Below are 288,358 nucleotides of genomic sequence, written 5' to 3' on the forward strand. Positions count from 1 at the left end.
GTGGTTATGCTATTTAATATGCCTATGATTGTAGCCTCAATTTCCTTTTGTATAAAATGAGGAAATTGGACAAAATAATCTTTAAGGATCCTTCTGCCCCCAGATACTATGTCTTCTTTATCTCTTTACCTCCTTACACGTTTCCTAGACAGAAAGCATTTAATAAATATATTCTGAATGAATGACCAAACAAAAAAACAAAAACAAAAACAAAAGCAAAAGCCCACAAATCTATTGTGGTTCTCTAGTGTTGAGGACCTATTGTTGCCTTGCTATACAGTAATAGAATTGACTTTACATAAAGACAGAACAAATGCCTACCAACATGTAATTTCAGGGATTTTGTGAAGGATGTTTCTCTTAAATAAATCCCTCCCCTACAAATACCTGAACTTCTTTAACAGGAACCAAATGATGTTATTATACATTTAGAGCCGTCTTAAGATATAAGTACTCCTAATAAACTAAGTGATGCTGAGGCATAAATAGGCAATGTCAGATTCTATCCTGAAAATGGGTATTGTCTCTCCACATTTCCATCAGCATCTGTCTTGAGCTCTCTTATACATTTGTCTAACTTTCCATGGTATCAAAATTATGTGTATGTATGTCTTTTTACTCTTTTATGATCATATACTCCATGAGGGCAGGACTTTTGCCATAGATTATTAAATGTTGCTTGGTAGAATAAGTGCTTGTAGATTGAAGCCAACCAAATAATTATTTATTAAAGGGCTACAAGTTTTAGGATAGTATTCTAAATGTTGATTTTCAAACAAACAAACAAAAAAGAAATTAAAAGAAAATAGTCCTTATCCTCAAGAAGCTTCCTTTCTTCTGGAGGGAAGAGAACTTGAGAAGTGGAACAGGTTTGCAGAAAGGTGAGATTTAGGATGACATCAGACCCTTTTACCTAGATTTATAGTCCCTGGTACCAAACAAAAGCATCAAGGCAAGAATTAATATGGGGTTAAGGGATTTTGAAATGTGGAGTGGGGAAACATAATGGAATCAACAATACTTTATGGAAAACATGAAAAACATGAATGATTCACATTCAACATAACTTATCCTTTTATGAACACTTAAAATAACCTGATTCAGCAAATATTGCTTAAGTAGTTACTGTTTTAGAGAGGGGAAGCATGGTGTGATGGATAGAGAATTGGCTTCAAAAATAGGATGACCTAGGTTAAAGTTCAGCTTCTGACACATCCTGGCTATGTGTCACTGGGCTAGTCTCTTAACTTTTAAGAGCTCTTTTTTGGAGGCAGAGTTAAATGACTTGTCCAGGATCACACAAATAGTAAATGTCTGCAGTTTTGAGCTCATATGCTTCTGACTCCAGGGCAAGTACTCTATCTACTGTGCCACCTAGCTGCCCCAAGCTTTCAGGTCTCTAGAGAGCTTCTCTAATATAATCATTGTTGTTTGTCCTTCATTTTCAAAGAGTACCAATGACAACAGGAAGGTGATGTCTTGACTTCCAAGTGAATTGGATTTAAGTGAAGCATGTCTGTGCAAAGTCACCAGCCTCACTCTCTCTCCCAAAGACATCTGGCAAGATATAGATCAGGACAACTAGAGATAGGCCAGGATGCAGTGGGAGATTTTGGCCTTTTTAAGCCAAGGTCTTTTGTAGGTCTCAGGTTGTCTGAAGTAATACCCATTCAGTGATTAATGCTAGGTAAAAAATGAGGCAAAAAAAAAAAAAATGACCTCTTTTACCTACTTAAAAAAGACAGTAAGTTGCAGGGAAAGTGGGAGCCTCTATTGGTAGAAGAACTTGTTCATCATTGGCTCTGTACACCAATGATGTACACATATAGCCCTATCCTTACTATTTTGGAACTTAAAAGGATACTGAGAGATCATCTAGTCTAGCCCCATAGTTTTCCAGAGGAAGAAACTAAGACTGAGTGAAGAGTTCCAGTCCATTCAGAGAAAGTGAGGGCAGAGCAAAACATGAAGCTAAGTCCCTAGAACTCTAGCCCAGCATTTGTTCCCCCATTTTTCTGATGCCTTTGTAGCTCCTTGTCTTCAGCTCTTCCTTGACTTCAGCTGATCTTGTGCCAGTGAGAGGCATGTGTAAGGGCTCTGCTGGCACATCGAGTATGCTTGGAAAGCCTGAGAATATTTAACACACTCAACACTCAGAGACCTAGGATGCAGCTGTTGAGGTAATGCAAGCGTATTTCTTATCTCTCCGTAGCATCTGCTCATTGCTGTTTCCCATTCCGGCAGCAGATCCCAACTCCCCATTGGGTTTGTTCCTCATTATATTTCAACCAAGAGAAGACTCGTTTGAGTGCATGAATCCAGAATATTTGGCATATATTGGCCCCTTCCCAGCCTCAAACTAATTATGTGGTTAGAGACAGGTGGATTTTCCCTTTAGCTTATTTCTCTTACTTATTTGACAGGTTTGAAGCAATTAATAAGTTTAAGTAATATCAGGCTAAACAATCTCTTTGAGAGATTTATTTTCAATGCCATGAGAGTTTGCAAGTTTCCTTTACACAACATTTGTTTAGTAGACTATTTTATGGAAACCCAAAGCATCAAGACCCACTTGATAGAACATAAGAGCATAGATTTAGATTGCAAAGGGCCTTTTAAAGTCATTGGTCCAGCCAAAATGGCTGAGGGAAGGCAAGGACTCACCTGAACTCTCTCCCAAACCCCTCCAAAGACAATTAAATAATGCCATAAAAAAAAAATCCTGGAATGGCAGAATCCAGAAAAGGATGAGGCAATATGATATTCCAGCCCGAGACAACTTAAAAGTTTGGCAGGAAAGGTCTGTCACACAGAGATGAGAGTGGACCGCAGTCCAGTGCAAGCTGTGCCACTGTCAAACAGGCTCTAGCAAATGAGAAGCAGGCCTTGGGAGTGAATGAATCAGCAGCTGCAGAGGGTAGTTCCAAAGTTCTCATCCCACAGACATTAAGGGAGTAGAATTACTGGTCACAGGACAATTACAGGGGTCTCTTTGCTGGCACTAGGGGCAGGACTCTCGTGCTTTACCCATACTCAGATCCAGGTGGTAGTCCTGGGTGGTAGTCCCAGGGCAAGGAAGAGCACTAACACATCAGATCTTGTGAATTCAGTGGAGCGGGCACCTCATCACAATTCCAGGGCAGAAAAGAGTCCTTGTGGTTACTTACAGACCAGCACACAGGCCAGGAGAGTAATAAACACACCTATCAAAACACCTTGAAAAAATTGAAAACTTGCAGGTGTCTAGAGGTATCTCTGAAAACAGTTGCACAAAACCCTTGAAGCTTGGAACAGTGTGCCCTCAACCCTGGCAGCAAAGCCCTTTTTACTTTTTAGCAAAGAGTTAAAAGTCAAGTAATAGATCAGGAAAATGAGCAAACAACAACAAAATTCTGACCCTAGTCTATGGTGACAAAAGAACATCAAAACGCATTCAGAAGAAGACAGCAAAATCAAAATTCCCACATTCAAAGCCTCCAATAAAAATATGAAGTGGTCTCAGGCCAGCTCAAAAATATCTTAAAAATCAAATAAGAGAGGTAGAGGAAAAATTGGGAAGACAAATGAGAATGATGTAAGAAAATCATGAAAAATGAAGCAACAGCTTGGTAAAGGGGGCACCAAAAATACTGAAGAAAATAACACCTTAAAAACAGAATAGGTCAAATGGTAAAAGAGGTACAAAAATCCAATTAAGAGAAGAACGCTTTGAAAAGAAGAATTGGCCAAATGGAAGAAAAGGCACAAAAGCTCACTAAAAAAAAAAAAAAGAACTCATTAAAAAGTAGAATTGGTCAAATGGAAAAGGAGGTACAAAACCTCACTAAAGAAAATAATTTCAAAATTACCAGATGAAAGAGAAGGTGCTGCAAGCAGCCAGAAAGAAACAATTTAAATATCACGGAACCACAGTCAGGATTGCAGAGGACCTTCCAGCTTCTACATTAAAAGACCACAGGACATGGAACATGATATTCCATAAGGCAAAGGAGCTTGGATTGCAGCCAAGTTTCAACTACCCTGCAAAAATGAGCATGATTTTTCAAGGGAGGAGATGGATATTCAATGAAATAGGGGACTTCCAAACCTTCCTGATAAAAAGGTCAGAGTTCAACAAAAAAATTGATCTTCAAGTACAAGATTCAAGATAGACATAAAAAGGTAAATGGAACAGAAAGTTACAAGATGTTGTTAATAAGGGTGGACTGTTTACATCCCTACAAGGGAAAAAGACACTTGCAACTCTTGAGAACTGTGTTGTTATTACACCATGTTAAAGGATATACATAAAGGGTGTGGATATTAGTTGACTTTGATATAATGATAAAAAAAAATCTAAACAAGTGGGTTAAATGGATCCAAGTAAGTGGATTAGTCTGATCTTAGAAAATGTACTGAGAAAGGAGGAGGCAGACAAGGGTAAATTACATTACAGGAAAAGGCAGAAAATGCTATTACCTCAGGAAAAGAAACAAAATCCTATTACAGCAGAGGGAAAGAAGGGAGGAGGGTGAGCATTGTTTGAACCTTATTCTCATCAGATTTGGCTCAAGAAGGGAATAGCATAATCAGTTAGCTATAGAAATCTAACTTGCCCTATAGGCAGTAGGAGGGAAAAGGGGAAAGAAAAGGGAGGGGGAAAAAGGGAGGGAAGAAGTAGTAAGGGCAAAGGGGAAGAAACGGGAAAGGGATAATAGAAGGGAGGAGAGACTGAAGGAGGTGATGGTCAAAAGCAAAACACTAGTGGGGGGGGAAGGAGAAAGGAGAAAGAAAAGCAAAAACAGGGAAAAAAGGATGGAGAAAAAGACAGAGATGGTAATCTTAACTGTGAAGGTGAATTTTTTTTTCCTCTTCTGCTGAGTTTTGTTTCCTCTTTCTGATGGTTCCTCCTATTCGTTTTAACTTTTACTTACAGCTTCACTAATGTGAAAATATGTTTAATAGGAATGTAAATGTATAGCCTATGTCAGATTGTGTGCTGTCTTGGGGAGGGTGGTGGGGAGGAAGGGGGAGATAAATTTTAAATTCAAAAGCATATGGAAGTGATTGTTGAGAAATCAAAATAAATTAATAAAAAATTAAATTAAATTAAGAGATGAGAAAGAGGAATGCACTGGGATAAAGGGAAAAGGAGAGGTAGAATGGGATAAATTATCTCACATAAAAGAGGCAAGAAAGAGCTATAACTGTGGAGGGGAAGATGAGGGAGGTAGTGGGGAATACTTGAACCTTACTTTTATCAGAATTGGCTCAATGAGGGAATAACATACACTGTGAATTGAGTATAGAAACCTATCTTACCCTACAGGAAAGTGGAAGAAAAGGAGATAAGAGCAGGGGGGTGCTTGCTCTTATAAGAAAAAAGGGTGTATTGGGGGAGGCAATAGTCAAAAGCAAAACACATTTGAGGAGGGATAGGGTGAAAAGAGAGGGAGAATAGAATAAATGGGGGGAATAGGATGAAGGAAAATAGCATAACTGTGAGATTAGCATGTGTGAAAAATTTAGAAGCAAGTTTCTCTGATAAAGGCCTCATCTCTCAAATATATGGAGAAATGGATCAAATTTATATATAAAAAAGATCAAACGATCAAAAATATAGTCAGCTTTCAGATGAAGTAATCAAAGTTATTTATAGCTATATGAAAAAAATTCTCTAAATCACTATTGATTGGAGAAGTGCAAATTACAACAATACTGAGGTACTCCCTCACACATATTAGATTGTCTAATAGGACAGAAGAGGAGAACATAAATATTGCAGAAGCTCTTGGAGAATTGAGACACTAGTGCACTGTTGGTGGAGCTGTGAACTGATTCAACCATTATGTAGAACAATTTGGAACTATGCCAAATATTTGTAGCAGCTCTTTTCTAGTGGCAAAGAATTGGAAATTGAGAAGAAGTCCATTTATTTGGGAATGGCTGAACAATTTGTAGTATATGATTGTGATGGAATATTAATGTGATATAAGAAATGGTGAGCTAGATGCCGTCAGAAAAACCTGGAGAGTTATATGAACTGATATGAGTAGAACCAGGAGAACATTGTACACAGTAATAGCAATATTGTAAGATGATCAACTGTGAATGACTTAGCTATTCTCAACAACATAATGATCTAAGACATCTCTGAAGGACTTATCATGAAAAATGCTGTCCATCCCGAGAGAAAGAACTGATAAAATCTGAATGCAGATGAAAGCATATTTTTTTTACATTTTCATTTTTCCTGGGTTTTTATTTTGGTCTGTGTTTTCTTCTACAACATGACTAATATGGAAATATGGTTTGCATGATTACACACATATAACTTATATAAAATTGCTTGCTTTCTCAATGAGGGGCAGTGGGGAGGGAGAGAGATAACTTGAAACTCAATTTTAAAAATGGACGTTGAAAATTATTCTTACACGTAATTGAAAAAAATAGTAAATAAAATAATCTAAAACAATCTATAAATTCTATGATCTTTTTAGTATACTCTACAGAGAGAGGTAGAGAGCGGGACTGGAGAAAGTTCTGGATTTGGGAGTCAAGAGTACCTGGGTTTAAATGCTGAATCAGATATTTGTTAGCTGTATGACCCTGTAAATCATTTAACCTCCCTGGATCTCAGTTTTCTCATCTATTAAATGAGGGACTAATTGATCTCTAAGATCCTTCCACCTCTAAATCTGTGTTCTCTATCACTCATGGACCAGATAAATGGCAATACAATAGAGAATTTCAATAAGTTATTTTAAAACAATTACTGAGGTAATTTCAGCTCCTCTCCCTGGTCGTTAGACAAATAGAGCTCTCACATTGAAATTGTAGGGAGCTATGGGCAGCCTGATACTGATCTTCTTGAGTAGAAATCTGGCTTCAAACACTTACTAGCTGTGTGACCTTGGGAAAGTCTCTTAACTTTGCCTCAGTTTCCTCATCTGTAAAATTAATTGGAGAAGGAAATCACAAACTACTCCAGTATCTTTGCCAGGAAAACCCTAAACTGGTTCATGAAGAGTCAGACTTGACTGAAAACCTATTGAACCAATGTCTCAGTGGATACAGCATAGGGCCTGGAGTCAGGGAGACCTCAATTTAAAGCCAGTCTCAGATACTTATTAACTTTACAAACCTTGGCAAATCACTTAACCTCTTTTTGCCTCAGTTTCTTCATCTATAAAATGAGGATAATTACAGCATCTTACTCCCAAGATCAAATGAGATAATAATTGTATAATGCGTGACACCTAGTAAATGTCAGCCTATTAAGCCAGAAGGTTTATCATAATCTGCTGAGAAACAGAAATGAGGAAGGAGGACACTGCAGGTATGGGGAACAGCCAGTCCACTGGCCCAGAAGTGGGGCTTAAGACCCAAGTTACTGCTTCATTAGGAGATGTTTCCTGCTTTGGCAATCTCACAGGTTGGAGCACTGTGGAAGAAGAGCTAGGAAACATTATCTTTTCTAGGATGTATCTGATTTTCCTAGAGGCCCTTCAATACAAACAAAAATGTCTTGAAATATTTGAAGGAATATTCTTTCCTTCATCCCCGATTAATAGCTTTCTAACTTGCTCCTCTATCAATCCATTAGTTGAGGAAACATTTACTGAAGTGGTTACTATTCAATTCAATGTATATTTAAGCCCCAAAGTAGCATACTGGGGCAGAGCCAAGATGGCAGAGTAAAAGCAGTGATTTGCTTGAGCTCTCCCCCAAACCGCCTGCAAATACCTATACAAATGACTCTAAACAAATTCTAAAGCAGCAGAACCAACAAAAAGACAAAGTGAAACAAATTTCCAGCCAAGACAACCTGGATGGTTGATCAGAAAGGTGTATCACACCCAGTGGGCAGAGGAGCACAGTTTCTTGTGGGTGCTTAGGCAAGGCAGGCCTCAGCAAATCTGGAGCAGGCCTCAGAGGACTGAATCACAGGCAGCTGTGGTGGTTTCCAGACTTCTCAACCCCTGAACGCCAAAGACAATTAGAAGGTCAGTAGGAAAAGTCTGTGTCTGTGGTGGTAAGAGAGAAGCAGAGGGTCTCAGGCCCAGCACCCGGGTATGGCCCTGGGGTGGTGGCTACTTCACAAGCTTCTCACTCACAGACTGAGAGGGAACCAAGTGGTTGATCAGAGGGAGATTGCAGGGATCTCTCTGCTGGTGCAGGATTCTCTTGCTTTGCCCATGCTTGGATCTGGGTCACAGTTCTGGGTGGTGGTCTTAGGGCCAGGAGGAGCAGTGGTGTGGTGGAGCCTGTAGTGGTGATATAGAGAGTATCCTTCTCACAGTTCCAAGGCAGAAAAGAGTGCTTGTGGTCAGTCGTAGACCAGAGCACAGGCCAGGAAAGGAGTAAACACCTGACATTTGAGGTGTAGCATCTTGGAAGAACTGAAAATTTACAGGTCCCTAGAATTATCTCTGAAAATAACTGCACAAAACCCCTGAATCTTGGGACAGTACATTCTCCACACTGGAATCAGACCTCTACCTTAACAAAGAGTTTATAACTTAAGTAATTGGCTGAGATCATGAGCAAGCAGAATGAAAAGAGTCAGACCACAGAATCTTACTTTGGTGACAAAGAAGATCAAAACATACAACCAGAAGAAGACAACAAAGTCAAAGCTCTTACATCCAAAGCACCAAAAAAAATGTGAATTGATCCCAGGCCATGAAAGAGCTCAAAAAATATTTTGAGAAGGAAGTAAGAGAACTAGAGGAAAAACTGAGAGTGATGCAATAAAATCATGAAAAACAAGTCAACAGCTTGCTAAAGGAGACCCAAAAAAATACTGAAGAAAATAACACCTTAAAAAATAGCCAAACCCAAATGGTAAAAGAGGTCCAAAAAGTCATTGATGAGAAGAAACCCTAAAAAGCAAAACTGGCAAAATGGAAAAGGAAGTTCAAAAGCTTATTGAAGAAAATACTTCCTTAAAAATTAGAATGGAGCAATTGGCAGCTAGTGACTTTATGAGAAATCAAGACACTGTAAAACAAATCCAAAAGAATGAAAAAATAGAGAACAATGTGAAATATCTCATTGGAAAAACAATTGACCTGGAAAATAGATCCAGGAGAGAAAATTTAAAATTATTGGAGTATCTGAAAGCCATGAGCAAAAAAAGTGACATCATCTTTCAAGAAATTATCAAGGAAAACTGCCCTGATATTTTAGAAACAGAGGGCAAAATAGAAATTGAAAGAATCCACCAATCTCCTCCTAAAAGAGATCCCCAAAGGAAAACTCCTAGGAATATTGAAGCCAAATTCCAGAGTTCCTAGGTCAAGGAGAAAATATTACAGGCCACCAGAAAAAAACAATTCAAGTATTGTGGAAACACAATAAGGATAATGCAAGATTCAACATCTTCTGCATTAAGGGACCAAAGGGCATGGAATATAATATCCCAGAGGGCAAAGGAGATAGGATTACAACCAAGAATCACCTACCCAGCAAAACTGAGTATAATCCTTCAGGATAAAAAATGGCTATTCAGGGAAATAGAGGACTTTCAAGCATTCTTGATGAAAAGACCAGAGCTAGGGGCAGCTAGGTGGTGCAGTGGATAGAGCACTGGCCATGAAGTCAGTAGTACCTGAGTTCAAATCCAGCCTCAGACCAAACACTTGACACTTACTAGCTGTGTCACCCTGGGGAAGTCACTTAACCCCAATTGCCTAAAAAAAAAAAAAAAAAAAAAGAAAAGACCAGAGCTGAATAGACAATGTGACTTTCAAATACAAGACTCAAGTGAAACATGAAGAGGTAAACAGAAAAGAGAAATCATAAGATACTTATTAAGGTTGAACTGTTTGCATTCCTGCATGGAAAGATGATATTTGTAACTCATGAGTCCTTTGTCAGTATTAGGGTAATTGGAGGGAAATAATTATATGTATGTGTAGATAGTAGATAGATAGATAGATAGATGGCACAGGGTGAGTTGAAGATGAAGGGGTATTACCTGGAAAATAAAATTAAGAGGTGAGGGAGAATTATACTGGGAGAAGGAGAAAGGGAGAGATAGAATAGGATAAATTCTCTCACATGAAATAGACAAGAAAAGACTTTTATAGTGGAGGGGAAGTAGGGGAAGGTGAGAGGGAATAAGTGAATCTTATTTTCATCAGATTTGGCTTGAGGAGAGAATAACATACTCACTCAATTGGGTATGGAAATCTATCTTACCCTGCAGTAAAACAATGGGGGAAGGGGACAAGAGTACAGGGGGATGATAGAGGGGAAGGCAGATTGGGAGAGGAGGTAAAAGAAGCAAACACTTCTGAGGAGGGACAGGGTCAAAAGAGAGAATAGAATAAATGAAGGGTGGGATAGGATGAAGGGAAATATATTTAGTTTTTTTTTACAACATGACTACTGTGGAAGTGTTTTGCGTGACTACCGACATATGACCTATATCGAATTGCTTGCCTTCTCAATGAGGGTAGGTGGGGAGGTAGAAAAGGAGAAAATTTGGCACCCAAAGTTTTAAAAACAAATGTGAAAAAAAAATTGTTTTCACATGCAACTGGGAAATAAGAAATACAGGAAGTGAGGTATTGAAATCTATCCTGCCCTACAGGACAAAAGAAGGGGAAGGAGATAAAAGAATGGTGGGAGAGATAGAAGGAAGGGCAGATTAGGGAAAGGGGTATATAGAATGCGAGCCATCTTGAGGTGGGGGAGGGATGAGATGGGGAGAAAATTTTGAACTCAAAATCTTGTGGAAGTGAATGTTGAAAACTAAAAATAAATTTTTAAAAAAAGAAAAAGAAAAAAAGTAGCATAGTGTGGTCTTTGTAAAACTAGGCTTGGATTCAGGAGACATCTGGGTTCAATTCCTTCTTCAGACACTTGGTGAAGTGCGTGAAGAGGAGCAAACCACAAACTCACTGAGCTTCACTCTCATAATCTGTAAAAGGGGTTAATATACATGCAGTACTTATCACACAGGATTGTTGAATCAATTGAGCATTGATGAAAATACTTTGGAAATTTTAAAGTGGTATAGAATGTAATTTATCATTATTATAACTGTGTATGAGGACCTATGCTAGGTTCCAAGAGGAATACAAAGTTTAATGACAACTAACTTATACAGAAAGTTTTTTAAGGCTTATAAAGTCCAGTTTTCTAACCAGTACCATACATAGCAACCTATGTCAGATTGCATGCTGTCTTGGGTAGGGAGGGAGAAAAAAGTTAAAACTCAAAAGTTTGTGGAAGTAATTATAGAAAACTGAAAAGAAATTAATTTTTTAAAAAAAGAAAATTATTTGTCTACTTCATATCATTTAAACATTTATTCATTGGGGGATGGATGACTCCTGGAAAAATATATATGTATATGTGTATATACACATATACTATATATATATATATATATATATATATATATATATTATATATATATATATATATATATATATATATATATATATAATATATACACATATACTATATATATATTATATATATATATATTGTATATGTGTATATACACATATACTATATATATATATATATATATATATATATATATATATATATTCCCATATATACAACACACTTCTATCCATTTTTATCTGCTGTGATACCCTTCCACACATGTAAATGAACAATTTTGTTTATTAAAATTGAAAATAACAACAAATGTCACTCAGAAATTCATACACCTCTAGGAATGCATATATGCACATTAAATATATATGCAAATTCCTTACCTACCTAGGATATCAGATTTTCACCAATCTTAGTTGATACAAAAGTATTTTCCCATTCAAAAGTCTCTCTTTATAACATTTGTTCTTATGCTTCAAAATTCAACACACTAGAAATGTTCCTTTTTTTACCTTTCCTGAGTGGTTGTATATCTTATCTTGCAAGAATTTGACATCTGGCTAGAATTGTATGAAGTATATCTTTATATTCCCCTCTCTATTTTTAATATTTCATTTTATGTTCATATAATAATATAGCATTTTATATTACATGATATATATATTTAGAACTTATTGTGGAATGTGGTATAAGATATTGGTCCAAATCTAATTTCTGCCAAATTCTTTTCCAATTTTCCCAGAAATTCTCATCAAATAGGAAGTTCTTCCCCTACTACTTTATATTCTTGGATTCTTGATCTATCCTCTTTGATTACTTTTGAGAAGCTCAGGTCTTCTAACTCCAAGATCAATCAACCCACATTCATGCTTCCCCCAGATACTCTCCTGAATGTACAGATGATTCGCTTTGGTTAAATTTATGAATTTGGAAAGGAGCCCTTCATCAAACTTTCTCTCTTATAAGAGTTTTTTTTTTTTTAAAAACAAAGCAAAACAATCTGCAGCACTAAAAATTCAGTTTCCTACCTTCTTATTACAAACGGCCTTACAGAACAGATTGCACTTTTATACTATACTTTAAGCCTTAACACGCAGAGGAATAATGCTAGAAAAATGAAATGAATTTCAACAAATAGCCAAGCTGCAGTTTCATAACACTGGTGGCTTCTTTGGTATAATAATATTTTTTTAAGTCATGTATATTTTATGAGTCTGAAACAAACCTATTCCAATAAGTCTTTGGGCTATAGATGTAGGAAAGGAACACGATGTAATATTGCATATCATAATATATGAAGCAATCATTCAAATGTAGCTTGCCGTACATAAGTCAATAAACTCCTACTGTATTGAGGCAGCTGAAGTATAGGAGATATTCATGCAGAAGATGTTTATTCAATGCATTGTGAAAAAAAAATCCATTTGTCTCCCCCTTGCTAAATGTGCCTGAAAGTTATTGCTAATTTATCACAACAAAACCAACTATCGATGCACAATAAACAAGGAAAATAGGGTTACCCTTCCCCCTACCCTATTTTATTAAACAAGAACTCAATATAAGATTACTAGATTTACAGCTAGAAGGAACCCTTGGAGGTTAGTAAAGCTCACATCTATTTTATAGATGAGGAAACTGAAGCTCAGGAAGGTGAAATCACTTGCATAATTAATGGGGTTGTGGGTTTATCAATGGATGATAAACAACATAAATTTTCTCTCTTTAAAAGAATGGTGTTACATAATTCTAATGGCAACAAGATATTGTGGAAAGAACTAGGGCTAGAATCCCCACCTTCATTCAATCAATCAATAAGCATTTATTAAATATTTAGTAAATGCTAACTTACTAAAAAAAGAATTCTAGGGATTCTAAGCAACAGAAGTAAGGGATGAATAAGTGAATAACAAAGAAACTGTCTTTCTAAGTAGGCAAAATGAAATAATGGTTAGAAATTTGGCCACAGAACTAGGAAATTTGGCTTCAAAACTTACCTCTGAAAAATACTGGCTATATGACAGTGGTGGAGTCACTTCATTTCTCAGAGTTCTAGACAGCTTTCTAAGACCTTGAATTGTAAAGAAGGTCCTGACCTGCTTTGGTAGAGGGATACTCCTAATCAAGATATTTTCTCTAACAAAGAAATTGCAGAACCAGTCTATTTCCTATCCTTTTGAGACAATTCCAGTTCTAGGTACTGGTGGCACAGTCAATAGAGTGTCAGGGCTGGAGTTAGGAAGACTCATCTTTGTGAGTTCAAATCTGGCCTCAATCACTTCCAAGATTTGTGACCCTGGGCAAGTTACTTAACCTTGTTTGTCTCAGTTTTTTTATCGGTAAAATGAGCTGGAAAAGGAAATGGCAAATCACTCCAGCATCTTTGTCAAGAAAACTCCAAATTGTGTCATGAAGATTTGGATATGGCTAAAAAAAAGAATAAACAACAAAAGGGAAATGACAACCTTGAAAGATAGTTTTGGTCAGTAAATTCACTTGGATAATGAGTAGAAAAATAGAGTATTTATTTGACATGCCTTTGCTAGTGGCATAGATCCTTCTGATTTCATTGTGTTTTGCAGAATCTGGAAGGAGGAGGGGGATGAAGATGGGACTCTCTGGTCCCAGGGATTAAAGAGAAGAGTGGCTTAGCTCTTTGCAGGCAGGATCTCTAGTGGTCCTTTTTGGAGGGTGGTGAAGTAGCAGTGGGCAGGACAATGATTAAAAAAGGAATGAAGTGTTCAAAAAAGAAAAGAATGAAGTGAAAGGGAGCTGTGCTCTTCCTGGATATAATATAGAGCTAGAATTACTGGGAGATAGTGGAATAACTATGAAGCATATAAAAAGAAGCTTCTAGGCCAGGAAATAAGATGTAGAGGCTGGATATATGATTTCATTGGTAAAAGGACCTCCCAGATGAGGAAATTCTCTCTATCAATATAGATCACCAGTTTCTCTGCCACTTAATATTTTTTGGAGAGCAACCTAAGAAATTAAATGATGTGCTCAGGGTCATGCAGATGACATGCACCATAGGTTAGTCTGGAACCTAGGTCTAGGTAACCTAGAACCTAGAAATGTCTCTGAGGCCAGCTGTCTATCCATGAAGACATGCTGTCTCTCTTGATTAACACAGATGCATTTATATGGACCTAGACTCAAATTAAATAAATAAATAATTAATTAAATGAAAAAAAAATAAATAGATAAATAGATAAATGAATGAATGGATAGATGAATGAATAAATTAATAAATACAGATTATGAATTTAAAAATAAGACTTGCATATATTTGAAAGATTCATGCTATACATATATCATATATTATATATTTATGTAATATTATATAGTATGTATACTATAATTATGTATATTTCCCTAATGCAAATATATATACCTACATACCTACATACATATAGACATATACATATGCATACATATATACATACACGCACATATATGTACACACACACATTTATACCTTCTCCAGTTGTTTCTTAGAAGGCCTATTACCTAGTAAGCACTCAATAAATGCTTATTGGATGGTTCATTGATTCATACTTGGTAGAAGTTCAAAGATTTCTATTCCATTCTTTTCTTAAAGACATTATTTAATGCCCAAATCAGCAGTCAAATAAAGGCATAGAACATGAGGAAGTTGGAGGAACAAAAGATTTCGGATCAGAATACTTGAGTTCAAATCCTGATTCTACTACTATTTACCACTTCTGTAACTCTCTTGGCAGGCAACTCTCTAGGTCTTAATATTCCAAATGTAAAATAAGGATGTTGGACTAGATCAGAAGTATCAAACGTGGGCCACATGCACTGCCAACATGACCAGTTAGTGGAGCCAGATTAAAATGTGATTGGCAAATGTTTAACAAAATAAATAAAAATACAATAAAGCATAGATAACATTACAAAACTGTGACAAAATGTCACAGGGATACTTTCACTGATGGCTTCCATTTCTTTTGAGTTTAACACCAGGATAGCCCCTTCTAGCTCTAGATCTGTAAGCTGATCTAAGCCTGTTTCCTCAGGTGTAAAAAGAGGAGCTCAGACTAGGTCAGGTCTATGTCCCTTCTAATTCTAAGCATATGGATTTATAAGAGGGCTTTTGTCATGTATGATGCCAAACACTGGCTTTCTTTATCTCTAGGAATTTGAGATTAGCAAGTCAAGCAATGTAAATCAGGTCTAAGCCAAATCTGAACTAAATTTTAGCCATCACTTCAACAATTTTGGTGCACAACATACTTGGGCTCTGGAACAACATGAATCATGATCCTAAACAGACCAAGTGCCCATGCAAAATACCCCATGAGCTACACTGAAATCACAAGAGGAGAAAGAATCACTATGATCAGTCAATAAATCAGTCAACAAGCATTCGTTAAGTGATTATTATGTGCCAGATACTATGATAAGTGATAGAGATACAAAGAAAGGCACAACAGTCCTTTGCTTTTAAGTATCACACTGCCTAATTGACCTGGGGGGAGGGAGAAGGGAGAGACAAACATGCAAATAACTAGATAAATGCAAGGTACATACAGGCTATATGGCAGATAATCTCAGAGGGCAAGGTATTGGTATCCAACGGGACTGCAGAAAGCAGAAGGTGAGATTTGGGCTTGAAGGACACCAGGGAAATTAAGAGGTGAAGGTGAGGACAGGGATGGGGAATAGCCAATTCAAAGTTACACAGAATAAAGGCTATGTATTATATGAAAGGAACAGCAAGTAGGTTTGGCGGGTGAAAGATGAAGTGACTGAGGAGACAAATGTTCAATCTTCTGAGCATATTGATTGATTAAGTAATGAATTTATTAACCAACTACCCAACAAACTGGGACTAGACCTCCTCAGCTTAGGCCTGGACCTAGAATACAGGGGGAAACATATTTTTATATATTAAATACAATTATTCAAATAAGACCAATTAATTAAAAGTAAACAGTACAACATAAGGTAATCTGATTTCTAACTGAATAAAAGATTAGAGATTTTCCAAGTTCAAAGGGGGAGAGTGAATAGGTACAATTTCCTCAAATCAAATATTGCTTCCCAAAGTGTTTGTAAACAATCAAAGGAACATGGAAACAATAATTAATTGATCAGTACGCTCACTGGCTTCAGATAAGCATATGGGTTGCTTGAGATGTACAATTGTGAGAAAACTCCTTGCATCAATCTTTGGATCTGACTGGGTCTCTGGTCAATATAACCTATATTCTTGTTTAAAGGTATCCAGACAGCAGGGAAAGGTGGTCCAGTTTCTCAGATACACAGGGCTAGGATCAAACAATGAAATAAAGTTTTCTTCTAAATCTCACATGTAGTTTTCTCACAAGGCAAAAATTGGACTAAATCCATAATTGAATAGAAAGGGAACTGAGCTAGCTCCAAAATTAAGTCATAAGGAGACAGTATAGTTCACTCAATTCCCACAATTAAACACTTCTTAACCCCCTTACTTCCTTCAATTTTCCCCCATTTGATTTATTGGGGAGTGGGTAGTCCACTCCCCTCCCCCATGGATCACTTATCTATAAGTTAAATTTATATGATTATTTATAAATTCATAATTAGAATTGCATGTTAGGTTACACATCAAACCAGGCTTAAAATGGACCAATTTCAAGAAGAGAGATTTACATTTCACTAAGGTTCCCAAGAGAATTTAAAGTTAAACATAAACATCATGAAACAAAAGACCAAAACAATGCAACAGAGATCATCAATATTAAATAACATTAAGTTTCATTGCATCCTAGTAACCCATTCCCCATATCCATTTAATCATCAAATTTTGAGTACTGGATGTCCCATGTAGTTATCTGGTCCCTACAGATCTTCTCTTGGACATTCTGAAATAGGTTTCATTCTCAGGACAGTTCTGAAGGGGGTTCTGCTTCCCCAGTTCCAAATCACTTAAGAGGTTCCTAGATCATTCAGTCAAAATCTGACCGTAACAAGATTTAATAAAGTTTAGGACATAGGCCATATGTGAAAGGAATTAAAGTGTTAAGACTGGAAAGGTAGGAAGAGGCCAAATTGTCAAGAACTTTAAATGGCAAAGTATTTTATATCTGATCCTGGAGAGAGTGGAGAACCACTGATATTCAATGAGAAAGAAACAGACATGGTCAGACCTTTGCTTTAGGAAAACTATTTTGGCATCTGATTGAAGGATGGATTGGGGTGTGGAGAGGCATAAGGGAAGGAGAATGATTCAAAAAGTTATTGAAATAATTCCAGCTAGAGGTGCTGAAGGACTGAATTAAGATTTTGGTTGTGTTAGTGGTGAGAAAGGGATTTATATGAAAGATTATGAAGGTAGAAATGACAAGATTTGGCAACAGATTGGTATGTAGAATGAATGTGAGTGGAGAGTTGAGGATGAAATGAATATTGCAATCCTAAGTGACAGGGTAGATCATGATACTTTCTAAATTATTAGGGAGGGGGGATTTTGAAGGAAAATAATGGATTCTCTTTGGGCATGTTGAACTTGAGATACCTATGGGACAACTCACAGAAGGTGGTAGGTGATGTGATGCTGGAACTCAGGGGAGAGAATAGACAGGTAAATCTAGGAATAATTCATAGAGATGAACCCATAGGAATTAATGAGATCACCAAGTGAGATAATATGAAACAAAAAAAGAAAAAAGGTCCTTGGACAGAGTCATTACACTGTGCTTATCATTGGGGAATGAGCCCAAAAAGAGTATCCATGGTAAAGAAAAATTTTTGAGGGGAGGTAGATGAACAGAATATTCATGGTCCTCCCTCAAAGAGCTGGAGAGAATTTAAGAGGTCCATGGTAGGGTCCCCTTCCTGGGAGGAAAGAATAATAGCCCACAATGAGTGCTCAATTTAAAATGTAATTGGGAAATAATTGGGGAACAGAATCAACTGGTCCCGGTGTTACTAAAAATGCTTTCTCACCACTATTAATAGGCACTTTTGATTCATGTTACCATTTCTGTATCCTTCCCCTCACCTGGCTCCTTTAGATTTCCTGGACAAAACGGACTGACATTTCAGATAGCCTGCATGATCACAAACTTGTCTATGTACAATAAAGAGCTTCATTTTCTCTTCTGCCTGCATGGTGCAGTTTCTGTAAATGTATCAACAACTATATTGTAAGAAATCAATGGAAGATGGAAAAGCTCTATTCATAGTCTAAGTCAAATAGGTCATTGCTTAACTACCTGTTTTATAATCCCTGGAATTTTGCCAACAAAGCAACTCATCGATTGTTTTTTCTTTTTCAAAAACACACCCATCATGTCTTGTTAATATATGACTAATAAAATACTAACTTCTATTTTCAGTAGAGAGACAACTTGTAGGCTCTGGAATTTCTTGGTAGAGAAATAACTATGGATCTGGTTGTTTTCATATGTGTGTGTGTGTGTGTATGTATATATGTGTATATATACATATACACACACATATATACACATATACATACAGACACACATATATACTATACATACACACATATACACACATTGCTATAAAAGAAAACAATGAATAAACATGGAGAAACTTTTGAGGAGAACATAAACATACAGAAAACTTAATATTTTCATAGTTATGAGATTCACTTGTAGTGGAAAGAGTCCTACTTCTAGTTTAGAGGACTGAATACTGGATCTGGTTTAGAGTACTAGAATTCAAATCCTCACTCTTTCACTTAATTCCTATAAGACTTTAGATGAGTCACTTAATCTTTCCTTATCTGTAAAATGAGAAAGTTAAACTCAGTGATGGTATAAAAAGTAGCAACAATCTCTAAATTTGATACTAAAATTATGATATTATTTTGAAAGATTATTGAACCATATAATTTGAGAAATGCAGGCCCAATTGTTCAGTGTAGTTCATTACCAGGACCTTTGTAAAACATCTGACCAGAGAACACTTTAAATATTAATTAACATATTAAAATAATATTTAAGCAAATGAGGATGTAACAAAGAAGAATATAGTCATAGATGTAACCAGAAGAACAATGGATTTTGAAGTTAAAGGAACTTTGATAAACTGGAGAGTTACAGAGGATAACAACTAGGAGGGAGAAGTTCATTAAGACCATGGCATGGAAAATATATGAAATAGAATGGTGAATATGTGAAATAGAATGGTGCCAGATTTTGAAAGTCCTTGAATGACAGGCAAAAGTATTTATTTATTATTTTTGAGAGGCAATAGGGAGCCACTGAGAGAAGTGAAATGATTGGATCTATGTGTAAAGGGCAAATTGTCATCTCATATCTTTACCACTACTTTCTTTGATAAATTCTTGATAACTGTATGGTGACTTCCTTGTCACAGTTTCTTTTCCTGTCCTATACTTCAATTGTGTTTTCCTTCTGGCCTCCAACACAAGATCTTAAATCTTCCAGATAATACCTTGTTCTACTCCTTTCCCCAGAAGGGTTAATTCTCTGAAGCATTATTGACTGTCTACACATAAGTAGTGATATTTAGGACAAAGGAGATGGGGTTGGGGCTGGAAAACATTGAGTATCTTCATATTTTAGAAGGTTTGTCTGCTAGAACAGGAACTGGCCCCAGAGTGTAGAACTAGAACCAAAGAGGGAAAATTATGGGACATATTTTAAAGAAGCAGGGATTGGGACTATATCTATGATTCATTGCTATTGGGGACTGCTGGATGAGGAAATTCCATCTATTAATGGTTCAATTTAAATAAAACAAAAAAAAACAACAAGAATATCTTCTTACATTGGGAAGCTTCTGAAAATAGAATGGGCCAGTAACAGAGGTAATGGATTGCCTATTTCTGTAGGTTAAGGACAAGGGAAAAAAGGGGTTTTGACAGATGACATCTAAGATTCTTTAGGTTCTTTAGAACTCCGGTACTCTCTAGTTCTAACACATCCTTCTTTTACAAGTGAAAAATGTTTTTGAATGGCAATGGCCATTTATTTTGAAAATAGAAAATAAAATAATCCCACTATTCTAGCTATCTCAGGGAACACACTGACAAACAGGGACCAGGAGAAGTTTAGTGACAATTTCATAGTCATGGAGGCTCACCAGATGGCAAAGAGCTTTGCTCCAAAAGGAAATCCTGAAAGACAGATATGCATAGGGTTCATATGGTTTGAAAATTTTTATGTGTATGCTGTTAAGTAGGACTAAAGTTAATAATGGATGACCTGTTAAGAAGATATAAAAGCAAAGAAAAACTTAGCAATACTGAAACCCTGAATCCATCACTATTTCCAAATATTTATCCCTTTGAGTGACATGTTAGCTCCAACAGAGTTACACTTCTTTTTTTAGTCTAGTATTTTATTTTCCCCCAGTTACATGTAAAAAACAATTTTTAACATTCATTTTTAAAATTTGGAGTTCCAAATTCTCTTCCTTCCTCCTTCCCTACTCTTCCCTTCATTGAAAAAGCGAGCAAATTGATATGGGTCAGACATGTGTGGTCATGCAAAACATGTCCATAACAATCACGTTGTGAAAGAAAACATAGACCAAAAAAAAACCCTCAAAAAAAATAGAGGAAACAAATAAAATATGCTTCAGTCTGTTTTCAGACACCATCAGTTCTTTCTCTGGATAGCATTTTTGATCATGAGTCCTTCAGAGTTGTCTTGGATCATTGTATTTCTGAGAACAACTGAGTCATTCACAGCTGATCATCTTACAATATCACTATTACTTTGTGCACAGATTTGCGTCAGCTCATGTAAGTCTTTCCAGTTTTTTTTTTCTGAGAGTATTCTGTTCATCATTTCTTATGTAGTGCAACAGCATTCTGTCATAATCACATACTATAATTTGTTCAACCATTCCCCAACTGATGGGCATCTCCTCAATTTCTAATTCTTTGCCATCAGAAAAGGGCTGTGATAAATATTTTGTACATAAAGGTACTTTTCCTTTTTGTATTTTATCTCCTTTAGGATACAGGTCTAGTGGTAGGATTGCTAGGTCAAAGGGTATGCATGGTTTTATAGCCTTTGGGGCAAGTTCCAAACTGCAAAGCTATACTTCTTACACAGTGGTTTGTAATGAGCTTTGGAAATTGCTAATAATAAACTGCTTCTTTCAGACACAGAAGCTCCTCAACATCTGCCAACAATTTTGTAGCTGTTTTCCAACTTGAGAAACAAATGTTTTCTTTAAAATTGCATGGTGCCTTGAATCATGCCAGGTCATGTTCCAAGGCCATACACTGGTCTGCAGCAAAAAATTGGGTCCTATTACATGCTAGATCTTATGGGACACAATGAGAAACAGTGAGATGACTTCTCTAGGATCCTCTATTCTTCTCTTCCCCTTTGAACACTAACACTAAAATTTCAGCATGATTTCAGTGTGATTAGGTAGATAGGAACCCAAGAAACCCCACACCAAGCCAGAGTCTCCAAACCAATATTTTCCCTCCAATATTAGCCAACATCTTCCACTGTGGTTCTACTTAGAAGCACCATAAGAGAACTAGAGATTTGGGTAGGACCCCAGAAACCATCAAATTTAACTTCCCCCAGAAGAAAATTCTACTACAACAAACTTGATAATTCGTCATTCAAATTCTGTTTAAACAGTTTTAACATCTCCCATGAGAGTTTACTACCCTGAGAGTAACTTCTAAGCATTATTAGACAATCAAGATCAGTCTTGATTCTTGAAGGCATGCCAGCAGATAATAAGATGCAAACACTTCTAGAATAAACATGAGAAGTCTCTCACCTGCCATTCAAGAACCAGACAAGATAAATACAGACAATACCAACTCTAAAAAACCTTTAACATCAGATCAGGATTGTGTTATCCATAGTAACTCACAAAGACTATTCACCAAAGCAAGAAGGAGTTGATATCTGCATTATGATCTCACACTATAGAAATAAACTCCATCTCTTTTGAGTTTGGGGAATAAATCAACAACAATACCTCATATTAGTATAGGACTTAACAGTTTACAAAAGGCTTTCCTTAAAAATATCCTTTCAAATTTGGAATTCATCAAGCACTTATTAGTCTAGGAACTATACTAGTCTCTGGGGAAATGAAGACAAAAATAAAACATTCCCTACACTAAAAAGCTTCCATTCCATTGGGACCTTCCATTCTGTTGGTAGGTATGGACAAAAAATCTGAAGCCAATTCCACAACAGCTTTTTTTATATTGTAAACCAGCTCCCAATTCTTCCTTTTAATTTCAACTTTTTTGGGGGTGTGGGGTCTTCATGGCATTGTGGCTTTGTTTTTAAATTGTGCCCAGACCATAGGCAGTAGAAGATCATGGAGTTAGGAAGAAGTTAGGACCAGGACAGCCAAATCACAGATGTGAGCAAAAAATAGACCAGAACCATGTAATGCCTGGAAGCTGATTGTTAGGTTAAAATCAGGTTCTAGAAGATAAAAATTTGAGATTAGACAGTTGGGTGAGGGTGTTAAGGTAAGGCAGCAGTCCAGAAACCTGACTGGCAGTGAGAAACCAGATATGAGGTACTGACAATCTAAGTCCTTGAAATTAAAGTCACTTTTGCCTTAGTCAGTTAATATATTTCAGCTGGAATAAGTACCAAACTCAGGGTGTAGGCAGCCCAGGAACTACAGATGGGAGTGGTAAGCCACTTTAGGAAGTTAGCAATTGAGTCAATCCCGTTAGTTAGGGAGTATCAGTCAGAGCCAATGACAGATAATGAATATTACTAACCTAGTTTCATAATCACAACCATATTGTTAAAAATAATTCTAATGAGTAATATGCATACTGAAGGTCCAGGAAAATAATAACAAATGTGGCACAATGAAAATAATATTAACTCGTGAGGAGCTCAAAACGTTTCTACCATGTAATAGTAAACTTTAATCATTTAAATAATTTTAATTGTATCCTTTTATCAGCAGCCATACATAAGGAATCCTCACAAAACAATTTATATGCTCATAGAATATGGCCAGTAGTTAATATTAATATTTTGTAATCTGGAATCACAGAATTTGAAGGCTAAGAGAGACCTTTGTGATATTCTAGACCAAATCCTTCAAATACTGGTGAGGAAACTGAGACTTGAAAAGTGGAAGTGACTTGCCTAAGCTTTTTTTTTTTAATCTCCCCCAGATGCCTGGCAGAGGGCTTTGCATAAGGTTGAAATAACTTGCCAAGGCCATAGAGCTATGAAGTGTCATAACTTGGCTTATACATAGGTTTTTGTTACTCTAAGGTGCATGTTATTACTGAAGATGTTTCCAGTTAATAAATTGAAATAACATATTTATATAGTTTAGAAAGGTTTATTTAAAGTTTAGGAAGCACTTTGCACATATCATCTCACAAGATCTTGCAACAGTTCTATGAGATAGATGAAAGAGGCCATTCTCTGCCTTATTTCTTGTTAAGCCTTAATCACCGAATGGAAGTTGCCTCAGTCAAACTGAGACCTGTTAAAGATCTTAGCTTGAAAAAGCCAAGGCCCCCAGTGAATTCTGGGCCATCTCCAGTTGTCCTGACCTATATCTGGCCACCAGACCCATGTGGCTCTTGAGAAGAAAGTGAGGCTGATGACTTTTCACAGCCCTCCTCTTAAACCCTTCACTTAAACCTTCACTTGTATTTCATGGCATCACCTCCCTGATGCCATGGTGCTCTAAAAGAATGAAGGAGAAACAACAACAACAACAGCTGTTATTATTATTACCATTTTGTGTATGAGGAAACTTGAGGCTGACGGAGCTTACCCCAGATGTGTAACAAAGTCACACAGCTTGTAAATCTTTAAGGAGGGATGTGAACTCAGGTCATTTTCATTCTTAATGTAGTATTTCATCTATTTCATCATCCGGCTTCCCAAGGGAAAGGATGACTGACCCCTACCTAGTCCAGCCATTTATTAATTCTGCCTCCAGAACAGAAGGGAAGATGTATCCTTTACCTCATTCTAGGTTACGAACTTCTCTATTTACATTTGTACCTCCAAAATCAATAGTTTTATTGTTGCATTCACCCCCTCCAGTGATGCTTATCACAATCCTTCTATTGCTTGGTAGATGCTTCTCAAGAGTAGCTATGAATAATAATAATAATAATCGTGATGATTATGGTGATAATGATAATTGCCCTATAGTTACACTGGTGAAAAGCTTCTCCAAGCTTAGATGAGTTGATATTCAAATAACAAAAACATTGTCTGTTGAAGGTCTATATTTGAAATTTTTCCAGCAATGTAGTAATTGTAAGAGCTTGAATTTTGGTGAGACAGCCTTTAAGAACTAAGAGTTTGACTGCCCACCAGGATGAAACAACAGAAAAGAATGGGGGAGTGTGCCTACCTAATGAGGTATTCACTAACTCTTGATTCTCAGTGACTACAATTTAGCTTCTAGGCAAGAATGATAAGATGTCTACAGTCATGTGTTCTCTTCAAGAAACTGCATTTCAGGAACAATATCAAGAACTGAGTGTGCCCAGAAAAGGGTATTTAGGATGGTTAAAGAATTGGGTATATTCATTTCTGGGAGCAGAGAGGTTAGAGTACTTGGACATGGACCCCAGGAGTCCTCAATTTGTGTCCTTCCTCAGACATATAGTAAATGTTCTACCTTGTATGTCACTCAATTTCTCTTAGTCTCAGTTTTCTCATCCATAAAATGGGATGATAGTACTGCCTACCTCAGATGATTATCATGAGACTCAAATGAGGTACTATATATAAAGCAGCTTGCAAACCTTAAAGCACTATTTTGATATTAGCTGATATTCCTTTATTTATTTATTCATTTATTTACTATTATGCCTGGAGAAGAGGAGTCATGGCTACAAGGTGGTATCCAAACACTGAATGAATACATTAGCATGTAAGAGAAGGGTTAGACAATCTAGTTGACCCCAGAATTTTGAACTATAGCTAGGGCCCAATTAATATAAATAATGAATCCTGTGAAATGGTCACATTATTTGAATTTGAATTGCATATTGCCACTAGTCTAGAATCAATGATTGCATTTTACATAAATCAAACTTTGAATAATACAAACTCAAAAACATGCAAATACATTATGGGATACATCAGTCACACTAATCAGAACCTAGCTGTAGTATCATTGTATAGAAGATTCAGAGAATCACATTTGTAATCAATATTTGAAAAATCTCTCTAAAAATTAAATCTCCCCAACAACTAAATGGATAGTAATGAGTTTTTCTTCTTGGAATCTTCAAGGAGAAACTGGATGAATTTTCAGAGGGAAAATCATACTTCCAATAGGGGTTGGATGAGGCATCCTCTACATATAGACCTTGAAATCAAAACAACTAGTTAAAAATATTTTTATGAACAAGAATTACATTTAGAATTTGGAAATGGGTGTGTGAGTTATAAATATAAAAAAAATGTAAAAATTATGATGGATATCCCATTGAGCCCCTGTTACCAGGACAGCAGGAACTGCCCAGTGACATGTCTGTCTTACCATCTTCTTGAGAGAAGATGACTGTCTTAATTTGATAATTACATTAGCACATAGTATAGTGAATAGAATATTGTAGGCACTTCATAAATGCTAGCTACTTCATTCACTCATGCATTATTATACTCTAAAAATACAGTAGAACCCACATATTCTTAGGAGCCCCATAATGGAAAGTAATCACACTATAAGGCCACACTATCCCGTGCAAGAATTCTTCAGAACACCCAATCTTCTTCTTTGAAAAGGTCTTCGGGTCCTGTCTATGATTGGCTTAAAGAATTCCTTAACATGTACACTTCATTTTTTTCACCCAATACAACAATACTATTACCTTCAAATGAGGACCCCTAATTTTGTTGGGGTAATTTCCACCATTGGTACACAAATCTCAGCTCTTTTAGTTTTTAATCAATGATCTAAGTGATTTCTTTTGGTAGAAAATAAATATTATTATATGGAAAATCTAGAGATGAGATGGATTGGTCCACAGAAAAGTCATAGAATCCATCACTTGGTACCTTTTTAAGGGTCTTTCCAATTTGATGAGAACTTCCATAGGTAAGGTCCCATTGGCATATACTTTGAGAATCTGTGATCATGTCAATATCCTAGAAGGACTACTGTGGAGAGCATACAAAGACAATAACGTGTCTAGCGAATGATCTGTTTTTTTCTTCCTGGTATGGAGGTGAGCTGCATTTCCTTGTGTCATAGCACAACATCTGGCAATTTCTACCAGTCAGGAAAAACCTTGAGTGTGGATCAGGTAACAGATTATATTATTCTTTCTGAAGAACAGCTTAATTGTCCACCAGGTGCTTCAATTTTGTGATCTCTAAAACCTATGAAATGAATAAAAATATAAGATGACCATCAGTCTGGTAAGGACTGCTTCCACAAAGCAGTCATGTGCATAGAAAATAAAGGAGAGGATGATAAGAATTCCACACACATACACACATACAGAGAGAGAGAGAGAGAGAGAGAGAGAGAGAGAGAGAGAGAGAGAGAGATTAATTTTAGTTGTGAGATATTGTGGAGTAGTAGTTAGAGAAATGGACTTGGTCAGAGTCAGGAAGATTTGAGTTCAAATTCTGTCTTAGACACTAGCTATGTGACCCTGGGCAGGTCATTTAACCTCTCTTTGCCTCAGTTGCCTCATCTGTAAAATTAAAGGGTTAGACTTGGTGGCATCTAAAGCCCTTTCCAGCTCTAAATCTATGAAACCTATTATCAATGCTCTCAACTTGTCATCTTGTCCAAGGTGAGAAAGGAACTTATTAAATAGCAAGACGGATTATTAGCTTTAACAAGCTAGAGCTATCACAGAGCTTAGAAAGTAACAGAGCTTAGACTTCAAATGCAGATCTTCAGATTCTGATTTCAGAGCTTATCTTCCCCCTTCTCAATATGATACTTTAACAAATATATCAGTCAATAAGCAATCAATCAATAAGCATTTCTACTTGCCAGGCACTGTGGAAACAAAAACTCTGAGGATATAAAGGCAAAAAAAGGTCCCTGCCCTCAAAGAGTATATACTTTAACTGGGAGACAATATGTAAATAATTGGGTAGCTACAAAACATATACAGAACCTATGGAATGTCATCAAGAGAAAAAGGCCTTAGTAGCCAGGGGCACCAGGAAAGGCCTCCTGCAGAAGGTGGTGACTCAAGCTGAGAGTTGAAGGAACCCAGGGAAACTAAAGAGGAGGTAACAGGTCATATCATTCCAGGCTTGGGAGACCACCAATGCAAAAGGCACAGAGACAGGAGTTGGAGTGTTGTCTCTGAGGAAATGCAAGTAGACCATTGTAATTGGATCATAGAATTGTGGACAGAAGGAAAGAGTAAGAAAGACAGAAAGGAAGAAACAAGTATTTGCTGTGGTTGTACCATGTGTCAGGCATCGTTCTAGGTTCTAGCACTGCAAACAGAAATTATACAATTGCTATCCCTTAATGCATTTTCATTCTATCAAGCTATCCCCATTCTTAGCCTCTACCTTTTCAAATAAAAAAATTTCTTAATCCATATTCTAATAGAGAAGCTGCTTTTTTTCTCTTTATCTTCTACCTCTCCACTTCCATTGTGTCTTTCTTAAAATGTCATGGCCAGAACTACATATATTATTGCCACTGTGGTGGTGTTTAAGTCCATGGAACTCTCTACTGTGTTTTTTTTTAATTTCATTTCTTGTGGTGCCATGTGACTTTCAGCAAGTTGGCTGATTTTACTATTATTATCATTATTTACATCAGCACAATGGGATATCTGCAGGGAATGGTTAACAATGACTTATTACTGCTCTTCTAGGTTCATGGCTCATGGTTTATAGATCCTCATTTTAACAACTAGTTCAGGTTATTTTTCCAAAGATGCCTTTCCTCACACTTGCCCACACTGAAGCAATGCCACTTTTCTGCCCACTCAGACAGCTTTGTGAAAGCTTGCTTTCCTTCAGTCTATCCCTGACAGTATGACAATTTATTACTCAAAAGAATTTCTTGTTCTTTACAAAGTGGGAGATGTCTCTGAACACTCCCTCTTTCGCATCTCTTATGAGTGAGAAGGATGGTGTTGTGAAGAGACAAATTCATTTGGAATCAAAGCACCTAAATTTCAGTCCTGCCTCTGCTATTTAGTACCTATGTGACCTTAGGCAAGTAATTTCTTTTCTCTCCCTGTCGCCTGTAAAATGAGGTATATTGTGTTAGATAACCTTTTAAGGCATTTCCAGTTCTAAGTGGGCAGGTAAGTGGTACAGGGACTTTTGATAAAGTACCAGAGCTGGAATGAGGAAGACTCATCTTCCTTAGTACAAATCTGGCTTCAGACAGTAGTTGTATCACCCTGGGCAAATCAGTTAACACTGTTTACCTCAGTTTCTTCAGCTGTAAAGTGAATTAGAAAAGGAAATGGGAAACAACTCTAATATCTTTACCAAGAAAACTCCAGATAGGGTCACAAAGAGTCAGATATGACTGAAATGACTGAATGACAACAGCCAATTCCAAAACATGTGAACACATGAAATAATACTAATGCTATCATGGATTTCTATTTAACAAAACACACGTATGTGTGTGTGTGTGTGTGTGTGTATATATGTATATGTGTATATACGTGTATATGTATGCATGTATATGTATATATAGTGTGTGTATGTATATGTATATATAGTATGTGTATGTATACATGTATATACATGTATGTATGTATGTATGTATGTATGTATATATATCCATGTGTGTATTCTCTTCATACCACGGTAGAAGGTTTATTATTATTATTACTTTAAACAGGTGTATAAGAAATAGTTCCTCCTCCTTCTTCTTCTTTCTCAAACCTATGATTTCATTGGTTTAGAGAATACTCAATGAGAAAACATATTCTACCAATACGAATTAGCAACTACTCTGTAATTTTCAATATTGGATATTTGTCTGAGACACTTCAGTCCCTTTCAAGGTTAAATGACTTACCTAATGTCACAGATCTAATATGTGTCAAAAGCAGGACTTCCTGACTTAAGATCAGCATTCACCTATTTCTGTACTACAGTTCTCAGTGTGATTTTTCTTAAAAGCTTTAAAATCTGAAAACATAAAAAAAAATGACAATAATAGCTAAGATTTATATAGCACTTATGTGCCAGGCACTATGCAAATTGCTTTGCATTTATTACCCCATTTGATCCTCACAGCCACCCTGGGATATAGGTGCTTTTATTATCCACATTTTGTAGTTGAGGAAACTGAGGCTGATAGAAGATAAGTGACTTGCCCAGGGTCACACAGTTAGTAAGTTTTTGAGGCTAGATTTAAACTCAAGTTTTCCTGACTCTAACATCAGCACTCTTTTCACTGTGCCACCTAGCTGATACATATTAGCTTATTAGCAATGGCAATTTAGATGTTGTTTCCTTTGACTTCCCTTTGCAGATGAGTGAGCTGGGGTCCAATGCAGTAAAGTGATTTTTCACATAGAGATATAGTATTGTAAGTGTTAGATTTTGGCCTCAAGGCCAGGTCTCCTGATTTCCCTGGTGTTTTTTTCCATACATAGCACTGCCATTTGAGACTCATTAAAGGGTTTTTCATAATCTAGATTAATTATGTTCTGGGATTCTCTCCTTTGCTCATGTGCTTATCCATTCTCTCAAATGACTCTCCTTGATTAAGGAGGAATCCTTTCTCCCTTCAGAACCTAGATTATCTTCTCCCTAGGAATAAGAACTTACCTTCATACAGTAGTTTATGATTACAAAATGTTTTAGATACATTATCTCGTTCAAGAATGAGAGAAAACAGATGGTGAGCCTGAGTGGTATATTGATATCCTTGAGGTATAAAGATAGCATGAGGAAGGCTTCCAACATTTTGGAAAATTCTCTACTGAGGATTTATGAGAAACTAGAATATGGAAATAGTATAGGAACCAAAAACACTAAAAGAAATTTTGATCTCTCTTACTGGAAGGAGTATACCTACTGATGACACCACAATCCTGTGAGATAGGTAGGGTGGACATGAGTATTTCTACTTTGACAGATGTGGAGACTGAGGTTCAAACAACTTATGACTCCCAATGTTCAGCAACTTAGTAAGAGACAGAGTTAAGCCTTGAAACTAGGTCTTGAATATAATGCTAGTTCATATTTCATAATATCACATTAATGATCTGGAAAAAAAAGTCACTTCTGTCTGGGTTGTATCTGTGAAATAAATGAGTTACAATAAATTATCTCTAAGTTCTTATCTAATTCCCAATCTATAATCCCACCATTTTCCTCAAGTAGATTATTCTTATCTATATATTCAATGATTCCATACTTTATTGTAAAGAAACATTATTACATAAGTATGAAATGCTACACTAATAATAATAACTCTATGTTCAATCTATCAAATGGAGATAGTGGCACAATATTCATTCATAATGAGATGTTTCATGTTTAATCAACAGGTTCACAATCCTTTTTGGTTTGCTTCGATATTTGCAGGGTGGATATCATCAAATCTAATTACTTTTTTAGATCTCACAGTTGCCCTAAGGCTTAGGAGCTATTATTATCACCAGAAGAAATTGAGGCAGCCATAAGTTACGGGATTTGCTCAGCATCACACAGTTAGTAAGTATCTGAGACAGGATTTTAACTCAGGTCTTCCTACCTCCAGGGAAACTTGGTGGCAGAGTAGATAGAGCACCAGTACTGCTTCAGACACTTATTAGCTGTGTGACCCTGGGCAAGTCACTAAACCATGTTTGCTTCGATTTCCTTATCTGTAAAATGAGCTGGAGAAGGAAATGGCAAACTACTCCAGTATCTTCGCCAAGAAAATCCCAAATAAGGTCACAAAGAGTCAGATATGACCGAAATGACTCAATAAGAACAATGTCCTAACTCCAGGCCCAATGCCCTAAACACTGTTCCAGTTCTCAGTGTTGGTTCCTGAGCTCTGGACTCTGGCATGCAAGCACAGTGATTTTGGTCAGAGATAATCTCTCCTTATCTCCTCACGAATATGATCAAAGCTGAATTTAAAGTAGCTCATGTTGTACAGAAGTTATTTTTGTAGATGTGTCCATGTGTTTTAAGCTAATTCCTCCCCCTCCCCCAATTTGTGGATCTATATTTTAATCTTGTGTGGGAGAGATAAAGACATTTTTGTTTTGCAAGAGATCCATCTGCATGTGAGGGATTTATTAGGTAGTATCAGTTTATTACATTACTGTTTATCTACCAGACATGTTATATAGCAAAGCAAAAGGAGCTGGGCACTGCTAAAGTTGAGTATTGTTTCAAGTTCGTCATGCAGTCACTTTATTTTATCAGACCTCATTTCCTTCCACATTACAAATATGTGGTGGTAGTAACTGGAACCCTAGACGATTATATTATGCCCAAAGCATGGTAGAATATGCTATGGTGGCAAAGTTTGGTAAAGCCAGCTCAGGGTCAATCATTAATTTTTCAGTGTAAGCATTTACACCTCAGAAAATTGGCAAGCACTAAAAATCACGGCTTGGTTTATTTCTAGACTTAAGAATGTGATAGAGAAAATTTTAATAATAGTTTAAACTTAAATTGTTCATACATTTTTCCAGATAGCTGGGTATTAAACATTTTTAACATACCACTGTATAATGGAGGATATATAAGTAGAGAATAACATAATCCTTTTAATATTTTCTTTAAAGAAGGTTAAGCTCTAGTTTATCTTTTAGGTACATTTTTCACATTTGAAAAATATTAAATCTTTCACGATGGCATTGCATGTATATATGTGTATATATGTATTCATGCATATATATATGCATATAATGTATATGTGTGTATATGTATGTACATATATACATATATACATTATATGTGTATATATGTATTCATGCATATATATATGCATATAATGTATATGTGTGTATATGTATGTACATATATACATATATACACATGTACTCTGTGTGTGTGTGTGTGTGTGTGTGTGTGTGCAGGGATCTCTTTGCCAGTGCTGAGGCAGGAATCTCTTGCTTTGCTCCTGCTTGGATCTGGGTCACAGGTCTAGGTGGCAATCTTGGGGCAAGGAGAAGCTCTGGTGTGGTGGAGCTTCTGGTGGCACTACAGAGGGAATCTTCCTCACAGTACCAAGGCAGAAAAGAGTGCTTGTGGTCACTCATAGACCAAAGCCCAGGCCAGGAAAGGAGTAAACACCTCACCTTTGATCATACCACCTTGGAAGAACTGAAAATTTACAGGTCCCTAGAAGTATCTCTGAAAACAACTTCACAAAACCCCTGAAGCTTAGGACAGTACATTCTCTACACTGGAATCAGACCTCCACCTTGACAAAGAGTTTAAAAGTCAAATAATTGTCTGGGATCATGAGCAAACAGCGCAAAAAATGTCAGACCATGGAATCTTTATTTGGTAACAAAGAAGATCAAAACATACAACCAGAAAAAGACAACAAAGTCAAAGCTCCTATATACAAAGCCTCCAAGAAAAATATGAATCAGTCCCAGGCCATGAGAGAGGTCAAAAAGGATTCTGAGAAGCAAGTAAGAGAAGTAGAGGAAAAAATCTGGGAAGAGAAATGAGAGTGATGCAAGAAAATCATGAAAAACAAGTCAATAGCTTGCTAAAGAAAATTCCCCCCCCAAAAAAAAAATACTGAAGAAAAAAACACTTTAAAAATAGCCTAACCCAAATGGCAAAAGAGGTCCAAAAAGCCAATGAGTAGTAGAATGCCTTAAAAAGCAGAATTGGCCAAATGTAAAAGGAAGTCCAAAAACTCACTAAAGAAAATACTTCCTTAAAAGTTAGAATGGAGCAAATGGAAGCTAATGACTTTATAAAAAATCAAGAAATTGTAAAACAAAACCAAAAGAATGAAAAAAAAATAGAAGACAATGTGAAATATCTCACTGGAAAAACAAGTGACCTGGAGATAGATCCAGGAGAGAGAATTTAAAAATTATTGGACTACCTGAAAACCATGATCAAAAGAAAGAGCCCAGACATCATCTTTCAAGAAATTATCAAGGAAAACTGGCCTGATATTCTAGAGCCAGAAGGTAAAATAGAAATGGAAAAAATCCACCGATCACCTCCTGAAAGAGATCCCCAAAGGAAAACTCCTAGGAATATTGTAGCCAGATTTCAGAGTTCCCTGGTCAAGGAGGAATTATGGCAAGCAGCCAGAAAGAAACAATTCAAGCACTGTGGAAACGCAATCAGGATAGCACAAGATTTAGCAGCTTCTATGTTAAAGGACCAGAGGGCTTGGAATATAATATTCCATAGGTCAAAGGAGCTAGAATTACAACCAAGAATCATTTACCCAGCAAAATTGAGTATAATACTTCATGGGGGAAAATGGACATTCAGTGAAATAGAGGATTTTCAAGCATTCTTGATGAAAAGACCAGAGCTGAATAGAAAATTTGACTTTCAAATACAAGACTCAAGAGAAGCATGAAAAGGTAAACAAGAAAGATAAATCATAAAAGACTTATTAAAGTTGAACTTCTCACATTCCTACATGGAAAGATGATATTTGTAACTCATTAGACCTTTGTCAGTATCAGGATAGTTGGAGGGAAAAATTATGTGTATGAAGATAGATAGATAGATAGATAGATAGATAGATAGATAGATAGACAGACAGATAGACAGATAGATAGATGACACAGGGTGAGTTGAAGATGAAGGGGTGATATCTAAAAAATAAAATTAAGGGGTGAGAGAGGATTATACTAGGAGAAGGAGAAAAGGAGAAGTAGAATAGGGTAAATTATCTCACATAAAACAGATAAGAAAAGGCTTTTACAGTGGAAGGGAAGTGGGGGGAGGTGAGAGGGAATGAGTGAATCTTACTCTCATCAGATTTGGCTTAAGGTGGGAATAATACATACACTCAATTAGGTATGGAAATCTATCCTACCCTACAGGAAAATAGGAGGGAAGAGTATAAGAGAGTGGAGAGATGATAGAAGGGAGGGCAGATTGGGGGAAGGGGTAATCAGAAACAAACATTTTTGAGGAGGAACAGGGTCAAAGGAGAGAATAGAATAAATGGGGGGTGGGATAGGCTGAAGGAAAATGTAGTTAGTTTTTCACTATATGACTACTATGGAAGTGTTTTGCATAACTATACATGCATAACTTATGTAGTTGTTTGCCTTCTCAATGAGAGTTGGTGGGGAGGAAGGAAGACAATTTGGAGCCAAAAGTTTTAAAAAACATGTTAAAAATTATGTTGACATGCAACTAGGAAATAAGATATACAAGCAATGGGGTATAGAAATCTACTCTGTCCTACAGGAACATAGAAGGGGAAGGGGATAAGAGAAATGGGGGTGATAGAAGGACGGACAGATTAGAGAAGGGCATATGCAGAATACACTCGGTCTTGGGATGGAGGAGGGGAGCGATGGGGACAAAATTTGGAACTCAAAATCTTGTGGAAATAAATGTTGAAAACTGGAAATATATAAATTAATTAATTAAAAGAATAACTGTGAATAACTAAGCTATTCTGAGTTTTACTAAATATTAAAAATCAACTACAGAGAACATATGAAGAAAGATGCTATCTATATCCAGGGAAAGAACTGAAAAATAGAATTATGAATAGTATGGTTTTATGTGTGTGTATATGTGTGTGTGTGTGTGTGTGTGTGTGTGTGTGTGTGTGTGAGAGAGAGAGAGACAGAGAGAGAGAGAGAGAGAGAGAGAGAGAGAGAGAGAGAGAGAGAGAGAAATGTGGCCTTTTCTAGTGCAGAGTAGGGAGGAAGGAAAGGATATAGTTCAGAACTTAAAATGTAACAAAAATTAAATTAAATGAAAAATGATACTTTATTTCACAAGACCTCTGAGGATCAATTGAGAAAATAGGTGTGAATGCATATTTTAAACTGCAAAGCTCTGTACAAAATTGACATTAGTGCCTTAGTTTTTGAAACAAAATTTTAGCAGAAGTCTCTACAATATATTGTGATTTGCTCATTCAACAATTCAGTTTTTTGAAACAATTCTTCATTAGTTTCTATTCTCCTTGGGAAACATATGAAAATAATAAAGACCAAATGATTTAGGACAAAGAAACAGCTTCTTCTGAGTTTTTCCTTTTCCACTCTCTATGGTCAGTTGACACATCTTTACTTGGTTCCTACTAAGTACTATAGGCACAATAATATCCTAATGCCTTTTCTCTGAGATTACTTCCCATTTACTTTCTGTAAGTCTTGTGTGTACATAGCTATTGGTGTTTTCTCCTTTATTAGGAAGTGAGTCTCTTGAGGATAAGGGCCATATTTTTGTTTGTTTGTTTGTTTTTCCTTTCTTTTTATCCTCAGTGCTTAGCACAGTGCCTGCCACATAGTGGTCTCCTTGACAAGAAGCTGAATACAACTAGAACAAAACAAATGATGACTTTGCTATGTTTACCAATATTCGTGTGTCATTTGAACTGTTGCTTTGATTGCCACCAGGGGAGATGCAGTCTAAGTAAGACATAACTTCTGCCTTCACAAAGTTTGTAGTCTTCTAGGAAGATATGAAACATGCACAGAAAACTATTTTTTCACAATAATAACGATAATGACATTAGGGCGCCCAAAACAAAGTTATGTGTGAAGGAGAAAATATTGTAATTAGAGACATAAAGAGGTAGTCAGAAAGTGGCATTTGTGTGGGGCTTTAAAGGATGAGTAGGAGTCAAACAGCTAAATATGATGAAAGAGATTATTTCAGTTATAGGGAAGAATTTGGGTATACATGGGGTCAGAAAATCAAAGGGTTCATTTGGGAAATTGAGACCAACCACATTTATTTTTCATGTAAAATATGCGCTGGACAGTAGTATGAAATAAGAATGGAAAGGTAATATGAAAACAAATTGTAGAAAGCTTTGAATGAAGGGAAAAATGTTTAAACTTGGCTTTCAATTTTCAATGACTCTTTTTAAAGAGAAGAGCAATAAGGACACATGTATTTATAACACAGGTGTGTGTGTGGCATCACTACTCTTTCTCTCTGGGCTGGGTTGATTACCCAACCTGCAAATAAAGGGTTTTTAGAAGGAGGAGCTATGTTGCTACAACTCACTTTCAATGTCTCAAAAGTTACCTTTTTGCAGGGGAGTTCTGCTCCTCTTACCACTAGAATTCCAGAGCCCCTACCAGTATCCATTTAACAAATCGGACACTAATGCACAGTGTCCATGGAGGAGATGAATCATAAATATATGGAATCAAGAAAGGGAGACACACGAATGGGAATCACAAGCGCCTGGGAAAATTCAGGCTTTGGTAGTCTATCTCCTTCAGGTATATTCTGTGCAACTACTCATTGATAGATAGGGTTATCCTCCTTAAAGGTCACTTTGCAATCCTGCAGGTTGGGACTACTTCTCTACAGGGCTACTGAAGCATCATTAAATAAACTCTTTCAGTAAAAGAGCAACTTTAAATACGGTATCTGTGGAGCCTTCCAATTCTGTTCTTTTGATTCAGTACTTAAAATTTTCTGTCTCCCAGTAGTAGGCAACAATGTAAACTCTAATGCCTTCTCTGAGACCCAAAGTCTCTCCTCGGTTCTTGGTTCTCTGCTTAGCACTTCATAGTTCTTTTCTAAAGTCATAAGTTCTGCTTAGCTCCACTCCAAGCTCAACTATTTACTGAGTTCTAAGCTCACCTGTGCTCCAAGTATAGCTCTTTCCTAAGCCCTAAATTCTACTCTGATTAGCTCAGCTCCCAGTTCTTTTCTTCTGAAATATCATGTGGCCCACTCTCTACCCAACCACCTGGAGGTCTTTCCTGGTCCCTGCTCTAAGGAATCTTCACACAGTCAAATGTAAAGCCTTTTCTAACACATGGAGAGGTTGATCTTAACTATTACTACTTTTTTTGCTCTTTGAATAGTATTTTACCTCCCCCTCCAGTTACATATCAATACAACTTTTAGATTAATTTTCGCAAGATTTTGAGTTCCAATTTTTTCTCCCTTCCTCCCTCTCCTCCCTTGTTTTGAAAATGTTTAGCAGTTTGATATAGTTTATATATGTACTATCATGAAAAAATATTTCCATATTATTCACAGTTGTGAAAGAAGACAAAATAAACCATGAGAAAGAATAAAGTAAATGAAAAAAATGTACTTTGATCTGCATTCAGAATCCATCAACTCTTTATCTGGATATGAATAAGCTCTTCATTCATGAGTCCTTTGTATTTGTCTTGGATCACCGTGTTGCTGAAAGGAGACGAGTCATTCACAGTTGATGATCACACAATGTTGCTGATACCGTATAGAATGTTTTACTGGTTCTGCTCATCTCACTTTATATTAGTTCATACAAGTCTTTCCAGGTTTTTCTGAAATCTGCCTATTCATCATCTCTTATTGCATAATAGTATTCCATTATATTCTTACACCTCAGCTTGCTCAGCCATTCCCTAATCTATGGGCATCCCCTTGACTCCCAATATTTTGCCACCATAAAAAGGGCTTACATAAATATTTTTGTACATGTAGGTCTTTTTTCCATTTTTTTATGGTCTCTTTGGAATACAGAACCAGGAGTGTTACTGCTTGATCAAAGGGTATGCATAGTTTGGTTGCCCTTTGGGTATAGTTTCAAATCACTCTCCAGAATGGTTGGATCAGTTCACAACTCCACCAACAGTGCATTAAGATCCCACACCTTTCCCAGCTCTTATTATTTTTCTTTTCTCACATATTAGCCTATCTAATAAGTATGAGGTGGTACCTCAGAGTTGTTTTAATTTGCATTTCTCTAATCAAAAGTAATTTAGAGCATTTCTTCATATGCCTAAATAGCTTTAATTTCCTTCAGTTGAAAACTGCCTGTCCATATCCTTTCACTATTTATTAGTTGGGGAATAGCTTGTATTCTTGTAAACTTGACTTGGTTCTCTATACATTTGAGAAATAAGGCCTTTATCTCAGGTTTCTTTTGCCAGCTGTTTGTCTGGTGCTGTTCTGATGCTGCCCTGAAGCTCCCAGAAAATCCTCGTGCCTCGTGCAATGCTGGAGTACGCTGGGGATGGGTGGCTGGCACTGCTAGAGGCTGAAGAGGTCTGGTAGCTTACCTGGTGTTGAGCTGTAGTCCTAGTGGTGGTATGTGGTGTGTAACAAGGCCTGGTGAGGTGTTTCAGTAGTTCCATGGGGCTACACTGTGGCACATAGTGGTTTGAACTACTTTCTTGTCACACTGGAGGATGCCTGTTTGCCCAGGGCTACACTGAAGCTGGAGTCTGATAGTTCCCCTGGCTATGCTAAGGCACATGGGGAGGTTCTGGTGTAAAGAATTTGCCTACTCCACCACACTGGGGCTCTGGATCTCCCACTGGTTGGCTGAGGTGGGGCTTACTGATGGTTTGCTGGGTCCTTTCCTGTCCTGGAATGTGCTCCCCTTTCACCCAAGTGAGATGGACTTGCTCATCCTATAAGTTTCTTGGGCTAAAAAGTTTCACCCCATCTTCACTCCACCCAATCAGCAACTGGCTCTGCTGTTCCAAGATTTTTTTGGGGTGCTATTTTATGGTTGTTTGGAGGTGAATATGGAAGAGTTACAGCAATTTACTGGTCACTCCACCATCTTGGCTCCTGGAAGCCCTAGACCAATAATTCTTTTCCCAAGCAGGGTATCTTAAATGAAATGACTCACCTGTAGCTCTTGTTAAGAAATTAAAGTGCACATTTCTTTCAGCCAAGTCACAATTAGGCAATACACACTTGTTTTGTAGTTACTAAATAGTAGCATGTATTACAATTTCCCAGCTACTACCCTCAAAATCCTCATATCAGTCACACCTAAACAAGTTGGAAAACAGCATACATACTTTTGCCATCTTTACTCTGAGCATCTTTTGTCTGTGACCTACTTTCTTAGATTTCTCTTGTAACTGTCCTTTTTTCTCTCCATTCCAATAATGAAATCATACACATCTGAAACAGGCATCATCTTACATCTGTATAAGGATAATGAATTGTTAGATAGAAGATAATGGAGAAAGGAAGATTTATTATGAGCCTGTTGCAGCAATCCATGTAGGCCCATAGAAGGGAATAATCATGGGATTGCAGAAGTAGGGATCAATATGAGAGATAGTGTGGAAGTAGAATTAATAGCTCCTAAGAACCAAATTTGTAAAGGAGGAAATGAATTAAATTTAGTCATTGAAGACACTAATAATTTTCATTTGCCTAGTTTTTAGAGGTATAAAAACACTTTCCCCAAAATAACTTTGTGAGACACTCATGAAAATACTATTATCCCCATTTATAAGAAAATTGAGGTGGCAAACCCATTGTCATACTCTTGGGAAGGGTGGAATTCAATATGAGGGATTCAAACCCAGGTGTCCTTGCCTCGTGATTTTTCCACTATAACTTATGGTCATTCTAGCTTCCAAATTGATCATTATCAGTTTCCTTTGCAGCACGCCTGTAATGCATATCTTTAGCCAGGAGGATACATTATTAACACATGCTACTTTTCTAACATACTTCAGCACAAACATGAACTCAGCCCTCTGACTACAATACATATCCATACACAGTACTGTGGTTTTAATGCTTTACTGCTAAAAAAATTTTGTGAAAAAAAATGGCTTGTTTAAGCATCTGCTAATAATCATCCCTTTCAATGCAAAGAACAGAGACTATAAGTGGCTTGCTTGGTATCAGTTCCATCAATAACCAAACAACCATATTGTTATTTTTAAATCATTAGCTCTTTTTTTCTGAGAGATTTTAGAGCTCACACCTGAAGGACTTTCTTATCCATTCTATAAAGGGAATCAATAAAAATAAAACCACTTATTAACTTCTAGCACCAGTTTTGGAGATTCTGGTGGATCGCTGCTCAGCTGCTTAATTTGAACACTGCTATGCCTAGGTATGCTGAATTAATATGATTCTTTCCCCCTGAATCTTTAAAAAAAAATAAAGCTAACAGAGGATGCATTCGTATGAAGTCCATTTCTATTCTTTTTTTTTTAACTTTCACTGATTCTCAGGTCATAGAAGAGGTTCACCATGAAGACAAATGAATCCATCTCCAAATCCATGCTCTCTTTGCAACTCCTTTATTCTTACATCTAGAACTCAAGATGAGTAAAATTAAAAAAAAAATCCAGGGGCAAAGGAACAACAGTAGATGGAAGACCACACACATAAAACAAAAAAGAACTTCATCAATTTCTTTAGCTAGTAAAGGGAAGACCTATTCTTCATTACAAGTGGAAGTAGCATTAGAAAGGCTCTGACTGGTTATTTAGGACAGAGCTGTTATTCAGGATATAGCCAGGAGCAGATGGTGGGAGTTAACAAAGGACAAATTTCAGCTTTATGAAAGGAAAAAAAAATTTCCAATGGTTAGAGGGGACTGGATGTCAATTGAACCATTTCAGGAGAGAGGTGTTCTCTTTTCTTAGTGATGCCCAGCAAAGGTTGGATGACAACTTGTGAGCAATTTTATAGAAAATATTTTCATACCAGTTGCACTAGATTATCTATGAGTCTTCCGATTCTGAGACTGATTCCATGTGAAAGCTTCCTCATAACATATTGTTTATTAAGATACAACCGGTTTAGAAAATCATGGGTTTTTAAAAGCTAGAACAGCTTTTAGGCATAACCCATTTTAACTTAGTTCTAAATTCACACCATCATTCTACCAAAACTGCTCTCTGCAAAGTTAGCAATGATTACTTAATTGCCAAACTCAGTGGCTTTTTCTCTAGCCTCTTTCTTCTTGACCTCTCTGAAGCCTTTGACACTGTTCATTGAGTTTTTTTATTTTTTACTGTCTTTTCTCTAAGTCTTGGGGATACCACTCTCCCTGGTTCTCCTTTCTATCAGACTACTCCTTCTCAGTCTCTTTTTCTAGATCTTTATCCAGATTACACCCTCTAACCACAGGTATCTCACAGCGTTCTCTCCTGGGCTCCATTCTCTTCTTCTTCTATGGTGCTACATATGGTGATCTTATCAGCTCCCATGAGTTTAATTATCATTTCTAGGCTGATGATTCTCAAATGTATATGTCCTGCCCTAACATCTCTGCTGACCTCCAATCTCACATCTCCAGCTGACTTGTAGACACCTTGAACTGGATGTCCAGTAGACATCTTAAGCTAAATATATCCAAAACACAACATGTTATTTTTCTCCCTAAACCCTCCCCTGCTAATTTCCCTATTACTATAGAGGGTGACATTATCCTCTCAATACCTTAGGCTCAAAACCTAGGAGTCATCCTGGACTGCTCACTGTATCTCAGTACCCTACCCTACTCATATCCAGTCTGTTGCCAAGGTTTATGAATTTCACATCTGCAACCCCTCTTTTATCCATTCTCCCTTTCTCCTCTGACACTATCACTATGCTGGCACAGTCACTCATCACCTCACACCTAGAATATTACAATAGCTTGTTGGTGAGTCTGCTTGCCACAAGTCATTCCCCTCTCCAATTCAACCCTCATGTAGCCACCAAAGTGATTTCCCTAAAGATTAAAACCAATCCTGTCAATGCTCCCCCTACTTCCCATTGAACTGGCTCAATATCACCTCTAGAATAAAATATAAAATCCTGTTTGGCATTCAAAGTCCTTCATAACCTAACCCCCTTCTACCTTTCTATTCATCTTGTATCTCATTCCCTACCACATACTCTCTGCTCCAGTGACACTGGCCTCTTTACTAAGTTCCAGGCATTCCTTTTGGATGTCCATGAAGTCTAAGATGTTCTTTCCATTCCCATCTCCACCTACTGGTTTCCCTGGTTTCCTTTACTTCCCCTGAAAAAATATCATTTTCTCAAGAAAGTCTTCCCCAATACCTCTTAATTCTTGCACATTCCTTCTTTTAATTATTTCCTCTTTATCCTGTATTTAGTTCACATTTACATTTTTCTTTTGCTTGTTGTCTCCCCCATTAAATTGTAAGCTCCTTGAGGACAGGGATTATCTTTTATTCCCTTTTTGTATCCTTTAATGCCTAACATGATAACTAGCACATAATAGATGTTTAGTAATTTTTTTTCCCTTACTGACAGACTGAATTCATTGCAGCTAATATACAGAAGCATCATGATTTCTCTCACTTGGAATCTTCTCCAGTGAAATAGAGAGTACTATATAAAGGTGAGGCATTTAATCAATTTCTTGCCTCCTCCATCAGACCTCACCCATTTTATTTATTTTGCTTTTCACAGATGGATGCTTAAGATTCTTTAGTGTGTGTGTGTGTGTGTGTGTGCGTGTGTGCGTGCGTGTGTGTTTTACTAAATTGTAAGCTTCATGGAGAAATGAATCTCGGCTTATGTCAACTTCATATGTCACCTGGTACCTGATGCAGTGTTTTGTGTACAATAGGCATTTAATAAATGTTAACTGAATTGATGTGTATGTGAATTATTGAAAAAATGAATGAGTTAATTCAATAATATCATAAGAGCAGAGAAAAAAATGGTTTCCACTCTAATTTATTTTCATTTTTGCATCACCATAAGTTCCAAATCTATTCTTTTTCCTTTTCTCCAAGAAACTACTCCTTCACAAAGGAGAAACAATTAAAACAAAAAACTTCAGCAAAACAAAGAAACACATCAAATAACTTCAACATTATATGAAATATTGAAAACCCTAAATACACCACTTCTGAAAGAAGAGATTAATTTTCATATTTCCTTTTCTTGGCCAAGCTTTGTCATTTTAACTTCAGTATTCAGTTTAATTTTTTTGACATTCTTATTATTTATCTTTCTGTAGTTATTGTGTATGTTGTTTCCTTCATGGTGCTTACTTCACTTTACATCAGTTCATTTAAGTCTCCCCATGCTTTTCTGTATTATTTTCATAATCATTGCTCTTACAGCAAAGTAGTAGTATTCCATTATATTCATGTACCATAATTTGTTTACCCATTCCATAAGTGATTGATAACCATTTTGTGTCTGCTCTTTGCTACTACAAAAAGTGCTGGATAGCTATGATTTTAAATGACTATAATAAGAGAAAATTATTAGGTGTGGAGATGAGGGGTTGGCAGATGGAAAACAATACACTTTATTAAATGTTAGCTCTCTTGAATTGAATTAAGGCTCCAGAATTTAGTGGGAAAATACCTATGGCACCTGAAGTTTCTATAGCAGCAAGTTTGAGAGTCACTACTCTAAAATATATAGTCCTGAGGGAAGGTATTTTTTTTTGGTATTTCTGCATGGTAATAGTAAATTTACATACATACATACATATATATATGGTCTACTGTGCTCAACATTGCTTTAAATAAAATGTTTTCTATAAGATGTACACTTCCATTAATCTTACAATCTAATAAGACAATGAGAACAAGCAAACATAACATCAATATACAATATAACCCAATCAAAACATTTCAAAAGTACAAAAAAAACCTGTGTTGTCTGAAAGGGAAAGTCATTGACAGCTAGGAATGGATTGGGGAGGGAGAGAGTTCGGAGAATGTGTCATGGAACAAATATGCTTGCTGAAATCTCTAGAGTCTACATATCTGTAAATAACTACTAGGTCCATGCTTTCATTTAGATATACCCTAAAATTTCATTCACACATATTTATGGAATTTACAATAATGAGGTCAAAGTGGGACTTATAATTTATTCATTATTGGAGAGAAATAGTCTTTAATCTCTATGCTTCACAGTTTTATAGTACTCAAGAATTACTTCCTTCAAAAAAACATGAGTATATCTCATCCTATAACTGAAACATTGATTAGCTTTTCAGCTTTTTCCCTCAGAGAAGCCAGCTCCATGAAAGAATACCTTTTATATTGTGTTTGTAAAACTTACAAGTCTCTTTAAACAGTGGCCTCTATCACAATCATCATTGTTTCTTACTCAAGCTCTCTCTTGATTGGGAAAGTTATTTTATTTTATTTTTAGGGAAAAAAAACCAGCACTGGCTTCTGGGGACAGCTGGAGTGTGTGGGATGTGGGACTCTATTTATTCTTCTCTGCTTTGGGAAGGCAGCAGATGGATGGCTACTTTCTTATATCAGAGGTCATGTATGGTAAATTCCAGATGTTGTCATTGCTATCAGGATTATTATCAAAAACCTGTCTTTCCAAGGGAAAAGATGAATATTTTTCTTTTGACTGAAATTTCTTCATAAGTTCCTTGCAAGTGTTTGCTTCTTTGGATTTTACCCTTCATGGTGTACTTTGCTTTTGTAAGTCCAACAGAGTGCCTGGAATATAATAGGTGTTTAGCAAATGTATGTTAACAGGTTGTTCTTGCTTTTATATTACACAATAGTGTATTTTTTAAAAAATGAAGAAAGATCACAAAAATGGGCTAACAGAGCAAAAGGTCAAAGAAGAAATATTCCATATATGCAAAAATTTTGTCACAGTATTTTTGTGGTAGCAAAAACCACAAAAACTGGAATTGAAGTGAATGACCATTGATTAGGGAATTGCTGAAAAAAATTAAGGTATATGATTATAACGGAATGTTACTGCTCCATAAGAACTATAAATGAGAAATGTACAACTATGGAAAGGCTTATATAAACTAATGCATAGTGAAATAAATAGAACTAGAAGAACACTATACACAAGGGGAAGAGAGAGGAGGCTGAGGTACAGACCTGTGATTTCATTGGTGTAATAAATAATTGATGACAAACTCCTACCATTGTAGATTGGCAAAGATTCTGTATTTATAATCTTAGTTTTCCAGGGTTCTGGAAAATCTTGTATAGAGTCAGACAGCCAGTATCAGAACTTGTCAGAATCAGTTGAATCTAAGTTTTCCTTGGTCCAGATCTCTGTTCACTTTGTCTCACCTTTTCTATGTTGTCGCTACAATAGTAAAGGGGCCATTCCTTGACTCATTCCTTAAAGAGGCCTGTTCACCGAGTGGGCATTGCCTCACTCAAAGTGAGAGCTTGAGAAGATCTTAGCTTAAAAAGGCCACGGTCTCCCATTACATCCGGGGCTATCTCCAGTCATCCTAATCTATATGTTGCCATTAGACCTAGATGGCTCTGGAGGAGAAAGTGAGGCTGGTGACCTTGCACAGCCCTCCTTCACTTAAATCAAAGTCAATTTCAAGTCATGTCATCAACTCCCTTATGTCACGGTCCTCTTCAAGAACAAAGAACAATAATAGTGCAAATAAAAAGGCTCTAGTAAGATGCCCAACATGCTCCAAATTAACACTGAAGATCAAACGAGGAAATCCACTTCTTTCCTTTCAGCAAAACGGTGTAGATTATATGTGTGGAATGCAGTTTAACCAATCAAAGCGGTTTTGTTTAACTGATTTTCTTCAGTACTAGAACAGGCCCTTGTGTAAGTGCAGGTGAGGGAGAGTATAGAGATAGGAGGTAATATATCTGGAAATGACAGTGGTGTAAAGTCAAAATGTATTAATAAGTGATTATTGGTGATTTTGTTGTTGTTTAGTCATTTTGCAGTCACATTTGACTCTTTGTGATCCCATTTGTGGTTTTCCTTGGCAAAGATACTAAAATGGTTTGCTATTTGCTTTTCTAGTTCATTTTACAGATAAAGATACTGAGACAAACAGAGTAAAATGACTTGGCCAGGGTCACACAGCTAGTAAGTGTCTGGGGCCAGATTTGAACTCAGGAGGATACATCTTCCTGACTCTAGGCCCAGCATTCTATTTACCCACCATCTACCTGCCATTATTAGAGGCAGGGGATAAGAAAAAGAAATACACAACAAAAAGGAAATTCCCAGTGCTTTCCATGGAATTTCAGGTTGCACTTTTATGCTTTAGGGAATTTGAATTGAAAGAATTTATAGTGTTTAATCCATTAGTACACATTTAAGTGATGTCAATAGAACAATCAAAATGCATACCAGGATCACAAATCCCTAAAAAGTTGAAAGGTACCTTAGAAGTCATCTAGTCTGGTGATCATCCTGGAAAACTTGAAAAACCCCAAAACGGTATTATTACTTTACATATGTAAGAATGATACGAACAATATTAATAATAACTAGTGTTTATGTATTGTTTTTAAGGCTTATAAATCTCTTTACAAATATCTCATTTTATTCTCACAAATCCAGGTCTTCTGACATTAAGTTGAATTAGCTTTACAATGTACTCAATCGAGGAGCCTTCTTTATGGGAGGTTATGGTCATAAGATCAGATCTGGAAGAGACCTTAGTATCTAGTCAAAGGATAATTAAATTAGAGTTACAAGGGTTCTAAGAAATCAATTAGTCCAATACCCTCTCTTTACAATTCAGGAAGCAAAGGCTTGGAGAGATTGAGTGAGTTGTTTAGGGTCACTAGGCCTAGTGATGCTAGGAACGCTAGAAAGCAGTAGATCCAGTTTCATTCCATATCCATTGTACCCAGATCCAATGATATTTTCATTCCATCATGCTTCCTCCAAACAACTCATTTTATGGATGAAGTAATTGAGGCCCAGAGGAGTGAAATTATTTGCCTCATGGCATACAGATAATAACAATTGGAGACAGGACTTGAACCCATTTTTCCAAATTCAGGTCTTGTTCTCTCTCCACAGCTTCATACCTGCAATGGAATCATTCATAGGATCATAGAACTAGAATATAGAACTGGATGAGACTTCAGGGAAACCACCTAGTCCAACTGCCTCCCTTTACAGATGAGGAAACTGAGACCAGTGAGGTTAAATCACTTGCTAAGGGCCAAAAAGAATAAAATCAAGGGCGATATTGAATCTAGGTCCTCTGTTTGCAAAAGCAGTGGTCCTTCCAATGTATAATGCAAGGGCTAGTATATTTTGCAACAGCTGTAATAATAAATATCTTATGAATTGCCCTGAATTTTTATAAAACTAAAGGCACTCTCTTTGTAACGATTCTACACTGGATACTCACTTTAGGCACAACTCACCTTGAGGTCCATACTGTGGGACAAATCTAGAGATAACACATTCTCAGAACGAAGGTGCCTCCTGCTTCTCCACACTTTGGATAGGGTCCCACACAAACTTTTCTCAAACTTAATTGCGCTGTATGGCAAGTTTTGTTCCAGTATGGTCCTCCGCAGTGTCTATACACTCCCTATCCTTTAGGGGATGGCAATCTGTTTTGGTTCGGGAGACATATTCTACAATCTCTAGCTTCCCTAGTGTTTCAGTGAGAAGGTGGGTCAGAGCCAGCTGAGAGATTTTGTAGCAGCTACCCCAGTCAGAGGCAGGTACTCAGGGGTGGGTGCAGACTTGATTTTACAAGTACATCTGTTCTGTTTATTTTTGCTTCTTTGCAGTATTATCAACTTCTGCTCCATATGGGTGATCCATATTGTGCCTTGGTGAAATGATACCACATTATGCTTTTATGCTTTTATCATCAAACACTACTCATGAAAAAATCACCAGGTTTGCTTAGGTTCATCTGTTCAATTTATTTTTCCCAAACTTTATTTTGAATAAAACACCTACGGTAAATGTGATTTATGTAAATGAATAAAACAAAACTGTTATATAAGCTTTTTTGACATCATTCCGTTTCTTTCTGTCAAGGCGCCATGAGATAAAATACTCTGGCAGCATATTTTCTATAGGATTATATTATTTCTGAAATCTAAGCGCTGAAGAGATAAAACTATAATATACTTTCAAAAGCTTTAATTTAATTTTTTTTTCTCTTTTTCTCCTCAAGCTTTCCATATGGAGGAACTCCAATATTTTAAAAGAAGCTTTTACTTATGAGTTTCTTTCAGCACGATCCCAAATGCCTGCAGTCATTCCTTTTTCCCTCTTTCTCTCTTCTCATCTCCATGCTGTCTCTGCCTCTCTCATTTCTTTTTCCTTCTTTCAATTTCTCTATCCTTCTTTCTTTCCTTCTCTCATGTTATTTTTCTTTTCTCTTTCCCTGTATTCTTCTTATTCTCTCTTTCTTTCTTTCTCTATCTCTCTCACTCCTCTCTCTTTTTAATCCATAGTTCCCTTCTCCAGTTTTTCTCATGGCTACATTCTCCTGATATTATTTTTAAAAGGTGATTAATATTTTTGTTTGCTTTTTATTTTTGTTAGCTGTTGTTTCCCCTCCTTTGTGTGGTTGCCCCAATTTAGCTGTCATTCCAGAAGACTTCTGGAAGAATAGTTTTCACTTAAGCCAATATAGTTCTCTTTTTGGTCCCACTATAGCTGAATTTTCCCTCAGTCGAGGGCAGATTGGCTTCCTGCTCCTGTTGTGATCAGGCAAAGGACTGCTGGTGCTAATCAATCACTCAATAAACACTTAATATATGCCTGGCACTGTTCTGAGCATTAGGGATACTAAGAAAAAGCAAAAAAAAAAAAAAACCCAATCCCTGTACTACAGAAGTTTATGAGGACAAAGTGTACATACATAGAAAATACATGTGGGGTAGATAGAAGGGAACATTAGAAAGGAAGATACTAACAGCTTGGATGATGGGAAAATGGTTCCCACCAATGGTGGTGCCACTTGAGCTGAGTATTAAAAGAAACAAGGAATTCTAAAGCGATGAGACAAGAAGGAAGAGCATTCCTAGCATGGAGGACAGTACAAAGACAAGTTGGGACATGAAGTGGCATGTTTGAGTTGGCCACCTTGGCTAGATTGTAGAGTGAATACCAGGTACTAATATGCAAGAAGATGTGTAAGATAGGGAAAGACCAGGTTGTGAAAAACTTTAAATGTCAAATAGGAATTTATATTTGACCCTGGATATATAAGAAGTCACAAATTTTGAACAAAGATACACAGCATTAAGTAGTTCACAAATGTCATATTTTAGAACTTTGTCCCAAATCATTCTCATAAAATTCCTTCTAATCCTTCTAAGCACAGAAAAAGTGCTGTTTGCTCCAGCAAGTCTTCTCTCATCAGTCCCAGCCACAGGTACTTCTGATTTCCTTATATTCCCATGAGGCAGCATGGTTGATGGAAAAAAAAGTGCCCTAAAAGTCAAGAGACTTGTGTTCCAGTAATGATGGCATCACTAATTAGCTGGGTGATTTTGAACAGGTCATTTGATTTTCCTTTCCCTCAGTTTCCTCATCTGTAATGTGAGGAGATTGGGATAGATGTTGACCACAACTCGGCTACTTTAGGATCCACAGAGAATTGTTTAAAGCTCTCCTTTGCATTTACTTAGAAAAAAAATACACTCCAAACATTGCATTTTATAGATGTGTAAGCTGAAGCCTAGTGAAAAGGAATAGCTATACCAATGTCACCAAGTTAATGAATGGCAGATGCAGGTGTGTCCATTCCACATCCAGTGTTCTGTCCCCTATGCCATAGAAATTTTTTTCTTATTACCTTCCAATTTTTATTATTATTTGCAGAGTTGTCATAAGATATAAGGATTTAAGATCCTTGGTAGCAGGACATATTTTATTGTTCATGGTATCCCCAGAATTTAGTCAAAGAGTAGCATAGTAGGCGGAGAGCTAATCTGTGTCAGAAAGATGTAGATTCAAGGATTGCTTCTAGCACATTCTTGCTATGTTGCTATGGGCAGGTCACAAAACCCTCTAATGCAACTTTCTAATACTATAAGTTGAAGAACAAGTCTTACCAGGGTGAGGAACCTATGGCCTCAAGGTCACATGTGGCCTTTTAGGCCCTTGAGTGTGGCCTTTTGACCAAGTCTGAAGTTTACAGAACAAATCCTTTTATTGAGGGGATTTGTTCTATTAAGTTTGGATTGAATCAAAGGACCACACTTGAGGACATAGAGAGCCACATGTAGACTCAAGGCCATAGGTTCCCCACCCCTGTAAGAATGCTACTAGCTCAGTCCCTTGGATACTTACAAAGTAAGAAAACAAAATGGCACCAAAGAGAACAAATATAGGAAAAGACGCCATATCAGTACAGGATAATCATAATAGGTATATGGAAGGTAGGTCATACGGTGATGAGAGATAAAAGATGCAATTTGTAAGATACAAGTAAGATACTGGATTTCCTCTGCATTCCAAATCACTGGATTTGGAGAGGAAGATATAAAGGGCCTGGAAAAATTTCAAACCGTATTGATTACCCCTGAAAGGTAATTGAGAAATGTCAACAATGACAACTTAGACTTTTTCTCCCAGTCTAAGTGTCTTGCCCCAGGCTTACCTCCACAATGTTTGGCTCTGCTCCTTCCACTGCTGTGTAATATATACGTTTTGTGTTGGCAGAGCACAGAGGCTGAGCAGTTTAAATCTCCTTAAAGGGCTATTTGTGGGGTATCAGGTGGGTCCCTTCCTTCCATCAACTCCATCAGGAAAGATTGACCAAAAGAAGACCTCTATCTAGGCCCCTTTTCTTTCTATATAGAAGTACCTTCCCCCATTCAGCTTTAAGTTGTCAAGTTTTCTGTCCCATTCCTTATTTATAATTGTGGTAGCATTTACATTATGAAGGTGGGCAGGATAAAAACAAATCTTTCATTTTTGTATCACTTTTATTTGTGAATAGGTTCTTGCCTGTCCCCTACCTAGTGAAACATTACAGATGGTTTAAAAAAAAAAGGAAAAAGAAAAAAGTCAGCTCAGCAAAACTTACCTTACTATCGACTGAGTCTACAAAGTTTAAGCAATGATTCACACACATAGTTGTCCACTTCGATAAAAAATGGAGAGAATGAAAATTATTCATCCTTTGTCTGGAGTTAATTTTGCTCTTTATATTTATACAATATTTAGTTTCTTTTCCTTCTTAAAAATTCTTTCTATTTACATTATTGTAGTCCTTGTGCATATAGTTTTTGCTCCATATATTTACTTACATATGCTTTTCTGGATTCTTCATATTCATTGTTTATTATAGCAAAGCAATATTTCATTGTATTTATGCATCATAAATTGGATAGCCATTGCCTAGTTGATAAACACTGATTTTCTTTCCAGTTCTTTGCTACCAGAGAAAGATTTGCAATAAGTATTTTGGTTTATTCAAAAACATTTTTTTGAAATGAATTAATTTATTCAGTATTTTATGTTCCCCAGTTACATGTGAAAACAACTTTAACATTCATTTTTAAGAACTTGAGTTCCAAATTATCTCCATTCCTGCCCTCCCTACATCTCACATTGAGAAGGCACAAAGTAATTTGATATAGATCATACATGTGTAGTCATGGATAATATATCCATAATAGTCATGTTGTGAAAGAAAAGAAAAAAGAAAACATAGACAAAAAAGTCAAGAAGAATAAAGTAAAAAACAAAATGTTTGTTTCAATCTGTTTTCAGACACTATCAGGTCTTTCTCTGGGGATGGATAGCATTTTTCATCTTAAGACCTTCAGAGTTGTCTTGGATCTTTGTATTGCTGAGAATAACTAAGTCCTTCATAGCTGATCATCTTGCAATATTGCTGTCACTTTGTACACAGTACATTTCATTTTGCATCACCCCATGCAGGTCTTTCTGGGTTTTTCTGAGAGCATCCTACTCATGATTTTTTATAATACAATAGTATTCCATCAAAATCACATATCATAACAACTTGTTCAGCCATTCTTCAAATGATGTGCATCCCCTAAATTTCTAATTCGTTGCCCCTCAGAAAAGAGTTGCTATAAATATTTTTGTACTTATGGATCATTTTATTTTTTATTGTTTATCTCTTTTGGGATACTGACCTAGTAGTGGTATTGCTAGGTGAGAGGGTATGCATATTTTATAGTCCTTTGGGCATAGTTCCAAATTGCTCTGCAGAATGGCTGAAACAGCTCACAACTCTACTAATAATGCATTAATGTCTCATTTTTCCCGTATCCCCTCAACATTTATCACTTAGCTTTACTGTCCTTTTAGCCAATCTAATAGGTATAAAAAAGTACCTCAGAATTGTTTAAATTTGCATTTCTCCAATCAATAAGTGAGTTAGAATATTTTTGTATGGCTATAAATAGCCTTGATTACTTCATCTGAAAACTGATCATAACTTTTAATCATTTATCATTCAGGGAACTGTACTTCTTTTTACAAATATGACACAGTTCTCTACATGTTTGAGAAATGAGGCCTTTATCAGAGAAATTTATTTCAATTTTTTTCACAGTTACTATTGCTAACTGTATTTACCTCCATCCTACCCCCCTAGTTTATTCTATTTTCTCTCTCCTTTCACCCTGTCCCTCCTTCAAAGTGTTTTGCTTCTGATTACTCCTTTCTACAATCTGCCCTTTCTTCTATCACCTCCCCCCCTTCTCTTAACTCCTTCCCTCCTACTTTTCAGTAGTGTAAGATAGATTTCTATACCCAATTGCATGTGTATGTTGTTCCCTCTTTAAGCCAATTCTAATGAAGATAAGATACACTCACTCCCCCTCACATCCCCCTTCCCCCCTGTACTGCAAAGGCTTTTCCTTGCCTGTTTTATGTGAGATGATTTATTCCATTCTACCTCCTTTCTTTCTCCCAGTACATTTCTATTTCACCACTTAATTTTATAATTTTAGGTATCATCCCTTCATATTCATCTCATACCTATGCCGTCTGTCTACATATACTCCTTTTAACTATGCTAATAATGACAATGGTCTTATGAGTTACAAATGTCATCTTCTCGTGTAGGAAATCAAACAGTTTAAGCTTATGTCCCTTAGGATTTCCCTTTCTGGTTTAGCTTTTTATGCTTCTTCTGAGTCTTGTGTTTGAAAGTCAAATTTTTTATTCATCAAGAAAAGTCCTCTAATTGAAAGCCCTCTAATTTCATTGAATGTCCATTTTTCCCCCTGAAGGATTATACTCAGTTTTGCGGGGTAGGTGGTTATCTAACTCCAGATTCCAAGCCCTCCAATCTTTTAATGCAGAAGCTAGTAAATCATGTGTTAACCTGACTGTGGCTCCATCATACTTGAATTCTTGTTTGTTTGTTTGTTTTCTCTCTGCTTGCAATATTTTGTCCTTGATGCAGGATCTCTTGAATTTGGCCATAATATTCATGGGAGTTTTTATTTTCAGATGTCTTTCAGGAGGTGATTAGTAGATTCTTACAATTTCTATTTTACCCTCTGGTTCTAGAATATCAGGACAATTTCCTTGATAATTTCTTGTAAGATGATATCTAAGCTCTTTTCTTGACCATGACTTCCATGTAGTCCAACAATTTTTAAAATTTTCTATCCTGGATCTCTTTTCCAGGTCATTTGTTTTTCCAATGAGGCATTTCACATTGCCTTCCATTTTTTCCACATTTTGGTTTATCTTTATTGTTTCTTGATTTCTCATGAAGTCATTAGCTTTCAGTTGCTCTATCCTAATTTTTAAGGAATTATTTTCTTCAGTGAGTTTTTAGACCTCTTTTTCCATTTGGCAGTTCTGCTTTTTAAGGCATTCTTCTCCTCAGTGGCTTTATGGACCTCTTTTGCCATTGGGCCTAGTCTGTCTTTTCAGGTGCTATTTCTTCAGTATTTTTATATGCGTGTCTCCTTTACCAAGCTGTTAACTCATTTTCATGATTTTCTTGCATCACTCTCATTTCTCTTCTGAGTTTTTCCTCTACCTCTCTTACTTGATTTTCAAAATCCTTTTTGAGCTCTTCCATGGCCTCAGACCAATTCATATTTTTCTTGGAGGCTTTGGATGTGAGAGCTTTAACTTTGTTGTCTTCCTCTAACTGCATACTTTGATCTTCCTTGTCACCAGAATAACTTGCTATAGTCATTTTCCCAGTTTTTCCGTTGACTTTTAAGTCTTTGTTACAGTAGAACTCTGCTTCCAGGGTGGAGGTTGCACTGTGCCAAGTTTCAGGGGTTTTGTGCAGCTGTTTTCAGAGATATTTCTAGGGACCTGTAAGTTTCCAATTCTTCCCAGGTGACATGATCTAAGAAGAGGAGTTGACTGCTCTCCTGTCCTGTGCTCTGGTCTGTGAGTGACCATAAGCACTCTTTTCCTTCCTAGAATTGTGAGGAGGGTCACCCTTCAGCTGTGGCTGCAAGCTCTGCTATGGTAGTGCTCCTCCTCACCCTGGGACTGCCACCCAGGACTGTGACCCAGATCTGAGTGTGGGCAAAGCAACAGAGTCCTGCCTCAGTGCTAGCAAAAGACCCCTATAACCTTCTTCTGATGAGTTGTTTGAGCCCTTTACTCTCTGGGGGCTGAGGGCTCTGGAAACAGCCACTCCCACTGCTGATTCAATCACTACCAAGGCCTGCTTCTGGTTTTCTGTGGCCAGGGCTACACTGGTGCCTGCACTGGACTGTGCTCCACTCTTACCCAGGTGTGACAGAACTTTACTGCTGACCTTCTAAATTTCCTATGGAATCTGTGGTCTGTGAGGTATCTTTATATAAGTAATTTAACTCTGCTTCTTCCAGATTGCATTTAACCTCATTATAAATGAGAAAAACTAACTAAAATACAGTGATCCATCAGACATATACATGTATATAATGACATGTCTGACAATAGTCAGACATATATATAATGTACAATGTCACACATGGATTATGAATAATAAATACTAGTCTATTTGCATTGTTATACTCATTTTACAGATGATAAAACTGAGGCTCAAATAAGTGAGTGTACGTATGTTACATATAGAGGGTCTCAGAAAATCTTAGTTCACTTTTAAACTTTAATGGCTTAATATATTAATATAGAAAATAATATGTTAATTACCATATCAATAACATAATATATACACATATTATCGATAGATAATAAAGTACTTGGTATTTCTTCAATAATTATCTCTATTTTGTGGTTCTGCAAAATATTTTCCTTAGCAAAAATAAAATATAAAAGAATTAACTTTGTGATAGAGGGTGAAGTAGGAGGGGAATGCTGTACAAAGAAGTAGTTTTTAAAAAGGATTTTTTGGTTGTTCTTGCTGTGTTATTTCAGTGGTGTCCTACACCTCTTGACCCCATTTGGGGTTTACTTGGCAAAGATACTAGAGTGGTTTGCAATTTCCTTCTCCAGCTCATTTTACAGATGAGAAACTGAGGTAAACAGATTTAAATGAATTGTCCAGTGTCACAAAGTAGTAAGTGTCTGAGGTCAAATTCAAACTCATGTCTTCCTGACTCCAGGGTACAGGCTTTATCCAGTACCCTGCCTAGCTGTTTCTCAAGGGATTCTAAGACCAAGAAAATGCTCCAGAGAGGCAAAGCCAAGATGATGGAGTAAAGGGAGGGACTCATCTGAATTATCCCCCAAGCCCCTCCAAATAACTTTAAATATGACTCTAAACAAATTCTAGAGCAGCAGACCCCACTAAAATACAGAGTGAAACAAATTTCTAGCCCAAGAAAACTTGGAAGGTCAGCAGAAAAGACCTGTTGCTTCAAGGTGAAAGCACAGTTCAGCACAAACTGCAACAGCACAGATTGGGCCCCAGCAAAACTGGAGCAGGCCTCAGAGTGACTGAATCACTAGTATCAGCGGTAGTTTCCAAACATCTTAGTCCACAGATGACAAAGAGAACTTAGAAAGTCAGCAGAAAAGGTCCATTGCTCCCAGGTGAGAGTGGGAGTGCAGTCCAGTGGAGAACACATCACCATAGGCATAACCACAACAAATCAGGAGAAGGCCTTGGAATGATTGAATTAGCATAGGCAGCTGTTCTCAGTCCACAGACGGTAAGGGCGTCAAACAACTGGTCAGAAGGAGATCATAGGGGTCTTTTGCTAGCACTGAGGAAGGACTCTGTTGTTTTTCCCACACTCGGATCTGGGTCACAATCCCGGGTGGCAGTTCCAGGTTGACGAGGAGTACTACCATAGCAGAGCTTGCAGCCACAGCTGAAGGGAGACCCTCCTCACAGTTCTAGGAAGGAAAAGAGTGCTTATGGTCACTCACACACTAGAGCACAGGACAGGAGAGTAGTCAACTCCTCTTCTTAGACATACCATCTTGGAAGAACTGGAACCTTACAGTTCCCTAGAAATATCTCTGAAAACAGCTGCACAAAACCTCTGAAACTTGGGATAGTACAACTTCCACCTTGGAAGCAGAGTGTACTTAACAAAGACTTAAAAGTCAACTAATAATCTAGGAAAATGAACAAACAACTGGAAAACAAAACAAAACAAAAACTTCTGACTTTTGAAAGTTAGGAAGATCAACATGCACACTCAAAGGAAGGCAACAAAGTCAAAGCTCTCACATCCAAAGCCTCCAAGAAAAATATGAATTGGTCTGAGGCCATTGAAGAGCTCAAAAAGGATTTTGAAAATCAAGTAAAAGAGGTAGAGGAAAAACTCAGAAGAGAAATGAGAGTGATGCAAGAAAATCATGAAAAATGAGTCAACAGCTTGGTAAAGGAGACACGCATATAAAAATACTGAAGAAATAACACCTGAAATAGTAGACTAGGCCAAATGGTAAAAGAGGTCCAAAAAGACAATGAAGATAAGAATGCGTTAAAAAGCAGATTTGGACAGATGGAAAAGGAGATCCAAAAGCTCACTGAAGAAAATAATTCCTTAAATATTAGAATGGAACACATGGAAACTAATGACTTTTTGAGAAATTAAGAAACAATAAAATGATACCAAAAGAATGGGGGAAAAAAAAGACAATGTGAAATGTCTCATTGGAGAAATAACTGACCTGGAAAAGAGATCATGGATAGAGAATTTAAAAAGTATTGGACTACCTGAATGGCATGATCAAGAAAATGGCATAGATATCATCTTTAAAGAAATTATCAAGAAAAACTGTTCTGATATTCTAGAACCAGAGGGTAAAAATAGAAATTGAAAGAATCTAATAATTACCGCCTGAAAGAGATTCTAAAATGAAAACTCCCATGAACACTATAGCCAAATACCAGAGCTCCCACATGAAGGAGAAAATATAGGAAGCAGCCAGAAAGAAACAATTCAAGTATGGTTGAGCCATAGTCAGGGTAACACAAGATTTAGCAGCTTCCACATTAAAGATTGAAGGGCTTTGAATATGATACTTCAGAGGGCAACCAATTTCAGATTAAAACCAAGAATCACCTACCGAACAAAACTGAATATATAATCCTTTAGAGGGGGAAATGGACATTCAATTACATAAAGGACTTTCAAGCATTCTTGATGAAAACACCAGAGCTGAATAGAAAATTTTACTTTCAAATGCAAGACCAAAAAAAAAAGCATAAAAAGCTACACAGGAAAGAAAATTATAAGGGACCTAATAAGCTTAAACTTTTTTTTTGTTACCTTTCTACATGGAAAGATGATATGTGTAACTCATAAGAACTTTCTCATTATTAGGGTGGTTAATAGGAGCAAATATAGAGAGACAGCACAAGTGTGAGTTGAATATAAAGGAATGATACCTAAAAATAAAATTAAGGGGTGAGAGAGAAATGTACTGGGACAAAGGGAAAGGGAGAAGTAAAATGGGGTAAAGTATCTTGCATAAAAGAAGCAAGAAAAAGCATTTGCAGTAAAGAGGAAGAGGGGTAATGTGAGGTGGAGTGAGCAAACTTTACTTTCATCAGAATTGGCTTAAAGAGGGAATAACATACACATGCAATTGGGTATAGAAATCTATCTTTCCCTACAGGAAAGTAGGAGGTGGAGGGGATAAGAAAATGAAGGGGGTATAATAAGAAGGGCAAACTAGGGGAGGGTGTAATCAGAAAACACTTTTGAGTAGGGACAGGGTAAAAGAAAAGAGATAATAGAATAAATCAAGGGTATAGGATGGAGGAAAAGTTACCAATAATAACTGAAAAAACATATGAAACAAGTTTCTCTGATAAAGGCTTCATTTCTTTCTTTCTTTAAAAAAAAGTTGGTGGGGACAATTGGGGTTAAGTGACTTGCCCAGGGTCACACAGCTAGTGAGTGTTATGTGTCTGAAGCCTGACTTGAACTCAGGTCCTCCTGACTCCAGGACTGGTGCTCTATATACTGTGCCACCTAGCTGCCCCTAAAGGCTTTATTCTTAAAACGTATAGAGGACTAAGTCAAATTTTTAAAAGTAAGAGTCATTCCCCAATTGATAAATGATCAAAAGTAATAATCAGTTTTCAGATGAAGTAATCAAAGCTACCTATAACTATATGAAAAAATACTCTAACTCACTATTGATTGGATTAAAATAATTCTGAGGTACTACCTCATACTTATCAGATTGGCTAATAGGACAGTAAAGCTAAGTTATAAATGTTGGAAGGAACATGGGAAAAATATGACTTTAACGCACTTTTGGTGGAATTGTGAACTCATTCAACCACTCTGTAGAGCAATTTGGAACTATGCTCAAAGGACTATAAAATTATGCATAAACTTACACCTAGCAATATCACTACTAGATCTCTATCCCGAAAGAGATAAAAAAATAAAAAGGACCTATATGTACAACAATATTCATAGCAATTCTTTTCTGGGGGCAAAGAATTAGAAATTGAGGGGATGCCCATCAATTGGGGATGGCTGAACTAGTTATGGTATGTGATTATGATGGAATACTATCATACTATGAAATGATGAGCAAGATGCTCTCAGAAAAACCTGAGAAGACTTGCATAAGCTGATGTGAAGTGAAATGTACTGTGTACAAAGTAACAGCAACATTGTAAGATAATCAGCTATTAATGGTTTAGCTATTCTCAGCAATACAAGGATCCAAGCAACTCTGAAAGACTTATGATGAAAACTGCTATCAATACCCAGAGAAAGAACGGATGGCACCTGAAGATAGACTGAAGTGTACATTTTTTTAACTCTATTCTTTTTAGGTTTTTTTCTTCTCTATGTTTTCTTTTACAACATGACTATTATGAATACATTTTTCATGACTACACATGTATAACCTATATCAAATTTCTTGTCTTCTCAATGAGGGATACGGAGGGAGAGAGGGAGATAAGTTTTACAAATGAATGTTAAAAATTGTTTTTTTTTTACATGTAACCAAGGAAATAATAAAATTATAAATAAAAGCTTAAAAAAGAGAATGTACAATTACCCTTCGTTTATCCAGCATCATTGAAAAATGAATTATTTTTATACACTTGAATTTTTGGATAGCAAATATATCTTTTTAAGCACTAAAGTGTGTTTTATTTGAAAAAAAAATAAAGAAAATACTCCAGAGAATCATTTCACTTGTATTGAATTATTCACTTCAGAGGCACAGGATCTGGATTTTGCTACTATGTATGATTCTAGAAAAGTCAATTTACCTCTATGTAAAATGGGAAGAACAAAACTTGGACTTCCTCCTTCAAAAGATTTTTGAGAGGAAGTTGTTTTCACAAAATTTTAATCCTCTACAAATGTGAGTTGTTGCCATTCAAAGTATGGTTTCAAAGCCCATATTATTTTCTTACTTCAGAAATATGAATATACCTTGTATTTTGTGATATTATGAAATCTACTATTCTGTAACTGTGTTGTGTGTAAAATTAATTAATCAATCTTGCCTGGAATAGATAATTCGCTGAAAGATAAATAAATGTCCTTGGGTAATCTCTACTAAGTTACTTTCCCAATATATATGCACTCCATTATGTATTTTGAAAAAAAATTAAATATAGATGTCAAATTTGAATTAATGAATATTCCCTCATTTTAATAGACTGAATGAAAAAGAAGCTCTACAACTCTGAAAAGAGCCATAAATTATGTCTATGGATGAGGGAGTGGGACGTTTCTGTGGAATCTTAACAGAAACTTTAAATAGCTACTAAACTTCAAGATAAAGTATAGTATGACTAGAAACCATAGCCAAATTTATGATTTTGCTTTTAATACATAGAAACTTATTATTGCATTTTCCTGTAAAACCTAAAGTGATTAATATATTTCAGTGTTACAAACAAAAACACTTTCTATGGACAGCTAGGTGCGCAGCAGATAGAGTGCTGGGACTGGAGTTAGGAAGACCTGAGTTCAAATTCAGTCTCACACACTTTCCAGCTGTATGGCCCTGGGCCAATCACTTGACCTCTGTTTGCCACAGTCTCCTCATCCGCAAAATGGAGATGATAGCGTAGTGCCTGGCACACAGTAAGTGACATAGAGATATTAGTTTTTGTTATTGTTCTAACACATCACTAGAACAATGGTAGTTAGTAGACAAACGACAAGTTGCCATAGAATCCAAAGCAGAACATTTGGACTTGGAGTCTGAGGATGTGAGTTTGAGTACTGATTCTGCTGCTAACAAACTATGTGATCTTAGGAAGTAAAAATAACTAGCAATCATGTAGCACTTTTAAATTTGACATTCACTTTTTATTCCTTTTCCTCAGCTGATCTTTTTCATCTCTCAACTTCTATGATTCTAGGATTAATTTTCCAAATTATCACTTCAATCTTTTTTTGGCCACTTCCAATTGAGAACTCCTTGTAACAATTAAGCATCTATGGATAGCTTTTTCTTTGGTCCCTTGATATTAGCAAGAAAAATTTTTCTCTAAAGATTTTGAGTTTGCCACTTGAAAAAAAAATAAATTGGATTGGGTACTATGGCCATGACATACTTAATGTCACATAATACTTATGGCTGTACTTTTATCAACTCGACATTGCCCTTTATATAGGGATATGAAGACTTAATGTTAGAGACAAGGGAGTGAGCAAGACACATATGTTTCTCTGGAAAGTATCTTGGATTCTTTCACTTTGGGGAAGATATAATTAACTGCTGGTAATCTAAGGAGGAGTTTCTATGGATAATTAAAGGCAGATAGGTGTGGCACAGATGACCTACAGAAATTTCAGACCAAGCAAACCCCAAGAAAGGTCAGACCAATGATGAAATAAATACATTCAGATTAAGTGGTGATTTCTTATTCGATGCTCTATACTAAGATTTTCCACCTCAGAAGGTAGGAATAACAGTAGAAATCTAAGAGAAGCAAACTTATGCTTAATATAATAAGAAAAACTTTCCTGAGAATTAGGATGTATAACCTATATTACATGTGTAACCTATATCAAATTGCTTGCCTCCTGGGGATAGGGAAGGGAATGAAAGAAGAAAGAGAATTTGGAACTCAAAATTTTGCAAAATGAATGCTAAAAATTTTGTTTACATATAATAGAGAAAAAATAAAATTTAAATGTATAAACAAAAAAAAAGTGGAGCTATATAGAAATAGAATAGGCTGTCTAAAGCTTTAGTGGATTCCTAGCCCTCACAAGATTTCTTCAATGAAAAGGTGGATAATCTAACAGGTCTTAGATATGTTGTAGGAAAAATTCTTCTTGTGTTAATAGGTTGGACTAGTTGGCCTTCCACCTGAGAATCTGTCTTCAAATATTTGAAAGACTATCATGTGAATGATGCCTTATTCTATGAAGAGCCAAAATGGAGATTTATGACCAATGAGGAGGAACTACCAGAGGGAACATAAGAGCTCAATTTAAGGAAGAAATTTCTAACAATTTGAGCTCGTAGCAATGAAATATGAAGTCCTCTGAATGCTGAGCTTTCTCTAATGCAAATATTCAAGTAGAGTACAAAGGGCAGTTTCTGTGAGTTAGAGGAGATTGAATCCCTACATGGATTGGGATGCTGGGCCTGATGATCTCTGAGGTCCCTGTACCATTGAAAAGTTCCTATGAAACACTGAATCATCTGTTTTAACTGGAGAAATAACTAAATGATTCAATGTTGAAAAGAATAATTAGCACCTTTGAAATATATCACCAATATTGTCTATTTATGGAAGTAGCACAATTTGCAAAAGTTTACATCTTCAAAACTGTGATTTGCCAAGTTGAGAATAAGGAGATTTCCTTTACTCTTTCTTTTTGGTTCTTCTTAGCAGTAAAATGTAGGGACATGGATAAAATGTTGCTGTCTGAAGTCAATGTGTATTAACATCCGTTGCTTTAATGGAACATCAGTGTGGTTATGAGGTCCTCTCTTTTCCTCAAGTAGTTTCTCCCACCAACTGAGGGATCCGTCATTGGATGGATTCCAATGAGTCCAAAGTCTTTTTTGCCAAAAGCCTTGCTTTTGCATATGTGACAAGTTGATTTAGAGGAACAAAGGAAGAATTGACAATGAAATTTGAAATTGTTAATTCTAAAAAGTTCCTAAAAATACTTCTAATACTTCCATGCATGTACACCCCCACACACACACTGTGTGTGTGTGTGTGTGTGTGTGTGATATTCTGAAAGTACCACCCACACATTTTACAAAGGAAAAACAAGCAAAAACAACCAATAGAACATCTGTGTCTACCATAGCACATAATATTCCACTCCAGTCATCCTTTACTGGGAGAGAAAAGGTATGCTTTGCTATCTTTTCTTTGGGACTACCACTTATTCAATTATTATATCACTATATCTTATATAATAAGTTATATTATTATTTGGAACTATACACAAATTATTATGAATATCACATATTTATTTAGTCATAGATTGCCTTCATTCTAGTGATTTGTATCATTTTACTATTTTGTAGCCATTGTGCATATTGTTCTTCTGATTTTGTTTTTTTCACTTTGCATCAGTTCATATGCATTTCTCAATACTTCTCGGAATCCCTAATATCCATCACTGCTTACTGCCCAATAAAATGCTATTATATTCATATACCATGCTTTTAAAAAAAACTGTCTATTATTATATTCATTTCCAGATGCTTTGGGAGAAGGCTATTGGAAAAGGATCAGGGAAATTGAAAAAAAAAGCAGTGGAGAGGGGATTGTCAAGAATTTTTTGGATCATTCCTGACTTGGCAATCTGGTAGGTGGCTATCCTTTTCAACTTTATGCCATTATAAAACTTGATAATATGCCTTTATAGAAATCATTAATTTTTTTTACAAGGATAAAGATAGATTCCCTAGGGCATTCCACTAGAGAAGTTTATATTGAACCATTAATAATTACTCTTTCTGTCTAACTATTCAGGGAGTTTTAAACCATGTTTTTTTTTAATCACCTAGTTAACATCTCTCCATTTCTTCTGTAAACATATTAACTAATACTTTCCTAAAATCTGGGTAAACTCTACTTACAAAATTCCCCTGATCTACTGGTGATTTATGTCTCTTTTGAAAAAGGAAATAACAGTTACTATGATCTGACTTGTTCTGGATGAAGCCATGCTGAGTCTTTGTAACTTCCATTTTCTTTTCTACTGATTTTACTGACCACCTCTTCAGTGATCCATTGTATAATTTTCATAGGAATTGCAGACAAACTCAGACTTTGTCAAAATGAGGGAGAAAAGATCACCTTTAAAGGGTCATTGGCCTGGATATAATAAAATGAAATTGAAAAGGAATAAATGTAAAGTATTACACATGGGTTAAAAAACAACTTCACAAATAAAGTATGGGATTAGAATGGTTATACAACAGTTTGTATGGGAAAAAAAATATTTGGCAGTTTTAGTGAACAGCAAGCTCAATATGAGTGAGCAATGCGATGTGACAACCAAAATCTAAGGGCTGCTTTAGAAAAGCACATATTCCAGAAATGGGGGAATGAGAGTCCTTCTACACTGTGCCTTCATCAGAATACAGTCTTGACTGTCCTTCTCTGAACTCTCTCCATTTTATCAATGTGTTTTTTTCCCAAAATTTTGGCTCCCCAAATTGAATAGATTACTCAAGATGTTAAGTCCCTTGAGTTAATGTCCTATGAAGATGAACTGAAGGAATTAAGGATGTTTGGCTTGACTAGAGAAGGCTCCAGAGCATATGTAACTCTTTTGGGGTACTTGAAGTGCTGCCATAAGGAAATGGAGAGAGCCAGGAGCAATGGGTAAAAATTTCAATGAGGTAAATTTAGGCAATGTTAGTAATATTTTTTTTCATCTAAAATAGAAATGGGTTTCCTTAGGGCCTCATGAGTCCTCCTCCTTTTCAGGTCTTCAAGCATTATAGTAGGGATTCTTTCAAGAATGATTTGGACAAAATGGCTGCTAGGAGTCTTTCCAAGTCTCAAATTCTTTAATTTTGTGAGGAGTGCTTACTTTGTCTATAGCTCTGCTACCCAAACTAATAGTTCTATGGGGCATATGGGATGTGTAGGAAGAACTAGCAAGAAAGCATGTTGCAGGTAACCAATGGACCTCAAGTTTGTCGGTGAGTTAGGGGGATGTCTACCCCAAGCATGTAAAGACTTTTCTCAGCAGAAGAGGGGGATGAGAACAATTTATTCCAATGGCTGTGAAAGTGACTGAAGCAGGTGCCATGGAGCATTTAGAGCATGGTCAGGTTTCAAAGATGCCAAGATCATTCACTACATCCCAGGCCATCTCCAGCCTTGACTTTTGTCCTGCCACTGGACTTCGACAATTCAAGAAGAGAGAGGGAGGCCAATGACTTTGTGCAACTCTGTTTTACTTAAATCCAATTAATGAACAAGTCAAAACATAACCCTTGTGATGTCACTGGTCCTCTTTGAAAAATGAAGGACAAACATCAACAACCACAGTGATAGTTCTACGAATATGTTAGTACATATTGAACTTGTGTTTTTATCATCTAACTCCCTTGGGGGTTTAGCCATAGGGATCTCTAATTTTAGTATATGTGTGAATTAGCCCAACCCTTAACTATGACCCTATTCTGTGTAACTGCCATGCATTTTTTTTCAGTTAGCGTCTCTTCTTATGCACCCACCCCCAATACTGTCGTTTTTTGTCTTGTGTCATGCTTGCTACTATCTGATATTTTTCAAATCACTGGCATATCCAGTAGAATCTACAGTTATATGTGGCTCTAGATGAACTAATCCTCCTCAACTCACCACCCTTTGCAGACGAGGAGACAAAGGGATTTTTAGCTCTATTGGAGGGAAATGACCACTGCTAAGAGTGATGATAATGATGGACAGCAAAGAGGAAGCAGAAATATTCAACTTTTATTTTGATTTTCTTTTATTCATCAAGGACAATGATTTATGGACTGGACAGGATAGAAATCAAATTGTTAGTAGAGAGTTAAAATGCAAGATCAGTAATTGTATATTAAAAGAAAGGGTCCTTTGTTAAGTTCAAGTCACCAGGCCCAGACCAACCACTTTGTACTGAAATAAAGGGTTAATGTGATTACTTAGCAACTATCAATGATATACATTTGAAACTAATGCAGGATGTGCTGCAGGACTGGAGAAGGATAAAATGCAATCTACTTCTCAAAAAAGGAGATGAAATTATATCTGTAAAGTACAGACTACTAAGCTCAATTTCGGTTCTGAGCAAACTTCTAGGAGGCTAACTATTAGACTAAATTAAAAATCTAAATATTGACCAAGAAGAAACAAAATTGTATTATCAAAGATTAGGTTAGTAGAACAAGGGAATGCTGTAGAGCAGATGTGTTAAACAAATGTCACATGGATCACATACAGCCCACAATACTCCTGAGTAAAGCCCAAACCCAATTAAGATAGAATTGGGAAATATTTAACAAAATAAATTTTAAAAATCCAACAAAATATAGGTAATATTAATATATGGTTTTCTGAGCCAACATGTAGTCCATAGGGATCCTTATATATGTATTAGTGGCCCCCATTTTGATTTGAGTTTGAAGCCGCTACTATAGAATACCTGCATTTATTCTTGTTAAAAATATAGAGAGATGTGGGCAAAATGACAGAATAATTGACTTCATACAGAATGATCTAGTTGAGTAGCCTGATCCAAAACATAGTCATTAGTGGTTCAGTATCAACTTTGCTTTAGAGTTTTAGTGGAGTATTTCAGAGGTCTGTCCTTGAACCACCATGTTCAAAATAAATGACTTGGATAAAGGCATACTGTAGAAGGAATGCTTGTTAATTTCATTTGTATAAGTATGTGTTTGTGTGTGTGTGTGTGATGACTCAAAGCTGAACTCCCAAATCCTCATGAATCTAATAAGAGAAAATGTAATATAAGGACGAATATAAAAAGTCATGCTTGGGTTCAAAATAACAATTGCAAAAGTGCATTATGGGGGAAATTACACAACTCATTTGAACTACAAGCTAAATACGAGCCAAAAACATGATATGATTGTCACATATGCTAATATTATTCTTGGCTGTATGAAGAGAGACATGTGTGGTTCCCAAGCATAGAGAGGTCATAATGCCATTATATTCTGCCTTGGTCAGAACACATCTAGCTTTTTTATACTTATTACCTGCATTACACTAATCAAGTCCTAACTCGTTTGCACCTCTTTTTCCTTATCTGTAAAATGGGGATAATAATAGTACTTGCATCATAGAGTGGTTGTGAGCATCAAGGGAAACAATGTTTGTAAGTGCTAGGAATAGCTTAAAGTGACATATGAATGTGAATTATATTTATCCTAACAATTTGGGCAATCTGAAATTGAAATAAGGTGCTTCAGAAGACACTATCATCCTCCATAGCAGTCTTCTAGCTGGGATAGATGGGTGATCAGTTGTTGGGGATATTGTAGAGCTCATTCTTGTACAGTTAAGGATTGTACTAAATGGCCTAAAATGCTTAATAAGATCCTGTATTCCTCAGTTTCCTCTTCTGTAAACTGGGGATAGTAATACCTGTGCTGTCTATAACATAAGGTTATTATGATGCTATAGATCTAAATAAAGTACTTTAAAACATGCATTCCAATTAAATTTCTTTTTGGTCTCAGCCCAACATTCCAGCCTATAAAATATGATTTGAAAGAGCGTGGAATTGAAAATTAGAAGCATGGGGTTAGAATCTTGGCCTTGCCACTTAAAATCTATGTGATGCCAAGCATATCACTTAATCTCCCTGTACCTTTGATGCTCTCATCCAATCCCCTGGTTGTATAGGTATGGAAGATGAAGTCAAAAGAGCTAACGTAGTTTTTCCGAGATCACCCAGGTAAAAAATAGCAGAGGCAAAATTTGAATGCATGTTCTACGACTCCAGCCACATAAAACTATCCTTTGGTATCACACCACTTCATGATAAAAATCCCTTATAGCCCTTGGTGTCACTTGAATTGATATTTCTTGAACCTGAACTTTTTTGAATGTGAAATGTTATGTTTCTTGATCCAATCATCTTTTAAAAGATTGAATTTTTAATATGAGTCCAAAACAGCAGCATATTTTTCCATCATCCGGGTTTGGAATAAGAGGAAGTAGTATGAATAAATCATAGATTAAATGCCTACGAAGTGCTGGGGATAAAAAAAAAAAAGTCCCTACCGTCAAGAGTTTAACATACATTATAGAAAGCTATCATCATTGACTGGTAGTTGTCTTGGTTTCAAGTATTTTTAGTGACTGATTCTAAGCCCAAAAGGTGTCACAGTATAGTGTTTGGGCATAGAAGATCTTAGTTTTAGTCTTGTCTTCTATATTTTCCAGGTGCATAAACTCAGTCAAGTCTCTTCTTTCTTCCTAGCAGGAGTTTTCCCATCTGTGAAATGGGAATAATAATATTTACGTGGTGTTGATATGACAGAAATGCTTTGGAAATGTTAACACATTATAGGAATTGGAATTATTTTTAATGAAGTGTTTCCATAGTATATGACCTTGGGCAACTTCTTTTAATGAACTGATAATTATTTGTCATGAGACAAATCTTTCATCCTTCTCTCCTTCTTCGTCCTTCTTCCCTCTTCCACTGAATATCATGCAGAGCCCATACATACAGAAACATAGTCTTGTTCATGTAGACTGTCTCTGAGTAGCGAGGTAAACCTTAATTCCATACAGTCCAGATGAACAGTCTGAATTAATGAAGACTTACTGCCATAATATTGCTTTACATTTATTAATGTAAACTATTATTTTCAAAGCACAGGACAAGCCATTTTACTTGGTCCTCATGAGAAGCCTGTGATATAGGAAAAAAAGGCCTTAATCTTCATTTTGTAGAAGAGAGAACAGCCATTTACAGAAGTGAAGTAGTTTATTTAAGGTCATAAATCAAATTAGAGACAAAGGGGAAAATTAATCCAAATCACTGATTTAGAGGTAGATGAGACTATAGGTTCCATCTAATCCAAACTCTTTGTTTGAAGGATGGGGGACCTGTGGCCCAAAAGAGGATAAGTGATTTAGCCAAAGTCACAGAGGTGGCAACTGGCAGGGGTAGAATTTGAGTCCACTTGCCCTGATGGCCCAAATCTAACATTTCTCTCCCCTCTTCCAACTATGTTGTCTCCTTTCCTGAGACCAAGTCGTAGGTCCTTTTTTCTTGTAGGCATTTGAGTACAAAGGCACATATATATATATATATATATATATATATATATATATCCGGTTCTCCCATTTGTGATCAGTTCCTTTTATTACATCTTGTATTTCCATTTGAAGCAATAAACACACTTCAAGTCTCTTTCTTTCCAATCCCAGCAGTTCGTACATATAGCACATCTGCAGAAAATGCTTGCAAGTTCAGCATAATATATTTTCTTGGCACGACTGACTGTGCCTGCAGTCTTAAGTGACCATGATTATGGCAGGTGAATTGATCCAAGCTCCAGGATTCATATTGGAATCTTTATTTTCATTTTCCTGGTGATAAGTTCCATCAGGCAGAGCTTTTTCTATCAAATTGGGGGGGGTGTGAAATTATAACATAAAAAAATACAGGGGGAATGTTATATAAATGTAATATTAAACTATATGCCCCTTAAGCACATGATGTCAGTAAAGACGGGTACTCACCAGTTAATCTTCTTTCAAACCTAACACAACATTACTGAATTGAAAGCATGGGGGGTGGGGAGAGGAGTGGTGTCTTTTTTCAGCGTTTCCTTGGGGAATTATCCCTTGATATTAGCCAAAGTGACCACTAGATGGCACTGCAGTGCAACAAAATTTGACTGAGTGCAATTTTTGTGGTTGGAAATAAATTCATAATAGGATCATCAAATTTAGGGAAGGAATAGACCTCGAAGGTCATCTAGTCCAACCACTTAATTTTACAGATGAGGCTAAGGGCAACGCAGAGAGGTTAAATTGCTTACTCAAGGTCACAAGGGATAGTCTATAAAGACAATGATTCTTTGACTCAGGAAGAGCTTTTGAAGTGATTATATCATAGGATCCTAGTTATTTTGATTCCAAATTCACTGCTCTTTCCATTACACCACACCTTAACTTGAAAAAAAAGAGGTTTAGAAAGATATTCTGGGGAAAGTATTTAGTAGTTTAGTGGAATCAGGAGTGCCAAATTATAGAAAAGTCTCTTAGATCTATTTAAATTGTAAATATGCATATTGGAAGGTAGCAACCAAGCCATTACACCTTCCACACCCTTCCCCTTTCTCTGCCTCTCTCTGTCTCTACCTCCTCCTCCTCTTTCTCATGTCTTTATCTTTCTCATTGTCTCTCTGTTACTGTCTTTCTCTGTCTCTGTCTCTCTGTCTATCTTTCTCAGGTCTCTCTTAGAGGAGGAGAGGACAGGATAGGGCATGACAGGAGAGAAGAGAAAGAGGAAGAGAAACAGAGGAAAGGGGAGGTGAAAGGATAAGAAAGATCTGAGAATTTGTAGAAACAGAGATACATGAGAAAGTATATTATAGACATATATATCATATATTGGACCTCAAGATTTTCTGAAGCCACTCAGAAAAATGCAAATTAAGATTTCATCTTTGATTAAATTTAGGCCTTTTCAATGGTCTTTCACATACAGTTTCCATATGCTAATTCTATTTCAGCTTGAAGATGCACTTCACATCAAGATTAGATTTAAAATGATTTCTTGGCAACAGTCAGGCCAGGGGAACTTTTTAGAGGGAAGTGGTATTTTGATGGGAGAATGGGACTGGATCTTCCTGGCCCATCTGCCTTCTTCCAACACTTGTCTGTTCAGATAGAAAATTCATATGATTCCTGCTACTTGCTCAGTTTAATACTAATGCAACAATTTATTGCTTAGAGAAGAGTGGACAAGGGTGGTGAAATGACTAAAGACTCTGGCATGTGAGTAGTTGTTTGAAGGACTAGTAATTTTTAGCAAAAACTTAATAGGGCATGACCATTACCATCAGGTAATTCAAGGGCTGCCATATGGAAGAAGGGTTAGTCTTGTTTTGTTTGACCCTGATGAGTGAGGGTCAGATCAATAAAGTATAACTTGATTTAATCCTAACAGTTAAAATTACCCTAACATGGAAGATGGTAGCTTTGACCTCGCTTGACAGCTTCCAGCACAGGTTGGAGGACACTTCGCTGCAGAAATCCTAAAGGGTATTTTTACTTGGGTATATGTTATAACACACCTCATATCTAATTTTGAGATACGATTCTGTTTTAGAGCTAATGGAGACCTAAGAGATCCAAATTTCTCATTTGGGAGACTTAAAAAAAATTGTGTCTAGGGGTCATTGAGTGATTTTCCCATCATCTGATAAATTACAGAAAATTTCACTCTTTCTTCTTTATTCCTTTATTTATATCTTTATCTTACTGCATTTATATCACCAATTCTTAACTGGAATTCATGCTCTCTCTCTCCCCTGTATCTCTATTTCTCTTTCTCCACATATATATCCATGTATATACATATTCTATATGTGCAAACATAAACATGTATACATACAGATATGTACATGTATTATGATCTGTTTTTCAATATAATTAATATCCTGTGTCTTTTCAGCATTTAAAAAAAAGACATTATTCTGAGAAGGGGCCCACAGGCTTCACCAGACAGTCAAAGGGATCCCTGATACACAAGAAGTTAAGAATCTCTTATCTAGAGCTGCATCTATCTGTATATCTATAGCTCTCAGTTATGTTTCATTTCTTTATTTCCTGGGAGCTGCCCAATCTATTTCCCTTTTTGTTTTATCCTTTAAAAGAAAAGAACAAATGAAGTACAGCCTGGACAGTCAGGAAGCACCATTCCCCTCTCCCCTTTTTATCCTTGTAGATCAATACTGTAATTCTAGAGTGCAGTCTTGGGAGAAAACCAAAGGCCTGGGGAATCTTGCTGTCCTGTGGGCTGACTGAGTAGCTGGTAGGAGCATTTCAGTTCTCAGACCCTCCCAAGCTCCTGGTTTTTTTTTTTCCCCCCTCCCCGGAACTGTTTGCACTCCCCCTGCTTCTGAAAGCCTTATTGATTTCTCTAAGTGAACTCATCGGCCCACGGTTTCCTCAAGCCTCAGAGGAGGCTTAATTTCCTCTGACGTGGCCTCTGTCTTCTCTCCCCCTCCCCCCTTGGGCCTGGGATTTTTACATTTCAAATACTTGACAGCTGGGTGAACTTTTTCTTCCTCCTGCCCAGAGAAGGACTTTTCAGATTTCATAATGGATACCAGTAGTGCCAGAGCTATTTTCTCTCCAGCTGTGAGAGGGGCTTTTTAAAATGACTCACCCAAGCTGCTGCCCAGCTGCCGGCCTCACCCTCTTAGGAGGGCCCTGCATTTTAAACAGTAGTGGCGCTGACTGAGGCGAGAAGGGCTCATTTATGGGGATGGCACAGATGTACTCTACCCACAGCAGTTGAGCCTAAAGAGACCTTCCATTCAGGCAGGTGAGTCATGGGCTTATGTCATTGCAGGTGTTGACTTAGTGATTACACTGTGAAAGGAAAACATCCCAAGTGGCCCAAAGTCATCATTGGCCCCCATCCAGGAAGAACACAGAGCAAAGTGTGCATCTCTGTGTTCCACGTGATCAGACGTTCCTGAAGCCACTGTACATGCTGTAGCCCACGTGTCTGTCTTGCTCTCTCTTAAACTATTGCTTGGTATTAAGGGGAGAAATTAACTTATTTTTTTTTTTCAAATAATGACTAATGGCTCTGGGAGAGCAGAAGAAAAACGTCTACATTTACAGTAAGAGGAACTGGATTCCAATCCTTAACCTCTTTGAGTTTAGTTACTTATCTATATAATGAGGAAGTTAGGCTATGTGATCTCAAAGGTCCTTTCCAGCTCTATACCTATGGTCTTTTTACAGACTGGAATCAGTGTTGTCATGAAAAGAATGATAATTTTGGAGTCTGAGGATCAGAGTTCAAATCTCAGGCCTGCTAATTACTAATCTTCATAATAAGTTCACATAATAACTGCATTATGTGGAACATGAGAGAGTTGGATTAGATCTCTAAGCTCTTTTCTAGTTCAAAGCATATACACACACACACATGCATATATATGTATATATACATATACATATATATGTCATGGCATACACATGATATATACATATACATGTAGCTATGTGACATACCATATACAATGCACATATATGTATTATGCACATACTTATAACATGCATACATATATAATGCATAGTATATGTATACATGGTTATATACAGAATAAATTATAATAATAATAATGGTAAACACTTATATAGTACTACCTACCAAGCACTGTGTTAAGCACTTTACAATTATTATCTCATTTGATCCTCACAACAACCTTAAGAGATAGGTGTTATCACTATCTCCATTTTTTAGATATGAGAAACTGAGGCAAACAGGTTGGTGACTTGCCCAGAGTCACACAGCTAGGAAGTGTCTGAGACTAGATTTGAACTCAGATCTTCCTGACTCCAGGCCCAACACTATATTGGTTGTACCACAAATAAATGTTAAAAGCTGAAGTTGTTAAATAAAAGTTGGGAGGAAGGACATCAGAAGATGAGGGGAACAGGAAATATTAGACTGGAACCAGATTGTGGAGGGACTTGGATATCAGGCTAAGCAGCTTTATTTTATTCTATGATGGCTGTTTATAAAGTACTTTAAGTTTTCTAGTCCCCATGTCTCAGAATACAGAATAGCCTCTTGGCTTGGAGGAGCTAGGGCCTTCCTGGTCTCTCTCTGAAGGGACTTTCAGCACTTAACTCATGTATGTACCCTAGATGCAGTTCCTGAGTCCTTATACAGATGAATTAGGCTCTTTTTTCCTAAAATTTCTTGGGGGAAATTACTTAAAATTTACATTTTTCTCATGTCTAGCAACTTGCAGAAGGAAGTAGAAAGTATTTAATGTACAATAGAATTCAGGTATAAAATAGTCATTTTATTTCCAGCACACAAAAAACTCACAAACACAGAACAGTAATATATATACTCATACACTCTACTAGGAAGCTGATGCTTAAAATAGCAAAACATGAGATTTGCAGGTGTGTATGTGTATGTGTATGTGCGAATAATTCATCATTCCACCTCCACGTAGGGTCTAAAAGAGTCAACATTGGACAAACAATTCCATCCAGTTCTACGTGCTCTGGGAAGCCAGACTAGGGCTTGGGCTCCTTTTCTTGCCTTTGGCCATTTTCTCCACAAAGTTTGGTGGTATCTGTGCTGTAGTATGGATGGCATCTGAGGAATTCTCATACTCACAAGGTTGCCTCCGTGGCTGGAAATAGACATCTTAAGATTTCTGTTCAGACAGATACAGCGAGGGTAAGAAATGCAAAGCAGAAAAAGAAGGCAAAGGTAGAGATGCAAACTCAGCTACATCCCAGCCTTGTATGAGTAATGACCATTTCTGACAGGGTGTTGGAATACTGCAAACTTTATCAGAGAGAGAGAGAGAGAGAGAGAGAGAGAGAGAGAGAGAGAGAGAGAGAGAGAGAGAGAGAGAGAGAGAGAGAGAGAGAGAGAGAGAGAGGGAGAGAGAGAGGGAGAGAGGGAGAGAGAGAGAGAGAGAGCGAGAGAGAGAGAGCAAGTGCTACACTGTACTACATTATACATGTTTTAGAGAGAGAAGGGAAGAGAGAGTCAGAGGGCAGAATTAAAATTTTCTTGGCCCTCTCCAACGAACCCCAAGTTTTGCTGTGTTGTCTGAAAGTGACAAGTCCTGAGTACATGCTATCCTAGGAGCTGCCAGGACAAAGGTTTTATACTCCATAGAATGTGATTGAGCCGCTAAAGACATACAGAACGGGCTAGCTGTTGTTAACCCCTTATTATACACGAACATTTTATGTAAGTTGATCCCCAAAGCAACCTTGCAAGGTAGATATCATGCAATTTATAACCACATTTTACAGATGAGAAATTAAACCCACGTCTCTCCTGATTCAAAGTCTAGCACTCTTGCCATTATACTTGCCTGTAGACAATAAATGGCTACTGACAATTTTTGGCCAAAGGTGTGACATAATCTAATCTATAAATTGGGAAGACCATCCTTTATCTATTGTACTATATCTCTTTCAAGCTTATAATGCATCATTCAGAAGGTAAAAAGTTTTGACTTTGGCCTCAAATTTTACATTCTCATCTATAAAGCATAATGGATAGACAACCCAATTCAGAGTCATGAAGATCTGGGTTCAAGTTCTATCTTTGACACATACTGGCTATGTGATCCTTACTTAATGCCTCAGTCCCCTAGGTAGCTCCTTGAGGTTATAAATTGCAGAATAAGCACTAACTGGTTTTGGTATAGGAAATTTGCTCACCGGATGGTACCTATAACAATGAAATCACAGGTCCTATCTGAAAACAAAACAAAAATAAACAAAAATACTTCTACAAAGAGTTTGTAGAATGGAATAAACATTGCTACCTTTCAAAAAAAATGTTAACAACCTAAAAGGATGGCATTCTAATATCCTGTGAAACATTCATTTGTATTTGAAGACTCTATTAAACCTTAGATGTATACACCATCTCCAAAAGGAAGCCATGTGGCACAGTGCAATGTTGTTGAACTGTCTCCCTCTGAACTCATTCTATTCAGAATGCATAGATTTACACAGCAGTTTAAATGTTACTTGTAAACTGACACTGTCTTGGATAAAATCTGAGTCCTTCAATTTTCAGAAAACTATGTGTAATGATCTTTATTCTTGTGTTTTTAGTTCAACTTCTTCAATGGTGGGTCCAGAAGAACTCCCTCCAAATAGGGTTGTTCTATCCCCTGGGAACCTCCGTGTGTTAGGCATGTCTCCTAGTAGGACCCTTGTCCTCTGGTACAGCTCAGTAAGGATGGAGTTGCAGACCTTCTCCAGTTCTTTCTGCTGATGCTCATATTCTTCTTTCTCAGCAATGTGCTTCTTATCCAGTCAGCAGTTGATTAGGGATCTTCTATTTGTCTTCATCTCAAATTTTGCCTTGGAATTTCTCATCCTCTACTGTAGTTTTCATGTTGAAACCATGAGATTCAAGTGAGCTCTTCGAAGACACCTCTGCTCGGAGTCTTGGAAGACTGTCTGCTTCTCATCTTCAGTCTTCTATTTCTTAGCTTCCTGAAACATGCACCCAATGTCTTCTTTGCTCAGTTGACCTTTGTCCTTAGTGATGGTAATCTTATTTTCCTTGACTGTGCCGTGATTCACAGCAGACACCCTGAAGATGCCATTTGCATCCATGTCAAATGTTACTTCACTCTGAGGAACACCCTTGGGGGCAGGGGGGATTCTTGTAAGCTTGAACTTGCCAAGAGGGTTGTTATCTTTTGTCATTGTTTTCTGACTATCTTAATCCTGAATACCAACACACAAGGCTGATTGTCTGAGTGGGTGGTAATGGTCTATGTCTGCTTGGTAGAGATGGTGGTATTTCATTTGATCAGAACTCTTCAAACTCCACCAACAGTTTCAAAACCAAGTGAAAGAGGAATGACATCCAAAAGTAGTGAGTAAGAGTGTAGAACCGGTGCCTGCACAGCTCACTCTCCCTAAACTGTAAATGCTACCGGGATCCCACCTAGATAGCTGCTGGCTGGCACTCATACCTTTCCAGTCTCAGTAACTGCAGAGATGCTCAAATTCTAGATGACTTCTAAGAAATTGGGTTCAGATTTTCATGGGACTTTCAGTTAGCTTGATGATGTCCCATTGAAGACAAGAGACAAATTCAAAATGCCAGCTCTCATTAATCTGCCCATTGGATTCTCCATGGATTTTCTTGATTGTTTGCAAGCTGTCAGGGAAATACAACAGGGGGTGGGGAAACAAATGAACAAACAACATGAAATAATAAAGTGGGTAGAAGACATTATGAAAATCCAGGAAGCTCAATGGGAACCTAAGGAAGAGGCTGAAGAAGCAAGCAGAAATCAAAGTCAATTCCAAGGGTGACCCAGAGGGTGACAGAAAAATGGGTTTCTCAGACACACTGCCAGACTATGATGCCACATCTCATTAACCCCATCCATGCCAACTTACAGAACAATATTCTCACCTCAACCTACTAGCAGTAGTGCCATAAAATAGAAGGTTCTCAGCCCACCCCATATAAAGACAGACTTCAACCCCAATGACTTTGAATGTGAAAAGGACCCAGTTGATAACTTGGAATTTAACAGTATGGAAAAGAAAAAAGGAACTGAGAAGCATTCTTGTTGGTACAATTGGGGCCTATCATGACCCTGCTCTTAGACAATGAATTGCCAGAAGAACGCTGTTGGTCTGTCTTGCAGGAGCAGCATCTTGGCATCCCTGGAAGAGGCTTCCCTGGATTTTAAGCTTCTTCACAAACCAAATGGCTTTATCATTTTACCACATTTAGGTGACTGTGAAAATATATCACTCTCTTCCAAAGTCTGCCTCTCTCCTATCACTGCTGTGAGCAATCTCAAGTTTCTTTCCTTCTCCAAACTTAACAGCAAGAAAACAGCAGAACTTACAAATGCTTTTCACAGCACCACCTGCCTCCACAATGACACCCTCGGAATTCCTTACAGCCTTGCTTCCAGGACAGTGCTAGCGAACTCAATAGACAACTTAGGCTAGGACTTTCAGCTTTAATTTTGAACAGTGGCAAAGAAACAACCAGCACTACCTTCCTCATCCCATGTGCCTTTCTTACCTGTTTTGTCAATGTGTGCAGAAGAGTCATCACCCCGAAACACTGTGTGATTGTTATGCCTCACGATGTCAGGACATTGCAAATGCCCAACACCTGCAGCTGTCCCCAGGGTTCAAGTACACCAATCTATTCAGATATGTAAGCACTGTCTGCCAGTGGGTGGCAGTGTGTGGAGACAGTGGACATAGGGGCTATTTATATGATTGTGTCTTGAAAACTATGAAAAAGGAAGAATAGAGCAGGCTATTGATTATATATTTCCACATGCACATCTCTGTGAAAAGGGCCTTGATCCCATTATGGCAGAAGAAGCTCTAGAAATATACCAGTGTTCAAAGGAAAAGACAGCAGAATTTCTTCAGTTAATGAGCAAATTTAAGGAAACGGGCTTGGAAAAGCAAGAAATGCTTTTCTTCAAGAAATAGAAACAAGAAAAGAGGATGTTGTTTTGGGTTTGCTGTTGTTGCTATCCTTGGAGGTAATTCTTCCGTGGGTATTTCTGTACTTTACGGAGACATCACCTCACATTGATCTGTATGAGTCTGATCCCTGTGGGGTTGGGGAAGAGAAAGGTAAAAGAAGCATAATTAGCAGTTAGGACCTCTAAGGTCTTCCCCAACTCTACCCCTCTAATTAATTTTATTTGTATTTTAATGAGTTCCCTTCCCAGCTTGGGTCTGGTGTTTCATTCAAGACCAAACACTGTTGGTGTGTTCTCGCTCTTGTCGTGAGTAGGAGATACAGGGGTGGTCTGGAAGGAAGAGACTATTTGAGGTTGTCAATGTTGCTTTGACTGTCATGTGTTTGGACAGGACATGCCTGTTAGCCTGGCTGAACTAAAATCCACATCTAGTGCAATGGAAAGGGTTTTTAGAGGACTTACTTCATTTTACTTTTTTTTTTTAATCTTAAAAATGAACTCCATGTTAGAATTTAACTTAGTGTAACAATGGTTACTAAACTTTTATAAGACATAAAGAATGCCACTGAGTTTGGGCTTTGTGTTCTGCCCCCTCTAGTATGCAGTGATTGTCCTTATACACACTCAAGTCTTGGTTAGCTCCTGGATCTCAATGGAGCAGGGCATCTAACTCCAGCCCTTGATCCCTTCCCCAGGCTTGAAGTCCCCAGTTCTAGGAAAGTGTTCAATTGACATTTTAATATTCACTGTGAAACAGGAAGGTCTTTGCAAGTATTTTCAATGGGGTCGGTGGCAAGATGGGGCAAAGCTAATCTAACAGTGATATAGCATGAAGGACAAAGCTATGGCATTACATTAGTTGGGCAACTCCAGCCCCAGCTGCAGCCTGACTATACATAAAGATTTTATGTCCCATAAATACAGATTACTCCCTGTCTCTTCATCTAGAAATACCAAATCCTCTGATCTTCTGCTCTGTTTCAGTGAAGTGAAAGTGACTGCTTTTTGTTGTTATTGTTGTGGGTTTTTGTTTTGTTTGCTTTGTTTTGTTTTACTCTGGGCTTGCCTTGTTGTGTTTGTAGACCTAACATCACATCAATGTACTCTGGAATAAACAGTGTATGTACCTTGGGATCCTTCTAGCTTGATTGAACTATATGAGAAGGTGACAACAGTCAAATAAGGTCAATGGGAAATTAAAGTCCATTTCTTTCCTCCCAGTATTATCATATTAATGGTAAGAGGCATTTCCCTCTGATAGACACTGAACCTGTATTTCCTTATCACTGTATACTTCTTACAATTGTCTTCACAAGACCAAAACATTCACTGTAATGGAATCTTTTGGAGGTGTTGTCTGCTTAGTGAAGGGTGGACCAAAAAGAAATTCTGTAACATTAAACAAAGATACAACCAGGCAGAGTGAATTCTGTCTGTCCTAAGTGACAATCCAAAAAGTAAACACAGGGAGTAATGTTCAGTAGATTGTTAATCAGATATCAATTAAATGTTGACTTGGCTTTAACCTTAGGTCCACAATGTTAGGGCAACCATAAATTCCCTGACAGCAAAGACTAACTCTTCAATTGCTCTCAAATAAGTGAAAATCATTTTTGTCCACACATGTCAATGATTATTTTTGAATTTATTAAGTACCTACTATATGCAAGGCACCATGTCAAGGACTGGAGATACAAAAACATAACAAAACAAATAAACATAACAAACAAACAAATAAAATCTTTCTGCTTTCAAGGAGCTTCCATTCTAATGGGAGAGACAACATGCAAATTACTATGTAGGTATAAATAAGGTCTAGACAGGATAAATGGGTAATTTCCAAGGGAAGTCATGAACATGAAGGAAGACTGGGGAAGCCTTCTTACAGAAGGTGGGACTTTTGCTGATATTTGAAAGAGTCAAGAAAAGCCAGGTGTTGCATTGCAGAGAAATCCAGGCACGGAGGACAGCCAATGAAAATGCTCAAAATCAGGACATGTAGTGCTGGGTGGAGTGCAGTATCATTGGATTATAGAGGACATGGAGGGAAGTAATATGTAAGAAGACTGGAAAGGAAGAAGAGGGATAGGTTGTGAAGAGCTTTAAAAGCCAAACAAAAGATTTTTAACTTGCACCTGGAGGTTATAGAAAGCCACTGGAATTTATTGAATAGAGGGATGATATAGTCAGAACCAACGGGCTATTACAACAGTCCACAAGTTGGTTTCTCTTCCGCTCTGTCTCCCACTCCATCTTCCCTTCAACTATCAAAAAGATCTTCCTGAAGTGTAGTTCTGTAGTTGCTGTAAAACATCCCACCAAAAGTGTAATCTCTTGTGTAGGCTGTGTGATATATTCATACAGATACCAAGGGAAAGTGGGCTCAAACATGGAGAGTACATGTTACAAGGAGGAATTGCAAGTTCTTATTTGCTTAAAGTTCTTTTCTGTGATTCCCCTTAAGCATGAGAAGTCTGGGCCTTGTCTGTCCTTGGCTCCCAATACATGCACTGCTGCCAACCGCTTGCTGTCCTTGGAGGAGGGGTATAAATGAACAGAAGGGAAGTCAAAATTTCTCTGGACATTCGGGGAAATTTGCAAGTTCTTCCTCTGGCCAAAGGGATGGAGGGTGGGGGAAAAGATGTATGCCAAGGCTGGAACTGAGGCCTCTCCTCTCCCTCTCCCCAAGGTCTTCCCCAAGGGTTTAAAGAATGATTTCTCACTTGACTCAGTACTCACTGGAATTCCCTGATTCTGGCTAACTCAGTGCTTTTAAACAGGACCCAAAATTCGGCAAAAGCCCTCATTCTACCTGAACAGACTTGTATGGTGGTCGTTGTACTTTATCAAGTGGCTTTCAAAGATTTTTCACACTTAGTGTAAGGCCTATTATTTATTGATATACTGAGGTTCAACTATTTATATCCATATACTTCTGTTTCTATCATACATGAGTATCTCTCATGTTAGGGAAAGGGAACAGAATTAGTTTATATAACACCTGTGTGCCAAGCTCTTTAAAAAAATATTCTCTCATTTGACCTTCACAAGAATACTGCAAGGTAGTTGCTGTTATTATCTTCATGTCACATTCAAGGAAACTAAGGCAGACAAAGGTTAAGTGACTTGCTCTGAGTCACACAGAAGTGTTTGAAGCTAGAAATGAGCTCATGTCTACCAGGGCCAGCGCTCTATTCACTGTGCCACTTAGCTGCCTAATATAGGCCCTCTTCTCTTCTCTGACAGTGCAGTGATACTGATATAGGTTCCCAATATCTTCCTTTCTGATATTATTGAATAGACAATCAGGGAGAACAACTTGGGTTGTTTTGTGTATTTGTGTATTTGTGTATTTTTCTGTTTCTCCTGCTCATCAATTGAATAAATCAGTCTGAGTGTCTGGGGAGATGATATTTTCAAAGTCTTTCTCAAAAGCTATCTGCTCTTTATCTTACTTTTTTTTTTCTTTTCTGGACTATGGAAGAGGAATCCCAAAAATAAAAGATAAATATCTTTTTAGTGGTCACTGATAAAGCAGGCTTAGGAGTGATTGATGAGAACTCAATGAATTAAGGGCTGAATTTATTGCTATTTGGAAAAGTTTCCAGGCTCCTCCCTTCTTTCAGTACTTTGTCAACTTTATGTACAATGACTTGACCAGCACCAACTGAAAATGACATGGTTTTTATATGACCCAACATTCAGAGAAGCCAACTCACCTTTAAAAATCTGTTTCCTGGATTGTGCAGGCTTGGTGCCCAGTGGCAATGACATTGAAATCATTCCAAGACTATAAAATATTTTCTTTTTAAACCTAAAGAAATAAAAAGTAGGTACCCAAATCACTAGTATTTTATCCAAACTTTCTTTAGTTCATAAGAATTTTCTTAGTCCATAGTGCAATTTAGATCATCTACAAACAGTCGACATTCCAATTTCACAAATGTGGGGCAGCTAGGTAACACAGTGGAGAAATTGATGGGCCTAGAGTCAAGGAAACTCATCTTTGTGAGTTCAAATCTCACCTCAGACACACTGACTAACTGTGTAACCCTGTTTGCCTCCATTTCCGCATCTGTAAAATGGGCCAAAAAGGAAATGACAAACCATTCTAGTATCTTTGCCAAGAAAACCCTGAATGAGGTCACAGAGAATCAAAGAAAATCGAAATGACTGAGTGACAAAGCTCAGCTATGAAAAGGCATTGTTCTTAAGAGGGAAGTTTAGGAGGAGGGGATACAAAAGTAAACATCTACATGCATGTATTCCAACTGAATGTAAGCTTTGTATTCCCAGCACCTAGTCTAATACCTTTGGATCCCCAGAACATGACAGTTCCTTAACAAATATTTGCTGCTCAAATAAAGCACAATCCCTGTCTCCAGTAACAATTCATATTTAAATACTGATTGGAGGTTCCAAAGCCCTTTCATATAAATCTCCTTTGAGCTCCATAGAAGCCCTGTAATATAGGTAATTCATTATTAAGCCAGCCTATAGATAAAGAAACTGAGGCCCCAAGAAGGGAAATAATTTACGCAGGGCAAGTAAGTGGTAGAGTCCCACGACATCATTTACAGTACTCGTTTTCCATGACATTTCACTACCTCCAAACCTATAAATCCAAAAGGGGAGATGACCAGGCCCATAAATAAAACAACTATGTCAACAGACAAAATGCCATTGAGTTCATCAAGGATGACCACAGTACTGTGAAGAACTTGAGGAGGGAGAGAACACATCCAGCAGTGTGGAGTCAGAGCAGGCTTCAGGGGAAGGGGCAAGCGTGGATTAACATGTTATATTTGTTCATTTTAATAAAAATAGTAATAACAGAAAAAACAGAGAAGCATATAATGAATTACAGTAGAGGTTAAGGACACGCTTGTGGGCCTTGCAAGTCAAAGAGTAGTCATTTCATTACCTTAACTTTGTCATTATTTTGTTTAAAAAACTTTCATGGTGGTTATATCACCCGCATCTTAGTCTTGGTTTTATGTTTCAGCCCAAACCACTACCACCCATGTCACCACCTATAAGGCTTTTTTTGGGGGGGTTTACACTAAGCCAAGAAGACAGATGTTTAGCTAAGTGGAATTCACCATGGTCTTTTTGATGACTGATGTACTCAATTCCATTTTAAAAAATTACTTTCGTTGAACATTGGAAATGTTTGGGCCTTTAGACTCTGTGGTTTCATCCGTCTACCTCTTGTTCTGGCTTCTGCTTCTCCTAAAATGTCTGTATGACATTTCTACTGCTTAGGATAATATCTATCCTCTAAGGCCCATCTCAAATAGCACCTGCTTTATGAAAAACCTCCATGATCCTTCCATAGAACAGTCTATAGGATCACTGAGGATGTCTAGTATAACATTCCCATTGATAGTTGGAGAAACAATTCTCAGGAAGGTAAATGACTTACCTAAGGTCTCACACAGTATCAGAATTGTGGTTCTAGGTCTGCTCATGTCAGCCCCTTTCTCATTAAACTCCAGTTGATCCTTATTACCTCTAGTATCAAATATGAAGTCCTTTGTTTGGAATTTAAAGCTCTTTGTAAATAGACCTTTTCCTACTTCAGTAGATTTACACCTTGTTTCTCTCCACAAAATCTATGATTCAGCCATGCCTCTTCCCTCTCATCAAAGGGCTGAAGAGCAGAATGATAAACTCTTCCTAAAGCCTTCCTTTGTAGAGGCCTCACAACTTTCCAGGTAACTCCATTTCCCATCTTTGACCATCATGCTCCCTAGCTGGGTATCCTCTGGTCCCCTCCTCCCTTTCCACCTTCCTTTTGTGTATTATCTTCCCCATTAGATTATAAGCTCCTTGAGGGTAGGACTGTCTTTTTTCTTATTCATATTCCCAGCACTTAGTACAGTGACTGGTACATAGTAAGTGCTTACTAAATGTTTATAGAATTTAATTTAATACTTGCCTGCTTGCTTTTCCTCACATTGACATTTCATTTCCCATTTCTAGACATTTGCACTGGCTGTGCCCCATGCTTAGATTATACCTGTCACCTATACCTCTTAGTTTCCCTGTCTTATGTTAAGATCCAGCTCCAATTGTAGCTTCTGTAGAAATCCTTCCCTGGTGTCCCCTCCCTGCCTTCCCCCTACCACTTCCCTCCCCTGGCTAATGCTTTCACCTTTTAAATTACCTTCCATCTACTCTGTACTAATCTTGTTTGTGCCTACTTCTTTACATGTTGCCTCCTCAATTAGAATGTAGGCTTCTTAAAGGGGGGGATTGTTTTTGCTTCTTTTTCATCCCCAATGTTCGATGTTCATCCCCAGGGACTCACAAATAGTAAAGTGCTTAACAAATGCCAATGACTTAATCTTTCTGCACATCAGTTTCCTCAGTCATGTGATGTGCAGAAAGATGGTCATTTGCTCTAAATCAATCCTCAGGCTAGTTAAGTGATAGAGCAAAGACACCAATTCAGGTTTCACCCACCAAGTCCAGCCCCTATAACATATATCCCAACTCACCCCAACCCGAGAACTCAAACACCTAAACTTCTGGAGAGAGAGATTCCAAGTCAGGGCCATAGCTGGGGATCTAGATATTCTGAGAGCCTGCATCATCAGAAAGTTCCTCCAGTACAACTTTACTCTTGTTGCTTATGCAGATACCTCATAGTGCTGAGTGCTCCACTGAATAAAGGAAACTTCAGCATAATCAGAGAAGGGAGATATGGACCAGACTAGAGAGGAGGTAGTGTGACTTCTCCTCCTGCCAAACCTTTCAGTGCAGCTAATCATGGTTGAGCAGCATCAATGGGATTTATTGGTTTGTCGAAAGTGAGAAAAGTTTCTCAATAGGCGATGATAAACAAAGGAGAGTGTTACAATACGAATAATTCTCAATTCCCACATGAGATATAATTTCACCAACCAGTCTGAATGGAAGTATTGAATGCACAAGGTTTTTGTAATTATGATGTGGTCAAGCAGCTGGCTTCCTATTTTCCCCCATTAGCATTTTTAGCAATGTTTCTATGCTATTGTTTGTTGATATATCTTCTGGGGTTTGACAGCCCAGGTCTCTGGACACTTGCATGATGTGGTTATTTCTATGGACTATAAGGCAAGTGCTGACTTCAGCAATGGAGGGCTACTTCCTTGGTTCATCTATTTCTTATTCAGGACTCTCACTGCCAATGCCAAGACAGGAAGTATAACTCTGCATTCTTGGCCTTTTCAAGATGGTCCATTTCAAAATGTTCCTTGTCCAGATATGAAATGTATGCTGGAAAAAAGATTTCAGAGGACATCTAATATGACACCTATCAGAACAGGAATCCTCTCTATAAGTGAAAAGGAATCATCCCTGTCCAGTGACCTTCTCATCTTCCCTTGAAGGCTTCCCAGTGATAAGGAGCCTGCTACATCTAGACTGCAGATCATTTCATTTTTGCACAGCTCTGATTGTTAGGGCATTTCCTCCCCTTACCTCAAGCCAAAATCTGCCTCTCTAGATCTTAGAAGATACTGTGCAATCTTCTCTTAACTCACTTCTCTTAACTCAACCTTCTACAGTCAAGCAGAAAAAAAAAAATCTAACCTCTCTTCCATGTGATAATCCTTTAAATATTTAACGATAGCTCCCCTCCCCCCATAAGTCTTCCCTCCTCTAAGTTAAATATACCCAGTCCTTTGATTAATCCTCAAATCGTAGGGACTCCAGTCCCCTGGACGTCCTGGTTTCCTTTCTCTGGAAATTTGCCAACCTGTTACTGTCCTTCCAAAAATGTGACAATCAGAGCTGAGAGACTGAAAGAACTTCAGCTTGAGTCTGACCAGGATACAGGTGAGAATAATGTTCTCCGCTATTTGTCTGACTGCAGGGTAAAACATTGGTGAACCAGTAAAAACAGCTAAATGGATCTTCCTTCTGTCCTTATACGTTGCAAAATGAAGGAAATTCATAAATCTAAGCAGATAACATATTTATTAAAAAAAAATTAAAAGTTTAAAAAAAACCTTAGCTATCTGATTGCCTTGGGAAATATTTTGTCCTAGGGTAGCCTTTTTTTGAGCGGGATCTGTATTTTTAGGGACTAATATATCAGATGATTTTAACTAGAAGATGCAGTATGGTACCATTACAATAAAATTAGATTTGAGATCAGAAAATCTGGGTTCAAATCAAAGCTCTGGCACATACTATAGATTCAGTATTACCTTGAACTCTCCACATCCTCCCTTTGGGCTCAGTTTTCTCATCTTCAAAGTGAGGGAGTTGGATTAGATGGTCTCTGAGGTCCCTTCTAGCTCTAAATCTAGAAAGAAAGCATTTGGCGATGTATGGAAACCCTCCTAATCATAGAATGCTAATACAATTTCACTTGATTTGGTGCTTATGAGCTATGAGATTATAGTCAAGTCATTTCACCTGACTCTCAGTGCTGTTATTTAGTTGTGTCTAACTCTTCATGACCCCATTGGGGATTTTCTTGGCGAAGATCCTGGAGTGGTTTGCTGTTTCCTTCTCTAGCTCATTTTACAGATGGGAAAACTGAGGAAAACAGAATTAAGTGACTTACCCAGGGTCACGCAGCTGCTAAGTGTTTGAGGCTGGATTTGAACTCAGGAAGATGAGTCTTCCTGACTCCAGAATCAGTACTCTACACGCTGTTCCACCTAGCTGCTGAGTCTCAGTGACTTGTTTCATATAAAATGAAGCTGGTCACACTTTCACTGCTGTCCTCATCAGGTTGTTATGAACATGCTCAGATTTGCTCTTCCTGGTGGGTTATGTATATGTGCAAATATTTTGTTTAATTTCAGTCCAGCTATGGTCCACTGGTGAGGTAGCTAGGTGGTACAGTGGATAAAACCCTTGCTCTGGAGTCAGGAAAACATGGTTTCAAATCTCACCCCAGACACTTCCTAGCTAAGTGACCCTGGGTAAGTCACTCACCTCTTTCTTCCTCAGTCTCTTCAACTATAAAATAGGAATAAAAATAGCATCTACCTCCTAATATTGTGGTGAGGATCAAATAAGATAATATTTTTAAAGTTCCTAGCATTGTGTCTGGCACATAGCAGACACCTATAATATACTTCTTTCCTACCTTTCTCTCTGTTAAGAATGCTCTTTAAAACACAAAATACCAACAACAACCATTAGACTAGACTAGAATACAGAAATTCTCTCAAGATTTGTTGGATAATGTTGGAAATATTTGCCCCTACAATGAATAATCTTAGACTGCTGTGAATTTTGAGTTCTTGTGTAGACTCTTCATAATTTTACTGTATCTTCCCAAGCTGTCAGGATGCCAACTATTTAGCTGTGCAGGTGTTGGTGAGCTGGCCTTTGGCAACACCCTCTACCTCCTAATGTGTCCTTAGAATATCCTATGGACTTGGAAACTTGATAAATCTGCCTATCTCATTAGGACTTTCCATAAGTCTGGAGTGAACAGGCGTAAATATGGACCTGAGGGGCTCTGCTTGCAGTACCATGCTTGAGAGGCAGATCACAGACTTTGTGACCTCTGTTTTCCATGCTCAAGCTTTGTTTGTACTCCCTTCTTTGTATTTGCATATATTCAGATTACTGGAGAAAGCCTGATAACTGAATTCTAATCCAGGGGGATATTATTGCATGGCTTAGAGTCAGTAGAGACTCAGTTTGATCACCTTCCCCATCTGGGTCTTGATGCACAGTTCTGGACAATGAAAATTGATGTGCCAAATGACCCAGAGGCCCCGTAAGATCTTGAATCATTAAACCAAAATTCAATTATGCCCACTAGGCTGTACTTCTAAGTAAGGCAGGAAAGTTGACTCAGACATTTTATTACATCATAACTGTGACTTATGGGAATGAAAAGCCATTCAGACCTTGAGATGGCCAAAGTGATCTTATCAGGAAAATCTGAAGGAATTTCTTTGCTCAGAGTTTCTCTGATGCAGCTATGTTTAAACCATGCAGAAAGAGAGCTACAGTGGCAAATAATCGAGTCTGTCACTGGGTCAAATGATGGCTTATGTATGGGTGTTTGGACCCCAGAAACAAAGGAATAGAGCTGGAGGGGTTAAATCCTGGCTGTCACTTTATAACCTTGTGACCTTGGATTAGTCACTACCCCTTTGCTGGGACTCAATTTTCTCACCTGTAAAAGGAAAGGAACTGGTTTAGATGATCCCTTCCCTTTCTAAATTCTCTGATTCTTTTAAAGAATACAGAACTATGCCAGCCTAAGCACTAGAGCTAGTATTTGAACCCAAATGCAATCTTGTTTTCCATTACTACTGTCAGCTTCAACCTTCTCTTCTAAGCCTTGGAGAGTGATGCAATAAGCCACTTAAGTGCCAGGGAGAAGACTTCCCACAGAGTCCTCCGGGCAATTCTTCTCTCCCAAAGCTTCTGCAACAGACAATCAACAGTTAGAGCCTGCCAATGTCTTGGCCTGGGGGCATGCATCCAAGAGGGCATGCACCTGGAAGTAAAGTTTCCCAACTAACTCAGTGCCGTGGGCTCCATAGATCCTGAATAACACAGAGGTCATGCACCATCCTTCCCTAAACAAAAGACAGAGCCAGCCAAAAATTCTCACTGATGAAACAAAGCTGAAATCTGGGACTAGATTTTGCTCTTTTTTATAATAGAAGAAGGAAAAAAACCCAACACATTAGATACCTGCTTTGTTAGAGGTCTGGGGTAAATAAAAAATTCATATAATACAAGAGAGGTGATGTAGTAAAATGGAAAGAGCACTGAATTTGTAGCCGTGGGTCCTGATGATAGCTAGGTGGTGAAGTGGATAGAATGCTGGCTCTGGAATCAGGAAGGCTCATCTTCCTGAGTTAAAAGTCTGTCATCAAACTAGCTGTGTGACCCTTGGCAAGTCACTTAACCTTGTTTGCCTCAGTTCCCTCATCTGTAAAATGAGCTGGAGAAGGGAATGGCAAACTGCTCAGTATTTTTGCCAAGAAAATCCCAAATGGGGTCATGAAGAGTCAGACAGGACTGAACAACAACAATAGTTTGGATTTTAGTGCCAGGCTCTGCCACTTAGTATCTATGTCACTTTAACTCTGAACCTCTCTTTCCTTATCTATAAAACGAAGAGGTTGGACTACATGACCTCTGAGATCTCTTCTCTCTCTACACTCATATAATCTTATAGTTCCTGTCCCACTGGAATAGATTTCACTGACATAAAATTCAAGAATCCAGGGTCACCTCCATTCCATGTGAGGCAGCAGAATAAGACTGTATTAATGAAGATAATAAAAATAATCACTCATGTTTGTAGAATTGTATGGTCTACAAAGAACTTTCTTCACAGCTGTCTTTTGAGGTACATAATAAAATATATTAGTTCCAACTTCTTTTAAGCAAAAAAATTGAAACTTGAAGAGTTTGACCATGTTTAAGTGACTAGTAAGAGGAGGAGGACTAAAATCTAGTGCCCTGACTCCTGGCCCACTACATTTTTCCCGCTCTAGGTATTTTCTCATTTCATGGGACTCTGCTGATGCAGAGGTTCTCCTACCTGGCACTGACAATTGCCAGGAACAAAATCTCTTTTCCCTTTCTACACTGCTACCTTTGTTGATATCAGATTCTCCTGTAACTTCAATCAGCATGATGTAGATGACTCCCAAATCTATACATCTACTTCTCAACTCTTCCTAGAATCCCATTCCTATTTTTCCAATTGCCTTCTGGATAGAAGACCTGCTAGCATTTCAAAGTCAACGTGAGAGACAGTGGTAGTGCAGAAGAAATTGTGATGAATTTGGAGTCAGTAGATCTGGGTTGAATTCTGACTCTGTGATTACCTCTCTCACTCCCTGTGTGACCAAGTTAATCTCTCTGGGTATCAGTTTCTTTGAACCTAAAACAATGTGGTTTAACAAGGATATTTCTAGGGGGTTTTCCAGACAGCCACTTAACAGCCTGTGACTGTGTCCAAAATAGAATTCCTCGCTTTTGCTCTAAATGTGGCCCCTTTTGCAACTTCTCTACGTCTGTTCATGGCACCACAATCTTTCTAACTTCGTAGAGTCATAGGACTGGAGTAGTTTTTGACTCTTCTTTCTCCCTCACCTCCCACATCTAATCATTTGTCCAGTCTTGTTTCTACTTCTGCAACATCCTTCACATCTGGTTCCTTGACTCCACTCCCACTGTAACTCAGTCTTACATTTCTTCTTACCTAAGCTATTACTATAGGCTCTAAACAGCTTTTTTTTTTCTTCTCTTGCTTGATTATGTGATATAGTGGAGAAAGTCCTGGGCTTGCAGTCAGGAAGACTTATTTGTTGTATGACCCTGGCCAAGTCATTTAACCTCTATCTTCCTCAGTTTCTTCACCTATAAAATAGCACCTACTTCCTAGAGTTGTTATGAGGGTTGAATGAGATACTATGGGGCAGCTAGGTGTTAGGAGGCGGTGTGGTGGATAGAGCATAAGGCTTGGAACCAGGAAGATTTGAGTTCAATCCAGCCTCAGATGATTTCTAGCTATATGGCTTAAGGCACTTAACCTTTGCTTGCCTCAGTTTTTTCATCTGTAAAGTGGGGATAATAATGGCACCTACCTTGTAGCGTTGTGGAGAGAATCAAATGACATACTAATTGTAAACCACTTAGCAAAGTGCCTGGCATGTAGTAGGTGCTATATAAATGTTACCCATTATTAAAAAGTGCTTATCACAGTGCCTGGCACGTAGTAGGTGCTATATAAATGTTACCTATTATTAAAAAGTGCTTATCACAGTGCCTGGCACATAGTAGGTGCTTACTAAATGAATGCTTCACTCCCTAATTTACCCTGAATTCAATTCATACTCCATGGCACTTCGGATACTTTTCCCAATATGCTGATATGATCCTTTTAGTCCCTTGCTCAAAAATTTTCAGCAGTTCCCCATTGCCTCCAAGATGTATTCAAGTCCTTCCCTAACTTGGCTCCAACCAGGTGCCCAGACTTTTCACATTCCTGTTCAGGTATTTTCCACTGCATCAAAACTGTATTACTTTCTACTACCATCAACCTCCCCCTTATCATCCTTTCCTTTTCACCATGCATTTATCTATTCCTACAATAGACTTTCTTCCCATCTTCATCTCCTAATAACCCTTTTCCTTCAAGACCCTACTCAGATCCCATTTCCTTCACGAAGATTTCCCTGACTCTACCCCCCCCCCCCAGGGAAAATGACCTCTCCTTCCTCAAATGCTTCAAGCTTTGTCTGCCCCACCCTTCTCCTTTGGGCTTACCTCACTCCCCACTATTACATAATTATGTGTATACACATCCTTCCACTACCACCCAGGAGAGTATAAGTTATTTCACAGCAGGGGCTATGATGTATCTTTTTATCCCTAATACCGACCACAATACTTTGCGTAGAGTAGGCATCTACCATGACTGTTGAACTGTGAACTGGCAATTTAAAGAGAAGCAAACAAAATCTTATTTGAAACTTTCAGTTTAGTTTTTTAAAAAAATAATACACCAATTGCAACAATTATTTCCAGACCTACCAGAAAAAGGTCATACCAAAGAAAGAGAATTGACTTGGGATTCAGGTGACCAGCGTTCAAATTCTGCCTCTAATTTACTGTCTCCTTACTTACTTTCTCTGGGCTGCAGTTCCTAGTGTGTAAAATAAAGATTTAGAATAGATAGCCACTGAGGTGTCTTCCTAACCTAAATCTAAGATCTTCTGACTGAATTCATCAAATTCCCACCCTTTTCTTGTCAACAGTCACTCTAGCACCTTCCTTTGACCACATAAATCAGTTAGCTTCCACTCCATTAGAGTTTCACATGAGAGGGCACTTATGAGGAGGTCTTGGAACTTAATCTTCAGAAGGTTTCTGGTAAGGAGGCAGCTTCAATCCCAGTCTATTCAACTCAGGCAAGCATTTATTAATCACTATGTGACCAAACAGAGTACATATAGTGTGTGGTGGGGAATAGAACAAGCAGTTATGGGAGTGGGGTAGGGAAGACATGGGATATTAAATGCCAACTGTATCCAGAGTAGTTTCCAGAATGGGCAGTTAGGTGCCACAGTGCCTGGCCTGGAGGCAGGAAGGATCATCTTCCTGAGTCAAGTCTGGTCTCAGACACTTACTAGTTATGTGACCCTGGACAAGTCACTTAACCCTTACTGTCTTAGTTCCTCATCTGTAAAATGAGCTGGAGAAGGAAATGGCAAACCACTCCAGTATCTTTGCCAAGAAAACCCCAACATGGGGTCACAAAGAGTTAGCCATGACTGAAACAACTAACCAACAACAACAACGACAATGACAACAACGACAAAATGAGAATAAGAATATAAATCTAATAAAAATGACAGTTTTTGAACAATTATATGGAAAACTGCAGTGGTTCAGTGGATAGAAAGGGATGAGTGGTTCAGAGCCATGGGAGGGACAGGATGAATCCCAAGTCAGTGTTCTTCCTTTTGTATGCATTTTCTTCACTAGGTCTAGAGGTAATTGTTTCAATTAGTGTCTCTTACTGAAAGAGAGAAACAGAGACAGAGAGACAGAAACAGAGTCAGAGACAGAGGCAGAGACACAGAGAGAGAGAGAGAAAGAAGAAAGGAAGGAAGGATGGAAGGAAGGAAGGAAGAAGGAAGGAAGGAAGGAAGGAAGGAAGGAAGGAAGGAAGGAAGGAAGGAAGGAAGGAGGGAGGGAAGGAAGGAAGGAAACAGAAAGAGAGAGAGAGAAAGAAAGAAGGAAAGAATGAAAGGAAGGAAGGAAGGAAAGGAAGGAAGAAGAAAGAAAGAAAGAAAGAAAGAAAGAAAGAAAGAAAGAAAGAAAGAAAGAAAGAAAGAAAGAAAGAAAGAAAGAAAAAAGAAAGAAAAACTCAACTAAAGATAGTTTCAAATAATATTTTTTTTCACTTCTCTCTTAGGTGACCCAGGAAGGGAATGTTTGCCATGTAGCCTACATCTCAGAAGCATTGAACAATAGATCAAAGGATGTTAGGATCATACCATTATTACAGAAAGGAACCACAGAGGGGACGTAGTCCAGGCTCATCATTTTAGAGATAAGAAAATAGATGACCAGAGAAGTTAAGTGACCTACTGTGTGACTCTAAGTGACACAGGTACTTAGTTGTTTTAGGTGTTTGTTTGTTTGTTTGTTTCAGTTATGTCTAACTTTTCATGATCCTATTTGCAGTTTTCTTTGCAGGGATACTGGAGTGGATTGCCATTTCCTTCTCCAGCTCAGTTTACAGATATGGAAACTGAGGCAAGGAGAGTTAAGTAACTTGACCAGGACTAGTAAGTGTTTGAGGCTGGATTTGAACTCAAGTCTTCTAGATTCCAGGCCAGGCACTTTAGCCACTGTGCCATGTAGCTACCCCAAGCAGTTAGTGACATAGGTAAAATTTGAACCCAGGTCCTCTAATTCCAAATACAGTGCTTCTCTCACTATTTCACACTGCTTCTGGGGAAATGACTTGTTCGTGATCACCCGGTTCAGGATCTGAGATAAGATCTGGGTGCTGACCTTGGAATAATCTGCTTTTTTTGTGTTTACTTGCCTAGTTAGACACATTTGTGATTGATCTTCATAAAATGGTTGGTTGGTTGTTCTCCTTCATTCTTGAAGAAAACCAAAATGACATCACTATGTTAGAGTCAAGTTACAGTGTGTCTGACTGGCTGATCAGACCAATATGAGCTTGGAGTGCTCTACCCCAGGTCAGGCACAAATAGTCCACATGAACATTTGGGGTAGATTATATCTGTGCATCTCGTGTTTCTTTTGAGCTACTTCAATACTGCTTTGCTCATAGAGCTTGGCACCTTCTCTGATGAGGGCATGCCATGCTGAGTGGTCCTGTGCCATCGTCTCTCATGTCACACAATCAATTCTAAAGTTCTTAAGAGAGACTTTGAGAGTGTCCTTATATTGCTTTTACTGACCACCATGTGAGTGCTTGTCCTGTGTGAATTCTCCATAAAATAGTCTTTTTTTTTTTTTTGGCAAGCATATGTGGCATTTGAACAACATGGCCAGCCCATCAGAGTTGCAGTCTCTGCAGTAGTTTCAATGCTTGGCAGTTTAGTTTGAGAAAAGATCTCAGTGTCTGGTATCTTATCCTGCCAGGAGATCTTCAGAATCTTCCTAAGACAATTCACATGGAAGTGCTTCAGTTTCCTGCCATGGTGCGAGTATACTGTCCGTGTGACATTAAAAGAAACAGGACTCTAGCCATTCAGCAATCTGAACCTCTTGAAGGTATCAAGAATGTAGTTCCAAAGTCATTGTTGTGTTAGGTCACAATTCAGTGATTAAACCATTTCCCCTTAGAGATTCTCCACTAGCATATCAGCTAGGAAGTATTTCAAGTCAACCGCATGGAACAGATAAGTGGATATTCATCATGACAAACCTAGCTGTAAGATAACGATGGATGCCACATTTTGCTGCATCCACCCCTACCCTCATCTTACAAATACCTGGTGCTCCCAGTGGGCTCTTATGGTATACTGCTTTCCTTTCAACCCCCCTCAAAGAGTTTTCCTTTAAAAGGTAGCAGATATTCAAGGTTCAATCATTTATTTTGAGTTTTCTCATCGGGTCTTTTTTAAAAAAATAATCATTCTGAAGAAACTTGGCATGTGGTATTTACTGAGACCAAACCATGGCAAACAGAGCTTTCTGTGTGGTTTGCCTCCACACCCACACATTGCACCTTCTGTAGAATTTACAGTGAGGGATCTGTCCTGGGAAAGAGCAAACTGAAAACTAAGATACATCACCCCACCCCCTTAAAAATCCCCTTTAATGCAAAAATTCAAAACCTTTTCTCAGAAAGAGTTGCCTCTTTTGTTAATATGTGTGTGTGTATGTGTGTGTGTGTGTGTGTGTGTGTGTGTGTGTGTGAGCGGGTATGTGGATATGGATATATATTAGAAGCCAGAAATAGATTTTTTCTTAGACTCTTGTTTACTTAGATTTCTTTTCTGTTAACAGGAAAAAAATTGCTCTTCCATCACCACCCAGAGATTTTTAGGAACTCAGAGAGAGATATGCTAATGCTTTTGCTTGAATGAGTTGTGCTCCTCACATTGCTTATTAGAAGGTAAATGCATAATTATAGGGTACACTCACATAAGAGCAATAAACTTTATGTGTGTGTTTATAAAACAGTGTTTACATCAGCAGTGCCATGTAAATAACAAATAATAATAACATTGTCAAGTAAATGAGCTCCTTAGATGCAAGAGCATTTAATATGGAACTCTGTATAATTAATATCCTTGCAGCTTAATGTGATGCTTAAGATTCCTTTCTCCCTTCTCCTCATGCCCCCCCCCATAGGAGGAGAGAAACAGAAGTTGTTTAATTTGTCGTGGCATTTTCATATTAGAATGATGCCAAAATATACCATGCTGATATATTCTATTTTTTCTCTTGGGTTTATCATAGATATTTCTGTTGGAAGTAACCTTATTGGGCATAATGAAGAAAAAAGAAATATATATGTATATATGTATGCATGTATATACATATACATGTATATATATACATAATGTAAATATATACATATAGGCACATATGCGCATACATATGTATCTATGTAATGTGTGTGCATTCAAACATATCTTTTATAGGGTATATATACATGCTATATATGCATGTATACATACATGAACATGCGTGTTATATATATATATATACCATATTATTGAGTCAAGCACTTGAAATGCATTATCTTTGGGTCTCCCAATATCCATAGGTAGAAGTGGTGGGTATTATTGCTTGTGTTCCTTGACAAGTCAAGGTAACCTGTACAATGGAAATAATACTTGATTTGACCTTACACAAATTAAGTGTTTAATAAGTGTTTATTGAATGAACACATAAGTCTGAGAACCACACCCCATCTGCTTTTTTACAAGTTGGATTAATGTTGTTCTCTCTTGCCTTAAGATTTTCATCTGTAAAATGAGAGAGGTCAAACTAGGTGATGTCCAAGGCTCTGTCAGATTGTAAGTCTTTAGTCATTGAGCCATTCTGAATCTCAGTTTATCCAACTGTGAAACAGAGATATTTTGAAGATAGAAGTCCTCTACCTTTAACCCAAGTCTTCTGAATCTAAATCCCATATGTGTTCTTTCTCCTGGGCCATGCTGACTTCTCAAGATGACATCTAAAGAGCCTGGTGAGAGGTTACTTATCAGAGATGTGTCATCCTGTCCATTCCCTTCCCAATAATGTGTAAGCACAAAGGAAGTTAACAAAGACAGCACAGAATGCAGTTGTTCAAGGAATTGGTTATCTTAGTCTCTCACTCAGAATTCACTCACTGAAGATAGCTGTCAAACTTCCTGAGCTACAACGGAAATGGTAACACTCAGGCATTCTGGGGGTGTGTGGGAAGATGGGAAGAAAAGGAGACTGGAAATGAAATTAAGTGGTAGTGGGAAAACAAGTATCCATGTTATAGTAGCATTAAATTTGGAATCTAAAGACCTAGGTTTAAATCCCTGTCCTTGTGGGCAAGTCACTTCCTCCTTCAGGCCTCGGCTTAGTCACCTGCAAAATGGAGATAATAGTACTTCTGAGAAGCAGTGTGCTGTGGTGGATAGAAAGGTGGCCTTAAAATGAGGAGGATCTGGGTTCTAAATCCTACCAGCTGTGTCATCATGAGGAAGATAGCTAATTTCTCAGAGCCCCAAGTGACTCTCTAAGACCAGAAGTTACACATAATTTGCCGATTTGCATGGTACAAGGGTTTCTTTCTCCCCTGGGAGTTCCCTATGCCAGTGGAATCACAGGTCTGGATGATACTAATAACATCAGCAGCAACATCGTGCTGCCTACGTCAGGAGGTTATTTTGAGGAAAGCACTTTTCAAACCACAACAAAATCAGAAATCTGGGTTATTCTCATCCTCATCCCACCCCACCCCCACCCCAACAATCTGGCCAGCTTAGCGAGGATGCTACATCCTAAAGATATTTCACAACAACTGATGTGTCATACACTCTGATGACTAAGATCTTAGAATATAAAATATACAAAAGTGTATTGTGCATTATTGTTAAACATCTAATGATCCAACCAGAAAATGTTATGACACAGTGGTGCTTTTAAGCAAAACTGGAGATTCCATATGTCTTTGGTCCTCTTTCTTTCTATCTACACCACCCAGTTAAGTATCCATTCCAAGTTCCCATCTCCTTTGGTCTTCCTTTATGGGCCCAAGGCCCATCAGTGACTCTATTTCTTTTAAAAGCTTGATCAAAGTTTATTCATTTCTTTTTTTATTTTTTAAAATTTGTTTAGTATTTTATTTTTCCCCAGTTACATGTAAAAATAATTTTTATCATTTTGTTTTTAAAACTTTGAGTTCCAAATTCTTTCCTACTTTATTCATTTCTATTGAAGTCAAAGTAAACAAAGTTACTGAGAGTGCTAGAAACAGTGTAAGTAACCTAGAGAAGTATTTAAAAGTGTGAATTCTTGTCTTCATTTTTAGCTTTAAAAAAGTAGCACACTTTACAACCACTTCTGCTCTTAAACATGCTGCCTAATATAAGGGGCTAGAATGAGGCAACAGGAGGGAGCAGAGAGGGCAAGGAACATTAGAAGTGAGAAGTAGCAGGGAAGGGTGGGGATTATCTCTCATGCAGAAGAGTCACAGGAACAGATATAAAGCTGGAAGGGACCTTAAAGGCCTTCTAGTCAATCCTTTGCATTCTACCAAGGAGGAACCAAGGGGGGCTAGAGGTATTAATGACCTGCCCAAAGTAGTAAATGGCATCCAGGAACTGAACACAAGTATTCTGACTCCAAACAGCTTTCTACCTCTGGCTTGCCTCCCTGGGACTGCTTCCTGATATGCCATAAAGCAACACTGGGTTTTCTGAGCTCAGCCATCTTCTTTAAGGTCTCTTGTGACAGAGTACAAGTAAATGACTATTGCATGAACAAACAGGAAAGCTCCCTAAGTGCTCTAGGCAGAGATTCTTAAACTGTGGGTTGTGACCCCCCAAATTTGGCAACAGTAAAAGGTTTCTGAAAGCACGAAGACCAAGAGTTAATTAAAAATCAAACACATAATGAATCCGAGGTGTTTCTGGCACCCCTTGCCCATGTTGGATGGTGCGACTTCACTACACCCTTAGTTCTGAACACAGGACATGTGCACTTTGCACTGTGCGTGCCCTCAGGCAAATGAACGCTGCTAAAGAGTGAAAAGGGGTCAGGCGTGGAAAAGCCCTCCAGAGAGGGAAAATACAGGAGTTGCAAAGAGAGACTTCAACTTTCTGAGGAAGAAGCTTGCTCACCAGTGGTCTGACTGACTTTATGAGACCAGAATGTTTCAGGAGCATCTCTCTAGAGTACTTGACACTCCAGATGCAGCTGATGCTGGAGGTGGTAACCAGATGTCTTCTGTAGTATCATGTGTTGTTATAAGTGGCTGTTGAACAGCCACTTTTTGCCACATTTAACTTGTCCTTATAATGATCCCAACCATAGTAATAACAACAATAAAAATATGCAGTGTTTAGATCAATTTAAGGTTTGCTAAGCACTTTACATTTTCTTTTGTTTAATCCTCACAACAGCTCCATGAGCTAGGTGCTATTGTCCCTTTTTTACTGAGGATAGTGAATTGCCCAGGGTCACACAGCTACAGTGTCTGAGGCAGGATTTGAATTCAGATCTTAGCAACTCCTAGTCTAGAACTCTACCTAAGTCACCTACCTGTTAAAAGTGGCCCATAAGTGGTATTCTCAAGGAAGAGTTAAACTCCAGCATAATGCCATAGTAATCTGATTGATTAAGAAGAGAATGCTTATTTAGCCAGAGTCCATTTATAGGTGACACTAATTCTTGGATATTGAAAACACAGGAGTCCTTTGGATTTTGTTATGCTGTTTCCATCCCAAACTTCCCCTCCCCCACCCTTTTCAGAAAGACAGGCCTGCTCACTTCCAAAAACAAAATGCATCCAGCCCAAAAACCAAATTCAAAATACTCAACAAAAACATAATTAGAGACTGCTTGTGTAAGACTCTGTATAAGAACTAGAGATACAAAGATACAAAGGTAAGACCATCTCTGATTTCAAGCAGCTGATATTCCACTGGGGAATGCACTGTATGAGTGATTATCCAAATACACAGTGAGTTGAGGGAGTAAGCATAGTCAGCTACAGGGGTCAGGAAAGGCTTCCCATAGGACAAATGCTATTACCCATTTTACTTCCGAAGATATCTAGAGATGGAGGACTGCCTTCAAAGCAGGCTGTTTCTCCTTAGGGACTGCTCTAATTATTATTATGTTTCCTAATAAGGAATAAGCCACTTTCACCTAGTAGCTCTCGCTCTCCAGAACCAGTTTCTTCAATTAACTTCTGCCTTTCTGATTGGAGGGTAGAGTAACAAACTTCTCCCATAACCTCTATCTACATTTGTCATCAGCTTCTCCACTTGGTTTCAAATCATCATCATCTTGTGTCTCCTCACCAGGGACCCTCTGGCATTCTTACCCCAACCCCTTTCAACTTCCTTTTGTGTATTGTCTTACCCCATTAGATTGTAAACTCCTTGAAAGCAGGGGCCTTCTTTCTTTTTCTTATTTGTATCCTTACACTTAGCACTGTGCCTGCCATATAATAGACACTTAATTTTTTATCCTAACTTGATGTATATAATGTCCTCTGGAGCCAGGAAGAATAACAATAATTCTATGACCTCTTCTCCCTGACAGTCCTTCAGATATTTAAAATGGCAACTATGATTTCTTGTGTCTACTATCAGCACTTAATAACTCCTTCCTTCTGGTCACCCCTGACCTCCACTAGTTCCTTCAACATATCCTCCTATATCTTAGTGTCCAGTCCCATGAACATCTTGATTTCCTTCCCACAAAGAAGTTCATGCAGAAGTTTTGATGGGAGATGCCAAAAGGGCTACTCCATGGTAATGAGACTTTTCCCATTGATCAAACTTGAAAGTTGGAAAGGATCAAAAATACAAGATCATAGGATAGCAGGTCTAAACCTCAAAGGCATCTCAGAGGTGATCAAGTTCAATCTTCTCATTTACAGATCAACATTGTGAAGCCCAGTGATACTGACTTACTCAAGGTTACATAGGTAATAAGTGACAGAGTTAGGTTTTGAACCCTTGTCCTCTGACTCCAGATCCAATCTTCCTTTCTTCAAGACCAACCTCCTGATTTTATACATGAAGAATCCAAGACCCAAAGAGGTGACATCACAGACTAAAGCTACATAGTTTGTCAGTGACAGATCTGGGATCAAAGCCCAGATTTTTTGGTTTGCAATCCAGGGCCCTTTCCATTTTATTAGGCTGCCTGAAAGAAGCTTTGTAGAAAAACTTCCCACCTCTTTTCATTTAATCTGTCAAGGACTCTCTTGGAGGTGACAAGAGAAATTGCTTTGCATTGGGAGGTTTCTGAAGGATGATTTTCTTTGTGTGTGTATGCATGCATGCATGTGCGTGTGTGTGTGTGTGTGTGTGTGTGTGTGTGTGTGTTTGTGCCCATGGGTTTTGGTTGGGGGAAGGGTTGGGTCCAGAGATAGGCAGGCCAGGCAGGCCTTCCTGTCACCCACCAATCACTCACAAATGTGAGGCAGAAGCCTATTTCATTTGATTCTGGCTTTAGTCATACTTTGAAGCTCTGGGATATCTTTTAGGAGCCTAAAATATCAAAATAAAATAAAAAAGCTAAAGAAACACACACACACAATTTTTCCCATTACTATAGGCATCAAGAATTGAAATTGAAGTCAATCTTGTGGTCTACAATAACTGCTGTCCCTTTATCTCTCAACATTCCCCATATTAATAATGGTTTTGCCCTTTCTCCTAAGGGTTATGTTACTGGAACCCACACAGAGAGATCTCTTCCTCTTCACTATTTAATTGTCACTTTTCTTCCTTAACGAACACTTAAAGGCAATGACTCAGATTGCAGGTGCCAGTTGGACCCAAGTGATTGTCAAATGGCCCCATACCAGATAATTTGGTCCCTCAACAGTCCTACACAGGATGCATCAGATTGGGCCTAGTTCCAACTTGGAAATGCCTGGGGTAAGCAGGGCAGGAATGGGGGCCATGGCTGTGAGATACGGGGTGTGGTTGCCTCTAGGTAGTTGGCAGTACATGGAGTGTCCATCTAGGGTGGAGAAGACAGTGGGCTTCCAGCACACCTGCTCAATTTCAGTTGAGGGCTCCAGGCACATAGTAATCCTTTCTCCATGGAAACATTGCCAGGGAACCACTGTGGTAGAAAACTTGCCACAAGTATATCAAGTGTCCAACTAGTCTGTCAGGTCTCCTTACACCTGCTATTTGGAGGAAGAGAAAACATAGCTCATTGTTGCTGAGACAGTTTGCTTGCAAAAAAGCTTCACAGCCATTTGTTAACACAAAAACAGTTCTGTTTCTCAGCCCTTAGTGACTGCTCCCCAAATTTATTTCTGTTTTTAGCAATTTGGTTAGTGATGAAAACCTGCTGAGTGAGGTTTTTATTCAACCAAAGCAAGAAAATGACATCTCTAATGAGGCAGATTTGTTTCTTCACTCCTCTGAATAAGGGGAGTGCTAGGGAAGGGTAAGAAGAAAAAAAAATGTATTCATTCAATAGAAAATATTGAGTATTATAATTAAATGTGTGTGTGTTGTGTGTGTGTGTGTGTGTGTGTTTTAACTTATCAACCTGCTACTCCCCAAGATCAGAGATCGTGGAGAAAATATCAAGTTTCATTTAAACTTTCTATTTCCTTTAGTGATTAGCCCTGTGCATTGAATACAGTAAGCTTTTAATGAATTTGGAAGAATGACTGAATGGATTTTTCTGAGGTCATCCATATACCCTTTGGATATGGAAGATAGACTACTGGAGCTAAGGAATAAATGTTTGTATACTGGTGGTTGGGACATAGTTTATACCTCTATTCTGTAATTCTGGTGAACATAATTAAGCTCTCTGAGTTTCTGTTTCCATTATTAGTATATGATGAATTTAAGGGATATTATAGAAGCCCAGAATCTTAATGTTAGAAGTGATAGCAGTAACTATCTGCTGCAGCCTAGTCCTGTACAGGAATCTGGATACAACACTCTTCATAAACTGTCATCTGACCTACACCTAAAGATGTATGTCTTAAATGCCAACCATTCACATTTTAAATGGCAGTGGTCAGTAGGAAGTGTTTTCCTTATATTGAGCCCATATCCTTCTTTACTCTTTCTAAAGCCTCTTCAAAAGCAAGGACCTTTGAAAAGGCCATAGCAATGTATTAATCCCATAGTATTATCATTGCCATTGTTAACACAGCCAGTGAACTCCACCTGTTGAAGGGTGGTAAAGCAAGTATTTCTTCAACTACTTTTTGAGGCTGACCAGGCTCAATGCATTCACCTGCCATTCCCCCCCCCATATTTTACACTGGTTTAATTAAACTCAAAGAGAAGAATCAATGCCATATCAATCCTACTTCAGTTCAGTCTCTGTCTCTTTCTCTCTCTCTCTCTCTATCTCTCTCAGTCATTGTCTCTCTGTCTCTCTCTTTAACTTACCTATATATTAATAGCCTACTGTATTCAAAGCACAGGGCTTGGCACTAGACAAAATATAAAGATAATTAAACAATCCAGTGAAGCAGAGTCAAGAGATAAAGGAAAATCAAATCTCAGCCAGGAAGCCTTCTATAGCCTTCCTTCTTAGAGCAGGAACTTACAAGGGTCTCCTTAGGGTAGAGTCAGTCCACAGTCAGAAAAATAACAAGTCATTCACCTGTCACATCCTGACTCTTCATTGTAAATGGACATCATGTAGTCTTTTTTTTGGTGGACTGGACTATCAGGTGAAGATTGGCACCAGCTCACATTGTAGGAAGTTGGGAAACATATCCACCATGGCAGCTTTCCTTAGGACAAAACATTCACTACAGATATTATGAGTGACCAGAGTCCTATGAGAGTCTGATTAACAACCCATGATGCTCTTCTTGGATATGCCATACGGCCTGCAAGACACAACAAGCAGTATTAGGATGACTTTGCAGTTTCAAATGTACTGAGTCGTACCTTTTTGCAATACACAATGGCATAGGTCCACCAAAGCCAAAGCTGTTTATCACCCTCCTATAACTCTAATAACTGTGGCACAATCTTCTTCACACTGTCACATTAGACTTCCCAGTTGGTAGTCACACTGGAGGCTGCAATTCTTTTGGGGTCCTCTAATGCCTGCTCTGCCAGACCCACATTGACTGCCTGTGATGGCTATCAGAGGAGGAAGAGTCTGGTACCAGTCCCATGGCTAAGGTCAAGGATGTTGACTATTGGGTTCCACTCCACATAGCTCTCCCCTGTCTGTAATTAAATCTGTACCACATCTACACTAAACTGGAAAAAAGTTTGATTGTAAACTCCTTGAGGACAAGGAATATCTTTTTGTATCCCCAGTGCTTAGCACAGTGCCTGGCACATAGGCACTTAATTATTGGTTGATTGAAAAAGGAACCCAAAAGCCCAGGAGTTTTGTTTTGTTTGTTTGTTAGTTTGTTTACTTGTTTGATTGATTTGTTTCAAATGTAAAGGTACCCAGAAAGGAACTTGAGGAGAGTGGTATATTTTCTAATAACTATCTGACACAAAGTCATGTGATCTGGAGCAATACCAGAAATGAGATAATTTTGTGTAACCTACTTGGGGAGTAACTGGAAGACTACCTTTGTTGCTTCTGCCATGCATATGTGTTGACCAGAAAAAAAAAAAAAACTTCTTCCTGTTAAACCCAGAAAAATACCATCCAATCCATATTGTACATTCCACTGAAGAATCATTGAGTGAAATCATTGAATGAAAGCTAGAGATCAAGGAAAATTATAAATCATTCAGCTGAACCTGACCACTCTATGCTATTTAGTTCCCCAGATCAATTAAATCTTGTGGATGATTTCATTAATAAATAAGGAAAAACTAACTTTCCCAATATGGGATAGATATAGACCTAGGAGGGTCATCTGTCTCAGTTTGCAAGTAAACTGAAGCCAAGAAAAGTCAAGAATTCTTTCTCATGGTCATGCACTTCATTATGGTAAAGTTTCATACTAGTTTTTTTTTCCACTTAAACTTGACAAGTCTTGAGGATGGCTTTGAGGAAGGAGTAAAGGTCATCTTCTCCAACCTTCTCAGTTTACAGGTGAGGAAACTGAAGCCCAGAGAAATCAAGATGATCTTTTCCAAGGTTACACACTTTACTATTGTAATCTTTTTTTTTTTTAATTTTTAGACAGTTGGGGTTAAGTGACCTGCCCAGGGTCACACAGCTAGTAAATGTCAAGTGCTTGGTCTGAGGCCAAATTTGAACTCAGGTCCTTCTGACTTCAGGGCCGGTGCTCCATCCATTGTGCCATCTAGCTGCCCCCCTACACTTTATTATTGTAAAGCCAACAAGAGAACTAAGGTCTTAGAATAGCTTTTTTACTTCAAGTTGATTAATTGTTACCTTAGTCCTCAACTCAATAGTTTTTAATACTATCTTGATTCCAAGTTTAGAGTTTTGTGAGGGAAATGACATATTTTTTAATCATTTATGTATTTTTGAAATGTCTTCTTTCACTAATGTTCTCTTTAGTCATGCCATAGACTTTCCAATAGATTTATTAGCTAGATATTCATATTACTATCTCTTCCCTCTCTGTAGTACTATTATTATTTACAGTGTTTCCTATTTAAAAATAATAATAAAATCCCTTCATTGGCAAATGAGCTTTGTGCCAGCTTTCTAAAACAACTGTTTCCCCCAAACCTTTGTAACTCTTACTGTTTCCATTCTCCTTTATTTGAAGAAGGTACAAGCAATCAATATTAGCTCAGCTTATAAAAAAAAACTCAACCTTCCTACAGAGTAATAGGCTAAAACATCTCCATTTGATAACTAAAAATTGGAATAAACTTTAACGTGCCTACAAGGGACAGGCATTCCTGCCAAGGAATCTTGGTGTTCAAGATTCCTAATAATGAGGAAGAAATTCCCTACCTTCTGTTCCCGCAGTGCAGTGAAAGACTTTTCTTTTTCGTGTTCTATAGCAAAGTATTTTTTTTAATGAATGGATGAAAAATCATTTAGTTCTTTATTAAATACAAAGCATTGTACTAAGCATTGGGGAAACAAATGCAAAAGCAAAAGCAAAAACAATCCTTGTCCTTAAGGAACTAATAATATAATGGGTTTAAGTTTGGAAGCTTGTACAGCTGATGAGCAGATGCAAAGACGAGCAGACTGATGCACCTTTTCCATAGCTATGGCAGTATTAGTTTGAAAATGGCTTCAGAAATGGAAAATGGAAGGAGTCGAGTGTAGATAGTCTTCGTACCTCACTACTATGTTCTAGGGTCTTTCTTCCTCCTCCTTGCACCTTGTTGCTAACATTGGTGGGTTTCTCCTGGAATCTCCATTTTTAAGAAGGGCCCAGACAAGTCATCTTTAATGTATAACTTTTCAGCTCCCTTTTTTTTTTTGTATTGTAAGCTAGTTGAGGGTGGGGCAGTCTTTCTTTTCACTTGTATTTTTAATCCCTAGCACTTAGTGTCTGATACTAGTAAGTGCTTGATAAATGTTTATTGAATTTGATTTGAAAACCAAGGCAATTAGTTGTGAAACAGCCAGTTGTATGGCTGGGGAATAGAGTAAAACATGATAGGAGTCTACTTACATAAAATCAGATCTCTGAGGCCCCAGTCAACAGAAGCCCCAGGACAGGAGTTATGGACCTGAAAGGGCAGGAAGTTCTCATGAGTCAACTTTATGACCAAAAGTTCCTCTGAATGGAGCAAGGACTTGGCAGGAGCATTGTCTTTTGGAATTCAAACTAGGATATGTTTAGAATATTCTAGTCATGTGGGATGACTTTGGATTTAGGTTTAGCATGCAATAATCAAGATGCTCAGTCCAAAGTACATTTTCTCTTTCCAGTACATTTCCTGGATATACTCCTGCCTTTTTATGTCACATTCCATTAGGTAGGAACCATGATATGGCACTAAGGGGCACACAAAGCATGACACACACCTTGGCTGGGTGTAGTGCATCTAACATTGCCAGCTCACTCAGTTGGTTATGAGAAGTAGTATGGTGTGCTGCCATGGAAAAGCTCACTAGGTTTGAAATGAAGTGCCTTGGGTTGTAGTCAAGGCTATGCCACTTATTATTTGAATGGAAGATTTCAGTTTGGTGTAAGGGGAAAAAAACTAACAATGAGAACTTTCCAATCTTATAATGTTCTGACTACGTAGGGAACTAATGAGTTTCCTATCATTGTAAATTTTCAAATGTAGGCTGTGTGACCACTTCTCAGGAAAATTCTAGAATGGATTCCAGTGCATGTACGGATAAGAAAAGATGGTATCTGAATCCCAAACAATTATGAGATTCTGTGCTTCCAATTCAAGATCACATGGCTAAAGTAATAAATAGGCAGTACCTTTATGGCAATTAATAATAAATTAATGATACATTAATAATACAGTAATAAATATACAGTAATATTTAGCCTCTAGATTCTGTTTCCTTATCTGTAAAATGAAGATGGGCCTTCTTCTACTATCCAACTCATTTGGCTGTTGTCAAGTTCAAACAGTTGAACTAATGGCCAAAATTGCCACCTAAATAGAAACAAGATGCTCAGCCTCAATGTAGAGGGCCCTGAAGATCCAGAACAATCAGTCTCAAAGATCCAGAAAGGGCCTAACCCCAGGAGGAAAAGATCATCCTGGAAACCTACATAACCCAGGGAAAGACAAAGCAGAAAGGACTTTTCACCCAGAGTTCAATAAGGAATAAAGCCTGGTTTGGGGACAAATCCCCAGTTCAGTAATTAAATCTGGAGAGATGAGTAAGCTAAAGAAAATACCAATTTTCCCTGACCTTTAATTACTTAAATAACAATTATACAATTATTTTAATAGTAAAAATGTTGCAAATCTAGAGATTTCTCCTAAAGAAGAAATTAATTCCATTATAACTGCAAACTGAGGCTCAGTAGGCTCAATTTTCTACATGAATTTTCTCAAGAACTACATGAGCACCTAGAAAAAATAAAGCAAGATTTTTAAATAAATAAAGACTCAGGAAAAAAGAATTGTGCCATTGCCTTCTCTTTGCTATCTGTCTTAAATTTTGTACATACACATATGTTTGTTGATGTCTCTCCCATTAAAGCATAGGATCTCTGAGTGCGGTGGGTTGCACTTTTACCTTGATGTATATTCCTAGCATTTAGCACAGTGGTTTATTTAATAAATGTTCATTGACTGACTAAGGAAAAATAGCTTAGAAGAAAAATGGTAAACAGTACCCAATTGCAAACTCCCTGAAGGCAAGAAGTGTTCAAACAGATAACAAAAAAATAAACAAACAAACAAACAAATAAATGAACAAAATTGAGACAGCAAAAAAAAAATAAACAATTGACCTAGAAAATCAATCAAGTACAGAAAAGGTAAGAATCACTACACTCCCTGAAAAAAGAAAAAAAAAACTGTATGAAAAAGCTTAGAAACTATTATCAAATTATTATCAAGGGAAATAAAGTAATCTTCACACCATATAATAAGGGCATTAGAAGGCTGTTTCTCAAATCTACTTCCTTATCAAAAGTTTATTGAGGGAAGAACAAAAGATCACCTATGAACTATATTATTAGATAAAATTAGAGGGCAAAGTGAAGATAAAATCTACTTTTTTAACCCAATTACTTCTTGAAAGCATCCCCCAAAGTAAAATCCCTCAGCAATGTTACAGCCAAAAATCCAGAGCTCCTACATCAAAGAAAAAATACTTCAAGTATCCCAAAATAGGATCTACTACTAAGGAATCACAGTCAGAATCATTAAAGACCTGATAACTTCAGCTAAAAATGAGAAGTGATTATGGAACATGATATTCCAAAATTAAAAAGAGAGAAGCTTACAACTAACAATCACCTTGTAAAGATGAATATAAACTTACATGGTGTGTGAATTAGTAAATTTTAATAGTAAAAAGTAGTATCAAAATGTCTATGTCCAAGACACTGATAGATATTTCTAACAGCTTAAAACTAAGGAAAGGTCCCTGGGATACAGTTCAAGAGAATTAATTGCAACTTGGCAACTCCAATTCTCCTTTATTATCTTAAAATTTGAACACATTCACCACACAAAGAAACCAAACCAAAAAGAAACAGAAATAAGTCCTATGAAGAAATACAGAAAAATATAATTTGTTCTAGTAAATTAGTGAACAAAATTTTTATACATAATGACAAAAACCTAGTGACAAAATAACATAGAAAGTCACACGAATCTTCAGAAAAAAAAAAGGAAAGATGATGGATAACAAAATTTGGACCCACCAAATAAAAATAGAAATAGTAAGTACTTTTTTTTCACAATATACTGAAACAAACAGTAGAACAGTTTCAATAAATCCAAATGTTCAGTTACTGAGGGAAGAATTCACTATTTGACAAAAGCTTCTGGAAAAACTGAACAGCAGTCTGGCAGAAATTAGGTTTAGACCAAAACTTCATATTATATATCAAGAAAAGGTCCAAATGGGTTTGTTCTGTGAAGTTTGGATTCAGTCAAAGGGCTGCACTTGAGGACCCAGAGAAGCCACGTGTGGCCCTGAGGACTCAGGTTCCCCACCCCTGACAGATATAAAAGGCCAACTTATATATTATAGGAGAAAAGAAACAACTTCTCAGACTTAAAGAGATGAAAAGAATTCATGACTAAACAATAGATATAATCAGACAAGACAAAATGGATAACTAATTACAAACATTTAAAAGGTTTGTTGCATAAACACATAGTATTTAAATTTAGAAGGAAAACAGTTCAATTTTAAAAAAAGTTTGTAGCAAAGAAGTTTCTCTAATAAAGGTTTTACAATCAAACTATATAGAGAAATTATCTAAATTTATAAAAGTAGGAGCCTTAACCCAAAAGATAACTGGTCAAAGTATATAAACAGGGAATTTTTAAAGGAAGAAATCCAAGCCGTTGACAACCACATTAAAAATGGTCTAAATCATTGAAAGAAATGCAAATTAAAGCAACTTTGAGGCTCTATCTAACCTCCATGGAGCTTGCAAAGATGAAAAGGAGGAAAATGACATATACATATAATATATATACATACGTAATACATATATATAATACATATATATATGTATGTATGTATGTATGTATTCAAAGGGTTATAAACAAAACAAAACAGGTACACTAGCCCATTGTATAAATTGTGAATTGGTCTAGCCATAATAGAAAGCAATTTGAAATTTAGCTTCCAAAAGTTGCTAAACTATACATAACCTTTGATCAAGCTATACTGCCTCTAGGCCTATTCCCATAGAAATCAAAGAGGAATAATACTTTTATGTACATAAATATTCATAGCAGCTCTCTTCATATTACTGAAAAATTGGCAAGCAAAGGAGTCTATTTCTGAAGAATGACCAAAGAAACAATTAATACAGTGAAATATTGTCTTAAAATATTGTTATAAAATGATTAAAATAATAATTTTAGAGAAACCTAGGAAGATAAGTTTGCAATGACAGAGTGTAGTGAGAAGAATTAGAATAATTCATATAATGACAACAAAATAGTAGACAAAAAACAAAACAGAACAAAAAAACCTTTGAAAGACTCTACAGGTTTGGTAACCCTTATAAATTTTAAATTAAATTACATTACATTTAAAAAGTTATTTTCACCTGGCCTGTTTTTTTAGATTCTTAATCACTCTTTGTGATCACCACTCATTTTTATGAATGTTTACAGATTATCTTTTCAATAAATTCAGAGATGTTCCTAACTTACTGTCCATAACTCCAAACCTACCCTTTGAGGCACATAATCTACTCATCTCTGGAGTGAGGCCTGAGGCAGAGCTGAACTTGCTAAGGATTAGATAGTGACTTAATTCCCCTTACCTCTCTCTAATAGCCAGGACCTAGAACTCCCTTGATATCTATTTTAATCATCATGTAGGACCAGAAACAGTAATCTTTCTTGATATTACATGCCCTTTGCAACCTTGTTTTACAGCTTTTTCTCTTGGATTGAGGATCAAATGGACATTACCATCACTACCGAAAAGAGCCTAGCAATCTACTGCCCTATGGCTGAACTCAATCCCTATAATTCTGAATATTGGGTTGCCTTAGCCAAATCACTCTTCCATGTTTCTGCTTTATCTCCTTTGGTATTTCATAGAAAAACAGAGAATTTGGAGGTCCCTCACATTCCCAAATAGCCTATTTAAACTATTCATCTAGCCTTCAAAACAATCATAAAGGGTATATTCTGAGAGCAAATGAACTAGAACATCTCAAGGGCTGCTGCTCTAATTTCACCCAAGTACCATAAGCATTAATTAGTTAACTTACTACAATCCTTTGAGATAAGGCTGCTCTTTCTATAATTATTCGTTTTAGGAGTCCCCATCCTTGTGGAATATGGAGGAGGAAAGGTTTTTTTTTTTTTTTCGTAAGTGACATATAAGAAAACTGAGACCTGCAGAGACACTTTAAGGGCGTGGGGATAATCTGTAGAGCACTAATTGTTTATTTGGGTTTTGTCCACTGTTTAAATAAAAAAAACCCCACTGGACGCTACTACTCTCTTCTCCCACAGCATTTGTATAACAGCTGGAAGATATTTTTCTGTTATCTAATCTAATAGCCCTTTATTCTCTTCTCATGCACTTTTCATATTCTTATTTGTTATACATATACACATATGTATGTGTATATATATGTATATATATATATATACACATATGTATGTGTGTATATATATACATATATATACACACACATACATATGTATGTGTGTGTGCCCGTGTGTGTGTAATCAAGTGTCAGTTTGGTATGCACTAGAGTGCCAGGCCTGGATTCAGGAAGACCTTAGCTCAAATTTGGCTTCAGACACTTATTAGCTATATGACCCTGGGCAAGTCACTTAACCTTAGTTTACATAAGTTTCCTTATATGTAAAATAAATATAATAATAATATCTACCTTGCCAGATTGTTGTGAGGATCAAATGAGATAACAAATTATAAAGCATTTAGCACAGTTTCTGGCACATACCAAGCACTACATACATGTTAGTTATCATTATCATATGATGTTATCTCTCCATACTATATCACAAGCTCTTTTAAAGGTAAACATTTTATTTTATCTTCAGATCTTCCCATTACCTAGGATGTTCATTTTATTTTGTAAACTTTATTTATTTATTTATTTATAATTTATTTATTTATATTTAGTTTTCAACATTCACTTACATAAGCTTTTGAGTTTTAAATTTTCTGTCCCTACCTCCTGAAGATGTGCAATCTGATACAGGTTCTGCATATACATTGGTATTAAATATATTTTCACATTAGTCATTTTGCAAAGAAGAATTAGAACCAATAGGAGAAACCACAAGAAGAAAAAAAAATAGAAGAAAAAAAAGCAAATAGTATGCTTCAATTTGAATTCAGACTCTATAGCTCTTTCTCTGGATGTGGATTTCATTTTCCATCATGAGTCTTTTGGAGTTGTCCTAGATCCCTGCATTGCTGAGAACAGCTAAGTCTATCAGTTTAGTCATCACACAATGTGGCTGTTACTGTGCACAATGTTTTCCTGGTTCTGCTCACTTCACTCAGCATCAGACCATATAAGACTTTCCAGGTTTTTCTGAAGTCAGCCTACTTATCATTTCTTATAGCACAATAGTATTCCATTACATTCATATACCACAACTTGTTCAGCCATTCCCTGATTGATGGGCATCCCCTCAATTTCCAATTCTTTGCCACCACAGAAAGAGCTACTACAAATGTTTTTGTACATATGGGTCCTTTTCCCATTTTAATGATCTCTTTGGGATATAACCCTAGAATTGGTATTGCTGAGTCAAAGGATATGCACAGTTTTATAGCCCTTTGGGTATAGTTCCAAATTGCTCTCCAAAATGATTGGATCAGCTTACAACTTCACCAACAATGCATTAGTGTTCCAACTTTCCCACATATTTTATTTCCCATCATGGTTACTTAACACACTTTTAAAACGAAGAAATGGATGGATAGATATAAGCGGGTGTACAAATGGATCATAGATTTAGGTAGAGATAGAAGGAACCTTTTAATTCATACCAATTATGTGACAGCAATCAAAAAATATTCATTAAATATTTAACTATGTGCTAGGCATTGCCGGAGATGTAAAATACGTTAAAAACAACCCCTGTCTTCAAGGATCTCATATTCTAATGGGGGAGTTAACATGTAAAATACTTGGTTTATAGAAGATACATACAAAGTATGTGGGTGGCAAGCAGTCTTGTAGTGAGTGACACTAGAATCAGGGAGATCAGGAAGGATGAAGTAACGAAGGCCCAGAGAGGTTGTGACTTGTCCAAATTGCAGAGCAGGAGCTTTCAACTGATTACAATTCATTAGTCTTTCCAAAGTACCAGATTTAAGCCATCTATTGATACCAGCCATACCTTGTTGATATGGTTTAAAGTGTCTCCTTCAGTCCTCTTATCTGGCAATGGAACATATACTAAGTAAATGTTCATTCATCTCTTCATATTCTACTCAGCTACTCTCCTCTGGATTTCTCCATCATGCTTCTGTGCTGAATATCATTTTTCTCATCTCTTACCCCTCCCTGACCTCCATCCTTGACTTTTCTCCTTTTTTATGTTGTCCTCACATACTAGATTAAAAATTCCTTGAGAGTAGGAAAGCTCGTTTGCATTTCTTTCCAGGACTTACCACAGGCCCTAGTACTTTGTAGCTGTTTAAAAAATGTTTATTGACTAACTGTAAAAAATATAGTTAAATTGACTGATTTTAACCAATACCACCAAAACTTCTAGTTTTTAATGAATCCTATCCCCTTCAAATGAGTGGTCTTTTGAGGTTGTGCTATCATTTTAATTATACATATTTTTTTTCCTAATCATACAAGGATCTTTACTTTGGGAATGACCTTCCACCCTTAGCAAACTATTTGATATCTCCTTCATGGCAGAAAACTTATTACGTACTAAATATTTGAAAAGAGCCCAAAGCAAGTTGGAGGGAACTCTGATGAAAAATATGGAGTACCAAGCATTGGGGGCCCAAAATACATGATCATAAATAAATGTGAGTGATATTCCCCCTGACTTGTAAACTAGCTCAGGTGATAAACATAAAGAGGAACCCCAGAAATGGATGGAACAATGACTCCTAACATATGGGGCTGAACTCATAGGAAGTGGGGTCAACAAAATATCGAAAGGGACCCTTGTATCCATAAGTGAATCTATTTTAAACCCTTAAATTTAAATATAAATGATGAAACAGGATGGGGGAAGAACCATATTGATAGATCAAATTTGAATCTCCTTAACCAGACTTCCAGTCTCAGAAAGCTGCCAAGCAGCACCCAACATCTCAGTAGATGACTCAGTGTTATAAATAAGCAAACCTATCTTCTGTAGACTGAATAAATAATGTCTCTCACATGCATGTAATACTAGTTTTCAAATTTGTGCAACTGTTGTTCTGACGAGTAAATACAAATTCAGTGAAAAGGTTCTTGAATTCCTAGTAATTTTGTTATAATGAATTTTCTAAATCTACCATTTTCTCAATATGCAATTAGTACAATGACTATCATGAGGGATATGTAATAATATTTTCATGGTAAAAATTACTCAAACAATTAAAAATCCTGGATTAGTACAAAGAAGCCTCACTGAAATTGACAACTTGGATTTGAACTCAAGTTCTAATGGTTATTTTTTTTAAAAAAATTGTCTAACTCTATCTCATTGCCTTATAATCACAACTCTTATGATTAAGGGACAAATAAATAGTGAAGACAATCAATGGTCTGAATATTTTTTGCTAATTAATTGACTCAACAAATAGTTTTTGAGAACTTGTTATATTCATCATAGAAAGCACCCTCTTTAAAGCTTTTTTGATAAGGAACAACTTATTGATAGAAAGGGAAGAAAGTACTTTTGTGTAAATGAAGAGATATTGTCAAAAGATACAACATAGTACTGGTATTGTAGAATAAAATTTTGATGCTTACTAGAAGTAGAAAAATAAATGTTTTAATATACACCATCTATGTATCCTTGAAACAAAGTCTTTAGATAGGAATAAGGGTTTTGGAGGAAAAAAAAAGATCTGTGGTATAAAAGACTCAAATATATTTGTAAATCACATAGCTATGTGCCTGACTAGCATGCAAAGAGCTTAATATTATAAAGAATTAGAGAATGGTCTTTTATAAATAACTAGAGGAATATGATGGTAAAGAAACAGTTTCAAGGACACCAAACAGATGTAAGACTGTGTCAATGACTATAGAGTTGTGAATCATTTTGATGTGTTGGCTAATTTGCTTATATTTATTTTAGGATTAAAGAGAGCAAAATTTTAAAAAAATCATAAATAAACATTTGGGTTCTGAGTTATGATTTAAAATAGACTGATAGGTGTAATTTGAGGAACTGCATCTTTTTAAGTGGAAAGTGAGTTACTGATTGACTTAATTCAGTAATTCAAGATACAGAAACAGAAAAGGAATAGTATATAGGAACCTTAAGAGAAAAACTGAAGCAGGGCTGAAGTGATGGCTGAAGGGAGGGTGGAGAAAAGTAGCTATTACTTTTCAGTACCACCTAGATTTAGAGAAAAGTAAGGCTTCTTACCTTTGTCTGTTCCTCTATGTTGTTACCTCTCACTTAAGAAGGAAAGGCGGATTGGGACCCAGGGTCCTAATAAATTGGCATAAAGAATCAATTTGAAGTATGTTACCATGAGCTCCATTCTTACTGGATAACACAAAATTCTAGTGTGTGAGTAATAGCCAGTTGTATGAGTCTACGTAACTCCAAAATAGGCAGATATATGAGTTCTGCAGTTCTTTGGCTGAAAGAATATCTGCTATTCATATTAATGTCTAACAGCATTTGAATTCCCTCATAAGTGAGATGATTAATTGAAAGCACTTGCAAATGTCATGTTCAAATTAAGAAAATAATTTTCCTTACTGAAGAGTGGTGAGGATCGAGTCAAGCACTGAGCAGAGAAGTAGTCTTACCTGGTGCAGATATTCTTGAATAGACCAATAACATAAAGCCTGTAGTCCAGTCACCCAAAACATAGTTTTTCTCTCATATGTGCTGTAAATGGGTGCCGACTCTTCACCAGAGATATCAAGTACATTGGTGGGAGAGTCAGATATAGTTTAAACATGTATTGATTGTTATTCATATATTAGTATCTATATATCACATTTGCCTTATTTCAGTAAATGTTTATTTTTAAGATCCAAAAATGTTATTATTATAAGTTGCTGGTTGTATATATGTGTGCTGTGTGATACAATATCTTGTGAATGGTGGGGTGAGAAGATGAAAAACACATTAGAGAGGAGCTCATGAACTTAACAGTGAATAGAGGAAGTATATTTCTCCTCAAAAGGTTGACTCCTGGGACTCTGAGAGAGTTTGATATAACCAGTATTGGTAACCTCTCTCTAGGGGCTTAGCTTTGCTAATGTGAGAACAGGTTATGGAGAAGGTACCAAACCCAGACAGTGAGCTGGTAAACCCTTGAAAAGGGTAATATATACTTGTTAACATTGTGGAGGTGTTTAACTTTGCTAGGTTATAAAAGCCTTTAAATTATTCATTTTTTATAATGCTTATGTTATAGTATAAATTATTCTTCTATTTCTGCTCCCTTCACTCTGCATCAGTTCTTGTAAATCTTTTTATGTCTTTGTTCAATCATCCATTTCCTCATTTCTTATAGTACAATAATAAAGCAAATCTTAAAATTAGGATTTCTGAGCGCAGAGATTATCTTGGGAAATGTGTGAAGTAGGGATTAGTTAGGGGATAGATGGAGTTAAAGAGACCTATAGGGAAGCTTTTGAAATGGTCCAAGCAGCTGGTAAAGAGGACTTATAGCAGGGGAATGGCCTTAAGAATAGAGGGGAGGGAGCTTATATGAGAGATGGGGTGGATATAACCACAACAAGGCTTAGTAACTGATTCTGCCCATCACCTAGGTTTGTATAACCAATCAGTTGCCAAATCTTTTAATTCTACTTTCAGTTCTCCTACATCTATACCATTCTTTTAGCTCATTCCTTCTATTCACATCATCTGCTCTCATCATCCCTCTCCTGGATTATTCTTCAGCCAGTTTTCTCCCAGCATTTAGTCTTTGCCTTCAAGGTCTCGTCCATACAGCAGCCTAACCTATCTGAGCCTGTCCCTCCTTTGAGCAAGAAGCTTCAATGCCTCCCCATAGACCTTAAGAAAAAAACGCAAAATTCCTCCATTTGATATTTAAAGCCCTTCAGAAGCTGACTCCAGCTTATCTTTCTGGACTGATTAGATAATACTCTCCTTCATGAAATCTATTGTTTAGCTAAAAGGACATTTTTTTTTGTACAGGCTGTTTCCCATCCCTGGAATACTCAACCCTTCATATCTCATATTCACCTCTTAGAGCCCTAGCTCCCTTTAAGGCTCATTTTGGGTTTTTTTTTTTTTTGCATGTGTGTCATGAGCTCATCTGGTAACGTGGTGATGGCCATGGATACTTTTCAGAATAATATTTTTAAATGTAAAAATTAAAATAAAATAAAATAAAATAAATAGGATTACAAAGGAGGCCAATTATATATATATGTACACACACACACATATACATACATACATACATATATATATGTACACACACATATACATACATACATACATACATATATATATATATATATATATATATATATATATATATATATATATAGACTCCTACAACTGGCTATTACTCATACACTAGAATTTTTCTTGCTAAAAGGTTACCTGAGTGATTGGTATGTTCAGAGGCTTCAAGAAAAAGTGATACCACAGCAGCATTTCCACCCAACAGCCCTTTAATTCAGGATGATTAGATATATCCATTCTACAGCAAAATCTCATTAATGTGGACTTTACAGATGGAGAAACTATAGTAATTCAGATAGGGCAAGGTCTATAAAGGACTACTAAACAAATTATTGCAAGGAGTGTTTAATGCATCTAATTGTTTTCCATCACTTTAGAAACACTAATTTCCATGTAAACAATTGATACACTGATTATAAATCATCATTATGTGATCATTAAAGCAATTACCTCAAAAAACTCTGCTAGGCAAAACTGCTAGTCTACTTCTAATTATTGTGAGCATTTGAAAGTAATAAGCCTACCTTTCTTTGACAAAGGCTGTGATTGAGTGATCACTACTTCAGATTGACCTTTCCCAAATATGCCTAAATCAGAGAGTTTTATGTACTACACGCCAAATTCTTCCTTGTCAGGCTAACATTTTGCTCATCTCATTTTAACTCCAATTTTATATGCCATCTTTACTCACAGGATCAGAAGATTTAGAGAACAAGAAAATTTAGAGATCTAATCCTAGGATCAAGGCCATCTGATCCTATCTTTTCTTCATTCAAATGAGGAAACTGAGGCCTCTGGAGATGAAGTGACACAGGTAGTAATTCCAAACCAGTGTTCTTCCCACTGTACAACACAGTTCCTGCTTTCGCCCTCAGTTCACAAATGAAGAAACTGAATGCTGAAAAGGTTAAGGGATATAATTAAGGTCAAGAGGGTAAATAAGAAGTGGAGAATGGATTCACACCCAGCTTCCATGACTCTAAATCCTGCATTTTTTTTTTGCCATGCCACACTTTCTCTACTTCAATAGCTATAAAATATAACTCAGTATGATTTCATCAGACTGAGTACTCTTTCCTCTTTTGCAAGGGTGGCCTGTGTATCTTCCTAAAAGTGTTATTTCCAATGTGAAAAAACCATGGTTGAAGTGAAACTTCCAGGGTGAAGAGGTTTTCAATACATGTCAGAGAAAGTCTAGATTGTTAGGAGTGCAGTCTGGAGAGGAATGAAACATTTAAGACCTGGAATCCAATATTCTGGAGTTGAACTCTATGAATTTAGCCAGGCTGGTGCTTCCTCAAATATTAGAGTTGGAAGGAACCCTATAGACTATATAATCCATCTCATACTGACCAAATATCCTCTCTAGAATATTCCTGAAAAGTAGCGATCCAGACTTTTCATGAAAACTTCTAGTTAGGAGAAGCCCACCAGTTTCCAGAGCAGTTTGGTTCACCTTGAAATAGTAGTCACACAATCTATTAATAAACCCATACTCAAATCCTTGCCAAGATCATAAGAGCCACAAGACCTTGGGCTCCAGTGGCACAACAATAAAGAATTATGGATCATCATTTTACCACAATGAGGTTTCATAGGCCCAGTTACAAAACAGGAACAAACACCACCAGCTCCCCTTCTTGGACCTGGAACAAAACAAAGGGAGTGGAAAAAGTTAAGTCCCTCCTCTCTCATTGATTTAGTTCATGGCATCTATGCTGGATGCAGCAGATAGGAATCACTGAAAAGAGTCCAGCCCAAAAGACGGCAAAAAAGAAAGTGACTAGTTCAGTCTTATCAATTTTAAAGATGCAGGTGGAGAGTCAAAGGGGTCTACCTTCCATACATGTGATAGAGCACACAGCAGGATGCATGCCAGACTAGTCAGGCATGTCCAAAGGCTTCATGTTAACACCAGGGATGCTCAGATAAGCCTAGGCTACATTTTTATGTTACTGTTGCTTGTTTGAAGACACATTCATATAGTGCTCAAATAATGTGCCCTGGCTACCCAGAAACCTAATTAGGCCTATCTGTCAGTGGCCTCATAGCTCATGATACACAAGCAAAATGTCAGTGATGAACTAGACTGACAAAGATGTCAACACTATCTGGGTGACGTTAATATCATAAGTAACCAGAGGGTTTCTTCAGCATTTATTATTTTCAGGGAAACCACTCCCTTCCTCCACTCTCTCACGATGCACCTTGCTAGCTTTTCTCTCCAATGTGTCACTGAGCTTCAGACTGCTTTGGGCAGAGCTTGCATGTGGTTGTTTCCTTGCCAAACTGTCTAATTGTGCTTTTACATAGCACAGTGGGACATTTTGTGTCTTATTTGGAGGCCTGGGTCAGGATTATCATACATTTTTTTCTCCTGCCCTTATAAAATCGCAATGTATTTGACCCTGCTGGCCATAAGTCAGCTTTCCAGTACCCTTGCAAGGGTAACTTTGGTTTTCTAATCTCAAAACAGGTACAAAAGTATCTATATAACCCTTCTCAAACTTATATTGGATCAAGGGAGTTATTGTGTAAAGATACTTTGTAAATTTTAAGTCTGTATAAATTAATATGAACTGTTATCATCATCATCTCCATCACTATTGTTATTGTTGAAATTCTTTTTGTTTTCCTCATCTTATATTCATTTAATGGAGTTTAGGTAGAAATCATCCTAAAACAAGTTGCTATCCTGATATCATTCTTTTATGTTTAATATTTGGTGGACTATTGTATAGGCATATAAAATTGTCATTTACTGTACTGGAAGGCAAGCTCATCTTCTGAAGGCCCACTGAAGGAATAATTGGGACAACTCCCATAATAGGCAGGATGATGTAAATGATGAATACTTCATCTCATTGCTAAAAGGTTTTTATCCCTTTTGCCAAGTCTCTATATTTTGAAAGCTATTCATCCCATGTAATTTGGAGGCCATAAGTATTCAGTCTAGCAACATATATTGAACACATTGTTCATGAATTTATATTGTGGGTAGTAGCTCTGTTTGTGATAATACGCCAGTAGAATTTATTTTTCAAATTCTGAAGGATGTTTGGAAGTTTGTATTTTTAACACAGGTATTTGTTTATGTTAGTTTATGAAGGACAGTAAGATCCAGGTATATAATAACTGGCTTTTAACAGTGTCTTTATAAGTATGTAGTAGGTGATACATTCTTGCTACCTATTTTGATATATATTGCACAGTTGCTTTGATTTCCTTGCAAAATCTGTACCAATAAATAAGTCCACACTGCATATGAATGACCTTTATGTCATTCTGGGTGGCAATGACCTGACTTGCTTCAGTAAGTAAATCTTCATGACTCATACATTTGTTTGACATTCCCTTGTTGACATATTATTATTGCGTCCATTTGGATATTGTCCATTGATTTGATTGAATCCAAACCATTAAAAATGATGCGTGTACAGGCTCCCCATTCTCTACTAGCTCAAGCCCAAATTCTTTATTTTGGTATTCAAAGCCCTTCATAATCGGACCTCTAACCTACCTGCATACCTTATTGCAATCTGCTATGATACACACACTCTCTGCTCCATAAAGTATGATCATTCATACTTCTCCACAAACAACATGCTCATTTGGTCTTGTTACTTTGTTCACAATTTTCTTCCTAGAAATCTCTCCTTTCCTCTTTGCCTAGCCTTACCCCTTTTATTTGACAATATTCAAGACCTTCTTCCTCTATGAAGCCTTTTCTGAGCATTCTACCTTATAATAATCATCTACTTTCTATATTTCTCTAGTATTTAATGACAATTTTCACAAGAGTTGATGTGTGGTATGGTGGTATGGTCACTAAATGTGGAATTCAAAGATGTCAGTTCCATTCTTCTTTTTTCTACTTACTACCTGGGTGACCTTAGTGAAATAAAACTCTGGGCCTCAGTTTCCTTGTATATAAAATGAGTGGGTTTTACTAGATAATTTCTAAGATTCTTTCCAGTTCTACAATGAGTAAGGTTGTGGGAATAGGAAGAAAGCAACAAAAATTACTCAGCTCCACTGTAGTTTATTACCTTATATATTGTAAGCTATCTTATAATGCATAAATGTCTCTACACCTCTTAGAATGTAAGCTTCTTGAGGGAAAAGATCAGGTTTTATTCATCTTGCAAACTTCCACATGACTCACCAGCAGAGAGTCTTGCATATAGATGGAGCTTGGCAAATGTTCATCCACTGATTGATATGTTTGTTCTTTCTTATGCTAGTGTAAAGGGACAGAGTACAAGGAGGTAAAGAAGGCTTAGAAGTTTCTTATGACTGCTCAGGAATAATAAAATGAATTACCCTGATACTTAAAAAAACAAACAAATAAACAAACAAAAAAGCTTCCAATGTGGAAGAAATCCATGGCAAAAATTCACAAAGGAAATTACAAAATGCACATTACAAAATTTTAAATTGTCCCAAAACTTATCTTTCCATTTTCTAAAATGTATTACCTCCTCCTCTTCACCTATTGAAATCCTTTCCTTTCTTCGAAGATCAGACCTTGGTCCACTTTCTCTATGACAATTCATCTGACTTCCCCAACTTACAGTAATCTTTCTCTTCTCCAGGTCTCTTGAACATTTTTTTCCTATATGTTTCTTCTGCTCCTATTGTATATTATCCTGCATTTTACTATATTTGTCTGTGTACATGTGCTATCTTTTCCTATTCAACTTAAGCTCCTTGAGGACAAGCACTAGGTCATTTCTTCAGCTTTATATCTCTAGTTCACAGAATAGCATCTGGCACATAGTAAGTGGCAACTAGTACACATCCTTCATAAGCTACCTTACATTTATTTTGTATATATTCTCAGTATAGAATTATATGTACACACTATTCCCCATTTATAATGTAAGGTCCATGAGGACAGGGATCATTTTTTATTTTATCTTTTTACCACCAGCACTTAACAGAGTGCTTGGCCTATAGTAGGTACAGAATTCCTGCTTCTTCGCCAGTTGATTGATTGACATTGGATTATTAAAATAGTTTGTTGATTTCTTCTACAAACACAAGCGGGCACCCACTTTTAAAAACACACATTTAATCCCTGCTTGTTAGTAAAATCCTCCCTCTAGCATTGTCCAAGCTTGGTTAGATAAAATCCTTCTGCATTACAGCTTAAGACTAGTAAGTGATCTATGATCCATCCTATATATGTGTGTGTACATTGTATGTGCATGTGTGTACATATGCATGTGTGCGTATTTTCATCATGATCATATTATTATTTCTACTAAAATCATCTGCAGACTCACAAAAGTATGCAAGTGTCCTTGGTTTCTCCAAGTCTATCCCAATGGATCGCAAATGATATATTGGACTAGGTGATGCCAAAGCCCCATCCAGTTCTGAAGTCCTGTGACTCTTCAACTCTCTTTGCCCAGAATTTGTGACAGGGCATTGAGCTACAAAGTTTAGTTATGTTGTCTGAGCTGAAAACCACATTCTTTCAGAATCTGAATGGTCACCTCTATTTGAATGAGAAGCAAAAATATAATTTAACAGTATGCATTTAATTAAAGAGACCTACAAAGGGATGACATGGGAATGGGGGGAGTAGCAATGTTTGGTGTGATTCCTTGCAGCTCTCTAGAAATGATGTTATTGGATCAATATTCCCAGGCTGAAATCCTTCAACTTGCAGAAAGCAGTTTTTCCAAGCCTCAGCCCATTAGGTGGAATAAAGGTTTTCTCAGCAATTCTGGTTCTGAATGGATGGGAAGAAGGACAGGAAAGGAGGTTGGCTTTATATCATTCATCTATCTATAAGCAGGGCCAGATGAGTATCTACCTCTGTCTACTTCCTCTTCAAAACTGAAGTGGTGACATTAACTGGTTCTCTGGCATTGCCCCTGACATAGGCTGCTTCTCTTTATTTTAAGCATCAGGACATTTGTCATAATTTCCATCTGCTTTTTGATGCCACATTTTGTAGCCCAGAGAGCTTCCCTTTCATACTGCAAGTGGATAAATGTTTCCATTATCAATAACATTACTAAGGCATTGCTTATAAATAGCCATCATGAAAGGACCCCCAGTAATAGGGATCCCATTTATATCAAGCATTCAATCATATTCAAACATACATTATTACATGCAAAAACATTTGCAGCACCCTGTGTGCAATTGAAGATAACCACAAATCAGAGAGAAAAAAGACTCAAAAGAAAAACAAAAAAATCCAGAAAACAGCATCAGCCTTCTTGCTGTTTGAGCCATTTAAAGTAATGTGGTTGTGGCTGATAACCTATCTATACAAGAAATGTTTCCTTTTGTCAGCACTGCTGGCTTTTGTAAGAAAGTTTCTCAACTTAGCCCAACAAAGCTCTTCACTGAAAAGCCCTATAAATAATTTTGAATTCCTGGTACAGCCACAAAATGTAGCTCTCCCTAGCTGCAATGTCGGCTGTTTCTCCGAAACCAGAGTAGTCATTCAAAAATAGTTTCACTCAATTTAACTTCCTATTGAACCCTCCAAATTACAGATATTAAGCCCTTGGTTTCACAACAAACTTAATGAACAGTTCTGACAATCTATAAGCAAGGCCACTGGAAATTCATGGGCCAGATGGAATCACAGATTACACCATTTTCCTACTGGCCTGCAATTTTCTGGCACCTGGATCGACATCGCCTGGATACAGATAATGTTTGATGAAATAGCCCCTTCCCCTAATAAAGGAAATTTTGTCTAAAACAGCTCAGCATTAGCTTATAAATTTCATCTAGAGGCTACTTTGCATTCCTCATCTTCTGAAATTTTGGGATGAAACTTGACCTATGGACCAAACAAAAGGTGACATGAGGTGAGAGACAGTGTGGCATGCTGGAGAGAGCACCAGCTTTAGAGTCCAGAAAACCTGAGTTCAAGTCTTGCCTTAATCTATATTAACTTTGTGACCATGAGTAAGAAAATCCAGAGATGTGGAAAAGTATAGTGAAAAGAAGACTGAATTTGGAGTCTGAGGAGCAGGATAGAAATTCCAGCTGTTCTGCTTACTATTTATATGACCTAGGGCAAGTTACTTCATTTCTCCAATCTTAGTTTCTTCATCTGCAAAATTAAATTACTATTTGATGACCCTTCAGTTTCCTTCAAACTACAGGCCCAAGGACCTATGATCTCAGATTCCCCAGGTGAGTCTATAAGATTGACAGATTACAGAGAATTTGTCACAATCTTTATGAATGAAATGAGTTTCCACATTGGGAATTCCTATGACCAATTAATGAAATCATAGATCTAGACTCCCTCTCCAAAGAGATAGATTAGAAAGGGGGAAAGGGAAAGAAAGAACAGAGGGATGGAGGGAAGGAAGGAGAGAGAAAGAGGGAGGGAGGGGAAGAGGGCAGTAAAGGAAGGAAAGAAAGAAAATAGATCTGCAACTGCTCTGGTGCAGTCCCTCCTCACCTCATGCCTGGGCTATTGCAATAGTCTATTGATTGGTCTTTTTGCCTCAAGTCTCTCCCCACTCTATCCTCAGCTATTAAATCGATTTTCCTAAACTGCATGGGGCAGTTAGGTGGCACAGAGAATAGAGTGCCATACCTGAAGACAGGAAGACTCATCTTCCTGAATTCAAATCTGACCTCAGAAACTTACTAGCCATAAGACCCTATGCAAGTCACTTAACCCTCTTTGCCTCAGTTTCCTAATCTGCAAAATGATTGGGGAAGGAAATGGCAAACCACTCCAGTACCTTTGCTGAGAAAACTCCAAATGGGGCCAAAAGAGTTGGACATGACTGAAACAATTGAATAACAATAACAACAAAATGGATATCTGACCATATCATTCCCCTTATTCAATAAACTCCAGTGGCTCTCTATTATCTCCAGAATAAAATATAAAGTGTTCTGTTGGGTTTTCAAAGCTCTTCATAACCAAATTCCTTCCTACTTTTCCAGTCTTCTTATACCTTACTCTCCTTAATATATTCTGCCATCCAGTGATACTGTCCTCCAGAGGGCACTCCCATATCCTGACCAAATGTTTTCACAGGCTGTTCTTCATGCCTACAATGCTCTTCATCTTTATCTCTACCTTTTAGCTTTCCCATATTCCTTCAAGTCTCCTTACTCTTAGCTTCTTCCCTCTGAGACTACCCCCCCCATTTATCCTGTAAGCATCATGTTTTCTACATAGTCAGTTGCATCCTATTTCCTATGTTAGGACATTAGACTGCAAACTTCTTGGGAGCAGATTTTTTTTGGCCTTTCTTTGTATTCCAGCTCTTAGCACAATACATAATACATAGCAAGCACATAATCAATGCTAGTTCACTGACAAACAGACAGACCAGATAGATAGATAGATAGATAGATAGATAGATAGATAGATAGATAGGTAGATAGGTAGATAGGTAGAGGTAAGTATTTAAGGGAAGATGTATTATAGTAGAAATAACAGTAAAAACAAATGATGGTGGAGATGTAGAAAAGGAAATGTAGGCAATTCAAAGAGAAAGGTCTAATGGTGAATATACTGTGAAATCAAAGAGATTGATAGGATAATGGGGAGAGAACAAAGAGCCATGACTTGATAGTACACAATTTTCCTAAGCCTAATTAGCCCTTATGCCAAGACTTAACTCCAAAGATCTAAATTTTTGTTTGAAGTCAATTTCCAGCCTAGGGCAGAGAAATGAGGGAAGTGGGGATGGCAATGGATGTGGATTATTATTTTTACACTTCTGCTTCATGTTTAAGCACCAGAAACAAGTAGAAGATTCATAAGTACATAATCTCCTTAAGAGTTGCTTCACTTAGAATAGTTAGAAACTTAGAAAATCTGTAGTCTCATGGGAACATTTGTGCTACAGCCAAAGTAAGAAACCCTCCAGCAGATGCACTGGAGAAAAGTTATTTCACAAAGGTACCACCAGCCAGGTCATGCAAGGTCAATGATATAATGGCCAACTTACAGGCAAGATACCCTGAGACCACAATTGGTTGGAATACAGTAGGATGAGCCAATGCTTTGGTTATTTGGACAAAAAATTCTCAAATGCTCTGGTTTAATGAAAACAATATTCAACTCTTGTCAGGATTTGACAGAATTCAATGAATGTATGAATGAAAATGCATGAATTTTATCTACTGCTTTTTAGAATACATTCCAATATCCTTCAGTAAAGTTGAATTTCTTTTAACATTAACACAACACATTTTAAAAGATTAATCTTTTTAATGAGATTTTCTTTAAGAAATATATACATCTATTAATTATGAAGCAAAAATGTTTTAAATAGTTACCCACTACTACTCATAACAACAGCAACAACAATAATAATAACCTATTAAGCTTTTAAAAAAAAAAGAAGCCAGAGAGACTATTTCATAGAAAATATCATTTGTTTGTGCCTTGGTAGAAAAAAAAAAGAAATATGGAAACTATGCAATCAAGTAATAGGTAGATTGGCCATCATAGAATACTAAAGGTACAAAGAACCATACATTTTTCAGCTCCAAACCTTTTTGTTTGGAGTACTACAGAGAGGTTATTGGACATTTGAATTTGAATCCTGTGTCTGAAACATGCGGGATAATTTTGCTTCAACAAGTCATCATAAGGAAAGTATAATATAAATGAGTTATAATCATCATCATTATCTTATTTGTTCTACATTTTTGTACCAATCTCCTTTTACTATTATTTAAGAGGATTGATTTAATGATCTCTAGGATGTCTCCTACTTCTAAACATCTATGACCCTAACTTATAAAGACACATTAAGGCTCTGTGTTATAATAAGAAATCTTATGTTCTAGAATGCAGAAAACCTTCCTTGAAATCTTGGCTGAGACACTTACTAGCCATGGAATCATAAGCAAGTCACTTTCACTTCTTTGATATTACACGTCTTCATTTAATAAACTGCCAAATACTAAGATGGGTCTTTGATCTCAGTCTATGAGAGTTCCCTGCAATTTTGAAGATCCCAATGCTTTGATATGTTCCCATCCCATACAACTCCTATATGTTCTCCCAAAAGCTCATCCCAGAGAAACCGCCTGATGTGCTGGAGGCCTTCTTTGCTTTCTCCCATCTCCTGAGGGTACAAGTGAAGTATACTGGTCACTCTATCACCCCTCACACTTGCCACATGATCAGTCAGTTTTTTTCTGTGTGAGGCAATTCTTTCAGGCTATTTCTTACTCCTCTTATTTTTGGTGCCCTTCCTTTATTGTTGTTGAGTCTTTTCAGTCATATGCAAATCTTTGTGACCCCATTTGGGGTTTTCTGGGCAAAGATACTAAAGTGGTTTGCTATTTCCTTCTCCAGCTTTTTTTACAGATGAGGAAACTGAGGCAAACAGGATTAAGTAACTTGCCCAGGGTCACATAGCAGTTAAGTGTCTGAGGCCAGATTTGAACTCAGGAAGATGAGTCTTCCTGACTCTAGGCCAGGCAGTCTATACATTGCACCACCTACCTGCTCTTCCTTTATTGGTCATATACTAGAGTCAAATAATCCCCACCATTCACCTTTTCATTACCTTTTGTCTGATGTTTATTTCTAGTTCTTCCCAGGCAGTGCTATTCCAGGCCTTGTGGCCATACTTTATTACCTACAGAATGTCTGCATTAAAAAGATAGGCTTGTGCTACTATGAGAAAGTTGGGCTTAGGAAAAGAACTTAGCAACTTCCTAAAAACAATCTATCCTTCTCTGTTTTTCCTTTTCAACTATGGGCTTAGTCTGTTAAAATGGTAATAAAACTACTTGAATTAACCACCTTGAGGGACTGATGTGATGAAAGCTTTTTGTAAAACTTAGAGGAATGTATATTATTATATCTAGTCCAAAACTATTTGGTGGGGAAATGGGTGTAGTTTTTGTTTTTATTTGTTTTGTCTTTTTCACAGATGAAGAAATTGAAATCTAGAATTGAAATGATTTGCCCAAGATTACACAACAATTAATGACTGATCAAGAAAGGAAATGGTGTAGTCCTCTATCTCAAAAACTCCTAATGTGGTTAATAATCCATTTATGTGTTCAAACCAACATTTTCCCTTTAATCTCATTTTTTTTTACCTTCATAAGGCTCATTTCTAATTTTTTTTTTTATTTCTCGGTTTCATGGATCCCTTGACTGCAAATGAGGTTGGTGGATGGTTTGAGTGTCAGGGTTTCCAACAGGTCAGAGGTTCTTAATCTAGAGTTCAGTAAGTTATTTTTATTCACTTTAAAATTTTGGTAACTGCATTTCAATATATTTAGTTTTCTTTATAATTGCTGAATTTTATTTAATTCATTTACAAACAATCTGAAAAGACTTCAACAGATTGCCAGAGGGTTCCAGGACACAAATAAAGGTCAAGAACCCTCATTTGAGAAAGAAACATCAGCCAAGTTCAGAATTATCCATTACTTTGAAAGTGCCAATTGTGGAGAATTGGGGGCAGGGGGATGGGAGAAGATGAGAAACCAGAAACCGTTCAATATATTTAACTTCTTGTCCTGTACTTGTGGTGCAAATAATAAATTGATTTTATTGCTCCTGACCTTAAGTTTCTTTGTCAAACATATCAATCACTCAGGTAACCTTTTAGCAAGAAAGGCTAACTCTGTCTACAGCAGCAATTCCTGTGGTGCACAAGGATGCCACCTCAGATGCAAAGAGTCAGATTTGCGTACATTTCACTGATTACCTAAAAAAGATAGCTACTTTCTCCTCCCCCCTCCTGCTAAAATATTTATGTGTTTTATTTTCTTTCAAGGAGGTCATGCATTGCCAGGGAGGTGAAATGTAAAAGTCAGCAGGACATGGCAGAGATTTATGTCAGGATGAGGATGATTCTTTACCATTCTCGGGCTGATTAAATAAAGGATATCAGGGGAGTAGTCCTGGACTGTGAGCATGCTTTAGTCAATGAAAGTAATGCATTAGAAGACAGCTTTAGGGTCTAGTTTAAAAACATAATTCAGGCAGAGGCAGAAGCCTTTCAGATATTGGCAGATGTCTTTATGCTGAATTTCATATAGAGGGCAAAGTGAATTAAAGGACAAATGCAATTCAGATAATGGCTTGATCTTTCTGGCTTTCCCTTGCACCCCCCCCCATTTGTTTCTTTTCAATAAGGATGATTCCTTTCCATTTTCTATCTTTTACAAACATCTTCTTTAAAAAAAAAAAGAATAATCAGTATAAACTGGGAGCAGACTGGTATGGTGGAAAGTGTTCTAGCATGGGAGTTAATAGACTCGGGTTCACATCTTGGCTCTATCACTAACTTGTCCTGTGACCTCAGGCAAGATGTAAACTCAAAGACTCAGAGATCTGGAGATGAAAGGAACCTAGGAGTCCATAAAATTCAAGGTCCCCATTTTACCGATGAGAGAACTAAAGCTTAGGCAAATTGATTTGATTCGCTAGGGGTGTCTGGGGCAGGATTCAAAGTCAGTTCTTCCTGACTCCAAGTCCAGAGCTCTTGACTGATGTCACCTAATTGCCTAGTTAACATCTCTGGGCTTTTACCCTATAATTTGGGGTGGGTGAAGGAAATTGTACTAGATTATCTCTAAGATTCTGCATTCAGGTCAGTGACAGTGACAGGTACTACAGAAGAATGAAAATGACGATATACAATTAAATTCTGGCTCTGCCACTTAATTACAACTTGACTATATGCCATACACACACACACACACACACACATATATAGTATGTATGTATGTATGTATGTATGCATATATGCATGTGTGTGTATGTATATATGTACACACACACGCACATTTGCCATTTATTATACAGGAACTGAAGATTTCTCATCTGTAAAATAGGTATAAAATATTAATAGTATCTGGTAGGATTGTGGTGAGGAAGGTGTTACCTAAGCTCTAGAGAGCCATAGAAATGTTTAGATATGCTTCAGTTCATTTAAATTCAACAAGCATAACATTTCTTTTTGATAGCTTAATAACAAAAATTTTGAATTGATCTGTCTTGTGGTAAATTCTTCCCAATAGTCAGTAAAGAAGTAAATGGCATGGTGGATTATGGACTAGTCTTTTAGTCAGGAATACATGAGTTCAAACTTTGTTTCTGACACATACTAGATACTTGACCTTGGGCAAAACATTTGCCTTAGACAACTAGGAAAGACTATAGCTTTATCAACGGAGAGAGTTCCCACACTGGCATACTCCTTTGCCACTATGATCATGAGTCCAAACCAGTATGAATAATATCATAGCAAAGTACTAATGTAATATGCACTCTCAGAATTAAAAATTGCCTATTCCTTTCAAAGTGTTGTCAAATGTAGGAAGATCATTGGCAAGTTAGAATGTGTCCAGGGGAGGGCGACCAAGATGGTGAAATAACTAGAGACCATACTATACAGAGACAGGATGAGAAATTGTTTTAATCATCCCTTTAGGGGAGAGTTGAATCAAAGGATGGAAGGTACAAAGAAGCAAAGGTAGATTTCAATGCATTGTAGTGAAAATCTTCCTAATGATTAGCACTTTTCAAAGTTCACAGGAAAAATATTTTGTTACTCTAGAACTGGAGGGGATTTTGGTTACAACCTAGTCCACCTCCCTGCTTTTAATGGATGAGAAAACTGAGGCTCAGGTAGGTTATGTAGCCAATGTCACTGACAGATATGAAGTGTCGCAGGCAAGATTTAAAACAAGATATTTTGAATCTAGTCTGGGTTCTTTGTTCTGTATATTACACTGCCTCCATCATCAAGTAGAGTTCTGACATACACTTGTCACAGATATAGTACAGACTTTTTAAAATATGTATATGTATATGTATGTATTACATGTATGTATGTATGTGTGTGTATGGAGATATATATATATAGATATAGATATAGATATAGATATAGATATAGATATAGATATAGATATAGATATAGATATAGATATAGATATAGATATAGATATAGATATAGATATATAAATATATATATATATTATATAAATATATATATATGTAAAACCATAGACCGCTTTAGCAGTCTGGTAAGGCCTGCATACCCCTCTTCAGAATAATGGAATAATGTGTTTAAATGCTAGGGAAACAAATGAAACTAATTATATTGAAATACAATTACCAAAAGAATTGAAAAAATCAAAAGAACATTCACAGACCTTAGGTTAAAAAGCCTTGTTCCAGGAAGCCTCCTTGATTCAGGAGGATCTGAGTTCAAATCTGACCTTAAACACATGACACTTACTAGATATGTGACCCTAGGGAAGTCACTTAGCACCATTGCCTAGCTTGTTCTAGAAAAAAAAATGGGTCAAAATCAGATTCTACTAAATGACTTCTTATAACTCTCGAAACTTGTAAATGCTGAGATGCTTTATGCTGTTATTTTATTTATTTTTTTTTGCAGGGGGCATCACTCTTCATTCCAGGCAAAATGAAGGTTGTTACTTCAAAAACAAAAACAAAACAATTCAAAAATACTTTAAATGACTATAAAATTATTTTCCTTTTCCAATGTCATGATCTGTTTGAAGGAATTCTGTCTAGTGGATTATTTCACATCCAAATACTCCAGCTTTATAGCAGAGGTTAGTACAGAAGGCTGAAAGACAGAAAAGCTAAATTTTTTCCCCTCCTCTATCCTTGATGCTTCCCTAGTGGTATTGTCAGGTTTTGTATATTTCTGAAACCCGTTCTCTTCCTCTATATCTTTCCTCTTCAGATGAAGGTGGCAGTGAGTTCACATGCAGAGGAAATATGCAGAGGTAAGCATATACCATATCTGTTTGGAGATGAACTAAACAGATTTATAAAGCAGGAAGGTTTTCGAGATGCTTGAGTGAGAGGAAGCCTTTTTTTTCCCCCCAAAGTTACTCATTGTATATTAACTTAAAAAAAATTACCAGGCTTAGTCTCATAGAACAGTCTCATTCCAGCTGACTGAGGGAAAAGCTTCAGGGATGAGCAAGAATGCGCTGATCTGAACAGTTAGTGAAAATCATAGCACTCTTCGGACCCATTACTCTTGGCTTCTAATAGGATGTTTCTTTCAGAGAGGTTTGTTTAGACAGGCTTCCTAAGGAGAACCATAAGGGAATTTACCCTATGACCAAGCTGGCTGGCCTGTGGGTTCATTAGTTGAGGACTGCCATCCAAGTATTGAGAGGCTTAATACAAATCAGAGCATTTTTTGAGAAAACCCATTCTCCCAGATTTTAAGCCATGGTGGCTTAAGACCAAAGAAATTGATTTGTGTGCCTCTGTTACCTTTTCCCTTTAAAACATGTAATACATATAACATAGAAATAAGGCAATTCTTGAACTTATCCTTTAATTGAAATTTCATTTACAGATTTTAAAATTCTTATGTCCCTTATAATTTTTGTTCCTGGTGTCCTGGGCTGGACTTGTGATTTTGTCTGTATAGCAGACTCCCTGCTTATGAACCTCCTCTGATAATGAGATCATCCACTTCTTTTCAAAGCTGAAGCAAACCAACTAGTCATAAAGTTCGTATGTGCCCACATGCAAGTCTGGACCAAAGCTTCTGTAATTCCAAAGCTGTCTTTCTAGAAAGCTTTTAAACATGTCACATCTAGTCTGTCCAATATGGGTATAGAAAAATTAGATGATTTACTAGTCAAAAAAAGAAAACAAGATATAAATAAATACTGCAATAATAATTAACTGAGTTTCTCATACCCCTATGGATAGATTTCAGGGATTACAGGAACCTGGATGGAGAAAAAAAGTGCATTTTTATTTCAACTTAACACATTTCCTTTGTAATACTGTGTATTTTATGCATCTAAAAAGCGTTATGAGGAGGGATTCATAAGCTTCAGCAGACTGGAAAAAGAGTCCATGACACAAAGAAAGTTAAAAGTCCCAATCTGGTTGAATACTTTCACTTGACAAAGGAGAAAATTGAAGACCAGAAAGGAGAGTATCTTGCCCAAAGCCATATAATGGCAGAGCTCTGAAAGGAAGTATCTCCCTTTTCCCCAGTTTAGGACTTTCTATCCCACCAAATTATGCCAATGTCTAATAAAAGTAATATTTTATTAAAATCAAGACTATTAATTTTCTAAACCTTACCAGAACTGTTTCTAATACAATAGTTACAAACCCCAAATGTAAGCTGCTATGGGCTTTATTAATAAATTAAGCAACTAGTCAATTAATTAATTTACATATTTGTTTTGTATCTTTTGTAGAAAACCCTCCACAATGAGGACAAGGGCTTAACACATTCTACTTGATTATTACTAAATAGACAGAGGAAAACCATTTTTATGGATTAAATAGGACTCAATTTTGAAATTTTATGAAAATTCAGGATAAAATCAAAATGTAAAGGACCTGTTAATAATTAATGAAAGAATGCTATTTCCAGGCAGAAACATCATGAAGTAGGGTTTCCCTAACTTTTTTTCCATATTTTTTTCCATACAGTTATGGAATTCTTCTGAGTACACCAACTTTTTGCTGATTGTGTCTTTATAACCAAATTGCATTAACCCAGATATCAGAAGGACTGGATTTAGTCTTTTTAAGATTTCTGGACCTCAGTTTCCTCATTGGCAAGCTAAGTAGTTTGAATTAGATCTAAGGCCTCTTTAAGTTCTAAAATCAATGATTCTTTGTCCTTTGAATATGAAATTTATGGGATGGACATGTTCAGGACCTGTCATGTTATAATTTGTACAGAACTCATGTGGAAATTTCCTTCACCAATGCAGACTGGCAATTTTCCTGCAAATTACATTCACCACAAAGTTGCTTGGGATACAAAGAAACAAAATTACTTACCCAAGGCCAAACAGCATGTGTAAAAGCAGTCCCAAATGCTTGCAAAGCTTGCTTTTTTAGCTTTACCACTTAGAATACTCGATTCTCCATAAAGACAAGTTCAGTTACCATCTCTAAGCCTCTTTATCCTCCCAGTTGTTAGTATCCTCTGCCCAAATACATATTTTTAAATTTTATTTTTACATATTTTGAGTCAATTTATCTTTGTGTATATTATTTGTCGCCAATAGAACGTGAGCTCCTTAAGAGAGGGGACTTTCTAATGTTGGTGTCTGTATTCCTTGAAATTACCACAGTTCCTGGCACACAGTAGGTGCTTTTGAGTTGGATTGAATTCCTTACTCCATAGCCAGTTCTTTGTTCATTATAGCAGTGGTCTCTGCTGAATGAGAGATAAATCATTTTTACATTCCCAAAGAGCTTTACTCATAACTTTGTGGAAAATGTTAGAGAACAAATATATCACTATCCTATTTGAAATCACAGTTTTTTATATATATATAATATACAAATACACACATATGTATGAATTATACATAGATATATTTGTATGTATATGTACACATATATACATATATACATATATGTGCATATATAAATATATATGTGTAGGTATATATAGTTTAATAAATATTATATGCACATATGCTTTATATGATTTTGATGTTCTTCGGTCATTTCAGTCATGTCTGACTCTTTGTGATCCCATTTGGGTTTTTCTTGGCAGATACAGGAGTGGTTTGTCATTTCCTTCTCTAGCTCATTTTACAGATGAGGAAACTGAGGCAAACAGAGTTAAGTGACTTGTGCAGGGTCACACAGCTACTAAGTGTCTCAGGCCATATTTGAACTGAATAAGATAAGTCTTCCTGATTCCAGGCCTGGCATTATATCCCCTGAGCCACATAAATGCCCTAGTTCTAAATGACATAGCTAGATAGACAAATAGATGGATAGATAGATAGATAGACAAACAGATGTACACACACACAGAAAGAGAGAGAAAGATGGATGTTTCTGTTTATGTACACACATACATATTTACAAGCCCAAATCTGCATGTGCAACAATGGAAAAAAGACAAATACAGAAAAATAAGAAAGAAAATATAGACAAATAAGCAAAGTAATACATACAAATGAGCAGTGGAATCCCTCTAGCTCAAGCAAGACAGAATAATTTCATTAATAACTAACACATTTGAAGCAGGGAGGCACTGAGGATCAAGCCATGGCCTGGTGATGAAGCCTCTGTCCTGCTCTTGAATTTCAGTGATCTCCTGAGCTAAACTTGCTTTGCCAAACCACAAAATGGGAGGGAAAATCAGATTTTAAACCTCTTTCACAAATAGATCAATTGTGAAACAAAATTAGCTTCACAAAATGTACAAACTCCTTGGTGGTCCTTGCTGATTAGTGTCAAATAAAAAAGATGTGGTATGACTCTGGCAGTATATTTTCTCCTCTTTTCCCTTTAAGCCTCCAGGTTCTAGTTTGAAAAACAACTTAAAAACAAAACAAAATAAGAATGCCCTTAGCTGGGTAGCTCTCTCACAGATTATTCCTGCGTGAGATTTTTATGCAGTGAGGAAGAGGAATGCCAAGTGGAGCCTTAGTGATCAGGAACTCTGGTGGGTCTCATCAAGGAAGAAGAGGACACAGGGTAAGCCTGGATATTACCTGTCTCATCTGTGAAAACTGCTTCAAAGACCCCATGAAGAGGAACTCAGAAATAACTGATACTGTTACTGCCTTCCCAGGGAAGGCAGAGGGTCCAACCTCAAGACCAACTCTCAGCTGCAGAACCAGGTGAAGCTGATCAAGAGGGTTTTATCCCTTTCCCAGCACCTGCAGCTGACAATATTTAGGGCTGGTGCTCTGGACATCAGGAACTCCTGACTCAAGGCTGTACCCAAGACAACCAAAGACTCTGATAGACATGTGTCTTCCCCCCCCCCCACCAAAGTCATGCACTGATGCTCCTGGAAAACACAAACCAAGACCTTCAGGACTTTTCTTCCAAAGATGAGAAGATGACCTTCCCACCCAGGACAAGTTTGCAGATGGAATTCTGAGGCCCAATAAGCATGATCTATTAGCCTTAGCACATCCCCACCCCTTCACTTAGAGCTTTACCTCTTTCATCTCTGACATTTTTTCCTGGGAAGATCTGGAGTCCTTCTCCCTCTTTTTAAAGGAACTGAAATTCTAGGATGAGCAAAACTCCTGTGTTGGGCCTGACTACATAAAGTGAGACTCCACACTTAGCTTCAGCTTTGTTATTTATTTATTTTTATATGTCTGCATTGCTTAGATCTAGAAAATCCTTAACTTTTAACTAAGTAATACAGTTTCCTTCACTCTTCTCTCCATAAGGAAGGATGGAAAACCATCCTGCCTTTCCCCAATCTTGATGAGGGAAGAAGTAGGAGTGGCAGAGAGGTATGTTTAACTCAGGATAAGGAAGAATTTTCTCACATTCTAGACTATGAAAAAATGCAGTGGGATGTTAATAGATGGTAGGGAGTTCTCCAAATGCTGAAGCATAGGATGATCAATCAGCACCTTCCTGGAATAATGCTTAAGAGAATCTTACAGAGAGTAGAAACTTGAATCAGGTTGACATCTGGGGTTCCATTTAACCTAAGATTATATGATGTATAAGATGGAAGCATACATTCAGGATCTCTTATATAAGATAAGAGAGCTTTACCCTAACCTTGGAGCAAAAAAGTACAAAAGAACTGATACAAGAGAAAGGAAATCAAGCTAATATGCAGGGAACAATGGCATAAATGAACCATTGAGGGAGTTATTCCCTGATCCATGCCTTTTCCACTGTAACTCAGAAGGAAAGACTTAGGAGAGACATTAAATATATTATGAGGTGTTATATTGTATGACTATTGAAAGGAAGCCAAAGGGCAATGGTGAGGAGCTTGGTGGACATAGGTAGACTATAACACATTACCAATGATGACTAACACTGCAAAAAAAATAAAAAGGTTAGAATAAACCATTATTGAGGATGTGCGTAACTAGAGGAGATACTCATCTGATCTCATATCAAGAATGAGGGATAATTACTTTTTTCCCTTTTGGCAAATATCAAGAATGAGGGAAGAGCAATAAATGAAGAATGAGGCATAACAGATGGACAACAGAAGTGTTTCAAAGATATCCTGGAAATATGCAAAGGCCAGAAAAAGTCACAAATGTTGGGTAAATTATTATTGGCAGATTTATGGGAAGAGAAGGACAAGAATGGAGTAAGATGAGAAGGTATGAAAAGTGGTGCTATACAATTACGGAGTTTTCATCCATGCTGCTGAACTGAGAACCCCTTAAAGAAATGAAGGAACCTGTAAAATGAGGGTGCTTTGACTGGGTGGCCTCTAAGGATCCTTCCCACCCTAATCTTTAAACCAATAATACAAAATCACTTGAAATACCAATTACATCTAGGTCTCAATTAATGATAACAAGGAATCTCCTAAAGTAGTTGTTTGTATTTGAATTCACCATATTTGAAGTTATAATTACGTAAAATATGGTAACTGGGTCTAGGCTAATGGAAATATACCATGTGAATTCTAAAAATTTCTAAGATAATGTAATTCAGTCAGGCAGTTAATAAAGGTGTTATCAAATGTCTATTATATGCCAGGTACTGTGCTAAGCACCAGGGACACACACACACACACACACACACACACACACAAAGGCAAAAGATGGTCCCTGCCTTCTGCTCCAGACCAATGGAAATATACAAAATGAATCCTAATAATGTGACATAACAACAACTAACATTTACATGATCCTTATTGGATTCATTATTCATATTAATTGGGATTATAACAATGCACTTTTCTCTAAGAATAGACGGTTGATAACCTACCAATATTTGTTCTATTTGGATAATAGCCTATCAAATCGATATTCTAATCATTATGATCTGATGACATTGAACTGGCAACCTAAAATAAACTTAACCTCTTCCCATTGGTCAAGTTTTATGCATATGTGTTTGTGAATGGGTCTTCAGCAGTTTAGCATTTGTGTTCTCTGCACCTAGGTAGAGCAGGATCAGTTCAGCACAGGCAGTAGTAATTGATATTTTGAAATTATTTTTTGGACTAAATCATAATTTCAACCATTAAACTTTGACAACTGTTTAGATGACTACATTAGGCTAATGAGTAACAATAACATTTCTACTTAGATACTGTAAGGATTTTGCTTTTTACAATACTGTCATATTTCTGGCGAGTCCATGTATTATCATTTTTATTTGGTGTTGGGTTGAATATCTTCCCCTATTTGACTGAATTTAATAATCTCTCTACGGTGCCGTATTAGAAGAGAGTTCTAATATTCCTTTTCATATTAGTTTCCAAACTGCTTCTTCATTTTCTGAGGCTTGGGAAAACACTTTCCTCATTCTATCTTGAACTTTCCAGATGTTCTAAGAAAGGGAAAACAATTGATTAATAAATGAAGAGGTATTCACTAAGTACTTACTCTGAGCCAGGCTCTGTGTTGTTGTTCAATCCTGACTGACTCTGTGGCCCAATTTGAGGTAGTCTTGGCAAACATACTGGAGTGGTTTGCCATTTCATTCTCTAGCTCATTTTACAGATGAGGAAGCTGAGGCAAACAATACTAAGTGACTTGCCCAGAGTACATGGCTATTAAGTAGCTAAGGCTAGATTTGAACTCAGGTCTTCCTGACTCCATGCTCAGGCTCTATCTACTATGCCATCTAGCTGCCTCAAACTCTGGACTAGATACTATTATAAAAAAGGTAAAAGTTATACATATACTCCTTTTTTGTAAGGGAAGGGCTAGGAATTAGGGGGGTCATGTAGAAATTGAAGCTTGTTCTGAACCCTGAAGGAAACTTCTAAGGATTTTAAGAGATGATGAGAAAGGAGTGCATTTGAAGGATGGAGGGGGCAGCCTGTGCAATGGCACTGTGTGAAGAACAGCAAGAAAGCCAGTTTTAGGGCAGCTGGGTGGTGTAGTGGAAAGACCACCGGCTCTGAAGTCAGGAGGACCTGAGTTCAAATCCAGTCTCAGACCAAACACTTTGACACTTACTAGCTGTGTGATCCTGGGCAAGTCACTTAACCCCAATTGCCTAAAAAAAAAGAAAGAAAGAAAGAGAGAAAGAAAGAAAGAAAAGAAAGAAAGAAAGAAAGAAAGAAAGAAAGAAAGAAAGTAAAAAGCCAATTTGGCTAGAGTTTAGTTTGTATGAAGGATAAGAATATGTAGTAAAGTTACAAAGACAGGTTGGGCCCAAGTTGTAAAGGGCTTTAAATGCCTAACAGAGTTCAGATTTGATCCTAATGGTCACAGAGAACCTGGAGTTGACTGAATAGGAAAGCAAAACATTTAGATCTGTGCTTTAGATAACTTACTCAAGGCACCACTGTGGAGGGAGAATGAAAATATTTATATCAGAGAGACAAATTAGAAGGTTACTGCAATAGTCTGGGCAGGAAGTAATAAGGACCTGGATTAGGCTACTGGCTGTGGGAGTGAAGAGAAAGGGATGGAGGCAAAAATGAAATCTGTCATAATAGCCCATACCTATGTTGGATATTTATGTTTATAAAACACCTTCCTCATAGCAAACCTGTAAGTGTCGTTAACCTCATTTTACAGATAAGGAAAAACTGAAACATAGAAAGGTACAATCACTTGACCAAAGTCAGACCATAGGCATCAGAGATGAGATTCACTTTCAGGTCTCTCTTGTCTCCAAATCCAACAGTGTTCACTATTCTGTCAAATTGCCTCTCAGCAATGAACATTTTTTTTTCTATCACATTCCATATCAACAGTTTTCCAAAAGTGGAAAAAGTTGAGCAGAGGAAATATTTTCCCTCACTGTGACAAACTCAGTGGGAGAACTATCTCTTGGTGAAAAGGAAGAGGGGAATGTGATGGGCAATCAACAGTCTGTTACTCCTTGCCCTGGTTAGATAATTGCCTATCAAAATCAATGGTCCATTCCTTACTGCAAAGTTGTTGGCTCTCCTAGTCATGGTGGGGTGAATATTTTTTTAGGCTTGCATTAAAACATATGTACACACTGAGAAAATTATCCCCAAGAGAATGACAAAACTGACCATGAATATATTATAATCCCTTGCCCACCTCCCTCTGTCCCCACGATCCAATTATAAGTGAACTTGCAGAAAACTAAACACAATTGAAGAAAAGACTGAAACAAATGTCTCAGGAACATCTGTTTTGACCACTTAGTGATATAAAAACATTTTAAACTTTCTTTTCATTTTAACTGTTATTTTATTGAATAAATTGTTCTTATTTTTTTAAATTTTCTACAAAAATTTATTTAAATAATATTTTCGCCAATTATACATCAAGAAAATTTTTTGCATTCATTTTTACAAGATTTTAAGTACCGAGTTTTTCTCCTTCCCTCCCTACCCTCCTCACTTCTGAAAATGGTAGGCAATTTGATATAGTTTATGCATATGCTATCATGTAAAGCATATTTTTTATATTCATCACAGTTGTGGAAGAAGAAACAGATCAAAAGGAAATAAAATCATGAGAAAGAGTAAAGTGAAAAAAATATGACTTGATCTGCATTCAGAGTCCATCAGTTCTATATCTGAATATGGATAGCATTTTCCCTCATGAGTCCTTTGTACTTGTCTTGGATCTTTGTGCTCATGAGAAGAGATGAGTCATTCATAGTTGATCATCACCCAATGTTACTGATACTGTATACAATATTTTCCTGATTCTGCTCATTTCACTGCAATAACCTATTCTTTAGGAAGATTCCTTTGGTAGCCATGTGGATAATAGATTTGAAAGAGGAGAGACTAGGAGCAAATAAGCTAGTAAGGAGGATGTGACAATAGTCCAGATGAGAAGTGATAAGGGCCAGAACCAGGGTGATAAGTGATGAAATTCAGGGGGCCAGAAATTATGAGGTTCAGGGGCACCCAAAAACGGTGGAATCTGAGGTAGTCTCAAAAGAATTTGCTCATGTAGCCTCCAAATCAAGTAAAGGCATTTATTTTGGGTAACACAACACACCAAGCAGGCTCCTCTGCCCCTTAAGGGAGAAGCAGCTAAAGGGAAACCCCAGCTTAAGCGGGGCTTAAAGCCCCCTAGCATAGAGGGGGCAGCTCCTCTAAGGGAAAGGGGTAGCCCCCAAGGAAAGCTCCCCCAAGGGATATGGCAGCTTAAGGGGGATGCCTACAGTAAAGGGAGATGAGTCCTTATGGGAGACTCCCATTAAGGAAGACCCCATCTTAAGGTGGAAACTTTCTGCTTAAAGAAGGTGCGCTACTTGTTCTCCTTATTATAAAACATCATGAAGATTCTGGAAGCTACATTAGCTCCCAATTTGAATAATAAGGTGTTTTTTATTTCCATCATAATCTACATTAAGTTTTTGATGACTTTTCACATTTCTAGAGCTTTAAAAAGCAAACTTTAGCTTACCTGCCAACCTAACTAAAAGCAACATTCTTAGTGATCTAGCCTAACAATAATATGAATCACCATATGAGCAGTGATCTAAGTTCACACTATATTCAAATTGGTTATCTACTACTGCCATTTTATTCTGAGGTCTTAGAATCTGAAGTCTTAGAGCTTATATAGATACTAGGTATTGCCCAGTCCCTAGAATGCCCCTATTTTGCAGAGGAAAGTGAGTCTCACTGCTTAAAGGACTTGCCAAAGTCATGCTATGAGTAAGTGGAAGAGGTAGAATGCAAACCAAAATCTTCAGACTTCAAATCTAATACTCTTTCACCTTGTAACTCTTGCATTCAATCAACTCCAGTCTTTCAAAATTGATTGGGAAAATATATTAGACAATATTTGGATAAATTATTCCAACTCCTTGACAGAAAGTCACAAGGAAGATAAAAAGATAAGAAATGTCCATTGTAAATATCTTCTGAGAGACATTTGCCATTAGTAAAGACAGCATGAGCAGCCACCAAAAACATATAAGCATCAATTAGTGAGAGTACAAGACACAACTTTCATTAGTTTAGATTTTTTTAGTTTTGTTTTAACCTCTCAATACTGACAATTTCCCTTTTGTTTTTAAATTATTATTATTATTTTTTCAGTTAGCAAGAATATTTTCTCCTCCTTCCTTCTCCCTCTCCCCTGGGAGGAAAAAAAAGAAAAAAAAACTTGTAACAAATATCCAGCCATAGAAAACAAATTTCCATATTGACCTGTTATAAAGATGTATGACTTATTCTATATCTCTAATCCATTAGCATTCTGTCAAGAGGTGAATTACATTCTTCATCATCAGTAATCTGGAAACATAGTTAGTCAGTGAGTGGATAAATATTCTTTGCTATTATTATTAGGCCTTCACTTCAAAAAATAAAAGGAAGAGGAAACAGACTCATATGTATAAAAACACTTATAGTAGCTCTTTTGTGGTGGCAAAGAACTAGAAAATAATGGGGAATGGCTGAACAAATAATGACATACAAAAATAATGGAATATCAATGTGCCATAAGATATTATGAAAGTAACAGTTTCAGAGAAACCTGAGAAGATTTGTGTAAACTGATGCAGAATGAAGTGAGCAGAACCAGGAGAACAACTTACATAATAATAATAATTGATAATAGTTTAAAAAAGAAAAAAAGTCTTTGAAAGATACCTCTTCTTTGGGATGTAGTTTCCTGCCCAAACACAAAGTCTTGAATAGCAAAATAGTATAATAGAAAAAAGAAATCTGACTATTGAAGATACCTCTTTTTTTCCCTGTGTTTCTCTTCTGAGGATTCTTTAAAAACAATAATTAATTTATTTAATTTTAGTTTTCAACATTCACTTCCATAAGATTTTGAGTTTTAAATTTTCTCCCTCTCCCTCTCCCTCTCCTCCCCTCCCATGATGGTGGGGGCTCTCTCTATATCTATATCTATATCTATATCTAATATCTATATCTATATCTATATCTATATCTAGGCTCTACTTGTACATTCATATTAAGCATATTTTCCCATTAGTCATGATGTAGAGAACAGTGAGAACTAATGGGAGAAACCACGAGAATGAAGCAATAAAACAAAACAACAAAGGAAAAGGAGAGCAAATAGTATGCTTCCATCTTCATTCAGACTCCATTGTTCTTTCTCTGGATGTGTGTAGCGTTTTCTGTCATGAGTCTTTTGGAGTTGTCTTAGATCCTTGCATTGCTGAGAAGAGCCAAGTTTATCAAAGTCAGTGATCACCCAGTATGGTTGTTACTGTGTGTAATGTTCTCCTGGTTCTGGCCATTTCACTCAGCATCAGTTCATATAAGTTTTTCCAGAACACAACTCTTAATATGCATGATAACTGAAGGGAAGCAAGACTATGGGAACTATGGACATAGAAAGTAATGAGAATAATTTTCCTGCTTGTCTTAAACTCAAAGCTGATTTCAAATAATGATTTCTAGAACCATTTGCATCTAGAGTGTTTAAAGATAGAATGTTAGACCTGGGGTCAGAAAGATCTGAATTCAAATTTTGCTTTAGATTCAGACCTAGTTGTGCAATCCTGGCCAAGGCATATAACCTCTTTCAAGCTCAGTTACCACCTCTGAAGAATGGAGATAATAATAATACCTACCCTACAGGATATTGTGGGAATCAAGTGAGATAATGAATGATAAGTGCTTTGTAAACTTTAAAGCTCCCTGTAATGCTTTAAAGCACCATATAAATGTTATCTGTTGTATCTCCTATAGGCAAGACAACCATCATGGGAAAACATTTGTGATTTCCCATTTGATAATTTAAATTCTATATATTAATTAATGAAGAGATAACTCCCCTTGAAATCAGGACAGACCTTGGCCTCTAGTCTTGCATCTAGCACATTCTAGATGTATGACACTGTAAAAGTAAGTTACTTAACCTCTTGATGTCCCCAGACAGTTCTCTAAGACTATAAGTTACAGATGATTTGCTGACTAGTGGAAGGGAAAGAAGTTTTCAAGTATTTATTTTCCTACACAGATGAAATTACAGCACCAGACTACATATCTAAATGAGGATATGTATGTATGTATGTGCGTGTACATATATATACATGTGTGTGTCTGTGTGTGTGTATATATATGTTTGTTTATATACATACAAAATGTATACATGTAGATATATGTATGAATAAATGCATATATGAGACTTTCTAATTGCTTTGTGATCATGCCTTGTCTTTTTTAAAACTAATATGGTCATTAAAGCTTTTCTATAAATCTATTTTCATAGACTTGTCATAATAATTTCACTGTATCCACAATCCAATCAAACATTTTGGAGAACAATGATTTGCCACCAATGAACAAATTGAAAGAATTTTCCAAATCTTGGAAGGGTTGATACCTAGAAGAGGGGTGAGAATTGTCTCTTAAGAGACAACTTTAAAAAAAAAAAAATTTCTAAAAATTAGAACTCTAGAAAAATAGAATGTTGCTGACTTAGGAGGAAGGTCAAATAAAACACACACATGCACACACACACACACACACACACACACACAGAACCACACATCCTTCCTTCATTAGAGACTTTTATGTGAAAGGTAACTGAGTACTTATTGGGAATATTGTAAAAGGGATTCCTTCTCAGGTATGGTTTGTTCCAGGTGACCACAGAGGTCTCTTCTGGCTATTAAATTCTCTGATTTTTTTTCCTCCTCTAAATTTGGAGTCACACAAGTAAAGATGAACTATCAGTCATATTTATATAGTATTTTTCAAAGCATCACTGGAATGCATGTATCTCCTCCCAAGATAACTACGTCAAAGAGGACAACTCTCATTTGGATGGCAAGTTCTGATATATTTGTTAAAAAAAAATCAGACACATTTCTTGATAATCACACCTCATGTAATCCAAAAGTCACTTCTCCTTGGCTTTGAAATGTGCTTTATACTTACATTTCAAAATAGCTCTGATCTGATGTTCTAAGAATTCTCTTCAAACAGAATATTGAAGTTTTACTCTAAAATACTTGAAGAATTTCATAGAACCTTTGTTGACCACTTAGCTCTTCTCTTCAGTGATCTTTATGATAGGAATTAACTACTCTCTCAAGTTTGCCCATTCTTTAACCTTTTCCTGAAGGCTGGGTTAAGTTTATCAGTTCCAAAAGGCTTCTCTGCAAATAAAAACAATAGAATCCAGATGTCAACCAGTAGGTAATTGCCTAAATCAAAACTTAAATAGAAATGGTTGATATTCTGTTGTAGCCATCATTTTAAAACCCCTTATTAGTTTTAAAACTATTGGAGAATCAGCGTAAAACAAACCAAGAATGTGACAATAAGTTTACCAAATGATGATAAAACATTTGGGAAGTAGAACAGTACAGTGTAAATGGGGCAACCACTGGAGACAGGAAGAACCTTGGTTCAAATACTCCTTCTAATGCCTTGTCATGGTGCACAAATCAATGAGCCTCTCAATGCTTCAGAAAACTTTCTAAGATACAATTACAAATGAATTGCAAACTGCCAGTCAACATTGATAGAGGGGATTTCCACACTAAAACTTCCTTAAAATTATAAAACCACAGAGCTAGACTTGTACATAACTTAATTATATTGCCATTTGTTATAACATTTGTTATACATGTATGAAGCACCAGTATAAATTTAAGAATGTGTGTGATGTACAAAAATATTTGTAACAGCCCCTTTTGTGGGGGCCAAGAATTATAAATTGAGGGGATGCCCATCAATTGAGGAATGGCTGAACAAAGTGTGGTATATGCATGTAATGGAATACTGTTGTTCCATAAGAAATGATGAGTAGGCAGATTTCAGAAAAACTTAGAAAGACTTACATGAACGATGCTGAATGAAGCAAGCACAACCAGGAAAACATTGTATACAGCAACAGCAACATTGTACAATGACAAACATTGATAGACTTACCTCTTCTTAGCAATGCAACGATCTAAGACGACTCAAAAACACTCACGATGGAAAATGCTATCTATATCTAGAAAAAGAACTATGGAGTCTGAACTGAGATCAAAGCATAATATTTGCGTTCTCGTTCTCTCTCTCTCTCTCTCTCTCTCTCTCTCTCTGTCTCTTCTCTCTCTCTCTCTCTCTTTTTCTCTCTCTCCTTTTCTCTCTCTCCCTCTCCCTCTCTCAGCTCCTTCTTTCTTGTGGTTCCTCCCATTGGTTCTAATTCTTCTTTACAACATAATGAATGTAAAAATATGTTTAATATGAATGTATATGTAGAACCTATATCAGATTGAATGCCATCTTGGGTGGGAGGAGGGAAGAGAGAGGGAGAAAATTTGGAACTCAAAATCTTATGGAAGCAAATGTTGAAAAATAAAAATAAATTTAAAAAAAATGTGTGTGATTATGGGAATATATGCAGTATTCACACATATAAATGTGTGTATACATGTGGACATGTATGCTTGTATACATATGATTCTATTATTTAATAATTTCCAGTAAATTTATAAAAAGCCTTTAGATATTGGGTTAGCCAATGTAGAAAAATATGCCAAATTACATCTGGCTTAATACAGCTTGAATTACAAAGCTAACTACCTTGTCTAATCTTTACTATCTTTAGGTCTTCAGTTTTTCTTCTGGTAAGTTTCTTCAATTTATAAATAACATACATTTTTTTCTCTTGGTATTCTCAGTTTCTTTTTTCAAAATTAGAAAGCATTTTCCTCCCTTCTGTAAAGAAAATAGTTAATTTTTCTACATTAAAATAAATTACCTATTGTTAGGATATGTATACCTTATGAGTATGACTGAGTGCTTTTCCATATTGTCTAAATAGAATAATAGTAAAAGTATTTAATTATTATTTGGTAAAGGGACCATGAAGGATCCATAATGGCACCAGCAGGGTGAACTAGCAATGTGATAAATTTTTTGATCTCTGTAAATTCCATAATCTCTGACTTGTATATGAAATTTACTAGGCTGCTACGTGATGCAATGGATAGAGCACTGGGCCTGGAGTCAGGAAGATCTTAGTTCAAATTTATTCTCTGACATTTACTACTTGTGTGACCCTGGGCAAATCACTTAACCCTGTTTGCCTCAGTTACCTCGTGTGTTGAACGAGCTGGAGAAAAAATTGGCAAACCATTCCAATATCTTTGCCAAGAAAACTTCAAGTGAAGTCACAAAGAGCTGGACACAACTGAAGAACAATAACATGGAATTGACTGAGCTACATATGGATTATGACCTGTCCAGAGTCATAAGGCTGTTAAATGTTAAAGCTAGGCTTTTAAGACAGGTTGTTTTGGTGGAGTTTTATTTGGTTGTATGTTTTTTACTCGAGACAGAATGCTTTTTTTTTTCTATTACCCCCTGCTGCCAGTATTACAGGCTGGGCAACAGAGCAATGGTGACCATTCACTTTTCTATAGGTCTTTAACACTTCTACAATGCTTAAGTCACAGCATACCCTGTGAAATTGTTGATACTGCTTGGTGGATAGAATGTAGGAGTCAGGAAGAGTCTTGCAGTTTGAATTCCACTTCAAGCACTTACTAGATATGTTATTTTACCTAGGCAAGTCACTCTCTTTGAACCCTTTTCCTCATCTTTAAAATGAGAATAATGAAATACTTGCCTCACAGAGTTGTTGTAAGGAACAAATGAAATGAAAAATATAAACCACTTTCTATAAATTATATGATTTATGATTAGTAATAATAATGGTACAATTACTATCAACTATTGTATACATGAGGCAACTTAAGGATGATAAATGTGGCTAGTAATCAATACAGTTACTTGAAATTGGGTCTTAGACCTGTGTCTTTTACCTCCAAATCTATTGCTCTTTCTACTATTCTGAAGGACCACTTATGATTTTCCATATGATGACAAAATTCTTTGAAATTTAGCTTTGAGCTTCCAGCAAATAAAGATTCTAGGGAAGGCACACATTCTGTTTTTTTTTTTTAATAAACAAAATAAAGCAGCATAATGAGGTCACAGAGCCAGTAAATATATGGGTGTGTAACAAAAACAAAAAATAAAAATAAAAGTTAGCTATTCATTACTCTTATGATTAGAAAGTAAAGTAAGGAAATTTTATAGACTAGGTCAAAATAGGTAACTCCAGAAGAGAAACAGGCTGTCTTAAACCAGAAGATGTGCACATGAACATGGCAAGATTATGTTTTATTTGACATTACATTTTGCAAATTTTATGAGAATCAGACTAGTTGCTTACTCAGGGGCTCATCTGCATACAAATTCTGAAAATAATGATCTAATTACCTGGGATCTGTAACTTGTTTTGTTTTTAAATAACTATTTCACTTTAATTAGGTTCCTTTATAATCCTGTGTATTTTATTTAATGCATTTCAAAGCATTATTCTGAGAAGGGGTCCATAGGTTTCACCAAATTGCCAAAGGTGTCTGTGACACAATAAAGTTCAAGTATCCTGATCTAAATATATGTCAAATAATATGAACTCAGTTTTCAACACTTTGAAAGGACATCCTGATTTTGTAAGAAACATTAATTTATGAAATTACAATATCTCATTACATTAAAATTATATTTAACATAAGTTAACAAATTTGTTATTTTATTTTTTTAAATTTTTACTTTTATTTCTTAATATGTCCCTCCCTTATCCCAGAGTTATCCTTTGCAACACAGAATAAAAAGAAAATGTTCAATAAAACTAATCAACATATTAGCCAAGTCAACATTATATGCAGTATTCATATTCCTCAGCTTTCCCCCTTCAAGGAAGATCAGAGGTGCTTTTGTAAATCTCTTTTGGGGACCAAGCTTGGTCATAATAATTTCACAGACTGCGTCTTTACTTTTGTTGGTGTTTTCATATGAATTTTTGTTATTATTGTGTAAATTATTTTCCTGGCCCTATTTACTTCACTTGCAATTCAAAGTTCAAACAGTCAGTTAATTAATCAACTAGCATTTATTTAGCCAAAACTGTACTAGCACAGGTATGGCAAGTGAGTAGAGGGAGATAAAGATGGGAAAAGTTGCTAACCTTATATTTTACCATGGGAGAAAACTTGGGCATGTTGTATGCAGAAGAAATAACAAAAATTGTAAAATTTTGCAAAGCGATTGTAGAGGATACTCCTGTGTCTTTAAGATGGGATGGATTCTTGGGGTTAGATATGTACAGACAGAGTTAGAGATAGAGATTTTTTTGTGTGCATGCACACACACACACACACACACACATAGAAGAGATTAAACACATATGCTCCCAATACTCCATTGTTTTTCATAATCATCATTCTTTATAACCCAGAAATATTCAATTACATTCATGTGCTTTAATCCACTTAGCCATTCCCCAATCAAATGACATCTGCTTTGTTTCCACTTTTTTTGCATCTTATAAAATATATACATTTTATTTAAAATTCTGGTGTAAATAATTTAGTATAAGTGAGACCTTTCTTTTTATTTTGCCTTTATATGTTTTTAAAATCATGTCATTAGGTATAGAGTCAAAGGATGTGACTATTTTAGTTATGTTCTTAGCATAATTTCAGATTGCTTTCCAGAATGTGAGGACCAATTCATAGCTCTGATGAAGGATATTAGTGTAGTTTGTTTTTTCACAAACCTTTCTAACATTGACTGACCATGCCATACTTTTTATAAATTTTCCCAAATTGCTGAGCCGGAGGTGGAACCTCAAAGATATTTTGGTGTCTATTTCTGTCACTGTGGTTAGTTATTTAGAGGAATCTTAATCATTCATTTTTCATTTTGCAATACTGACTTGTGGTTTAAAAATATCTTATGTATACCCATATTTTAAAATAGTGAAAAGAGTAACACTTTTAATATTTAAATAATTAAAAATGTATTAAAATATACATATTTGAGTCAAATCTGTACTAACAATTTAAGTTAATATAAGTGTCACCAAATACTGTCTTTGGATAGTTACTGTATACTCAATAAACAAATATGTATAACATTTTACACAGAATTTGAATACAAAAGTATGAGAATAAAAATGCTTATTTTTTGCAATTATATTATACACTTGAGTGACTCAGGCAGTTATTTCCCATGGTGCCTAACATGGTACTGAGCTCACATGAGCTGTTCAGTAAATACATGCTGATTGACAGTGATTTTTATTACTCTAAAAGGAAACTTGAAATTAAATGAGATTGGTATCCCTTTCTTAATTATTGCCAGAAAGGAAAATTAATTTGATTTTTCAGTATAACTGATATATTGTGGCACTCAATTATAAATACAAAACCACTATTTATGAAAAACATACACATTCAAAATATTCTGTGTGCCAGATGAATATTTATTATAAGACTAACACATATACTTCTATTTTTATGCTAAAAACATTTTGTACATTTTGCACTGCCTTATACTAATTTAGGCCAGAGGATTTAGAACTGAAAGACTTCTTAGAGTCTGAGTGCTCCCTCTCACTGATAAAGAAACTGAGGTCCAGAGAGGAAAAGTGACTTGACCCTGGACACACAAGTAATATAGAGCTCAGATTTATACTCAGGTAATAAGACTAGAAATATAGTGTAACATCGATTTATTAAGTGCCCTTTATATTATGACTGGGAGAGATGCACAGTTTAAACAAACCAGAGACTATACACTCAAAAAAATTGTGTTATGGCATCAGTATTATGTTCCTGACTGTGTTGATATCTTTTCACCTATTTCCACACAGTAAGGTAATTGGATGGTTTGACAGAGTAGTGAGCGAGAGAAAATCTCACAATACTCATTATGAGTGCCCACTTAAGAGTTAGGGATAGTACTACAGCTGCCATATTTGGGCTTCAGTAGTGGTTTTTTTTGTTTGTTTTTGGTTTTGGTTTTGGTTTTTTTTGCTGTAGAATGCGAGGTGGACTCTGAGATCCTTACCAGCTCCAGTTACTTGCCCAAGGTCCCCTAGGTAAAATGTTTCAAAAGCAGGATTTGAACCCAAATCATTTTAACTTTTCAAGGCCAACTTTTTCCATTGTATCTCATTGCCTTCAATCATGAGGATATTTCTCCAAAGTAAATCTTGGAGTTTGGGGAAAATAGCCAAGAAAGAAAATAACCAATTTCAGGTTAGGACCCCAGAAATAAATGGAGATTATGTAAACCTATCATCCTTGGGGTGTTCCGGGCCATGGGTGACAGAGGCAAACCAAATCTTTCAGCATGTTTCAGCAGAGGAGTATTTGGGTGAGAGAACCTAAGGTAAAAATTCATTTTTATGATTTACTACTTGTGACTCTGGATAGATTCCTTATCCTGAGTGGTATTCAGTTTCTTCGTTGGTAAAATGATGAGGCTGAACCAAGAAGGTCCACTACAGTTCTAAATCTACGATCCTAAATTTTTCAAGTTTTCTCAGCTAACAGTTCTCCAAGAATATAACCTTTTCCATACCCATAATCAAAACTGGTCATCCTTTGCCTGCATCTGAATACGTGATTTCTGGTACATTTTAATTTGTGAACCGGTAGGTAAAACCACTTAACATCATATATCCACTTTGTCACTGATGGGCTGGACTAATGTGATCCAAATACGCACATACAAAATTGCAATCTAGACAAAATAAGGCAAGCCTACACTCCCTGTCTTTGCTTGTTTTGTGGTCAGTGTGAGATGATTCCTGATTAAGGTACCCTTATATGGTATGTCCTTAATATATCAGAGTTTACTTCAGGAAGCTTTTAAAAGCATGATCATTTTAAGCTGATGATTACAGGGATTATACAATTTAACCCAAGGGTGTGTATAAATCGCTTTTGGACAGAACTCTTATGTAGCCCCATATAAAGGAATTTAAAAAAATTCTGGCTTCTTTCTCTTTTTTTTTTCTCCCTTTCTTGTTCCCCACCCATATGGTAATGGCTCATGGAAAGCAAAGATTCTAGTGATCTTTGTTAAGAAATGTTTTCACAGCTTTAAAATTCTACTTTGATCATGTAATTCCTTTCACTAGAAAATCCAAATCCAAATTATTTAAACTGTCATTCAAAACCTTTGAAAGGCTTGTCTCAATCCTCCTTTCTAGTCTTTACCGCCACCGTTTTGGATCTACTATAACCAAAAGTATAAACTCACCCTCTCAAATTAAGAGTTATCATTTCTTGTATCCATATTATTTGCCTTACTTGAATGTCTCTTCCTCCCAAATAATCACTGAATCACAGAATACTCAAAGTCTGCAGACCTCAGAGGCCATCTGGCATAATCCACAGCTAAACAAGATCTCCCTCTCAAATATATCAAATCAGTGGTAACCTGGTCATTGAATGATGCCTAGCGTTGGGGAAGTTTCTACTTTCCAGAGTAATCCATTCCATTTTTACAAAGTCTTAATTGTTATGAATGTTTATTTTTTTGTATGTTCTTGTTTTTACTTTTTCTTTCAAACACCAAGGATAAGCATATCTTGTGCTTTCAATCCATTGCTCATAATTTTGTCCACTAAAACTAAACAGAATGTGTTTGATTTGTCTTCCATTTGATAAGCTTTGAAATATTGAAAGATAGTGATCGTGTCATCCTAAGTTTTCTTTTTCTAGGCTAAATAGTCCTAGTTCCTTCAGATAATCTTTCTTTGGTATCATCATGAAATCTTTAGCATCCTTTGCGTGGCTCACCAGCCTATCAATTCCCTTCCTAAAACTTCATACCTAGAACCGAACACAGCACTCCAGATGTGATCTGGAAGCCCTATCATGGCATGCTTATCCTTGGAGCCATTATTTGTCTTGATGTGGTATAGAATAGCATTGACTCTATTGGCCACCATGTAATACTATTAACCCTTATTGATCTAGCATCTCTCAATCAAATCAGTTTTTTTTTCTTAATGTCTCTGCTAAATTTCTACTTTTTCATGAAGTATTCTCTGGCTTTTCCTACACACCAGTAGAAATCCCCTATCCTGCCTCTAAACTTTTAAAACACTATTATTTTCTATGCCACTGAGTACAAATTTATCTTTTCATCACCATATAGAACCAGCATAGTACAGTGAGCTTGTAATAAAGAAGCCCTAAGTTCCAAGCCTTATTCAACCACTTACTATCTTTGTGACTATGTGCAATTCAATTGGCCTTTCTGAGCCTACCTCCTTCTCTATAAGACCTATACTACAAACTTCATTGGACGGACTCAAATGAGATAATACATAAAAAATACCTTACAAGCTTTAAAGGGTGTTAGAAAAACATCAGTAATTTTAGGTCTCAGTCTTATACTGTTATTGATTTGTAGCCTACATTGTAAAGATCAACAAAGGGAAGTTGGAAAGTGGATTTATGTGTAGTGATTGGAATATGTAGTGTGGAATATTGGGCAGCTCGATGGCACAGTAGATAGAGTGCTGGGCCAGGAATTAGGAAGAGTCATTTTCCTGAGTTCAAATGCCTCAGACACAGACTAGCTGTGTGACCCTGGGCAAGTCACTTACCCTGTTTGCCTCAGTTTCCTCATCTGTAAAATGAGCTGGAGAAGGAAATGACAAACCACTCCAGTATCTCTGCCAAGAAAACCCCAAATGGGGTCATGAAGAGTCAGACCTTATTGAAATGACACAACAGCAGCAAGAACAATAAGAAATACATTATGTAGAATACATGGAATTCACAAAATCCAAAGCCAGTCCTTGAGGGAAGGGATACCCATAAGCTGAAAGGTTAGGCACATCCTTAAATAATTAAAACAAGAGGATAATGCTTTGTTCTCCAGTTGTTGCTTATTTGGTTTTTCTGGGAAGATATGGCAAACCTCAGAGACAACAAGATCAGTGATTGATGTGAGGGACCAATTTTCATCAAAAGTCACTTGATTATCCAGGCTAGGATATTTCCCAAATTCATTGACTGAACCCATAGAGAAACCCTGCATAGAAATCTGCCTTCCTAGAAACACATATGTAACCCAAGCTTTTGAGCCAGTTTGGGGGAGTCAAAAAAGTGTCAGATTTAGACCTAGAGAATTTGGCTTCAGCTGTTGGCCCTGTTACTTACTACCTATGTGCCCATGGTCAAATCACTTAATCTCTCTGGGCCTCATTTTCCTCATCTGTCAAATGGGAGTTGGAATGGTTGACTTATGTCCCTTTCAGCTCTAAATCTTTGATGCCAGAAATAATTACTCACTCCTTTGGGCTGAAACCCCAGGAAAATACAAGTTCATACAACTAGATACAAATGTTCAGAAATTTAAGACTGATTAGGTATGAAATGCCCCAAGATTCTCAGCCTTAATGAAATAGGTCATCTATAAAATGCATGAAATAATGGTGCAGAAAATGTGTCCTAGTTCATGTGAAGACAAGGGGAAAATTCAATGAATTATCAGAATTAGGGATACTTCTGTCTCTGTTCTAATATATGCATATGTGTGTGTGCATACACATGTGGTGCATATGTGTGTGAGTGTACCTTAAGAGATTTCTGTGACCTTGGCCAAGACCTATGAAAAACAGTTTAAAGAAGTTATCATTATTTTGACTAAAATGTTGTACAAGGGTTTGGATTGTTTAGGTGACAGAACCCTGAGATTCTTTTAACTCTGAGACTGAGTGTGAAATTAGGGTTATCATGTAGATATGAACAATCAGCTCACAAAGTCAGAGCATGTTACTCTTTTATACATTCTTTATTAATGATTTAATGATGATCAGTCAATAATGAATCAATAAACATCTATTAATTGCCTGGTATGCATCAGAAGCTGTGCTAATCTCTGAATAATGCAAGCAGAAAACAAGACAATCTCTGTGCTCAAGGAGCATATGTTCTAAAGAAGTAAAGCAACACATAAAAGGGAGTGAAAGTCTGAATAGTGAAAGAGGGAAGTGATGATGGAACCAGCCCAGGAGGCATTATAGAGAAAGTTCTGAAAAAACAATCAAGTGCATAGCTTGGAGAGGAATAAGGGCTTGACTGACCTGGACCTTCTCTTTAAAATGGAAGTTTGGGAAGAACCAACTAATTAGAGAGAAAGAGAGAGATGCTGAAAGGGGTGGGAGTGTCAATACTTAGAATGTGTGAATTCCAGGATGAAGAAATTTCTGGAGATTTGAAGAAAAAGTCTAGGAGAGTACAGAGTTTGGCCTGAAAAGGAATGAAATTGAATGATAATATATAACAGGAATACCCTTCCACATCCTTTATTTACTCAAGCCATGAAGAGAAGAACAATATTAGAAGACCCCTCCAAACCAAACCAAAAACTGAGTCTGGGAAAATTGAATCTGATGTGTTTTCTAAATACATATATTGATCCAAAAGTTTTATGGAGTCCACTTAGCTGTTTATAAACAGCAACTTCAGAAATGGTAGAATTTTGTCAAAGAAATATTCTTATTATTAGGTCTTTGAAAACTGTTTCTTTAAGAATGATTAAACATAGCATCCCTTTCTTCTAGAGGATGGTGCTGAAGTGGTGTTGGCAGTATCTAACAATCTATTTGGGGCCGTGGCTGGTTTTTAGGTTATAAAATTCCTTGAAGCAGTGTCCAGTATAGTTTGCCCAACAGCATGTAAATGTTTTCTTGGCAACCAAAAAGAAAACAAGAGAGATCCAAATGAACATAAGCACTAGTGGGTGAGAAGAGTGTCACAACTAAAGCTGCCCATTAAAAAATACAATCCAACTGTTCAAAAAACTATAGCTTCCAAGATTCAATTAATATTGTCTTTGAGGGTCTGTTAATGAGCTGTAGAGACTTTCATGTTAGCCTCTCTTGGCATTCCAGTGATACATAATAATTCATTAAAAAGTAAAGCAAAGTGTTTTGGAATGACCCATTGCTGATAACTCCTAGGAAACTTTTAATTACTTATTTATGATTAGATGGCTGTATAGGATTAAAATTAGTGTATCAAATTATATTACTAGTGGTCTTGGGCAAGTCACTTCTGTCCTTTGAGCCTTCATAGTCTCATCCCTAAAATGATGGCCTTGGAATAAATGAACTCTAAGCTATTCTCCACATCCAATATTCTATAATACAAAGATTAAAATATTTTACAGTACAAATGTGCAGTCCTCTCCAAAATTAACCACTCATTCCAGTCAAGTCAGTCTCTTTACTTTTCTCCACATATACAATACAAATTCCTACCCTTGTGTCTTTGCTTATGCTAATTCTCTCAAATTTAAGGATAGCATATTTTCTCCCCTCCTATTCAAATCCCAGCTTTTCTTCAAGACCCATTTGAACTCTCACATCTTGCACAAAGATTTTCCCCCAAAACTGCAACTAATTTCTCTTTCCTATCCACACATACCATTTACCATGAAAACACATATTTTTGGAAGTGATAATATTCCATTCTTCATGTTGCTGTGATCTGTCTTGAGTTCTCTAATTGCTCTATGTGAAAGTCCTGTCTCCCCGAAGGAAGATTGTGAGTTCCAAGAGGGTTGGGATACCCTTTTTCCATCCTACTTGGTTCTGGGCATATACAAATACATGAAACAGATACAGTACATAATCCAATACAGTTGAATTAAGTTACTACAAATTAAAATTACTGTCTAAATCAAATCTAAAGACTTTGATAGATATTCTCTTTTGGACACAAGATTCAGTAGGGAAGATGGCTTGTGGTTTGTCCTTCTTTCTCAAAGAGGATCTTGACATCAGGAAGATGATGCCATGACTTGCAATTGAATTGGATTACAGTGAAGGAGGGTTGTGCAAAGTCACTAGCCTCACTTTTCCCCCTAGAGCCATCTGGGTCCAGTTACCAGATATAGATCAAGACAACTGGATATGGCCCAGGATGCAGTGGGATACCTTGACCTTTATAAATTAAGGTCTTTCTGAGTTCTCACTTTGACTGGACAATGCTCATTCAGCGTTTAGGGCTGCTACAGTACAAAGCAACACCATCATGATTGACCATGAAGTATTAAGTTTAGCTTTAAAAATAGCATAATTGTTTGATTGACTTATTCATACTTTCAAGCTTTTATACGTAGTATTCAATGTCTTTGTGCTGTCTTATTTTTCCATTGTCTCTTATTACTTCTCCCTATGATCTCTATTGCAATCCTTGGCTAGAGCAATAATTGAATGAGACTCTTTCTTCATTGGTTCAGATTGATAACTCAATGCCCTACTCCTGTTTGAGAAGCAGAGAGAGCTTCTGAGAGGGAGAGAAGAGAAATTCAGTCTCTGCTAACTTCCAGCTTCAATAGAAAGGATGTACCATCCCAACCTCTCTTGAACTATCTTAAGAAAGGGATACACTGTGGGAAGAAGTTAACTTTGACACGTCCTCATTCCCGACTTATCTCCTACTTTCTCTGATTTAAATTTTGTTATGAACTTGGATAAATGTATTTCTTTAATATTTGCTATGCGTGTTCATTTTGGAACTTGGTGGGATATCAAACCTTGGATATATAGCTTGGGGCCTTCCTTTCCCCATTATGAAATAGAAATTAGAGCCCATAGCTTGAACCTAAAAATTGTATCTTGTAGACTAATAATATTTAAAAGAATATATAGGTATAATTCTAGTTCTCTACCCCCTTCTCTCTTGGGAGAGCAGAGTGATAGCCTCTGGCTCCAATCTCCTGTTTCCTCTCCTTGAAGGAATTAATATCTCCCTTGGAGAAAGGTTGGAGGAAGAAACATTAGGGATATCTCTATTTCTGCCTCCTTGTGAGCTATACATATGATATCACTTGTTACATTATGATGAGAGTAAAATGGATAACTGCTTCTGAAGGCATACTGTGCTTTCCCATTACTGGGCGTTAGGAAATTGGCATTCACTGATGTGGTTCCACATGCCTGAAATTTCCTCCCTCTCTACCTTTTTTTACCTAGGGTATTCCTAGCAACCATTCAGAATCCAGCACAAAAACCAATTTAATTTTTTGTCCAGTAATCTTTACATTTCACAAGTTTACACTATGGGCCAGGCATGTGCTAAATGCTGGGGATAAAAAGGAAGGGGAAAAAAATAGTCCCTGCCCTCAAGAAGCTCACAGTCTAATGGGGGAGACAACATGCAAACAAATATGTACAAATAGGATATATGTACATATATATATATATATATATATATATATATATATATATATATATATATATATATATATACATATATATATATACACACACACACACACACACACAGAGAGAGAGAGAGAGAGAGAGAGAGAGAGAGAGAGAGAGAGAGAGAAATTTGAATATCATTAATGTTACTCCATGGAAAGCCATAGATAAAATATACCTTGGCACAGTAGCTGTTGTCTAGTGTTTTAAGACTTGAAGTTTGGAGTTCCTTCTTGTGCTGTTTTGAAAGCACTTATATTGCCCCTTTGTATGTATGGGGTTATAAAACACAACAGGCAGTTTTGTGGGAAAAAATTAATCAAGTAACAGGAATTTATTATGTACCTACTGTGTGCCGGGGTTTGAAGGGCTTTAAGTATCAGAGCAGTTTGTATTTTATCCTTAGGTCAATGAGGAACCATTGAAGCGTCTGGAGCAGGAGAGTGACATGGTCAGGCATGGGCTTCAGGATTTGTATCACTACTTGCATATCTCCAGAAAAACTGACAAACAACAAAAAAACCATAATTGGGTGTTTTGAAAGTGTTGTCCTAAATTCTCCATATTTCATAAAGCATTAGGTATACATTTATTAAGTGAATTCTTAGAAATTAAATCAAACAAAAAGAAATAGAAATTATAATAAAGTCATCTAAGGAGTCTAATCACTGAAGATTAGGGTAACATTTGTGTTACTATTAGAGCTATTATATTAATAATTAATCTTCCATGCTTATATAATTGTAGTTAGGATTTCCTTTCTTTAATACCAGGCAGGACAACAGTTTCTATCATTCCTGTCCTGATTAAGGCCAATTAATCTCAACATTTGGTAAGTAAGGATGCTTTTAAATATCTATCCAATTTCAACACAAATAATCATAAAACTGCATGCTACCACTATGGCCTATCTCTTTGACACCATTATTTTCCTATGCTGCTGTATGACTATGAGCCCTGGAACACTACAGCCTCAGAGGGAGCACAGTTGGAGGTAACCCAAACAGTGATTGAGAAACATATGGTGGCTGTAAGTAGGCTGAAGAATATTACCAACAATAGACACAAGAAATGGCTTATGTACTATCTACCAATTCATAGAAAGGCTTTGATCTGAAGTAATGAAGGAACTCCATACCAAATAAAATCAACAAAAATTAATTAAGCACCTTCTATGTGTCAGGCATTATGTTAAGGATTAGCATATAGAAATTATATTTAGCACAGTTTAGTTTGAGGGTACTCATTTCATGGAAGTTCCAGTGAACTGGTCTTTATCAATTTTGAGGCCTTGGAATCCATACGGAGACTGGCAAAGGTTCTGTTCTCTGCTCTGGTCATGCTACCTCTGGAATACTGCCTTCAACTCTAAGAAAAAAAAATGTGTTTTGGGAAGGATACCAGAGAAACTAGAAAGAAAGCTGAGGGGTCTAGAAGCCAGGCAAGGATATGCTGGAACCGCTTCAAACTAGTTCCTGAAAGTCAATTGTTAAATTTTCAGCATGAGTTATAACACTTCAGAAAAAGGCCAATACTACAAATCAATGCTTGATTTATTGTTGTGTTGGTTGTCTAGACTTCAGAAATAAGGGAGAAAATATTAATAATGCAGATTAAACTTAAAGGTTTGTCATGAGGGGGGGAGCTGGTAGTTAACCATTTACCAGAATACTACTGAGACGAGGTAATATGAGAATTGACCTGGGGTGTTTAGCCTGGAAAAGAGATTTATGAGGTTATATAAGTGTGGCTCTAAAGCATTTGAAAGGCTTTGATGTGAAAGAGGCATTCAATTTATTCTCTTACTCCAGAAGACAAGTAGCAAAAGCAAGTATTGATGTAACTGAGAGGCAGATTTTGATCACATATAAGGGGGAAAAAAATAAAACTTCTTAAGCATTAGATCTATTCCAGGAGTGTAAAGGACTACATCAGGAGGGAGTGGATTCCCCTAAAAGAACTTCTGCCAGCAGAGGCTAGATGGCAGCTTCTCTAGAATGAGGCTACCTGAGCATTTATGAGTTGGCTAGGGAGGTCTCCAAGTTCCCTTCTGCCTTTTAAGTTCTGTGACTGTTTTATTTCCACAACAATATCAAATGTCTAATGTTCATTGGGGAAGGCTATAGTTTTGGAAAACACCTATGTTACACACAGATTCTTGTTCCCTGAGCACTATAGGCATGTTTGCGTCCACATATTCCATTTAGATGTCCACCAATGAGCTTAGATTTTGTTATCCTAAATGCACAGTTAATGTATTTAGTTTCAAGCCAGATGGTCACCATTGTTTGGAGGTGAATGGAGTAACAATAAATTGGATTGTTCACAGTACCTCTGGTAGTGAGGTTTTATTTTATTTCTTTATTTTTTATTTTTGGCTTTATTCACAGTGAGAACCTGCTTAATTTCTCAGGCATGCCCATTGCCAACTGCTTATTCTCTGCGGGACTTTCTGTCTTCAATAAGAAAAAAAGAGGGTGGGGAAAATGCGAAAGTAGGTATGTGTGTGGATACAGAGATTACACTAGAAAACAATTGGGGAGAAAAAGTAGCGAAGAGATGAGGGAAAGTGTTCAAAATATGAAATAGAATTTCCCAAGTGAATGTCTCTTTAGATGCTAAACTAGATGCTGGGCATATCTTTTTGCTTTGTGTCCCTTCTATTCTCTGATTAGTCACCAAGTCCTCTCATTTCTCTTATATAGCTTAACTTATCTCCATCACTTCATTCCCACCCTTATCTGTCCTATCATGTGCCCTAGTTGTTTTTTCAGTCATTTTAGTCATGTCTGACACTTTGTGAACCATGGGAAAGATACTGGATTGATCTGTCATATCCTTCTCTAGCTCATTTTATAAGTGAGGAAACTGAGGCAAACAGGGTTGAATAACTTGCCCAAGGTCACAAATCTATTAAGTGTCTGAGGCCAGAATGGACTCGAAAGATAAGATACCAGACACTGAGGTCCTTTCTTGAACTAAACTGTCAAGCATTCAAACTCTGCTTCAGAAAGTGTAGCTCCATTGGGCTGGCCAGGATATTCAAAAGCAAACGTATGCTTGCCAAAAAGATTATTTTATGGAGAACTCACAGAGGGCAAGCATTCACATGGTGGTCAGAAGAAGCAATACAAGGACACTCTCAAAGTCTCTCTTAAGAACTCTGGAATTGATGATGTTGCATGGGAGACACTGGCACAGGACCACTCAGCATGGCGTGCCCACATCAGAAAAGATGCTGTGCTCTATGAGCAAAATAGAATTGAAAAGGCTCAAGAAAATCACAAGATACACTAACTTAGAGAATCCACCCCAAAGGTTTACACAGACTATTTGTGCCCGACCTGTGGTAGAACATTCCGAACTTGTATTAGTCTGATCAGCCAGTCTGACACACTACAACTTGACTCAAGCATAGTGATGTCATTTTGGTCCTCTTCAAAAATGAAGGACAACAACTAACCAGATAGATGCTACTTATTTTAAGGAAGACTCCATTTATTCCTATGTTCTCTAATGTTTTTAATAGGAATGGATGTTATATTTTGTCAAAAGCTTTTCCTGTATCTATTGAGATATATGGTTTCTGTTAGTTTTGTTGTTGATATGGTCAATTATGCTGTTAGTTTTCCTAATATTGAACCAACTCTGCATCCCTGGTATAAATCCTACCTGGTCATAGTGTATTATCCTCAAGACAACTTGTTTTAATCTCTTTGCTAACATTTTATTTAAAATTTTCACATCTATATTCATTAGGGAAAGTGGCCTATAATTTTCTTACTCTATTTTGGCTCTTCTAGCTTAGGTGTCAGCACCATATTTGTATCATAAAAAAGAAATTGGTAAGACTCCTTCTTTGCCTATTTTCCCAAATAATTCATATAGTATTGGAATTAATTGTTCTTTAAATGTTTGGCAGATTTCACTTATTAATCCATCTGGCCCTGGAGATATTTTGTAGGGAATTCATTCATGACTTGCTCAATTTCTTCTTCTGAAATGGGGTGAGGTATTTTATTTCCTCTTCTGTTAATCTTGGCAATTTATATTTTTGTAAATATTCATCCATTTCTCTAAGTTTGTCAAATTAATTGACATACAGTCGGGCAAAAGGGCTCCTAATTATTGTTTAATTTCCTCTTCATTGGTGGTAACTTCACTCTTTTCATTTTTGATACTGGTAATTTGGTTTTCTTCTTGTTTTTTAATCAAATTAACCAAATGTTTATCTATTTCATTGTTTTTTTATACAACCAGCTCTTGGTTTTATTTATTAGTTCAATTGTTTTCTTAATTTCAATTTTATTAATCTCTCCTTTGGTTTTCAGAATTTCTAATTTGGTATTTAATTGGGTATTTTTAATTAATTTTTTCTAGCTTTTTAGTTGTATGCCCAATTCATTGATCTCCTCTTTCTCTATTTTATTCATATAAGTAGTTAGAGATATAAAATTTCCCCTAGGAACCACTTGCAGTGCATACTATAAGTTTTGGTATGTTGTCTCATTATTGTCATTCTCTTGGATGAAGTTATTTATTGTTTCTATGATTTGCTGTTTGATCCAGTCATTCTTTAGGATTAGATTATTTAGTCTGATAGCCTATCTTCCACTACTTCTTAGATGCATCATTAGCCATTCTTACATGAGTGTGTAGCCAGGGCTTGTGCAGGACCCAAATCTGCCCATCTCTACTTTATCTACGTATAAGCCTATACTAGTTGAAAACCAACAGTCGGTGCAGGGTGTCTAGAACAGAAGAAAAAAGACACTTCATTGCTGCCCAATGTCTCAGAGGTTAATAAACCACCATCTGTCAAGCTCTAGCAGCTGATATGAAAAGCTATGTACACAGGGGCTTATTGACTCTAAAATTTACTTTATTTTTCATCCTTGCAGTATATTACATAAGTATTTTTTTTCCTGCTGATTCTCAGTGACTACTTCTGATCCTCAGTTTTATGACATAAATTGGCTACTGCCTAAGCCCCTCAACCAATTAACAAAATAACATTTAGTCAACTCCTCTTATGTGCCAGATACTGTGCAAAGTGCTGGGGTTACAAAAAGCAGCGAAAGACAGTCCCTGCTCTAAAGGAGTTTACAATCTCAGGGAGATAACATACAAAAAAAATCCATATGAAGCAAGTTATAGACAGGATAAATAGGAAATGGTTAGAAGTGGTGTATTTAAGCTCATTACTTCTCTAATAGAAATACCACCCAAAATATCAATAATGATAGGAAGACACCCTGTGGCAGCATGGGCAAGGCAAATCCAACCACCACCACCATCTTGCATAACATCTCCTGTTAGGCCATGATAGAGAGAGCCAAGGACCCTAAACCAAATAGCCTTGGGAATGGCAATGCTTCTAAACCAGTGGCACCAGCCAGGAAGATTGCATCATGGTCACTGCTCCTGCAAGTGCTATAGCTACAACTGTTGAAGACCCAGAAAATGGAATTATTTCCACCTGGAGTCCCTGGATGTCAAATTCTTCAACATAAGAAACTTTCATTATTTTATCAGTGGAAATGAGATTAAAGGAGAAGCATTACCACTGCTTTCCTTCTTAATCCTGAGGACCATGAAATTTTCCTAACTAATTTGCAGCTAAAACCTTCCATATATGTTGTGTCTCCCTTTAGAATGTGATTGAGAGAAAGGACTGTCTTACTTTTCTATTTGTATCCCTAGGAGTCAGAACAGTATTTTACATATAGAAAGATTTTTTAAAAAATTTATTCATTCATTATTTCAGGAATAAATTATTTTCTGTAGTGAGGTTCCTGGGATCCATTGACCCATCTTAGAAGTCAGTTTTAGCTTTGATGACTCTCCATGGAGCTCTGGCCTTTTCCTTATTTAAAAAGAAAAAAAAACTGTAAGGTAAGAAGAAGATCTTATTACAATTTAACCATTTTTTATTTTGCAATAGATTTACTTAGGCCTAAGAAATTTAATTTAATTGAGTTCCACAAAGGTGCATTCAGACCTTACATTGCATAGGACACTATTCTAGTGTGACCATATAAACACAAAAGTTCCTGACCATAAGGAGCTTATGTTATATTGGAAGGAGGAATTATAATAATAAGTCCATAAATAAATATAAATAAGATAGCATAAAATTGTTTACTTTAAAAATTATTATCATTTATTTTTGTTACTTTTTTCCTTAAATATATAATTTCTGAAATCCATTGTCCTATACAGAGAGCTAACACTAATTTCAAAGAATAAAAAAGAAAGAAAAAAAATCAATTCAACAAAACCAATTAGCATAGTAACCATGGAATGTTAAAAAAACTCCGTAGTCCCTCATATCTTCAAAGAAGTGATAGAGCTGAATTTTCTGATCTCTTCTTCAGGGCCAACATCAATATGAAGTAATTTCAAGAGGGAAGAAATGCTAACAATCGGGGAAGTATGAATCTGGCAATACTTAATGTAGAAAAAGACTCCTGAGTTATTTACTGAAGAAAGTTAAAGATTCTATAAGGCAGAGTTGAGGAGGGACTAAATGGCAGACTTGAGAGATCACTCTTTCAGAAGCATGGAAGTGGAAGGTAGAAATAATATATTTTTCGCCAAATTCTGCTGAAAACACCCAAATGCTGTTTATCCCACAGGATCATCAGATTTAGATCTAGAAGGGACCTTAATGATCCCGTAGTGTTATTCTTCCCACACATTTTAAAGGTGATGAAACTCAGGGAACAAGTGAATAACTAAGTGAAAACCTAAGTTTAATGACTTAGCCAAGGTCATGTTTTCCCATGGTCAGGAATCAGTCAACTAGTGATGTCAGATGGGGACATTTCTGCTCTCATTATTAATGCTACTTTGCTGAGCCACAGTGGGATGACACAGCAAGGAAATCTCATGAGGCAGAATTTGAGGAGCATTTTTTTTTTCAATTTGTGGGCTGATATTTATTAGACAACCTGGAAGAGAGCAGCTGGATAATTCTTTTGGGAATGTATCAGAAGAAAGGTCAAGGTCACAGCAAAATGAACTGTTTTTTTGTGTGTGTGTGTGTGTGTGTATCAGAACTTAGTAGGCAAAAAGTGGGGGGTTTATATTGTGAGTAATCACTTGTTAAACTGGTGCTAGCACAAAACATTACTGCATTAGGCCATAGCCTATAATCAATCCCAGCTGGAGGCCCATATCAACATTTCTGAGCTTCTTGCCAGGTCCCTGTTAATGCTTTAAAAGGGTAGGTAAAAATAAGGCCAATGGCTTATATTACATAGTTTGATTTATGGATCTCAGCTATTCAAACATTTTATTCTTTATAGTTTATAAGGTAATTTTTTTTTACATTTTAGAACTTCTTAATTGATTTATTTAGACCATTAAACCTATATGATATTAGCCTAGAAAGGAATTATTGTTCATAGGCTTAAAATAACTGCCTTTCTTTTAAAGTTATTATTATTGACAATTAATAATTATTTTATATATGAATAAGATATTAAATACTTATATTTTAAAATATATTGTTAATTATTATAAATAAATATCAATAATAATAATCTTATTTATCTCAATGGCAAAGTGTTTTCGTAGAGAGACTTTGAGTCATTCATTTCCAAGTACACATTTTGAAAAAAAAATGTTGTGAAAGGTCTTTTAAAGGTCACCTCATGCATGTAATATCATTTTAAAATTGGTACATTTCATGATGCATCATTACAAACAAGCATGGTTTTTCCATACCTTTCCAGCATCATCTCATTTTACTTCCCTTGCTGCATTCTATGATCAATTGAACTGGATAATTCATGGTCCTCTGGGAATTTTCTCACCTCTGTGACTTTGTTTATGCTATTCTTTCTTCATTAAATGTCTTTCTCCTTCCTCTTTGCTGATTGAATTATTAACCAGTCTTGAAATCCCAACTCAACCCCTCACCCCCCTTCACAAAGAAGTCTTCTTTAATATCCTTATTCTTGTTGTTCAGTCATTTTTCAGTCATGTCCAACACTTGGTGACCCAGTCTGGGGTTTTCTTGACAAAGCTCTTGGAGTGGTTTGCCATTTCCTTTCTTAGTTCATTTTATACGTGAGGAAACTGAGGCAAACAGGATTAAGTAACTTGCTCAGAGTCACACAGCTGGTAAGTGTCTGAGGCCAGATTTGAATACAGGTGTTCCTGACTCTAGACCCAGTGTTCAATCCACTGTACCAACCTAGCTGTATCTATATAAAACAGTGCCCAGCCCATAGTAGAGCCTTAATAAATGCATTTGATTAATTTATTGATTAATAGCACTTTGTTTTGTTCCTATATCTCTAACGTATTTCACATGTAATGATACATAGTGTAACTGTCTGTGCTGGTGCTTAATTTGACCTACCAAGGAAGGGCTTACCTAAACGTATTTCCTCTCTAGTAGTAAACACGTCATTCCACATACAACAAACGTTTAAGAAATTCTGGTTTCATTGAATTTGTTAAATAGAATTGAATTGAATACAACCTTTAGGATGGTAGAGATTATTTCTTAAACATTTTAAATGGTTATCAAAAACTTAGAAAACTTAATTCTCAAAAGTAATATGTGATGTTTTTCTTATAGCATGGTAGAGAAATATATCATAATAAGCATATTAGAAGGGAACAAGTGAATAACTAAAAATTTAGAAAACTGTTGGAGGGAGTAAAACATTTGGCTGTCATGCCTCTAAGCAAAGGACATCAAACATTTGGAATGAAACTTCTGATATGGTTTCCATAAGGCAATTGCTGGAATTTAAGAGCATAGGAGGAAAAAAATAATTTTAAAATTGGAGGAAGACTGTTAAAGACTCTAAAGACTGTTGTTGTTATTCTCCTATACTTAGTTTCAGGAAGTGAACTTATTTTAATCATATAAGTATTTATTGAAATGAGCTCCACAAGCTATGAGTTATTTCAGTCATTATGGAGAGTAATAGGAACCATGTCACAGAAGTTATTAAATTGTACATACTTTTTGACCCATCTTCTAGTCCTGTACCCTAAAGAGATAAAAAAGTGTTTACATTTAGAAAGATATTAAGAATCTATTCATGATAGCGCAAAATTGTAAATTAAGGAGCTTTCCTTCTGTTAGAGAATGGCTTTAAAAAATGACGGCATATGAATGTGATAGAATATTTTTGTGCAATAAGAAGTGATTAAATGAACAATTTCAGAGGACCCTGGAAAGACATTTATGTACTGATGAAAAGTGAAATGAGCAGAACTAAGAGAAATATTTAGACAACGATAAAACATTGTAAGGAAAAAACTTTTAAAGACTTTAGAACTATGATAAATGAAATGATAAACCATGAGTTGAAAAGAATGAAGAGGAAATATACCACTCACTCTGACAGAGAGATGATGAACTTCATATATATATAAAAATATGTAATTATATATGATTAATATGTTAATTATATATAATTATGCATTATTTAATTAATTACATTATCATATTAGTTAATACAGTACATTAATTATTATTTTGTATATAATTATACATAATTACATATTATATATAATTATATAATATGTAATGTAACATGTAATATTATAAATATATATTTATACATGGTGAATATGGGAATTTGGTTGATTGCACTATGCATTTGGAATTTCCTCAGGTTGGAAGGGGCAGTGGAATTATAATCTTAAACAAAGGAAAAAAAATGTAGTCCTCTCTCTTATGTAGTCCTTTCTATTTCTACGTTTATACTATCAGAGTGGGAGGAAAAGGGAGGAAAAGTGCTAAGAATAACAGTTTTTGCATCACCAATAAATGTTAACTTGGCTATTGATTAATTTAAGTATGAGCTTCTTATCTAGTGAACAATTATTGGATGTACTATTTAAGGAACCAAATTATATCAATTATAACCTTCTTGCTATAATTGAAACCAGAAAATAAAGGGAATTTGTGGAAACTTGGAAGAACTACTCACAAATACAGGAATTGGTCTTTTTGGGTTTAGTGTGCGTTCAAAGGAAAGAAGAAACATCATTTCATGGATCATTGGGCCATGTCATCTTGAAGTGCTCAAGAAAAGTATTTGTGGAAAGACCACCATAAAAATAATTATGACTTAAACACCAAAATCTGTTGCTGAAGAGGAGGAGCCAAAAAAATGTGTGAAGAACTTAATAAGACACTTCAGATGAATGTAACATACATTAATACTTGATGACTTCATGGCAGAGGTAGGGGGATAGGGAAAGACAAGAACAATTATATTTTAAAACATAGTTTATAAATAAGGAATTAGTTAAGTAATTGTAAAATATACTAAAGGAAGGAAGGATGAAATAAGTGAAATTACAGTTTCTGATTAAAAAGAACTCACTTTACAATGAGAGAAAAAAACATCAGTAATTTCATAAATATGCAATATATACAGTGTGAATGGGAGACAACCTACAACAGAAGGTGCTAGCATTTGGAGATGAGAGCAGACAGGGGGACTTGGTAAAGTCTTTTGCAGAAGGTGAAATTTAAAATGAATTTTGAAAGAAGCCATGGAAGCTAAGAGATAGAGGTGAGGAAGGAAAGCACGGATTCTGGAGATGGAGTATCTCACATGAGGAACAACAAGGAAGTCAGTGTCAATCGATTATAATTTATTTGGAGAAGAGTAAGATGTAAGAAGACAGAAAAGGTTTAAAAGACTTAGAAGCCAAAGAGCATTTTGTATTTGATCTTGGAGATAATATGCAGGTCCTAAAGTCTATCCCAGGAGTGGAAAATCTGTGGTCTTGAGGCCACACATGGCCTTCCAGCTCCTTGGGTGTGGCCTTTTGACTAAGTCCCAAGTTTTACAGAACAAATCCTTTTATTAAGAGGATTTGTTCTGTGAAGTTTGGATTCAGTCAAATAAACTGTATTCAACAGGTGTAGAGGAGACAGTGATGTGGTTAGACCCGTGCTATGAAAAGATCGACTTGATAAAAAGAGTGGAGAATATATATTGCAACACTGGTGACTGGGAGGATTGCCATGTTCTCAATAGTAGTATGGAAGTTTGGAAAGGGAAAGGGTTTAGGAGAAAAGATAATGAGTTTAGCATTGGACATACTGAGTTCACAATATCTGTGGAACATCCAGGTTACAGTATCCAAGAGGCAGTTAGAGATGCAAGTCTAGAAGTTAGGAAGGTAATTAGGGCAGAATAAATAGATCTGAAAATCAATGTCATACAAAATGTAATAGAATCTTTGAGATCTGAAGAGATAAATAAATAAAACAGTATAAAGTGGGAAGAGAAGAGAACACAGAATAGAACCTCTAGGGACACCCTCTATTAGTAAGCAAAACTGAATGCACATCCAGCAAAGGAGGCAGAGGAGGTAGGCAGGTAAGGGGAGAAACAGCATGAAGCAGTGTCATGAAAATCTGTAGAGAAGATACTGCCAAGAAGAAGAAGGTGATCAGAAGTGTCATAGGCTACAGAGACATGCAGAAGGACGAGGACTGAGAAAAGGCTATTTATTAGATTTGCTGATTAAAAGATCATAGGTAACAGGAGAGAGCAGTGTCGGTTGAACAATGAATTCAGAAGTCAACCTGTAGAGAGTTAAGAAGAAAGTGAGAGGAAAGGAAGGAGGCACCAAATGTAGAGAGCCTTCTTAAGGAGTTTAGTCAGAAAATGGATAAGAGGTATGGGACAATAGCTAGTGGGGCTAGTCTACTACATAGCCAAAACTTTGTCATTCTTGTGACATTCTCTTTTACTCAAGAGACTAATATGAACATTTATGGTACTGTTCTGAGTTCTTGGACTTCCTTAACCCTTTCCCTTTCCAAACTTCCATACTACTATTGAGAACATGGCAAATACTCTTGGCGCAATCCCCTTCCTATCATACTGACATTATCTGAATAACTCAGTGCAATAGAAAAGTAAAGTCCAAGTTCCTTGCTTCTTCACAAAATTTCTTTTGGTTCATTCTCACATCTTCACTCAGAAGTAGGAGTGACATCTATAATTAATTTTTTCCTTTATCTGCAATAAAAAGCTCTTTTAGGACTTTCCTTTTTTTGGTTAAAAAGCCAAATTCCAGAATTCTTGAACGTGGGGTTATCTACAAAACAGGAAATGTTCCCTAAGTCTCTCTCCTCTAACTAGGAGGCAGGATTTCTGGAATGAAATTATATAGGAGCTCCCCTCTCAGGACATGTGGGCAAGCACATTATGCCTTAATACTTGCCTTTACAAAAACCACAGCTAATGGCTTCTAGGGTTGAGTGACCTTTTGATATCTCAGAATCTCTTCAGACAAAAAGATGGAAGGAAATAAAAACTGTGATATCCTCATTTAATACTGCCTTTCATAGATTAGCACAAAGAGCAGTTCCTTGCAGCAGGCTGTCCTTCCAAGAATTCATCTTGGAGGCAAGCCCCATCATATGTCTTTGGTCCTCTCAATATGGTACTAGTTGGCATGCCTACATCCTTTATAGAAAGATGCTTTTCATCATGTTTCACACAAAGTTTTGCCCCCCCTATAAGTTCATCAGTCAAATGAAGAACTCTCCTGAAAACCCTTTACACTAAAAGTCCCACACAAAGGCTCATATCCAGTAATATCATGATATTGCTCAGGAATTTTTCATCTAGCCATAGTTGTGAGAGGCACCTTCTTTCATTTTCCTCTCAGTCATTGTATTTTTTTTCTAAAAATCCCCTTTCACTTCAAAAAAGTTTTGAATACGTCAAAAGTATAACCACACCTTCTATTTCACTTAATTAGCACAGATAGATGGGAAGATGCCAAATGTTGAATTCAACAGAAAGGGTTAAATTCCTGTATATGGCAGTTAAGTTTATGTTAGATTGTGGCTCCTTGTGAAACATATATTTCTCAATAGATTCATTCTTTCACATCCATCACTGCTACCTTTGGGAGGGAAAAACAGATAGATAGATAGATAGATAGATAGATAGATAGATAGATAGATAGTAGATAGACAGATAGATAGATGCATACATAGATTTAAAAGTACAAGAGGGTGTGTGATAAGATGACACTAGGCACCAATTCCTTTAAAATACAATACATATTGTAGGAATTTTTATGTAAATAAAACATCAGGATGTCAAAGAAAAAGCAGAAAATGAGTCTTTCAAATGAATTCTGTGGCATCAAGTGCTGTGAGCAAATTTATGTTGATACTTTTTACAAGTCATGTCCACAAGCATTCTTTAAGCCCCTATTATGTGCCATGTACAGTGCTAACTCTTGGGATTATGAAGAAAGACTAAATCAGTTCCTGCCCTCAAGGAACTTACTATTTATGGTTGCATTGAGAAAAAAAATGCAGATTCAAACCCATTTAACCTTCTAATATTACAGAACTTTTGTTTCTGTCTTCTTACAAATCTCCAGCATCAAAAGTTCTGAAGGCTTTTCTCTTGATCCAGTGATTTTGTATGGAGAACAATGCAGCATATTGACTGAATGTTGGTATCTTTGCTCTTGCTCCATGTCTAACTCCCTTTTTCATCACACAAATCTCCCCTAGTATCCTTTATGATGCTCATTTTAATTCAATACTACATTGGTAACTTGTCACCACCTACCCACATTCACCATAGACTTCTCCATTACCCTTTTGGCATAATCTGTACCTCTTCACTTTTCCCATCTCATGCATGCAGTCATTCATTCCTATAGTTTTTACTCCAAAGATCACTTTCTCTCTACTCATATAACCACCTTCCTAGTTCAGGCCCTTATCCTCTCCTAAGTGGAATATTGCTTTTGCTTCCTTCTTTCCCTCCTTATTTCATTTTCTGTCTTGAGAAGGCCACTACACAGCAGATAGAGTGATTTTTTTTTTTAGGCAATTGGGGTTAAGTGACTTGCCCAGGGTCACACAGCTAGTAAGTGTCAAGTGTTTGGTCTGAGGCCAGATTTGAACTCAGGTCCTCCTGACTTCAAGGCCGGTGCTCTATCCACTGTGCCACCTAGATGCCCCTGAGAGTGATTTTTCTAAAGTGCAAATTTGACCTTGTCATACCCCTATCCATTGAATTTCAATGAACCCTCTATTGCCTTTGAGGTCAAATATAAGTTCTTCTGCTTAACTTTCATATCCTTTCAAACCCAGCTCCAACTTAACTTTTCAATCTTTTATAGATTGCTTTTTTACTTACATTTGATGGTCCAGCAAAACTGTTGTTTCTATTATCCTTCACATGGGAGAGATTCATCTCTTATCTCTGTATGAGCTGTACTCCAAGCCTACAACACATGCTCACTCATCTCTATCTCTTAGCATCTCATATTTCCTTCAAAATTCTCCTAAAGCCATGATTCTTCCTCCCCTTAGAAATTAGTGTTCTCCCCCAAATAATATAACTTGTATTTATTTCAATATATTTGTTTATTAACATCTTCCCCCACCAAAAAAAACCCAAAACAAATAGTAATTCATGAATCATGCTTGTCAAAATATTTATCAAGAATTTGTAGACTGGCTAAATATGTTAAAAAACTTCTGAAACTATCATTAACCCCTAGTCTGTTTTACAAAATCAGTGTCAAATATGGGGATTGCAATTAGCAGGCAATTACATTTATTTAGTGCCTATTGTATGCACAACCTTTTACATTATTTTTTTTTCTTGAAACTTATAGGCAAGGAAGTGATGATAAAATAAAGTACACCATCATGAATATTTCAAATTCAATAACAAGGCATCTAAAAAGGTCATCATCTACTTGATTTCAGGATAAGCCAGGTAAACCAACCTTGCCCAAGCATCATAAAAAGGTTATTTATAGTCAGTATTACTTTTCTTCAAAAAAAATGGTAATGAGTCACAAAGAAAAGCTACAATACATTATGGGAAATACCCCAATGGGGTATTTCCAGAGGAATACAGTACAGTCTGTTTTGAATCTTATTTTTAAGTGAATTGTGAACAATATAAAAGTTATAGTTTTGAATTTAAGTATGTTACAATGATCATTGGGTTACATGAATAATTATGTTAAATACAACCCTTTAGACTATTGCTGTAGCCTCTTAAGTGGTTTTTGTGCTTCCATTTTTTCCCATCTCCAATCATCCTCCACACAGCAATCAAACTGATAATTTCTTAAAATAATCTTGTGAGGGTCAAGGTAGGTATAATTATTTCCTTTTTTGTAGATTTGGAGAAGAACCTCAGACATATTGAATGATTTCTTCAGAGTCACAAACCCAGTAAATGTCAGATACAGAATTCAAACCTACTGCCAATAGTTGGACGTCCATGTTTTTTTTTTTCTTTCTCCTAATATTCTGCTTATTCTGCCTACTATCCTTACAGGGTTTGAGAGTCTGAAGGAAGCTTATGGGATATGTAGTAAAACACAAATATAAATTGAATCTCCACTAGAACACACTTATCAAGTGAACATCCAACCTCAGCCTGAAGACATTCAAAGAGACAGAACCCACCATCTCTTTAGGCAACCCATTTCCTTTAGGACAGCTTTAAATATCAGGAAGTTTTTGTTTTGTCTTGTTTTCCCCCAAAATAAGCCTCTTTCTAACTTCCACCCATTACTCTTGGTTCTGTTCTCTGGAATCAGAAAAAAAAAGTTTAACCCCTCTTCCACATGAAAGTCTTCAAATAGTTAAAGATGGTTGTTTCATAGCCTGAATTTTCCCATTTCCACAACAAACAATTCAATTCCTTTCACCCAAACCTCATATAATATTGACTGAAGTTGTTTCACTTTGTGATTGCCTTCTTAGCACACTGTCTTGCTTATTAAAATAATTATTAAACCATGGAGACCAGAACTGAGCACGATACTTTAGGAAAGGTCACCTTCTTTTTGCAGGAAGTTCTGACTCTCCTGACATAGTCCAAGTGGCAATAGTTTGTTTGTTTGTTTGTTTTTGACTAATCACACTGCTGAAATATTGACTTTGTAATCCCCTAAACTCATAAATCGTTTTCAGAACAACTGCTTCCTAACCAAGACTCAGCCATCTTATATTTGTGAAGTTGCTTTTTTGAATTCAACTATAAAATTTTAAATTTACAGTACAAATATACTTGAAGATATTACATTTATTGAATTCATCTTAGAATCAGCCCAATGCTCTAGCTTTTCAAGAGATTTTTGGATCCTAACTTGATTGTCATATATTAAAGCTAGCTATTTCTCCCAATTTAGCACCATCTTTATATTGGATGAGCATTCCATGTATATTGATATCAAAGTTCTTGACATAAATAATGGTGTATAACCAAACACATATCTCTGGAATATGCCACTAGTGTCCTTTTGATACTTTGACATCGAACCACTAAGAACTACACTGGTGTATCCCAAAGAGATCATAACTGTATCAAGAGATCATAAAAAAAGGGAAAAAAGGACCCACATGTACAAAATATTTATAGCAGCTCTTTTTATGGTGGCAAAGAATTGGAAATTGAGGAGATGAACATCAATTGGGGAATGGCTGAAGAAGTTGTGGTATATGAATGTTATGGAATGCTATTGTTACATAAGAAATGATGAACAGGTGGATTTCAGAAAAAAAATCCTGGGAAGATTTACATGAATGATGCTGAGTGAAGTGAGAAGAACCAGAAGAACACAGTAACAGCAATATCATACGATGACTAACTGCGATAAACTTAGCTCTTTTCAGCAATGCAATGATCAAAGACAATTCCAAAATACTTATGATGGAAAATGCTATACACCTCCAGAGAAGAGCTATGGAGTCTAAATGCAGATCGGAGCATGCTATTTTCTTTTGGTTTGTTTGTTTTTCCTTCTCATGACTTGTCTCTATTTTTTCTGGATTCTTCTTTCACAACATGACTAATGTGGAAATAAGTTTAATATGATTGTATATGTATAGTCCATATCAAAGTGCATGCTATCCTGGGGAAGAGAGAGGGGAGGGAGGGGAAAAATTCAGAATTCAAAATCTTATAAAAGTAAATGTTGAAAACAAAAAAAAAGAATTAATTAATTAAAAAAAGAACTACATTGAATATGGCCAAGCAACAAGTTCTGAATCCATCTTATTGTCTTAGCTTAGAATTCACATGACTTTATCTTGCTGGTAAAAAAGCATATCATTCCCTGATAACCCCTAACATGGCAAGCTTGGAGCTCTGATCCATAGAATATAACTGATATAGGTAAATACCAACACACAGTGGACAATGAGTAGCAGTTAAAGGTTTGGTAGCAGGAAGTAGACACATGGTAAGTTCCATGGTACAAATATCATGTCTTGTCCAAATATTTAATTTAACACTTTTCATAGTCATCTACACATAGTGGTTTTTGTTTATTTAATTTTTTATTTATTAAATGAATGAACAGTTGTGGCTCTTTCTATGCATTTGAACAGGTTTTTATGGCTGCTAATACTCTTAAGCATGTTGTTCTCATTTCATTTTTGCTTCACTTTAATTTTAAAGTTTTATCATTGCCTTGTTTATGCATCACAATCCTTTCCAGATATACTTGTCTACCACCACAAAACTCAATGATTCTTCCCTTTATTTAAAAAAAATCATTCACCAAACTCAGCTGATACAGCAACTGATTTTGAGAGCATATGCACTCTTTTGCACACACAAAGCCTTGCTTCACCAAAGTAAGATAGTCCCCAAATTTCTTCAGTTCATCTTTGGGGATGGAGCGTAGGGTGGAGAATAATCTTGATAAATGTAAACCACTTAGTTTTATTCTAGTGTTCTTTTCATTTACAGTACTATAGTTACTATAGTAACATCCTACATGTAGGATATTTCCCTAATTTTAAAAAGGAGGAAATCAAAGTCCAGAATGGGAATATGGTTTGTTCAATAGTGCATATATAGTAAATAGCAGTGGTTAGGATTTGAATCCAGGCCCTGTTCCAGAACCAACACATTTTCCATTATACAAGTGCTACCTCTTATTTCTCTTATCAATATATGAACACAGTTGAGAGTTTCATTTATATAATACTGTGTATAGAAGTACAAAAGTTAAAATGAATTATCTGTAAATGATAAGTAACAGATAATAGAATTTATTCTACAAACTAACGGGAAGAAAACACTGTAAGTCAAATATTTAGTAACATTTAACACCCACTAACTGAATTTTATGTTGAGTTTTGATTCATATCCTTAAACACCTTGTTTTCTATTTTCCTGAAAAGTGGCTTGTGACAACATTATTTCTCACAATTTTATTTTTTTTAATTCCCTTAACATATAGAACCAACTGAAAGCAATTAGTAATGATTAAGGGTCAAGACAATATTTAGATATAACTCATAGTCTCATAAAAATGAGAGGGATTAGTACATACCAGAAAGAAACACATGTACCTTATGTCAGAATCATTTAAACCAATGGCTTTCAGTTTGGAAGATCATTCTTGAAAGGTTGGAGCAGAAAAATTTTCTCAAGCAGATGTGATTGAGCTAAGCCTGGTGTCATTGGGAGAAAAGGCTTTGATTGAGGCAAGTTCATTAATTATATTTCTCAACTATTGAGATGTGACACCTCTAATGTGAAGATGACAGCCCTGCACTGTCCACCTTTAGGAGTACTTTGAGATATTTTTCCAATAGTGGAGATAGTTTTGAGGTGAGATATTTCTGTTTTCTTATTCAGCCCCCACAATTACTCAGGATGGAAATATGACACACATGAAAATGTTTCTAATCTGTAATCTAACTCTGAAGTCTAATGTACTATCTCTACATCACTGAAGACTGATTTTCTCATGGAAGTTAAACAGTAAACTCACAAATAAGAGGAAAGAGTACAAGTCATACTGAAAACAATAACAAGCAACCAGCTGTGGTGGGAACAAATAAAGGAATTTGTATTTGCTTAAAATCAGAGAACCTGGGTTCACATTCTACTTCTGCTACTCCAGCTAGGTGGTACAGAGTCCTCTGCCTCAAGTTAAGAAGACCTGATGCCAAATCTAACCTCACACAGTAATTACGTGACCCTGGGCAAAGTCACTTAACCTATTTGCATCCATTTCCTCAATTGAAAAGTAGTGATCATAATAGCTCCTACCCAGGGTTATTGTGAGGATCAAATGACATAATATTGTACAGCATTTAGGACAGTGACTAGAACACTGCAGGTATTTAATAAAAGTTCCTTCCTTCCTTCCTTACTTCCTTCGTTCCTTCCTTCATTCCTTTCTTCCCTACTCTTGATGAGTCTTTTCATCCCTCTACATGTCAAAGGAGGGTCTTGCAATAGGCAATCTCTGAATTCATCTTGAGTTAATCATATTCTATCTTGTGATCTCTGTTGTCTCCTCTTTTAAATAAAATGCTATAATAGATCACTTCTCAATTCCTTCTAGATCAATGAATCAGTCAACACAATTTTATTAAGTGGCTACTGTCCCAGGCACTGTGTTGATTAATGAAGATAAATAAAACTAAAATAGAAAGAAAGAGAAAGAGAGACAGAGAGAGACAGTGAGGAATACGCACACACACACACACAACACACACACACACACACAGAGGTACAGAGAGAGAGAGAGAGTTCTTGTCCTCAAAGAGCTTACTTTTTTTATCAGAAGGATTCTGCTCTAATAGTAATAGATCTGAGAGTCTATAATTCTATGACCTTGTGATTATTGGGAAATCTCATGATATCACATTGTCCTTATATTTAGAGTACATTAACAATGATTTGAGAGAGCTTTTGTTTGTTTCTCAGAGAAAAAATATGTTGTGCAGAAGTCATGTAGTGAGCCTACTCTCTCTCTTGCTGTGACGGAGGAGAGAACAGACTGTCAGAAAATCATGGGACATGTTTGTCAATGTCTTCCCTCAGGGAGAAAAATATCTCTATGCAGGTGACACAAAGCTGTTCGCGGCTGCCCCACTCATAAATCCCTGAGACCAGGCATCCTGGTGTGGCAGTGTGTTCTGGATGAAAAGTCATGGGGTGCTGGCATGTAAAAATATCATCATTCAACTACATTGCTCTCTGAATATTTCCTCAATAGAACCTATATTTCTCATTGTTTAAATGAAAGATTGTACCAAAAAAAAAACCACCTGAGTTTTCTGAGCATTTTTTAAAACCAGAGGCATACCTAGAGAGAGTACCTATTAGTTTCTAGGTTAGAGTTAAATAAGCAGCCTGCTTCCTGCAATATCTCACAGTATCCTTTCACTTGAAGTCCCTTCACACTTCAATATGAACCACTTATGTTTTAGCTAATCAGGTCTCTTCATTGTCTACCAAAAATGCTGTAAATCTATGAGGCTATCAGGGTCATAGCTCTAAAACTGGAAGAGATCAGAGGCCATCTGTTCCAACTGCATCATTTTCCAGACCAGGAGACTGAGGTCCAGAAAGGTGGAGTGACTTATCTGATAAGCTTCATCTGCCCCCCCAAAAAACTTACCCATCTTATAAATTTCCAAATCTCTGTTCAAGGTACTACATTCAATATATCATAATTATAATCTTTCTGTTATCTGGGATTCTTTACTCTCCTTCACCCAAATATTCAATGAATTGCCAAGTCTTGTTTTATTTTTAATTTTTTTAACCTTTGTTCCATCTCTTACACCTCTTGCATTTTTTCTCTCTGTTCACACATCCTACATCTCAGTTGAGGCCTTGATCACCCCTTTTCTTATTTTATTGTTATTGTTCACTCATTTTTCTAGTCATTTCCAACTGTTCATGACCCCATTTCAGGTTTTCTTGGCAAAGGTACTGGAGTGGTTTGCCATTTTTTTCTCCAGCTCATTTTGCAGATAGGGAATCTGAGGCAAACTGGGTTAAGTGACTTGCCCAGGATCACACATTTATTAAGTTTCTAAGGCCAGATTATAAGCCTACTATTTGATTTTCCTGCTTCCAGGCTTACCCTACTTCAGTCCATCCTCAGATTGTTGACAAAATAAATTCCTTAAGCAAAGATCTGACTATGTTAACACCCTACCCAATTAATTCCAGCGACTTCCTTTTCACTCTAGAATAAAAGTAAATTTCCTCTGCTTAGTTTTTAAAGCCCTATGCAACCTGCCTCTAATTACCTTTCCAGCCTTATTAGACATTTTTTCTTTCTCCTGCACACTGAAGACCAGGCAAAGTCACCTTCGCTCTATTCCTCACACCAGATACTACACCTCTATTCTTGGTTCTTGGCATGTAGTTTCTTGTTACTTCCACCTCATAAGAGTCTTTCTCTTCTTTTAAAATGCAAATTGGGGGAAAAAATATGGAGGGATAGGCAGTCCTATTCCTCTAGTCCTCACTACCTCTTAAAAACTCTCCAAAATGAGGAATTATATGGTGTGGGTGGTTGTATCTGTCTGTGTAAAATAAGATACCAAGAAGCCTAATAAAGTAACAGCTTTATGAAATTAATAGAAGAGAAAGGTAATCCCTAATATGCTCCTTCAGTACTACCTACCCAACCCTAATGCTCCATTCAGGTACACAACCTAAGTGACCAGGTTGGGCTCTGGGATCTACTCAGCAATTTCCTTGCTGGTACTTCTGTCTTTGTCTGCCATCACCTCATTATTCTATAGAAATAAGCATCAAAATATTTTTGTTGTTCAGTGATTTTTCAGTTGTATCTGACTCTTCTTGACCACATGTGGGGATTTCTTGGCAAAGAAATTGGAGTGGTTTGCCATTTCCTTCTACAATTCATTTTACAGTTGAGGAAATGGAGACAGAGTTAAGTGACTTGCCCAGGGTCACATAGCTATTATGTGTCTGAGGCCAAATTTAAATTCAGGAAGATTCTTCCTGACTCCAGGCCTGGCACTCTATCCATTGTGCCACCTTCTGCCCAATACTTTGTGAAGGAAGGGGAAATATAATAAAATGGAAGTTTTTCATTTTTTTAGTGCTTAGTCAAAGAACTATGGATAAGAAGATTTTGGGTCAAGCACCAGCTTACAGATAGAGATTCACCAGACATTAAGGAAAGGGCACTGACAGTTGAGGCAAATCCTTTTCCCATACTTTTCGCTGAGTGAAAAGTTGAACCCTCCCAGTGTGAGAGGAGGCCAAAATAATTTTGAGATGCAGGCCCTACAAGGACCTACTGTCAAAAGAAAGAAGTGTCAGAAAGTGAGAACGGGATATATAAAGGGAAAATAAGTTTAACATGATCAAACACCTTAGAAGGAAGAAAATTTAGTCAAAAACCAAGAATAAAAGGAGACAAATTAAAAGGGAAGATATTTAAAAAGAAGTTATGTAATACAGCATCTAAATGAAAATATCTTTAAATAAATAATGCAAGACAAAGGAAATTGAAGTGAAACCTAAAAAGAAAGAGGACAATGTGGATTCTCAAGAGAGCATAATGCTATGGAAGGATGTTACCAATTGATTTAAGAGAAAATTATAATCTTGAAAAAAGTTAAAAGGGAATAAATGGAAAATTTATGGTCTGCATAGCAGAAATAATTGGCAGAATAGAAAAAAAAGCTTGAATACATGGTGATGAGTCTCTCCAAAGGTGTGGGAGAAGGAAGGATAATATTTGGGAATACAAATATACTAAACTAAAATACAATATGGCTGAAGAGAAAAATAAAAAAATCAATAACATTCAAAGAAAGCATGATCTTCAAATAAGTAAAACAATGATCTTAAATACAAGATGCATAGAGATAATTTAAGAATTCTAGGCCTACCAGAAAAATATGGCATGTTGAAAAACAGGAACACCCTAATATAAGAAATAATACAAGAAAATTGCTAAGAACTTCTGAACATTGAAAACAAATTGTCAATAAATATAATCCTAAAATCACTTCCAGAAAAACAAAAGCAAACAAAAAACTTTGCCTCAAACCCCAAGACACATAATGCTTTAATGTAACAATTTCAATGACAAGAAGCAAACAATACAAGAGACAAAGGAGTGTAATAATATATGCCAAAAAAGAAAATTAGTTTAGGATAGAACACATGACAGACTCTATAAACCTGAGCCTAGTCATCAATAAAAAAATTGGAAATTAAATAAAAGAGAGGCATTTGAAACATGTCTACAAAAGGAACAGAAGCAAAAAGACTATACAATCTGAAAATACAGAAACACAAAAAAGGTAAATAAGTTATTTTAAGAAAAAAAGTGGAAGAAAAAACTAGCATCCATCACAAGTTGAAAGGGAGGCAAGGAGACTTTTCAATTAACTATTTAACCAAGAAGAACAAAAAAAAAGGGGGGGGAAATCATATAATTAAACAAAAAGGAGAAAGAAAAAGTAGTGAACAGGTAACACTCCTGTAGGAAGCCTATAGCAAAGGGTGACAAATGAGAAAGAGAGGACATGTAAATGAAGGAAAGAGAACCATTGAGAAGAGGATTGGGTTAAGGTAGGTTAAACAAAAGTGTTAAGGAAAAGTACTGCCTTAAAAGAAAAAGAAGAAAAAAAATCTTATTCAGAGAAATAAGAAACATTTTAAATATGAAAGGAAGATAATATAAACCCTAGTTAAATGTTAAATGTGAACAGACCAAACAACATTATAACATGAAAGAGTGAGATTGGATTTTTTTAAAAACCTATAATCAGTTGCTTACAAGAAACATACCTCAAAAGCAAAGACATGAAGAAAATAAAAAATGAGAAGTTGGAACAAACTTTACTATGAACCCCCCTTTAATAAAAATCATGTTACAATTATGCTATTAGACCAATAAAAATAAAAATTTATGATACAAATTAACAAGGATATTGCATGATGATGACTGAAATGAAGCATAAGCAACAAACCATTATGGATATTAACTTATATATTCTAAGCACCATAGCATCTAAATTCTTAAAGGAAAAATTGACTGAATGACATACAGGCATAGATAGTGACACAATAGTAAAAGTCTTTAATGTGTTCTCAAATATGGATAAATCTAATAGAAAAAAATAAACAAAAGTGAAAATATAAAATTTAACAAATTACTTGAGAAACTTGAATTTTATTACATCTTCTTATTGCATCTCCTAATGGGAATAAAAAGAATATGTTTACTTCTCAACACCCTTTTGGAGTTTTACAAAAACTGACTATATATAGGATTCATAGATATTGCACAGAAATGTAAAAAAGCAGAAATAGTAAGTATATCACTCACAAGCTAAAACAAAAACAAAATTAGCAATCAGCTCAAGTAGCATAAACAGAAGATACAAACTAAAACGGAGATTTGACAATTAAATCCTAAAACAAAAAAAGAGTGTTTAAAAAACTAATTATTCAAACCATTATTAAGTAAAAGATAATAATGATACAACCTACAAAAATGACTAGGATATGGCTAAAGAAAACTTCGAGGGAAATGATTATTTCCCATAAACATACATTAGCAAAATTGAAAAAAAAATTAATGAAGTGAATATGCTGTTTAAAATATTAGAAACTCAAATAACACAAACCAAAATAAGTAAGAGAGACTGGGAGACACACACACACACACACACACACACACACAGAGAGAGAGAGAGAGAGAGAGAGAGAGAGAGAGAGAGAGAGGGAGGGAGAGAGAGAGAGAGAGGAAATTGAATGTCACAGGAGAAATAGATAAGATGAAAGCAAAAAGAATATAAAAAATAAACTAAACTAAAAGCTTGTTCCTTGAGAAACTAAAGAAATTAATACACCTAATGATTTTTAAAAAGAGAGGGAAGAAAATCAAAGGGACAAAATAGTAAATTAACCTAGCAAAATCTAACAAAACTAGAAGAAATAAAAATAATTGTCAGAATGTATTATGCATAGTTATAAGCTAATGGGATTAAGAATACTAAAGAAATACAAAAATCCCTTCAAAAAGATAAAATACTCAAACTAACAGAAGACCAAATAAAGATTTTGAATAATACAATCACACAAAAAGAAATTGAACTGGCTATGAGGAACTACCAAGTGGACAAAGGGACATGATACTGATGGATGCACAGAAGAATTCCATCAAACTTTCAAAGAACTATTAATACCAGTACTATAAAAAAATTCTATAGGAAAAAGAAAAAGATTCTATTGGAGTGACTATGCAACAAATGTTCTGAAGGATAAAACAAATAACTATAAATTAATATCATTAATGAATAATTATTTAACAAAAACTTGCAGTAAAATCATTTCAAACAAACTAAAGCAATTCATCCAAGAAATTATTGATTATATCCAAGTTTTATTCATAACAATTATGCAAAGATGGTTTAATGTTTGAAAAAAATCAATAGAATCAATTATATTAAAAGCAAAAATATCAAAACAACGTAGTTACCTTTAAAAAAATATATCAAAGTACATTTCTTCATTCTAAAAGCTATAAAAATATAGGCGTATGTGGATTGTATTTTAAGATTATAAGTACCTATCTAAAAATAAACAAAATAAGCAATCATCATATATAATTCTTACACACTATAAACTTTACTAATAAATATAAGAATAAAATAAAGATGTCCACTTGCCTACTACTACTACCACTACAACTACCACTACTACTGCTACTGCTACTACTACTACTACTACTACTACTAGTATTGCTACTATACTGCCACTACTATTGCTACTAAATTGCTACTACTACTGCTCTGCTGCTGCTATAACTAAGAAGAAGAAGAAGAAGAAGAAGAAGAAGAAGAAGAAGAAGAAGAAAAATAATAATGCTTTATAACATCTTAAAATGTTTTACAAATATTATCTCATTTTATCTTCACAACAACCCTTGGAGGTAGGCACTGCTATTTTTCCCATGTTACAGATGAAGAAATTGAGGCAAACAGAGGTCAAGTGATTTGCCCAGAGTCATACACAGAGTAAGTGTCTGAGGCTGAATTTGAGCTATCTTCTTGATTATATATTCCATCATTCTATCCACTTTGGCACCTAACTGCTATTGTTTGATACATTTCCAGAAATGGTAGCAAAAGCTAACATTTAAAGTTTTAAACACAGAAAGGTAGAAAATGAAACTATATTTGCTAATGATATCATAATTTTCTTAGAAACTCCTAGAGAATCAGCAAAGATAATAACTGACACAATTAATAGATTCAACAATGTTGCCAGATATAAAAATACCACAAAAATCAATAGCATTTTTATATTGTCATAACTAATAAAATCCAAGAAGCAATAATCTAAGAAGGCCAGTGGCCAATCTATCAACCCCTAGAACTTCAGTATTCTGATTCCATCCCAACATCAGGAAATCAGCCAGACCCTTCAGCCTCCAACTGCCAGCATCTGAGAACCCGACACAAAGCCAGTGACCAGGACCTGGGCTCAAAGAACAAGAAGCTTGGGTCAGTGCCCCTGCTCCCCAGCAGGAGAGCTCATTTTTTTTAAAGGCAAGAAATAAGCAAACACCATGAACAAAAAGAAATGTACCATACATTATTATTATAGGGACAGTGAAGATCAATGCAGAAATTCTGAAGAAGACAATATTGTCAACAAACCCACATCTGAAACCTCAAAAGGGATTATGAACTTCTCTGAAGCCCAAAAAGCCTTCTTTGAAGAACTCAAGAAGGATTGTAAAAGTCAAGTAAGAGAGGAAGAAGAAAAATTGGGAAAAGAAATGAGAGGTATGCAAGAGAGAGTCAATAGCTTGGAAAAGGAAGGACAGAAATTAACTGTAGAAAACATGCCCTCAAAAAATACAATTGGCCAAATGGAAAAAAAAAGTACACTGAAGAAAATAAGTCCCTAAAAATAAAATTGGCCAACTGGAAAAAAGTACACTGAAGAAAACAAGTCCTTAAAATATACAATTGGGCAACTGGGGAAAAAAAAGTACACTGAAGAAAACAACTCCTTAAAAAGCAGAACTGGCCAAACAGAAAAGGAGACTCAAAAATTCACTGAGGAGAGGAACTCCTTAAAAAGTAAAATAGGCCAAAGGGAAAAATCTAATAAAATCGAATAGATGAAAACAATTTATTAAAAATTAGAATTGGGCAAGTCGAAGCTAATGACTCTGTGACACAGCAAGAATCAGTCAAACAGAAACAAAAGAATGAAAAAAAATAGATGAAAATGTAAAATACCTCATTGGCAAAACAACTACCTAGAAAACAAATCCAAGAGAGACAATTTAAAAATTATTGGTATCCCTGAATCCATGATGGAAAAAAAGATCCTGGACAGCATCTTTCAGGGAATCATCAAGGTAAACTGCCCTGAGGTCCTAGAATCAGAAGGTAAAATAACCATAAAAGGAATCCACTGATCACTTCTTCAAAGAGATCACAAATTGAAAGCACCAAGGAATATAGTAGCCAAATTCTGAAATTACCAGGTCAAAGAGAAAATACTGCAAGCAGCCAGAAAGAAACAATTTACATATCATGGAACCACAGTCAGGATTCTATAGGATCTTGCAACTTCTATATTAAAAGATCATAGGGTGTGGAATACAGTACTCTGTAAGGCAAAGGAGCCTGCATTGCAACAAGGTCCAACTACCAGGTGAAAATGAGCACAATCTTGCAGGGAGGAGATGGACATTCAACAAAACAGAGGACTTCAAAACCTTCCTGATACAAAGAACAGCCTTTAACAGAAAATTTGTTCTACAAACACAAGACTCAAGAGAGACATAAAAAGGTAGATAGGGCAGAAAAAAACCAACATATTATTAATAAGGACAAACTGTTTACATCCCTACAAGGAAAGATGGCACCTGCAATTCTTCACAGCAGTATTGTTATTACACTATTTCAAAGGCGTATACATAGAGGGGGTTGGGTATAAGGTGACTTTGATGTAATGATAAAAAAAATAAATTAAATGAGTTAAATGGATCTAATAAGTGGATTAATCTGATCTAATTAAAGGATCGTACTGGGAAAAAAGGAAAAGAGGAGGCAGACAAGGGTAAATTATTTTACAGGAAAATGCACAAAATCCTATTACAGTAGAGGGAAACAAGGAAGGCAGATGAGCATTGTTTGAATCTTACTCTCACTGGATTTGGCTCAAGGACCAAATAATATAATCAATTAGGTAAAGACATCTAACTTGCCTTATAGGCAGTAGGAGGGAAAAGGAGAAATAAAAGGGAGGGAGCACAGAAGGGAGAGAAGAAGTAATAAGGGTAAAGGGGAAGAAAAGGGAAGGGGCTAATAGAAGGGAGGGAGGACTGAGGGAGGCAGTGGTCAAAAGCAAAACACTAGTGAGGAGGGAAAGGTAGAAAGGAGAAGGAAATACATAACCAGGGGGGAATAGGATGGAGAAAAAGACACAGATAGTAATCATAACTGTGAATGTGAATGGGATGAACCCTCCCATAAAATGGAAACAGATAGCAGAATGGGTTAAAAACTATAATTCTACAATATGTTGTTTACAGGAAACACATTTGAAAAAGAGGGAAACACATAGGGTAAAGGTAAAAGGCTGGAGTAGAATATGTTATGTTTTAGCTGAAGTAAAAAAGCAGGGGTAGCAATCCTGACAAAGCAAAACCAAAAATTGATCTTATTAAAAGAGATGAGGAAGGAAACTACATCCTGCTAAAAGGCACCATAGACAATGAAGTAATATCATCATTACACATATATGCACCAAGTGGTATAGCATCCAAACTCTTAGGGCAGAAGTTCAGGGAGTTACAGGAAGAAATAGCAAAACTACACTAGAGGGGGACCTCAACCTCCCACTCTTTGAACTAGATAAATTTAACCACAAAATAAAGAAGAAAGCAATTAAGGAGGTGAATAGAATTTTAGAAAAGTTAGCTATGGTAGGACTCTGGAGAAAACTGAAAGGGGATAGAAAGGAATATACTTTTTTTTTCTCATTGGTATATGGCAGATACACAAAAATTGACCATGTAATAGGGCATAAGAAGCTCACAGTCCAATGCAGAAAGACAGACATACGAAATGCAGCCTTTTCAGATCATGATGCAATAAAAATTATATGTAATAAAGGACCATTGAAACACACACTAAAAATTAATTGGAAACTAAATAATCTAATGCTAAAGAATAAATGGGTCAAATGACAAGTCATAGAAATAATCAGTAACTTCATTGAAGAGAATGACAATGATAAGACAACATACCAAAATTTATGGGATGCAGTGAAAGCAATTCTTAGGGGAAATTTTATATCTCTAAATACTTACATGAATAAAGTAGAGAAAGAGATCAATGAATTGGGAATGCAACCAAAAAAACTAAAATAAGAACACATTAAAAATCCTCAATTAAATACCAAATTAGAAATACTGAAAACCAAAGTAGGGATTAATAAAATTGGGATTAAGAAAACTATTGAACTAATAAATAAAACTAAAAGCTGGTTTTATGAAAAAACCAAAAAATAGACAAACCTTTGGTCAATTTAATTTAAAAAAAGAAGAAAATCAAATTACCAATATTAAAAATGAAAAGGGTAAATGCACCACCAATGAAAAGAAAATTAAAATAATAATTCAGACCTATTTTGCCCAACTGTATGCCAATAAATTTAACAATCTCAGTGAAATGGATGAATATTTACAAAAATATAAATTGCCCCAGATTAATAGAAGAGGAAGTAAAATACTTAAATAACCCCATCTCAGAAAAAAGAAATTGAACAGGCCATTGATGAACTCCCTAGGAAAAAATCTCCAGTCAGGTGGATTTACAAGTGAATTACATCAAACATTTAAAAAACAATTAATTTCAATATGATATAGACTATTTGGGAAAATAGGCAAAGAAGGAGTCTTACCAAATTCTTTTTATGATACAAATGTGGTGCTGATACATAAACTGGAAAGAGTCAAAACAGAGAAAGAAAATTACAGTCCATTTTCTCTAATGAATATAGATGCAAAAAATTTAAATAAAATATTAGCTAATAGATTACAGCAACTTATCACAAGAATAACACACTATGACCAGGTAGGATTTATATCAGGAATGCAGGGCTGGCTCAGTATTCGGAAAACTATCACCATAATTGATCATGTCAACACCAAAACTAACAGAAACCTAATGATCATCTCAATAGATGCAGAAAAAGCTTTTGAGAGATTACAACACCCATTCCTATTAAAAACACTAGAAAGCATAGGAATACATGGAGTCTTCCTTAAAATAATAAGTAGCATCTACCTAAAACTTTCAGCAACCATCATATGTAATGGGGATAAGGCAGAAGCATTTCCAATAAGATCGGGGTGAAACAAGGATGTCCATTATCACCACTGTTGTTCAATATAGTACTGGAAATATTAGCTTTAGCAACAAGAGAAGAAAAAGAAATTGAAGGTATTAGGATAGGCAAAGAAGAAACAAAGCTATCACTCTTTGCAGATGATATGGTGATATACTTAGAGAATCCTAGAGAATCAAGTAAAAAACTATTTGTAATAATAAACAACTTTAGCAAAGTTACAGGCTATAAAATAAACCGACATAAATCATCAGTATTTCTATACATTACCAAAAAAGCCCAACAGTGAGAGATAGAAAGAGAAATTCCATTTAAAGTTACTATAGACATTATGAAATATTTAGGAGTCTGCCTACTGAAACAAGCCCAGGAACTACATGAACACAATTACAAAACACTTTCCACACAAATAAAGTCAGATCTAAATAATGGGAAAAAACATCAGTTGCTTGTAGGTAGTCCGAGCTAATATAGTAAAAATGACAATTCTACCTAAGCTAATTTACTTATTCAGTGCCATACCAATCAAACTACCAAAAATTATTTTATAGAACTAGAAAAAATAATAACAAGATTCATTTCAAATAACAAAGGTCCAGATTATTAAAGGAACCAAAGGAAAGAAAAGCAAGGGAAGTTGGCCTAGCCATCCCAGATCTTAAATTGTATTACGAAGCAGAAATCATCAAAACTACTTGGCACTGGCTAAGAAACAGAGTAGTGGATCAGTAGAATAGCTTAGGTATGTAAGATACAGTAGTCAGTGACTGTAGTGATCTATTATTTGATAAACACAAAGACCCCAGCTTCTGGGATATGAACTCAATATTTGACAAAAACTGCTGGGAAAACTGGGGAAACAAGTATGGCAGAAACTAGGCATAGACCAAAATGTCACATCATACACCAAAATAGTCAAAACGGGTTCATGGTTCAGATATGAAGGCTGATACTATAAGCTAGCTGGAAGAGCAAGGAATAGTTTACCTGTCAGATATATGGAGAACAGAAGAATTTATGACCAAATGGGAGATAGAGAACATTATGAAATACAAAAGGGATAATTTTGATTACGCTAAATTGAAAAGGTTTTGCACAAAAAAAGCCAATGCAACCAGGATTAGGAGAGAAGTAGAAAACTAGGAAAGAATTTTACAACTAGTGTCTCTGATAAGGGCCTCATTTCTAAAATTTATAGAGAACTAAGTCAAATTTATAAGAATACATGTCATTCCTCAATTGATAAATGGTCAAAGGATATGAACAGGCAGTTCTCAGATGAAGCAATTAAAGCCACCTATAGTCATATGAAAAAATGATCTAAATCACTATTGATTAGAGAAATGCAAATCAGAACAACTCTGAGGTACCACATCACACCTATCAGATTGCCCAACATGACAAAACAGGAAAATGATACATGTTGAAGAAGATGCAGGGAAATTGGAACATTAATTCACTGTTGCTGGAGTTGTGAAATGATCCAACCATTTTGGAGAACAATTTCAAAGTATGCTCAAAGGGCTATAAAATGTGCATACCCTTTGACCCAGCAATAATATTTCTAGGGCTGTATCCCAAAGACATCATACAAATGGGAAAAGGACTCAAGCATACAAAAATATTTACAGCAGCTCTTTTTGTGGTGGCAAAGAATTGGAAATTGAGGGGATGCCCATCAATTGATAAATGGCTGAACAAGTTGTGGCATTTGAATTTAATGGAATGCTATTGTCCTATAAGAAGTGATGAGCAGGTGGACTTCAGAAAAACCCGGAAAGGCTTGTATGGACTGATGCTGAGTGAAGTGAGTAGAACCGGGAGAACACTGCACACAGTAACAGCTACAGTGTGTGACAGACTTAGACCTTTGATAGACTTAGTCCTTCTCAGCAATGCAGGGATCTAAGACATCTCCATAAATCTCATGATGGAAAGTGCTGTCCACATCCAAAGAAAGAACTATGGAGTTTGAATGCAGATGGAAGCATACTACTTGTCATTTTTTTCCTTATGTTTTGTTTTGTTTCCTCTTTCTTATGGTTCTTCCTATTGGTTCTAATTCTTCCTTACAACAAGACTAATGTGAAGATATGTTTCATAGAAATGTATATGTAAAGCCTATATCAGATTGTGTATCATCTTGGGGAGGGAGAGGCAGAAGGAGGTGGAGAAAAATTTTAAGTACAACATCTTATGGAAGTGATTGTTGATAAATCAAAATAAATTAATAAAATTTTTAAAGAATAAAAGTTATTTAAATTTTGTTACAAAAAGATGAACCTTAGCATCCATCTTCTGACTATGAGTTTCCTGATCCTCCAATTTCCAGTGCTATCTCTGCCAAACTACCATTTACTTACTAACTTTGTGTGTATGTGTGTACGTGTGTGTGTAGAATGGTATATATGTATATGTGTTCATGTTTGTGTATACATACATATTCATATGTATGTATTCAGTTTATATGTATTCGGTAAGTATTTTTCATATAATTGTTTCCCTCATTAGATTGGGAGCTCTTTACAAATACATGTTTCATTCTTTGCCCTTGTATCTCAAGAACCTACTATAGTGCTTGACATATAGTGAGAATCATAACTAGATATTTCCTGATTGATTGCTCCAGGTCAAAGTGAGTAATCGGAAGAAGCAGACTTTAAACTAGGTCCTCTAGAGCAAGTGCTTTCCCCCCTATATTACAATGCCTTCTTTTACCAAACTGAAACTTAGATTAGATTCTTACTATTCAAACTTACAACACCCTTTCCCTACCCTTCCACCTCTTCAAAATGTACTTAGGCTTCAGGCACCATGCCAAGTTTTGTCTCCTCCAGGAAGTCTTCCATAATCTCCCTAGTCCACATAAAGCTAGTCTTTTGAACCTTTAAAGGTGCTTGTTTGTGCTATATATCTTTGTATATGGGATTCTTGACTAAAAGGACTTTGTGGATCTTTTTGGTATTATATACCATATTGTTATCTAAAAGTTTCCTGTGTATACATTTTGACTCATCTGTACGATTTTAAGCATCGGTTTTAGCTAATTTTTTCTCATAAATCCATGACTTCAAAGTTGCGTATAATCTCTCTAAAGATACAGAATGTAACACTCCATATCATTTTTAAGTTGTGTGATTCTCGTGAATGTTATCCCATACGTCTGCCAAATAGTATTTATATATTGAGATTGAGACTTTGCTATAGGTCATTACAAGTCCACAGATCTCAGTGAATCATTAAGCATATCTATCTATAATCCATCAATTTGTTTCCAATGACTGGACCACCTTATTATCTGATCATACATTTCCTGGATAGTACATTCATTTTTCAACCACAAATTATCCTGTGTAACATGATGTATCATACTTATCATCCCCATCATGTTTCTATTATGTTTCCCACAATTTGGATTCATTTAGATTTTCTCAAAATTCTTTGATGATTGTGGTTCTCCACAATGGCTTGCACTGGAGTCTGTAACAAAAAAGTATGTTCTGGAAATGCTGTTATGCTGGAAAGGCTTCAAGTACAGACCCAGCAACTGATTGTATTTGAAATCCAAAGAACAGCCTAGCTAAGAATCAGAAGGCTAATCACTAGAAGTAATCACAAGCTACTTGGTGATGAATAATTGGGCCATGGCAACTCATGAAACTGAGATGAATCCTAAATAGCCCTTAGCCCTATATGGTTCCTTATCACATCAGTAGTGATGGTAACAGACTGGTAGAATAGGGAGAAAGTTAATGGATTTAGAATTATAAGGTTTTGGAACACTTCTACACTTTAACTTCTGTATTAGAAATCCAAATAAAATATACTTATCCAATTACTAACAAGTATATATACTACTATAGAAACTATTATCCATCTTGACATTTTTAATATAAATATAAACATAAAAAGAAGAACCACAAAGCCAAATGGAAGCATGACTCATAGGTGGTCCTTAGGAGAAGAAATTAGATGAATTAATAAAACTGTTTTACTATGCCTGAAAATGAAACAAGGGGAAAAAAAAACACTTAGTAGTTCACTTTGTCATCTTTCAAGGGTCATGATACTTGCAAAAAAAAAAACTACAATGAAAATTATCATAACAAATGTATTTTAGAAGATGCAGAGGATAGAATTTTTTAAATTTAAATTAATTAATTTATTTTTACTTTTTAACATTCACTTCCATAAGCCTTTGAGTTTCAAATTTTCTGTTTCCCTCCCTTCCCACCTCCCCAAGAGGCCATGAAATTTGATATAAGCTCTACATATGCTTTCTTATTAAACATATTTTCACATTAGTCATGTTATAAAGAAGAATTAGAACCAATGGGAGGAATCACAATAAAAAAGAAACAAAACAAAACAAAATAAAAAGAGAGAGAGAGCAAATACTATGCTTCAATCTGTATTCAAACTCCATAGTTCTTTCTCTGGATGTTGATAGCATTTTCCATCATGTGTCCTTTGAAGTTGTCTTAGATCCTTGTATCACTGAGAAGAACTGTCTATCAAAGCCATTCATCACACAACGTGGCTGTTAGTGTGTACAATATTCTCCTGGTTCTGCTAACTTTACTCAGCATCACTTCATATGAGTCTTTCCAGGTTTTTCTGAAGTCCACCTGCTCATCATTTCTTATAGCACTACAGTATTCTATTATATTCATATACCACAACTTGTTCAGCCATTCCTCAGTTGATGGGCATCCCCTCAATTTCCAATTCTTGGCCATAAAAAAGAGGTGCTATAAATATTTTCATACATGTGGGTCCTTTTCCCATTTTTATAATCTCTTTGGGTTACAGCCTTAGAAGTGGTATTTCTTGGTCAAAAAGGTATGCACATTTTTATAGCCTTTTGGGCATAGTTCCAAATTGCTCTCCAGAATGATTGGATCAGTTCACAACTCCACCAACAATGTATCAGTGTTACAATTTCCCCACATCTTCTCCAGCATTTATAATTTTCCCATTTTGTCATGTTAGCCCATCTGATAGGTGTGATGTAATACATCAAAGTTGTTTTGATTTGCATTTCTTTAATCAGTAGTGATTTAGACCATTATTTTTCATAGACTAGATAGGTTTAATTTCTTCATCTGAAAACTGCCTATGCATGTCCTTTGACCATTTATCAATTGGGGAATGACTTGTATTCCCATAAATTTGATTCAATTCTCTATGTATTTTAAATATGAGGCCTTTGTCAGAGACACTGGTTGTAATTTTTTTTTTTTTTGCTTTTTGGTGAGGCAATCGGTGTTAAGTGACTTGCCCAGGGTCACACAACTAGTAAGTGTCAAGTATCTGAGCTGGATTTGAACTCAGGTCCTCCTGACTCCAAGGCTGGAGTTCTATCCACTCAGCCACCTAGCTGCCCCAGTTGTTAAACTTCTTTCCCAATTTTCTGCTTCCCTTCTAATCTTGGTTGCATTGGCTTTATTTGTGCAAAACTTTTCAATTTAATATTATTAAAATTATCCATTTTGCATTTCATAATATTCTCTACTTCATTCGGAAATAAATTCTTCTGTTCTCAATGAATCTGAAAGGTAAACTATTCCTTGCTCTCCCAGTTTGCTTATAGTATCAGCCTTTATATCTAAACCATATACACATTCTGACTTTATTTTGGTATACAGTGTAAGATGTTGGTCTATGCCCAGTTTCTGTCATACTCTTTTCCAATTTTCCCAACAGTTTTTATCAAATAGTGAGATTTCTTATCCCAGAAGCTGGGGTCTTTGGCTTTATCAAACAGTAAATTACTATAGTCACTGATTACTATGTCTTGTGCACCTAACTTAATCCACTGATCCACCAGTCTACTTCTTAGCCAGTAGCAAGTAGTTTTGATGATTGCTACTTTATAGTACAATTTAAGATCTGGTATTGCCTTACCCACCTTCCCTAGCATTTCAATTTTTTTTTATACTTCAAAAAAGGCTACCAAATAAAAGAAAATAAACTTCAGTACTTTTTTTTTTGAGAAAATAATCATTAGGCCCTGAACAACATGATATATTATATCAGAATATGAAACTGATTATATGTATATATATGTAATATATATGTGTGTATATATATATTTAAAAATAGAAAGTAATCATTAATGATTTAGTCATTTTCCTTAATTAACTGTTTGTACAATTAAACTACCAACTTTCATCAAAGACTAAAATTAACTCAAAGCTATAGAAAAAACTGAAAAAAGATATATTATACAATAAAAACCACATAATCTTGACCTATTCAAACATATCTTTAAGGATGAAAAATAGAGCATGGATGAAACAAAACAAATAGTCACAGACTACAGTATTTTAAAATAAAAGCTAAATCACTGTAAATTACAGTGATAACTGTAAGTGGAGACCAAAGGAGTCTACAAATTGCTTTCATCAACATATACTTGATTCAATCACCATTTGGAGGGATTATAGTGAAATGTTACATTGTTTGAGAACACAAAGCCTTATATGATATCATAAGGAGAAGATGAGTAGATTATGAGTAGTATACCCATAAAACAGCAAGAAGCTTTAGAGGGCAAAACCAGTTTAAAGAAATCTGTGAGATTTCCAAATAATCAAAATCATCCAAATGGTGACAAACAATTTACCTATTGATTCGCATTTTCTAGGAATTGGATCATAGGAAAACACAAGCAAGTGAAGAATTCCTATTAGATTGACGTGAAGTTAGATGGATAAATTTTATGGAGCTTTTCCATCTCTATAATAGTATAAATGGACAGTAGGAAATAAGTTAGGCCTAGAATTAAGCAGAAGAAAAATAGGTTAGACTGCTTTTGGATAATTCCTTTAATAGGAATTCTCTCAGAAATCCTTTTTTTTTTTTAATATGGCAAGTCAAGCAAAAAAGAATCTGATGAATTTAAAATGAATCATGGTAATTAAATGATCTACCAACTGATTAAGATAAAAAATGTTATAAAATTACAATGACCAAGCTTAGCCCCAAAGAAGAGCTATAAGAAAACACCTTCTCCCATTCCTCTGAAGCAATGGAAGTCCATGCGTGGCATATAATATTAGATTTTCTCATTGAGGGGTTTTATTAATTGTTTTTTTCCAAAAAAACCCCAATTCTTTCCTTCTCCTTAAAATATTATTTGTCATAGGCTCTTGAGAGGGATGAGAAGGATGATAAATACAGGCAAAATATAAAACATAGGGAATATAAAAACACCATTGTGATGTATATATAACAAAATAAGGAATTTCAACAAAGATTCAGCAAAAAAAAATTAGGAATGTGTATACTTGAAAAAGAGGAATCAGTGGTATAGAGAAATGGGGAAAACTGGTAAATAGCACACAGGCTCCATTGGCATTTGGGAAATTTAGTAAAGAGAGGGTAAGACTCCTAATGATGAACTTACAGGAGGACATGGACAAGGCCTTTCCAGAATAGGCAGGCATCCATGGGTTGCAATCTTCATTGTTGTGAAGAATGTTCTTGTCTATGAAATCACAGATAACTTTGAGTTTTCAAATATTTGATATTTTGTAATTCACAGTCATGTAATATGACTTGGAAAATATTAGGATATTGATTTTTAGAAGATGTGTATGTGTGTAGGTGAATATGCACAGCTTGGGATCATGAGATGGGCTGCACAAAGTCTCAAATGCAATTCAGTCCCTTCTCTTCTTTCTAATAAGGAATGAGGTAATTCATGGATTTCTTCAGTACCAATCCATTATTTTTTATATCAATTTTTAAAATGAAGTTTGTAAAGTCTAAAATAGTCTTGCCTTTGCCTTCCAAATTGCTGTTTGTCAAGGTGGCCAAGTATTCATTGAACTAAATTAAAGGTTTCTGGGTACCTTTTGCCTTATTGTGGCAATCCTTTACAGTGGTTAAATTACTGTAAGAAAGCATGTCACGAAACACCAATATATTTTCCTAAAGTCTTTTTTTTTCCAGCATTGACAAATTGGTTTAATAGTAATTAATTTAGTCCAAAAAGAAACACCACAAACAAGTGGTTCAGAAATTAACTGCCACTTTCATGGCTAGTAATTCTCTCTCTACTAAAATCTAGTCAAGTTCCTTCTCATGTAATATTTTTGTTGTCCATCATCTATATCCAGTGTGTCCATACCCTTTTATTATAAAAATAATTCATGATACATAATCATGAAGAATCAAAGGCATAAAAATACTTTGACTTTTTTTCAACTTCTTATGCAAAAACAAATTAGCCATGATATTTTTACCTTGTTCTTATACATGTGCAAATCACTAAATAATAATGTATATGTTGAATTAATCTGAAGAATCTTGCCAAATCATTTATAGAGTTTTTCTCCTAATGAGAGGAAAAACTCTAGCTCCAAAGGCATCCCATTTCATTTTTGAATATCTCTAGTTATTTGGAAGCTTATCTTTATATCAAGCCTATTTCTTTGGCTTTTTTCCCCTGAGGCTACACAGAACAAGCTGAATTCCTCTTCTATGTGAAAGCCCTTTACATATTTAATCACAGTTTTCACATCACACCAAGTTTTCTCTTTTCTTAGCCAAACAACTGCTGTTCCTTCACCCAGCCCCCATAAGACATTGACTCAAGGTCTCTCTCTATCTTAGATGCCTTCATCTGGATTCTTCCTATTTATGGATGTCTTTCAAATACAGAACCTAGAACTTAAAACAATTCCTCAATTTGCACATGTCCAAGGAAGAGTTCAGTTCCTTCTCATTTCTGGAAGGTCCACATCTCATATTGTAATCCATGATCGCATGAGCTTTTCTGATTGCCACATCACTGTGCTGATTTATTTTAAGGCTAAAGTTCATTGAAACTGCCAGATTTCTCTTTGGACAAACAATTATCTAAACATGTCTGTCTCTGTGCAGTGTATTAGCTCTCTTTCCTAGCTTTGTATCACCTATAGATTTAATTAGCATTCCATCTATGCTTTCATACAAGTCCTTATTAAATATGCTCTGTTACACTGCACCAGGCCAAATATAGATTCCTGAATCCTTCCTCTGGATACTTCTTCTAAATTGGTAGTGACATCATTTAAACCCTGACACTCAACCAATTTCAAATGCAACTAATTATATTGTCACTCACCCCATATCTTTTCATCTTTGTCCATGAAATCAGCTTTATCCAATGTTTTCCTGAAATCTAGGTAAACTGTGTCTGCAGTATTTCCCTGGCCTACCAGTTTAATAATCCATCCAAAAAGTCAATAGTTTAATGTACCTATTCTTGATGAAATCATGCTGGTTTATCTTGGGTATCAAATCCCTTTTATCCATTCTTCTTGTGTTGTCATTAGCACAAAAGGTCATTTTTCCTGGGATGGGAAAATAGAAACCAAATAAGAATCTAGACACTCAGCCCTCCCTCTGATGTCATTCATCTTCATTTGAACCACCCTCAGGAGGGTTTCTGTTCCTCTGTGAAACCCTTTTTCTCCCAATATTTCTTAAAAAAATATCCTTTCTCTGTCACCAGCCTCAACTCTTTTGCAATTTTGGCATTCTAACACTATTTTAAAAGTTCCGTGGTATGTTCTTATGAAAATTGAGTTATTTGTCATCAATTCTTCCATTCTCTGTGTTTATATAGATATGTGTATTTTATATGATACATATGCATATGGATGTTTATGTGCATAATTGTGTATATTTGCACACACGTGTATCCTTAGTGCAACATATGTGTACATACATAAATATGTATATGTCTGGTCATGTGTGTTTGGTTACATGTATGATATATGTGTGTGTGTAATATGCATGTATTGTGTCTTTGTGTTTATGTATATGTATGTATCATGCATATGTGTGTATGTGTATATGTGTTGGTTTGCTTGCTGATTATGCCATGCATCCCCATCTATATTTTCAGGCAGCTCCCATGTTTTGAGACTCATTGGAATGATTTCCCTCTTTCTTTTCTTAAATGCTCATCCCTCAGTTTCCAATCTCTTCTACCCTGACTTACCCTGTAGCATTTTCATCTATGACATCATACCTAGTCTTCCCCTGAATTTCATTAAATCTGTTCTCTGAAAATCTCAGCTTCATATTAAATTTTGGCTATTTCTTTCCTTAATTACAAACTCTAATTGAGAATAGTCAATTTCCTCAAAGTCCCCATAATTTCTCCCCAAGCAAATAGTTCTTCCTTGTTAGTGAGAATGATATCTAGACCTTATAGATATATACTGATAGTGATAAATATGTGTATATATATATGTGTGTGTGTATATATATGTATATATGTATATATATAATATATATATATATATATATATTCTATCTCTAATTGTGTACCTATTTATAGAAATAGAGAATATAGATATAAATAGACCTATATCTATAGATAGATAGAAATAGAGGTCTACATCAATATCTATCTGTCTATCTGTCTGTCTATCTGTCTATCTAGTTGGTCAAGCCCAGAAATTATTAGATGATCTATAATATTTGCAGAGAGAGTGTTAGTAGATCTCTGGATAATTGAAAACTCACCCCACCACCATGACCACCACTACTATATCTTGCTTTTGTGCCAGACTATTGTTTTATTGTTCTGAATTCAATATCTACTCTTTGCGAAGGTAATGTACAGTATCCTCTGTAGATTTTTTTCCTTTCCATTGATTTTTACCAGTTGTTCTGCACTATGCTTACCTACTCTGCTTTCTAGATTTCTTCCCATGAGTATCTTCTTTATTTATAATAAGATACCATCCTTGCCTCCACCCCTTTTCTCATCATGATTTCTGAAAATAGAATGTAGCCATCCAAGCCATTTTCAACTTTTGAATATCATTCCATCATGTCAATAACATCTAAGAGGTTAAATTTACCTTCTTGCATTAAATACACTATTCTTGCTTGTTACCAAAAACTTTGTGTATTTGTACATGCATATTCATTTGCAGCCATGGGTTTTATTACTATTTCTTTCATGGCTTTTGTCTCCTGTGAATTTCTAGATAACACAACTTCTTGCTTTCTTGCTTCAGCTCATTGCTTCTTCATGGTCCCTATCTTGGTGTATATAGTTTTCACCCTTATCCTATTCTTTATATTTAGTAGGCTTAAAAGTAAAAAGTCTATGTGCTGACTGAAATCTGTGTCAAGGGCAAAAAGAAGGATGTAGGGGTATCTATGTGGACTTGGGGTTGACGTTCAAAGTTATAAAGAACCACCCAAGGATGAACATGTTTGTGTTGGCTGGACAGTGTAAGTGCTTAGTAGAGTTATATTATATATACATCATAAAGCATCCATGTTCATCTTTATCCTGAGCCATTATTAAATGGGAAGGAGGAATAGAAAGGAATTATATTCACTATAAGCATCATGAAGCAAAGAAATGATTTTTTTAACAATTCCCTTTGTATGTATGATGAAACTACTCCTTTTTTTGTCTCTCCATGCAGAACCCATGAGTCTTTTTTTTCCCATTCAGCTGCAGCTTTTTGATGGCTCCAGATTTTACTAATGGCAAAAATGGCTACATGTACATGATTCCAATACCCCAGTACTATATCATCTCATTGATAACTTGAGCATGATCTCACATCTGTTTTGCCATTGATGTTTACAGAAGCCAAAAGAGATCATACAGGATTGTGAAAATAAATTATATTTGTTTCATAGGCCATTATTGCTAATATTTCATCCCCTGGTTGCCAGTTCACTATTGGTAAACCTTTTGTATTCAGCCAGGCTTTTCCTTAGACAGCAGATAGTTCATTAATAAAACTATACTTGAAATATCCCTAACTTGGTTGAACCTGATAGAATTTGGCTTGCATTCACTAAACTAATTGTCTAATGGGAGGATATGACACAAAGACAAATAACTTAACCTTAATGAATAAGAATGCAATCTAAAGACATTAGAGAGATACAAAACAAATTCTAGATGAGATTTGAGGGGAAAAATCGTAACTTCTAATTATAAACATAGCAAATGAATATAATGGAGAGATTATTTTCCATGAATTATAAAATTATTAGTATAGAAACACATATTTAGTAGCTAGTTATGTGTCAACGATGTATAAGATATTTTGCATTTTTGTGTTTGTAGGATGGTTTACAATGCTTCATCTAGATAATGCTTCATCTTTCAGGTGCATAAGAGTTCATAATTAATTCACACAATAGGCTAAATTAGAATATTTATAAGTCATCTATATAAGACCCAACTGTTGCTTATAGATGTATCTACATGGCATTCAAACTCAATCATTGAGTATATCAATAAATCAGCAAGCCTATATTAAACACCTACTATATATTGGACCCTGTACTAAATGTTAGTGACACGAAACAAAAATGAGATACTCTTTACACTCAAATGACTTCCATTCTATTAATTAAGCCATCATTTAGGAATTTAAATATATACAAAATAGGCCCAAAATATATACAAGATAATTAGAGGGGCAGTATTAGCAGCTTGGGGGAAGGAATTGGTAAAGACCTCTAAGTAGATAATAGCATTTGAGATTAGCTTTGAAAGAAATTAGGGATTCTCAGAGACAGATGTCTAAAAAAAGTACATTTGAGGAATATGGGACAACTTGGAAGAAGACATGGAAAAGGGAAATAGGGGTATAGTATGTGAAGAACAACAGGCTGTTTAGTTTGTCTGGATCACACAGGTGAAGAAGGAATAATGGTGTGCAATAAGCCTAGTAAATTAGGTTATAATTAGGTTCTGAAAAGATTTAAATGCAAGAATTTGTGTTTGATTTTATAGATAATAGAGAACCACTGGAGTTTATTAAGCAGGAGAAAAGCATTATCTGGTCTGTGAGTTAGGAATATCATTTTGGAAGTTATATGGAATAGAGAGAGGAGAGAAACTTAAAATGAGAGAATCGAGAAAGAGACTACATGCTGAATTTGTGTGACGCAGTAGAGAGAGCATTGGCATAAGGAACAAAAGAATCTCTAGATCTGAATTGGAGTCTTGGTTCTGGCACTTGCTAACTCTGGACTATGGGAAATATTTTCCCTTCTCCTTAGTCCTTAGCTGTCTCATCTGTGAAGTAATAGTATTGGATTGTCTATAGATATTCAAAGTTCCTTCCAACTCTAAACACTCAGTGATTTATTCTAAGAGATTTAGATGGGATTTGTTTCATCCCTAAATATATGACATCCATAAAGACAATGCATTTTTGTCCTTTTATTTATTTTTCTCTTCAGTTAAACTATGAATCCATCTTTACCCTGGGACCAAAGACACAAATGAACAAAATGATTACAAGGACACAGCCAGGATTGAGGTGTCACCAGAGGTACACTGGTAATTGTTTAACAAACAGTTCTCTGGGGAAAAATGTGCACAACACATTTTTAAGTTTAATCAGCATTATTACATTTTCTCATCACTTTCTTAAGTCTATAAATCATCCAAAAAATTGCAAATTGATGTATAGCATTTGTTGATTTATAAGATGTAATTGTTCACACTAAAAATTTAATAATCAGTTCCCTCAAGTGAGTATGAGTAGCTCCAGCACACTACTGAGTGTGACCTAAGATAGTTACACAGAATAAAGCTAAAACATAAAATCTTTGACTTGGAATCAAACTTAGAATTTGTCTAGTCCTGCCTTTCATTTACATAGTTCATGGAAGGTTAAACCTTAATTGTGACATGTTTTAACCAGCTGAACTAACCAAACATAAGCAGACAATGAGAAAAAAAGTTTTGTAGGAGAAATGGGATAAGGCATTCTCTTCACAAAAGCATACAAGCCCTTTGTTCATGGGAACTGAGCACAAAATTGTGCCTTTTTTTTAAATGATGCTTTCATAAGTGACTGATAGCTGACATGATGATAGGCAGACACCATTATAGGAATCAAAGCTAATCCGACCCATATTTGTTTTTCCCATTTTTGGTGAAAATCCAAAATATTCAGATTGGCTTAAACAGAAAATTTGACTTTTTTTCTTTGTTAGCTTGCATTAATTCTGTAGTCTTTCTCCAAAACACACCTCCTAACCTTGTCCATCCATCTTCTTGACATTATTTTACCCTTCTTAACATCTCAAGAGAAGGAATCCACATAATAGATTTGAGTCAAACAAAAGCCCCAGATGCCATATTTTAAAACTTAAAGGAAATTAAGGAAATATTTTCCACTGGCAAACACATTCAAGATGTTATTTAGAAACTTATAAAATGTCATGCTAAAGCTTAGTCATTTTTGTGGGACTTGCTGGGGGTCAAATAAGCTCTTGGTACTCTTTCTGAGTAATATTGGAAGGGTTCATTCATTTTAGTAGCACATTCTTAGTTTAGGCATTTATACATTAGGGCAAGAAGTTGTACACAAGAAGAGAAATGACTTACAACTCCAGAACCCTGTTAAACATGTAAAAGGTTAGTGAAGTACCCTAATATTCCTTTCTACTACATGCTTTGGATGAGTAGTTGAGATTTCCAAAATAAAGTCTGGCCTCAATTTTTGTAACATCTACATTTTCTTGTACTTGTGATGTGATTCAAGTAAAACCAATTAAATTAAACTATCTTTCCAGGACAACACCTTTATCATTAAAGTGCTATATCTTAATATTTTTTTTTAAATATTTGATAAGAATATATAGACTTCTCTATCAAAGACAATCAAAACATGACCAATAATTCTACAACTGGGTGCTCTTCAGGATTCAAACTATGCTATCAAGAAATAATATCTACCTGACTCAGGTTTGCTGTGAGTCACAAATAAGACAATGAACATGAGGCATTTTAAAATACTATAATAATGTCAATTACTACTACTACTACAACTGCTGATGCTGCGGCTGCTACTGCTACTACTATACCATTAAAATTCCTTAATCACATTTTTAAAACAAACAAAAAAGCAACATATTCTCCAGTTGAATGAACCCAATAGCTTATCACATTGAATTAGATGTGCCTAGCCCCAAATACCTGTTTCATAATAACTCCAAAAGAATCACTGGTCTCTCCAATGGTCCACTTCAAGAGATTTGCAGTCTGCCCCTATGATAGTTACTCACATTTCTATAAATTTTGTAAGCATCTTCCTTATAGCAATTTTGTGAGGTAGATAGTTAAAGCATTATCATCTCTGTTTTACAGATAATAAACCTAAGGCTCTGAAAGTTAAGGGCCCTCATGAAAATCACATAGGTAATAAGTGCCTGAATTGAGATATCAACCCGTTTCCCTTCTGTACAGAACTTTTCATTATACCACAAAGCATATATCTAACATTAGTTTCTGATATTTTTCCTATATGCAATGTGCAGATTTCCCTATCACTACTTCCAAAATAGTATACAGAAGAGCCAAAGGTTAGGCATTGAGCAATAACCTCATGGAAGGGAAATGAACAGACAGATCACTTAGAAAATGAAGGAAGAAATAGGGTGAAGAGAATTATCATAGCTTAATATTTAATGCCATAGATGACAAGGGATCTGATGAAGAGGTAGAAGCATGGGGGAAAAGAAAAATGCTAAGCATACCCCTATCTGGAATAAGGCAAAAGGTGCAGAAATTTTACTAAAAATGGAATCAGAATGTCTACTATGTCCAGAGGGTTGGGTGGAGGTAGATTTGAATGCCTGTGTCAAATACACTAACACTATATCAGATTACATGCCATCTTGGGGAGGGAGGCCCGGAAGGAAGGGGAGAAAAAATTAAAACTCAAAAGGTTATGGAAATTATTGTTTACAAATCAAAATAAATTAAATAAATAAAAAGAAGAAAACAGAAATACACTAAGATGGATATTAGTGACAGAAACTTTGTTATACTGTTATGAATAAAGAATATAATAAGATATAGTAGAGGGGAAACCAAATATAGCCATTGTAACCATGAATGTAAATGCTTTCAACTTATCTATAAAGAGAAAGTGTTGCAAAATGGATCTTTGCTACTTCTGTGATCTTGGGCAGTTATTTGACTGCTGCTTTTCCCACTTTCTCCATCTGAAAATAAAGTAGTTGTTCTGGATGGTCCCTTCTAGCTCTCAGTATATGATTTTATGCTATTTTCTTTATGAAGAAGTTTCTAAAAACATGAAGAAACATAGAGAAAGAATGAGATACACTGTGAGTTCAAGAAAAGCAGGAATTGCAAACATGCTTTTTGTTTGTTTGTTTGTTTGTTCTTTTTTTCTTCTTTTTTGGTGAGGGAATTGGGGTTACCTGCCCAGGGTCACACAGCTAGTAAATGTAGAGTGTCTGAGACTGGATTTGAACTCAGGTCCTCCTGACTCCAGAGCTGGTGCTCTATCCATTGTGTCCTAGCTGCCTTTTTTTCCTGGGGCCTTTGTTTTCATAAGAAATATAAGTATAACTAAAATGGGAAACTACATTACGCTTACAGATATCATAGACAATGAAATAATATCAATATTTTACTTAGCAATTAAGTATTTAAAAGAAAAGTAAAGTGAAATGCAAAACAACAACAAAAAAAACTCTTTAAAATGCTATTGTTGTTTGTCCTTTGTGTTTTGAAGAGGACCAATGACACCGTAGGGTGATGTCTTGACTAATGTGTAACTTGGATTTAAATGAGGCAGAGTTGTACAAAGTTGTCAGCCTCACTCTCAAAGAGTCATAATGTCAAGTGACAAGACAAAAGTCAAGATGACTGGTGATAGCCTGGGATGCAGTGAATGATCTTGGCATATAGTAAGGCATTAATAGGAGAATACTTTTTCATCTATTACAATTTGACAACTCTAAAAGAATGATAAACTTAATGATTTTATAAACATAAGGAGTGAACTTATTCACTCATGATCCTTTTTATTAAAAAATCACTTTTTAAAGGTCACAGTAAATCTTAGACTTATATAATAGATTGCAATGTACAAAATAGTAATTTAATAAAGGGAATACGGACAAAACTGGAGACTAAAAAGCATTACCATTAACATGATTTAACTACTTACCAAATCTTAGGGGGGAAAATTAAAGAGGAATTACAAGGCAATGCAATATCTAAAACTTATGGGATACAGTTAAAATAGTCCTCAGGCAGTTGTAATTCTCTGAACAATTAAATAACAAAAGAGAAAATTAAGGATTAATGAATTGAATATGCATTTAAAAATTAGGAAACTGACAGATTAGTAAATCTGAAACAGCCACATCTAAAGAAATTTTAAAAATTCAAAGGAAAATAACATTAAAAATTTTAAGAACAATGGAGCTAATAAAGTAAACAAATAGTTATGTTATTAGAGTCAATTAAAATGTTAAAATCATTACGTGGGGGGCAGAGCCAAGACTGTGGAGTGAAAGCAATGACTTGCTTGAAATCTCCCCCAAACCTCTCCAAATACCTGTGAAAAATGTCTCTAAACAAATTTCTAAAGCAGCAGAACCCACAAAAAGACAGAGTGAAACAAATTTCCAGCCCAAGACAACCTGGACGGTTGATGGGAAAGGTATATTGTACAAGGCTGGTAGAAGAGCGCAGTTTGGCATGGGTGTGCAGGCCACAGAGGACTGAATCATGGGCAGCTGTGATGGTTTCCAGACTTCTCAACCCAAGAACACCAAAGACAACTTAGAAGGTCATTGGGAAAAATCTGTCTGTGGTGAGAAAGAAGCTAAGTCTCAGCCCCAGTTCCTGAGTGCGTCTCTGAGGCAACAGCTGCCTCCTGAGATTCCAGCCCACGGACTGAGGGGATGATCAGGTGGCTGATCAGAGGGGATTGCAGGGATCCTTTTGCCAGTGACGAGGTAGTAAGTTTTCTAGGTCAAGAATATGAGCATTTTACTAACCTTCTTAGTACCCAGTGGCTTCCCGAAGAGGTTGGGTCAGTTCACAACTCAATAAATAGAGTATTGATGGTGGTCTCTTTCTATAACCCTCCCAATATTGACTATTTTAATTTTTTTTTTGTAATTTTTGGCAATTTTCTGTGTGTTATATGAAAGAACAGAGTTGTTTTTATTTTTGTAATTCTCTTATTCTTAGTGATTTTCAGCAGTGTTATAAGTGGTTATTAATAGTTGGAAAATTTTTAAGGGAAATACTGGTTTATATCCTTTACTTATCTACTGAGGAGTAGCTTCTGGTCTTAAATATTTTACCAACATATTTGGAAATATTAAAATTTTATCCAATTAATTGCTTACTTCTTAGCCCTATTGAAATACTTCTGTTTATCAAAAAAAAAAAAAGCCCTTCATTTTCATGTGATTTTTTTTTTATTTCTATAATCACTGATATAACTTTTTTTGGGTAAAATAATTCTCTTATCTATAATTCTGGAGAGAACCTGATCTGTTTTTCTCTTAATTGTTTTCTATGGTATGACTTTTATTATTCAGGTCCCATATCCACTTGAGATTATTGTGGTATATGATATAAAATCCTGATCTAAACTTAATTTCTACTTTTTTTATTTTTTTAATAACACCTATTAAATATGGATTGATCCCTCAAATAATTTATATTCTCAGGTTTATTGGCCCCTGAGTTGTTGCATTCACTGTTTCTGTCTTCATTATCTCTCTCCAATGATCTACTTTTCTATGTTCTAATCAGGTACAAATGATTAGTATTTTATAATTTAGAGCCTTGAAATTCTATTCCCTCTGTATTCCTGAATTTCTTCCATTTTTATTCCATTTCACTTTTCAAGATCCCTATTCTAGATCTTTCATTCCTCCAAATGAGTTTTATTTTGATTTTTTTTCTAAGTCTACACAATATCCATTGTATGATTGATAACAACAGCCCCTCAACTTATAAATTAATTTAGATAGCAGCATATATTATTTTTTGGTTCAACTCTTACACAAGCACTGATATCCTTTCAGTTACTTAAGTGATTTTATATTTCTTTGAGAAACATTTTAATTGTGGGTAGACAGTTCTTGAATGTGTCTTCATAGATGGATCCTCAAGTGTCTTACACATTTCATAATATTTCAAATGGGTATTCCCTTTCTATCATTTCCCACTGGGTTTTGTTATTGCTATATAAAAATGTGGTTGATTTTATGGGTTTATTTTATATCCATGTGCTTTACTGAAGTTATTTATTGCCTTGATTAGTTTCTTCAGGACTCCTTTGGGATTATTTAAAACTTAAAACCTGTAACCCAATACTCTTATTATACTCATGGGAGACTGATACTTAAAAACACTAGAGCATGAAACACTGTGCCTTTTCAATACAAAGCCCTAGCTAGGCCTTTCTTAGTCTTTAAATTTGTAATACACACCTGGTAGTTGTCACTTTCTTCTCTGAGAAGTGGCTGAACTCACCTCCTGCTGGTCAGTCAGTATTGTCTCTAGGAGCTGCTGATCCCTTAAACTCACTGGGTTGCTGATATGGATGAGCTAAGGAAAATAATATAGAAAGGGCAATTAGATCAGGATTGTCTAGCCCAGACCATGTGATCATGGCTTCATGCTTGTGGTAATTATTGCTACTGGCCAGAGGGAAGGAAAGTTATTTCCTGTTCCCTTTTGATGAAAGCCCAAGTGATTGGCTGTGTAGGTCTCAAGCAATACACTTCTAAGAGAAGAAGAAGAGAGTTATGAAAGGAGAATCAGAACAAAATAAAAAAAAAACATGAGAAAGAAAAAAAGTGAAAATATAATATGCTTTGATCTGAATTTAGATTTCATAGTTCTTTCTCTGGAGGTGGTTAGCATTTTTTTCCATCATGAGTCATTTGAAATTGTCTTGGATCATTGCATTGCTGAGAAAATCCAAGTTGATCATAGTTAATCATTGCACAATGTTGCTATTGCTATGTACAATATTCTTCTGGTTCTGGTCACTTCACTCAGTATCAGTTCATGTAAGTCTTTTAAGGTTGTTTTCTGAAATCCACCTGTTCATCATTTCTTATATACGATAATATTCCCTTACATTCAAATGCCACAACTTATTCAGCCATTTCCTAATTGATGGACATCCTCTCAATTTCCAATTTTTTGCCACCACAAAAAGAGCTACTATATTTTTGTACATGTGGTTCCTTTACCCTTTTTTGTGATCTCTCTAGGATACAGACTTAGTAGTGGTATTGCTGGATGAAAGCGTATGCACAATTTTATAGCGCTTTTGGCATAGTTCCAAATTGCTCTCCAGAATATTTGGATCAGTTCACAACTCCACTGACAGTGCATTAGTGTTCCAATTTCCCCGCATCTTCTCCAACATATATCATCTTCCTGTTTTGTCATGTTAGCCAATCTGATAGGTGTGAGGTGGTACTTCAGAGCTGTTTTGATTTGCATTTCTCTAATCAATAGTGATTTAGAGCATTTTTTTCCATATGACTACAGATAGCTTTGATTTCTTCATCTAAAAACTGCCTTTTCATATTATTTGACCATTTATTAATTGGGGAATGACTTGTATTCTTGTAAATTTGACCAAGTTGTCTATATAATTTAGAAATGAGGGCTTTATCAGAAACACTGACTATAAACACTGTTTCTCAGCTTTCTATTTTCCTTCTAATCTTCATTACATTGGCTTTGTTTGTGCAATTTTCTTAAAAATTTAATATAACCTAAATTATGCATTTTGCATTTCAAAGTGCTTCTTGTTTGGTCATAAATTCTTCCATTCTCCATAGATCTGACAGGTAAACTATTCCTTGCTCCCCTAATTTGTTTATGGTATCATCCCTTATGTCTAAATCATGTACCCCTTTTGACCTTATCTTGGTATAGGATGTGAGATGTTGGTCTATGCCTATTTCTGCCATACTATTTTCCAGTTTCCCAGCAGTTTTTGTCAGATAGTAAGTTCTTATCTCAGAAGCTAGAGCCACTGGCTTCATCAGACAGTAGACTACCATGGTCATTGTCTACTGTGTCTTGAGTACCTAACCTATTCCACAGATCTATCACTCTGTTTCTTATACAGCACGAAATAGTTTTGATGATTGCCGCTGCATAATATAGTTTTAGATCTGGTAAGGCTAGGCCACTTTTGTTTGTATTTTTTTTCCGTTAATCCCCTTGGTACTCTTGCTATTTTGTTCTTCCAAATGAATTTTATTATTATTTTTCTTCCTGTATAAAATATTTTTGGTAGTTTGATTGGTATGGCACTGAATAAACAAATTCATTTAAGTAGAATTGTCATTTTTTTTGTTATATTAGTTTGGCTTACCCATGAGCAGTTGTTATTTTTTACAGATATTTAGACCTGACGTTATTTGTGTGAAAAGTGTTTTGTATTTGTGTTCATATAGTTCCTAGATTTGTCTTGGTATGTAGACTCACAAATATTTTGTATTGCTTACAGTTATTTTAAATGGATTTTTTTCTATCTCTTGATGCTGGGCTTTGTTTGTAATATATAGAAATGTTAACGCTTTATGTAGTTTTATTTTATATCCTGCAACTTTGCTAAAGTTGTTGTTTAAGTAGTGTTTTTTTCACCTGATTCTCTAAGAATCTCTAAGTATCCCATCATATCATCTACAAAAAGGGATAGTTTTGTTTCCTCATTGTCTATTCTAATGACTTTTTTTTTCTTCTCTTATTACTAACATTAACATTTTTGGTATAATATTGAGTAATAGTGGTGATAATGGACATCCTTGTTTCACCCCTGATCTTATTGGGAATGCTTTAAGTTTATAATCCATTACATGTAATGTTTGCTGATGGTTTTAGATAAATACTGCTTGTGATTTTCAGGAAAACTCAATTTATTCTTATTTTTAACAAGAATAGATTCTGTATTTTGTCAAAAGCTCTTTCTGGATCTATTAGTTTTGTTATTGATATGGTCAATTATTCTGATAGTTTTCTTAATATTGAACTAGCCCTGCATTCCCAATATAAATCTCACCTGCTCATACTGTATCCTCATGCTAAATTACTAGTCTGCTTCTGTTGGAGAGTTCATCCTATTCACTTTCACAGTTATGATTACTAACTGTGTATTTCATTCAATCCTATTTTTATCCTCATTTATACTTTTCTCTCTCCTTTCACTCCTCCCCCCCTCACCAGTGCTTTGTTTTGGACCACCACCTCCCTCAATCTGCCCTGTCTTCTATCAGCACCCCCCTCTTTTTTTCCCCTTTTCATCTCCTACTTCTGCTCTTCCTTCTACCTTACCTCCTGTCAGACCCACCTTTCCCTTTTCCTTCTATTTTCCCTTCCTACATCCCTATAGGGCAAGATAAATTTCTATACCAACTGAGTATGCATTTATTCCCTCTTTGAACAAACTCTGATGAGGGTAAGGTTCAAACAATGTTCACCCACTCTCTTCTTTCCTTTTACTGTAATAGGTCTTTGTGCCCACTTGACTTCAATCTCCAGATGTCTGACTCTAGATCAGTAACCACACCATTGTGGTTATTGGTGGTGTTAAGATCTTTATCCTATGTTTTTTTTTAATATTCATATCACCTTTTCTTAATGTCTTCTGCTTCTATGTCCCTACCATTTTTCTCCTTCATCAACTCCATTTTTGCATGAAATGTTCCATTGATAACTCTAATTTTCTTGAAGAGATATCTTGATTTTCCCATTCTATTGCTTTCTTTTGTTTCTTTGCATTTGTCTTTTAAGAAAACCTCATCTTTCCTTGCTGTTCTCTTAAATAATTCATTCATTTGGGAATATTTTTCCCTTTCTCATTTGCTTTTTGCTTTCCTTTCCTCAGCTATTCATAAAGCCTCATCAGATAGTCACTTTGTTTTATGCTGCTCTTCTTTTTCTTTGATTGTTTTTGTTGTTGCTGCTGCCTCCTGTACAATATTACAAATCTCTGCTCATAGTCCTTCAGGCACTTTGTCTACCAGATCTAATCCTTTAAACTTATTCATCACTTCCATTTCATATTTGTAAGAGACATCATTTAGATCATACATATATGGCTTGGTGGTTTCCCTAGTTTCTTCAATTTATATCTGAATTTTACAATAAAAAGCTCATGATATGAGTTACAATCACCTCCAGGTCTTGTTTTAACTATCTGTATAGAGCTTTTCTACCTTTGGCTGTAAAGCACATAATCATTTTGATTTCTATATTGACATCCAAGTGTGTTGACGTCCAAGTACAGAGTCACATTTTGGGTGATTGGAAAAACATGTTTTTTACTCATATTCTGACAAACCTGTATGAAGTAATGGTTAGAACTGAACTTAGAATAACTGATTGGCTTAAGATTGGAGAAGGAATATGACAAGGTTGCATATTATCACCTTATTTATTTAACTTATATGCTGAGTATCATGAAGAATGGCATTCAGTTTTTACTCCATGGCTAAATTTGACTATTATTCCAATTACCATTTGATTTCCTGTGTTGGCATTCCAATCCCCTATGATGAATGCAACATCTTTTCTTTTTCTTGGGGGGGAGGCAAAGAGGGTATTATTTCTAGAAGATATGTTAGGTCTTCATAGAACCGATCAACTTTGGTCTCTTTAGCATAGACATATTACTATGATGTTGAATGGTTTGCCTTGGATTCAGATATCATTCTGTTATTTTTGAGATTATACCCCACTACTTCTTTTCTCACCCTTTTATTTACTATGAGGGCTACTCTATTTCTTCTAAGGGATTCTTGCCCACAGTAATATACATAGAAACTACCTTAATTAAATGATCCTTTTCCATCCATTTAAATTCACTGACACCCAAGATGTTGGTGTTTAATCTTTCCATCCCTATTTGACCACATCCAACTTACCTTGGTTCATAGATCTTATGTTCCAAGTTTCTATGCAATATTGAATTTTATGGCACTGGACTTTCATTTTATCACCAGGAACATCTGCAACTAAGCTTATTTTCAGCTTTGTCCCACCTACTTCATTAGTCCTGGAGCTACGTGTAGTTATCTTCCCCTCTTCCCTAGTAGTGTATTGTACACCTTCCAACATGGGGGGTTTATCTTCCTACGTCCGTGAGATTGAGCTAATCCTAAAAGATGATGTCATTAAATAAACTGAAAAGTTTGGAAAATTCAACAGTGACCACTGGATTGGAAATGAATAGTTTATTTACCAATCTTAAAGAAGGGCAATGCCAAGGAATGTTTAAGTTCCCAAACAATTGTGCTCATTTCACATGCTAGCAAGATTATGCTTAAGATTCTGCAAGTTAGGCTTCATCTTATATGAAATAAGAAATACCAGAAGACCAAGTGGGTTTTTGAAGAGGCAGAGGAACTAAGGACCAAATTGCTATGATTTGCTGGATTATGGAGAAAGCAAGGGAATTCCAGAGACATATAGATATAGATATAGACACATAGATATATACACACACACACATATATGTATATATATGTACACACACATATATGTATATGTGTGTGTGTGTGTGTGTGTGTATTTCTGCTTCATTGACTACACTAAATCCTTTGAAGGTTTGGATTACAAAAAATGTGGCAAGTCCTGAAAAACATGGGAGTACCAGATCATTTTACTTGTATTCTGAGAAACCTGTATGCAGCCAAGAAGCAACAGTTAGAACCGAACATAGAATAACTGATTAGCTGATAACTGGAAAAAAGTATATGACAAGATTGCATATTATCACCTTATTTATTTAACTTATATGCTGAGTATCATGAGAAATGACATGAGAAATTAATCAAAGGTAGAATTATGATTCTCAGGAGAAATATCAGCAATCTCAGATATGAAGACGATACCACTCTGATAGTAGAAAGTGAAGAGAAATTAAGAAGTTTCTTGATGAGGGTGAATGAGGAGAGGATAAAAGCTTGCTAGAAGCAACATTAAAAAAAAAACAACCCTAAGATCTTGGCAAGTGGCCCTAATACTTCCTGATAATAGAGAGAGAAGAAATGGGAGAAGTGTCAGATTTTTTATTCTTGGGCTCAAATATCACTGTAGAAGTTGACCATAGCCATGAAATTAAAAGACGTTTGCTCCTGGGAAGGAAAGCTATAGCAAATCTGGACAACATACTAAAAAGCAGAGACATTAACTTGCTGACAAATGTACGTATAGTCAAAGGAAGCTATGGTTTTTCCAAGTAGCAATAATGGCTGTGAGAGTTGGAATATAGGGAAAGCTGAGACCCTGAGATCAATGACTTTGAAATGTGGTGCTGCAGAAGACTTCTGAGAGTCATTTGGACAAGAAGAAGATTGAATCAGGCAATACCTAGAGAAATTAATCCAGGGTACTTAATGGAAAATTATATCCTGAAGTGTAAACACTTTGGACCCATAAGGAGAAATGGGACTCACTGGAACTGTTGAGGTTTAGGGGCTTAGGGGTGTTGGGACCCCAAAATCACAACACTTGGGTCAAGCCTTCTTTCAGCCAAAGACAATGCTTATTAGAACATCTGTCATATTGGCCACACTCTTAAGGAATCTAAGCATTTGTATTGCTAATGCAAGTGGGCCAGATCTTAAGAATCTGAGCAGTGGCTAGATTTAAGAATCTGAGCAGCTTGATGAAGACAAGATGGACTTTATATACGGAAAGTCTGTGGGGAGGATCTAGGAGAGGCCAAGTAGTTTGGGGTGACCAGAGGAGGGATTGAAGGAAGATCTGGATGGGAGTGGCCAGTAAACTAGTGTGAACAGAAAGCCTGAGAACTGGACCACATGACCAAGGGAGAATGGAGTCTAGATAGGATAAAGGGTGGGTGGCACCATCTGGAGCTAATAGACAATGGAGGGCTAGATAATAGAATTGGAAGATTGGGCATAGGCAATAATAAAAGGCCAGTTGATAGGATTGTAGCCTCAGGTGATAGCCAGAGATTTGGCCATGTGGGAAAGTCCAGGGTTTTTCTTTTTTTTTTTCCAGGTGCCAAAGACCTGGTCTTTTCCTTTCAGGGTTTCAGATCCCACCTCCATCAGAACAATTGCTGGTGTTGGGAATGATTGAAGACAACAGAAAAAGGGGACAGCAGAAGATAAGATGGACAGATAGTGTCATGGAAGCAATGATAATGAATTTGGACAGATTTTGATAGCCAGTGGACAATAGATGGGCCTAGTGTGTTATGGTTCATGAAGTCATAAAGCGTTAGACTTGACTGAACAACTGAACAACTACAACAACCTAATATCATCCAAAAATGGACTAAGGAGTGTTATGTAATCTCAAAACACAAATTCTCAAGCACTTGTCTCTAGTAGAGGCCAAGCCTCAGACATCCTCTATAGGATATTCCCCATGGACCATTTGATCAGGGCACTCCCATGATTCCTCACATTATTCATAGTAAATTTGTTCTAACCTCTCATTTTGACTCAAATTGTGACTTAACTTTACAGACACTTCTTGTATTGGGTAGAATGTTGGGTTTTATCTTCTTTTTCATTTTGCCACTCCTTGTTTTATTGGACTATTTAATACATTTATGTTTAAATTTGCAATTGTTAGGCTTCTATTTTTATCCATTTATTTCTTTAGTATTTTTTTAATCTGTTTTCAACTTTCACAGAGTATGCATTAGCTTTATTTGAACTGGTTCAATGTTAATCTGTTTTTGCAGGCTCTCTCCTACCAATTCCTGTCTGTTTACCATTTCCTGAGTTCTTGAATTTTACTTAAATTGCTAATTTCTTGTTTTTTATTTTCTTTAATGAATTTTCTATTTCCCCTTCTGTATCTTTCCTGCCCTTACTTCAGTTAAATAATTTGTTAAAAATATATTTCCTCCTTTCCTCCCCTTTTTGACACTTTTGTACCTTTTAACACTTTTTCTTTGCTTTATTATCATTATAATTTCTCTTCTAGTCTATTTTTAATCATATTTTCATGTTTAAAGTATACTCTTGTTTCTTCCTTCTTTATTCTTCCCTTGTCTCTCATGGAGGTAAATTTCTGACTCATCATGTTTCAGGTCACTGTTCTAACCCATTACTATGTTATTCCCTTTGTATATCTTACTCCAACCCCATTTATTATATTGTCACTACTCTGAGAAATATCAGTTCATGATGTGTGGGTAGAAGTAATAACAAGTTGTTGAAATTAACCTGTGTGCCAGATTGTATGACCTAGCCTCATCCTCTGGCCTCAGCATGATTAGAAGCCTTCCCCAAAGCCAATTCATCTCATTTCTTTCTCTATGCCATTCTCACCCCCAACTTTCCACCATCAGCATTCATAATACCAGCTGTATGTAGGAGTTAGCATAGCCCTTCTCAAATCAGTTGCTATCAATGGAGACTATGAGAGCCTCCCAATGGACCAACTCCTGCTCATTTACCCACCAAAACATCCATCCCTCCCTCCTTCCTTCCTTCCTTCCTTCCTTCCTTCCTTCCTTCCTTCCTTCCTTCCTTCCTTCCTTCCTTCCTTCCTTCCTTCCTTCCTTTCTTCCTTCCTTCTTTCCTTCCTTTTTTCCTTCCTTCCTGTCTTCCTTCATTTTGTTTCTAAGGGTAAAAAATACCCCAAAACTTAGAAACAACAGGGGTGTCCACTGCTTATAAGAGCTGTATAAATTGTAGTATATGAACATGTGACTAACATGTGTAATTGTGGGGGACAAAGTTGACTAGATGTTATTTACTCCTTCCTAATTCTTGTTCCTTTCTTGAAATAGGTAAAGATGAATTTTCCCAGGTCATTCCATGGACCATTTAGGGCATTATCTTCTCTTTCTTCAATGTCCCTCTCCACTTCCCACTCTATAACACTTAAACCAGGTGCTTATTTTTAGCCCAAGGAAAATATAATGGAAATCAGACCCAAGGGGTCCTAGTCATCTTTTGATGCTATTTTATGGAATTTATACTAGAAAAAAAGTTGAAATAATATCATAATAACTAAGAGCCTCAAGTTAGGAAAATCATAAATGTTCATGTAAATCTTATTTTACATATATATGTGTGTATGTATGTATCAATGTATATGTGTGTGTGTGTGTGTGTGTGTGTGTATACATATATATATATGCATGAAATGATGAGCCTGAGCCTCAACAAGGTTAAATAAATTACTTCACCAAGACCATATAAGCAGTAAGTACCAGAGAAAGGATTTGAATTCTAGTTCTATGTTCTTTCCAATAAACCACATTCAAAGAACCAGTTAATAAACATGACTTTCTGACTGGTCTAGCACACAATCTGAAGCCCACAACAACACCTGAGCCAAGGCAATCTCAGCCAGCTATTTTTGGGGAAAGGACCCAGCACAGCACTGGATTCAGAAAATCAGCAGCTTTTTTATTAAGGAAAATTTACAAACCTAACATGGGAAAGACAGGCTTGGGAAAGGTAGGAAGACAATACCTACATGAATCCAAGTGTATGCATGGGATATTTATTGAGTTCTCCATGCCTCCTGCCTGGCATATGGCAAGGATAAGAAAGACTCAAGGGATTCATAGTTTCCAAAGCCATACTCTTGTCTCATAATAGTGAGGGAAGGAGACAAGCTTAGCTGTATGTGAATGTGTGTGTGAGGCCAATCCAGGGAATGGACTTTTGTGACTCTCACATATTTTTCATATTTCTTCTTGGAGCAGAACCCTGAATATGAGCCACTTCTGTGAACATCTGGAAAAAGGGGGATTGCAAGTACCTGGAGAGTTCTTGGAAGGTGGGAGTGTTGAGTTGACATTGCAACCTTTATCTTTCCTGCAGCAGGGATTTTAACCACACATCAGTTTCAGAGGTTTCTGCATACAAGGGAAACTCAGCATTCCCCCACCCACTCATTGCCCAAGATAAGGATCTTCCAGGTTCAATAATTGCATGAGAACAGGTTTGGAGGTAGGAATGAGTGTAGCATGTTCACAGGGCAGTGAGATGACTAGCTTGGTATGTTTGGAGATACATTTGGATTGATTGAATTGAGTCAGGTTATGTAGAGTCTCAAATGCAAGTAGTGCAGACTCTGGTAAGTTTGGGAAACTTCTGAAGTTTTGTGAGACACAAAAGTTTATTTTAAGAAAATTTTTATTTTTTTTTTCGTAATAATAAATTTATTTATTTTTAGTTTTCAATATTCACTTCCACAAGTTTTTGAGTTCCAAATTTCTCACCCCTCTCCCACCCCAAGATGGCATGCATTATGAATACCCCTTCCCCTAGTCTGCTGTCCTTTCTATCTCTCCCCCCTCCATTCTCTTATCCCCTTCCCCTTCTATTTTCCTGTAGAGCAGGATAGACTTCTGTACCCATTTCCTGTATTTCTTATTTCCCAGTTGCATGTGAAAACATTTTTTTTAAAACATGTGTTTTTAAAACTTTGAGTTCCAAATTTTCTCTTCCTCCCTCCCCACCCTCATTGAAAAGGCAAGCAACTCAATATAGGTTGTACATGTGCAGTTATGCAAAACACTTCCTTAGTAGACATGTTGTGAAAAACTAACTCTATTTCCCTTAATCCTATCCTGCCCTCCCATTTATTCTATTCTTTCTTTTGACCCTGTCCCTCCTCAGAAGTATTTGCTTCTGATTACCCTTTCCCAACCTGCCCTCCTCTCTATCACCCCCTTGCTCTCTTGTCCCCTTCTCCCCCTATTTTCCTGTAGGGTAAGACAGATTTCCATACCCAATTGAATGTGTATGTTATTCTCTCCTTAAGCCAAATCCTATGAGAATAAGATTCCTCATTCCCTCTCACCTTCCCCTGTTTCCCCTCCACTGTGAGAGCTTTTCTTTTCTTTTTTTTTTGTGAGATAATTTACCCCATTCTACCTCTCCCTTTCTTCTCCGAGTATCAATCCTCTCTCATCCCTTAATTTTATTCTCCAGATATGACCCCTTAATCTTCAACTCACCCTGTGCCCTCTATCTATCTATCTATCTATCTATCTATCTATCTATCTATCTATCTATACATATATATTTTTTTCCTTCAACTACCCTAATACTGACAAAGTTCTCATGAGTTACAAATATCATCTTTCCATGCAGGAATGTAAACAGTTCAATCTTAATAAGTCTCTTATGATTTCTCTTTCCTGTTTACCTCTTCATGTTCCACTTGAGTCCTGTATTTGAAAGTCAAATTTTCTATTCAGCTCTGGTCTTTTCATCAGGAATGCTTGAAAGTCCTCTATTTCACTGAATGACCATTTTTTCCCCTGAAGGATTATACTCAGTTTTGCTGGGTAGGTGATTCTTGGTTGTAATCCTATCTCCTTTGCCCTCCGGAATATTATATTCCATGCCCTGTGGTCCTTTAATGTAGAAGCTGCTAAATCTTGTGTTATCCTGATTGTGTTTCCACAGTACTTGAATTGTTTCCTTCTGGCAGCTTGTAATATTTTCTCCTTGACCTGGGAACTCTGGAATTTGGCTACAATATTCCTAGGAGTTTTCCTTTGGGGATCTCTTTCAGGAGGAGATCTGTGGATTCTTTCAATTTCTATTTTGCCCTCTGGTTCTAATATATCAGGGCAGTTTTCCTTGATAATTTCTTGAAAGATGATGTCTAGGCTCTTTTTTTGATCATGGCTTTCAGATAGTCCAATAATTTTTAAATTCTCTCTCCTGGATCTATTTTCCAGGTCAGTTGTTTTTCCAATGAGATATTTCACATTGTTTTCTAATTTTTCATTCTTTTGGATTTGTTTTACAGTGTCTTGATTTCTCATAAAGTCACTGCTTCCAATTGCTCTATTCTAATTTTTAAGGAAGTATTTTCTTCAGTAATCTTTTGGACTTCCTTTTCCATTTGGCCAATTTTTCTTTTTAGGGCATTTTCTCCTCATTGGCTTTTTGGACCTCTTTTGCCATTTGGGTTAGGCTGTTTTTTAAGGTGTTATTTTCTTCAGTATTTTTTTGGGTCTCCTTTAGCAAGCTGTTGACTTGTTTTTCATGATTTTCTTGCATCACTCTCATTTCTCTTCCCAGTTTTTCCTCTACTTCCCTTACTTGCTTCTCAAAATCCCTTTTGAGCTCTTCCAAGGCCTGGGACTGATTCATATTTTTCTTGGAGGCTTTGGATGTAGGAGCTTTGACTTTGTTGTCTTCTTCTGGTTGTATATTTTGATCTTCTTTTTCACCAAATTAAGATAATATAGTCTGACTCTTTTTGCGCTGCTTGCTCATGATCCCAGCCAATTACTTGAGTTTTAAACTCTTTGTTAAGGTAAGAGTCTGCTTCCAATGTGGAGAGTGTACTGTCCTAAGCTTCAGGGGTTTGTGTAGCTGTTTTCAGAGATACTTGTAGGGACCTGTAAATTTTCAGTTCTTCCAAGGTGGTATGATAAGGGAGGTGTTTACTCCTTTCCTGGCCTGTGACCACAAGTATTCCTTTCTGTCCTGTAACTGTGAGGAGGGGTTCTCTCCACAGCCACTACAAGCTCCACCACGCCAGCGCTCTCCTCACCCCAGCACTGCCGCCAGAACTGTGACCCAGATCCACACAGGGCAAAGCAAGAGATTCCTGCCTCAGCACTGGCAAAGAGATCCCTGCAGTCCCTCTCTGATCAGCCACTGGATTCCCCCTCAGTCTGTGGGCCAGAAGCTCGGGAAGCAGCTGTCCCCCCCAGGGCCATGCTCTTGGGGAATGGAGCTGAAACCCTGCCTTCTTCTCTGACCACCAACAGAAACAGACTTTTCCCACTGACCTTCTGAGTTGTCTTTGGCATTAGTGGATTGAGGAGTCTGGAAACCTCCACAGCTGCCCGTGATTCAGTCCTCTGAGGCCTGCTCCAGGTTTGTTGTGGCCTTCATGCCCACGCTGCACTGTGCTCCCAGCCCGGCGCGATACACCTTTCTGATCAATCATCCAGGTTGCCTTGGGCTGGAAATTTGTTTCACTCTGTCTTTTTGTGGGTTCTGCTGCTTCAGAATTTGTTTAGAGCCATTTTTTATGAATATTTGGAGGGGTTTGGGGGGAAGCTCAAGCAAGTCACTGCTTTCACTCTACAATCTTGGCTCCGCCTAAGAAAAATTTTAAAATGATGATAACATGTAGATGAGTTAGAGGAGGTATTAAAAATTGAAGGCAGGAAAACCAGTTTAGGACTGGTCAGGAATCCGATGTTGATTTGATGTAGATGTTTGATTGTGAAGTGGTGCTGAGGATGGAGAGGACAGAGTGGGTAAAAGAGAATTTATGAGAGAAATAGTACTTGGTGATTGATTAGATCAAAATCTGAAGATGAGTCAGACATTCTTACCTCAAGAAAGAATATTTCCTTTGCTAGAAATAAGGGTTATGTTAGGCAAATGCATCACAGAATTATAAATCAATACCCAGAAAGGGCTTCAGGAGGTTTTTTGTTCCCCCCAGGGGTTGATGGTTGAGGGAAACTAATGGGTCTTGAAACTTTTGGTGAATCAGGAAATGTCTACCCCAAGCATGTGAAGACTTTCCCTGGCAGTCTGGGTGGATGAGAACAATTTGTTTTAATGGTCATGAAGGCAGCTGAAACAGGCACTATGGAACCCATAGAGCTTGGTCAGGCATCAGAGATGCCAAGGTCATCCAATTCCTTCTGGGTGATGTCCAATCACCTTGACTTTTGTCCTGCCATGGGACTTCAGTTACTCCGGAAGAGAGAGTGAAGCTGGTGACTTTGTGCAACTCTGTGTCACTTGAATCCAGTGTCATTGGTCCTCTTCAAAAATGAAGGACAATCAACATTCCAAGTAATGGCAGACTAGTTAGAGACTAAATATAGGCTTACATTTTGTATGATCCTGGGAACTTAGTATAGTTTTTATATATTCTCAGGAACTTCATCATCCTGCAATATCACATCAGTCTTGAAATGCACACCCTCATAGCCTGTCAGTACTCCTGGTTTCCCAGCCCCTCCAACGCTCTGATTGGAAAGAGTAGAAGGTGAACATCAGAGAGTTCCTCCCAGATCCTTCATTTAAGGAGGATGCTGAGGGCAGTCATCTTATAATTTCCCATCCACCTGTACTCCTCTGAACTTCATCATGGACTAGCACTTCCTCCCTTTTCAGTTTCTTTATATAGATGGCCTTCTTCTATTGAATTGTGAGTACCTTGAAGATAAGGACTCACTTTTTGCCTTTCTTGTATCCCAGTACTCACCACAGTGCCTGGCACATAGTAGGCACTTAATAAATTTTTATTGATTCATTATTTTCAAATAAAATAAAACCTTATTTCAAAATGTAAAAAACAAAAAATCTTCTTAGCTCCTGGGCTGTACAAAACTAGGTGTGGGCTGGATTTCACCCATAACCATAGTTTGCTGACCCCTATTCTTCTCTATCCCTTCACTTTGTAGAAGAAGAAACTAAGGAGATTAAGTGACTTTCTAAAGTTATATAGGTTTAGAAGTATAATTCATCAGTCAGAGGTCAGTTATATGACTCGGACTCAAGTCTTCTTATTCCAGAGCCCAGTGCGTGTTTATTCCTCTGGTCCATGTTGCTATTTATAAATCATAAAATTTTAGAGCTATATAGTACCTTTGATACTGTCCAACCTCCAAATGTTACAGATGAGGAAACTGAATTCTTATAAAACCTTTATTTCACAGTATCATATATAGAAAATCCTGATTTATAGTGAAACATTTATACAAAAATCTCCATTTTCACTCAATTTAACAGTTTTATTTTGTTTTTGTTGTTTGGTTTTGAGGAAGGAGTGTGTGTGATGTTTTATTTTGTTTTTTTTAATTTGTTCTTTTTGTATTGCCTACACATAATGTTCTTTTTTTAAAAAATTGCTCACCAAAGGCCCATAGAGCAGTATTACCACAATCTAACATTTTTCCTACATATAAAGTTCAAAGCTTAATTCTCCTAGAAGCTTTTAATAAGAAATATTTCTTCTTTTAGTAGACCATTTATTTTTAGGACCCTAAAGTCTACAGAAGCCTATGTTAGATGCTAATTTTAGGAGAGATGAAAATGCAGTGAAAAGAGGCCCTAACTCATAGAACTTTCACTGAAGAGGAAAGAGTGCTGACCTTGAAGTCAGAAGTTCTGGGTTCAAATCCTGACCTGACAGTGATTACCTTGTGACTTTTGTCAATTCATTTAACTAGATGGCTTTTGGGAACCCTCCCAAATGCAAATTTACTGTAATATTATCCTCTCATGGTATATGATTTATATCAGTATAATATATCAAAGCATGATTCAAATATACAATAATTCATGATAAATAAGTAAATTGATGAAACAAATTGCCATATGAGGCTGAAGTTGGGGGTAGGGAGAGGTGTGGCAATCTTTATCAGAGGATGATCAAGGAAATCTTCTAGGAGAAGGTGGTATTTAAATTAGATTTAGAATATTGGGCAATATTATTCCTTTTTCTAATGGATGAAACGAATTTCCTACATGGACAAATGTATCTTTTTTTATCACTCTATTTTAGCACTCAGGGTTATGTAGAGTCTATACATCTTCAAAACAGAAAAAAAATATTAAGTCAATGGGAAAGGCATTATCAATGTTGATTTGGAAACACATATTAGAAAACTAGTACTTTTCTATCTCTACTCTATAAGAATGAACACAGCCCCATGCAAAGTCACTTCCCTAGCATTTCCTTGAGTATAATGAAGCATTGCTTTATCTTCCTATCACTATTCTTTCCAAAAAGGAAGCAAATAAATAATTTTTTTAAAAAAAGATAAGCCTTGGATTTTGGCAAATATGTTTCCTTTAATACAAACTTGACAAAATGTTATTTCTATGATGCCAATGAAAATAGTAAGAAGATTAGAAAACATTCAACATGAGGATCAAGGAAAGGGAATATTTTAGCTGAAAAAAAGAAGAAAAATGAAGATCAAAATAGCTATCATCAAGTATTTGAAGGACCACCAGGTAGAAAAAGCATTTAGTTTATTTGGCTTTGCCCAAGAAGCAAAAGCTAAGAACAATGGGTACAAGATGCAGAGGGGAAGATTCAGGGAGAATGTAAAAAAATCTTTCTAACAATTGGAACTATTCAAAAGGGTAATGGACTGTTTTAAAAAGTATAGAGTTGGCTCACATTCTCATAATCTAGCCACTGCTGAGATTCTTATAAACTGGCCATTGCTTAGATTCTTATAATCTAGCCACTTCTTACTCATGTTCAGACACCTTAAGAGTCTGTCCAATATGACAATGTTCTAATAAACCTTGTCTTTGGCTGAAAGAAGGCTTAGGTCAAATTCTTTTGGGCAGGACATATGTGTTGTGATTTTGGGGTACCAGCACCCCTGAACCACTAAACTACATCATTTTGGTGTCTCGTACAGGGAAACGGCCTAACCCCAAGTTCTTCTCCAGCCAAGGCTGGAAGGTATGTGAACTTCCCCTCCCTCCTTTCTTACTCTGCGGTTAGGGTTGCTCTCCAAGCATCAAGACTTGGAGGTGCGTTTTGGGCAGACAGTTATGAGGCTGTCTCTCACTTGGCCTGACACTCTCAGGCTCTTGGTCCACCGGGTTGGTTCAAGGCCATGGACCTGGGTACACCTTCCACAGCATAAAGGACAAGGACAGATGCTCTATCGGGAAATGTATGCTCAATTCTGTTAATTCCCTCAGTGCTAGGGAATTGGGGAAAACTGCAGTTGCTTTTGGTTCCCTGAGTCTTACTCCCTTCCCTCTGCACCTCTGAATCCTCCTTCATGGAGGTTACAGGGAAAGTTAGAACAGCTAAAAATATCTTGGCAGATTCTGGAGGTTTTGTGATTGATCATTAAGGAGTTTTGAAACACCTGTACAACCTGGTCATTCCCTTCCCTTGAGTCAAGAGGGTATCTGTTAACCCCCCTCACAGGAGAAGAGAGTTTCACCCTTTACCCTCACCTTTGATTTTGACCTCCCCCACCTGGGAAAGGAAGGAGAGAGGAGGGACAGTAGCTACAGCATGGGCCCCCCTGGCAACGGCCTTGGGCCCTAGGGCAACCTTTGCCTGGGAGCATCACCTAGGTTCAACACATCCTACTCAAGATAATGAAGCTAGCCTCCAAACTTGGGTAAGTACACTCTTTTAAATTTGTAGGTTTAACTGTTAATGATGAGATGTGGATTCTCTATGTAAAGTAATTTGAAAGTGCATATAACAAAACTGGCCTTTCGTTGTGGTTACACCCAATCTCCCCTCCATTGTCTTGCCTCTCTCTCCATTTCCCTGGAATTCTATTACCTCATAGACTACTTGGCCACTCCTAGATCCCTCCCACAGTCTTTCTGTATATAAGATCCATCTTGTTACCATTAATATGCTCAGATTCTTATAATCTAGCCACTGCTGAGATTCTCATAATCTAGCCATTGCTTAGATTCTCATAATCTAGGCACTACTTACTCATGTTCAGACTCCTTAAGAGTCTTCCCAATATGACAATGTTCTAATAAACCTTGTCTTTGGCTGAAAAAAAAGTGTAGAGGTATCAAATTCTGAAGGTGATACAGAGGAAATTAAATAGTGATTTTTTGGGGATGTGGGGATTTCTTCCAAGTATTCTTGTTTGGGCATAAGTTGAGCTAAATAAAATTCAACAATCATTTTGAAGTACATATTAAGACATTTTGCAAATTCTGGGAATACAAACAAAGAAGAATAAAATAGTTCTTGACTTCAAGAAATTTACACTTTTTTGTGAATACTTGTACACAAATAATTAGATGCATGAGAATTAGAGGAGGGAATGTGCTACCATGCCTTGAAAGAAGCAAAGGATCCTTAGAGGTAGAACTGAGGAAGGCATGCAGTCCAGACATGGGGGATAGCCTTTGTAAAGACATGGAGCTGAAAAATAAAATGCTTCCCTAACCTGACATCTTGAAATTCTGAGATTCTGTAATTCAAAAAGCTTTGTTTTAGTACAATCAAACATCAAAATGGAAACACTCCTATAGAAATCGTGAACTTTTCCCAGTCCAAAGTAGAGTTCTGAGAGATTCTTCCTATTGTCAGAAGAAAAAAAATAATTGCCTTTATGTGAGTGCAAAGAAATAAAGAACTCTTTTTGCTGCCACCATTTAGGGGAAAGCTGGCTTGTCATTTACAGGAGAAAACCAGTGATTAGACAATAATAGCTCAGCAATTTGTTTTTTTATTTTATTTTATTTTATTTAGCAGCAAGGCAGATCTGAACACCTGGACCTTGCGTTTTTCACTTAATCAGCATCAGAGAGTATATCCAATTTGACATGTCAAAGAATATGTGATCAAAAGTAAGGGTTTCCATAGAAGGGATTCATTCTCAGGAATGCATTGAACTAGAAGGCCTCTGATCTCTTTTCTAACTATCAAATGCTCACATTCTGTGGTCTTAAGGATGACATTACATCTCTCTCTGTCTCTCTGTCTCTCTCTCTGTCTCTCTGTCTCTCTCTCTCTTTCTCTCTTTCTCTCTCTCCCCTCTCCCTATTCCCTATTCCTCTCTCCCTATTCCTTATTCCCTAGTTATATGTTTGTGCATGTATTACCATGGATGCTGCTCAACAGGCTCAATGCATTCACTGAATGTCAAAGAACAGAGTTAATCCTGGAACATATATATGGGGAAGGGGGTGTATAACTCACTAGGGGTGATGGTGGAAATTATGTATGTGTGCATGTGGATAGGGGTATGTGTATGTATATATACATATATGTGCATATTATATATATATATATACATAATATATGCATATATACATATACATAAATATATGTGTATATACATAACATATATATATATATATATATGTTATTAGGAGACAGGTAAAATATTAAATGGCTAAGAAATCAGCATTGGATGGTTTTCTCTTTAAACTTTATGCTCTTAAACAGAGATCATTACAAATGGTTTAGGGGAGATGGTCACTCATCTCAAGAACCTAATTTCACATTGCCTATAAACAACCATTACCATATTAATAATAAGTTGTAATTATATATGACTTCACAATTTGTCAAATAATATACACATATATTCCTTCTGCAACACTTTTGAGCCAAACCCCCATGAGATACCTGGGGTTTCCTTGGGGCTAGGGACAGTGTTTCTTTGACAATGAAGGGACATAAATGTTATGTTGTAAAAGCCAACATGTCACTCATAATAAAGTCTTAGTTGTGCCAGTTCTTTTCTAACCTCTCCTTGTCTCTAAATCTCTATACAATCCTATTGCTTCCAAGCATTCTCCGTTTCTGTCTAAGGAGATAGAATATTAATAACTCATTATTTTCTTGGTTCATGCCTCAGCCCGACTTGGATTACAATCCTGATTATTTTCTCAGTGCAATTTTAAAGAATTCAGTCACATTGGCAAAAATGGATTTATGACAATGAGACCAAAAATAAACTATAGCAGTAAGCTCTGATGTGGTTGAATGTATCCACTCATAGCAAATTTTAATTTTCAATTCCTCATAATCTTTTGTATGCTATGCTTCTTTATTCTTAGAAGAAAAGAGTAGATGGCCCTACCCAAAGGCCTTTATTGTCCTACCATCTTGATATTAATGGCAAAGGGGGAAGAAAAATATTATCTCATTCCACTCTAGCTCTCCTTATCCTCATGTGGTCAGTAGCAATTATTGATTCTATTGCCTGGCCACCAGCCAGACAAAACTTGCTAATAAGTCTATCTCTGAAGACTCCAGCTTTGGGGCAGAGCCAAGATGGTGGAGTAAAAGCAGTGATTAGCTTGAGATCTCCCTCAAATCCCTCAAAATACCTGTAAAAATGGCTCTAAAATACTCTAGAGCAGCAGAACCCACAAAAAGACAAAGTGAAACACATTTCCAGCCCAGGATAACCTAAGCTGGACCTGGATGATTAGAAAGGTCTACTGTGAAGGGCTGGGAAAGGAGCACAGTTCAGTGTGGGCCATACAGGCAAAGACCAGGCCCTGGTGAACCTGGAGCAGGCCTCAAGGGACTGAATCAGGGGCAGCTATGGTGGTTTCCATACTTCTGAACCCACAAACATCAAAGACAACTTAGAAGGTCAGTAGGAAAGGTCTCTGAGTGCAGTGAGAGAGAAGCTTGGTCCCAGTCCCAGTCCTGGGGCTGCCCAGGGGTTGTGGCTGCTTCAGGAACTCTTGGCCCACAGACAGAGCGAGAATCAAGTTGCTGATCAGAGGGTAACTGCAGGGATCTCTTTGCTGGTGCTGAGGCAGATATCTTTTGCTTTACCACTGATTGGATCTGGGTCACAGTTCTGGGTGGTGGTCCCAGGGCAAGAAGGAGCGCTGGTGTGTGGGAGCTTGTGGTGGTGGGGAAGAAGGAATCCTCCTCCCAGTTCCAAGGCAGAAAAGAGTGCTTGTGGTCACTCATAGAGCAGAGCACAGGAGAGGAAGATCATACCACCTTGGATGAACTGAAAATGTAAGGTGCCCAGAAGTGTCTCTGAAAACAGCTGCACAAAACCCCTGAAGTTTGGGACAGTACATTCTCCACACTGGAAGGATACCTCTACCTTAACAGAGTTTAAAAGTTAATTAATTAGCTGGGAACATGAGCAAACTGTGAAAAAAAGTCAACCATAGAATCTTTCTTTGGTGACAAACAATAACAAAACATACAACTGGAAGAAAACTACAAACTCAAAGCTCCTACACCCAAAGCCTTCAAGAAAAATATGAATTGATCCCAGGCCATGGAAGAGCTCAAAGAGGATTTTGAGAATCAAGTAAGAGAAGTAGAGGAAAAACTGGGAAGGAAAATGAGTGATGCAAGAAAATCATGAAAAGGGAGTAGTTAGATGGCACAGTGGACAGAGCTCTGGCCTTGGAGTTAGGAGGACCTGAGTTCAAATCTGGTCTCAGACACATGATACTTACTAGCTGTGTGACCCTGGGTGAGTCATTTAACACTGATTGCCTCACCAAAAAAAAAAAAAAGAATGAAAAGAAAATCATGAAAAAACAGCTTGGTAAAGGAGACCCAAAAAATAATGAAGAAAATAATACCTTAAAAAAAATAGCCTAACACAAGTGGCAAAAGAGGTCCAAAAAGCCAATGAAGAGAAAAATGCCCTAAAAAGAAAAATTGGCCAAATGGAAAAGGAAGTCCAAAAGCTCACTGAAGAAAATAATTCCTTAAAAATTAGAATGGAGCAAATGGAAGCTAGTATCTTTTTGAGAAGTCAAGACATTATAAAATAAAACCAAAAGAATGAAAAAATAGAAGGCAACATAAAATATCTCACTGGAAAAACAACTGACCTGTAAAATATATCCAGGAGAGAAAATTTAAAAATCTGAAAGCCATGAGCAAAAAAAAGAGCCTAGGCATCATATTTCAAGAAATAATCAAGGAAAACTGCCCTGATATTCTAGAACCAGAGGGTAAAATTAGAAATTGAAAGAATCCACTGATCACCTCGTGAATGAGATCCCAAAGGAAAACTCCTAGGAATATTGTAGCCAAATTCCAGAGTTCCCAAGTTAAGAAGAAAATATTGCAAGAAGGCCAGAAAGAAACAATTTAAGTATTGTGGAAACACAATCAGGATAATGCAAGATTCAACAGCTTCTACATTAAGGGATCAAAGGGCTTGGAATATAACATTCCAGAGGGCAAAGGAGATAGGATTACAACCAAAAATCACCTACCCAGAAAAACTGAGTGTAATCCTTCAGGGGAATAAATGGATATTCAGTGAAATAGAAAACTTTCAAGCATTCTTGATGAAAAGACCAGAGATTAATAGAAAATTTGACTTTCAAATATAAGACTCAAGAGAATCATGAAAAGATAAACAGGAAAGAGAAATCATAAGGGACTCATTTAGGTTGAACTGTTAACATTCCTGCATGTAAAGATGATATTTGTAATTCATGAGACCTTTGTCCGTATTAGGGTAGTGGGAGGGAAAAACATTATATGCATAGATAGATAGATAGATAGATAGATTGATAGATAGATAGATAGATAGATAGATAGATAGATAGATAGATAGATAGATAGATGCACAGGTTGAGTTGAAGATGAAGGGGTGATATCTAAAAAGTAAAATTAAGGAGTGAGAGAGGATTATACTGGGAGAAGAAGAAAAGGGGAGGTATAATGAGGTAAGTCATGTCACATAAAACAGACAAGAAAAGGCTTTTACAGTGGAAGGGAAGTGGGGGAAGGTGAGAAGGAATGAGTGAATTTTATTCTCATCAGATTTGACTTAAGGAAGGAATAACATACACACTAAACTGGGTATGGAAATCTATCTTACCCTACAGGAAAGTAGGGGGGAAAGGGATAAGAGAGTGAGGGGATGATATAGGGGAGGACAGATTGGAGGAGGGGGTAATCAGAAGCAAACACTTCTGAGGAGAGACAGGGTCAAAAGAGTATAGAATAAATGGGGAGTGGAATAGATAAGGGAGATATAGTTAGTTTTTCACAACATGACTACTATGGAAATGTTTTGCATGACTACACATGTATAATCTGAATTGAGTTGCTTGCCTTCTCAATGAGTGTGGGTGGGAGGGAGGAAGGGAGAAAATTTGGAACCCAAAGCTTTAAAAACAAATATTGAAAAATTATTTTCACACGCAACTGGGCAATAAGATATACGACAAATGGGGTATAGAAATCTATCCTGCCCTACAGGAAAATAGAAGAGGAAGGGGATAAGAGAAGTGGGGGTGATAGAAAAGTAGGCAGAATAGGTGAAGAGGTATTCAGAATGCATGCTATCTTAGGGTGGATAGAGGGATAACATGAGGAGAAAATTTGGAACTCAAAATCTTGTGGAATTGAATGTTGAAAACTAAAACTAAATGAATTATCTAAAAAATAAAAAAGACTCCAGCTTCATTCTTATTTTCTCCCAAACTTTCACAGCTGATCTGAGAAAAAAGTCAGGCATCCATTACTTTCATGGACTGGACCCAAATTTTAGCCCAGGTTTCCCACATGGTTAAAATGTATATGTCTGATGAAGTTACCAAAGAATACATATTACCTATAAAGATAGTAAACCCAAGATTGAGCATTATAAAACACTGCATTTTTAAAGTGAAAGTTGAGAGTAGAGTCAAAATGGTGGAGAAAAGGCAGGGACTTACCTGAGCTCTCTCCCAAACCCCTCCAAATACCTTTAAATAATTCCATAAAACAATTCCTAGATTAGGTGGACTCACAAAAGGACAGGGTGAAATAATTTTCCAGCCAAAGACAACTTAGAAAGTCAGCAGGAAAAGTATCTTGCAACAGGGTGAGAATAGAGTACAGTCCAGCACTGGCTGTGCCAGCATATCCCAGACACCAGCAAACCAGCAGTAGGCCTTGGGAGCTACTGAATTGAATTAGCAGCAGCAGTGACTGCTTCCAGACCTCTCAGCCCACAAATAGCAAGGGGGTTGAATAGCTGATCAGAAGATTACAGGGGTCTGTTTGCGGGCACTGGAGGTAGGACTTGGTAGCTTTGCCCATACTTAGATCTGAGTCACAGTCGTGGGTGGCAGTCCCAGGGTGAGTCAGAGCACTAGCACATCAAAGCATTCAGCTATAGTGGAACAGGGACACTCATCACAGTTCCAAGGCAAAGAAAAATAGTGCTTGTGGTTACTCACAGACTAGAGCACAGGCCAGGAGAGTAGTAAATATTTCTCCTTAGATCATACCACTTTGGCAAACACATAGGTAAAAAGAAGTATCTCTGAAAACAGCTACACAAAATACCTGAAGCTTAGAACAATGCACCCTCTACCCTAGAAGCAGAGTATTACTTTAACAAAGAATTAAAAGTCAACTGATAGGCTGGAAAAATGAGCAAGCAACAGAAAAAAAAATCTTACCATAGAAAGCTACTGTGGTGACGAGGAAGATCAAAAATACACACTCAAGAAGATAACAAAGTTCAAGCTCCAACATCCAATAACTCTATGAAAAATATGAATTGGTCTCAGGCCATGGAAGAGCTCTGAAAGGATTTTGAAAATCAAGTAAGAGAAGTACCGGAAAAACTGGGAAGAGAAATTAGAGTGATGCAAGAAAATCGTGAAAAATGGGTCAACAGCTTGATAAAGGAGATACAAAAAATACTGAAGAAAATAACACCTTAAAAAACAGAATAGGACAAATTGTAAAATAGCTTAAAAAAAATCCAATGAGGAGAAGGATACTCTGAAAAATAGAAATGCCCAAGTAGAAAAATTCACTGAAGGAAAAACCTTTAAAAGTAGAATTGGCCAAATGGAATTAAGCAAATGGAAGCTAATGATTTTATAAGAAATCAAGAAACACCAACAAAAAAAAAAGAAATGAAAAAATGGAAGACAATGTGAAATATCTCATTGGAAAAACAACTGAACTGGAAAATAGATCCAGGAAAGGTAATTTAAAAATTATTGGATTACCTGAAATGATAAAAAAAAAAAGAGCCCAGACATGATCTTTCAAGAAATTATCAAGGAATACTGTCTTGATATCCTAGAACCAGAGGGCATGATAGAAACTGAAAGAATCCACCAATCACCTACTGACAGAGATACCAAGGTGAAAACTCCTAGCAATATTACAGTCAAATTCTACAGCTTCCCAATCAAGGAGAAAATGTTGCAAGCAGCCAGAAAGAAAGTATTCAAGTATCATGGAGCCACATTGAGGATAACATAAGATTTGACAGCTTCTACATTAAAGAATCTGATGACTTGGAATATGATTTTCTGGAGAGCAGAGGAGCTACAATTGCCACCCAAAATCACCTACTCAACAAAATTGAGTATAATTCCTCAGACGAAAAATGGTCGTTCAATGAAATAGAGGACTTTCAAGAATTCTTGATGAAAAGACCAGAGCTGAATAGGAAATTTGACTTTCAAATATGAGATTCAGGAGAAGCATAAAAAGGTAAACAGGAAAGGGAAATCATAAGGGATTTAATAAGGTTAAACTGTTTATATTCCTACATGGGAAGATGATACTCATAACTATAAGAACGTTCTCATTATTAGGACAGTTGGGAGTATGTGTAGACAGGGGTACAGGTGTGATTTGAATATGAAGGGATAATATCTAAAACAATAAAAATTAATGGTTGAGACAGGAATGCACTGGAAGAAAAGAAAGGGAAAAGTAGAATGGGGTAAATTATCTCACATTTTAAAAAAGCAAGAAAAAGGGGTTTTTTTTCTTCTTTTTCTTTCAGGGGAATGGAAGAGGAGAGAAGTGAGGGTGAGTGAGCTAACTTTACTCTCATCAGAATTGTGTCAAAGAGGGTATAGAAATCTGTCTTGCCCTAGAGGAGAAGGCAAATAAGACAAGGGGTTGGGGAAGCAATGATAGAAGGGAAGACAGACTGGGAAAGGTGGTAGTCAGAAGTAAAACACTTTTGAGGAGGAACAGGGTAAAAGGAGAGAGAGAATAGCATAAAGGGGGGAGGGTAGGATGATAGGAATTACAGTTAGCAATATTAACTGTGAAAAAATATTTTTGAAGCAAGTTTCTCTGATAAAGATCTCATTTCTCAACTGAATCAAATTTATTAAAAAAAATAAATAAATGAGTCATTCCCCAATTGATAAATGATCAAAAGATATGTCCCATTTTCAGATAAAGTAATCAATGTTATCTATAGCCATGGGGGGGAATTCTCTAAATAACTATTGATTGGAGAAATGCAAATTAAAATAATTCTGAGGTACTACCTTACACCTATTAGACTGGCTAATAAGATGGAAAGGGAAAATGACCAGCAGTGGAGGGGACATAGGAAAAATGATACATTTATTCACTGTTGGTAGAGTTGTGAACTGATTCAATAATTCTGTAGAGCAATTTAGAATTATGCCCAAAGGACTATAAAACCATGCATACCCTTTGACCTAGTAGTGCCACTACTAGGTTTGTGTCCCAAAAGAGATAAAAAATGGAAAAAGACCTATATGTACAAAAAATATTTATAGCAGCTGTTTTCTGGTGGTAACAAATTGGAAAATCAGGGCATGTCCATCAATTGGGGAATAGCCAAAAAAATTGTGCTATGTGATTGTAATGGAATACTAATATTCTATAAGAAATGATAAGCAGGATGCGCTCAGGAAAACTTGGGAGATTTACATGAGTTGATGCAAAGTGAAATGTATTGTTTACAAAGTGACAATAATATTGTAAGATGATTAGCTGTGAATGATTAGCTATTCTCAGCGATACAGTGATCCAAGACAACTCTAAAGGACTTCTGATGAAAAATGTTATCCATCCCCAGAGAAAGAGCTGATGGTGTCTAAATACAGATTGAAGCATACTTTTTTCCCTGCCCTTTCTTTATTTTTCTTGAGTTTCTTTTTTTTCTTCTTTTGAGGGAGGTGGGCTATCTTTTCTTTCACAATATGATTAATATGGAAACATATTTTGCATGACTGTATATTTCAAATTACTTGCCTTCTCAATGATAAGGGTGGGGAGGGAGGAAGGAAGAGAATTTGGAACTCAAAATTTTAAAAACAAATATTAAAGAATTGTTTTTATAGGTAATTGAGGAAAATAAAATATGAAATAATTTTTAAAAAAAGCCCAGCCAAGGAGTGCAAAAGAGAACAATTCTGAATTCAATCCTTTTCAGTAGTCCTAAGCTTATACCACTCTGTAGTCATATCTCTCTATCTCTGGGATTCCAGTGTATGAAAAAATGCATACACACACACACACACCCACACACACACACACACACACACACACACACACACACACACACACACACACACACATATATATATTACATGCGCACAAGCACACACACACACGTATGCAAAAGTACTACATGAAATAGAAGGCAGGCTCCACCAAGCAAGAGTTATGTCTCATCTTCACCTCATGAAATAGGGAAAAAAGACATTCTATTACTATTTTACAGAAAGAAAATAGGCTAAAAGAGATCAAGTGGCTTGTTCTGGATCACAGATCTAGTACCAGATGCAAAATTTCAACCTAGGACTTTGCTTCTACATGAACAACATTTTATGGATTGCACCAAGTTTCTTCAAATACTATCCAATCTTTATGGAATGTGGAAAGGAAATTTGTTAGATTATAATGTGTTATATTTTAAAATCCAAAGTCACAAAACTGGAAAGGTTTTGAACAATCATCTGGTTTACAGAAAGAATATTATACAAATTATTATCTTCGTTCTATTCACTTTGCTGCATCAGTTCTGACAAATCTTCCAAGGATACTCTGAAACTGTATCTTTCATTATTTTTTTCAGCTGCCATAGTATTCCATTATGCATTTATACAACATATTTTATTTGATGCAGTAACCAACCATAATTCTGGAGGGCTAATCATAAAGAATTATATCCATCTCCTTAGAGAGAAGTGATGGACTCCAAATGCAGAATGAGACACGCGTTTTAGATGTAGCACACATAGAAATTTATTTTACTCTACTATAGTATTTACTTTTCCTCTTGAAATTATGTTGTATTAAATGTATCTACTTAGTTACAGAAAACCAAATTCATTTTTAAGATTGTAAGTAAAAATATAACAAATGATCAGTGATTCTATTGCTTGTAGATAAGAAAAATTTAGGTTTGAATGTTGAACAGAATTAGAGGATGATTTATTTTTATTATTGTTGTTTTACCATATGCCAATCAAAGAATGTTATCATTATTAAGAAGGGCTTGACAGTCCAGTCTTGGCTGGAATCCTCAAAGCTGATATTCATATAACAATGTTTTACCAGGAATTGTAGAGAACTGAAACTGGTATGAGGGGTTGGAGTGATCAAAAGAAAAAAATACACACACACACGCACACACACACTCATTATTAGCCTAGCACTTCTGCTAGCTTTTTTCTGTCTCTCTGAATTTGGAGGATGATAGTTTTGGCTATACTCTAAAAGTGCTTTAATCTTTTCATTGCAGAAAAGCTTACTAATCACTACACTGCAACAAATATCAGAAAAAAGCAAGAGATGTCCCTGAGGAAGATAAGTAGCAGCAGGTGATTGCTAAGCATTCTGGCAGCCATGAGCCCATTATAGTTACTCAACAGGGTGTGGAGATGTTAAACCCAGTTGAGATAGAATGACACCAAAACAGCCTGGTACTCAATAAAGGTTAAAAATTAAATACCCAATGGAGATAGTGCTATATGCGGTAGAGAATAGTACAATGACGTTAGGAGAAACTATTGTCACCTCTGAAATATCATAAATATGAAATTTTCAACCAATGAATGTACTCCATCCATATACGCCCCCTCATTTGAAAACTCAATTTACATGCCCTGGCTACACGTGTGTCCAATATATGTGTATCTTCTTGTGTTTCCCTGCATTTGTACTCTCTGTCATACATACATACATACATACATACATACATACATACATACATATATCTGTATATTCTAATATGTGCCTCACTCCAGTCATGGTATAGTAACTTATAGGCAAGTATACCCCTGCTGGGAATATTTCTTATTATTTATATTAAACTCTTTAATTAATTTAATCAATAATTTAAACTATATGATGTTTAATTAAAAATCATTTGATCACAACTTGTATGTCCTCTCTGTTTGCCTGCTGAAAGAAATAACTTGATGGATACTAGTAAATTATGCTTTTGAGTGGATTTTAACACACTCCCTCAGTATGCTTAAACCTTTAGTATAGTGTCCAAAGTTTGCATTATATAAATATATGAATAAAAAGCACAGCTATACATGTGTATTACATATGTACACATATATAACATATATGTGTATGTACATACATACACACACACACACACACATAGAGAGAGAGAGAGAGAGGCCTATCTATATTCTCTGGACCTCTGACTTCAAAGGTGTAGAAAGCTCCCTTTCCCTGAAGGAAATAATCTTCAATCCAAATCAGCATCTTCTTGCAACTCTCTTAGGGGGCTTCTCATGGCACTGAGGTTAAGGGTCTTGCTAAAGGTGTTGTTGTGGTTGTCATGACATCATGGTGTGGTATCTTCACTGCATGTGATTTGGATATAAGTAAGGCATAGTTGCACAATGTTGTCAGCCTCACTTTCTCATCCAGAGTCATCAAAGTCCAGCAGCAAAACAAAAGTGAAGACAGCTGGAGATATCAGACCAACCTCTAAGCACTCCATATAGAACCTGCTTTAGCAGGCTTTTTGGCCATTCAAATTGTTCTCATCCAGCCACTCCAACAGGGGGAATCTTCACATGCTAATTCACCAATGGATTTAAGGCCTGTTGGTTACCATCAATCTGGTTTAATCCTTGCACTGAGATGGTTTTACCAGAGTATGGCCACTCTGCATGCTGCCACTTCTCGGAGCCACAGGTGAGAGTTGGGTGACAGGTAGACACCAAAGGTGGATAAGAAGCCCTGAAAAGAGATAAGCAATCCCTCACACCAGAAGTGCTAGTACTCCTTGAAAACCCCATACGCCTAAAGGTACTGTGGTGATATGTATAAGAGGAAGGCTTGATTCCCAGCTCCAGGTATCCCTGACATCAGTGTTGGGACTCTATCTACTCTACCTCACTAACTCATATGTATATGTTAACAAATGTTTGTTGAATAAATGAATGATTGAAGTATTATTATCAATAGTACCACATGGAAAATCTACTTAAGTGGACAAAATACATTTGCATTATTGAGGGGCAAAATGTACATATTTGACTTGTCGGTGAATATATTATGCTACCTGGAGCTTCTGAGTAATAATATAAGACTTTTCTCCAATAAAGTGAATGTTGCATTTTTAAAGACACATATGCTGTACCTGAACTGAGCATGGGAGTTTAATCAAATGCGGTGTTGGAAGTCTAAAATGAAATGTACAGGAGGCATTGTACAGAGGGAGTAAACCAAAATACCCACGAGCCAGCTGCTTCCTGCTTGTACAATTGCATGTGAAGTACTGGAGTTAGACTTATCTATACTCACAGATAGTATTCAGACATAATATTAAGCATAAATTATTTAAAATTCCTTTGCCAGGAAAAAAATGGAAAACAGAAAAAAAAACTTGTGCAAAAGCAACATCTTGCTGCCAGGCCTGTTCTGGGAAGTGAAGAGTGGGCAACGGCTACATATTTTTAACTTCATGTAGTAGTTATTAAAAAGCATGAAAGTGGTTTGCAGCATGAAGTTTTGTTCAGTGTTCGGGGAAATCACAGTTGCAAATATCAGGAACTGCTATAGGATATTGGGATCTTAGGTTTGAAAGTGACTTGAGAGATTCCCTTGTCCAACTCCCTCATTTAACAAAAGAGAAAATTAAGACTAGGAGAGAATCCTTTTATGTGAGGTCATGCAGTAATAAGTAGCCCTGTCAAATCAAATCAAATAAAAACAAATAAACAAACACATTTAATAGGTACCTGCTCTATGTCACACACCGTGCTAAGCAATAAAGGTAGAAAGAAAGGTTAAAAAACTCCTCCTAGCCCTCCAGGAGCTCAGAGTCTAATAAGGAAGACAACTATTTCTCACCAGTCTGCAATCCACACACTTCCATCATGCCCCAGAGAAATCTAAAACCTAGAAGATTACTTCAGCCTTCCCTTCCCTTCCTTTTTTTTATTTAATTCATACTTTCAAAGTACATTTAGCCTCTCACTCTGACTTGACAACTCCTTCCAGAATGTTCATTTAGAGAAAGTGCCCAGGCCAGCCATCTCTTCATTTCTTACCAACCTTAAAATCAGATTCCTCAGTCATGCATGCCTCCTTAGCTTATAGCTGCTTTTTTTGTGTGTGTTGTTCTTCCCATTAGAATATAAGCTCCTTGAGGAAAAGAACTTTTTGCTTTTATTTGCTTGTTGAATGATGCACAAATACACACACACACACACACATTCACATGTGTATGTGTATATATGTGTGTATGTATGTGTATATATTCCATAAACATATCTATATTCATAAATATATATTAATCTATTTATTTCTCAGCTATCTATCTAGGATAAAGGTCTTTCTTTCAACTTAAAGCCCTTTATGTCACACTCAGCTTCTCCCATCAGGTCAAGATACTTTGTTTTCTTATACCATATGAGGGAAATCCCAAAAAGTAAAAAAACAAACAACAAAAAACAAAAAACAAAACCACTATAAGTTGTGTTTGGCTGGAGTTGGAAAAGTGTCCCAGCCACTCAAATCCTAAATAATGGATAACTCAAAATGGGACAAATTTGTGAATGTTTTCAGGATTCCAAATTTTTTCTTGTTATTCTGTTGAGTATTTTTTTCTTTCTTTTCTTAAAAATATTTTGTGCACGTATGTATGTATGTATGTGAGTGGAGTTATACTAATAAAAATCATCCAGGTTAGGTTATGTTACCTGTTTCCTATTTGCCAAATGACAAGATGTCAGCTGTGATTTTTGCAAAAAAGAAAAAAACAAAACAAAACAAAACAAAACACCTGCAGATGCCCCGATTGATGACTAATGCACACCCTTACTCTAGACATTTAAATCCAACAGATGCTTATGGAGAACCTACTCTTGCAAACATTGGATCCACTGAAGGAAATGGGGGTTTTTAGTTCAGCTAAATGAAGTCTTAAAGTTACTTTATCACTTTTCTTGAATATTTGTCATGTCTTCAGTAAATTTATTAGGAAGATAGCTGGCATAGTGATAGAGAACTATGCCTGGAGTCAGGAAGACCTGAATTCAAATGTAGAAACTGAGTGATTCTGGGCAAGTCAATCTCTATTTTCCTCAATTACCTTATCTATAAAATGAAGGTAATAACAGCACCTACCAAAGGGTTGTTTTTAGGGTAAAAATGAGAACATGTTTGTAAAGTGCTTTGGAAACCTTAAAACATTATACAGATGTTGCTATTATTATTGATCCTCGCCCCTTACCTCAGCTTAAAGTATTTCCTACCTATTCAGATGTTTCTAGATACTATTGTGTAAATCTCTCCTGCATAAATATCACAGTTGAACTTTTATTCATCTATATAACCTCTTTATCTAACTCCTGCCCCTAGTAGAATATATAAACTCCTTGGAGTCAAGTAAAGTGACTTACCTTTTAAAAATGTTTGTATCCTCTCTATCTGAAATAGTATATTGTACATAATGGAAATTAATGAATGTTTATTTGTAACTATGCTTTGGGCATATACACTGAAGAACAGGATTCAAGAGACTTGGAGTAATTTAACCACGTTACTGGCCACAGTACATTGATCTAGTTTCCCATGTTTTGGGGCCCACTAAATAGTGCCAATGACCAGAGAGCTCATGGGAAAGAGAAGAGGAGCCATTGCTGCTGAGGATGAGAGGAGATGCAATGAAATTGTAAATAACGAGAGAGAGAGAGAGAGAGAGAGAGAGAGAGAGAGAGAGAGAGAGAGAGAGAGAGAGAGAGAGAGAGAGAGAGAAGAGAGAGAGAGAGGAGAGAGGAGAGAGAGAGAGAGAGAGAGAGAGAGAGAGAGAGAGAGAGAGAGAGATGTTTAAGTCTCTAAAAGGAAAGAACAACTGAGTGGATGGTTCCTCCTGACTTAGTTGTCAGTATTCTTTGACAAACTTCCCTCCTTATGGGAACAAAGGGACCAGTCAAGTTATTCTGGTCATGCATAGTCTTTAGCAATGTAAGTGTACATGTGTCCTTGAAGTATCATGGTCAACCCCACCACCCAACCCAGCTTCCCCATCATAGGAATCAAGGGATCAATAAGGAGCTTCTGCATCCTCCAAGAGTATGTTTCCTTCAGCATTGAGCCAAATCACTTGCCTCTCTTCCAATCAAAGAAAAACACACCTTCTCAATTCTATGGAAAGTGCCCCCATCCCACCAGATCCTAATTAACTTCATTATACTTTCCCACCACCCCTACTTAACTACTGTTATTTTCTGTCTCAAGAAAATCAAGTATGGTGCATTTGGAATTTATGTGTGTATTATGAATTCTTAATAGTTTTCTGAGGACCTGGCAGAACTCAAGATTTGTCCTTGTAGGTACCTTCCCCTACTTCCTTGCACTAAAGAGTCTCAAAAAGTCCACATGATAAAGTCCTTAATGGCATCTTAAATGCCATATAAAAGAGTTCCTGCAGTCCATTCAGCAAAAAAAAAAAAAAAGACAACTCATCACTTATAGTATGGGGGCAGGGGAGGGAGAGAAGGACAGACCTACCACAGCTGGTGGACATGGAGACGACAATTACCTCCCAAATGTCAAATTCTACAAATTCAACAAACAGCATTTTACCAAGTTCGCAGGTTGCCATCTGCCTATTACATATAAAGGTTTGTGCTAATGCAAGACCAATTAGGAAAGAATAAAAACAAAATGAAAATAAGACAAATAACAAGACTGTCAAATACAGAAAAATGACTTTAAAAATTTCCTCCCTCAAAGAAGATAACCCCATGTCAGCTCCCAGAAAAGAGAGGGAACTCTCCTGAAGGGGATTTGTGATGTGGAGTCAACTTGAAATCACCCTCTCACCATCAGGTGAGGTTATTCCTGCCATTATGTTCAACATACTTTATGCATGCATACATTCATGCATACATGCATGCATGAATGGATGGATGGATGGATGGATGGATGGATGGATGGATGGATGGATGGATGGATAATACTATCACAGATGATAGTATTAAAGTTTCAAAAGTTCTTTAACGCACATTTTTTCCTTTTATCCTCATAAATACTCTGTGAATTAGATAGCTTAGAAATTATTATTGTTATTTTACAACACAAGTTAGTAAGTAGACCTAGGTCCCTCAGTTAGCAAGTGCCAGGGTCAAGCACCCATGACAGTCACTATCCACAACACCAAAGAAATGGATGATAGAAGAATTTAACTTAATCTGACTTACTTCAAAAAAGAGAATAAGTACCAATGGATGAATTAATGGAATGAGACAGATTTTGGTTTGAAATTAGAAACAAACAAAAGACTCATAAACAGAGCTTCCTGAAAATTATATGTATAGGAACTATGTATTTAACTTGTTATTTGCACGTTGTCTCTCTGATTGGACGGTAAACTCCTTGAGGAAGTATCCCTATCTTGAATAGCAGAAATTTTGTTTTGTTTTGTTTTTTCATCTCTTGTCCGTGGCAAAGTTCCTGAGGCAAATAAATGCTTGTTGACTGACTGATTGACTGACTGAGATCTTTAGAGATCTTCAAACTTAGATAATATATAAAAGTTCTGCTTTCTAGAAGGGCTAGACCAGGGGTAGGAAACCTGAGGCCTCGAGGGCACATGTGGCCCTCCAGGTCCTCAAGTACAGCTCTTTGACTGAATCCAAACTTCACAGAACAAATTCCCTTAATAAAAGGACCTGTCCTGTAAAACTTGTACTCAGTTAAAAGGTTGCACCCAAGGACCTAGAAGGTCATGTGGCCTGGAGGTCACAGATTCCCCACCCCTGGGCTAGACTATATCACTTCCATTTTGATCAATGTATGATTCATGGTTTTAGGTAATGTAGGACACAAAAATAAACAAGATATTTTTGTCAGTCTCCAGGTGACAATTTATAGGTGAATTTTAAAAATCATATATGTGTGTGTACATATATATAATGAGTCACCATAAGGTAGTCAAAAATGTTAAATGACTTCAGATGAGTGAGAGATCAGTTATAGATGGGGGGGGTTAGAGAGATCAGGGAAAGCTTTAGAGAAGGAGTCCTCTTTGAGCTGAATTTTAGAGAATGGGTCTACTTTCAGTAGGAAAAAAGAGGACACAGAAGTCATTCCAAGTTTAGGCAATGTTATGAACAGCACATGAATGAGAAAGCATGAGATGTGTTGGGGAATATGGTTCCTTTTTACTGCATCTTAGGGCTTGGTGGAATGGGAAATAGCTTGGGATATGCCTGGAATTGTAAACTGGAACCAGATTGTGGAGGTACTTTGAAACTTTTACTTGGTGAAAACAGGGAAAGACTGAAGATTTTTGAGTAATAAAATGATATTCATGTAAATTGAGGTACTACTATATTTCAGAGACAGACAGAGAATAGAGTAATTACAGTCTTAGACTTGGGTGGTGGGTATTCCTGAGGCAATGTGTAGAAAAGAACTTTGAAAGGAAAGAGAAAGGGAGCACAAGTTTTGATGAAGAGGGTGAGGAATATATTATAACAGTGATATGGTCATGTGATAATTCAGAAGAGGCTGTGATTTGAAAAGAATAAGATCTGTTGGATTCAGTAATGTGGACAACATAAGGTGGTTTACAGAGGGAGTTGAAGTTGTTAGAATCCATAGAAAAAGCACTGGACTGAGTGTCAGGAGAGGCCTAGTTATATCTCTAACTCACTAGATAACTTTTCAGAAATTATTTAATCTTTTTTCTTCCTTACTCTACTGACTTGTCATATAAGGATAATATTGGTTCCTGCCTACATCATACTATTATTAAGAGGATGAAATGAGAAAATTAATGAGAATCTCATTAAAGAATGTAGAAAGTATTCTATAAATATAATTTTAAAAAATAAGATTACTATGCAACCATGACCAACCACTTAACCTCTCTGAATCTCAATTTTTCTATCTGTAAAATGTGAATATAAAATGTACATCACCAGGTTATTGTGAGGATGAAATGAAATCATTTATGTAAAGCCCTTCGTAAAACTTAAGGAACACCCCAATTGCCTAAGAAAAGTAAAAAAAAAAAACCTTAAGGAACAATTGGGAATGATTAGATGTTGTTTGATGCCATTTTCTAGTCATCTGCAAAAATTTGAAATCACTCTATAGACTGGGGTGGGAGGGAGGGGGAAGGATTGCATGAAAGACACTTGAAGAAAATCATTGTTACTGAAATAGATAGAATAAATTGGTAGGTAGAGAGATTGAGGAAGATTAAAAAGAAAGACAAATTCTGGTTCTTCTAAAAGCCAGTACTGATCTTAGAGAACAAAAAATGAAACAGGCTATTATAGCAAATGGAAAGTGATTATTCTCTAGGTATGGTCTGAACAGAATAGTTTATGCTATGATTGCATTGAGTTCTCATTGTCACATTTTAGGAGTGGAAGGGTGGGGCAACTTCTCCTGTAAGGCAAACAGCATACTAAGGAGCTATTCAAGAAACTTGGAATATTTAGTCTGGAAAAATACTTGACAAGGGCATGATTGGTGTCCTCAGGTATTTGAAGCACAGGCAGGTGCTTTAGACATTCTCTATTTAAACTCAGAGGACAATGATGTGAATGATGAATGGGAGTCATAGAAAAGTTGGCTTAGGCTTTGAAACAAATAAAGCTGACCCAGAGTGAAATAGGTTTCCAAGTGATGCAAAATATTTCTTTTCACTGGAAGGTTTCATGTGGAGACTGGATGACCAATTATTGTCTAGGCAAGAAAAAGACTTAGTAGTCAGCTGTGGGTTTGGTTAAGGGGTTTTTGGGGTCCCATGTGACTCCGATTATATGGGTAAAAGTCTTACATGTGTCCTAAATACCAACCCTCCCATCCTGAGCAAGTAAGACTATATTTTTTTTCTTAAAAACCATCTTCAAGTCTTGATTAGCTCAGGGCACTAATAGCTGACCATAAATAGTAGTTGAGGGGGATTGTGACATAAGGGAAAGAACTGACATCAGATGTGTGAAGGCATGGTTTCAAGGCCTATCTCTGACACTTCTACCTATGTGACTCTCACTAAGTAACCTAATCTTATGCTCCAGTCAACTCTCTAAGACTATTAGTTGCAAAACAGGTACAAATCCCCATTGGTAGAGGAAGTCCCCTGACTCAGGACTGCCCTATCCTAACTAATTCACAGTTCCAGCCTTTATCCCTATGAATAACTACTGATAACTAGGTAAGTTTTAGTAATACATGAAATGAGGTTAATCTCACCTCTATACTGAGTGAGAAGAAGTAGCATATGGGAGTCAGCATAGAGTACTGTGAAGGACCCTGGATTACGTCAAGGGACCTGAATTTTAATTTTAGCTCTGCTATTTACCAGCCATGTAGCCACAAGTAAATTAGCTCACCTTCTCAAATCTGCCTACTGACTTCCCTGGCTTCCTTCAAGTCCTAACTGAAATCATATCTTTTACAGGAAACTTTTCCCAACTTTAATTAATTTTAGTGTTTTCCCTCTGTTAATGATTTTCTATTCATCCTGTATATAGCTGACTTTGTATGCATTTGCATGTTGTCTCCCCCATTAGATTGTAAGCTCTTTGAGGGCAAGGATTGCCTCTTGCTTCTTTTTTGTATCACCAGCCATTAGCAGAGTATTTGGCATAGAGTAAGCACTTAATAAATGCTTATTGATTAATTGATTGATTGATTGACCTCTTTAAGTCTCAGAAATTTCATCAGTAAAAGAAGCATAATAAAATCCATCTAACAGATGTGTTTGGGGGAAATTGCTACCCAAACTGAAGAGCCCTTGATTAGTATGAGTCATTACTAATAATTAGAGGTACCTACATGATATCATATCCTGTCCAGATCCAGTCCCACTTTATCTATGAACCGTTCTTTGACCACCCCATCACTCAATGACCTTCTCTACCATTGTGTATTGATTGCTTGTAATTCCAATTTGATTTAAAAAAAAACAGCTGGTATTGATGTAGAACTATTTGGTTTATAAAATATGTTCTACGTAAGTCATATGCTAAATGGGTCAGGGATATATATCTCATCTCTCTAAAGAGATAGACTTCTAGTGAGTAAAGAGAGTGTCTTGTTCTTATTTGTAATAATCATCACAAAAGTGCATCATATTCCTATAGCATGAGTTTTACAAAATTCCTTTCACACATAGCTAGATAAAATGATTTGGACAAGTATTACAGTCTCCATTTTATGGATGAGGAATATGAGATGCAATCGATTTGAAGTGACTTACCTGCAGGCACACAATTGCTAATCATTGGGGCCAAAATCTGAACTTTGGTCTTCTGGGCTCTTTGCATTAACTTATACTGCCCCCTGTTTGTAATTCTCACCTCATGCTAGAATCACTCTGTTTACTTCAATGCTTAGTAAATATTTGTGGAATGTATACATGAATGAATAAAGGGATGAGTGAGTGAATTACTGAATGAAATCAATTATCTTGAGATAAGTGTCCAGAAAGGCAATAAAGACATAGAGACAACTATATTCTCACATCTCCAGCCTGTAAGCTTTTTTTCTGCGTTGGGGTTGAGAAAACCATGAACTTTTTGTTGTCAACTTTCCCCTAAGTTTAAAACAAAATGTACTTTGGAAAACCAGAACATTGATTCTTTTTAAAAGCTTATTTTCTTTTCTCAAGCATCTTCCTGAGACAGCCAGTGAGAAGAGACACATCCCCCTACACAAAACCCACACAAGAATATCAAAATCTGTTTGATAACGAATTCAGATTTTTAAAATCCATACGCTAAAATCAGGTTTTTTTTAAATTAAATTGCTTTCTCTCCAACTTTTTCAGCATCATATATATAACGTTGCTTATTGCAACTCAGAAACAAATGAAAATAGATGACAGAATTTTGCAGATAAACAGAAATATCGAGTCATGTACAGGATAAAAATACTCTTTCTGTCTCCCTTAAAGGTTTGCCTGCTGTGTCCTTGTTGTGACCTATAGGCCCTCATTCTGTACTCTAGTGATGTGTACATCTCTACCCATTTTAAAATGAGATCATTTTTCTTTGTGGAAAAACCTAAGCAGAGAATTCTTTTTGTCTGCAAGCTAGGCTAAGTGTATGTGTTCAAAAATTAGGAAGAAAGACAAGGAGAATAGCACTAGAAAGTGAAAAAATATGGATGAAATTAACTCAATTGCAATATAATTCCTGCGGGGTTATATTACAGTGTGAGTAGGGACCCAATGAGTTCAACGAGATTAATGTTACTGAAATGAGTGCCAAAGGAAATAATAATGATTAGCCCCCTTTTACTGGAATATTCCCCCATAATTGCATAGTTGGATTAAATGGTTCACCTTCTGCATCATGTGTACATTAACATTTGTAATTAAAAGATATCAATTTTGTGGAAGTTTCCTGAATATCTTTGCCTCCCCCTACCCCCACCTTGTGAGCTTCAAGTCTTATTCTTCATGCTTTCAGTGCACTAACTAATGTTTTCAAATGAAAAGTCAGGCCATGATCCCTTCCACTGAATAAACCTGTGAGAATTTTTATTTCAGTTTTACTTTCTATACTGGCTAGGTTGAAGAGTGCTCAGTAATTTTGGTCTGAGGTCTGGAGACAAAATGGTGTATTATTTCTTGATGGTTAAATTAGTGACTTTTGTGGGTCAGAATCATTTTTTTTAACAGCTCAGGCTCTTCAGAGTTTATGTTACGTGAGTGGGAATGTAGTCAATTACTCATTGTCCAAATCAGAGTGATGAACGAATTACCTTTGTAGTCATGTTCTAATAACTTGTTGAGTTGGAACCGACAGTGCATTTTCCAAGGCCATTCAAAGTTACAAAGGTCTAGCAAGAATTACTGGCTTAAAATAGTTTTAATCATGGCTTATTGTTGCACTTCATCTATTTTCCAAGGTTTAGTCTTGCTATGTTCACAGGGGTTCATTACTGAAAAGGGGGCCACCTGCTTATAATTTTTAGCAACAATAATTCATGAAGACTATCAATTAAGTTGTGACCAGTAGAAAGGTCACCCACACTCCTAAAGTCCTAGGTCATAGGGATAGTAGAATTAGAATTAGAAAGATTTTAGAGCTCATCTAGGTTAAACCCATCATTTTATAGATAAAGCAACTGAGACATTCTAGAAAGGAGAATTTACACAAGGTCACACAAGTAATAAACAGAATAAAGATTTGATACTATAAGCAAACTGGGAGAGGAAGGAATAATTCATTTGTAAGATTTATGGAGAACAGAAGAATTCATGACCAAACAGGAGACAGAAAACATTATGAAATGCAAAATGAATAATTTTGATTACACTAAATTGAAAAGTTTTTGCGCAAACAAAGCCAATGCAACCAAGATTAGTAGGAAAGTAGAAAATTGGGAAAGAATTTTTACAACCAGTCTTTCTAATAAGTACCTCATTTCTAAAATATATAGAGAATTAAGTCAAATTTATAAGAATACAAATTATTCCCCGATTGATAAACTGTCAAAGGATACGAACAAGCAGTTCTCAGAGGAAGAAATTAAAGCCATATATAGTCATATGAAAAAAAAATATTCTGTATCACTATTAATTAGAGAAATGCAAATCAAACCAACTCTGAGGTACCACATCACACTTATCAGGCTGGCTAACATAACAAAACAGGAAAATGATAAATGTTGGAGAAGATGTGGGAAAATTGGAACACTAATGCATTGATGGTGGAGTTGTGAAATTATCCAACCATTTTGGAGAGTAATTTGCAGCTATGTCCAAAAGGCTATATAAATGTGCATGCTCTTTGACCCAGCAATAGCACTTCTAGGGCTGTATCCCAAATAGATCATACAAATGGGAAGAGGATCCATAGGTACAAAAATATTTATAGCAGCTCTTTTTGTGGTGGCAAAGAATTGTAAATTGAAGGAATCCCCATCAATTAGGGAATGGCTGAACAAGTTGTGGTATATGAATGAAATGGAATACTATTATGCTATAAAAAATGATGAGCAGGTGTACTTCAGAAAAACTTGGAAAGACTTATATGGACTGATGCTGAGTGAAGTGAGCAGAACTTAGGAGAATGTTGCACACAGAAACAGCCATGTTGTGTGATGAATAACATTGATAGACTTAGCCCTTCTCAACAATGCAAGGATCTAAGATATCTCCATAAATCTGATGATGGAAAATGCTCTCCACATCAAAGAAAGAGATATGGAGTTTGCATACAGATCGAAGCATACTATTTGCAATTTTTTTTCTTCTGTTTTGTTTTGTTTCCTCTTTCTTGTGGTTCCTCCTATTGGTTCTAATTCTTCCTTACAACATCCTAATGTGAAATTATGTTTAATAGAAATGTATATGTATAGCCTATATCAGATTGTGTGCCATCTTGGGGAGGGAGGGGGAGAAAAATTTAAAACTCAAAACCTTGTAAAAGTGATTGTTGATAAATCAAAATTAACTAAAATAAAGATTTGAACCCAGGTCCTTAAAAACCAAATGCAACATCTTTACATTTCCCTTTAACAAATCATTAAAATGATTCATAACAGTAATAACTCACAGTTATATGATGCCCAGAGTTTTTAAGCATCAAGATGCCCTAAGGGAGAGACAGGAGACATGCCAGACTGATTAGGCCAACATCACCATCTAGACTACCATATCCTATTAGAACTTGATAGAGAAAGCCCAAGCCCCGGTGTCTAAAAGAAACAATATTTGTGGTAACTCTAGACCATTATTTATGCTTCTAGCCCAATAACTACTGCCATCATCCAAGGGAACAACCCACATATCGAAGGGGCCTGTTATTCCCACTATCACCACCATTATGCTGCTGACCAATTGCCATGAAACACAAACATTATCCAGAAGAACAACATTTTTGGAGACATGTGCTATTAACTGTTTTGGCAAGTCCTGGTTTCCATGTCAGCCACAGTCGATGAAGACTGGGGAAATGCAGTTTTTGCCACCAATGTCCATAAAGTAGTAAATGGTTCAATATTAAAAATAGATATGGTTTTATCATTGGAAATAATAGCAAAGTAGATGCATTACTATCAGATTTGTAATATTTATCCTAAGAATCCTTAGACTTTTCCATCTGATTTACAGCTAAAACCTTTCATATACATACATATGCATGTATATGTATGTGTGTGTATCTCTATATCTATCTATCTATCTATCTATCTATCTATCTGTCTATGTATCTATCTACATATAGATACATAGATAGATAGATAGATAGATAGATATAATAGAGAGAGAGAGAGAGAGAGTCTCTTCTAAATAGAATGATAACTCTTGAGAGAAGGGACTGTCTTGCTTTTCTATTTGGATCCTTAGCATTCGCCCCCAATTCTTCACACTTGGTAAGTGCTTAGAAATTTTTAAAATACATTCTTCACAATGCTACAATGAGCTAGTTAGTGTGTACAAGTATTATTATTCCTTACAGTTTTTAGATAAGGAAAATAACTTGATCGGTATCACACAGCTAGTAAATTTTGGAGCCAGGATTTGAATCTAATTCTCCTGAATCCAGGTCTTGTGTTACCTTCACAACAATGTCCTTTGAATGCATCAAGAGGCCAGAGGTCATCTACAACATCATCCTGCATTCAGTCAGATTTATACTTGATCCATCCAAATGAATAACAATTTTTCACCCTATAATAATACTTAGGAACATAGAAAAAGCACATAAGGTTTTTGTTGTAGAACACTAAATGATTATGCTATGACTCCATACACAATAAATTATTTAAATGGCAGCCATCATGAGGATTAGAGTTGGAAGGAACTTTAAACTTAATCACCCTTGCTCATTTTTATAGATGAGGAAACTAAGACCTGGAAGGAGGAAGTAATTAGTGCAAGGTTATACAGGTAGTAAGGAGCAGAACCAAGACTTAAGCCCAGGTCCCCTAACATCAAATTTGGTTCATTTCCATTCCACCATGCTGCTTTCTGAGAGCTTAGGTGTAACCATTACATTTGTGACCTTCTCCCAAATCCTTGATATCCAGCTTGAGACCAAAGATCAACATGATTTTTCCATTAGAATGACTTCTAATGAAGAAAATATATAAATTTTCATTTAAAACATTGCATGAAGTCAGAATCCCATACTGAATAAATAACTTGTTAGGGTATGGTTACATATTGTAATCAGAACCAGAATTTTGGAACATTTCTTTAGAAAAATGCATATAATCGCTGATTAAGCCACCACATTAAAATAAAAAAGCACACACACATGCACGCAAACATATGCACACATGCATGCAAACATACACACATACACACATACATTACAAAACCAGATTGGAGGGCCATCATGATGTAGAGAAGAGTGTTGAGTTGTACTGGAACCATCATGGTTGAAAATGAGAAACCATGTATGAGGTATAAGGCACTTTGGAGATCATGTAGTCCAACTTAATTTGACAGAGGAGGAAACTGATGCCCCAAGGAGACAAGACAGTTTCATGGCTAATCAAGAACAAAGGCAACACTTGTATTGAGATCTTCTGCCTCGAATACACTGTTCCTTCCACTTCATCATAGTGCCTGAAATTTTGACTCTCCACTTTGATGAATGAAAAAAATTCCTGACAGTGTTTCTGGAAATTAATAATTTGTTAATTAGGCTAGCCAGCAATCAATAAATTGATGATCAGTGGTTTCTCTCAATAGCCAAAGAGAAATCCATGGAGATACTGAATGCCTTAAATGCCTTTGTAAAAGAGAATGCCCTTAAAAAATGAAAATCAACCCTGATAGATGGACATTTGATAAGGAGGTGGGCTAAGGGTCTTCAGCTTGTCCTGCTAAGAACATGGCTTGATCATGAGACTCAGACACCTCTAATAATCTGGACAGGGGAATTCATCTCCATCTAGACCATTGTGGTTGATTTTCTCCTTCATGAGCTGGGTCACCCTAAACAAGGGGTAAGGACCCTTCTAGGTCCTTGGATGTGGTCTTTTGAGTGAGTCCAAATTTTACAGAACAAATCCTTTAATTAAGGGGATTTGTTCTGTAAAATTTGGATTCAGTCAAAGGGCTGCACTTGAGGGCCTAGAGGGTCATGTGTGACCTGGAGGCTGCAGGTTCATCACCCTTTTGACCTAAACTCTAGTGGAGGGGTACAAGGACAGAGGCTCATTTCCCTGGGTTAAGTGTCCCACACTGGATTCTGTTTATATTCTAAACAGAAGTTAAGTCTCCTAGTTGCATGATGTCTTGCCCCAGATTGAAGAGCACGGTCCTCAAGGGCTAGGACAATCTTATGAATCAGTCATGTCTGTATTGTGGAAATGATTGTTTTATTCCACAAATTAAAAATTAAATAAAAACAAATCATCCATGACTGACTTTGTGGAGGGGCTGGGCCATAAATGAAGAAATAAGGGAGAAAAACCTAGATCCAAAATTTCTCTCACCATACTTTCTATGTTATCCTGAGTCAATTATTTCACCTCTCTAAGACTAATTTCTCCCTTAAGAAGGAAGCTCTTGCTGATTCTCTTGATTGTTTGTCTTCTTTCTCTCCTCAAATTATCAAGAATATACTCATTTGTATACATGGGATATCAACCTGAAAATTTCACATGCTACCTGTCCAACTCTGGGAAAGTCACTAACCTATCACTAATATCAAATGAGATGACATTTGTAAAGTAGTTAGCTCAATGCTTGGCACAATGAATCTCTGTTCTTTTCCTCCCTCTCCCCCACCTCCACACCTCTCTCATTTCTTTGTTTTGTTTTTTCTTCACACCTCTATCACCTAGAATAGTGCTTTGAAAATAACATGGTTTGAATACTGTAAATGGACATAAGCCCTCTGCTTCAGTCCAGTTATCTGACTGTAACAAACATAACTCTCCAAAATTCTTTGAATGAATTTGATTTCATGTATTTAGTAATTGTGTTAATCTGACATAATTTAATTTTTTTCCAAAATATTCTATACCATGAGTAGTATTATTGGCAAAGAAATCTTGAAAATACATGATTCTATAACATTTTCCTCTGTCTCAAGTAGTTGTTAACTCAATACTTCATCCCATTTAAAGGTTCTTTTTTTTTTTTTGGTCCACCTTTGATATGACAAATCCTTCTTCATACTCTCCCCAAATTGGTTTGTATTTATATTGAGTATATTTATATTTACTAAATATAAGCATTATTTTCTTGTGCCCAAAGGGCTATAAAAATGTGCAGACCCTTTGACCCAGCAATACTACTTCTAGGGGCTGTATCCCAAAGAGATCATAAAAATTGGAAAAGGATCCACATGTACAAAAATATTTATAGCAGCTCTTTCTATGGTGGCAAATAATGGTGCCACAAGTTGTGGCACATGAATGTAATGGAATACTATTGTGCCATAAGAAATGATGAGCAAGCAGACTTCAGAAAAACCTGGAAGGACTTGTACGAAATGATGCTTAGTGAAGTAAGTAGAACCAGGAGAATGTTGTACACAGTAACAGCCACGTTGTGCCATGACTAATTTTGATAGAGTTAGCTCTTCTCAGCAAGGCAAGGATCTAAAATATCTCCAAAAGTCTCATGAGGCAAAATGCTATCCACATCCAATGAAAGAACTATGGAATTTGAATGCAGATCGAAGAATACTATTGTTTTTTTTTTCCTTCTGTTTTGTTTTGCTTTGTTTCTTCTTTTTTTTTGGTTCCTCCTATTGATTCTAATTCTTCTTTACAACATGACTAATGTGAAAATAAAATATACATATACATACATATATATATATATATATATATAATTTTCTCCAATGGAATGTATTTAGGTATGTATAATTATGCATATACACCAAATGTTTATGTATACACATAGATATATACACATATGTATATAGGTACATATACATATATGCATGTATGTGTATACATAGATACATATATATTTTTCCTTTATGTATTTTATTTTTTTTTTAGTTTCAGGTATCAAGTATTTTTAATTAATCTATCCCTTCCATTAACTTCTCCCAATGAAATTTTTTTTTTTAAATCCATAGTTTCCTTCAGGGTTCAAGTTCAACTTTTTATGTGAAATCTTTACTGAACCTCTGTGATAACCTGTCCACTCCCTATTCTCCAAATCCCTTGTATATGTTTCTACTTGTATATATTTCATATGTGTCTGCATATGTGAATATTGGAACCCTCAGTTAGACTACAATTTCTTTGCGGTGGGTGGCTGTTTTCATTTTTGTCTTTGAAGCCCAAAGACCTAGCACTGCGTTTAGCAGATAATAGGTACTTGCTTGTTGTTGTTCAGTTGTTTTCACTGTGTCTTACTCTTCCTAACCTCATTTGGGGTTTTCTTGGCAAAGATACTGGAGTGGTTTGCTATTTCCTTCTCCAGTTTATTTTTACAGATGAGGAAGTTGAGGCAAATAGGGTTAAGTGACTTGTCCAGGGTCATACAGTTAGTGTCTGAGGCAGAATTTAAATTCAGGTCCTCCTATCTCCAGGTCAGTTACTCTATCCATTGTGCCACCTAGCTGCCCAAATAGGTACCTAACAACTGCTTTTTACTTTGGCTGTTCTCTTCAAAATGCATGAACAATGAAATAATAATTTGAATGTTAGTTTGATTTCCTGTTTGATTTTGTACCCAGTACCTGGTATAGTGTCTGGCATATGAAAATTGTTTAATAAAGTCTTGCAGTATGTATATATATAAATGTATGTATCTATATATGTATGTATGTGTGTGTGTGTGTGTGTGTGTGTGTGTATCTTATATGAGCTTTGTTGTAACCAAAATTTGGAAACTAAGAGTGTTTCCTCCTATCAGAAAATGCTAAACAAATTGTGGTATAGGAATAAAATAGAATATCACTGTACCATAAGAAGTCATGAAATGGATAATTTCAGAGGAAACTGAGAAGATCTTTATGAACTAATACAGAGCAAAGTGAGGAGAACCTAAGATAATTTACTCAGTGAAAGCAACATCATAAAGAGAAAAAAAAACACTTTGCAAGACTTTAGAATTCTGGTCACCATAGTGATGACACCATAAGTTCAAAAAATTAAGATGAAACATGCCACTCTTCTCCTAACGGAGAAGTCATAAGTCTAAAATACAGAGACATAAATTTTTGAATATGAATAATGTGTAAGTCTGTTTTGCTTAGACTATGTGTACACGTATTGAAGGATTTCTTTTTCCTTTAATTTGTTTCATTGGGATAAGTTAGTGAAAGGGATAAGTTAATTAAAAATATTTGTTATTTAAAATCTTTAAACAATTAAAATAAAGAATACATTTAGCATCTTATATTTTAGGGAGTTTTTAATATATGTAGGCCCTCCTGTAAGTTTTCAGGTACTATTGAGAGTGCTCCTTAAGGGAAGGACTCATCAATGACAAAGGTCCAATATTTGGGTAGAGATTTCATTGTTTAAAATGTCTGGAACTACCAAGAGACAGAAGAAGCAAAAAAAAAAAAAAAGAAGAAGAGTCTCTTCAAATGAGACCACATATACACTGCAGGCTCTAGCCATAAGAGGTGACAACTGGAATGAGCCATTTGGTCAGGGATAATGGACTTTTTCTACATTGGAGGCCAGGGCAAGTGATTAAAAGTATCTTTTCTCTTTTCAACTTCCTTTCCCTCTATCTGAAAAGATTTCCAACACCATATCCCCTTAGATTTTCTTACTCCACCTACTTCACTGCAGTGCTGTTCCCCTCCCCCCTTAATCTTGATTCATTTGCATACAGATCCATTTTCCATCATTTTGCTGATTAGGTCTATAAATGTCACCCTAGTGTGCTAAGAGCGTGTGTGTGTGTGTGTGTGTGTGTGTGTGTGTGTGTGTGTGTGTGTGTTTGGTGTGGGGGGGTGGGAGTGGTATGCTTCTCTGAGGAGGTTTTATATTTCACAGAATAAATGAGCTAGGACCTCACTTTTGGTTTGGTGATAAAGAAGACCATCTGGGGGCATATTTTATGAGTTGTTTACCTATATGTTTCATAGTTAAATTCTCAAGGGCAAAATTGAAATGGAACCTGAGGGTTTCTTTCTCTCTGCCCTGCAGAACGTGTGCCTGTCTTTAATTTCTGTTGTTTGCAATCATCAGAGTAGTGCTATATAAGGCAGGCCCCTGAGGCCAAACCCTCCTCCATTTACCCTCTTTTTTCTAGAGACAAAAAGAGCAGGAGAGTGAAGAGAAAGGACTACAGGAGAAAGTCTAGCCTGGTTTGTGCAGGAGGTGGTGATAAGAAGGTCTGTGAGGTTTTCAATCTGGTTGGGAGGGCAGGAAGGAGGGAAACACAGACAACTTGGCCACTGCAGTGACATATAGGTACTACATAGACATTATCTCATTCGATTCTTGCAACACTATAAATTAGGTATCAAAAATATTACTAATGTGGCCTGGCAAATAGAGGATTGTACTCAAAACCAAGAAGTCCCAGGATCAAGTCCAGCCCTTGACATACCCGAGCTGTGTGACTGAAGGCATATCATTTAACCTCTAGTTTTTCTATCTCAGAGGTATCAGAAACAAGCCCTAGAAGCACAGGCCCTGCCAGATTAAATTTAATTGGGAAATGTTTAACAAAATAAGTAAAAACACAATACAACATAGATAATTCAAATTTGTGGTTTTCTAAATCAATGGGCAGCCTACAGGGATCCATTTCTATTTGAGTTTGACATCACTGCCCTGGTCAAATTTGTAAGATTTTAAGTTTTAAAGAAAATATAGAACTGTCATTATATAAGCACTTTTCTTCATAAGAAAATCCTCTCTATCAATAAAATCACAAGGCCATTTCCAGGATCATTTTATAGATGAGGAGTCATGTTTCAGATTATTCAAATGACTTGATTACACTCACAAACCTACAAGGTCAGTATATGAAAGAATTTCTGTTGATTTTTGGATGATGCCACACAGGGCTATTTATTGTTAGGCCATAATTAAATACATATAGGAATTTATGTTCAGCCCCATGGAAAGTCTATGTTTGGTCCTTTAAAATTCAACTGTGCTTTGTATCTCTGTATCTGATCACATGACTAAGGATTCATGTGAGAGGGGAGAATTGCCCTTTTTGTTCCCCTCTGAATTCTTCTGCACTCCTCCCTTAAAAAGGAGCAGGCTGTACCATTTATTTTACGGTACTGTCTTAGAACCTTGATTAGATCATGAGCATGAATGACAGTGGGGTATAGCATTGCTGCACAAGTTATACTTGGCGGTCAATTTTAGAGGGAGCAGTATTATAGAGGGATTTGAAATCAGAGATCGTGAATGCTGTACCCTCTTCTGCCCCTTTCTAACTGTGGGACCTTGGCTAAACTATATCTTTCTGAGCCTCAGTTTGCTAACCTCTATAATTAGAATAAAAATACTTGCACTATCTTTCCTTTAGAATTATGAAGATCAAATGAGACAATGTATTTGGCAATTTCAATAAATTGCAAATCATTACATAAATGTGAATTCTTATATAGCTTTATATATGTGAACATATATACGCATACATATTTATATAACATTTATTAAGTGTCTATGTGATACACACATAATATAACTGTATACATAAATATAAACATATACAATATTGCCTACTAATAATTTAGAAAATATCATGACTTCTAAAGTGAATTTTTCTCCCAGATTGCATTTGTGTGCTCCTTAGCATAGTTAAAGAGGTACTAATACCAACAAGGTAAGACAATGATAAGTATTTCTACCTCAGACCAAAATGAAACAAATATTGGCTATGTACTCACTTCAAATACATGAAGCATCTACTGTTTCATTGTTGTATGAGTAATCTATTCACACTATCTAGAAGCCCTTTATGCAATAGTAGATTGTCTTCCTAAGTGGCAAAGGTAAGAAGGAAAAAGAAAGAATAGAACAACCGAGCAACAACAAAAACTATATTACTCTTTGGTCAACTTTCTACTGAACACCCCTCAACTTAGCCCATCTGGTCCTGTGATGAGAGACACAAATAGTTTTAAGGCCTAATATGACTTGGAATAGTTCATTGAATATGATAAGAATTCAATGCATATTTGACCATAGAAATCATGCTAAATTATTACTGCAGTGGTATGTTAAAACTTCTTTCAATATATCAGAGGACTTACAAGAATACATTTCAAATGCTATTTTAACTACACCTCTCTACTCATTTTTATGACTTAATCATTACTAAAAACTATTGAACTGGACCCTGCTAGGTTCATCATACTACAACTGAACACATAGGTACTTTGTCATATGATTGCATATGGGCCTTGCTGACATTGCCAGTCCATCAACATCAGACACTTTTCTTCTGAGTTTATTTGACAATGAAAGAAACTTGAAAAGTATAGCTAAGTACAAATAATTAATTTCCTATAGTTTTTGCATTATTCAAATATGTAGTCAATATTTTCATTGTGCTACAATCAATCATCATATTTTATATCATTATAATTCAAATACTACTAATTTGAATACATGTGACCACGACAGGGCATTCATTTTTCACACTAATTTGGACATAGCTGTATTCTCCCATAGAGCCATTTTCAGTGAACTTTTTGATATAACAACTTGAGATTTAGCAGGAAGAGAAGAAAACAATACTTCTTTGATCTCTGAAACTCTTTAAATAGTATTTTTAGGGGCAGCTAGGTGGCCCAGTGGATAGAACAATGGACCTGGAGTCAGGAGGACCCAAGTTCAAATCTGGCACGAGACACATAACACTAGCTATGTGATTCTAGGCAAGCCACTTAACCCCTATTGCCTCACCAAAAAGAAGCTACTAAATAGTATTTTTATACCCCAAAGTATAACATGTAGACTATTCAAAATATGAATACTTTATGATGCATTTTTTTTGCATTGAGTGCTATTTGAGAATATTTTATCTGTTTTTTATTTGTTTAGTTGAATATTATAGTGTTCAAGGTAGAGTTACCCTAGATCAGTTTTATAATAATAAAGGAATGTCAGGTTAAAGGTCTATTCATTCCCCATTTAATGTCTCCTCTAGGGCAATAGTACAGACAAACAAAAAGAACAATATTCCCTAACATTGTTTTTTCTGTTTATGAAATATTTTACATGCTATCTCATTCACTACTTAATCAACCTATGAAATAAATAATATGGGAATTATTAGCTACATTTTGTCAAATAAGAAACCAAGCCAATTTCCCCAAAAGAGGAGAAGGGTATTCATACCTTGGTAACCCAGTCATTAGTGGAAGGATCTGAGATTTCTAACTACCAATCTTGTCCTCTATCTAATGTGGAACATTGACCCCACATGCTCCTCTATCTTGCCAACTAATTTGTACTTTATATTGATGTCAGCATTCTGCTAAAATCAGCTCTCTCTGTCTTATCATGGCAGACAGGTGATAATAGATCTGAAAGTTTTGCAAGTAAATTAAGCTTTAGCAGGTCCTACACCAAGCTATGAAGCCTTCAAATTGGGGCTTCCAAATAGATCACATGTCTATTATATGATGGCCAGTCTGCTATATTCATATAGTCTTATGACCAGAAGATTGGTCATCAGATGAGGATTTTATTAACCCAGTAGCTCATGAAACCATCAATTTAGGGGGTGAATGTAGTACCTATTGAATTGAAATCACAGATCCTTAGAAGTATTAAAATACCTTCAATTAGTTAGGACAGGATGAGTGGGTGTGATACATAACCATACCACATGTTAAATATCCCAGGAACCCTCCCTCAATCCCCTTAAACATCAAGAACAGTGTTAATAGTGTTGATCCCTTCCTCCAGTTTTTTGGAGCTGTGTAGATTACTTGCTTGGGGGCTTATAACCCAATTATACATCCCTGGCATAGACATGGCCTATTTTTTATGGGTTTTTTTTTTTGATGCAGAAGCTTCCTTTCAAATAACATGATGCTCCCAGATAATTACCAGAGCACACCTATAAAAAGAAATCATCAAGATACTTGTTCTCCATCCTGCCTGACCCAGAATAAATTTGAGACATCATCAAAATACTGTATTTTCATTTTCTGGATGCTATGGGGATTTGAAAACTACATCGAAATGAGGAGACAAGGAAAGAGCATCCGCAGAATAAAATGGATAGTGTCTAAGTGGCAGGCTAATACCACATCTTCGCAACTCAAAATAAATATTGCTACATAAAGAGAGATACTATGCATTCTCTACTGAGATAGTCATCAATTTAAGCATTTGGTAAAGCACAATTGAAAAGACATTGTGCTTTTCCCATCAGAAAGCCTCGGAAGTAGACACTCATTCAGCAGTGTTCAAGTAGTTATAGAAATCAGACTTGTGATTTCATTGATACGAAGAATAACTAAACAAGGAAAGTCCCTCTGTCAGCATAGGTCAGCATCTTTTTTTTTATGCCATTTATATTTGTAGAGAGTTGTTTGGAATATTGAGATGTTAAATTACCTGCCTACCATCATATGTCAGATTTTGCCAAAAGTGATTCTTCAACCAAGTTCAGGTCTTCCTAGCTTCAAGATGAGTTCTAGACATATTTTTGGATGTTAAAGTTTTCTGATCATTAAATGTTCATTTCACAGAAATTTTTTCAGTGTCTATTATTCAATTCAATAAACATTTATTAAGCACTTAGCATGTATAGGTTATTATGCTAAGGTTCTAGGTATACAAAGATCAGCATAACAGATCTTATTCTTAATAATTCTTAATACAGTGAAAGAGGTTGGGAAGAGTAATACATGTACTCAAATTGCTAAAATATAAGAGAGGATGTTATTCGTAGAATGGAGAGGCATAGGCAAAGACCTCTTTTTTTTGCTTTCTGGTGAGGCAATTGGGGTTAAGTGACTTGCCCAAGGTCACACAGCTATAAGTGTCATGTGTCTGAGTCTGGATTTGAACTCAGGTCCTCCTGATTCTAAGCCCAGAGCTCAATCCACTGTGCCACCTAGCTGCCCAGCAAAGACCTATTTTGTAAAAAAAAGAACCATTACCAGTTAATCCACGAGCATTTATTTAGCCAGTCATTTTGCTAAGACTTAGAGTTATCCTAAAAATACAAAGGATGAAACAATCCCCCCTTGTAAGAACTATACATAGTAGTGTAGAAGACAACAAATACCTTCATATGCATATAGAGAAAAAATTTAAAAAGTGAGCAAATGAAAAGTAGTTAAATACCAGGAAGTTTGGGGGGGAGAGCACCATTATCCGGTGATTTGGAAAGGCTTCATGCAGAAGGTAGTACTTCGACTCTGTCTCAGAGGAAGATAGGAAGGACTCTAGGAGGCAGAAGTGAGGAGGAAGTGCATTCCAGGACTAGGGGATGGCCAATAAAGGTAATGAAGAAGAAAGCCAGAACATTATGTATGAGTGAAAGAGAGAAAGCCAGTTAGGCTGAAGCATTGAGTTTGAAAAGTGGGATGATATAAAATACGGCTGCAAGCATCATTTAGGGCCAGAGTATGAAGAACTTTAAAAAAAAATCAATAAGAGGAATTTACATTTTATCCTAGAACAATGGGGAGGAACTGGAATTGCTCAAGAAGGAGAGTTGCATGATCAGATCTGAGCTTCTGGAAAAAATTATTTTGGCAGCGACATGGAGGATAAATCGGAGTGGTGAGAGACAAAACAAAGATAAGGATAAGGAAGGCTTTTTCTATAAGCTAGATGAAAGGTGATGAGGGCTAAGTCAAGGTGTTAACATTGTGAGTAGAGAGAAGAGGTGAAGTGTTCCACCTTGTAGAAGGTGGAACTACAAGATTTGGCAACTCTTTGGATGTGTGGGGTGAAGGAGAGTGAGGATCTGAGCATGATGAGGAGCCAAGGTAATAAATCTGGGAGACTGGAAGGATGGTGGTACTTTTGAAAGAAATAGGGTAGTTTAGAAGAGTTGAGAGTTTGAGGGAAAGATAATGTGTTCAGTTTCCATCATATGTATTTTGAAATATGCAAAAGGCCACGTAGGTCTAAAGTTCTCTGAAGAACTTGAAGTTAAATATATAGATATTCATATCCAAATGTAGACGATGGTGAAATCTATAGGGGCTCATGAAGCAATGGAGAGAGTATGTGTAGGGATAAAAGATGGACCTTTAGGAGCACCCAAGAGGTGTTTGCAATTTGGTTTCTGACTTTACTGCTCAACTGGAACTGTTCTCTCTAAAGTTACTAATGAACTGTTAATTGCCAAAATTGATGACTATTTTGAAAGTCCTCATCCTTTTCCACCCATTTGGCTACTAACTCTTTAAAGAGAGGGTCCATATTTTAACTTTACCTTGCTCAAATTATAGTAAGCACCATTGAGTTGAATTAATAGAAATAGGTTCTCATCTTTCTTGAAGTGACATTGTAAGTCTACCTAAGGCCAACTAGACTGGAAGGGGGATATAAAAGATGTTAGTAATAGTATAGGTTAGTAAAAGAGGGAAGGCTAAGAACTAAAACAGAGTTAGCAGACTACGCTCTTATGGCCTCCAAATTTTATTAGTTCACTTTGCTATTGTGACTATGATATAAATTACTGGTGCATCCATGATAAAATGTAAGATAAGTTCCTTCATTTAATTTTAGAGCCCTTTACAACCTGGCTCCACCTTCCTTATACTATACATTATTCCCCTTTTCAAATTCTACAATTCAGACAAACAGATCTCTCTCTTCCTCACATGCAGCATTCCATCTCCTCTCTGTGCCTTAACACTGGCTCCCCTGCTCACATTCTTCCTAGAATGCACTTCCTCCTCACCTCTGCCTCAGAGAATCCATTTCTCTCTTCAAGAGGAAGCTCAGGAATAACAATCTATATGAAGATTTTCCTGATTCCCCCTCAGCCCCAACTACTAGTGACTCCTTCCCCTGGTATTTACTTTGTATTTATTTTATATACATACATACATACATACATACATACATACATACATACATACATATATACACATATATACACATGTATGTATATGTATATATTCATTATCATATAGATATGTATGTTTATATATGTATATGTATATGTATATATAGGTATATATGGGTATGTGTATTTATATGATTATGTATCCAGTATTCTTCTCATTAGAATACAAACTCCCTGAAAAGTGAGATTTGTTTCATCTTTTCTCTTTGTATCCCCAGCATCAAGCATAGTGCCTGGCACATAGTAGACACATAGTAAATACCTGTTAATTGACAAATTAATTGAAATCAAATCACAAATATAAAATTGAATAATACTGGATTAAGAGTAAATGGTTGCATTTGGTTCTGTCATTTCATGTTACCACAATTCGTACTACTCAAAATTGGAATGGTCCAACTTGTGTTCAAGAATAACCCAGTGTGGCCACTTTTTAATGATTATTTTTCAAGAAATTTAGAGAGACTTTTGGTATATGCAGGTTTGGATTAGCTGACTCTTAAGATTCCCCAAAAATCTATGCTTCTCAGACTCTAAGTCAGGCTATATGACGCTGGGCAGTTTGCAAAGTCACTCTGGATTTCAGCTTCCTCATCTCTAAAGTAAGTAGTTTGCATTATATGGTCTCTGAGGATACTTTTGCCTCTAGATTGCATAACTCAGTTTTCTTATATGTTGTCATAAGTTGACTGATTAATTCTGAGCACAACTCTTCCTTTAGGGACCTCATAAAAAATAAGATATATTCTTGACCTGACTGGACTCTATGATTAAGTGTGGTCAGGAAGTCAGAAAGGTGTTTCCCAAAGAGAAAAGGGAGAGGGAGAAAAGGCTAAGGATAGAAGAAACTCAGTGCCTTATTTTGCATATGTTTTTCAGGTTATTCCAGCTCCTTAATTTTATTACTTTATTTACTGACTATTAGAGTGAAAAAAAGCAATTAAAATCAAATTGCCTCATTTGCACCTGCATGTTGCTAGAATTGATTTATAGCATCCTAGCTCTTCAGCATTGCCTTAAGATGGGTTCTGTTCTCTGGCAGCCTTTTGTCAGGTGAGCTCAGGGAGGGGGCTGTGCCTGGCAACTAACAGGGTGCTGCCCAAAGCTAGGGAATTGGTTACTGAGCAACTAACAGTAGTACCCTGCTTTATTGCCCGTTGCATCTGCTGAGTTATCCTCCTTTACTTTGGAGCTACTAGCAAAGGTTCATGGGTTCCTTTGTGCCTAAACTCATAAATCCTTCTGCACCACTCAGGAACTCAGCTTCAGTGCCCAGGTTAGCTGACATCTGTGTGCTATTTGCATATTTCTAAGGCATTATCCAGTCCTACTTCTCTATCTTCCATAGAAATTCAAAATGGCAGCAGCTTTCTATTCAACTCTCTTCTCTGATAGATACTGTCTCCCTTGAGCCAGGCCACTACTTAAAATCTAGGCAAACTAGTTCATCGCTAGTCCTCCTCAGCCATTTCTGCCAGGAAGATAGAAATATTTCATGGAGTGAGAGTATTTTGAACAGAGGCCATATTCGTGGCTGACCAACAGAAGGAAAATGGGCATGTAATTATGAATAGGAACCCTGCCTGTGACTCACTGGGTTCCTTTATGAGTAGAATCAATTCCAGAGGGTGGTAAGAGGCTTTTGAGGAAATAATTCCAAATCTGAAACTTGAAATATAATCCAGAGCTATAAAGAACCAGGAAGATTAACTAATCTAATCCCTGTACTTTACGGTGAGGAAACTAAGACCTGGGCAGAAGAGGGGGTTGGTTTTATCAAACTATATGGATAGTAAAAAAACAGAGGCAAGCTGAACTCAGCAATTTTGATTATATACTCAATGCTCTTTCCATCATGTCATGTTACCTGTCCTTGGGGAAGGGAGGCTTTGGGAAGGTGGATTGATTGACGTGTACTTTAACTTGTCTACGATAGAAAGTGCTCTACACATGTAGTTTATATATCTGAGTTTAGATACTGCCCCAGACTATTTATCAAACTTAGTTATCTTGGCTAAGTCATTCTCCCTCTTTCAACTTCACTTTCTTCGTTAGTAAAATAAGGAAATTAAACTTGATTTGTAAGGTCTACTTCAGCCCCAAATCCTATGATTCTGAGACTTTTTTTATTACTTCACTTTGGATTACCTGTGACCACCTCACTCTCATAGGAACACTTTAGTATTTGCTCTCATAAGTCAATGAGCATACAAAGTTAAGAAATCCTTACTTAAATGAGAGATATAATTGAGCCTTATTTGAATCGGATGGAGGATGGGGCACAAGAGCACTTTTAGCAGGCTAGCTAGAGGGATTTAACAGTCAGCAAACTTATGTCTTAATCCCAGATCTGCCATGTACTGTTTATCCCTTAGAAAGTCATTTCCATTCTCAAATTCAAATTCCTAATGAGAGAGGGAGAGGGAGAATGAGGGAGAGAGAGAGGCAGATACAGACACACAGAGACAAAGACTCAGAAACAAGGAGGGGAAACTGGGGGGAGTGAAGGAAAGGAGAAGAAAGGAGAGGGGAAGAGAAAGAAAAGGGGATTTAAATTTAAGTAATGAATAAAGAAGAATAGTCATTAATTCAGAAATAGAAAAGTGAGGTGTGCTCCTGACAAAGTCCATGAGTCCAATGACATAAAATTCAATAAAAAATGGGACAGATGACTATGTCTGGAATACCAAGGAACTGATTTTTTTTTTCCCATGAGTGGGTTAATAAGCCAACAACTACTGAATTGCCATGTCCATTTCCCTATAACCAATGCTAGGTTTTGTGTGGAATTACATAAAGGACTGTTTTTAATTATTCTCCATTAGCCAATTTTGAAATCTTAGTTAACACTTATTTTAGACATTTATGTAGCTTTGAAGAAAACAAAACTTAAAAAAAACCACTTATATAAAAGATTTATATTTATGCTACAGACTACATAAAATTGTGAATTTATTCTTTGATGAATTTTTTTAAAAAGTAAGTACAACTTTCCTTTAAATATCTAGTTTCCTTGGTGCTGTAAATTATTGATTTAACTTAATCAAATAAAAGTTAATTTAAATGTAATTTCTTATTCATTCATTTGTTTAACAAATATTTATGTTGTATACATGGAAGGATTCTGCTACAATCTATTTTTTCCCCTTAATAATGTTTTATTTTTTCTAGTTACACATAAAGGATAGTTTTCAACAATCATTTTTGTAAAATTCTGAGTTCCAAATTTTTCTCCATCCCTCCCTTCCCTTCCCCTTCCCTAAGACAGCTTCTCCAACATGATGCTGAACATGCATGTCTCTGTTGGCCTTTGAGTAAAATTCAGCTCTCCAGATCTCATGGTATTCCATGATTCAAAACCATAAAATATAATTGAAAGAATATTAGTGTTAGAAAGAACTGTAATGGTTTGAAAAGATATATTCATTGTATTTTGTGTATTTTCTTGAAAAGCACTATCCTTTATTTTTCCCAAATTTATGTAATCCACGTCTTTGTTCAAAAATCTTTAAAATGTTGAACAACTCAGGCCGGAGAACAGCTCCTGAGGCACTGAAAACTGTTTCTTGGTTGATATGAATAAGGTTTCTTTTTCTTTTTGGGGGGGAAGTGGTACAGATATTCAAAGGGTCTACAAAACCATTTATTTCCAACTAGCCCACACAATGCCATTTTGTTCATGTACATATCAAATAATTTGAGCTGAAAGGAACTGTAAAAGTCATCTAAATAAACAGGAATACCATCTATAACATAGCTGCTTGACCATTTCTGCTTAAATACTGCCAATGATGGGAAACATTACCTCCTAAGATATCCCATTCAATTTTCAGAATTATTAGGATATTTTTCCTCACTTCAAGCCCAAACTTACTTCTCTGCAACTTCTATTCTTTATTCAAAGACTATGGTCTTTGCCATAGTGTTTCAAATTCTTAGGGAAAGAGATCAGGGCCTCCCTAATGTCCTCCCATTTCTATGCAAAAACCTCTACTTTCCTTACATGGAATGGTTGCTATTTCCTTCACCTTCCCATTACATCCTTGCATATACTTTTAAGCTTATTAATACCCTTCTTAAAATGCTGATAATAGTTGAATATCATATCTTAGATGTGATCTAACCAGAGTGGAAGAAAACAGGATTTTCATTTCTTTCATTCTGGTAATTTGCCTCCAGTATTTACCTTAAGTAAATTGCCCTAAAGTTATATCAACTTTGTTGACCGACATTTCATGTGATTTATGTTGAGCTTGCAGGCCATTAAAACCCTCAGATCTTTTTCAGCCTCCCACATCATATGTTCAAGTATTTTTTTTCTTTTAAATGCAAGTGTAGGATTTTAAATTTATCTCTATTATATTTAGGATACTGGAAAACTTTGTCAAGTGCCTTAAATCCAGGAATATGTGTATGGCATTTTCCTGACCTAGTAGTCTAGTAGACTTATCTAAAAAAGAAAAGGCAATCTAAGTATGTTTTCTGTGTGGAAGAAAGCAAATATTTGAGTAAAGCTTTTGTGTCTCCCCATCTCTGGGCTCAACTGCCTACCCACCAATTTCTTGGGCATGTATTTTCAGGATTTCCCTGTTCAGAATTTCCAAAGGCTTCTGGTGGTGGTGAAGCCCCCATAAGCAGTTGCTATCACTATTACTATTGCATCCATTTTGACCCAGATAGCCTAGAAAACTCTTGAATACAGAAGAGGCTTTGGCAAAAATGGCTCCATTCCCAAAGAAAATCATTCTGGACATTCAGAGAGAAGGTCTATTTCTGGACTGTCTCAGGCAGTACCAGACAGGTGGCAACTTTATTAATTCCAGTTTCTGACTCTTTGCCAATGTAAACAATTTTGGCATAGTGGCAGGGCCTTGAGAAGAAGAAAAAAAAATAAAGGTAATCTGGTCTTGATAATTTGGGGTGCCTAAGAAATCTCACAAGCTACACAAAAATGAAAGGTGAAAAAGTAAATATTTTTGTGACTATGGAAGTGCCCATTTGCAATTATTATAAGTGACTTGCACTAAAGTAGGAAATGTTTTCATAATAATAGCCTTTGAGATAGATAGTAGATATATTATTATTATTTTATTTTGTAGATTAGAAAATTGAGAACAATTAGGAAAACAGGAGAAAGATTTGATTAAATGTACATGATACTCAAGTTTTAGACACAGAATTCAAACCCTGGGCTTCTCTGAATGTGACTCTTGTACTCTTTCCACTACACTGTACTATAACTCGTAAAGAGTCACTAAAAAAAAGATCAATTTTTTCAAAACTAATATTCAACTTAAAATTTTTAAAAATATTTAGTAAGCACTAAAATAAATGCATAAGGGAGACATTAAACTTTACTTACCAAAGAGCACTGCAGTGGAATCAGAGACCTGGGTATTGATTCCAATTCTGTCATTGTCTAGTTCTGTGACCTAATTAATTTCAATTTTTTCTGAAAAATAAAATTTAATCTAGACTTAACAACCACAAATAATATGATCATTTCTATGTTAAATACAAAATGGAAAAAGATTAATAAATGAAACTGCACATTTCTATTACCTACTGCTTGCTTTTACTTCTAAGTATATAATGACTTCAAAAATGTAACTTTTAAAGCCAACCTCTTGTCTATGTTTCCTTCTGGCTTTTCTTTTCTCTTCTGTTTTTTTTTTAAGAGAAAGTGCTTCAATGACCCTTTTTTCCTTTTCTTTAAAAAAAACACCTTTTAGTTCATCATATTATTATTAGCCCTCTTTTGCTTCCAATTTTCCCCCTAAAAAATTTAAAAGCAATCTTTAAAACTTACATAGCAAATATAAATAATGCAGCCAAATAGATTCACACATTGGCCATGTACCAAAATATATATCTCATTCTGTACCCTGAGTCCAACACCTCTCTGTCTGGAGGTGAGTATCATTTTTCTTCATTGATTCACTGATATTAATAGTTATTTCTCCACATAACCCAACTTTTACCATTTAAATAACTTGGGTCCTCACTACCTCAACCACCTCATCTCCTAAGATCTCTGTCTCTAATAACCTACAATCACATAGGATAGTCATAATTTAGATACCACCCCACTAGATCCACAATTCAATTTGCCTCAGATGCTGTAATTCCCATTTGTAATTCAGGGAGAAAGGCACAGGTCAAAGCCTTAGTCTGAATTACTGCACAAAGTTTTGTCAATGTTGCCTTGTGTTTGTCCCAGAAATACAGTTACTGGGGTTAGTTTTAGGTTTTCCTGAAGGGAAATTAAACTGAATTTGTATACTACAAAGTATCACAAAGATTCCCTAGTTACCTACCCCATTATGAATTGAAAGTGTAATTAGATAATACATTTGTATTTACAAAGTATGACCACATAGAACTCTATCCTTCTAAACCTTAATCAGGTAAAACTGCTTAGGCCTAGACATCTTTTAAAGATGTTTTAATGCTGGAGTATTGCAGACAGAGTGATTTAGTGGAATAAATACTGTATTTAATATCAGAAAACTTGGTTTTGAATCTACTTTTTACTATTTCTATGACCTGAGACAAGTTACTTACCATACCTGGGCTTTTTTTCTGCTTCTATGAAATGGGCAGGCAAGGTTAAGTAGTAAATCATTTGTTAAGAGCCTCACTAAGGTCCCTTCCAGGTCCATATCCAATGATGGTAAGAGTTTTTGTTTTGTTTTGTTTTGTTTTTTAATCAGAAGCCTGAAGATTGGTGCAAAGGGAGTAGAAATTCATAAGAGTCCTTGCTAAGGACTAGCATGTAAGTTGTTCATGTCACTGGAAAGCTTTAATGAAAAGTTAAGAGAAACTATGGATTTTTAGCATAAAGATTGCTTGGGGAAAAAAAATCTTGGTCCTCCAGGTCCTTTTATGATCACTCAACATGCACTGATGGTAATTGCACTTACAGGATTGGACTTGAAATTAGAAATACCTACTTTCAAATCACCCTTCATTCTTACATGGTCACTTAACCCTTTGAAGCTTGTATTTCTATATAGCAATAAAATACAGATGAAAAGAATATATCTAAAGTACTTGAATAGCTTTGGAAGTTATTCTCTCTCTCTCTCCTCCCCCCTCTTTCCCCCACCCCTCTTTCTTTCTCTCTTTCTCTCACTCACTTCCCCTCTATCTCACTCTCACTCTTTCTCACTCTCCCTCTCTCAGTTCAGAGAGAAATCACTGGGCAAAAACACTATTCTGCTGTGCTTATTTTTTTATGGTTAATATCCCATAGACTTGTATGAAATGGATAAAATAACTACCTTTATTTTTAGTTTAATCAAATTATTATTATTGTTTACATATTTATTCATATATTCTACATCTATACTTGATCTAAACTCATTAGGACAGGGCCTTATTTTATATATTTCTGTATATCCTTTTAACAATTTATGTATCTTAGTTTAATTTGTAAAATAAAACAAGCATTTCCATAATATATCAGAATTTAAAAAAAAAGATAATTGCATATGGAACTGCATATCTATTGTGTACAGCTTGCTCTTCCTTTCAACTATATAATAAAGTTATCATGTAATTTTTCCCTTTATTTTCTTCTCTCTCCCACTCTAGATATGCCTACCATTAAATATAAATATGTATGTGTGTATGTGTGTGTATACACCAAATGATTTTATGTTTGTATATATGTACATATACATATACAGAATGATTTTACATATACATATGTATAATATATATATAAAATCATTATATACATATTTCTATTTATCACTTCTTTCTCTCGATGCAGATAGCATCTTCCTTTATATGTCCTTTAAAATTAATATGGGTATTTATGATAGTCAAAGTGATTTAGTGTCTTGATATTGTCTTAAAACAATATTGCTGTCACTGTATACAATGTTCTTTTGGTTCTGCTCATTTTGCTCTTCATTATTATGTGCAAATGTGTCTACAATCAAAGAGCTCATCATTTTTTTTTTTTTTATTTCTGGGTACTGTAATCATTTTATCACTAAAGCCAGCACATTATCAATAAAAGGATCGTCATTTGGCCAACTCTTTTAGGCCAAACACTAAGTTCATCATTTCTTACAGCATGGCAGTATTCCATCAGGATCACATAATACAAATTGTTCAGCCATTCCTCTGTTGATAGGCATTCCCACAATTTCACATTCTTTGCCACCAGAAAGAGAGCTGTTATACATATGTTAGAACATATAGTTTCTTTTCATTTTTCCCTAATCATAATATTACTATACCCTACTAGTGGTATTAGTAGATTAAAGGGTATAAGCAATTTAAAAACTCTTTGGGCATAGTTCCCAATTGCTCTCCAAAATGGTTGGATCAGTTCACAGTTTTTTCTACCAGCAATGAATTAGTCTCCCAATTTTTCCATATCCCTTCCATCATTTGTTGCTTATTGCTTCAATCATTTTGAGTCAATCAGGTATAAAAAGATATCTCAAAGTTGTTTTAATTTGTATTTCTCAAGTCAGTGGTGATTTATAGCTTTTTTATATGTAACCATAAATTGTTTTGATTTCTAAATCTGAAAACTGTTTGTATCCTTTGACCGTTTATCAGTTGAGGAATAACTCATATTCCTATAGAATGGACAAAGTTTTTTCTATATTTGAGATATGAGATCTTTATCTGAGAAACTGTCTATATTTTCCCCCAATTCCCTGCTTTCCTTCTGATCTTGGCTACATTTATTTTATTTGTACAAAAACTTTTTTAATTTAATGTATATATATATATATATATATATATATCATTTAAACACACTGCACAATAAGCAATAAGTTGATGTTCAATAAATATTAGCTGATTAATTTGCTTAAAGAAGGCATACTAATCACACAGTTTTGCTATTGGACATATGTGTACACGCATAGGTGGAGAGATAAATAGAGATATGTACACATATACACAATGTATATGTATATATGTATATGCATATATACATATGTATATGATCTGTGAAAGGGAACAAGCCTTTATTAAGAACCTACTATGTGCCAGGCACAGTGCTAAGAACTTTACCAATATAATTACACATACATATGCATATATGTACACTTATACATATATGGGAATTCAGTCCCTTACTATTTTTTTTAAGTGGCATTTAATCCCATTAGGCAAGGAGTTGCTCTCCTGCTGTTCTAGAAGACATTTTAATCATCACCTCTCTTTATTCTAGGATACATTCTGCTTGGGGTAATTTAAATACTTTCACACACCCTAAACTTCTGTGCCTAATATGAGCCACACAGAGACCTTTCCTCTGGGGAAATTAATTTCAAACTCAGCTTTCACTCATAGGAACACACAAGCCCCTCTTGATTCCATTCTCATAGGAAATAAGTCAGTAAATTAAAATTAGATGCAAAAATGACTGAGGGCAGAAGGGAAAACAAAACACTATGTCAATCAAGTATAGCCTAGAAAATCCTTTTTGTTATAAAGTTTACTTTTCACTAGGTCCTAAACAAAGTTTGAAAATAATTTCCATTAAAGTCAATATTATAAGACATGAACACTACATAATGGAAAGATCATGGCATTTAATGTCAACGAATCAAAAATTTAATCTTGACAGGTCTTAAAAATCATGTAATACAATGACTTTCTGTTTTTTAAATGATAAAATAGGCTAAAAAACTTTAAGTGACTTGTCAAGGCTTGCACGTGTATTTATTAGCATAGACAGGACTTGATTACTTCTGTCCAATATCCTTTCCACTATTACACATTGTTGATTTGAAACCCTGATCTTCCACTTATTACTGATATCAGTTTGTCATTATCTGCTCTTTGTGGGTCTCAGATTTCTTCTTGTTCAAAATAAGGAAATTAATTTAGAGGATCTCTAAGACCAATTCCAGCTCTTACTTTCTATGACCTAACTGCCCCTTCAGCTTTAACATGCTGTGAATATAATTTGAATCACTCACATTCAAGAGAGCCCATGTTGCTTTTTAAATGTATTTCTAGCTAGATAGTCACATTTCCTAACATACATAAATAGAAGAGAATACACAAAGAATATTTCCTTTTATGACAGGGTAGATTAGATAGATTAGGAAAATGCTATATGTGTGTGTATATTCACATATGTCATATACACTTCATGTATGCAGATAGAGGTTGATAGGGTTTGATCTGCATTCAGAGAGGTGTAGCATTCAGGAATAAGGTGATCATTCCTCTCGATCTCTATCAATCAATCAACCCATATTTACTAAGTGTTTACTATAAGCTATGCAGTAAGTTAAAAACTTGGGCTACAAACAAAGTTGTTTTTTCTCAACTCTACATTCAAGGAGATTAAATTCTAGTAAAGAGAGGATGTGGAAATAATTAGATATATACAATTGGGTGTGGAGGGTCCTGGTAAATGTGTTTTTAGCAGGGCCCGAATTTTAAAATGTGTTGAAAAATTCATAAGTGCATGAAAAATATAAGAATTTGTTGATGAAATATTAGAATGATGAATAAAGAAGACATATGTTTGTATTTATTGTCCAACCAATGCCTTTTTCATAGCAACCAGCACCATCTCTTTCTGTTCACTCCCAGCAACCATCTCTTTATATTCTTTATGGTCAAATGTGCTGTTCCTAGATGATTTCATGTCTCCCATTATGAGATAAAGCTGGCAATGCTGTTATTGCTCATAGTTCATTTTAAAAGCATTGTGATTTAAAACACTGAACTGTACAGAGTTGAAAACTCTGTCTAAAATTACATTAGTATTGTAGTCCATATAACTTCTCCCATTATAATTCTAGCAGCCCAAGACCACTGACAGTTAAAGAGTGAATTACTCCATGTATTCTCCTGTCTAGTCACAAAACTATTCCTCACATAATCCAAGAACACATTTTAAACTGTTGACATGATGGTTCACCTCATCCCTCAAAAAGTAAGAAATATCCATAGCTTCATTTTCAGAAAATCTTTACAATAATATTCGATAGCAGATATCCAGAAGTAAGAATACATTGACAGCCCACTATCACTCCCCAATAGTATATATATTTTTTTTTCCTAAGAAAAATTGGCAACATTGCCCTTTTTGCAACAGCTTGTATCCAAGAATAACACACAGTGAATGAAAACTTTATCACAGATTGAAACTCTGCTTTAGTATGTTTCATGTGATAAAAGCTCTTCATGGAAGGCCCTGATAATCATATTCACTTTCATGAAATTAGTGATTTTAAAGAAAATTTTTTTTGTGTCTTTCACTAATGATTAAATTATTACTTTAAAAATATTTATGTTGGCAGGACAAATAAACCAAAGAATGGAACATTAATACTCCCTTTATATTTCATAATACCTAGTTTTTTAAATTTTTAAATATAATTCTATCTTCTTCAAAAGCAAATAATAATCATTTTTAAATATTCAAAATATGTAAAAATTATAATTAAAGAAAATGAAATCAAGTGGAATTTATGCTTAAATTACTGATATAACATTAAAATTTCTCTTTTTTTGCACTGTAGTTTACGACAGTTTAAATACACACAAATATAAAATATACTCCATTTCCCTTTTTCTCTTTCTCTTCTTTACTGTGGAGTCTAGCTTCAGAACTTATCACTCAACTGAAATTTATTTCCCCAAAGTTACCAATGATCTCTTAATTGTCAAATCTAACGGGCTTTTCTCAGTCATAATCATTCTTGATCTCTCTGAAGCTTTTGAAATTTTCAATCACTCTCTTCATCTTGGTACGCTCTTTCCTTTAGGTTTTTGTGACACTACTCTACCTTAGTTCTCAGTAATTTCTGAGTGGTTCCTAGTGATTAGTGATGTGTTGAAAATGATTAATACCTGAAGCTTGTGAATGTGGAATCTTAAGAGGAGAGAAGACCTTTGGGGTCATTAAAGGAGTGAGCTGCAAAAATGGGCCTGTATTTTTTTTCTTTTGGAACATTTTGCCTTATAACATTTTCCCATGCTTTCTTCTCTCTTAAACTTCTAGCTAGTAGTAGTGATAAAAGAATATGGGCCACAGAAAGAATCAATACAGTGATAGGATCCTAAGTTTGGTAACCTAGGAATGAAGAAAAGAAATGGGAGGGTTTGGATAAGGTACAGGCAGGAATAGGAAGCACACATGCCCATATATCACTGCCCTGGGGTAGAGTTTTGGTTGCCCCCCCTCACCCCTGGAGTTACTACTTTTTGCAGGTGTTCCTATTGTTGCAAAGTCCTATGGTTTCTACCTTGAACAAATTGTATTGAGTCTATTATGCCATCAGTTAAATAAATCTGCTCTATGCACAGTTACCAGTGATCTCTTAATAGTTTAGTTTAAAGGCTTCTCCTTAATCCTCAAACTTCTTGACCTTTCTTTAGGAGTTGATACCATTGATCACCTTTTTTGTGCCCTTATATACTCTTCCCATAGGCTTCCATGAAATGATTATTTTTTGGTTCTTTTGCTACCTGTCTGACCACTCCTTATTCTCCTTTTTTGGATCTTCCTCTACTCCTAAATAATAATTGTAGGTATACCCAAAGTTTCTGTCCTGGGTCCTCTTCTTTTTTCTCTGTATAGTATCTTACTTGTATTTTCATAAGCTTTCATGGATTTAATTATTATCTTTATGCTGATGATTCCCAGTTCTGTAGTCCCTCCTCTGAGATCCACTTCCACGTGAAAAACATAATAAATTGGACCTATAGGAAGTCTTTCTAGGTCCTCCAAGCTGTTGGTTCTTTTCTTTTGGAGATTACTTTCCATTTATTTTGTACCTTATATGTATTACTGCCCTTAGATTCCAGCAATTTACAAATTGGATATATCTCATAGTCATCTCAGACTCAACATGGCCAAAACAGAGCTCTTATTTCCCCTCAAACCAACCCAGGCTCATATTTTTGATGTTCTAGTGAACTATTCAACTCTCATCCATCCTATGTATCTAATCATTTTCCAAAACTCATATTTTGTACTGCCATGACATCCCCATTCTACATGTGGGAGATAGTTCCTTGAAACACATGCGACTTTGTTATACCTATATCTCTTACATACATTCCTATCCCCTCACACGGCCACTCCCTTGTCCAGGCCTCAGAAATCTGCAAGAGTACTGTACATTTTCCCTGCCTCAAGTCTCTCCCCAGTCCAATGCATCCTCCCCATGGCTGCCAAAGTTATTTCTGTAAAATAAAGACCTGACTACGTCATGCCACCATACCCATTACCAAACTCATTCATTTCCAGGGGCTCCCTAATGCCTCTAGCATCAAATATAAGCTTCTTTATCTGGCCTTTTAAAATGCTTACATTGCGGGGTCCTCTATTTTTTTTTTTACATTATTCTCCTCTATCAACTCTAAAGTCTACTTGTACTGGCCTATTTGCTGTTTCTTATGCAAGACTCTCTATCTCCCAGGTCTGGGCCTTTGCAATGATTGTCTCTTGTGCCTCAAATTTTCTCCTTCCTTATTTCTATATCTTTGAATATTGGACTTCTTTCACAACTCAGTTCAAATCCTACCTTTAGCAAGAGACATTCCCAGGTCCCATTATTACTAATACTCCCTACTCTGACTTTGATCTGACTCCCTACTTTCTATTTATCTTGTATGTACCTATTTACATACATAGACATGAATATATATGTATGCATGCATGCATGCGTGTGTGTGTGCATGTATATGTGTGTAGTATGTGCATATATGCACACACATACAAAATTCACATACATGCATATATGTTGTCTCTACCATTAGAATATTAGTTCTTTGAAAGCAGAGGCTATTTTTGCCATCCTGTGTATTTGAATTAATTAGCCCCATGCCTAAGAGGTATTAAATGTTGAATAAATGCTTGTTGATTAGTTGAGTAATATTTTGCATTTTTTTCATTCTGTTCTTCAACTGTTTCTATACCACCCTAAGTCAAGCAGTCATAACCTTTAGTCTGGACCATTGCTTTCTGAATACATCTCAATTTCAGTCTTTTCCTTCAAATATCTTAAAACAAATAAGCTTCTCAGAGCAAACCTTTGATATTGTCATTCCCACTGTTCAGAATCAGTCAGCAATTCCCTATTGCCTACTGAACAAAGTCCAAATGCCTTTATCTGACATTTAATGCCAGTCACAATTTGTCTTCAACTTATCTTTTAAGACTCATGATACTCCCTGGAACACACGCTATTCTCATGAAAAACTGGTATTTAGTTATTCCCGCCTTTTTTTGGCTCCAGGAAGTTTATAGTATCCTCACCTATAATACTTTTCCATACTACCTTTGCCTTTTACAATTATACCCATCCTTCAATACATGCAAAAAAAAATATTGTATATGAAGTCTTCTGTGATCTCTGGCCCACCCACTCAAAAATGGCTTTCTTCTTTTGACCTTCTGTAGCATTTTGTTTATACCTCTCAAATAATGTACTTGAATGAAATGGTTCATATCCTTCTCCTAGACTGTAGGCCCCATAAAGGCAGGGAAGAATTCTTATGTAAACTCAACAATGTATAAGGCATAGTGCTCTGTTCTGGACATACAAAGATAAATAAAACAAAATTTCTGTCTTCAAAGAACTGACAAGCTAGTACAGGAAAGACATGCACAGAAATAACCATGATATAATACAGAATGATTTAGCAAAGATCCAGGAAGAGTCTTGTGGTAAATTAGAAGAAAAGGAGATCGCCAGCTCTTGGGAGGTGAAGGAGGGTTTCACGAAGAAGATAGCATCTGAGTTGTTACCTCTAAGGAGCTGACAGTTCAATAGTCCAATATAAGTATCATCTACCAATAGTTCCTGACTTCTGATGTTTTATTTTCTTAGTGTTGAAACATGTTGTCAATAGGACCTGTGTATGGGAAATTGCACAAAAGACATCACTGAGGGCATGCCTGACCAGAAAAGGAGGAGGGCTAGTCATGTATCAAAAGTGAAGTGTACCTGGTTGTTGCTCTAATATTCAACTAATATGCAAAGACCTATATGAAGACTGTCAGTGTACCTGGAAGATCTTTTATAAAGAAATTATAAAAGGCCATGGCAGAAATTGCTCAAGGGGAAAGGAATAAGCATTTATATAATGTTTAGTATGTGTTAGGCACTGTTCTAAGAACTTTTACAAATATTCCCCCCTTTGGTCTTTATAACAACCCTCCAAGGTAAGTGCTGTTATGATCCCTATCTTATAATTAAAGAAAGTGAGGCAAACAGGGTTAAGTGACTTGCCCATGATCACACAGCTAGTAAATGTCTAAGGCTGGATTTGAACTCAGGTCTTCCTGTCTCCTGGCCATCCCTCTGTCTACTGCAAACCAGCTGCCTGTGCTCAAGATGAATAGTTTGCAGAAGATGAACTCTGATCTGCATCTTGGGAGAAGCACCCATTCCAGTGAGATTAGAGATCTATCAAAGAATTGAAGGATCCTTTTTGTTTGTTTGTCTGTTTGTTTTTCCTTTCCAACAAGGAGTGAAGCAACTCAAGTGAAGAATGAATATAACAATTCAGAAAACCAAGCCCTTACCATTACATAGCCAAACCATGAAGACCAGAAAGCATCATAAAGTTTCAGGATCTTTTTTCCAGGGTCCAAATCAGACGGGTGAGCATGTATCAAATAATTGTGATTCTCAGGTTCATCGCTCCTATTGGTTGGATTTAGGACTCACTCATTTTATCATTCTCACACAAATTAATATTTTTCCTTCTACACATTGTGGTCCACTGCCTATCACACTGATCTTTCTTTCCATACAGCTTTTAAAAATAGAAATTACAGCTGATTATATAGGACATGTTTGACACTTGGTAACAGAAAATACAAAGTCAGGAAAGCCCATTTGAATCAGATATTTGGGGGTTTCATTGTGAGTGCTGAGGCCATTTTAATAAACTTTCCCAAAACTGAGTGAAAGGATGTGGTTTCCATCAAAGCCCTTTTCGGTAACCAAACCAACAAGAGCAGAAAAACACACCTACACAGTTACAAGTGCTTACAGCTCCCTAAGAATACTGGGAAAAAAAATAATAAATACAATTTCTGAACATCAAATCCACCACAGTTTGTTGGGGCTTACTTTGACCAACAGCTCTATATGGCATACACACTGGATGATGAAGATCACAGTTAGAACTTTAGACCCATTTTGGGAGCGGAGCATAAAAATGACACTTCCTCATCGCAGGGGGGGGGACGGGACTCATGCAACATAAAGGAGGTAGTTTGGTGAACTCCTTGCATTAGGTTATTTGTCTTTCTCTAACCTTGCAGAAAGTTGAAATAATCACAAGGCGCACCGTAGTTCCAGTTAGCCTTCAACACATATATTTTTTAACAGTATTTTATTTTTCTCAATTATATGTCAAGACAATTTTTAGCATTCATCTTTACAAAATTCTGAATTCCAAATTTTTCTTCCTCTACTTCCTCCCCCTCATCCTAAAATGATAGTCAATTTGATATAGGCTATACATGTGTTATCATGTAAAATATATTTCCATATTAGTCACAGTTGTGAAAGAAAAAACAGATCAAAAGGAAAAATATACATATATATATATATATATATATGAAAAAGAATAGAATGAAACAAATATGCTTTGATTTGCATTCAGATTCTATCAGTTCTTTATCTGTATGTGGATAGCATTTTCCCTCATGACTCCTTTGTATTTGTCTTGTATGATTGTGTTGATGAGAAGAGCTGAGTTATTCATAGTTGATCTCACACTATGTTGCTGATACTGTATAAAATTTTTCCTGGTTCTACTCATTTCACTTTGTGCCGGTTAGTACAAGTCTTTCCATGTTTTTCTGAAATCTGTCTATCATTTCTTATTGCACAATAATATTCCATTGCACTCACATATACAGCTTATTTAGACACTCCCCAATTAATGGGCATCCCCTCAATTTTCAATTCTTTGCCATCATGAAAAGGGCTGCTATAAGTATTTTTGCACATATAGATCCTTTCTCCCCTTTTTATGATCTCTTTGGGATACAAATCTAGTATTGGTATTGCTAAATCAAAAGGTATGCACAGATTGGTTACCCTTTGGACACAGTTCAATTTGCTCTCCAGAATGGTTGGATGAATTCACAACTCCACCAATAGTGTCCCAACTTTCCCACATATCCTCTGACATTTGTCAATTTCCTTTTTTTTGCATTATTAGTCAATCTGATGGGTATGAGGTAGTATCTCAGAGTTGTTTTAATTAGCATTTTTCTAATCAAAGTGATTTAGACATTCTTCAAATGCTTATAGATAGCTTTGATATCTTCATCTGAAAGCAGCCTATTCATATCCTTTGACCATTTATCAATTGGGAAATGCCTTGTATTCTTATAAATTTTACTCAGTTCTCTATATTTTTGAGAAAGGAGACATTTCATTGATATACTTGCTGTAAAAATTGTTTCTCAGCTTTTTTCTTTCCTTTTAATCTTGTTTGCATTGGTTTTGTTTGTGCAAAAGCTTTTTAATTTAATATAATCAATATTATCTATTTTACATTTTGTAATACTCTCTAAGGCTTGTTTGGTCGTGAATTATTTCCTTCTCCATAAATCTGGACAGGCAGACTATTCCTTGTCTTTCTAATTTGCTTATGGGGTCACCCTTTGTGTCTAAATCATATACGCATTTTGACTTTATATTGATATATGGTGTAAGATGTTGGTCTATACCTCATTTGTGTACTATTGTTTTCTAGTTTTCCCAGAAAAATTTATCAAATACTTAGTTTTTTATCCCAAAGGCTGGGGGTTTTGCAATTATCAAACACTGGGTTACTATGGTCATCTTTTACTCTGTCTTATGTACCTAAACTATCCCGCTGATCTATTTCTTAGCCAGTATCAAGCAATTTTAATGATTGCTGCTTTATAATATAGTTTGAGAGATGTTATTGCTAGGCCACTTTCCTTTGTATTTTTGTAATGAAGTCCTTTGATGTTTTTGACATTTTGTTCTCCTAGACAAATTTTGTTATCTTTTTCAAGCTCTATAAAACATTTTTGGTAGTTTGATTGGCACGGCACTGAATAAGTAAATTAACTTAGGTAGGACTGTCATTTTTATTACATTGGCTCGGCCTACCCATGAGCAACTGATATTTTTCCAGTTGTTTAGATCTGACTTTATTTGTGTAAAAAGTGTTTTGTAATCATGTTCATATAATTCCTGGATTTGTCTTAGCAGGTAGACTCCCAAGTATTTTACATTGTTTACAGTTACTTTAAATGGAATTTCTCTTTCACTTTTTTAAAAACATATTCCCACATTAATCATGTTGTGAAAGAACAACCAGAACTAAAGGGAAAAGACTGAAAGAGTGTGAAAGAAAAAAAGAAAATAGTATGCTTCTATCTGCATTCAGACTTCATAGCTCTTTCTCTGGATTTGGATAGCATTTTCCATCATGAGTCTTCTGGAATTGTCTTAGATCATTCCATTTCTGAGAAGAGATAAGTTTATCAAAGCTGGTCATCACACAACATTGCTATTACTGTGTACAATGCTCTCCTTGTTCTGATCACTTCACTCAGCATCAGTTCATATATATGTCTTTTCAGTTTTTCTGAAATCTGGCTGCTCATCAATTTTATACAAAAATACTTGGGGGGGCGGAGCCAAGATGGCAGAGGGAAAGCAGTGACTTGCTTGAGCTCTCCTCCAAACCCTTCCTAATACTCATAAAAAATGGCTCTAAACAAATTCTGAAGCAGCAGAACCCACAAAAAGACAGAGTGAAACAAATTTCCAGCCCAAGGCAACCTGGATGATTGATCAGAAAGGTGTATCGCGCTGGGCTGGGAGCACAGCGCAGCGTGACATGGGTTTGCAGGCCTCAGCAAGCCTGGAGCAGGCCTCAGAGGACTGAATCTCAGGCAGCTGTGGCAGTTTCCAGACTCCTCAATCCACTAAAGCCAAAGACAACTTAGAAGGTCAGTGGGAAAAGTCTGTTTCTGTCAGTGCTGAGACAGGAAGGTGGGGTTTCAGCTCCATTCCCCAAGAGCGTGGCCCTGGTGGGGGGACAGCTGCTTCCTGAGCTTCTGGCCCACAGACTGAGTGGGAATCCAGTGGCTGATTAGAGAGGGACTGCAGGGATCTCTTTGCCAGTGCTGAGGCAGGAATCTCTTGCTTTACCCCTGTTTGGATCTGAGTCACAGTTCTGGATGGCAGTGCTGGGGTGAGGAGGAATTGCTGGCATGGTAGAGCTTGGAGTGGCTGTGGAGAGGAAACCTTCCTCACAGTTATGGGACAGAAAGGAATACTTGTGGTCACAGGCCAAGAAAGGAGTAAATACCTCACCCCTTATTATACCACCTTAGAAGAACTGAAAATTTACAGGTCCCTACAAGTATCTCTGAAAACTGTTATACAAACCCCTGAAGCTTGGGACATACATTCTCCACATTGGAAGCAGACTCTTACCTTAAGAGTTTAAAACTCAAGTAATGGGCTGGGATCATGAGCAAGCAGCACAAAAGAGTCAGACCATAGAATCTTACTTTGGTGAAAAAGAAGATCAAAATATACAACCAGAAGAAGACAACAAAGTCAAAGCTCCTACATCCAAAGCCTCCAAGAAAAATATGAATCAGTCCCAGGCCTTGGAAGAGCTCAAAAGGGATTTTGAGAAGCAAGTAAGGGAAGAAGAGGAAAAACTGAGAGTGATGCAAGAAAATCATGAAAAACAAGTCAACAGCTGCTAAAGGAGACCAAAAAAATACTGAAGAAAATAACACCTTAAAAAATAGCCTAACCCAAATGGCAAAAGAGGTCCAAAAAGCCAATGAGGAGAAGAATGCCCTAAAAAGCAAAATTGGCCAAATGGAAAAGGAAGTCCGAAAGCTTACTGAAGAAAACTTCCTTAAAAATTAGAATAGAGCAATTGGAAGTAGTGACTTTATGAGAAATCACAACACAGTAGAACAAATCCAAAAGAATGAAAAATTAGAAAACAATGTGAAATATCTCATTGGAAAAACAACTGACCTGGAAAATAGATCCAGAGAGAGAATTTAAAAATTATTGGACTATCTGAAAGCCATGATAAAAAAAAGAGCCTAGACATCATCTTTCAAGAAATTATCAAGGAAAACTGCCCTGATATTAGAACCAGAGGGCAAAATAGAAATTGAAAGAATCCACAGATCTCCTCCTGAAAGAGATCCCCAAAGGAAAACTCCTAGGAATATTGTAGCCAAATTCCAGAGTTCCCAGGTCAAGGAGAAAATATTACAAGCTGCCAGAAGGAAACAATTCAAGTACTGTGGAAACACAATCAGGATAACACAAGATTTAGCAGCTTCTACATTAAAGGACACAGGGCATGGAATATAATATTCCAGAGGGCAAAGGAGATAGGATTACAACCAAGAATCACCTACCCAGCAAAACTGAGTATAATCCTTCAGGGGAAAAAATGGTCATTCAGTGAAATAGAGGACTTTCAAGCATTCTGATGAAAAGACCAGAGCTAAACAGAAAATTTGACTTTCAAATACAGGACTCAAGTGGAACATGAAGAGGTAAACAGGAAAGAGAAATCATAAGAGACTTATTAAGATTGAACTGTTTACATTCCTGCATGGAAAGATGATATTTATAACTCATGAGACCTTTGTCAGTATTAGGGTAGTTGGAGGAAAAAAAAATATATGTATGTATATGTAGATAGATAGATAGATAGAAGGCACAGGGTGAGTTGAAGATTAAGGGGTCATATCTAGAGAATAAAATTAAAGGATGAGAAAGGATTATACTGGAGAAGAAGAAAGGGAGAGTAGAATGGGGTAAATTATCTCACAAAAAAAACAGAAAAGTCTTTACAGTGGAGGGGAAAGGGGAAGGTGAGAGAGAATGAGTGAATCTTATTCTCATAGGATTTGGCTTAAGGAGGGAATAACAAACACATTCAATTGGGTATGGAAATCTGTCTTACCCTACAGGAAAATAGGGGGAGAAGGGACAAGAGAGCAGGGGGATGATAGAGAGGAGGGCAGATTGGGAAAGGCGGTAATCAGAAGTAAATACTTCTGAGGAGGGACAGGGTCAAAAGAAAGAAAGAATAGAATAAATGGGAGGGCAGGATAGGATTAAGGGAAATAGACTTAGTTTTTCACAACATGTCTACTGTGGATGTGTTTTGCATAACTGCACATATACAACCTATATTGAGTTGCTTGCCTTTTCAATGAGGGTGGGTGGGGAGGGACGAAGAGAGAAAATTTGAAACCTAAAGTTTTAAAAACATATGTGTAAAAAAAATGTTTTCACATGCTACTGGGAAATAAGAAATACAGGAAATGGGATACAGAAGTCTATCCTGCCCTACAGGAAAATAGAAGGGGAAGGGGATAAGAGAAGGGGCGAGAGATAGAAGAGAGGACAGACTAGGGGAAGGGATATTCAGAATGAATGCCATCTTGGGGGGAGGGGGAGATGGGGTATAAATTTGGAATTCAAAAACTTGTGGGAGTGAACGTTGAAAGTTAAAAATAAATAAATTTATATTAAAAAAGTAAAAGTTATACAAAAATAGTATCCCTTTATATTCATATACCACAACTTGTTAAGTCATTCCCCAATTGATGGGCATCCTCTCAATTTCCAATTCTTTGCCACCACAATGAGAGCTGCTATAAATATCTTTATACATGTAAGTCCTTTTTCCTTTTTTATGATCTCTTAGGGATACAGATGTAGAAGTGATATTCTTGGGTCAAGGGGTGTGCACAGTTTTATGGCCTTTTGGGCATAGTTCCAAACTGATCTCCAGCGTGGTTGGATCAATTCACAACTCCACCGACAATGCATTAGTTTTCCAATTTGCCACCATGTTCTCCAACATTTACCACTTTCCTGTTTTGTCATGTTAGCCAATCTGATAGGTACTGCAGGGTTGTTTTAATTTGTATTTCTCTGATCAATAGTGATTTAGAACATTTTATATGTCTATAGGTAGCTTTAATTTCTTCATCTGAAAATTGCCTGTTCATATTCTGTGACCATTCATCAATTGGGGAATGACTTGTATTCTTAGGAATTTGACTCAGTTCTCCTTATATTTTATAAGTGAAGCCTTTATCAGAGACATTGGCTATAAAAATTGTTTCCCAGCTTTCTGTTTTCCTTCTAATCTTGGTTGCATTGTCTTTGTGTAAAACTTTTTCATTTATCCATTCAGTTATCCATTTTGCATTTCATAATGTTCTCTATCTCTTCTTTGGTCATAAATGATTTCATTTTCCATAGCACTGACAGGTAAACTATTTTTGCTCTCCTAATTTGCTTATAGTATCATCCTTTATGTCTAAATCATATATTCATCTTGACCGTATCTTGCTATATGGTGTAAAATGTTGGTCTATGCCTAATTTCTGCCATGCTATTCTCTAGTTTTCCCAGCAGTTTTTGTCAAATAGTGAGCACATATCTCAGAAACTGGAGTCTATGAGTTTATCAAACAGTCGATTAATAATGTCATTGACTACTGTGTCTTGTATACCTGTATCTACCACTCTCTTTCTTAGCCAGTACCAAATAGTTTTGATGATTGCTGCTTTATAATACAGTTTTGAATGTGATACAGCTAGGTCACCTTCCCTTGAATTTCTTTTCATTAATTCACTTGATATTCTGGACCTTTTGTTCTTCCAGATGCATTTTATTTTTTTTTCTAACTCTATAAAATATTTTTGGTAGGTTGATTGCTATGACACTGAATAAGTAAATTAATTTAGGTAAAACTGTCATTTTTATTATATTAGCTTGGCCTACCCATGAACAACTGATATTTTTCAAATTATTTAGATATGACTTTATTTGCATGAAAAGTATCTTGTAATTGTGTTTTTATCATTCTTGGGTTTGTTTTGGCAAGTAGACTCCCAAATATTTTATATTGTCTACAATTAAATGGATTTTCTCTTTTCATCTCTTGCTGCTAGGTTTTGTTGGTCATATAAAGAAATACTGAAAATTTATGTGGGTTTATCTTATATCTTACAACTTTGCTAAAGTTGTAAATTATTTGATTAGTTTTTTAGTTAATTCTGTAGAGTTCCCTAAGTATTTCGTCATATCATCTCCTAAGAGTGATAGTTTTGTTTCCTCATTGCCTATTCCAATTCTTTTAATTTCTTTTTCTTCTCATTGTTAAAGTTAATATTTCTAGTACTATATTGAATAATAGTGGTGATAATGATCATCCTTGCTTACCACTGATTTTACCAGGAAGGCATCTAACTTATCCACATTACAGATAATGCTTCCTGATGGTTTTTGATGCTCCTTATCATTTTAAGGAAAACTTCCTTTATTTCTATGCTCTCTGTTGTTTTTAATAGGAATGGGTGCTGTATTTTGTTAAAAAGCTTTTTCAGCATCCATTGAAATAATCAGATGAATTATGTTGGTTTTGTTATTGATATGGTCAATTATGTTGGTGATTTTCCTAATATTGGACGAAACCTATATTTACTACATTTCTTGTATGTTTTCCTGGTAGATTCCTGGTCATGCTGTATAATCCATGTAATATATTGCTGAAATTGCCTTGCTAACATTTTGTCCAAGTTTCCCTTTTTTTGCATCAATATTCATCAGGAAAATTGGTCTATAGTTTCCTTCCTCTGTTTTTGGTTCTTCCTGTTTTAAGTATCAGTATCATGTTTGTGTCATAAAAGGAGTTTGGTAGGACTACTTCACCTATTTTTTTTTCAAATAGTTTATATAGTATTGGAATTAACTATTCGTTAAATGTTTGCTAGAATTTTCCTGTGAACCCATCTGGCCCTGGGATTTTTTCTTAGGGAGTTCAATTATGACTTGTTCAATTTCTCTTTCTAGGATGGGATTATTTAGGCATTCTACTTCCTCATCTGTTAATCTAGGTAATATATATTTTCACAAGCATTCATCAATTTCCCTCAATTGTCAGATCTACTGCCATATAATTGGCCAAAATATTTTCTAATGGTTGATTAAATTTCTTCTTCACTGAGGGTAATTTCACCCTTTACATTTCTGATACTGCATATTTGGTTTTCTTCCTTCTATTTTTTAAATCACATTAACCAATGACTTATTTATCTTATTGTTTTTTCCCCATAAAATCAGCTCCTAGTTTTATTTATTAACTCAATAGGTTTTATATTCTACTTCCAATTTTATTAATCTCACTAGATTTTCAGGATTTCCAATTTGGTGTTCCATTAGAGATTTTTAAAATTTGCTCTTTTTCTAGTTTTTTTCTCCTTTTTTTCTTTGTTTTAGTTCCATTCTTAATTCATTGATCTGCTCTTTCTCTATTTTGTTGATATAAGAATTTAGAGAAATAAATTTTCCCCTATCACTGCTTTGCTGCATCCCATAAATTTTGGAATATTGTCTCATTGTTGTCATTCTCTTTAATGTAATCATAGCTTGTTCCTATGATTTGTTCTTTGACCTATTTATTGTTTAGATTTAGATTGTTTTGTTTCTAATTGATTTTAATCTATCTTTCCATTTCACTTTATTGAATGTAATTTTTATTGCATTGTGATACGAAAAGCATATATTTAATATTTCTGTCTTTCTACACTTAATTTTGAAGTTTTTATGCCCTGATATATGATCATTTTTTTTTCTGTAGGTGTCATGTGCTGCTGAGAAAAAAGGTATATTCTTTGTGTTCACTTTGCTTTTCTCCAAAGGTCTGTCATATCTAACTTTTAAAAAAATATTCTAATCACCTCCCTAGTTTTTTTCTTGCTTATTTTGGTTGGGTTTATTAAGTTCTGAGAGGGGACAATTAAGGTCCCTCACTAATATATTTTTTTCTGTGTATTTCTTCCTGTAACTCACGTAACTTTTTTTTAATCAGATGTTATAAAACTTGGTGCATATGTATTTAGTATTGATATTACTTCATTGTCTATGGTACCTTTTAGCAATATGTAATATCCTTCCTTATTTCATTTAATTAGATCTAGTTTTGTTTTTACTTTGAGATCAAGATTGCTACCTCTGCTTTTATTACTTCAACTGAAGCATAATTATTATTATATTGTAATGTAATTGTTATAAAAAGTATGCTCCAGCACCTTGCCTTTACTCTGTGTGTGTGTCACTCTGCTTCAAATGTGTTACTTATTAATAATATATTGCAGGATTATGGTTTTTGATCCACTCTGCTATCTGCTTCTGTTTTATGGGAGAGTTCATCCCATTCCCATTCACAGTTATAACTACTATGTATTTCCCTCCACCCTATTTTTCCCTCCTGTTTGTCCTTTCTCTCCTTTTACTTTTTCCCTCCTTGACAGTGTTTTGCTTCTGTCTACCACCTCCCCCATCTGTCCTCTCTTCTGTCAGCCTCCCACCCTTTTACCTAACCTTCTCTCCTCCTACTTTCCTGTCAGTAGAGATGAGGTAATGAAGAGGCAAGTCTGTCTCTATTAAGAAGCCCACTTTGATGGTGCAATTTAATAGGAGAGGAAGTGTAGTTCAGTGGAAAAAGCATTGGCTCCTGGGTTCAAATCTTGCTTTGGACATTTAATGGCTGTAAAACAACGGGTAAATCACTGACCTCTCTAGAACTAAATTTCTTCTTCTGTAAAGTGAGGCAGTTGGAGTAAATGGTCTCTGAGGTCCATTCTAGCTCTGGATCTAGGATCTCATGGATCCTTCATCCTACTGGTGTTGGCATGCCCTCCAAACATGCAAAATGCAACTCATCTATGCCATATTCTACACATTCTGTGCAACTCCTATACATGTCCTCCTATAAATCCTTCAGAGGGGACCCACCCAATATTCAGGTAATCATACTTTCCAAATCTATCAACATTACATGAATATTAGGAAATTGCTTTGTAAATTGTAAAACAATATAGAAACATGCATTGATATTCTTGTTATCACTGATTAGGAGTAGATCACTTAATCAGCTCTATCATATTGAGCAAATTTATACCGTTGAAGGTTTTATGGAGATTGCATTAAATTATTCAGGGAGAATCAACCTGTATCCTAGATAGAAAAAAAATTAGGAGTATAGACACTATTTCTCTACATATTCCTTTCTCTGTACCCAGAAAATTACATATCTAACATGCAGCTCCTAAAGAGAAGAGATTGTTTATATCATCCCCTGAAAAGTAATGTGTTGGTTAGAGAACCAGATGTCATTGACATATAGGAGGCTTCCTGGGTAGATGCCCACCCACAGATTCCCAATTAGAGAAATCTACAATTAGCGTGACAGAGGGGAGAAGGTTCTCATATACATTTTAAACATTTTGGCTATACTGCTTATTTTTCCTGATATATTCATCTAAAGTTTTTAAAATCTAATTATTCACTCAAATTTAAAGCAAATTAACAGTAGCAGGTGGCATGGTGTAGGAGAAAGAGTACTGGATATGAAGTCAGAAGACCTATTACTTACTAACTCAGGACTCTGCCAAGTCACTTCATGGGCTCTAATTTCATTTCTAGCTCCAAATTCTATGACCTTCCTTTTCCTCGCCCCTCCCCCCCAAAAAGAAAAGAAAATAGGCAAAGAAATCAATCCCATTGCCAAAATCAGCTATGATTTAATATCCTTCAAATAAAATCAGTAACTTTCAGAGGACTCATTTAAAGTGCTAGGGAGATGAGCATAGAGGTGCAAAAGTCAGTTAATAATTAGAAACAATACTGCCTATGGCCTCACTAATTCTGATATAACTAGAGCCCCAGAAGTCTTTGCGGGTTTGCAGCTGCTGATGACAATTCTTCCCCCCTCCCCCTCTTTAAAAAAAAAACTGATTTTTAACAATGAGACAAGTGATTGCACTGTGGCAGAGGACAAAAGCTGCTTTCAGAAAGGACTGCCTGCTTGCATAGGACTGGGAAATCCATGCTTCCCAATAGGAAACAATGGGCCTCTTTTACCAAAACACATGGCCTCCAACTGGGAGTAAACACCATCCCCCAAATGATCTTGGTCAAATGTCTTACAAAGCCTGCCATTAGGGAAACAACACCACCGTTCCCTGTGTAATGGCTTTATTAGGACAAACTTAACTGCAAGTTCATTGATAGTATAAATGTATCAAATGTCAGACTTACAAGGGAATTTAGAATAAAGAATGTAAGAGCTGAAAGAGAGGCCATCTTCAGTAATATTTGAGATGGGATAATACAAGGCTCATTGAGAAGAAATGGCTTTCAAAGAATTTAGTGGATGCTATACAACTCACAGAAAGCAGCTAGATGGCTCAGCGGATAGAGTGCTGAGCCTGGCATCATGAAGAACTGAGTTCAAAATGGCCTTCAGACACTTATTAGCTGTGTGACCCTGGGTAAGTCACTTAATCTTGTTTGCCTTAATCTACTGGAGAAGGAAATGGCAAACCACTCCAATATCTTTGACAAGAAAACCTCTTGTACAGTATGGTCCACAGGTTTGGACAAGACTGAACAACAAGAAATACTACTCACACTGATGCCCCTTTGTCTACTATCCATACCATGCATTAAAGGACAGCTGAGCAAACTGCACAGAGTGTCTTCCTTGGAGTCAGGAAAACTAGAGTTCAAATCCTGTCACAGAAATTTACA

General features: G+C 36.2%; 2 pseudogenes; one reads left to right on the plus strand and one right to left on the minus strand.

Annotated features, from left to right (window-relative positions):
* Nucleotides 1-75,015: 75,015 nt before the first annotated feature.
* Nucleotides 75,016-75,842, minus strand: LOC110212656 (heat shock cognate 71 kDa protein pseudogene; annotated as a pseudogene).
* Nucleotides 75,829-77,409, plus strand: LOC110212657 (ubiquitin-associated protein 1 pseudogene; annotated as a pseudogene).
* The last annotated feature ends 210,949 nt before the right edge of the window (nt 77,410-288,358 follow it).

This window comes from Phascolarctos cinereus, unplaced genomic scaffold, assembly GCF_003287225.1.
Source record: "Phascolarctos cinereus isolate Bilbo 61053 unplaced genomic scaffold, phaCin_HiC Scaffold_2;HRSCAF=192, whole genome shotgun sequence".
Classification (NCBI taxonomy): Eukaryota; Metazoa; Chordata; class Mammalia; order Diprotodontia; family Phascolarctidae; genus Phascolarctos; species Phascolarctos cinereus.